The 233,409-nt window shown below is 47.4% G+C and overlaps 3 protein-coding genes and 2 long non-coding RNA genes across 12 annotated transcripts; 2 read left to right on the forward strand and 3 right to left on the reverse strand.

The window, feature by feature from the left end:
- Positions 38,069 to 122,252, forward strand: TP63 (tumor protein p63). Of its 5 annotated transcripts, none has more exons than XM_021396049.1 (14): positions 38,069 to 38,091; positions 42,006 to 42,134; positions 42,433 to 42,565; positions 73,547 to 73,801; positions 100,204 to 100,390; positions 101,756 to 101,871; positions 102,210 to 102,319; positions 103,222 to 103,358; positions 104,192 to 104,274; positions 105,176 to 105,312; positions 115,876 to 116,033; positions 116,869 to 117,013; positions 117,895 to 117,988; positions 119,248 to 122,252. In XM_021396049.1, the coding sequence occupies exons 2-14, from the start codon at positions 42,061 to 42,063 to the stop codon at positions 119,542 to 119,544; spliced, it is 1,926 nt and encodes a 641-aa protein (XP_021251724.1). In that variant the 5' UTR covers positions 38,069 to 38,091; positions 42,006 to 42,060; the 3' UTR covers positions 119,545 to 122,252. The 5 variants fall into 5 exon arrangements, with proteins under 5 accessions (XP_021251724.1, XP_021251727.1, XP_021251723.1 ...); XM_021396048.1 differs by lacking the exon at positions 38,069 to 38,091 and adding an exon at positions 38,884 to 38,977; XM_021396050.1 differs by lacking the exon at positions 38,069 to 38,091 and adding an exon at positions 38,884 to 38,977 and having other exon boundaries at positions 103,222 to 103,346.
- Positions 127,206 to 183,379, reverse strand: P3H2 (prolyl 3-hydroxylase 2). 3 transcript variants are annotated; one of them, XM_021395746.1, is made up of 15 exons: positions 182,863 to 183,306; positions 140,246 to 140,392; positions 139,234 to 139,423; positions 136,705 to 136,836; positions 135,713 to 135,855; positions 134,421 to 134,510; positions 134,158 to 134,198; positions 133,713 to 133,807; positions 131,440 to 131,567; positions 131,040 to 131,135; positions 130,813 to 130,963; positions 130,179 to 130,296; positions 129,617 to 129,692; positions 129,266 to 129,406; positions 127,206 to 128,501 (listed from the first exon to the last, which is right to left on the reverse strand). In XM_021395746.1, exons 1-15 carry the CDS (start codon positions 183,304 to 183,306, stop codon positions 128,409 to 128,411), a joined length of 2,085 nt encoding a protein of 694 aa, XP_021251421.1. In that variant the 3' UTR covers positions 127,206 to 128,408. The 3 variants fall into 3 exon arrangements, 2 of the variants coding, with proteins under 2 accessions (XP_021251421.1, XP_021251422.1); XM_021395747.1 differs by lacking the exon at positions 182,863 to 183,306 and adding an exon at positions 161,858 to 161,922; XR_002438289.1 differs by lacking the exon at positions 127,206 to 128,501 and having other exon boundaries at positions 129,617 to 129,715; positions 182,863 to 183,379.
- On the reverse strand, positions 191,151 to 194,163 carry LOC110398633. The gene is made up of 2 exons (XR_002438508.1): positions 194,027 to 194,163; positions 191,151 to 192,070 (listed from the first exon to the last, which is right to left on the reverse strand). It is a non-coding gene; the product is annotated as an uncharacterized LOC110398633 (long non-coding RNA).
- LOC110398331 lies at positions 205,547 to 209,418 on the forward strand. 2 transcript variants are annotated; one of them, XR_002438326.1, is made up of 3 exons: positions 205,547 to 206,473; positions 208,374 to 208,863; positions 208,949 to 209,418. It is a non-coding gene; the product is annotated as an uncharacterized LOC110398331 (long non-coding RNA). The 2 variants fall into 2 exon arrangements; XR_002438325.1 differs by lacking the exon at positions 205,547 to 206,473 and having other exon boundaries at positions 208,212 to 208,863.
- Positions 216,222 to 226,736, reverse strand: CLDN1 (claudin 1). The gene is made up of 4 exons (XM_021395867.1): positions 226,425 to 226,736; positions 218,615 to 218,779; positions 218,379 to 218,463; positions 216,222 to 218,249 (listed from the first exon to the last, which is right to left on the reverse strand). Exons 1-4 carry the CDS (start codon positions 226,645 to 226,647, stop codon positions 218,087 to 218,089), a joined length of 636 nt encoding a protein of 211 aa, XP_021251542.1. The 5' UTR covers positions 226,648 to 226,736; the 3' UTR covers positions 216,222 to 218,086.

Consider the following 233,409-nt stretch of genomic DNA (forward strand, 5'->3'; position numbering starts at 1 on the left):
CCGAAGTGTTTTGTGGCACCACAGCTGGAGCAATCAGATGGGGATGTGCTCAGACACAAACTCAGCAAAACGGACCAGGGATGAGCAAAAAACTGTTTTCTTGAAAGCATTTCCAGCATTCCAGCCTTCCTCTTTTTTGTTCTTTCTTTTTGTTCTCCCTCATTGTTCTTGTCTCATTGCCATTTCTCTCATTGTCCAAGCATCTCTACAAGCCCCAGTCTGAAATTAGGCCAGTTGTGCAAGAACCCCATTTAACTCCATCTGATCTGTGGCCTTCAGAGGGGTCAGGTTGAATAAGGCCAGGGGTGCTGGCTCCTCCCTTGCAGCTGGCACACTGTCTGGAGCCTATTACGGCAGCAGAAGCCATCACACACCCTTTCCCTTGAGAAAAATGACCTCAGGCCAAGGCATCATCTCCGTGTTATCGCCAGCTAATTGCAGGACATCCTGGGGAAGATGGTGGCATTTGCACCTTTGATCTCAATGGTGCAAGGTTGGGTTTTCTCTTCTGCACGCTCTCTTAGAGTGTAGGTGTTTGCTTTAGGCTACGATGACATGAGAAATACCTTTGTGAGGCGAGGCTTGGGTGTATTGGGGCGTGACTCAGAGGAAGTCAATGTACAGGGATTTGTTTTGTGTGCAAGAGATCTATTCGCTTTAGTTACCAGCATGGGTGTAATTAACTTTTCTTTTTTACATTTTATTATTTTGATTATTAATCATGACTGAAGAATGGCTGTGCTTATGAAGTTTTCATATGCACGTTCAATGAATCTGAGATTTATAGTATCAAGGGTTGGCTTCAGGGAGCCAGGCAGTATGATGGCAGTTCACTGCACTCTCATGAGGGACCAGTACAAATAAGAGGCTGATAGCCTGGAGCAGGATATCTTGCTTTAGAGAGGGTAGTGAAGGACATATTTAAAACTGAACTGCGAGAAGTCTTGCCATGAAAATTTAGGAGAGGATCAGTATCAGCACAACAAGATGCAAGGAAAATGAAGCTGCTATGTGTACCTTGTCCAGATTTCCTTGGTTTTGGAACTGGACCTCTTTTTCTCTTCTTTGATTTAACTGACAGCAGATTAGCTGCAGCAAATTAGCTATGTTTCTTATATGGGGTAGGGATCGCTCTGGGTTAGTTCAAGTTTGCATTGCCCTTAGCCTTGATTTAAGGTGTCCAGAATCAGCAGACAAGGCCATGTAGTTCAAATTTTTTGCCAGTTTGTGTTCTGTTTTGATTCTGCTTGTGTGCTGGTGGAGTTGCTGTGGTTTGTATAAGACAAACCTAAGTGAGTGAAATGCACAAGGACTGCATGGCCCTGCTGCAGGAAAGCTCTTTTTCTCACTGTCCTGATGCATTCTGCAGTGAGATTGCCTTGCTAATCAGTTTATGCCCAAACAACTCAGAGAACAGGTTATAGTTCCTATAAGTTAACTTGAGAGAAATATAACCTCAGAGTGAATGGCGATCACATTCCAAGAAGGAGAAGGTGGAGTGAGGTGGGAGGCACGTGAATCACGCTGCCCTGATTTTAGACAAAAATTGGTATGTCCAGAAGTGAGACAAAGGAAGTAGACAGGATATCTTGTAATAATCAAACCAGGAAGCGTTGCCACAATATCTTCATACCTATGATGTTCTAATGGTCAGGTTCAGAGCATTTGTCTTTATACGGCATTGACTGGATTCCTCCATTATCATCCCAGGTTGCCTCGTTGCCATTTCTACTGAAAAAAAACACCTTTCAAAAAAGTGTTTCCATGCCCAGATTTCCTGTAAATAGTCAGCTCCAGGTCCCGATATGCGGCCAATACATTCACGTGGCTAGCAGAGTAGAATTAGAGAAGAAAGAACATTTATGTCACTTGGGAAACTCTAAGATATGTTTAGATTCATCCTAAGAGGGAGAAACTGTCAAGACACTCATTAAACTAGGAGTGTTTTGGGTTTTTTTTTTTGCAGTCAAACACAATACATTGACTTGGAAATGTTGAAATTTTCTGTAATATATTTGATAGAAACAAAAGATTTCCCTATGTCCTCAGGTATTCAGTATTTTGAAACAGTTCTGAAAATAGGTTTAAAATGAAAATTTTTGATTGGCTTGGAAATTTAAACTTCAGTTATGTTTGAGCTAAGAAAGGCAAGAGAAAGAGAGAGGAGAGTGGTACCAGGTGGTTTTACCATGGGAGGAACCAGGTGGCGTTGCCATTGCAGGGCATAAAATAGGGATCTGTCAACTGGAAATGTGAGCCAGGCAAGATAACTGTAGGCACGAAAAGTGCCATTTCAGCATGTTACTCCTGTCCAGAAACAAAGTGATTGGGTGTGCACCACAGTGCCTGGAAATGTGGCCTCGTGGTTTCTGGAGCCGAGCTGGTTTGTGCACCATCAGTGCAGAAGTATCTGTGCTGCCCTCATCGGTACTGGTAATCCAAGGCTGCCAAGTGCACAGCCTGCTCAGACACCTCTGTGTCTCTGTGTTTTGGGGGAATTACAGTCTCAATCAAGCCTGGATGGCTGCAGGTCTCCTTCTAGGGAATCAGTTAATCAGAATAAGGTGCCTGCGTTATCTTTTTTTGTTGCTGAAAGAGTGTGCCATTTTCCTGTAGAGGTTCTCCTAGCCTGTATATGAAAAAGTGAGAAATAACAAAACTCTCCTATCAGGGACAGGAAAGGCTGGTAGTGGTAAGTGTCAGGCACAGTGAAGACCAAGAGAACTTCCAAGGTCTTTTCTTACAGTTTGTCAAATCCTTGACTGGCTTTTCCACAACTCGTTCCTTGTACCTTATAAATAATACTTAAGTCAACACAGACAATTGTGGCTACTGGTAAAAACCACAAAGAGCAGTTAAACACAATGGAAATGACTTATTCCACCATTTGTTTCTGCTTTGGAACAAGTAAAAAACTTTTGAAAAGAAGTGAGTCATTTTTTTTTCATCCATCTTGGCTTTTGTCTGCTCAACGAAGTGTCCTTTTTGTGTACAGTTGTGGTCTTCACATTTTTGTTGCTTTTTATTTATTTACTTTTTTTTCCGCTTTGCTTTCTTGGTTTAGAATTGTCTCCCAGTGACAACTGCTAGCACCACAGAGCTAGAACCTGGTAAGAGATGAAGAAAACCGCCATGCCTTTGGGGAAATGACTCTGCTACCTTGCCAAAAAACATGTTTGGCAAGTTTATAAGCCAAGGTGGAGTTGAAGTTCCCTGAGCCTTTCTGCCCTCCTTGAAAGATGTCAGGTGGGAACCTCAGCAAACCTAATATCTTGAGTAGCATCTCCAGGGTTGGGCAAACTGGTTCAGGTAGAAGAAATTGCAGTTCATACTGAACCTTTGCCCATTTCTTGATAGACCCAGCCTGAATTGTATCTTCTTCCACCTCACAAACCCTGAATCTGGCACATGCCTGTCCTCAGAATGGAGCTTTCATAGATGATGTGAAACGTATGGCTGATATCTTAAAATCTTTCTCTTGCATGTCTGCACCTCTACCCTCCCTTGAGGTTAATTGTTTGAACATCAGCCAGTATTTATTCCATGCATGCTAATCTTGGACTGGTGTGGGCTTCAGGCCTCCACTGGAGCATTACTCCCCACAGGGCCACAAACCAACACATCCCTTTGCCTTTGCTAAGAGTGTGTTAGGAAGTAGGGGTAGTGGGGATGCATGTGGTTAGCCTAAGAAGCCACTTGTCATTTCTGGAGAGTCTCTGTGGTTTTTATGAGGAAAACAATTGAATGGTCTTCCTCTGAGTTGACTGAAAAATTAGAGTGGGGGGCTGAGTGGAGAGAGGTGGAGTGGTTGATTTTTAACCTTAAGGCAATCTCGGTAATTATACCTCTGTAGACAACAGATCTTTGTAGAGTAAGATATCTCTAACATTTCCAGTTGTATTAGCCACAACTCAGTGCTGAAAGGGTGACCAGGCACTCACCCAGCCCTTGTTCTAGCTGCTCTAGGGAAGTAAAACAATTAGCCTTACTTTGTAAAAGGATGTTTGACCTTCTGTGGAAGGATCTGACCTCCTGAGATGTGTTCCGTGGCATGGGGAGCATATGTTGACCCACCTGTATAAAGAGCTGTGCTCAAGGAGAAGTCTCACTGGAGAAGTAGCTGGAGGACATCTATGTTATGTATGGAAGGAAGAACTACAAAAGCAATGAAAGAAGGCTTAGAAGAAAGAAAAAGCTTGAGGCAGAAAAATCCAAGATATTTTCTGGCATGGTGTCTTCTGATACTTATCTCTTTTGTATTAAAAAAAAAAAAAACTAAGGAGTGAAGAGCAAGGATATGTACTACATCCCTGAAATATGTATGAGGTGGCCTTTAGACTGGGGATATCTTCGTCCATTTTGTTACCGAACTCCGGCGAATCCTGTCAACCACAGGATGACATCAATACAGGCAGTAGGGATTTTGGTTTAAGGTAGTTCAAAATATAGGCTGTTCCAGTTTATTGGGTTATCCAGAAACTGAAGCTGAATCTGTAGACTCCTGTTGCCTCTACCAAGGAGAGCAAGGGTATCACTTTCCAACTGCTCAAGCTAATAACGTCAGCAGCTCTTCTGGGCTGGAAATCAGATAACACAGCAATACTCCTCTGGCCTTAAACTCAGCTCAGAAGATGCTTCTAGGGTTCTTCCTGCAGCTGATACCCTGTTGCCAATCTTCATAAAACAGAAGGCCTTCTGTTTATATTTTTGTTTCCAAATGACAGGGGTTGGCAGATTATCTGAATACTCTGTCTGTATTTGCCTACTTCCAAATCTGTTTACAGTATAAAAGTGTCAATATTTTTTCCATGTAAGGTGATATAAGCAACTGCCTTGCTGTTGACTCAACTGAGGATTACTAATTTCAAAAGCTAGTTAACTCATCAGCTTGCATTCCAGGTAGAAGTGCGGTGCCTTCTACTTCTGGGAAGCTAACAGTGAGAGCTGCCTGCGGCCCAGGGCTAAGCCAGGGCAGAGCACTGAGACGCTCCCATTGGGCAGGTCCTTCAGCTGCCCAACATACAAGCTGGGCTGGTGGGGAATGCTCTATGGGATGCACTATTTCAGGGTCTCTTCCTCTAGTTCTTTGGGCAGCAATTTCCTGAAATTTACCCACCACTTCATTTGTGGTGGGTAGCTGCTGGATTTCTTTTCCTCTTCCTAGCATGATATTATTAAACTTGTCCCTCTAACTCGCATCTAATGCAGCGAGAGCAGCAGAGCAGGCTTAGTGTAGGTTTGTCAAGGTGCTTGCAGGGGGACTTGCCAGCCCAAATCCCGCCTATCTAGGTCATAACTGAAATTCTTTTGTTACGTGGTAGCTGTGGAGTGCCTTTAGGAAATAGGTTGGTTCCATCTTGTGCTGAGCTATGTCTTGCTCCAAGCAAAGAGATACTGAGTCTGAATGTGTACAATCTATGCAAGACCTGTGCGTGCTCAGCAGTGCTTGTACTCTCATTTATACATCTTTGAAATACCAGGAAGTGGCTTAGTAGAAATCCATCCGCTCTATTTCCTTTTACCTTAAAATGCTCTTGAGATGGCCATGAGAACGTAGCACAGGCTGTCTGTATTTATCTGCCTCTACTTTGATTTTTTATTTGTTCTGCAATTATCCTGTAAAACACTGTGTATGCTTTAAGGCATGAGTGTGTTGTTTTTTGTTTTGTTTTGTTTCCCAGCTTTGCTAATCCCCTTCTTTTGCACAGATGAGATTTACAGTCCATTTTTTTTCTTAAGGAAATAATGTCCCACAGAGGTCTGCCCTAGGGTTGGAGGAGCTGCATGAGTGCTCTTCATTACACTAGAAACGAGTGTTAATTAAGCTCTGCTGGAGTTAATTTACTTGTAGCTCCTTGTTACAATAGAGCAGATTTTTATGTATGTACTTGGTTTTGCATTTGACCATGTATATGGATAAAATGAGGTCAGAATCTAAATGGAAGATGTCATAATGTGGGAGGATGTCCACCTTAGTAGTCTGTGCACATGTCCGTGCTCTGTTGGCATTTTAGCTTGGCATAAAATGGCTCTCATCTAATGAATGTTTTTGTCAGCTTCTGTGGAAAATATCCTAAACTTGTCAAGCCTATTCATATTCTCTGTCAATGCCTCGGGGCATCCATTGTGCCCACACAGCATCTGTTTCATCGTCCAATTACCTATCGGAATGCAGTGATAAGTGAAAAGCAGCACTGGGGGACCAGAGTCAAAGTTCAGTTATTGGTACCAATATATTATTGATCGGACTAAATGAACTTAGTAGTGTTTTTCAAATTTTTATGATTCCATGATTATCAAAAACTCTGACTGCTTTGGTGATTTGCTGCATCTCCTGCATGTAAAAGAACTTAATGTAGATGGAGAAGGCAAAGAATGGGACAAAGGAAACCTTGACCCTGTTTTTCTGGTAAGGACCTATTGCACAGTTTCAGCAATGCTTCTTGAGGTTGTGTTGGGAGGCTGCAACCAGCTCTGCTGTAAATGCGAGAGCATCCCTCCTCCAGAGCTGAGGGCAGCTCAGTGTTGTGTGGGAAGGAGGGTTGTACACCAGCCCTGCAGTCACTTCTTAAAGAAAAGGCTTCTTGGACCCTCTGAGTCTGCCCAGAGATGGGAACCAGCACCTCCTGCTGACTCACCATTGGCTCATTTTGACTAAAACCTTGATAGTTTGGACAGATCATCTCTTTCAGTGATTAAAAGGTTACTCTCCAGGCCAGCTGGGGAGAGGGTGTGCTCTGAACCTTCTTGACAAGAGCAAGAATCTCCCTGCTTATCTCACTTGAAATCATCTATTTCACATTCATCATCTGAATTCAATTAAAAATAACCTGCAGCTGTAATTGTTAAGGGCTGTTTTTAACTGAGCACCCTTCATCCCAGAGACGCTGGGATTTCCCCCTGCAGTTTCAGGAGCAGGTGGTCAGTGGGAAATTCCTACAAGCTCCTTTGTGTAGGGTTGCTCTTGGGGGCTAGTCACAGCATATCAGATGTGACTTTGCATTCATCTCTGTGGAACAGAAGGTCGATTTACTATCCCCCCCTGCCCCCAACCCATTTCTATCAATAACCAGGAAAAACTGTGTGAAATGCAGAGCTATAGGATGCAGATCTGCTCTTGGGTTTTCACAGTGCGTGCATTGTATGATAAGAGCATCATCTCATGATCACCTGTAAGGAAGCTGGTGTGATGTATGCTGCAGTGTGGTGACAGTCTATGACACAAAACCATTTTAGTCCATTTTGAATGCATAGCATAAGTTCCCTGAAACATTTTTGTGACAAGCATGGTTTGTATCATAGAATTAGAATGAATTAGAAATGAATGTGTTTGGAGAGCGTTTAAGCATTCATTCATCATCCTTCTCTTTTTTGTTAATGGGAAGTTTCCTGTTAAGAACTGGGTGAGGCACTGCCTTGCAGAAATGTTCACAAGCAGTGTGAGAGATCCTTGCTTTTGTTCCTGTGGTGTGGGAACTCCTCAAATTCTGGGCACTAGTACCCCAGGCTGAACTTCTGCAAAATGCATTCATCTACTGCAGAGACATAACTTATTGCAGGGGAGCAGAGGGCCTTGATTTGCCTCGAGTTGTCAGCTCTTCTATCATCTGTCCCTGTTACCAGCTACCCTGGTAAAAATTTCCTATGCATTTTTTCTTTTTAATTAGACTGAATATTTGTGGAAAACTTAAGCCTCAGTGGTTTAACTCTCCTCTCTGACTAATAGCAGAGAAAAATGTTAAAACTTGTTACTCTCTTTTTATTCAGCTTGGCACGTAAGAAGAAGTAGTTTACTCAGAGAAAATTTGGAATGGAAACACTCTTGATTCCACACAAAGGCTTTGAGTGTTGTGGTGAAAATGGCTTTTGATTAGACGAAGTCATAAGCCCTTGAAATCCTCATATGTGCAATGTAAGAAGTGGAATCCTTCTCTTACAGCTTGTCATCGCTGCATAAATCTAAGCTCTGGGTACTGCTTTGAAAAAGCTTTGGATCCAGTGCTGCTCCTGGGGCAGAAAAGGCAGGACAGCTTCTTCTCTGTTGGTTTACTAGGGCAACAGGGCAGCCTTTTTCTGATTCACAGGCCAAGCCAACGTCTGCTGTGCATCTCTCACTCCATTTAAATAGGCACCTTCAGTGAGGAGCAGTTCTGTCCTCCCCCTCCCCCCAACTGGGGCTGTGCTCATTGCACACTCCCTCATTTTGTGGCTTGAGAAGCTGTATTTCTGCTTCAGCTGAGGAATTCAGTCTCCTCCTTCCCTGCCTCCTCTTCCCTTAATGCAACCAACCATACTAAGTTGAAAAGATACTTGGCATCCAAACTAACACACCCATGCTGTACCTCGTCCAAGTTTACATCTCCAGAGCAACTAACCTAGCAGCCCACTGATGACTTTTCAGTGGCAGCATAGAGGTGTCTCTGGGGCTGGGGTTCAGCTCCTGTTCAGATGTGCCTCCCTCCAAAAGCCCAGCACTGCTTGTTACTTCCATTGTGGTGCTGCAGAAGTGTTTGCAATCAGTGCTGCATTGCAGCTGAAGCCAACACTTGTGTGCTGGGGAAGCTCTGCTAACACACCTGCTCTGGGCAGCTCTTTCCTCGCAGGCTGTGAGCTCAGTGTTGCTTCCTTCTGCAGCAAAGCTACCAGTACCATTTTCCTCTCAAGCCAGTGGAAAAGAAAGACTCGTGAAATGAATGCATTCCTAGGCTCTCTTCCTCCCCTGCTGAGATAGATCATGGCAATTTCTTCAGCTTTAACTGCAGGCAAGTGCTTCCATGACTGGCCAAGACTGTGAAGCCAGATTTCCTATTGCTTTGGTGACAACTGCAGGGTTTTTTGTTGGTGGTTGTTTATTTTTCCTCAAATGTTAGTTTTTTTTTTTCCCCAGTGTGCCATACTGGGGCTACCGTGCACTAATAAGCACTAGAAATCCACAGCAAAGAGATTCCCTGGTGGAGGAATGGATTCCGTGCCACCTAAGAAAATAGTCTCCCCCATAGGTACTTCTGTACCTAACTTCATGAATATATTCATGTACCAATTCTATCTGTTAAAAGCTAAAGCACAATTACAACCTTCCCTTTAAAGAGCCCAGGCACTTGTACTTTCTTTTTGCCCTGCCACCAAGTAGCACAAAACTTGTAGGAATTCAGGATTTTTTCTGAACCTCTGTCAGCAGGAGTGGGAAATTGGCCAGCTCTCTTGCAAAGGCAGAGGGGAGATTCAGATTAGATGTTAGGAAAAGAATCTTTACTCAGAGGTGGTGAGGCCCTGTCACCGCTGCCCAGAGAGCTATGGGAGCCTCATCCCTGGAGGTGCTCAGGGCCAGGTTGGATGGGCCCTGGGCAGCCTGAGCTGGTGGGTGAGGGGCAACCAGCCCACAGCAGGCGGTGGAGCTGCTTGGGCTTTAAGGTCCCCTCCAACATAAGTCATTCTATGGTTCTATGAAAGCCTCTACCTTCTGTCAAAACCTTCATGAAGGGAGATGGGAGCTCAGCATTCAGATGTTGTAACACAGAGAAGCAGTTCCTGAAGAAAGGCACCTTGATGGCTTTCTGGAGGATTCTGTTCATGTGGTACAGGGGTGTAAGAAGGAACACTTTTGTCTTTTTATTATGCTTGAGAAAATGGCTACGTTCTTGCAGTTGATTTTTGAGCTTTGTTTCCTTTCCTGCTCTGCTTCTTTTCTATCTAACATCATCTTATATATATAATAGATAGTCTTATACAGGATGGTTTTCATTCACTGATTCCCAGAAGGTCTTTTTCAAGTGAGAAGAGCTGCATCATCAGGAACCAGTTGCTGTACACGCCTCACCTGAGCCAACGAGCCTCTCCCTGCCATGGCACTCTTTGCCCATTTCCATCAGTCTGATACCTCTTAAGGGATATGTGGACATCTCCTAGAGCTGGTTGAATCCCAAGCCACGAGGCTTTACAGAATCATTCTAAGCAGTCCAGTAATGTCCCTTTACCCTGTGCTGATCACATGGCAATTTCAAATGACTTGAGCATTTCACATTTTTGTGTAATCTCCTTAATGTGGGGGCACTTTGGGAGCTCTCAGATTTCAGGGAGTTCAGGGTAATTTTAACTTGCTGGAACACTACAAGTTTCCACAGATCTGAAAGCAGAGGTCTGGTGGGGTCTGGGAAATGAGTGGCTGGGGAGGCAGCAGGTCTATCTGCCCTTCTTCTGGAGGAGGCATTTACTGAACAAATATTGTCATTGCTTGGAGAAATAAAGGTGCCAGAGTGCCAGGGAGATGGGCACATGCTTATTTGCAGAGGTGAGCTTTTCAGATCAGGCTGAATCGTGAAGAAGCTATTTGCTGGTGAGCTGGACTTCGTTTTACAAGGTTACCATTCAGTCCTGTTTTATTGGCAGCACGTTGACACAGATTATTATGCAAACTCTCTGAAATGCTTATCTGCGGTTTGCTGCTGCTGATCTATAAACACTTCTAATCTCCCTGCCTCCATCTCTCTTCCTTCTGTGTTTTGTGAAGTGTTACAGGAGGAAAAACTCTTTGGTGTGGATGTTTCCTACCCTTTTACTTTCCAGTGATTTTGGGGAAGTGTTTGGTTCTCTGGTCATCTGGTCAAACTTCATCTTTGATCATCCATTGATTCTTACTGACGTTATTGAAGTGGATTTTTAAAAGAAACAGCTAAGCTGTGGATACAAGTTTATTCCAGTTTTAAAGTAGACAAACTAAGGGAAGATAGACCAATGCAACGTACACAGCTTTGTTAATGTTAATCATCCAAAGCTGGATGATGTTTGAAGGCTGGTGGTGTGCTCCAGGCAGAGACCTGGTGAGCCTGGTCTACTGTGACAGCTCCTCAGACCCTGCTATAGACCAGTCTTGGTCCCCATCCCCCAGAGCTGGAAGGAAGAGCAGAAAATGTAGCATGTGAATTACCATGTTTCACCTGCTGGTTGATGAGGCTTGCAGGGCACCAGCTCTGCAGTATAAATTGACATCCCTCCATCCTGAGCACATCACACTCCCTACCATCCCCAAACCAAACCTCTGTGCAGGAGGGATTCATGTTGAATTCAGGACTGAGCCCTGCAGGGCCAGGGCTGCCTCTACCTACACCTGGGAGAGACACAGGGAAAGGAAAGGAGCCACTCAGTCACTAACTAGACTGCAGCTGACAGCAACCGATTGTCAGAGGCAGCCTAATTTAATTAGAGCTGAACTGGATCATTATTTAATGAGATCTGAGTCTAATTAATTTTCGGAGTCACAGTATGGAAGATGCTTTGTTCCTTTAGAATAGATAATTAAGTGAGGTGTACGCGGGTGCCCTGTGCCCTGCTGCATTTGCAAAGGGTTTGTTCTTTTTCTTATCTCCATCTTATTTGTATGAGCACTTTGGAATTAGGAATTAATTGTTTTGTTTCTGCTGATGTTGGGTATAATTATCTTGCTTTAGAAAGGCGGAATTTGTCTAGGACCCGGGGCTTTTTCTCCCAGAGCACACTGAGCAGAACCACTCTTGAGATTGCAAAACTGAGGATGAGTTACGCAGGGATGATGAGCTGTCTCTGAAGTGCTCTGAGCTCAAGCTACTTCGGGTCAGGGACGGAGTGCCCAAGCAGGAGGCACTGTGGAGGGCAGGTGATGGTGTTTCACAGTGCCAGCTTTGGTTGGTTTCCCAGGGTAGATGAGCTAAATTTCATGTGGCTTATTCTCACCTTCTGTTCTGCCAGAGCTGAACGACGCACTACTGTGCTCAGCTGCCTGTGTCTGGCAAGAGGAGATTTGGTCTGTTCCTGTTTGATTTGTAGTAGTGCAGTGATGCACTGGATCAGAACAGCCTGGTTGTCTTGTTCCCCACACCCATAGAAGCCCTGGGGATTCCAGCATATGCAAGCGTATGTTAACATCTCAGTAATTGAAGTGACATTCATTTGCAAGCCATAGATTAATATTTTGAGTTTTAATGTTTCTAGAATAGTGTGTGAATCGTTCTTCCTTGGCACCAGCAATTAACCCACAAGGTTCAATACCCAGCAGGTCATTTCCATTAGAAAGCACATGTTTGAGCCCAGCTTTCTTAGAAGGTATCAAGCTTCACAAATAAAAAGGATTCATCAAGAACAAAGAGCTTCATGGTTCCTGGCACCTGAGTTAGTGTGAAAGAGAGAGCTTTCTCCACGATTTTTTTTCCTCCCTTGCTTTGCATGCTTTTGTGGGCTGTTTGCTCCTTCACTGGACATTTGGTGCAGCCACATACACATGTAGTATGAGCCAGCAAGGAAACCATGTGGCAATTGCAGGAGTCATTGACCATATGCCCGAGCTCTCTGCTGCAAAAGCTCCTTCACTGAAGATGAAGGTCGTGGCTGTATGACCAGGTTAAGACATTTAAGTTTCACTACACATTGTATATCAAGAACAGCAGTGCTTGCCCTACTTCAGCTCGTCCCGTCAAGCCAAGAGAACTGTAATGGTAACTCATTGTGCAAGCTGCCCTTATTGGAAAGAAAAGGAATAGCTTATACTGACAACTGATAGAAGCTAGGTTTATATCTGCCGTATCCGTAGAATGATTTTTGCCCCCATCCATGCCTTTGGGGATCCCCTCCTATTTCAGTGTCCTTCTAAGATGACAGCAAAAGATGGCCTTCAGAGGGCTATTGCAGAGTAGCAGATCCCTCAGTTCAGCTGCACAAACAGGGTGATCCGCCTCTGCCAACTTCAGCTTCTACACCTACATTTTCATCTTTGGAAGAGACCTGTGCTGAAACATGTCTTCAGAGAGACCTTACAGCCTTAGCTTTGGGACTCCACCTGTCCTCTGCGCTGGGGTCTGTCTGTTGGATGCCGTCTGCTATAATCACGCTTTCCTATTTTTAATTGCTTCAGGGCTGCTTTTTACTCACTGACAGTTATTATTTTTTTTCCCCTCCTACACATCACTTTACACCTTTCAGATGGTACAAACCCCTTTGATTTTCCACAGAAACTCCTAGTGAAAGCCATTCTGATGTTCTCACCTCTAGGGCTCCCTGTTAGCCTGCTGCCAAGATGGCGAAGTAGACCTGGCAAAATGCATTCCCTGTTTCTTTGTGACTGGAGCCCTGGAAAGCCATGCTGATGGCTGCATTAGTTGCGTTCCTGCTGGGGTGAGCTTGACTCCTAGCTCTTGGTGGATGTTTCCAAAATGGGCTATTGCTCCCTCACCTTTCCATGTGGCAGCAGGAGCAGCAGCCCCAGGGCTCTCTGCCCTTTCTCTTACCCTTCCCAGCTCTGTGTCCCAGCTCTGCCCCTTTCCTGCACTGCTGGGAACTCTCGAGCTGCCTCGGGCACAACGAGGTGCCTCGTGCTCGCCTTGATGTGGTGGCACAGGAAAGGCGAGGTGAGGGTGCTGAGGGTTGGAGCAAGAGAGCCTGAGAGCAGGTGCACTGCGGTTAGGGCAGATGACTCCATCCAGTTACTCATCTCCGAGCAGGTCTCCACTTATTCCTCTCTTTTCTTTTCTGGAAAGTTACTGTAATTCGCTTATTTATGATGCTTTCTGTCCCTGCAGGCAGGATGACTTGTTTTACTGCTATCCACTCACCTGCAAATCATTGCTTTAGGTCAGCTGCAGCACCCAAGGACAGCCTGAACCTACTGAATACTGTCTCCAGCCTGGTTTGCACATTTCCTAACCATCTTGAAATGTGCAAGTAGTTCATCTCCAGTTTACTGATGGTCTCACCTGAGGTGATTCTGGATGTACCACGAGGGATGATGCACGCCCTCGACACAGAGCCTGGCAGGGTCACACCTGACCTGAGGGAGAGGATGGCAATGTACTGTGTGCAGGCAGATGCAAGCTCCGGGCTGGACAAGAGCCAGCGCTGGTCTGAGCTGCATGGTTGTGGCTATTCCGGTGCCAGCATTACTGGGGATAAGGGTATACTGGCCAGGACTTTCAGCCAGGCTCATGTAACTTACATGGGCTTTGGTCCTGGTCTGAGCAGAGCTCACTGTGTCTACTCAAAGAGCAGGGCAAAGCAGCTCAGCATACTTATCCCACAGATATGCCAAATGCGTGTCTGTAGAAGCCAGTAATCGATCCCATCCAGATTCCTCACCATTAATCTTCATCTCCAGCTAGCATCACACGTCTTGAGGTCAACAGTGTTGAGATCAGCCAAAATCAATAAAAATCTACATTGTTAGTGTATCCTTAGTGCAGTGCAGCTGTCCTTGCTATGCAGGGAGCATAACTTAATCTCCCAGCACGATGTGTTGAATTTATTGCTTGGCGACATTCAGTGGATATAGAGTGGTGGTGGGTGGGGAAAATCCTGGCTTTTGATTCAGAATTCGTACTACAGCTGTGAGTAAAAACACACATCTGATGTGCTGACTCAAAGCACACGGCTCCCATCCAGGCTGAAGTCTCTCACCCAACTGCTTAGCTTTCCTCCTCTCTCTGCACTTATTGATCTGGCTGGTTCCAGGTGGATGCAGACAGGGTAGAAAAAGGCAGATCAGGTACAGAAATAATATTGAATAAAACTGCTCATCGGTGGGAAGTAAGCAGTCCTTAATCCTTTCATGTAAGGAAAAAAAAAATCATTCAAATTAAGAGATTGTTTTCCTTTTAACTTAGCTCTTGAAAAATGCCGCAGTGAATTATTTAATCTCCTTAAGCAGATCCCCTCATCTGGCTCCCTGGCAGGCATTTGCTCAGCGTCTGTGCCACTCTCTGAGCACAAGAAAAGCTGTTCACGATGTCGGCTCCTGCTCTAAGAGGGATTTCTGAAAACCTTTTCTCCAGGCTGCTTGCTTGCTGAGTGCACCCCAGGGCACGAGAAATGGGAAAGTACCAACAGGGGAATGATACAGCTATAGCCCATTAATTAAAATGAAGAGGCTATCCCAGCGGCAAAAGCCTTAAATCAGTGAGAATTCTGCTGCGACTTGAATAAGGACTGAGTTTCATCCCAGGTCTGTGTGCCATGTGTCCTGGTTTTGTGACTATGGAGCTTCACTTCTGCTTATAGTTGGGTTTTGCACTCTCATTCACAGATGGTCCTTATAAGAACTGGCTTTGGTCACCTCTCTGATGGTTACCATCAAAGCCTAAACCAAGCAGTCACCTGTGAGAACTGGGAAGCCACCAGTCTGCAGGAGATTTGCACAGATAAGTGAGGCTGTGGCTTGTCTGAGGTCAAAGAGAGCTCAGCACATGGCTGTGGAAAGCTTTGGGAGATCTTTGGAAAATGCTAAGCTTTGATCTACTTCTCCTTGAGGTCAAAGCAACTCCTATTATTCTGCTGCTGATTTGCTTGTGGGTTAAAGTTGAGCTAGAATTACAGAGCAGGACTTTCTGGCTTTATTTCTGCTACAAACTTCAAGGAAATCATGGAGAACTGCTTCTTTCCATCCCTGATGTTTCCTGCAGAGGTATTCTCAGTGTGCATGTTATCACCTTACGTGATTTAAAATCAGCTGGAGTCTAGGACATGTGAGCACATGGTTATGTGTATCCACACTGTGATCCCTTGCCCTGATGCCAGAGATAAATGCTTTGACTCTGGACTTCTATTACATTCTCAGAACCAAACCACTCAGCAAACCTGCCTCGTGATTCCACTCAACCCTGTCATAATGATTTTAGAAGGAAACCACAAGAAACGTGGTGGTTTTGGGTCTTTGTCAAAGCACAGCAGAATGGCGTTGGCTGAGCATTTATTTATTTTTTAATTCATTTTAACATTACATTCAGAGTGAAAGTCTGGGCATATACCTAAACAGACAGAAATGTAAAGAAGGCCTTGCACATGGTTGTGGTGAGAAACCACTGGATTTCATCCGAAAACTTTTTGGGGACACCAAAGAGAAAACAGATTAGAATGCGTGCAGCTGTGTGAAATCCCACCACGAAAACTGTGTGCTCTTCTGGGTTATTCTGCTATTTCTTAGTTCTCTTTTCTCTACAAAGCTCCATTTCCTTGGTACACATTCAAATTTCAGCTCCCATGAATCCAGTATTTTTGTCTCTTGCCTGCTTTCTTCATGTTATTCCCAGACACAAAAGCAGCCCAGCTCCCTCTGGCATAGCTGAAAACTGTGTCTGGGTGTGAATGCAGTGGCAGGCTACTGCTGTGGAACAAAATCTTCTTGTGATGAATAATCGCTCTGGAACTTGCTGGACATCTGACTATTTATTGTTGGTCAAGGAATTGCCTAGGTCAGTGGAGGTGTGAGTAATTCTAAAGCACTGGGCAGTTGCCTGGGTGGTGTGTAGGCACCTGCATACCCGATAGCTCTAAGCATGCTTGCAGTGCTGCATGGACAGGGCAGGGAGGAGGTGGCATGGTCAGGTGGCTGTATGTTGAGACAGCGGGCAGAGCTGCTTGGAGGGAGTTTGCAGGGCTGCAATCTGCAGCAGCTTTCTCCTCCTGGGCTGACCACCGTGCTGCTCCGTTTGCTGCCCAAGGACAAGGGTAGCCAGCCCCAGGGCTGATGCTGGCGGAAGCAAGTGGTGCTGCACAGGGCATCTGGTTGGTGAAGGTGTTCTCTGTGACTACGTTGGATCCAAGGCACAGGCCTTGAGCAAGTGACCTGAATTGTTCTTGTCTCTCTAGAGACAAGATATAACAATATCTTCCAACAATATATAACAATTCTAACAAACAATCCAACAATACCTGGGTTGGAGGCCACCAGCAGGTAGCACTAACGGGGCTCTCTGTGCCCTGGTGAGAGAAGCCTGCAGTTCTTTGGAAGCTGACCTAGCAAAGGCCCTGTGGGATTAATAACAACAGCGGGCTGCATTTGCAGAGCATGCTTTCCTCTTCCTGAGCACTTTACACAAGGATCCTAATGAAGCCAACCTTGTGCACCATGGTCTGAGCTCTCTTAGCGCTCTTTAACGGTAGGAGTTGTGAAATATTTGTTGCATCTATAATTAGGGAGGTGAACAGATGGCGAGAGCTTAGTTATAATTAAAGTGTAATGCACAGTGAAATAGCCCAATGCAGCCAGTGATTCAGAGGCAACCAAAGAATTTTAATTCTTTCTTTGCTGGGCTTAAGCTTCAATTGCAGGAATTGGGACTTCGGGGAAAGTTTGTTGCATCACTACTTACATAGGGACGTGGCTCTATATTAAAAGACTGTGTGGAAACTTTTGATTGCTATGTATTAAGTTATATTGTGTGGTCTTATTTACCTTAGTAACTTGAAGTTGTATGTGAAAAGGCATGTGAATTGTTTAAACAGCACAGAATCTGCATTTTGCAATCTATAATAGCAGAGACTTTTAAAGCCTGTCTGCCTAATAATTGATTGTTAATGCTTTAGGATAAATTATTTGGCAAAGCATTAATTAAACGTTCTTAAGAATACATTTTATTTATAAAGCTGCTTTAAATGGTATTATCAGTAATAATAATTTAATGCATATTTAACACCACTTTCAAGCATGGGTCATTAGACACCTCGTGCCATTAGAAGTGGAAGCAAGTGGCTAAGCTGTTCATTTTCTAGGAGACAGGGCTAGCAGCTGAGACCAGGCAAAGAAATACAAAGAGGTGTTACTGCAAGCAGTGGAATAGGACTGAGCTTTTGCAGACTGTGGAAGTGAGTTATGCTGTGTGTTTTTTTATTGAAGTTAGGGCGGACGGAGGGCTGTAATACAACCTGCCAAGTATACAAGAGGCCAGCTCTTCCACAAGCACAGCTCTGGACCATTCCTGGAGACTGAGACAAGAGAAAATGCTACTATGAGCAGATTATGCTAACTTTCCCTTCCCTATCTTCTCAGATGACTTAGTGAAAACAGTCACCTGCATCTACTTGGACTACTGGGATATCTGTTAGCAGATTAGCGATGTGTCCCCTCTTTCCTTTCCAGGGGGCTGGAGATGGCTGAGTCAGGTAGCAGGTTTCCTCAAAGCTAAGATCATCCTCGGGTGGCCCCTGTTCCTCCAGGTCCTGCCCCAGAAGACCTGGGTGGCACCTCCTGTAGCCAGGGTGAACGGATTATGGTTATGGATTATTGGCGCACAGCCCGTCACTGCTCAGTGTGTGCCATTGTACTGCGTGTCTGCTGCGTTCGGCTGACCCTCTGCTTCTGTCTAGGGCACAGGACCTGCGTGTGGGAGGTGGGCTCTGCAGGGCGTGCAGAAGCTGCACTTAGCAGAGCTAGTGCGGGCCCTGGGAGCTGAATGGGAATGCCCATGGCATTACGGTTTTCTCAACTGATGCTGTTTGAGTTGACTTGCACCATCCTTCAGAGTTCCTACCCTTGAGGAGAGTGACTGAAATGGTCACGAATGCTCCCCAGCTCTGGGTATACTTCAGACGTGGGCTTAGGAGGCAAAAGGTGACAAGGTGGACTCTGCTTCTGTACCCAGAGACCTGCCTCGGACTGACTGAGAGCCCCCGGAAAAGGCTGTGGGAAGGCAGGGGGCTGAGGAGGGACTGCGAGGGGCTGGATTTTGGCTTTGTGAGGAGTGGCAATAGGATGGGGGTGAGACCTAACTCCGTTTCGCTGGGACTCGTGCTTGCAGGACAAAAAAAAAAAAAAAAAAAGCGAGAGAGACAAAGGCGGCAGCGCTCAGCAGTGACGCCGCGCAGAGCACGGCCGGGCGGGGCGACACCGGCAGGTGGCGCTATAACGCACTGCCGCCGGCCCGGCCCCAGGGCGGCGCGCACTGCCCCGAGCGCGTGGCACCGCCGGAGAGGTCAGAGGTCAGGGGTCAGAGGTCAGGGCCGTCCGTGTGAGGAGCCCTCCGAGACACTGCGGGAGTCTGAGCTCTGCGCGCCCTAGTAGGTAGGTGGGTGCTCGGGGAGGAGGGACTGGGTTTCTAAAATTGCTTCTGTAGTAGGTGCCTGTTGTCTGGGTGGGTGAATAACGGTGATGCGGCCTGCCTGATGCACCTGGAGGAGAGCAGCACCAGCGCATCCCGTCCTGCGGATGCGAAAGGGACAAGGTTTGCAAGGCCGGAGCTGGGCTGGGAGCTTGAGGCAGAGCGCTGACCTGCCTGCTCCTGGGTGTTGAGGCTGGGTCGCAGCAGGAATTTAGCTTTGCATTGGGAGAAGCGTGAGGTGCGGGCTTAAGCTTCCGCCTCTTTGCGCTGTCAGCCTTGGGAAGGCCCCGGTGTCCCTCACAGCAGTGTTCTGAGGCTGCGCCCCCAGCAGCCAGGAGGGCAATTACTGCTTTGTGAAAACACCCACGCCAATGGAGTGCAGGCTGCTGTGCAGAGGATGTGCAGGTTTGCAAGCTTCCATCGCTGGTGGTTAATGCTGTGGGGATTTTTGCTTTAATTGCTACTGGTTCTCAAACTGGCTTTAATCCCGTCCGTTTGGGTATGCCTGCAGGAGCTGTGCTCACACCTCGGATTGCAGTAGAGACATAGCCTTAGTGCTGGGAAGTGGAGTCCTGGCAGGCAAGCAGTGAGTTTTTGCTGTATCCTGTTTGGAAGTGAGAAAAATCTATTGAGACCTATGCTTTTGCATGGAGGATTTGGTAAAAAGACAGAGACGTTTCTGCTTGCGTGCAGATTATGCAGAGATGGGGAAACACCAGGGGACAATAGCAGCAATAGCGAGACATTGCTGAGATTTAGCTCAGCTCTGACTCACAAGGAAAAGTTGAAGGGAGTGAATGAGGAGTGATGCGGCAATCTTCAGTCTGCAGAGTTCCTGTTTCCTCCACTGAGGCCAACGCCATCCTTGTGAGTGACTTTCGCTCAGAGGGAATGTCTCCATGTTGACAACTTTCTGAAAGCTTTATGCTTCACGTAGAACAAACCTCTCCTTTGACTCACTTATAGTACGGTGCTGCTATCTGCCACTGGTCTTCAGAAGCAGATAGGAATAGCCCCAGTACCTGTGCACTGACCTCTGTGGCATCTGATGTGTAAGCTTGGAAGTGGGAGCAAAGCTGAAGAAAACTCTGGGATGGGCCTTGGGGTGAGAGGCTGAGGGTGAGCCTGTGCTAGAGAAGTGAAGAGAAGCAGCAGGGAGCTGCTGGCCCTGCCCTGCCGCCCACCCTGCAGGATGCGGCTTCCAGGGTTATTGGTCCCAACCTGGGCTTGACCCCACAGGGCTCGCCGCCACTGTGTGTATTTGCAGCACGGTTCTGGCCAGAATGCCAGACATGTCATGTGGCAGCTGTACAGGGAGGCCAAGCCTTCCACCTACACAGCTCCTGCCTCTGCTTTGATATGCAACCCAGGCCAGACCCCATGGTGGGGTGTTGCCACCTGTCCCAGCCCCGCTCAGCCTCCAGCCCAGCTTTAGCCGAGCCTGGGGCCCCGCTGTGTCTCAGGAACGCCCTGAGATGGTGGCACAGCTGCAAGGACCTCCGGGAGGGAAATTCCCTCTGCCCAGCAGGTCTGTCGCTCTCTCTCCTCCTTTAGTGCAATGGGAGATTCCCATTGGACTCGCGCAGTGTCCTGCCTGCTCTTGAGGGCAGGGCAGGGACTGCAGCGCTGTTGGGGAGCTAACTGCAGCATGGGAGCCTGCTTTTTGGCCATGTTTCTGCTTTATCTCTGTCTCACATTCTTTCCCGTACCATAAGGACTGGATTTGTCTGCTCTGTGGCAGGCCAGGGAACAGCAGTTGCAGCTTGGTGATGTTCTGGTACTGCTCTCTGAGCTGCTTCCTTCTACTCTCTCTCAGTAGAGAGAACGGCCCTGGTGTTTAGGAAGAGCCAAGAGAAACTCCTCCAATGTTCATTTCCTTTCCTGCTGAAGGCATTACCCAAAATCTATGGTCAGCTTCAAGCCCACCTTCTTGTGACCTGCTGAGACAGGGTCCTGGGGATGAATGCTCCAGAAGCAGTTTATGATTCATTAAACTGTATGCTATTCCTTCTGAGAGCAGCACCAGCCTATGCTGCTTCCTGCAAGTGGATGGTGCTCTGACCATGCAGATGTGACAGACATGTCACCAAAGACAAACAGACACCTCTGAAAGTGGTTTTTGTTGTTTTGAGGAAGGTTTGAAGGGTGCCCTCCTTCATTTCTTCCTAGCTGTAGGTAACACTTAGCAGTCAACGTGAGCGTATTGCAGAGCTCCAGTGTTTGCTTGCACTGCAGACAAAAGGTGCTAGGGGAAAGTATTAAGTAAAATGGCTTTTTTTGTTTTCCCTTCAGTTTGCTTTTCTCTTAAGTCTCCTTCTCTCAATGCAAGCAGAGCAGGGGCAAAAGTTTGCATGAGCCCAAAGCCAGAAGTCTAACATTTGTGGAGCAGTGGGACCGAGATTTCTGCCAGCTGGAGGCTTCTCCCATCTCCGTGGTGTTTGGGTAGGTCCTCTGAAGCCTGTGAGATCACACACCTGCTACCCTTCCCCTTTCAGTGGGGTTGTTGGTAAGGGTCTTTCCTCTGGGAGTTCTGTTACTGGAATTCCTAAAGCCTTAACATCTTTGAAACCTTTAAATATTAGTAAAAATTTAGTTGAGATTGGAAAATGTGTTCTGAAAGGGTGTCGACATAGAGCGATCTTTTTCCCTTAGACAGCCAAAACAAAGATTTCTTATTAAAGTTTTCCGAACAAAAAGAATCCCCAAGTATCCCACAGTGTTCTCACTTTTGAAAGAAATTCATTAAAAAAAAAAAAATACAACCCACAACCACTCCCCTGGAAATCCCAAACTACGAAATAAATGTTTCATCCCCATAGTGTGGAGGGTGGGGCTGATTCCAGGCAAGTCCTGCAGCCAGCAGTTGGGAAGGTGGCTAAGAGCAAAGCTGGCACCTGCCTTTCCCCATCTTCCTGAGCTCCAAACCGCTCAGATCTGAGCTCCACATCCATGGTTCTGGAGCCTTGGAGGTGGCAGGGAACCGCTTCTCTCTTTTTCACCCTTGTTCAGGACAAAGGTTTGCATGCATCTTGGCACTGACTTTGAGTGGTGGTGGCAAGCAAATCCGTAGCGGTCCCCTCTGCTAAAACATATACGTATGAGAAACAGATGGAGTGGGTGCATGGAGGGGTAATGAGAGAATAGAAAAACAGCCAGGAAACAGCTGTGGGCTTTCCCAGACGTGGAAGCAGCAGCGACAGAGCGATGCCCTGCATTCTTGCCCACCTACACACATGCTTCCTCCGCATATCCCCATGCCGCCAGCTCACCGCAAGCGCTGTGGGCTGGGCTGGAAATCCACTGGCTAGACAGATCCCCGACAGCCTGGCTTCCGTCATGCTCCTGCAGGGCACGCGCCTGCTGCTGCTGGAGCAGCCTGCGGGCATCCCGGGGTGGGGAGGGAATGCTGGGGATATCATAAGCCCCTTTTCCTCTTGAGTTGCCCACCTTTGAGGGCTGCTACCACAAGAGCTCTGTTTCCCAGCAGATTTTCTTCAAGGCAGTGCGGATGGGGTTGGCCAAATAATGCTGTGCCCTGAGAGCCTCCCAGCTATGCACAGGGCACTGGCAATAGGCACACACCCAGCCTGGGGCTTGTGTTTCCACTGCAGGCTATGCTATGCAAGGAGCGCCCTGCAGCTGAGGGGAGGTTAACACAGTCTAGCTGCAAATGCAGATATCTACCCAAATTCATGCTGAATTTCTTCATTGGGAACACTTGGCTCTGCGCTGGCTGCAAGTGAGGGGAAGGAGGGAAGCTGGGGTTGGGCTCTTGCAGGTAGTTGTTGCCTGTCACCGATGGATTCCCATGGCTCCACTTTTGCACTGGGAAAAGCAAGCAGTGGACCTTTTCAAACATATCAAAGAATATCTAGATCTCTCTTGGAAGCTGAAAATGTCCAGCTCTCTGGCAAAGGTGGCCAGGTGCCGCACGTGCTGCCAACGTGAGCCAAACTGTGGACCATTTGTATTTGCCCAACCCCAGGCATGAGGACTGGTAAGGACGTTGGGCAGTTGGTGGCCCTTTTTCAAGTTTTTATGGAAATGTCCTTGCTAGACACCCATTGGTGCCGTGCGAGGGAGAAGAGAGCCCTGCTCCAAGCTACAGCTCATTACAATTACGTGGTGCTGCTTTTTAAAATTAATTACGTTTTTTCAGGAGCAGATATTCTTTTGGTGTGAATTATAAGCTGGAGACTGACTGCCTCATCTTGACTGGGGTGCTGCTAGACGTGTTTGGCTCTCAAAGCAGGAATCACAAGCTCAGTAGTTTGGGCTGTAACAAACTTGGACTGAAGGTGACCAAGGAACCGAGGACCACATGGAAAGGCATATGGATGTTGGATGATCCTGGCAAAATTCCTTTGGGTATTGCAAAGAGGGGCTTTTTGCATCTTTGCTGCTGTGCAGAGTTAATGAGGTGTAAGAGCAGAGTTAAGATTCATCTTTGGCCATTCAGGCAGCTAAGCAGCTCCAATCCCAGGAGCAGCCCTTGGGATGTGTGGGCTGACCCCATGGTGTTATCTGGCTAGTGAGGTGTTATCTGGCAGGTGAGGAGAAGGACCAAGAGCAGAGGGGCAGGTCTGGATCGTGGGGTGGGAGTTGTCCAGCCTTCCCCTGCTTCCTGCATGCTGGTCCTGGCACCCATGGCGTGCTGGCAAAGGCTTCTCTAGAACCAGTGGAGCAGTGCACGAGCAGTACCATTTTCACACAGCGTTTCCTTTTCATGAGACTTCTGTCTTCTAGGCTGAAACCTAGCAGGAAATACAAACTCTTCCAGAATGGACACGCTCATAACAGCTTGCACAAAGCCATGCCTGTCCCACAGGAGTGTGGTAGAGGAGATCCAGCAGGCTGCTGGTCCATCTCTGGGGGCAGGCAGGAGCTTTCAGCAGCATACTCCCATGGACTGGAGCAAGAGGCTGAGCCCAACCTGATGCCTCCCCAGCCAGGCTGATTGTCTGCACTCACGTGGATAGGAGCTGAGTCCTAAACCCAGGAGAGCATGGCCCCATGCTCCTGCTGAAATGGAGCGCATGGGGAGAAGACCTCCTTGTTCTTTGTCTTCAGTACAGGGCAATTGTTCAAAGCCTGCATCTCTCCACCAGCACAGCCTACTTTGGCTGTTCCCACACTTCTGCATGGTGCAGGATTGATGTTTTACTCCAGGCTGAAGCAGCATCCAGCAGCAAGGAAACCCTTAGCTTCAGTTAATAAACACATTGTTTGTGTCCAGCCTCTCTTCCCTAGCCAGAGCCGCTTACCGTAGTGAAAGTTGCTTGGGCTTGGGCAGGGATCAGCCCTGCAAGTTTACAGGATTCACAATTCACAGATGTTAGGAACTATCAGGCTGAGTGTGGGTGGAGAATGTCAAGTCCGAAATAGCTCCCCTGGCACAGGCAGCAAAGAAAATGTTTCCACATGACATTCTTTGAACCAAAATTTCCTACGAGGAAAGAGCAGAGGGAAAAATAAGAGTCAGTCACTGCCTTCTCAGAGGGCTTCAGCTTTTTGCTCAGGACTTTGGCATTCGTGCTGACATCAGCACAAGAGATGCTCGGTAGGTGAGCAATGGAGCAGCACCCTCTGTGTACACAAACATACATGTCTGCTGGAAGATGCAATCCCATTGGGTCATAGATACATGGAAGCTATTTTTTCCTGCTGGAATCCATTTTAATTTAGCTCCTGATTCATATTTCATTCATTCTCCAAAACCACAAAAACAGGATAGGTTTACAGCCTGTACTATTTGGATGAGTTGTGGAGGGGGAAAAACAGGGGAATAAAGCAGGTTGCTTTCTGGAATGATGGTCTGTGTCACTACGAGAGGAAAAAATCTAAGAAAAGGCAGGGGGAAGGAATTAGAGGCTCTCTTCTTCGTTTTTAGTTTATTTCAGGAAAATCTAATCTTCCTCTCACCTTAGGCAGAGGTGGACTTAATTTTGCTCTTATTTCTTCAGGCTTTAGTGGTTTGAAAGATACATCATTCCTGTTTTCTTTCTCCTTATTTCTCAGGATATTTGAAAGTATTGTAATTTTTCACATGAAAAACATATGTAATATTTTCAGAACGCTAACACAAATATCTCAGTTTTCTTTGACAAAAAACATAAAAAGATACGGAGTGAAACATGAACAATTACCTCTGATGCTTTGGGGGAGGGAGGGGGGCAAGAAACGAAGGGGAGACTGAGGCACAGGAGTTCAGAGCTAAATTTAAACGAGGAATTTCCCTGTATTTTGTCATTCTGCTTTTGAAACTGCAGCCACAACAGACAGTTTGAACTGTGTTGAGTGAGAGGCTGAAAAAGAAAATTTCCCCAGGCTGTGTCATGCAGGTATCAGCCCCAGGGAAGCTTTTAGAGCAGGACGAAATGCAGCGCGGGCAGGGGAAGCTCCGGCCAGCTGGAGCTGAGGATGACCTGCGGCTGAGGCACTTTGCAAAATTGCAAGAGCTGCCAAAATTAAACTGTGAAGTCAGGCGGGAAGGCAACCAATGGCCGACGAGATCAGAAGTTCAGAGATGCCCCAGATGAGCTCCCAACAACAAGTGCGGCCGACGTACACCGGAGTTTATTAAGGATGTTGAGAGGAGGGGAAATACTGGCGCAGAAGATGCCCAGCTGGTGAGGAGGGACGGGTGGTGATACTCAGGTCACTTGATGAATCCCATTGGCCAAGCCCCTGGGAGATCCCACCCATCTGCAAGTGTAAAATAAATCTCTAAAGTTGTATCTCGCGTACCACTTGACCTTATTGCTTTTGGCCGGCTGGCTTTGTATCTATTTATTTATTTATTTTTATGCCCGTACCCTCAGAGGGGCTGGAAGGAAATGAATTTTGAAGCGGCGCCTTTCACCACCTTGCAGTACTACCCCGAGCCCTGCATCCCGCGGTGAGTCCCGGGCGTGACGTAGCCCTCTCCTATCGCGGCTCTGATCTCGGTGACTCGTGTAATTGTTAACTTGCCGCTATCGGCCGGGGGCAGCTGGGCTGCACGCGGAAAAAATGTGCCGCTCTCTTCATGCTCAGTGGAGCTTACTATTATTTTTGGCTTTCTAACAGGTTACTGTTTAATTATAGGCATCCGCTTGAGATATCGGCCTCTTCCTCTTTGGCGTTAGAGGAAAAATGTAAGATAAATAACGTGAAAGCTGATAGTGTTTTGGAGGTGAAGGTTACTCAGTGCTTTGGGAAGCGCACGGGTTGCTCTCGCTTTCTATAGCAATGTATGTTTATTTGTTTCTTTAAGTGAAAAACTCCTGGACAGAACATAAGCTTAATTATTAAGCTCTGAGATTTGGGAGTAATAAGGATTAATAATAAGGATAAATAAATAATTTAAAAGATCCAGAGAGGAAACAACTCCTTCTAAGGGAATGCATGTCTCAAAGAATATTTTTTCATTCTGTTTAACAGCCAGCACAGAGCCTGACAACCACTCTTATTTTAGCTTTGTTGTTAAGCTGAGTTTTAGAACTTTCCAGCAGATAAAAGAGCATGTCCGCACGAGGTATCACGGTGTCACATTGTCGGTCTGTTTGTTTCTCCCAATAGGAGATACTATATTTAAGCATGTAAATGACATGTAGATGGTATTTTTCCAGTCGTAAAGTTCGGAGAGGTGAAATCCTCAGAGCGCGGTCGCTTGTTGGGCTGCTTTAAGGCTCCTTTCTGGCCGTGCTTGGAAAAACCCTGGCTCCTGTCTCACCGCAGCATTCCATCCGCAGAAGGGTTAACTCTTAACTCATCCTCTTCACGGTGCATGTGTTGCATAGCTGAAGGCTTGGCCACTGCGATCTCGTTTTCTTTCCCCCCACTCTCAGGATTTGTTGCAGCATTGTTGTTTTCCCCCTTAATGTGCTCAGTGCCACTGTGCTTTCGGTGCTCCCTGCGCTGGGGAAGGAGAGGAGGGGAGCAGGGAAATAGCGAGCGGTACTTGGCCATGCTGCCACAGTGCAGGAATGTGGAATGAAGCCAGGGGGGTTGGTTTCTCTTCCACAGCACCAGCACGGGGCTGCCGGCTACATGCGGTCATGCTCTGCTGTCCCAAAACCCCACCAACCCCAATGGGGAGCTGCATGGGGTCAGGAGAAGCAATGTGGGAGCAGCGCCCACCCGGGAAGGTGCACTGAGGGGGGGAGCAGTGGGGTCTTAGCATCCCGAAGGATCGTAGAATCACAGACTGTCCCAAGTTGGAAAGGACCCATAAGGATCACCAAATCCAACTCATTTCAAGTCCAACTTTCAGTGTTTGGAAGCTACAGCTAAGCAAATTCCCAAATAGAAAATTGAAAGAAAATATATTTTTTAATAAATTGGAAAGTCCAGAGATGCATCAGGAAGGGTTCCTGAGCTGCAGAGCTACCTCCCAGAGCCCGTGAACTCTGCCAGTCTGTCCTGTCCTGTGTCAAAGAATAGGGTTGTAGAATTGGCACCGTGACTCAGGCAAAAATCCCAGCCGGAGCAGGAATCAGGGAATAAAACTCCCTTGGCTGTACTTTGCAGACCCATTGGAGTGAGCCTTCCTCACCATTACGTGTGTGTCCTCCAAGAAGTCACTGCTCCCGGCGGCGCGTAGTGGCACGATGAGGTTCTGTAAGTGGCCATTGTGCTGTGGGAAGCCTCAGGACAGCTTGGGACAGATAAAGTTTGTGACACCCTTCAGTTGTAAAACCTGATCGAGATGTAGCTTAGAGTAATAACGCGTCTCAGCTGTTGCACATGTCTGTTTATGTGAACGGAGGGTGGCATTTGTCCAGTTATTAGTGGCCGTCCTCTGCGTGGTCGAAATCAGCTGGGAGCTGGTCCCCGAAATACTTCTCTCAGTGGGAAGACATAGATGGCGCTCAGCTTGAGGCTCTGCCCATGGGATGCCTTTCGGGATGTGCTGGGTGACATTCTTCTGACTGATTTAACAAAACTGAACGGTTTCATAATTGCATTTATTTTACGCGCTTTGAAACATTTTTGCTTTGATGTGGTCAAAGCGCGTTATTTAGTTAACACCAATGTGCTTCTCTGCAACTTGGGCTGCATTAATGTATCTTTCCTTAAAATTATATGTAAATAATAATCTAAAGAGCAAACTGATAACATTGAGCTGAGGCATGCTGGCAAAACAGTTGCGGAAAGCGTTCGAAATGCTGTTAAAATGGGAGCAGGGGGGTCACGCTGACAGCCAGATCAGCTGGGACACGGGACAACGCCCTCCTCCTTTGGCATGGGGAGGGATCTCCACCTTCCCTAAGTGCCCACCTAGCTGCAGCTGGAAGCCGCTAATGCAGAAGGAGGACGACACTGTAATTATGATCAAAGTCCAGCTGTTCAGAGCTATGTAATTAGCTTTGCTCTCCAAAGCTGCTTTTTTTTTTTCAGCTAATGCCTGGTTGGGGGAGTGCTGTTTACGGATAAGTTACTTGTGTTCTCAGAAATAATGGTCATTAGCCTGTGCTTCAGCCAGGAGCTGCCTCCTGTTGGGGCTGCACCTGCCTGTGTTCTGTGCTGGGTCCTGCCCTGCTTGCCGTGTGCCCTGCTAATTGGTGCCCCAGCATTTTGGGACAATGAGGTTTTCGTAGAAACATTAAGGTTGGGAAAGACCGCTAAGGTCAAGTCCAGCTGTTGACCCGTCACCTCCATGCCCACTAACCATGTCCCTCAGTGCCACATCCCCACAGTTCTTGAACACCTCCAGGGACAGTGACTCCACCACCTCCCTGGGCAGCCTGTGCAAATGCCTCACTGCTCTTTGTCTCTTCAAAGGCATTCTGTATCTCACTCTTCCTTCCTCTTTCATTTACGTCTTTGTGTTCTCAGCACAACAGGAGACATGGCCTTGGGTTTTGGTTGAGGAGTTGCTAAAAATAAATAAAGGAAGGAGCCATCAAGCAAATGGGAAAACAAACAAACAAAAAAACTGGCCAGTTATGAAGAAAACCTCTTGGTAATAGAGAACGGAAGAAACTGTCAGAAATTAGTTGGAGCCTGAAAGAAAGAAAGGGCACAGGACATGGCAGCAGCTTCTCCTGGGCTCTGTAACCATATCGATTTTGATGAGCAGGGATCTTCCATCAGGGGCACTGCATGTGTGGCTTCACCTCTCTCCTTCATTTCCCACACCTACCAAACGGGGCTGGCAACCAGATGGCAATTATCAGTTAGGAGCCTCGCCAATGCTAATGCTTGCAATGCATTATAGGCAAAAAACACTCTTACCTCTCATTGTTGCTAATAGGCAGTGTTCTCTCTCATTAACAATTAGTAATTAAGCAGATTTCCTTCTTTTGGATTGGAAGGGACCTCATTCAGGCAAACCATGCAAGCTACTCTGGTTTGGTTTAGCTGGGGATGTTGGAGCATAGGAGTGCTTAAGCTGTTACAATGCAGAACCTTGCAGGAGGGTATCATCCCATGTGCAGAGCTCTGTGTAATGCTTGCATTTGGGCAACTGCATGCTTTTTTTTCTTTGTGCTGTGCTGAATAAAATAACCTAACTCTTGCCATGACAGGGCTGACAAGTCTAATCTGCCTTCACCTTTGAGAGGGGAGCCCAAATCTGCCCTTCTAGCAGAAAGACCTGAAGCCAAGTGAGGAAAGGCACGTGGCTCGGTACAGATCTTTCTGCAGAACCAGCTGGGGGTGCAGCAGGTACTTTCCAGAGATGTAGAGAGGGGCCAGAAGCAGTCCTGAGCAGCTCGCGGTGCAGGACGTACAGGAGGGGTCAGCATGCAGTGTGGCCCTATGGGCGGCAGGGCTTTGTGGTACAGCTCTGCAGGGGATACACTGCCAGCACTGGACATCTCAGCTGCCACCTTGGTAAGGTCATGTGGAGGTGGGAGGGAAGGTGTTCCTTTTATATTTGAGGTGTGTTCTTTGCTTGTTCTCCTGCTTTAATAGCACTGTCTCATCAGAAGATGGGATTAGAAGGTAGGATCTTTACAAAACACTGCCCAAGAGCAGCATATGGCTCTTCTTCCTTCCCCTTACGCTCTGCTCTTCCCTCACTGCCTTCCTGTTTGTTCCACACTGGACCTCTGCTCCATGTCAGAAACCTCACTGTGCTAAGGATGCTGAGATCCATCCCAGTCACTGCCAAGGACATTGCTTTTTTCTTTTCCTCTTCAAAGCGCAGTATCGGCTCTTCAGAGTCAAAAAAAAAAAAAAAGATGTTTAACTGCTTGGAGGCCCTTTTAGTGCTGCTTAAAGGATTAAGGTGGAACTGAATCGACCGTTTTCTGTTTTTCCCAACTCCCAAAGGACTGGAAGCAAAATGTACGAAGTCTTTCATGTGGTCCTTTTTCCTCTGAAGGGAGAATACCTAATTCATAGGATCTTGCTCAACTTCCAAAAAAAAACGTGAAAAGATTAGAGAATCAAGCTCTCAATAGCTCATCTGTTTAGAAACGTTTAGGGTGTTTGTGGAACAAGTTATAAACATAATCCCCTGCTGATTTGTGCAGCATCACCCTGCTACAAGCTGATTTACCATTGCTCCTCTCAACAAACAGGGATTTCTGGCCTGAGATAGAGCAGAAGTCCAAGTGACCAAAGGGTTTTGAGCCCCTTTTGGAAAACGTTCACAGGTACCACAAGGCAAGGGTGAGGAAGGGGGGCTTTTGGTCAAGGAAGAAATGAGGGAAACCTGGCTATTTATTTTGTGCCTTCCCAAGGAACTGAGTTCTAAGTTAGTTTTTTATTTTTCTGCAAACCTTCCTGGGAACGCAGGCATTGTGGTGAGAGCCAATGGTTATTCTGTCATAGAAATTTTGACTTCTGTTTAACTTTTGAAAAGCTGTAACCTATGGTCAAAATGGAAATACGAGAAGAAAAAATGTTTAGCTCTAATAGATTTCTGAGGTCTGTTTGACTAGATCTGCTGATATTAGATATCCTCGCCTGCTTACATAGCTTCATGAAAACATCTGTACCTGTTCTTAGGACTTACCTATGTGATTTTAGTGTCTTACTATGGTATAACAGACATCTCCTGGTGGGATTTTGCTGCTGAGTCATCTCCTACCAGGTGTTTGAATGCCACAGGTGGCCTGATGTGATAAATACTGATGCAGCGAGGGGAATTCACTCTGCACATGGAGCTATTAAGAGTGAGCAGGGGGAAACCCTGCAGTAAGCTGTCAGGGGTTCAGCAGGCTCTTGGCAACACCAAAATAAGTCTGCTTACAAAACCTTTCTCTAGCAGGTTCAGTGCATGTTGAGCAACGTTAGTCTGCCTCTGAGTCAATGCATGCTGGAAAAAATGCATGGAAAGAAGCTTGCACTGTGCAGCTGAGCTTCTGGGCCCTGCAAGCAGCAGCTGCGTGTGCAGCCCTAAATCAGCCGCAGTGGCTGTCTGAACTCAAACTGCTGGTGGGGTAAAGGCATGGCCTCAGGTGGTCAGATATCACAAAACTGAAGACTTAGATGAAAAACACCTTTACATTTTGTTCCGTGTTTGTTCATTTGAAAATTTTCTTCTTAAAATACGCAGGCTGGCAACGTGATTCCTGATTTTGATGGAGCTGGGGACTGGTGTATTCACAGCACTCCAGGAGGTCGTGCTTTAAGATAATCATAAGCAAAAACCATAAATCACGTTAGGTGTGGCAGTGTATTGATGAAATTATAGGGAGCCTACCCTGTAATTTCTTAACACCAGGCACAGTTGCACAAGCGAAGATTCTGTGAGCAGGGCAGGAATTGTTCCTGTACACACTCACAGTGTTTCTGATAAGCAGTTCTCTTGTCTTTGCCTTCCAGGACTGTAATCTGCTCTTAATCCTTTGTCCTTCATCTGCTCTGTCTAGCAGCTATTTTGTGGCATAGTGAAAGGTTTTTTCAAGTGCTCTTATTTTTAAGAGAAGGATTCTCTGCCCTTGGGCTTAGCAATAGCAGGCCTGCCACAGAGTTGCTCAATGCTGAAAAATGGTAGCCACCTCTGTCTTTAGCAGAAGACCTCGTTGTCCTGTAGGAGTATCACTGGTGGCAGGGTAGGAAGTTGAGTGGTTTTTTTAATCGTCCAAAGCACGCTGGTCTTAGCAGGTTGGCTGTGGGGGACCTTCAGCCAAATTCAGATTTCAGGGCTGCCCCTAACATCTGTTTTGCTGGTGTTTCTCTTTTGCATTTTAATTATTTACTGAAACACAGGATGTTGCTCTTTACAGTTTCCTGCTTCTAAAGAGTCTTGGGGACTTTTTGCATTATCGCGATGATTTAATTTATATTTTTGTAAAAATCAACCTTCCTTCGGAGAGATTGAGTGAGGGACTTCATACATCCCCCGAGCAGTTCATCAAGAAAAGAATTTGTGTAACCAAAGACTCGGGAAGAGTAGGTGCCGCAGGGAGCCGAGAGTCTTACCTGGCTCAGCTCAAAATGTCACCAGCCTTTCGCAGCAGACAGTCTGAGACCCTCCTGTCCTAAAAAAGAACTTCATGTTTGCTGTCTGGGGAAGCTGTCCCTCCCCTCTCCGGTTACATTTACGTGACGAAAGGCCCTGCCACACATAGTATCCCAGGGCTGAGGATCAGCGAGGCAATGCAGGATTTCTCTCACTTTGCTTCCTCCTGGGGGGCCAACGTTGAGACCTGCCTGGGGTGTCCTTTCACCAGCTTGCCTATCTGCCCTGTGTACCTGGGGACACTAGCATCTAGTAGTGTAATGCTGACTACATTTAGTGTGAGGCCACACCTCGAGTACTGTGTTCAGTTTTGGACCACTCACTGCAAGAAAGACATTGAGGCCCTGGAGCGTGTCCAGAGAGGGGCAATGGAGCTACGAGGGGTCTGGAGCGCAATGAGGAGAAGCTGAGGGAATGGGGATGGTTCAGTCTGGAAAAGGGAAGGCTCAGGGGGGAGACCTTGTTGCTCTCTACAACTCCCTAACATGAGGTTGTGGTGAGGTGGGGGTTGGCCTCTGCTCTCAGGTAGCAATGATGGGACGAGGGGGAATAGCCTCAAGTTGTGGCAGGGGAGGTTCAGGTTGGATATTAGGAAAAGTTTCTTCCCAGAAAGAGTGGTGAGGCACTGGCACAGGCTGCCCAGGGAGGTGGGGGAGTCACCATCCCTGGAGGTGTTCAAGAACCGTGCTGAGGTGGCGCTGAGGGATGTGGTTGGTGGGCATGGTGTGATGGGTTGATAGTTGGACTAGATTACCTTAGAGGTCATTTCTGATCAGGATTCTATGATTCTATGATCCTGGCACTGGCTGCTCAGTGTGCCATGTTGCCCAGTGCTTTCCTAGTTCTGGCCCCTTCCAGAGCCACACAACATCTCATGAAAGCCCATGCGTGAAACCCTGCTGCCTTGCTGAAGCTCTGATGTGTTTGGCTGTTATTTTACCACCTGTAATAAATACAGCAATTTCTCATTCTGTGTTGTGGTCTCTGTGCCGGCATGGTGGAGGTAGGCTAATGAAACCTGAGAGATACTGGCTGTGCTCAGCGCTGCAGCATTTCAGCAGACAATAGTTAGAAGAGGGAAAACCCAAGCCTCCTTGTTTCCTGTGGGAAATACTGAGAGCAAGCTCCTTGTTAACAACGGACAGCAGCAGACTGCTGAATTTGTTATGGGTAAATGCTGAGCTTGTGGGAAGACGCTGATAATGAAAGCTCAAAAGGGGGGGGTTAATTCAGCCTCTGGAAGGTCAGGTTTCCAGCCATCACCTCTTCAGAGCTTTATTTTCCTTTTTATGTACCCCACATCGCTCCACTGCAGTGATGAAGGCCTGTCATAGCTGTGCTTTGTAGTCACTTAAAAATGAACTTTCTTCTGAGGTTGTTTTGCTTTATTTTCTGCTGCTATTCCCTGGTGCTGCAGAGGGTTGGATAACTGGAAGGGACATGGTAAGCTGGTTTGGGTTGTGGTTTAGGCTGCTTTGGGTGTTTAGCACCTGCCTTTGTCCTTCTGCCCCTCTAGAACAGAGCTGCCTGATGAAACCAGTTTCCTTTTTTTACCATGCAGCAGTATCTAAAATTGAGCAAGATAAGTCCTTTTTTGTTCAGACCAAAGGCATTTCTTTCTTACTCTATTTTTTTTTTTTATAATGGACTTGAATATGTTTCGTGGCTTCTAAACCCTTCGCCTGTCAAGTCTACCTTGCAATTCTCATTTTCAAATTTGCCTTAAAAATACCTCAGAATTTCAAGGGCAGGGCCTGGATTTTGCATCCCTGCCATTTGCAAGAAGCCTTCCTCGCTGCAGCAAGGCTCTGCCTGACAGCTCCCACTGCTCCCTCTATGCCGGCACCCTAAATAGGCTTGGGCCAGGGGTTGGCTGGAAAGGTGAGTTAGTAAATAATACAGTTGCAACAGCTGATTGTTTTTTTAGTGCTTTTCAAAAATGGATGAAGAGTTAAGTTTTCTTTTGTAATTTAAATTTGGAAAGTCTTGAGACAGTATCTCCCTGGAGATGTACTCGTTGCCAGCAGGTCCCTGTGTGCTTTACAAAGCTGATGGCATTGCTATAGCTGAGGAATGGAATGCAAAGATGGCCAGGTAAGCCAGCAGCTGAGCTGAAGATGGCTGGGTGTGCTGAACCCCAGCCTTGTGGTACAGCCCTGGGCTTCCCAGCGGGGGTTGCTTAGCCTTCTGAATGGTTTTCTGGAGGCTGAAAGGGCTCTGTAGTCCATACAAGCAAGCAGTGGGCAGAAGAACATCTTGCAGGGCGCAGAACATGCCTTGGTAGGGCTGACACCTTGGTCACAGCTTTGTCCCTCTCTGCCCTTGCTGAGAAAGGGAGTGGGTGTTTGGGATGTACAGGAGGGCAGGGGATGTCTGTGGCTGGGTGAGACGGTGGTTTCCAAGGATGAGTGAGAAGCTGAGGGTGTAGAAGGGGGTGTCCAGAGCTGAGTGGGCAACGAGAGAGGCCTGGGAAAGTTCATAGAAAGCTAACGCATGGAAGGAAAAAAAATCAGAGGTGACTTTGCTCCAACAAATTAGGGGTTGATAATGATATCTCTAGTCCTGGTGGGGCCGTTTGCTTCCTGAAGGCCTGAGGACAAAGAGATGCCTCTGACGTGTAGAAGTGGCCCCCGCTGTCAGGCTGAGAACGATGAGATGCAGTTCCTGGGCTGCTGACATTCTGAACCTGTCTGGCTTCCAGCAGTGTTTTGCAGTGGGCTGTGCAGTGCTCAAGCCAGGAGCCCCTCGGCAGGGCAGTACGGGTGCATGGCTTTTCTCCCTGTGGAGCTCTGCTGCCTACACCGGAGCAGGGTGCTGGTGTGGAACCGCAGTGATGTAACGTGCTCCAAGGGGATGCTGCGGGGCTGAAAATGCTGCACTGCGGGCATCATCAAACGCAAGCTGACTCTAACTGAAAGAAGATGATGAATGGGAGAAAATCCCCCATGTGTTTTTCAGCGTGGTGAATGAGGAGGACCGTTCTGTGCAGGCAGTTTCACTTTCTTTGCTGTGGGCCAGTTTTGTCCTTGAGCAGAGAGCATCCGAAAAGCTGAGCTATCCTTCCTCCACCTTTCCCCTCCACTCACACACACAAATGTACCCAGAAGTGAAATTTAAGTCATGGAGAGACCAGAATACACATACAACAGACTCTATTGGAACACTGAGATTTTTAAAGCAATGCAGTCAGCATTCCTCTGAGACAGAATTGCTTTAATTCCTCTAAACATCGTACATCTCACAGCTGAAGCAGGGCAAGTACAATACAGGTATCATTTGCTTACAGAGCAGGAAGAAGCTCCAGTCCTTGATGGATGCTCTAGGACCTCAGCAGTGTCACAGGCTCCTTTTGCTGTCTGTCGCTCCCAGCTCCCCTCCCATGCCTCCCACATACCCTTGGCTGCTGGCTTCTGAGACTGGGGCTCACCCTTTGGGCAGTCCGCCTCCTCAGATTTCTACTGCACATCTCCGTCGTTCTCTTTTCTCTCAGCTACCCTTCCCACAATCATGGTTGCCAGAGGAGGTGGTGGATGTCCCAACCCTGGAGACACCCAAGGTCAGGCTGGAGAGGGCTCTGAGCACCTGATCGAGCTGTAGGCATCCCTATTCACTGCGGGGAATTGAACTATATAGCTTTAAAGGTCCCTTCCAACTCCGTGGTTCTATGATTATTCTATGCTGCTGCAGTCTACACATGGGCATGCATTTGGGGCATGGTCTCCGCTGGGCTCTTCCAGGGTGCACTTGGCCACACAGGGGTGGCCAGGGTGAGCATGGTCCCACTGCGGGGAATTCCGGCTGACGCCGCCTGCCAGGCACACGCCTGTCCCGTGCTGCCAGAGCCCGCTTCCTTCTCCCCTTGCACAGCTGTGTGCTTCATTAGGTAGCGAGGTCTGCAAATCATGGCAGCGTCAGAATGCAGAGCGGGGGGAATTCCGGCAAGACAAGCGCTGCCAAGTTCCTGGAGTGTCAACAGCGGGGTCAGAGGAGGAGCCCCCTCCCCACTCAAGGATTGAAATACAACTAATGGCAAGATCTGGGCAATTAAGTGGAGTGCTCATCAACTTAAAACCGTTTGTTTGCCGTTCCTTTTGATGCCCTTCAATATGTAACCGGAGAAGGCAGCACCCAGCTTGTGGATTGGGATTGCTAGAGCCCGATTGGAGGCTGCTGACTTCTCTGCTCTGTGGCTCGCTTCCCTACTGAGCCTGCGTCCTGTGACAGCAGAGGGCTGATACACGAAGGCGTGCATGAACAAGGGGCTGTTGTGCAGTTAACTGCTGAAAGCACCCAGGAAGAAAGGTTAGGTGTTAGCCTGGACATCTGGGTTCGAGTCCTGCTTCCATCCTGAGTTCTCAGTGTGGCTCACGGCCAGTCACAGCATTTTGGCAGCCATTATTTTCATTCCTGGGCATCACCTTTTTGGTGCCTAAACATTAATGAGATTGGGGGTTTGTTACTCTAGGAAGTGCAGCGCCTGCTCTACCCAAAGAATTCAAGGCCTTTTTTGAATGTCTGTACCAAGACACCCAGAATCACTGAATTGTAGCATGGCTTGGGTTGGAAGGGACCTTAAATCCCACCCAGTCCCAGCACCCTGCCATGGGCTGGCTGCCCCCCACCAGGGATGGGGCACCCACAGCTCTCTGGGCAGCAGTGCTAGGGCCTCACGGCCCTCTGAATGAAAAATTGCCTCCTAATCTCTAATCTGAATTTCCCTTCTTTTAGTATAAAACCATTTCCCCTTGTCCCATCACTGTCTGCTCGTGTGAAAGGTCAGCCTCCCAAAATCACCAGTTCCCTTTTGTGCAGCACCGGCCCGGGACTCAGAAGACCAAGGCTGTATTTCTGGCTTGCTGAGTAACCATGAGTAATCCTGTGACCTCCCGGTGACTTAGTTTTCCCACAGGTAAAATCGGAATAATGACTCTATCTTCCTTTGTAGAGCACTGAGAGATATGGATAAAATGAGACATAGTAGATAACGTATTTAGACATTATTAATTATTCATTTGGTTCATTTGTGTGATGTGCAATTGCTTTCTTCGTACCAGCAGATGTTCTCTTTGCATCAGGATTTCCTAAATTCTCTGCCACTAGCTCCTTTAGAAGAGCATATATTGTGGAAAAGCACAGTACCTTACAAGGAGAGACCTCTCTGGCCCCATCTGCTTGTCCACAGACTGAGGACTACAGACCTAGTGACAGAAAACTGTACACCAATGAGAGCAGGAAGTGACATTGTTTCACTTGGGCAGCAAACAGAAAAAAAAGTTCCAAATTGTTCTGCTCATCCCTACTATGAATGATTTCTTCCCTCATTTCTCACGGAGGATTTATGATGCATAGAACCGATATGAAGCCATGAAACTCCGCATCTGTAAACCACGCTGTCAGCTTCTGAGAGTTCACACACTCTATGGGGGAAATGCAAACTCTCACAAAAGCAGCGCCAGAGGTGCTGAGCTCCAGGGAAGCTAAGGAGAAGTGGAGGGGCTCAGATCTCTTGGAAGCCAACCCAGGAGCTTCACTGAGATACTTTATTCATTTCTGATTCCCCCAAATACTCAACTGTTAACCTTGGGGCAGTTGAGAGTGTTGAAGCTACAAGTGTGTTTTGGAGGGGAAACCAAGGAAAACCACACTATCTCCTCGCTGTGGCAGCCTTTCTTATATTTCTAAGGAGGTCTTGAGCACATGCCACAGTAATGCCAAGCTGTACCCTACATCAGGTACCCACCCTGTAACAGTGAAAGTGGGAGGCATCTGCCTTTAAGGTCGAGGCTACAGAGAAGGGTCTGAGCATGCTCTATATAAAACCCAAGTCCTGGTTTGCCCAGGAGCTCCTGGCTTACCCCCCTGGTGAGTTGAGTCTTGCTGTTTTGGGTTTAGCTCCTTTCTGAGAAAGGTGGTGCGTGGTAAAAGATGGCTTTTTAGGGTGGGAGGCATTACTGTGCTGCAATGGTTGAATTTAATGATTTTCTGTTGGTGCTTTCTGGTGTGAAAGGTAACTTTTTTTTGTTTCATTTTGTGGCGTTGCTTTTTTCTGGTCTTTTTCATACAAAGGTGGGAAGGGGGAAAAAATGTGGTGAAGAGTGGAAAGCATGTGGCTGGAATGAGCTGAAATGCCTTGTTTTTCTTGGGCTTTGCCCCTGGTTCATGAGGTGTTGTGCTGAGCAATCCAGGCTATCCCCAGCAGGGTTAGCTCTTAGCTCTAGGGAAGGACAGCCACATAGCAGGTCCGCTAAAGCTTGTGAAAAGCAAATGCTTTGCCATCTGGTTTTATTTGGTGGTTTTCTTTCGCTTTTCTTTTCTGGGGAGGTGGGCAGGGATTTTTTTTTTTTAATTAACTTCTTGATTGTGAAGCTTAGCATTCCCAGGGAGACTGATGTTGGTCACTGTGTAGGCACAGCTGAAAGTTGCTGCTTTCATTGGTGGAGTTTGCAGAGCTCTTGCTTATCTGCATGATGGCAAACTGCATCAGCTGGGATGCAGCCCCACTCTGGTGGCTTATCACAGCACTGTAGTCAAGATGATCAGCAGACAGCAAAACAATTTTGAAGCAGGAGGTTTCAAAGATCTTGAAAAGTGTTTTCACCTGTTGTGTGTCTTGTGACTTCTTCCACTCCTGTAAAATAAGCAGGGTGGGACCAGGATAGATCTCAGTGGGAGCAGGAGTGCATTGCTGTCTGACTCCCATCCTGGGAGCCAATGGTTGAGGAGAGTGCCAGCAAACCCTGTGCTCTGGGTAAGATTATGCATCTCAGAGGAGATTTCAACCACTGTTTCTGTTAGTTAGAGATCCCTTTATGGCTTTTAAAGGAGGGGACTTGGGTGCAGTGTCCTGTTCAGCTCACAGCTTGATAGAGGCCATAAATCCTTCCACAGTTCCAACTTGGTGCACTTACAGCTTGTGGCAAGCTGCCTGCAGGCTCCTTTAGCAGTTAGCTCTGTGAATTAAGTATCTAGTTTGTAGGCTTAAAGCAGAGGGTGTACTAGACAGGGCTTACAACCATGCTTTGTCTCGTTCTAGTCAGTGGTTTGGTACAAAGCGCTGCTGATCACAGCCTCATCTCCTGTGATGCGCTTTGGGATGAGAGGCTGGGGGTGAAAGGGGTGTTGTTTGAGCATCCCTTAATAAAAGGGCAGCTGGTAGGAGCAATTCAAACAATGCAAACTCCTGCTCTCTTGTGATTAGCTGCAGGCACTCAGGGATTATTTTACTGGAGAGGAGGGTTTGCTGATGTGGGAGAGGATAATTATCTAGAGAAATGAAATTCATGCATAGATAGCATAGCCTCTTGCCCAGGCTTCAACTGTTATTTTCTAGTGGAAAAGCAAATTTGCTTAATTTGGCGGGCTCTTTAGTAGACAAAGGCTACTCTGCTGTGTTAAAGGCCCTTTGTTAAGGGAAGGTGCACCAGGTTTACATTTTAATACATGATGATGATAAGGAAGGAAACAGCTTGGCTTGCGTGTGGGGAGTGTTGAAGGAGTCTCAACTCTTACTTCCGTGAAAGCGTTAACAAGGGAACTTCTCGTTTGGTATAGGGAAATGTGCCTTTTTGGCTGTCAGGTAAAATCTGCCCCAGCTCTTGTGACCTGGGACTGCCCAGTTGTGGATGGGAGCATCATGGCATGCAGCAACATCATTGCTCTGAGGCTTTTTGAAGGAGTGGCAGTCTCTTTTATAACAGCATTTTGGTGAAGTTGGTTCCTGTGTAAGAAGCAATGATGTGATGTAGCTTGCTGTTGTCACTACCTTGGGACTTAATTCTTAATAAGTGTTAAGTCCAGTTGTGATCAGTGGCAGAGCAGCTGTGGGCCTTCACCTCGGTCTCTCTGTATTGATGTTCTGCTCCAAAGCTTGTTGTGACAGTGGTGCTCAGCTTATGTAGCAGCTTCAGGCCAGGTCCGCTGGTCTGGGTTTCAATACGGCACTCCTGAAAATGCCTTACAAGATTGAAAGCCCGAAAGGAGTAATTTCTGGTACTCTGTGGGATAACTGCTGTTCTCAGAGGACTTGTGATTATTCATGTTCAGTGTGGGTATGCTGTCATGGTGGTGAGAGAGAGCTATTAGCTATAGTGCTTCGGTGTTTTTTTTTTAATCTTAATCACAGGGAAAAAATGGATGATTAACTGAAGTGATACTGCAGTTTTCTACACTAAGGGTGGTGCGGCACTGGCACAGGTTGCCCAGAGAGGTGGTGGTGGCCCTTCCCTGGAGGCACCCAAGGTCAGGCTGGAGGGGACTCTGGGCACCTGATGGAGCTGCGGGTGTCCCTGTGTTTGCTGCAGGGAGTCAGACCAGATGGCCTTTAAGGGGCCCTTCCAACTTAAATGATTCCATGGTGTTTTTTGACATGTGCTTAGTGGTGGCTCTGGAGGCTGAAGCCACTTGATTTCTCTTAGCTTGGGAGAACTATCTGCCCTTTTTGAACAGTGTGCAGTTTGTGAGCAGCACAAGTGAGGAAATCCTTGCTTTTTGCAGCCCAGAGTCATTATGGAAGCACGAAAGCCTTAGAAATTCAATATAAAGAACTGGATTCCCCCTCTAGCAGCAGTCAATAATAAATACTTCAGGGATAAGAAGAGGAAAAGAACAGCTGTAGTGCAATCTTCCCTCTCAGACACTTTTTATTCGTTTTTGCTGCTTGATAAATCAGGCTTTTCCATCCATCTTGTTCCGACTGTTGTGCTAAACAACACCAAAATGCGCCAAAACAAATGTTAGTCTGATTCTCCGTGGAATCCATTTATAGTCCTGGCTGCTGTCACAGCTGCTCCTTGGGCAGGGGCTGCTGCCGTTTCCTTGCATTGCGCGGAAATGACTCTTCTGTGAAAATTTTGTGGGGTGCCCCCATCCTCGTAGGAGGAAAAGCAGTCACCTGACCAATGATTTAATTACAAGTTGAACGGAGAGTTTTTCTCAAGTGCAAATATACTCGAGAAATTCCCCCATACATCCCTGCAGCCGCTGAGTATTTTGACCCGGGCGTAAGAACTGCTGCGTTTGAATTTAGCAATGGGGCAGTGGGATGAGAATGTGCAGCTGTGGAAGGCGCGAGTGCTCCAGCTTCGTCACCGCTCCTCTTGGGCCCACCTATTTCTGTGAGGCTTGTGGGAGCTTAAGGGGATAAAAATGGCCGAGGTAATTAGCGGATCCGGCATCGAGCAGCTGGGGTGGTTCAGAAATTATTGCGGCTGGGAAAGGTGGTAGAGAAGCAAGCATATCCTGATGTGATATAATTAAAGTATTCCTTTATTAAAAGGAAAAATATTTCTCTTCTGCTGTTTTTTGAGATATATTTCAGTCCCAGACTTCAGCTGCAGTGGCCAGGTGTAGATGGAGTCACCTAATCACTTCAGGTTGTGCAATGCAGAGAGGGGAGTTGTTCACCATTTAGGTACTCTATACCTGCTCCACTACACTCCCTGCTCTATGTGAGAAGTTCATGTTCCAGAAGCAAAATGGAGAGGCTTTTTTCTTCCTCTGGGATTCCTTCTGATGCATCATCTCAGTAGACCCTGAGAGGTATTTAACTTACTGAGAAGAGTGGTTGAATTCTCTGCTGTCTAAATACAGCATCTGCAGCAGTGTGGAATGTGCATTGTACAGCTGTGAATGTTGCAGGCATTCAGCGTGTCTCCTTTTTCACACAATAGCTTCTATTTATGGGTTTTCATCAAGTTGGACTCTTGCATTCAACATATCTTTGTGTGTTTTCTTTTTCCTTTCTTTCTTTTTTTTTTCTTCTGCTTTTCTTTTGTAAGGTTTGTAGAAACTCCGAGCCACTTCTCCTGGAAGGAGAGTTACTACCGCTCAGCCATGTCCCAGAGCTCCCAGCCCAGGGAGTTCCTCAGCCCAGAGGTGATCCAGCATATCTGGGACTTCCTGGAACAGTAAGTAGCCCTTCAGTGGGATCTATGGAAGAAGGTGTTCAGGTGCAGGACACCTCTGTAGTTTACTTGTTTGGAGACTGGTGTTGAGATTTCAGTCTTCTGTGCCTCCAGGCCCAGCCCTGCTCAGGGACCGTTGCTGGCATGGTGGGTGGTGAAGTGGGTGCTCACTGGGAATTGCTTAATTAGTCTTGAGACTGGTTTATGATGACACCCAAGTCCTGGGGAATACCCTGACACATGGGGAGTTGAGGAGAATGGGATTTGACGCATTATACCTGCATTGCTTTGTTTCTTGTAGGCCAATATGCTCAGTTCAGCCAATTGATTTGAACTTCATTGATGACCCATCTGAAAATGGCCCTACAAACAAGATAGAGATCAGCATGGATTGTGTCCGTCTGCAAGATACGGAGCTGAGTGACCCAATGTGGGTGAGTAGTGAGAAGGATTTATTTAGCCCCTAGAGAAAGATGACTCTTTGCAGAAGCCATTCCTGCTGTGTTGCCCTGAGATTCTTTTCCCCTTTTTGGTGGAGCTGTGGCTGCCCTCTCTGACTGAGAAAGTTCTCTCTTTCTGTTGTCTTCTGCTTGTGGAAGCTGTTTGGGAGTGTGGCTTTGCCAGGTGACTGTGGTAGTGGCAAGCTGTGGTGCTGCTGCTTGTAGCTAGCTGAGATGCTGAGGGAGTCCTTGTTTGCCTTTGGGGCTGCAGGATGGAACAGGCTGGCTCTTCACCTGCTCCTCCTCTCCTGCTAAAGCAAGGACAGCAAAGGGATGAGGCAGGTGAACGCATGAAAGAGTTGTCTCTTGTGCTTGCCCAGATGTGTGGCTGTCCCCGCTCTCTCCTTGCTTAGGACTTGGTTGTGTGGCCCAAAGGTTAAAATAGTTCTGAGTGCTGAGGCTTGAGAATGTTCTTAACTGGCTTGTTTTTACCTTGAAGGCCAGATATGAATGAAAACTTGCTTCCAGACCATGATTGCTTTTTTTTATCCATCTGTTTTTTCCAGATGGGCAAAGCTAGTGTTTATTACAAGTCTTGGCTGTGGGTGTCTTGCCAGTACCCTTTGAGACTGGAATGCATATCAAACCCTGGTGGTTGCTGGTTCACTGCGTTTGGCACAAAGTGTCCAGTTCCTTCTTACCAGTAGCCCTGATGGAGACGCCAGGTGCTACTCTTGCAGTCTGGAGCAGGAGGTGTGTCAGGAGTTTGAGTTGTTTGTGTGCATTTTCCTGGGTCTTGTGTATTTCAGGGCAAAAATCCTGTGTGCTCTGGAGGTAGCTGCTTTCTGAACATTCTTGTTCCCTCTACTTTTGTCTTGAGAAACTGGAGTTTAATTCCCTGGCTAATCAACAAGTGTCTTTTGTGTTCGCTCATGGCATGTTTGCAGCACTGGTGTTGGTCAGACCTAAACCCAGAGGTTTGTGTCCCCAGGGAAAGAGCCCCTGGGTCACTCTGATTCCATTCCTGGGTGCCAGAAGGTTTGACCTGTTTCCGCATGTCTGATGCGGTTGCTGAAACAGGACAGGGTAGTGTGTTCTGCTTTCCCTGCAGAATTGGAAAGGGTGAAAAGGCCACTTTGAGGTTGGTTATCTGCGTAGCTAATGTGATGCAGCTACTCCAGACACTCCACAGAGAGATGACTGATGTCAAGTCTGGTTATCTGTTGATTCAGGGTGGGCTCAAAGGGGCAGCACTGAGCGCGCAAGCCTGCAGTGTGAATCTGAAAGGATATTTCTCAGCTTTTCTTGATGTTCTAGCAAAGCTCCAGTAAAATGGTGTCACTTCAGCTTGTCCAGGAGGCTCTCTATGTTTAAGAGGGAGTATCTGCTTTTCAAAATGGGGTGGTAGTGTTCTGTTTGAACTAGTTATCCCCTCATAAAACAGTCCCTGGCACTTTAAAGTAGCTTTGCTCCTTCCATGTCTGCACCTGCACTTGCTGTGTTGAGTGCTAGCAAAGCCTTTATATCTCTCGCTCCTCTGAGCTGTCAGCAGTGCACAGCAGCAGCTGGGAGGCTTCCTTGAAGCCGTTGTTCAGAGTCTCCCTCTCCTGTCTGTGGCGCAGTGAAACATCAGTGGAAAATCCCTTCTTGTCCTCTCTGACCACTGCTGGAGTCAGTTTTGGGACTGGGAGAGCAAGGCAGGCAGCTTCAGCTGGGAAATTACTTCTTGCTTGTGATGCCAGCCTTCCAGGAGGCATCTCTGAAGAGGTCAAGCTGCATGGTGACATCTTTAAGTGTTTTTTACCCCAGTGATCAGCCGAAGGGGGAGTGGGGAAATTCCATCCCATCCCTACCTTTCCTGCAAGGCAATAGCTCAGACGCTGCTTGAGTCTGAGTGTCCCCATGTTCATTAATAAATGTTCCAGTTTGCCTTCACTGGAAGACAGAACCTTCGCTCAGTTGAGTGCTGCACAAAAGCCTTCACAAAGCGAAATATGCATTGCAAACCTGTGCAAACAGCCTGTCTTTTAAAAGGAGGAAAGCTCTTTTTACTCCCCTTAGCACCACCACCACCTCCCTATAAATTTGCAAACATCCCTGACAGGTGACAACTCCCCCTTGCAGAGAAGTCTGTGTTTGCTTTGCTGTTTCTGGGGCTTGCAGCTTGCACTGGCAGAGAATGTGTAGCCTCGGGCAAGGTGTTTGCTGTTTGTCGGCTTTAATCTGAAATACCTTACAACCCTCTTCCCCTCCAGCTTCTCTTTTCCTTTGGATAGCTTCGGGGCAAGAGCTCCCCTTGCACCTGTCTCTCTGTAACCTCAGCCATGTCACTCCTAGACACGAGGTGCCGCACGCAGCTGATTGCAGCAAAGAGTTGAAGAGGGCAGATAAACACAAAGGAATGCAGCAGAAACAGAGGGGCCCTGGGAGATGAACAGTGAGATCAAGGCAGAGTGCTTTTCATTATTAGATTTGTCTCAGGAAAAGAGCGAGGCCAGCTTTCTCCAACATGTACCACCATGTGAGATTTAAATAGGTTCATGGTGAATGAGACTGGTTTATTCAAAGCAGTTGTCCTTCTGTGGACTTTAAGGCAATCTCAATTGGAGTTTAAAATAAGCTGTGTGTTCTCATGCAACTTACAGCTGAAAAATGAAAATTCCAGCCTTAAAGATGTTCATCCTTAATCCTTAGAGCTTTGCTGGCAAGAGCTGTGGTTTTTATTTTGTTTTTGGTGCAGTTGTCTGCTTGCAGCAAAGCTGTTAGGGGAGAATGGGCATCAGTGTTCAGAGCAATGCCCAAAGAAACTGTCCCACAGGTGGGCTGCTAAATGGGCATTAGTCCTTCCCTGCTGTACAGCCGCCAGTTGCGTTCATTGCTTTGTAAGAGCAGCTCTCTCTGGGGAGAGAGCTGGAGGAGAAGATGGTGACAAAGGAACCTCTTATGTCTGAGCTATGACCCTGTCTGTTCCTGAACTGTGACCTTGCAGTTCTTAAACTCTTCTTTTTAAGGAAGAAATATTCTTCCTGCATGATGTGGAAGAAAGGAGTATGAGAAACTGGTGATTGGCATTACCTGGGAGTGAAAAGAGCTGGAGGGGACAGAAAGAGAATTTGTGGGTCTGGTGTGAAATTAAACAGTCAGCAGCCTTCCCCTGATCTTGTGCCTTGTGACCAGCTCTTTCACAATGTCCTGTGCAGCTGCTTGCTGGATGCTTATTTGTGAGGCTGCTGGCTATGCCTCTTTCTCTCCCATAGCCTTAACCACAGGCAAACTGGAAAGCCCCAGCAGAAATCTACCTTCCTATGTAGCAGAGCAGAAAGACTGGTGGTCCCTGTAGGCACAGAGAGCATTTAGTATCTGCCATGGCCCTGGCATGGCATGGAGCTGCAGGCACCCAGGAAGGTAAGTGGTATGTGCATCCTATGGGTCACTGTTGGGCTTCACCTAAGAAGATGCTGCTCCCTGCCTCCTCCATGGCCTAGGATGGAGCTGGGGACTGTTGGGCCCGTGGTGGGGTTGTAGCCAGCTCCCTGAGTTGCAGGGAGATGGTGCCTCCAAGGTGTCTCCTGTGGTGTGCTAGAAGCCAGGTGATATATGGAAAAATAGATTTCTTCTGACTGATGGAGTTCCCTGGAGCTGTGGGAGGAGGGGTTTGGGGACTCCTTGAAGAATGAGCGTGTGGCAGAGCAGTAACCCTTACATTGCCCTGGAGCCCTCGTGGCTTTCCTTCACCCCTCAAAAGTCCTTCTAAATTGGCAGCGCTAAGGGATGTTAGCCCAGAGTAGCTTTGGGTCTAGCTAGCAAGTTCAGCAGGAAGATTCCTGACTAGTGTTATTTATAGGGCTTGCAGAGCCTGGAGATGTCCTGGTGTCCTGCCTCTGTCCCAGCAGCGTGTAGAGGGCTCTAGGGACCCTGAGGGCCCTTGCTGATGGGAGCAGGCGTGCTGTCCTGAGTGATGGAGCAGCTTGGCCCCCTCCCCCAGGTACATACCTTCCTTTCGTGCCCCTGAGCAAGCCGTCCTCCTCAGCCCCTTGCCTAACCAGTTCAGTGGAATGCTTTTTAGCAGACAGTTGCTTTGGTCAGAGTTTTCTTAACCTGTATCTATCCGTCCCTCCCCACAAAAGGGGGAGAGAATTCCTTGCTTTTATTTTTTTTCTGTCCTTCCTCACCTTCTGCTGTCATGGGTGTCTGCTTTGCCTTGGTTAGGCACTGTTGAGCTCCCACTGCAGGGCTGGTGGTGTGTGCTCAGGCAGGGAGGTGTCCTGGCTTTTGGGTTTGAGTCTGCAGCTCAGGCTGTGGGTGTCCCAGGCCTGGTGTTTTGAGAAGTGCAGCATGTGTTTTTAAGTGACACCTTCAGTTCTGGCTGCCCAGGCCTAGATAGAGGAAAAAATGGGCTGTGGGAGAGGCAGCCTGTGTAGGACACAGGTGTGTCCATGCTCTCAGCCTCAGTCCTCGCACTGCAGATCTGTGTTGGTATTTGATGGGGAACAGGACACCTTTGTCTAGGTATCTTCAACCTGCTGTAGGCTCTTGGGGGAGCCACCCTAATCAGCTCATGCAGGGCAGCTGGAGAGCAGTGGGGCTGAGGCCCTTGGGTAGCTGGTGGCTCTTTGGCACACTCTTAACTTTTAGCATTGTGTAAAATAATTCAGTAACTTTTATTTGATGGCCATACACTAAATTCCTGGCTACCTAGGAGCCTATCAACCGTTTAGGATAGGTCAGGATCTGGTTTTTGTGATCAAGAATGCAATGGACAGACAAACAAAATCGACCCTCTGTCCAGAAGGGTTTGTAGTGTTGGTTGCATGCTATCCAGTGCTTTAATATTAAAGGACAGGCTCTGATCTCTGTTAGTTTGTTTATTTAAAAGTGGTTTTGCTGGGTCAGGAGAACTGAGCTCTGCTTCCTGCAAGGTAATGGCTGAGGAAGAGAATGGAAGGTGGTGATGGGATGGTGGGACTGTGGGATGAGGAGGATGTCTCTGTGATCCAGCAGTGGGCAGGGAGCAGGCACAGTATGGCTGAGTGGTGCAGGAAGAGTTTGTGCAGCGCTCTGTGCAGAGGATGGCAGCACGTCGTGTGTACTTCCCAGGGCTCTGGCAGGTGCTGCAGCCCTGAATTTTGTTGGGAAATGTTTTTGCACCTGGATTGATAAGGCTGATTTGATAAGTAGATGAAGCAAAGTGTGTTGTGTGGCTGTCTGTTTCCATGCCTAAGTGTTCTTAGGTTGACCATGGAAGGGAAGGAAGGACTCCTGTACAGCACAGATTCATGATCAAAGCTTTTATTACAATCTGGTTTGTGCTTGAGAGAGTTTGAGGTCTGCCAGGTTTCTCTTCTGTGTGGGTATTTATTCGTTCCATGGCTGTGCGAAGAAAGCTGAGATTATGCAAAGGCATTTCCATAATAAACAAATGCATTATTCTGTTGGAAGTTTCCCTCTAGCACCTCTCGTTTGCAGTTGAAGGCAAGTCCCAGGCTCTCCTAATTTAGACTTGATTTTGTGACACTGCTGAACATTTAATCTTGTGCAGTATGGGGTCCGTCCGGATGATGTAATCATCACATTGAAGGCTGCAGATCCAAAGCCAGAACTGACCAATTCACTCCGATAATGGATGCATCTAGAGAATGCATCTGTGCACTCAGTTTGGGCAAAATGACTTCTCTTATTCTCTGTGTTGTAGTGCTCTGAAGATATTTCTTTCTTCACAGTAATTGTTTAATGACTCCCTTACCTGCACTGTTTTGCCCTGGTTCTGGCTGCATTTCCTTTTTGTAGGAATGCAACCTGTTAATAAGCATGGTGACACTAAGCATATATGTGTATATGTAAAAGTATATTTATATTTTTTAATGCCGCTTTCTCAGTTCTTCATGGTATTGGAGAAAACATTCAGAGTGAGGCCTGCTCTGACACAGACCATTTTGGAAGTGGATTTACAATTCCTTTAAATATTTCTACCTTCTTAGCACCTTGCTTTACGTTCAGTTTGGGAGGGAATAAACTCATTTTAAGCAAGAAGGCACAAGCCTGCTCTCCTGGGAACGAGCCTTGTGAGGCGGGGTGCTCTGCAGCGTGCCATAGTGTGAGTTCAGGGTTGCAGTGGCTCCTCGGCAGGGCTGGCTTTTGATCCCCAGCTCCCCTTGCAGGGAGCAGCTGAGGTAGAAGAGTGTTGCAACTGCAAATCCTGTCATCTGTCTGCGTGCAAATACCACAAAATAAAAGAAGCAGTCGCTTCAGAAGACGCCTTTCCCGAGCAGCTAGGCCTGCCTCCAAAGGTTTCCATGGTGCTGCACGTGCGCCTTGCGTCGGTATGGAGCAGCGACGTGCTAGCGCTTACTTTACATCTTTAAAAGGTCTGCAGAAATGCTTAATTAAAAAGGATCTTGATCTTAGAACAACAGACCGCAGGCACTTCTTGCCTCCAGAGCAAGCTTAAGGTTTATGCTATCGTGCTGGGAACTTCACAGTACAAGTCTCTATCTAGTTGACAGGATCCCCTTTTTTTTAAACTATAACTGTACTTCCAATTTTATTTATTGTGGATACTTTGATTGGGTTAGAGCCCAGAAGCAGCCAATCACTTGGCATGACGCTTGGCCAGCTGTGGACAGCTGGCATTCCATCAATCCATTGAAAGCAGCTGAATACCAACAGAGGTGGAGTGGCCACTCCCAAAAGTCACGTTCATCTGGACTGGGTTTTTTCCATCAAATGGATGGAAGGAGGGAAATAAGGCGCTTCTATCTTGTTACCTGAAAATGAGGTGATGAATCGAGCTGTTCACCAACACCCAGATGAAAACCTGGTAGAGCTTTGTGGAACTCCTTGTGAGGTGGAATGGATGGAAAGCGCATTACAGCCCTGTTGCCAAGCTGCAGCACTGCCTGTGCCAATTTGGCAGGGTGCAAGGCTGCAAAACAGTCTGTGAAATGGGCTGGAGGTTCATGGGATGCTGCTTTGGAGCACTGCTTCCCAAAGTGGCTGTGCTGCTGTGGAGTGTAACTTTTGGTTTTAAAGACTTCTCCTGTGTTAATTAGGATTCCTGCTTTGAAGCAAGCTTGGTGCATCCAGTGTTTTGCCATGTGTTGCTTTGTGGTTCTACAGATCCTTCCTGCAGTTCTGTTAATGACTATATTTTTCCTCCAGTACTTTGTGACGAGACTTGTGAGCTAGGTAATGCTTTCCTCCAAGTGACTCTGCTGCCTGCTTTCCACCTCACTGTCATTGATTTGATAGCATTTAAATTAACGAGAGTGAATTGTCAGGCAGTCATGGAAAATTAAATCAGTGTCAGTGAAGCATAGATTAAGGAGTGCCTTTTGGCCTGGGTTAAGTTCACTCATTGCTGAACAGACTCTTTGCTAATCAGCATCTGAATTTGCAGAGGTTAATGAAAGATCAAAGGAGTTTTTGGTAATGAATGTAACTGTCATCTCTAAAAACATGAATTTGTTTCCAGCCTGTGTAAACAGAAGGGAAATATGCACCTGAAATACCCATCTCTCTCTCTGCAGACATGGCTGGGTAAGCTGGACCTCATGGTGGTTTCCAGACTGGACTAAACAAGTCTGAAATGAGAATAATAATTCTTCTGGGGAAGCTTGCTGGCCAGATAACTATGGCCATTCGCTATAACTGTTGCTACACCAGTGGCAGATGTGTGTGAGAGCATGCATGGGGTACTTGGGCACAGATCGAGACTGTAAAATTGAACATTTCTGCATAGGAAACATAAGGAACAAGCAGCCTACCTGGCCGGGAGTGCTGCAGCAGTGCTCAGGTGTCCTGCAACAGGAGCTAAGAGCTGGCTGGCCCAGACATCAGGCAGTGGTGGGTAATGGTGATGCACTCCTGTGGGGAGCATCGGTGGCTGACAGCTGCAGAGTCAGGGCTTAAGCGAAGGGTTTGGAGACTGATCTCCAATTATTGTAGCTTGATGTCTCTTTAAATAAGGTTATTTTACAAGGGGTAGGGGGAGAAAACAGGCAAGGCAGTAGGGAATGGCTGTAAAGAACTGCTGTGATTGTGTGTTTGTTAACAGTTGTGCATTTCCTGCGAGTAATGTGTAGTTTATACAAGATAAGGGAAGAACAACACTTTCCCCTCAGCTGCTTGAGCAAGAGCGAACCTGATCTGTCAACAGTTGCTTCTCTCCTAACAAAAAACAAAGACTCCCTAATCTGTTGCTATCTCCTTTTTTTCCCCTGTCCCCTGCCAGAGCACTCCGTCCTGTGCTGAGATGCTGGTTTGTGCTGCACCCACATCTTCCTCTAGCTGGAAGGATGGGGCTCGTTTTGCTGCTTGAGACTTAAGTATCTGACTGAAACTCCATTGAACTTTCTTGTGTAACTTTTTTTTTTTTGCAAAATTTCCTTTGAGGAAGGGAATGCACAAAGTGAAGCAGAAATACAGCTTGAACACAGTGCTGCCACTCAGGCAGAAGTGCTGCTGATGGCAGAGACTTGAGCATGGAGCCATGGCTGGGTCAATAAGTGTCTGCTGACCCACAGTTTTGTACCCAGCAGTGCCCAAGTATCAGCTCAGGCCAGTGGGTTTGCAGGCTCATCAGCTGCCCTACGAATGTTTCTGTCTGCAGGAGGTTGTTTCCTTTCATCCCTGAGCATTTTTTGCAAAAAGCACCTCACCTTTAAAGAGTTACCAAGGTACAAAAATGTGGGGGAAAATGGACAAAAGGAGAACCAGGAATAAAATGGAAAGCTTTCTGAATGATAAATGGTCTAGTTGCTTGGTTTCCATCTTGTGTTGTACTCCAACTTCAGGAGGCTTGTCTGCTGGCTTTGGTGGGAATGTCTTCCCTTCATAGAAGCAGGAGACAGGACTGGGGGGGCTGGATTGTGCAGCTGGTAGGGAGGACATGGAGACCTTGCATCATCTTGGCTGGAAAGCCGAATCTTTCCAGAGGAGTGTCTTTGCCTTATTAAATGGAGCTCAGCAGCCTGAGGGCAGAGGCCCTGGGGGCTGCGTGTGTCCTTCCTAAACCAATATTGCACCGCGGTTGTGAAGAGAACTGGTTTTGTTTCACAATTCCTTTCCACCTTCCCTCTCCCTGCTCCCTTCACATAGCGTTATCTCCTGACAAGATGCCATTAACTCTCTAATTAGCCCTAGGGGTGTTCTGGAGAGATAACCAGGCTATAGGAGCTCAAATAAGCAGCGTGCGCAGATGTTTACCCAGGGTCGGAGGGCAGACCTGTTGTGACAGCCGATTGCCTTGGGGAGGGCACGCTCCTTTGGGGAGGGAGAAGCTGATCTGTGCTACAGGCAGACCAGGAGCAGGGCTCCCCTCCTGCCCGCGGCAAGTCAGTGTCTTTTCCCTGCATTGCAAAATGGGGGAAAATGCAGTTGAAGTCCTTGGAATAAAGGATTTCTTGAGTAGCGAGTGTGATCAGGGTATGTTTGTAGCTTGATGGCTGTGCATGAGGCTATGTCCAGTTGCTTTAGTTGGTGGTGGGCAGGATCAGCAGCATCTCTTGGGTGTTCTTTCTTCTGAATTTTGCCTTGCCATAACACTTTTTAAAGGGGAAAGTCCCTGTTTCAGTATGCAGTTTTTTCCTTCCTCACCTCTTCTCTTGGTTTGAGCAATGAAGACCAGCTGATCACCTCTGCATTGGTATTCAGGAAGGAAGGGTGATTTTTGGTTTTTGCCTGCTGGTATGGTTTGTCATGTGTGTCCCCATAAATTCTTCAGTGGAAAAGCTCCCAAAGCTAATTGGCAGAGGCTCAGTTTTGAGCATTCAGCAGTTATTCAGATGGGGGGGGGGGGGGGGGAGTGAACACATTCTATTTTTTCCTCCTCCTTCTGTTATCTCAGTCTTAATTTGTAAACATTTCTGAGCTGAGTGGATGTCACAGTCCGTGGTGACGCGGTTGATCCAGCTGCTATTTTTACAACAGAGCAGAGAGGTCTGAGCAGACTTACTCCCTTTGATCTACAGGAAATTCTGCGTGAGCCACCTAACAAGCAGGCAGGTGTGTGTATCCCCCTTCCCCTCCAAGAAATTACACAATCTCCAATTAATGCTACAATTAAAGACTTGTGGCAATGATATTTTTAATTGTCATGATTTAGTACAGTTACCTTGCATTCAGGAAGGCTTACTGACAACTTGGCCGTGGTACCAGGCAGAGATGCTGGCTCAGACCATGTAGGAGCATGAGGAAAGTGAATTCCAAAGAAAAACCTGAATGGATGATTTGACTTGGCTGATCCCTCATTCTGGAAACTTAGGGGTCTTATTTGCGTATCACTTTGCTTTTCAGCATACCAGTGGAAGCTGCAAAGCATTGCTGGGGGCTTTCTGGAGCAATGGAGTCAGACCTGGGAGGATTGCACCTGAAACTTTCAAATCTAACTAGCAATGATTATTTTTGGTTTCCTAAGGTATTGGAGGTAACTTTCAAATAAAGGCAAGAGAGATTTCCCTTCTCAAGGCTCAGCTGCTTTGCTTTTCTAAGTTCAGTAAGCTAAGCAAAGCTTGAGCACCGGGCTTTGCAAAACCTGATGCTTTGGGTTGATTTCTTTATTTCTTTATTTTCTAATTTCTTCTTTTTTTGTGGAAGAGGCAGGATTGAGGGAAGCTCATTGGACTAAAAGAATAAAGTCAAACCTTGTTGCTCTCGCCTGAATGTGAATAGAAATAATTGATCTTAGCACATGAAAGGAGGGCCTATGTCTCAAATGGTTTGCTTTCTCTGACTAAGCTGATTGATGCAATAAGATATAACCTCTATCTACAAGGATTGTCTTGCCTATGACTTTAGGCCATCACAGTTGCAGCAGGACTGATGGTGTTTTCCTTGGAGACCTGTCCAAAAGGCTCAGGTAAATCAGTCCTATTCCTGGGAGGCAAGTGTGCAGTTTGAAGGGGAGTCCTTTAGCTTTGTGACATCCATTTAGCAATGTACAGTCTGGAGAGTTAAGATTGCCTCTGACAGAATCTTAGATGCTGCCTCATCACTGTTAGCTCGTTGAAGCCTCATCTATGTTTTAATTTTTTTCCTCTTCAAGAGGAGAGGATCAAATAGGTATGAGGAGCTTTCCTTTTTATTTTTTGGGGGGGGAGGGTGCTGTCTCCTGCATGCAGCCTAGGAGGTCTGGTGGGTGCTGTTACCTCCTGCCACTCATGCCAGGGTGATGGTGACCTCCTTTGTGGCACCTGGGGATGACTGATCTGCAAAAGGCCACTTGTCCAGCATCCACTTCAAGATGATTGTACAGGCTGATGCTTCTGAAACACGGAGCCAGGCCGGGGCTGTGTGTACAGAGGGCAGGGATTTGTGCTGACATGTCAATTTATTCATGCTATATACGTTTCTCCTCATGTTTGACATGCAGATCTCCTTGGATAAACTTCCACATATCTCTGTGTAGTTCATCTGGGTGTTGCTTCACCCACAACCACCTCCAGCCACCTGTGGGACAGAAGATAGCAGATACCCAGCACAACAGTGCTGCATTAATGACTTGGAACAGGAGGAAAAGGAGGATCTTCTGAGTTTCATAGCACAGCTAGCAAGCAGGATTTTTGTAGTGGCTTGCTGAGGTCGGGAGGTGCGTGTGTGTCTTGCCTTTTTCTGTCCTTCCCCTTCGTAGCTTTTGAACTTGCACATCAGCATCAAAAGCAAACCCTGACGATACTTAGGAGTCAGAATAGCCTGTCATCCAAGGCAGTCCACTTCCCCACTGTTAGACAGCCGTGGCTCCACAGGTGACTTGCAGCTTGATGTCCAGCTCTGCAAACTTTGCAGGGGTGTTGCAGAGTGACCTGTCTGGTTAACGGTGCTGAGGCTGCTCCCTGCAAGCCTCGCTTATATCTTCAGATTAGCACATGTGTGGTTTTCTGGCTTGTACCCATCTCAGGTGAGATCGCGTAAATGCACCGAGCACAGCCTCTGGTGCTGGGAGAAGTGGATAAAAGTGGAGGGGCTGTGGCAGTCTCTTGAGGAGAGGAAACCCGCTCTGTGCTCAGCAGGCTCTTGCTGGTGGTTCAGGAGCAGTGAGGATGTGTGGGACTCCAGGTGTGCAGGGTTTCTGAAGCTGGGGAGGGTTCCATGCTAATCCCTGTTCTTGGGAGCACCTCCTCGTGCTGTGCTCCCCAAGGAGGAATGGGTAACAGGTATGGTAAATGTTTGCAGTCTGTTGCTCAGGTGGCCAGCAGCCCTTTGCTGAGCCATACTAGCAGGGTTAGAGCTAAATGAGACAGCTGCATAACTTTGCACACCGAGGAGCTGCTGCAAGGTAGAGAGGGCACTGTGATCCTCTGTTTGCTATGGTGCTGGTTCCTTTCTGGCTATGGTTTTGTTCCATTTTTATCAGTGCTGGGAAGAAGCTGGTGGAGCTCTCAGTGTCCTCTAATTCAGGGTGGCAGGAAGCCAGGGATGGCTTCTCCTACTGCCATGTGCTGGCGGAGGCACCTGGGGCTCACAGCAGCACAGCCTGCTTATGCTCATGCCCCTCCTCGTGTGCCTGGAGACACTGGGGTTAAAGGGTACCTAAAGGCAAGGGAGATGTGACAGAGAGCAGAAGCAGCTCCCTGGCAGGAGGTATTGGTTGGGCTTGGGTTGCAGCTCTGCTGGGGACGTCTCTTTCCTTCCCGCTACGGAGGCCCCGTGGGTCACTTGCTCACTGAGGCTCAGTTTTCGTTGTGAACGGCTGCAGCAGTGCGGGTACTTAGCAATTAGCCGCTGGTCGGCTTCACAGCAGGTCCTCAAAGTCTGGAGCACCGTCATTAGGCTCGGAAGGCAGGCGGCCGCTCTCTGATCTGGATGTTCGGTTTCCTCTCTCCCCCCTCCCCGCCCCTTTCCAAAGGTGTTTTGTTTCCCCTCCTCGGATGGAGCGCTCCCCGCTCTTCCCGAAGCGGAGAGGAGCTGCTGCCTTTTGTTCTCTCCGTGCACCCCACGCGGGGCGAGACGGCGCTGGTGGATCCCACGAGCGGCTCGGGGTGGTCCTGCAGCTCTGCTGCAGCGCTGCCTGCGTGGGATCCTGGGGCGGGCTGGGGGTTATCTGCTGCCGCAGAGTAAAGTCACGGTGGGGCCGTTTGCAGCAAGCAGACGGGCAGATGGCTTTTCCCACTCTGAGGTGTCTTTCTGAAATCTCTAGTTGCTGTGGGTGCAGCTTTCGGGTGGGTTTTCACTGAAGATTATCCAGCAGTTTCTCTCATACGTTAACTAAAATCATGAGTAAAATCATGAGTCCCTTTGGATGGGTTGCTTTTCTAATTTTAACTGTTTTGTCTATAAGTGATGTTACACGAAAGCTTATTGCAGAATCAGAAGCAGTTGCAGAGGAGGGGGGAAATGTAGCTGGAGAGCAGCGATGTCCCATGAGTGTAGATGAAAGCACATGGATGACAGAGGTGGGTTATGGTGCATGGAGCGAGGATTGCTTCTCAGAAAGCCCCTTGTGTGTTTTGTCCAGAAGCAGTGTGCTGCAGCAGCCGGAGGTTTGTCTGTGCTGCTGCCCCGCTGGTCTCAATCCCTTCCCGAGCAGTTTGGGCTTTGGTAACAGCCAAGGCTGTGCCTGGAGAAAACATCGGAGTCTTCTAAGAAAATAAATAAATAGAGGCTCTTCAGAGCAGCTGCTTGGGAGCAGCTTTGCCTTTTGAGTTTCTGAACTTGTAGAAAAGTGACAGGGGAAAGTTGTAGTTTCCTTTCTCTTCTGTTCTTTTCTTTTTTTTTTTTCCCCTCTGTGTCATTCCCCCTCCTTCCCTTTGCTTTTTAGAGATTGGTGATAAGGAATTCTAACTACTTAATGAGCTGGGAGAGGCCTCTCTCCATTGGAGTGGAGGACTCCAGGTGGCACTTTGACAGATTGGACAGGTAAGGCAGGAGAGCCCCACCTCCTCCTCCTTGCCTATAGTTAGGTATATAAGGGAAACTTAAATTATGCAGAGAGGCACACTCCGAGTCCTGTTATCTTCCAAGTAGCATCACATATTTTTCAGGGTCTTCTAGGGGGTGGGAGGTGTTTGTCAAAATCCTGGAGCCAGAAGAAAGAACAGCAGCATTGATCAATTTGACTGCTAACATGTTGTACCTGGAAAACAATGCCCAGTCCCAGTATAGCGAGGTAAGGATCCTAGGTTTGAGCTGTGATATCTTTAATATATTTTATTTCTAGTGAAATCGTGCAATGTCTTCACCTCCTGTAGTCCCGATGTTAGACATGCAGCATACTTCTATTTTTCTGAAACTTTGCGCCTTCCAAGTGGCAAATAGGGTTTGCTGAGCTAGATATTGAAATGAGAATGAACTTTGAGCCTTTACATTTGGGACAGCAAATTGCTTTTGGGAGCCTTGATCAACCAAATATATATATATTAAAAAAATATATGTAGTTTTTTGCATTGGTAAAGCAAGGCAAAGTAGTCGCTTACTGTGTGCAGTGCATAGAGTTTGCATTCCCGTAGCAGTATGAGCAGTATCTGTGTTGAGTGCGTTTTACCTCATTAACTAGTCTTTTTATTGCCAAAATTGCTGCTCATTGTTAACAGTGGATCATGATTAGGAAGCAAACCAAAAATTCACTAATTCCCTTCTTTGGTTGTGTGTTTAAGTAATATGCGGAGAGGTTCTCTGCCGCAGAAGTTGCGTTAGCGTCCACCCCAATAGCTCTTTTACACGGTGCTCTTAATACTTTGCGTCTTGAAGCAGCAGCAAGATACTTTATACAGGCTATCCGTAAACACTCTGTGTGAGGATAAATTCTCACACAATGGATGCGACTTTTTGCGCTGTATGGGTGCGAGTGGAACGCAAACTTCAGGTACAGGCTTTTTTGTTTGTTTTCTACCCAACTAGGTCGATGTTTTTGTAAGGTGGAAGCTGAGTGAATTGCCACATACTGTGCAAATCTTTGAGGAAGTTACCTGGGGTTGAGGCAGATCTAACAACAATATTGGTTTACATTCCAGTGGAGACAGCAGCTGTGTTGACACTCGCCAGAATGGCGATGCAGCGAAATCTTCTCCGTGTCTGCGCGCGTGTGTGTGTTCCTGGTGAAAATGCTTCAAGCGCAGGGCATGGGGTGTGGGACCTGCAGCAGACAGAAGCTCAGCCACTTGGAAAAGAAAACAAAATAGGAATTGCACGGTGGAGAGCGCAGATAGGGGATGTGATAGCTGGCGAGGAAAAGCCTGTTAAATGTTCGCTTGGGGCTTGTACACCTGGGATGGCGGTTTGCAACTCAAACTGAAACCTGTGTGTTTTCGAGGTCCCCTGTATTTCAGGGTGTGCAAACACACGGCATGCTCTCGTGCCCAGAAGACACTAATGTGGTGACTATTTTCTTTTCTTCCAGGTTAATTATAAACTCTTAAATGGGGAGAGAGCACTTCTTGGCGTGTTTGCTTGGCATTATTTGTCTCCTGCTATCTGATCAACTTTCGCTGAATAGCAGCGGTGGGGCTATGGAGTCCCCATGGTTGACTTGCTGGGCTCATCTGTCAGAAGCGATGCGCTCGGGAGCGTTTGTGCTCCGCTTAAATGCCACTCGCCGTAGTGGTAGGGGAGGCTTGTAAAAGGCTTTAGCTCTCGTATTTTTTTTTCTCCTTCTTACATTTGAACTTGATGTGCTGGCTTTGTTCACTCAGTGAAGCATTGAACGCTGTGGAAAGAAAATGCAATTAGAGCTGACTTGGCTTTATTACTGATATAACAGCCTTTTTAGCAACCCTTTGTGAGTGAGATGGAGACGTGTGAACTCTCAGTGAGAATGCGTTGGTCCTGATGAACCTTGCTCATCCTAGGCTTGAAAAAAAGTTGTCTGCTTTAGCAAAAATTAAATAAAAAGAAAAACTTTAAATAAAAGTACCTTTAGCTAGCAGTCTGGTTGTAGAATGGGTTCAATGGGTTGAAATCAGACTTTAAAATGGAGAACAGTTGGCTTCCCTCCCACTGAAGCGTATTTCCTTTCCCCTCTTCTACAATGCTGTGCCAGGGAAGCTCGCTGCCTTCCAGCACTGTCTCCTTACAGGTGCCATCTTCTGCCCGCTCTGCCCTGCAGCCTGAGCCTTGCGCAAGGCCCAGCCAGGCCTGTGTGGCCAGGGTGGCAAGCTCGCACCATGGCCCACGGCCCTGTGAGGTCTGTGCCCACGAGCATGGTGTCAAATGCCGCAGTGAGATGAGGAGTTGCATCTAAGCAGGCAAAATTTGGTTAAGGGAAGTTGAGAGCAAGGTTCGAGGAGTCACTTGCAGGCTAAAAGGCTGGAGGTGGAACCTGCCCCAAGCTTTTTTGCAGTTTAATGCAATCCAGCATTTGATCTGGGTTGATTGTAAGAGCGATTGAGCTCTTTGTTGGCAGAGTGCCGGACTTGGTGGCTCTGGAGATCCTTATATTGGAGTAGATGATGTGAAAAACGGGGATTTGTAGCATTGTCGGAATGTAGCAGGAATCTTTAGGTCTTGGATGACTCTCCTTCCTTCTTTCTCCATTTGGCAGTTCTAGGTATTGTGCAGAAACATCTGCAAAGGAACATGCCCAGAATGGGATGCACTTTGTAAACTGGCTGTGCTCCATGAAGAGGGTCCTTGGAGGTGTTCAGGAAATGTTTAGATGTGGTACTAGAGGACATGGCTTAGTGGGCAATGTTGGTGGTAGGCGGACAGTTTGACTGGGTAATCCTAGAGGTCTTTTCCAACCTTAATGATTCTGTGTGTAAATCCGTCTGATTTTGTCTGTGTATCCTGGGTGTTGAAGGGGGAGAATGAGAGCAGTAGAGGGATTCCCATTGGGGACTGATTCTTTTGGAGTTTGACTGAGATGATGTAGAGAGCTTAATGTGTTTGCTGAAATCAAATTAAAGCATTGCCAAAAGAATAAACATAACTTCTTCAAACACTGATAAGAAGTGTGCTGTGAATTTTGATCATCTCCTTCTTCCCCAAGATCTTCCTGCTCTTTGTGAGAGAGAGGCAAATTCAACAATCTCTTTCCATTAAGATTTTTATCGTAGCTTTGGGAGGGGAATGGGGAAATGAGTTTTATACAAAACCTTTAAAACCTCTCGTGCTCTCCTATTACAGCTTTTTGGCAACATTCCTTCATACTGGAAGTCTAAAAGGCTGTAGTTGAATTGCTGCAAATATCTTTGATTTAGGGTGAGGATAGCTTGTTCAGAAGGATGGATCTCATGCAGTGTGTATATATAAATAAAAATTTGAACTAATAGTTAAAATGAGTGTGTTTGACCTGTAGTGCCCTGGGTGTGAGTACTCCTTCTGCGGAAGCAGCCAGGTGGGTCTGTGGGATGGCCTGGAAGGATGTCCTAAAGGAGCTGGGCCATCTCTGTGAGGCATGAGAAGTGTTCACTGGTGTGGGATGTTGGCATACCAAACATTAGTTTCAGGTTAAGGAATTTAGGAATTGAGATGTTGCTGGCTTTTGAGTATTAGCTTCTTCAACATGGGATAAAAGTGTGGTTGTAGTTTCATCACCCTTGCTGTCTGAACTTGGCTGTAAACCACCTGAGAGGACAAAGCTGTGGCCCCTCTGGTGTTGCTTTCTTTGTCTGGTAGTCAGATATGGCATTGGTCACCTCTGCTCTGCCTCACCCTGCTCCGTGGCCATCAGCCAAAGCTAGACTAAAGGAAGGAATTCTGGGGGGAAGGCCACCTGGTCACTCCCTGGGGAAGCATTGTCCTCCCTTCTCCCTGCGGTCTGGGGGTATCAGGGAGAAATGCTCACCTGTCTTTTGTGCCCTGCGTCTCATCCTATTCTGCAGATGAATGTGCTTGGAAGATACTGTATGAAGCCTAATTCTCATGGGACATGTGGGCTAAGCCTGTCTCTTTCCTGCTCCTATTTGTGAAGATGTCTTGGAGTTCTGCTGCTTCTGATGAGGGAGATGTTAACTCCCAGTGCTTGGGAGGGAACTTCTTTCAGAGCAGTGGAGGGTTCAGCTAGGAGCACCATGCCTTTTAGTGGCTTCTGAATATTGAAATGATATTAACAACCTGCGTGTTTGGGTGCAGGTCCTCATTATGAGCAAGAAATAAGGAGGTGCACCAGGGGTTACATTCTTTAGAGCTGGACACTGACAGAGATGCTTCTTGTCTATTCACCCCTCATTTTTTTTGCTGTAATTGCACTTAAAGAACTAAGTTTTTTGTCACATGATGTCTTCAGTGCGAGTTTGTGAGATGTGTAGCTTATCCTCAGGCTGCTGAGATCTTCTGTGGGGATGTAGAGGCCCTGTATAGCCAACCTTTTCCTCTGAGAGGTTCTAAAACCTCAAAGCTTTACATCACAGTAGAAAAGCTAAAGTAGACTTGTATGTGCCTTATCTTTTTGGAGAGCTGAAGTGGTTGGTCTTCCAGTGAAGAAACTGAAGTAGACTGGAGGTCCAAGGAAGCTGAGACGCCCTTCTTGCCACATGCTCCCATCTCCCTGCCGGCTGAAACAGGACCACTTGACAGAGGAAACATGGGGAAGGGCAAGAGCTGAATCTGTCTCACACAAGGGTATAATCACTTGCTATCAGAGGAGGTTTGTCATGTCACGGGTGGTCTTCTGTTTTGTAATGTGATACATAAAGGTTGGGTGATAGCAGCGCTGATAGTGGAACTAACATGATCCTGTGTAGGGCAGTGAATTGGGACTGTTACTTGAAAAAATTCTCCTATCTTTAGGCAGAGGGTCCAGGCTGGCCCTCCACAGTCACGGACTGTGGGTATAGCTCAGAGATAAATGATTGTAAACTGCATGTGGGTGGAATAATTGAATGAGATTGTTCTTTAGAAGACAGAAATGAAACCTGATGGTGTTCTGTCTGCACAGCTTCAACTCCTGAGTGTGCAGACTCATACATCTGCAGAAACTAGGGTAGTCCGTGTGCAAACAGTTATTGCTCAGTAACACATACTGTGGTTTGCACAGTAATGCAGTCGTACTGGATATCAGATTGTAAAATGGAGATGCAGTTTCTATTACTCTGTGCTTAAAATGAGGACGAGCGTTGGGGAAGATATTTTTGCAGTTGGCAAATTATTGGTTTGCTTCACTTGGTAAGAACCTAATGCTAAATACTTTCTGTAGTAAAAAATACATATATATACAATGTAAACTGGTGTTCCACATGAAAAAAATGAAGAGGAGCGGCCACTGAAGTGTGAGGGTGGTTTATTTTTTTGAATTGGTGGTTGTAACTGGTGGTCCATTTTTTTAACTTGTGGGGTGTTCTGTTGTTGGTTTTGTTTGGTTTGTCACCAACAACTGAATTCTCTGAATTTCTTCTAGTACAAGCCCAGCTATTTTACTGTCCTGTTCCATGGCTTCCTTAGGAGTGTTTTTCTCCTTTCTTTTTGCTTTGTCTTTTTAAAATTTTAAAGTAATGGTTTTACGTGAAATTGCTCAGGGACAGGAGAAAAAAGAAAAGCACAGCAAAACAGCAGAAGGTAGCTTTGTCTGCCTCTCAACTATGTTCCTACCCATCTGGTGGCAGCCTTTTGGGTTACATCTGCCAAGCTATGCCTAGCAGAAGAGTTTTTCCAGTCATGGCCATGTTTTACATGTTACAGAAGCACAAGTTTCCATTAGGAAGACATGGCATCCACAACAGGAAAGCCATGGATGTGGGATGTGAGAGGGTGACTCCTGTAAACGGTGTGCTTTGTGCTTTCCTTCCTTGGGAAGATGCTGGCTATAGCTAGTGGAGAAACTGCTTATTTCATTATCGTGAAGGGCTGAATAAAAGCGGGTGTTGCCTGGCTCAAGGCAAATTTTAAGTTCTATTTACAAAATGTTCCCACTGAAAAATCTGGAAACGCTTCAGAAAGGAACTCTTGCACCGATGGATTTGTGCTAGACACTATTAAGCCCTGTTATTTTTCTGGCACTGCCTCCAACGCTTCTTGAGAATGTGCAGAGTAGGCAATAAAATGAGTGCAACTCTTTTAAAGCAAGGTTGCATAAATCATCTGAAAGGAGAGTAGCTTCTCATCTACCAGCAGTAACGCTCCACTTCAGCCTCTCCAGTGGAGAAGTGAGCTCAAACTTTGTTTGTGTGGCTTGGCCTGGATTAGTGTCAAGTCACTTTTGGTATCAAATGGAATTAAGAGGAAAAACATTATTTTTTCAAGAGTGTTGAAGTTCAACTTTTTTTTTTCAGTTGCACACACTTTCTAGATTCTCCGCAATCAGCTTGCAGTGCCTTGACAACTAAGTGAGGCTGTGATCTGTAGTGATACTTGAATCCATCCATAGTTAGGGAGATTTGAGTGGATCTCTCCAAGTGAGTCAACTTGCCATTCTTCAAAAATGTCCTAATCTGTATTGTTTTCTTGTATTATTTAATAACTTGTAAGAAATATTCCAGTCCTTACTCTTCCACTTGGAGCTTCCCATTAGAGCTTTGTACATCTTCTCAGAGCAAAGCCTGTCAGAGGGAAGAGAGCAGCTTTTTGATAGGGGTATACCATAGGATGAAGCTTTAGTTGAGTAGGACAAGCCAAAATATGCATGCTGTTACTTGGCAGAAAGCTACTGAGAAGAAAGTGCAGTGAAATGTAGGGTTGAACTTGTTTCTTTTAACTAGGCTGGCTCCTGCAGAAGTCCTGATTTTCTTCTCAAGAAAAGCTGATGAGAGACTTTCTTTTCCAAGTTTAGCTTTGCTGCTTGCAGTCTCTTTGTGCAAAGAGAAAATAGAGCAGTGTGGGATTAAAATGACTGCAGTCTTACTTAAAACTTAGAACACAAAGAGGAAAAATCCTAAGAAGTATTGTTCAGGAAGGCTCCGATGAGTACATGGAAAGCTTTAGTTCTTCAGTGTTGGCAAAGTGATGTTGAATCGTCTTTGGGAGTTTGCGTCTAAACTTCACTGTTGAAATTACTGACCAGTGTTATGAGCTCTCTTTTTCATAGGGCACGAGCAGTAACAAAAGCGTAGGATGTTTTTTGTTGTTTTTTAATTGTACCGGGTTTGAGTGATTTGGGAGTTGATCCAAGAGTACTCGGTGATATCTTGTATTTTTTTTGCAAATCCCCTGCTGCTGTTGTTTCACCTGGAGCCTTAATGGTACAACTAAAGGAGCAGTGTTTTAACCAGGATGTGCATGTTAATATCTAGAATAGATGGCTTGAGGTGCGATGTATTTCTGAGGTTGTGCCCGGTCGTCCTCTCTGTTTGGAAGTGGACCCAAGCAGCAAGGCTGAGCATGCTTGAAAATTAATGCAGTGATTGGAGCCCAGCAGTCTCCTGGGATTGATTCCAGAGTTTGGATCCGGATTAAACTGCCCCCCAAGGACTTTGGGAAGTGGTATACAAGGGGGCCTGGTGAAATTTGAGATGAGTCCAACTTCCTCAAGATGGCAAGAAGATGAATGTTTTTTACCAAGGGCAAGAGAGTGGGAGGAAACGCCCAGTTTAGGGAGAAATATTTTATGGTGGGGTAGTGTCTGGGAATGAAAGGGATGGATTGTGTCTCGGCAGATATGAATCTTTCGGTTTTAATCCACATCTAGGAAGTATACACAAAGACTCTTGCCGACTTCTGGGAACAAGGAGTGGGGAGGAGGTGCAGTGCTAGGCTTCTTGGTCATGCTGCTTGGGGGAAATCCATGTTGTGCGGAGCTTAAGTCAAGCTACATAAGGGATCTGATGTGTAGGACTGATGTGCCTCAGGAGCTGGCGTGAACAGATCTATAGGAACTGTCTCAACCTGTGTATAAGTGTGCTGCTATTAAGTGTCACGTCAGCCAGTGAATCTCTCTGCTATAAGGAGAGAGTTAGTTAAACTTGCTTGGTTTTTATTTTTAGGTAACCTTGTGTCTTGGTTGTACATCAGAAAATCCCTTTTGGGAGTGCAGTTGCTTAAAGTAAAATAATAAAGTTCTGAGAGGGTACTCTGCAGAGTTCAGATTTTTCAGAAACAACTTAAATTTGTAATCATTAGTAACCTCTACAAGCCTTTACTGTGATTTCTTGCACCACAGTTTTGCTCTGCATGTTATCCTTGCTCCTTAGGGAGCACTGACAATAACTGAGTAGATTAAGTCAATGGGTGAATTTCCTTTAACCCTGTTTCAGCAGTAGATAAGCATGCAAGAAATTCTTGAAGAGGAAACTAGAAAATACACTGGCTATGCTCGATCTAAAAATATTAGTCATTTTGCAAGCAGGAAACTACTAGTTGAATATTAAAGTGATATAGCTGCCTTTGTTGGGTCAGGGTGCTCTGTGTCTGAAAGTAACCGAATATTCAGTTGGGAGGGGTAAGGAGTTAAATATGAATGGAAACTGATGGCTATGCTGTCACTCAGAAATCTGGAACCCCTTTCTGTATTTTGCTACTGAAACTGCACACAGCCAGGGTAACCACAAAAAACTAGAAATATCTTGCAGTTAGCAACTTGCTTGTTGCAGAAGCATTCACTAAAATAATGGAAACTCGTCCGAAAAAGCTCTCGTCATCTTGCTGACATGAGTGATTCTGCAATGAACAACAGATCTACCAGCTTCTCAGTTCAATGTTTCCAAGGTAGATCTCCAAACCTGTGCCTTGCTCTAAGTGCTCGTGGCACCATTTGTTTTAGTGTGTGCTGAAGTCAGCAGTACTGTACAGCGAGGGAAATACTGGAAAGTGATTTTGACTGTGTTATTAGACAGTGGGGGGTCCATAACAGAGAGCTTCATGGAAATTCTATGTGTGCATCCTGGTAATGTCATCTAAATGGTTGGGAAAATATTCTTGAGGGTTGCAAGGCTGATGGAGTGAAGGCGCTGTGGAGGAAGCCCAGCCTTTGCATGCACTTTGTATGTACATGCATGCACGCTCACCTCATTCTCAAAGGCTGGCTTCTGGGGTGTTCTGATTTTGTGTACCACTGTACTGAACTCGACAGATCCTTAGGTGCAGGCAGTGCCAGCCTGGTGCAGGACAAGAACAGCTTTAACGTACAAGATAAAGCCACGTGTTGGAAGGCAAAGCCCTGCCTCCTTTTGTTCTCTGCATTTGGGACACAATCAAGATTTGGTAGCCAGTCCTCTTGACCCCACTCAATCTTGAAAGCTTCTCTCAGTGATGCTGCTTGTGTAATTCGGTGTCTCAGACTTTTTGAGAATGCCGTCCATGTGTTTTGTCCTGTTCTGGACAGATGAAATGGCCAAATAACATTAAAAATCCGGTAGATCTTCCTTTTAATCTATGGGGACTCTTGTGCCACAGTAAAACCCTTTTTCTTTGCTTGCTCTAACTTGTTTTTATTTGCCCTTTGCCCTCCTATAACTCTTACTGAATTCTTATATTCTGTAGCTGCATCACGCTTCAAAGAGTGGGTGTGGGGGTTTGTGTGGTTTCCTTAGCTTTTTTTTTTTCTTTCACTGTTTGACTTATTTAACTTGCAGATGATCTGAATTTCTCATTCTAGCTAAAATGCTACCTAGCTGAAGTATTCTGCCTTGCTGGCTGAACGCTGATGCGTTCTGGTTTTATTTAGCAAAACAATAAATTGGGGAGCTATCTTCAATCCCTGGTGCTATTCTGACCCCAGTTACTCATTGTCCTTGTGCCCTATGGCCATGCTTTGCTTAGTGTCCGCTGCCTTTCAGCGCGGATGACACACAGATATCCTGTCCAGCCTAACGCTGCCCTCTCAGCGCAATAAAATGCTGCATGTCTGAAATGACTGATAACCATCGATGATTACCACCCAGTTAAGAGTTCTTGAAACAGGTCGGCTTTCATCAGCTACTGAAGTCTTCCTCTCCAGCTCACCCACCCCCGATTTAGATTTTTAATCTGTTTGCCTGATATTTAAAGCTCACCTTTGTTCTTTGATCCGACTTTCAACCTTACTTACAAACCTGATGCATGGCATTTGTGCTGAGTTGTGGTCACTCAGCCACTGAAATTAAGCAAAAAAAAAAAAAAAACACCCTTGCTTTTTCTGTTTTTCCTGTTGTAGGTCTTTTGTCTTCAGTTATGTTTACATCTCTTGGGAGCATGAGGGGTGCCTTTCCAAATAGTCTGTACTTTCTGGCTCTTCAGATCTTTGTTGACATTATGTTGTCCAGCTGGTAACAGGAGAACATGGGGAAGCTCTTGGCCTCTGTTTTAGCCTTAGGAAGCTAAGTGTTTGGGGTTATAAATCAGTTCGCTTTAAAATCATGGAGTTCTCTTGTCCCATTATGTCTGGCATCTCACGGAGATAATATGATATTTCTTCCTCCTCTGCTTATATATTTTCTATTATATGCCAAGTAGATTGTTGAGCACAAACTGAGTAAAGAAATGACTGTGTATGTGTGCAAGGGAATGGATTTGGGGCTTTTTTCTGTTTTAGTGTAGCTACATTTTCAAAATAAGTAAGCATTGCCTAGATGTTCTAATGCAAGTCTGCGTGAAATGGTTTGATGTTCAATGATGAAGCTAGTTTCAGTGCAAGGAGGATCTTTTCAAGACCTCAATTCAGAACCTTTTTTGCTCCATTAAAAGCCTAAAATGCAGCTTTTAGGAATTCAGTAGTAGTATTTTTATGTGCATTGGAAGATAGTTAAAATACTTAGACAGTACAGGACATCCAGACTTAATGTTTGTGTGAAGTGTGATGCACTGTCAGTCTGATAATCCTTGAGTTAGACGAGCTCTCCTACCTGAACCTGTGGCAGGTGGTAGGAGCCAGGAATTACAGGCATTCCTGCTTTGGGCTGTGCTTGTTTTAAAAGGCACCCTGCTTCTGGCTGAAAAATATTTCTTGCTGAGCTAAAGTAAATGAATTAACCAAGGGGCAAAACTCAAAGTTTAGTTAAAAAGGAAAACAATTACAGCTGGGGGGGAACAAGAGGATTCAAAAGCTTGCAGCCCGCTGGGCAGTCAGAAACTTGCCCTAATGTTGCATTTCATGGACCTGAGTTATTTTCTAAGCTTACAAATACCTGCTTTTTTTGGACTTCAACTCATATGAGAATTTCTGCTGCTATTAACAGAGCAGTCTGAATAGAAACACATGCTGGTTGCGGTTTGCTGGGTATGGCCCTTAAAGTTGCGCCATGTGTGTTAACCTAGTGACATGCACAATGGAACAGCCAATTTCAGTGAAAATCAACCAGCCTTTTCCTCTGCAAAGAGCCCAGTAAATCCGAAATAAATCCCTTTCTAAGTAAAACAGGAATCAGGGTGCAGAAATTCTTGCGCTCCCTGCTTTACAGGTGGGATTGAGCTGAGGAGGTGTTAAACCTTTGATTATGCTGCGGCTGGTCGAAGAACCAAGATGGGACTTGTTGACTGCAGGGACTCTTCTAGTCCACTGAATCCCATCGTGCTGGGCGCCTGTACTGCTGCTGGGATGTAAAGTAGTCTTTTCATTTACTGGAATAAGCAGTCTTTGAACAGTAAAATTAAACTCGATTTGATGTAGTGCTAAAGGCCATGACCTATGGTAATTAGAACATACGTTCCCAGGCATTAAAGCTCGTATCTTGGTTAAGTGTTGATACCTTTTGGTTTAACCAAAGCTATTTGCTTGCTCGCTCTTGACATTGAGTACAAGATGCACATTTTGTCATTTTATCTGAGGGCTTCCAAACATGTGATGTATTTAGCTGTACTGTTAGTCTGGAAGGAAACCTCTTCAAAATAGACACACTGGATTTGTTTCCACTTCAGAAGTAGAGCTGGAGGGAGCACTGAGGCAGTGTGACCTGCTGCTGGCACCATGGCTCTCAGCAGGCATCTGGGCCTGAGCTGCTGTTGTAGTGACTTAATGCTCCTTCTTCACGATCAGGAGGGGACCAGAATGATTTCCAAACTGAGTATGTTTCTCCTGAAAGGCGTGCAGTCCTGAGCTCTTTCTCACAGATCTTTGTGTCAGGCCTTCCACTGGTCCAGAAAGTTTCTTAGTCTTTTTTTCTTGATGAGAAAAGAGACTAGAGATTCAAAACCAAATCATACCTCTCACTGTGATGAGTTAGATATATCTTTCAGCTCCAGCCCTGATCTTAGCTGAGGGGCATGGGTGGAACCCTTAATTTCTTGGCACTTCTTTGTAATGGCACAAGCACTTTGCCTGCATCGGGTGTAGTATCAGCTGCTTTCTGAGCAACTGACAAAGCTGCGCAGTTCTGCAGTCAACAATATCTTGATTAAGAATTATGATAGAAGCACTTCTGTTGAGCTTAAGTGCTTTATTTCCACCTACTAAGCCTTTCTTTGGGAAAGGCTGAAAAACTAAGTTGATGTAAATTTATCTTGATAAGCTTAAGATGTCTGTCTTCTGTTTTGGGTAGGCATCAAGCACTCTGGAAAACATTTATCCTGCTGCTCCTAGAAGATCTGTTCTCCATCAGGAGTCTGAATCTGAAATATCACTGTAAGCTGCAGCTGGAAGCCTTGGTGCATCAGTTGTGGTGCAGTTAAGGACAAAGCACCTCATACTTTTTGCATAGCAGAAAGCCTTGCAAAATCTTGTTGCTAACATCTGTGGAAGTTTGCTATATTGATTTCGTAATCTTGTATCTCTGGAGAATAAGCACCAGTGGTGGTGTTTTGCAAAACTTTCTCAGTAGCTGGACAGTGCTAAACTAAGACTGTCAGCGTGTGCATACTCTGTAGCTGCATGTTCCTGTGGAGATATGGAGAAGGGTTTTGATGGGTAGGGACGCAGGCATCAAGATTTTCTACATGCGAAGCTGGTGGTTTTTCTTTTGTTTCAAGTGGAAAAATATCAAAACTCTGAGATATTGATAACTGGGTAGACATTAGCTGGAAATGTGTTTTTGGTTGTGCCTTTCTTTTGGTGTGAAGGCTCCTTGTATGGTCTCCACTTGTGTGACTTCCCTCATGCCTTAGTAGTGGGAGGATCTCTCTCCAGATGCATCTCGTAGCTTTATCTTTTAACATTTTGGATTTTAAAGTGAGCTACAACCAATAAAATGGGGGTCACTCATCCTGCAGAGAAGGTTCTCAGTTCGAGTGAGCCGGGGAACCTTTCTGGGCACGCCAGCTCTGCCTTATGCAGTGCAGCATTTGCATTGCCCTCTTGTGGCAGGTGCCCCAGTGCAGCTTAGTTTGGGATTATAGAATTTTGCAGTTTTCAGCCTGTTTTTTTTGATTCAACAGCATCTTCAATGAAACTGGCTTTACTAATCCAGAAGCGTGAGTTAGCATGAAAACCTGAAAGCAGAGCGGGCGGGATGTAGGAAATGAAAGTGATAGCTCAAGATGTGTTATTGAAATGATGTTCCAAAAGACATAATCTAGGATATAATTGCATCTCTCTAATTATTTGCAGTTAAACTTGCCTGAAGGTTTTGCAGTGCCTCACTGATTATTAATAATTTCAGAAACTTGTTGGGGGGGAACAAAATAGAGAACAAAGGCTCAAGAACTTGATAATCTGTGCTTTCAGCTCTGCATGCTCACCTTTTCCAACCAGCTAGCACTCTCGGTTTGCCAGGCATCTTTGTTGGGACTAGATCCTGCAGTCATTTCAAACAACTCTACACCAAAACCGGAATATGGTCTAAGTTCTGGGCCACCGATGTAGGCAAGAATCTATTTTTGAATTAAGCGCTGTTGTCCTTCTTTCGGTAAATGGTGAGGGGAGGCTGTGTGTGTGTGTGTGTGTGTGCAGATGCATGCCCAGCAGACTCCCCTGGAGGGTGATGCCTTGCAGCCGTGCCCACCGCCCTTGATGTCTTTGTTCTCACCGGTGCTCGCTGGCCTCAGCCTTGCTGGGCCCAAGCAGTTTTATTGCGGCGGGAGCTGCTGCACGGGTGGATTCCAGCGTGCGCCTTCCCGGGCCTGCTGCCCCTCTAATTGTTGTGTTGTCAGAAGGCGTGTGCCTCCGAAAGCCTTATCTGATTCCTCCAGAGGCCTTGCAAGCAATTCACATGTTGACCCCTTGAGCGCACACAACTCACGCCGCCCACCTCGGGGCATAGCTGGGAGGGTTAGCGCAAAGCCAGCGGCTTGCTTTGTCACTGGGGCTGGAGCACCTGTCTGGGGAGGGGACAGGGGGCTGGGGAAGGTGAAAAGCTGGTGGGACTCGGAGGGGAGAAGGGAAGGCCAACAGCTGCTTGTGTCAGCGCTAGGATAAATGTGAGGAGATTAATAGTTATTTAAAGAGCAAATGGGGACATGGCATTCAGCTGTGGCATGTGAGCTTATAAATGTGGTGGAATGGCTGCTCCGCTGGTAACATTTAGACAGATGGTTCCTGGACTGAGTGGAATGAGAACGATCTTTGATTCTCATAAGGATATCTTAAATTTTAATGGGGTACTTATTTTTTTTAATTGATGTCCGGGCAGCACTCTCAGCATTTCCTGATGGTGCTGTCTTGTTAACACTGGCTGGCCTTTTGGTCGTCTTTCCCCACAATCTTGAGTAGCCTGGGATTAGAAGGAACAGTCTTTAAGTGAAAGCTAAAACACCATTGTTTTGCTGTCTGTCTGAGCTGGTGTAGGAGACTGTTTTCATCACAGATGCCTTTTCATCATTTAGCTGGTTAGGGAGTGTGTCTGATGCTAATCTCCATGAGAAATAAAACAACTGAGTAGTATTCTTGCTGCTTTTTTTTTGAGGAGTCTTTAGGTGTTGTTAGGATCAGGGGTGTGGGACTAATTTAGGTTAAATGATCCAAAAATCTGTTTTGTTGTTTGTTTGTTTTCTGGAGGTTGGTGGCCCTGCCTGTGTCAGGGAGTTGGAACTTGATGATCCTGGGGGTCCTTTCCAACCCAAGCCACTCTATGATTTGTATGATGCAGTAGAAGGATGGAGAGGTTGGGTTTTCTGTGTGGGTGTTTTTGTTGTGTTTTTTTTGCTAGTCAATATTTTTGCATTCAGCAAGAAGAATGGTCCTGGCACTGTATATCGGCATCCTGGCTCCAGCAAAAACACAAACTCCGTTAAATAGATCTTGGTTGTTGGATCGCCTGCAGGAGGTGAGATGTAACGGTCATCCGCATTGCTGAAGCTGCAATCTCTTCTTTGAGAAGAAGATCCAGTCTGGTTGTTGCTTCCTGTGACAGCTACTTAGCGTGCTTTGAGCCCAATTGTGGGCTCACCCATCTAACAGAAGTACTGGGTCAGCCAGTGTCTTCTCTACTGCTGTAGATGGGGAAACTGAGGCAGCAAGGGTAAATGACTAACCTGAGGCAACACAGTCGCTGCTTCATCCAGGATTAGGGCTCAATATGTAATTGCTTTTATTACTCTGCTGCCTGAAGGCCTTAGTCAAAGCGGAGGCCCATTAAGTGGAGTGCTTTTTACACAGTGAGGAGCAATCCTTGCCCTGCAGACCTTGCAGCCTGAAGTAGGCCATGGGTGGAGGGGAGAGGCAAAGCAGCCTGTCCAAGGTTACCCGGTGTTACTGGCAGGGCAAGGTAAAGATCCATCCATCCTTCGCCTGGTCTCTCTGCACACCATCCCATAATGAGTTCCCTACGTTATTCCCTACCAGATCTTTTCCTTCTCAGCACCGCTCGTAGTAGCAAGCTGTACCCTCTGTGGTAGTTCCCATGTGCCTCAGTGAAGACCCAAGAGCAGCAGTCTCACCTTGGGCTTTTAATTAAAGGCTATGTGATGTGGCGGCCTTTTCCCAGTGATACTGAATAAGGAAGAGTTCTGTGGTGGCTTAATTTCCTTTGCCACCTTCTTCTAGGACAGCTGAGAGCGCATGGTTCTTGGACATAGGGATGGTGCTAATCCTTGGAAGGGAACCGGTCTCTTCCTTCATGATTCCTGTGACTGGAGAAACAGGGCTTAGGAGCCTTGTCCATAGTCCATGGGGAGTTTGGTAGATAGCCTGTGTCATTCCCTTTCAGATCGTGATGAGTGGTGATGTGGTACTTAAAGCTACGTGTGTGTGAACCAAAATCCTGCTTGTGATACTTTATTGTCCTTGGGTGCAATCTTATAATTGGAGTTCAAGAAAAATTACTTCCTACTTGCTTTTTTCCTTTTCTTTCAAGGAATTTATCCGCTCTTGTCATACTTTGTTTCACCTCTCTTCTCTCTCCTTTTTCAGAAGAATCCTGGTTTACTGAGTAGTTAGGTTACAGGAGGGCATTGAATGGGTTTGCTCATTCTTGTTGCCCTTCTGAGTTTTTTTTCCCTTCTCAGCTCTTTGAGGTGGGGAACAAGGGCTGTACATCGTCTTTATGGCATTAAGTGGGTGCCTTCTCTGCTAAACTCTCTCTGATCTAACCTCTGTATTTCTGTACTTGGTCCTGTAGCCTTCTTCTGTGATGCCTTAAATTGTTTTATTTGTCACTTGTGGCTGGAGGATACTTTGGGGATACAACAGTGTCTCCTCACTTAAATGCTGCATGCTGTACAGCTGCTGAGGCTGTGGGCAGGCAGGGAAATGTTCCATGCAGTGAGCTTCTCCTGCTTTGTATGGGACCTTCAGTTCCTCTGTGCTGCTGTCTGCGACTGTTCACTGGGTACAAGCATGGTTTCAAGGTTGTGTACCTTTGCCAGTGACATAACAGCGCAGTTACCACTTGAGATGGATGTGCTAAATGTCAGCATGTGTAGTAGGATCTGATCTACAGGGAGAGGTCTTTGGGTAGAACATGAGACAATGTAGCCTTGGACATGATACAGCTGGTTTCACTGAAAGGAAAGGTGATTTGTGTGGGGTAATAGCAATCCCTCCAAAAGGTCTGGGTCTGGGTGTTGCTAGACACAGGGAGCCTGCCTCCCTGTGATGTCTTGCTGCCCTGTGAATCACCTCCTTATTGTGTGTGTGTGTGGTGTCTTTTCCCAGCTCTGTTCCACACTGTTGATCTACTGTGTGGCTGCATGAAGCTTTACCTCTTTGTTTTTCAGTCGCTGATGGAAAATGGGGTATCTTCTTTGCAAATATCCTTCCTCATTGAATGACACACACAGGGTGGTGCTGAGCTCATGCTGTACATCCTCCATCGTGATGGCCATGCTGTGTCAATCTGGTCCTTGCTAACATTGCTTCTGTAACACTTCTGTCCGTTTCTTTGCCTCCAGCCGCAGTACACGAACCTGGGGCTCCTAAACAGCATGGACCAGCAGATCCAGAATGGCTCTTCCTCCACCAGCCCCTACAACACGGAGCACGCGCAGAACAGCGTCACGGCCCCCTCGCCTTACGCCCAGCCCAGCTCCACTTTTGATGCCCTCTCGCCCTCCCCAGCCATCCCTTCCAACACAGACTACCCGGGACCTCACAGCTTCGATGTATCATTTCAACAGTCCAGCACAGCAAAGTCTGCAACGTGGACGGTAAGGATGCAGCACAGCCTTGCTCCTTCATTAGCTTCAGTCCTGCAGCCAATAGTGACACTACTGATCTGATAGATATCCACACTTGTGCAAGAACAGAGTGACCTGTGTCCTCTTAAGTGCACGACATGTCACACAGAAGGGAGAGATTTATCTTGGCTGCTCTGGGAGGGTGTGGTGGGAATCGAACCCTCAGTCATATTACTAAATCCCAGGTGAATAAAATGCCTTGCAAAAAGACAGTCACTTAAAGACTGTATGATGAAACAGTGGCTCTCTGTTTAAGTTTAACATACTGGAGTTAAAAACTGGGGTGTGCATAAGGGTGGCTTCAGTGTTTCCCTTGGCATTCTTCATCCATGGGTTTGTATTAGGTCCGATGTGCAGGGCTGTGCCAGCAGGACAGAGGTACAGGATGGATGTGTTTTGCCCTGATCTGTTGTTATTATTTTTCAAAACTTAATAGTTTCCCTCAGCTGTGCGTCCTGGTGTGGTTTAGGGCTCTAGAGTAGGGATATTTAAGACAGCAGTATTCTCTGCTGCTAAGATGTTCAATATTTTGTCTTCCTCTGCTTCAAGCACTCAAAGTCAGTGCAGTGAACAATCCCCTGTGGACATTTCCCTGTGTGGTGAGTGAAGAGAATTAGGTAAATTGAACCCTAGTCCTCTGAATAACACTGGAGTTAGATGCCTAAATCGGGAATTACCAGTAACCTCTGCTGTGCTTGGTAATTAAGTAAACCAGATTTGAATCCCCAGTGAGGGAAACTGATTTATTGTTTTCTTTTTCCTTGAAATGTATGTACTGATTCTTCTAGCATCAGGTCAAATCTCAGCTTTCAGCATGTTATGGATTGTCTTACTTTTCTTCACTCAAAGCTGTTTTGAGTACTGTCACTTTATGGTGACTTTGTTTAATGATATCAGTTTATTCAGCACCTTTTTTCCATCTTTAAAACTACATGAACAAAAGCAGTGACTTGCAGTGATTTTTTTTTTCAGTTTAAACTGTTCTTTTTGGTGGGTTTTTTTTTTTACCAAAAACTAAGAACGCTAGCTTTTCTTCTTTTCCATACTTAATCCAAGGAACTCCTTTGATCTCAAACTGAAATACAATCTAGAAATTGCAACTGGCCGCTGCTGGCAGGGAAACGGTGTAACCCATATGTTCCTTATTCAACACATGGAAAGAGATGTTGTGTAATAATAACTCGGTATAAGATTGTATCTTTCATATTTAAAAGTTCTTTTTAAGTAAGCTTTTGTCTAAAACTGGTAACAATAACTTTGTGTAAGGGAAAAGTTTTGTAGAGTTAAAATGTTTTGTCTGGTCAAGAGCAATTTATTTCTTTGTGGACGAATAGGTGGAAGTCTAAATGAGGTTGAAATTCATCTTTTCTTTATCTGCACTGGCTGTAATGTCTTGTTGTAGTTCATGCTTTTCATGTCCAGGTTTCTCCACTTACACTACACTATTTATTTTCCTTTCCTTTTTAAGTAAGGAAATTGTCAGGTCTACTTTCCATTTCTCAGGGCAAGAAAATGCTGCCCTTGGATTTTTTTGCAGGCTGCTGTGGAGAGGGTCCTTTGAGAGAGAGATATGAAAAAAGACATTCTCTTTTGATAAATATAGTACAAAGAATTATCTAATGCAGCTGCAGGGAACAGGAGTGTTTGATGCTATCCTTTCAACTATGAAAAGTGGTCTTTTGAAAAGAGTTTTGAACGTTTGTAGTAAGCTGCTCCGGCAGAGCTGAAGACAAGCGAGCTACTCGCAAGCGTGAAGTTGGGCAAGCACTCCAGGTGTTTCATTGTAGTGACAGCAGCCCTCTGTGGGTAGAAGTGAGGCTGAGATTTAACGTGGATCTGGGTGGTAGTGAGATCAGATTGCAGGGACCAGCCTGTGTGTTTTAGTCCAGGAGCAGACTCCTAAACAGTTCTGTTTGTGGAGGAGTGTCCTGGTGTCCCTGTGCTGAGCCTGGAGCTGCTTGTGCAGGAGCTGTGTGTGCGCAGTGGCTGATGACAGTCTTGTGGTGGCTGCCGGGGACCTTCAATCAATGTTTCACACTCAAGCATCTTTCCATCTTCAGAGCTCTGCCCTTCTGCTAATTAATCCACCAACTCATTTCACATGGGCTGTTGAGCAGTTGGTAATGCGTTCGACAGCTTTATCAGCGGGGTGGGTGTGGAGGGACGTGGAGGCTCTCTCCTGCTGCCGTCCTGAGAAATGTGGAAACGTGTGAAACGTTGATGAAAGAAGGATTGCCCCATCCTCACAGCAGGAGCAAGTTCTCTGAGTTGTTCACTACGCCCCCCCGCACCCCCCCCCAATGTGACTTCATGTGCTTTGATTAATGCCTGCCGTCATCTTTTTTTTTAAATGATGGATTAGGAACCTACCCAACTGGAAGAGTTTCTTCCACAGCAGTGACCTATTAAACGTTTAATTACTAGATGGCCCCACCCTTATTAAGAGTCCAAAACTTGAAGGCCTTGTTTCTTAGGGCTTTTTTCCCTCTTGTGTTCCCCAGGGTGACAGTATTAAGGAAATTTGTATCGCACTTCCCCACTTTGGGAGTAGATGAGTGAGGCTGACCCACCTTGCCCTGCTGGGAGGGCTCCATGGGGGCTGGCAGTGGTTCTCCTGTTCTGGCTGACAGCATGCTTTGCTGTAGTTTGTCTGAGTTTGTTTGGGGCTGAGTCATGTTGATTAGGTCCTGGGATAGCAAAGGCTGTGGGCCTGGGGTGAGGACTTGGTTATTTCCCCTGAAAAAGCAAAAGCTGCTTTGGGAGGGTTAGAGATATGTGGAGCTGCTTCAGGCTTCTTGGTGCTTAGCTTCTGAGGGAATAATCTGAAATTAGGTGTAGATACCTAGGGCACTTCTGAAAGTGGGAGAAGGGAAAGAAGAAGTTAGCTGAGTACCTGAAAGCTAGGTCTCTGCAAACAGCCCCAAATTCCACTCGTACTCCTCCAAACCTGTTTTGTAGTATGGTGATATTTTCTTTGGGGCAGGTTTATTTTCACGGGGCAGAGGACACCCTGTGCCGAATCAACACTGTTTGTGTAGGATAAGCTGGGGAAGAGATGAACTTAACACTGGGAGGGCTGCTTCTCTGCTCAGGTTGGTGATGGGCTCCTAAGTCAAGGGGAGAAGGAACTGACCAAAAACTGAAGAAAAAAAAAAAAACACACCAGTTGCTGCTAGGTGAGAGTGATTTCATATGCATGAGCAGTTTGCTTTGAAAATATTGCAGATTTTCTCTCTGAAGTCTTTCATGACCTTAAGTAGGAATTCCAGTAAAACATGCTGTCTAATCAGGTTAGCTGTTCATTTGTATGCAATGTTGAACTAATTAACGATGACAAATTGAGATTGGATTGCAGAGGACTTTATAAGCATCCTTGATTATTTTTTTAATTAATGACCCGAGAACACAAGAATATAAGCAAGTTAATCAGTCTTTTCAGAAGGAAAATCTTTAACGATTGCAACTCTCAAGTCTTTAGAAACAAAAGCCTTAGTAGTCTAAACTGAACAAAGTTTCTCACATGGGTACAGGGGATGGGGAGCTCATGTTGCAGTAAAAGTTTGCTGAAGGCTAGAGGATCGAGCAGTTATCTCTTGGTAGAGCTGAGCCAGAAGGTTGTTAAGTCTGAGAGAGAAGCCCTATGAATTTGGTGAAATTGGGTGAAGCTCATCCAGAACTGTGCGTCATTTATTGTGGGATACTTCCTCTGCGAGAATTCTCATATACCTGGGCTTGTGAGATCTCCTCCCATTTCTGCAGCAGAAGCAAACAAGGCATTTCAAAAGCGTGCCTCCTTGGACTTTTTTTTTCTTTCTGGAAGTAACTGTGTGTGCAGATCTTTCCACCCACTCCAAGTGCAGGTAAATAAATAACTGCACTGGCTTTTCCCACTAAAAAAAGATTTGGCAATCACCTGTTGCTAGCACAGAGCTTGCTGTATGACTTCTTGCCTGGAGAAGAACACGGTTGCAGTAGGGAAGATTAAAAAATGAAAATAATTTAAGAAAATAATTATGTCAAGTTTAGTAGAAGTTGACGTTGCTGCCAAACTCAAGCTATCAAGAAACGAATCAGATCCTCCTATCCCCATAAGCAAGATACCACCTTATAAGTCATGAGACTTTATTGAAGACAAACAGGTTCTTCGGATGTTCCCCCAGGTTTTCGAGCCTTTAGGGTGCATCTGTTAAATCTTTCAAAGCTTTTCTTGGTAGTCATGAGGGTTACGGAAAAAGAAGGCAGAAGTAGCTTTAAGTTTCTACATGAAAACCAAAATTTATTTGCAGTTTTTTGATTTTGCTGAAGGAAGGCAGCCCTGCAAGACTTGCATAATTGGAGTGTTGGCAATACTTGAGCACAGCAGTTTTTTCTCATGCCCTGCAGTAGGTTGGAGCTGAGCAGGGTTCCTCCTTGCAGAGCTTCATTATGAAACACAGAGCTCCACAAAGTTGCAATCCATGTTCCAGTCAGGCACATTGGTTTTCCCATGCTCAGTAAACTTGACTGTACCTAAAGCTGTACGAAAGCATTCTGATTTCAGACTCTTAGCTGGCAAGGCTAGGTGACAACCTGTACGACATCCAAGAAAGCAAGTAAATGCATTGTGCTGTCTGGAGTTAGATTTGGAAGGTATTCTTAAGGCAAAAGGAATGTGCTTAAATTAGTCCATGTTAGGAGTAACAGGTTTCTGTGGTTGAAAGTACAGATTCCTTGGCTGGTCTATCTCAGTTATATTATTTCAATTTGATTAGTTCCACTTTCACTTAAAAAATATTTTGTCCTGAATCTCCTGGTGTAAAATGGGAAACATATTTTCCCCTGTATACAGTGAGTTGGAAGATGATGGTGCATGGGGATAGCGTGGCAGCGAGATGCCAACTGGATGCATGCTTTGCCCTGACTCTTAATTGTCTGTTCTCTTACATAAGCTGTTCCAATAGTGCAATTGGAATAATGCTCTGGTAATGCTGCTGCTGATGATCGTTTTTCTGCATCATACGTGGCAACTTCTTAAGGGCTGGTGAGTCTCCCTGAAGACCTTGCACGTGGGGCTGTGCTAGGTGTTAATGTGAAGGTTTAGCTTCGTTACTCCTCAGTGACGTGCCACTTGCACCAGCTCGTTGTCTTCTGGGCAGTGCAGTTTGAGCTTTCCTGATTTTACCCTCCTTAAAGCTGTTAGGAGGAGGGCAATGGAAGCAGTCTTGCTTCGGGAATTGGAATTTCTCTCTACTTCAGAGGCTCCTGGTCAGCAATGCTGTGGGCTTCGGCTGTTAGCACAGAGCTAAGGGAAGAGTCCCTGTAAAAGTGAGCGCAGAGGGTCTGTGGATGTCTCCAAGCATTGAAGTTGGTCCCCTTGTGGACACTTTGCTAATCCTTTCATGACTTTAAATGTAGGCTTTCTCTTGAGCCCAACTGATTGCTGATGCGCAAGCTGGGAGAACTGACGCAATGGTGTGAGCTCAGTGCTTGGCTCCGCATGGATCTCAACAAAGCGGGAACATTGCCTTATTTGGGCACTTGTCTGCGTGAGAAGTGTGGGAACTGGCTTCCTGAGGCTCTCTGCAGCTTTACCTTTGTGAAGATGCTGCTCCTAGTGCGTGTGCCCCTTGTCCGCTCAGAGCGGGCATGGGGAGGGATGGGCTTTGGTTGCTGTGATGGCTCTCGTGCACGGGGAGATGGTGATGGCACCTTCCTGTTTGAATGACTTGAAGTGTTTCCCTCTCTGTGTGGTACCAGCAGGGCCTGATGTTTAGGCAGTTGATGCATACAAAACTTGTCCTGGGTCATCAGCCTGGAAGGAGGGCAGTGGCTTGCTGTCTGTGCAGGAGGTGCTGTTCTCACGGCAGGGACGTGTTTCAAGCGAGCAGAGCTGGGAAGAACCAGTTCCCCTGTGAGAACCAGTCCGGGAGGTGCCTGCTGGAGTCTCTTCTGGTGGTGTGTTTTTTTTTTTGAGTAAAAGGAGATCCAAGTGTATAAGGTTCCTATTAAAATGTAATTGTGCTTTTTTTTTCCCCCTAACCTCATTGTCATGTATATTCTGTTTTTATTACTTGTTATCTTCTTCTCTGACTCCCCAGAAGCAACTCCAGAGCTCCTTGTAATAATTTCTGGAAAGTCTCTTGTGAGCTGTCTTTGTTTTTCTCTGCCTCTCTCTCACTTCTTGCATCCTTCATTGTTCTGTAAATCCTGCCAGGGCAACGTAGTGTACCTCTCTGAGCTGCAGCTGTTTCAGTGTTAAGTTTTGGTAGATGCTCTTCATTAGCCAAGTGTCCTCCGTGACGCCAAACTGGACTGTGGTGCTTGAGGGCTTCATGCAGCTGACTTCCAGGAGCCCAAGTGGGGCTCTTTGCGTCCCTGTGCAGCTGCTGGGAGCTTGGGAGTGTCTCCTCTGCAGGTATTTGGACAAGAGGAAGGCGTTTAAATTGATGGTGTGAATGTCCTCTTTCAGCTAGGATTTAGTTTCCTGGTTGCTGTGTTTGTGCTTTCTCTCCGACAAAACAAGAGACCAGACAGAGCTCGCTGCAGGTTTCCCAGGATTTGCAAGAGCAGAACGCTGAGATGTTAGGGATGGGCACAATGGGATGGAGAAAGTAACTGTGGGGAGAGGTTGTCTTCTCTTGGTGCCCCTTGGGGAGCAGAAATTTATCTCCTGCTTTGCTCAAGTGACTTCAAGCTGTACTGGCATCAGGTTTTTTATTTTTTCCTCTTTTTCTCAGAAAGTTGGCAGAATTGTCGTCAAGTTTTAGTCACTTCTGAAGAGAAAATGTAGAGGGAAAGAACTAAGTGCAAGAAACTTCTTGGGTTCTTAATGAGAACTTTTTCCGTCTGCGTGGAGAGGAAAAGCGTTAATTAAACATAATTTTCATCAGCCCAACTTGCACAAAAAAAGCCCCACCTACTTTCATGAGAAAGGAATAAAGAGAATCATAATCCTGGATTAGGTATCTTTCACTACACGTATATAGAAACAACACCATGTGAAAAGGGGGAAAATACGTATATACACATACACACCAAGCATACCGATGTGCCTCCAGCAGCATTACCAAAGGAATTAACTTTACAAGAAGCAGCCACAGCCTGGAAAGAAGCCATTTTTCAAATAAAAGCTGAATGAGACTTGTGGTTTCTGAGAAGTATGAGAAGGAAGGGTTAAAAAAACATTTAGAGATAAGAATAGCTGATGCTGGGAGTTGAGTGAACATCTTGAAGTAGGGGAGGGTCACTATTTAAATCACCTTTTCTTTTTTTTCTGCCGTGCTTAGTTAAAAATTGGCTTCTGCTAAGAACAACATGTAGGATTAATGTAGTACTTTAAATCTTCAAAGTGCTGCACAAACATTACTTCCCTAATCAGCAAACACCTTTTCGTGGTAGGAAAATCAGGCATGTAGTTGCCATTTTAGAGAAGGGAAACCAAGGTGCCAGAAGTCCCAGTGCTTCCAAACTAGCACTCCTCTGGAGTGGTGTGGGATTTTTACATTGTTGAGTTATTGGGCTGGTGTTTTTGGAGTGGTGTTTCTGGATGCTTCAGGGGTTTTTTTGTACTGTTCGGCACGGGGACTGCCTCTAGGCTAGCTCCTAAAAGCTGCTGAGCTCTCATGGATTTTGTAAGCGTGAAGCATGCAAACTGCAAAGCAGCCTGCGTAGCTCAGATGTGGCATCCCAAGAGCTGCCTCCTTCCCTTCCTGCAGGTCATGGCCAGCTGGGCCAAGAGGGAGGCAGCGTGCTCTGGGGCATAGAGAGTTTCTGAAAAAGCTGCCTTAAATGAACAACGTTTGAAGATATTTCAACCAAACTACCCTTTAAAAAAAAAAGTTGGTAAAAAATGAGTGACATTAAGTTACTTTTGATAAGGGTTTTCCAACAGGCTGATATAAAAAGGTTTGCTCTCCTTACAGACAAAGACCGACCTTGGAGATGATCGTTCCTTTCCTCAGATGAGTTGAAATGCTGCAGTTGCATAGATCTTATTTCCCTGACAACTTGATACAGAACGAGCAATGGTTGGTGGTGTGCTGAGGCAGGCACGATGGTTTTTGTGTTGCATTGGTGGTGCTCAGTATACTGAGGGTTTAGCTCCAGTGCTTGGCAGACCACATGCTATGAAGAAATGTCCTACTTTGTTGTTTTTTTTAAGTGTCCTGAGTAGGGCTGACTTCTGTATAGAAAGAGCATGAACTTTATTATGCAATGGAAATCTGTTCATGTGCAGGTGTGTCAGATTTGTTATGGTAAACAGAGTAGAATAGCTACTCAAGTAAGAGCTTAGATCCTCTGACAAATAGACCAGGGTGGAGAAATTGCATCTTTGTGTTATACAAAATTTACATTTCCAGTTGTTAAAGATAACGCTTCAACACTGGAGCAAAACTTTGTGTATCCACAGAAGGAAGCTGCAACTTCTCCATCATCTTATCAGATCTGTTCTATGACAGTTGTTTGTTTGCTGTTTAAAAGAGACCAAGATACTTACTTCTCTGAGGAAGACGAGTGTTTCATGTTCTGCTGATGCGCATCAGCTGCTGAAATAAGAAAAATAGGATCTGTTTTCTGGCTTTTCCTGCTTTAGCAGTGATGATTATGCTGCTCTGCAAGGCTGGAGGAGAGGGCTTCTCTCTCCCCTTGGAGAGCAGAGGACAGCATCCCTGCGTGGATCCCTCTCCTGTAGCCTGGGGCTCACCGTGCTTCCCTCCTGGGGAGAGAACCTGCATTGCCCCGAGCTGCTAAGGTAGGGAGCAGTACAGATGAGCTATGGATTTGACCCTGAGCCCAGCCTCCATGCTGCTCCTGCCCTGTGATTTAGATTTAATCTGGGTGACATTGTGCAAGGTGTTCCCTCTGCCTCCATCTCTTTCCCTGCATTTCTACGTGCCCACCCTCGAAGTCAGGACTGTGTTTCCATGTTCCTGTGTTGTAAAGCACTTAGATCCCCGATGTGAAACACTTGGGGGAATGGCTGGGGGCTGCTGCTTGCTTGCCGTGCAGCCTCTATCACTAGACTTAATCAAAATAAGAGGCCTGAAAGCTTATTTGTAAAAAGATTTGTGTCTTGCAAACCTAAGTGTATCTTCAGGCTAAAGCTCGGAACTGCCCAAGTCCTGGCTGGGTTAATTGCTTCCCCTCTTGAGAGCTCTCTGTTTACCAGCATCAGGCCCATCGGGTATGAGACGCGCTGATGCAAAGGCTGTGGCCTTTGTACGGCACAAAGGAAGGCCTCTTCCTGATGATGTATCTGGAGTGTGACTGTGTGAGCAGTGCTGTGTTAGCTGCAATGCTGAGCTGGGCTGAACACACCCTGCTGCTGTCGGGGCTCATCAGCTCACCCGTGGGAGCTGCAGCTGCGAGCTTCTGCCAGGGAGCTGCCCTGCTCCTGGCCTCTTTGGGAAGGGGGATCGAGCTGAGCACAAACTTGCTGTCAGATGCCCTCCCCCAGCCTCTCCTAAGGCAAAGGGATGGGAGCAGGGCTCTTGGGCTTGCTGTCCAGCAGCATGCCTGCTCTGTTCACGTTTCAAGCGTCAGCATCACCATGGGTGGCAGAAAAAAGCATTCTCATAAGACGTTTGTCAGGTGGCTGAGCACTAAATGACATCTGTTCATTAATCAGTGAGGTGGTGACTGGTTTTATGATGAGTTCTTTGTTTCCTGTCCCTTCTGCTGCACACGGCTCGTGTTAGTCATTCTTAGTCATTTTCTTGACCAGTCCTTGGTGAGCAAAGGTGACTCCAACAGAAATCACTCTGCAGTTCTGCATCTCTTACTAAAGACTTTCGCAGTGCTGACATTCACAAAAAAGGTGACAGCCTCTAGGAAAAGCTTCAGAAGAGCAATCATTAATTCTGTAAAGATTAAAGGCTCTCAGAAATGGAGCACATGGACTGACTACTTTAAAATACCATTCCTATAAATAATTAATACATTTTTAATTAAAATGTAATCTTTATTTGTTAGCCCCTTAATGTCCTGTCTTCTCTGATGAGTCACTTTTGCTGGTTTGCTTTGCTGTGCCTCTCTTAATGACTACAGAGGTGGGATTCCTTGTTTCTAGTCTCACTTTCCAGCTGCTCTGTGCAATATTCAGATGAACTGGGTTGCACTGGTGCTGCTGGTGTGCACGGGAGCACTGCTGGGAGGAGCAGCTCCGTGGATGAGCTGGTTCCAGGCTGGATTTGCAGGGACACGTGCTGGAGGAAAACCATTTCCATGCTGCATGTCTAACATTGTGAGCACAAAACGCTCCGATGCTGTTAGTCACACCACTGATCTCAATCTATTTAATGGGGCTGTTTTGTTTTTAATACACTGCTATTCTGATGTGCATTTTGAAACATGTTTTAGGGACGCTTCCTAAATGTAGAACTTAAAGGGTCTTTTTCTTGAGTGGGGTTGCTTGGTAGTATTTTAAGTGTTGATGAAGCACATGGCCAAGATTAACTGCTGCTTAGTGAATGGGAATGACTAACCTGTGACTGCTTCTCTCTCCACCCCCACAGGCTGGAGTTGCTACCAGTCACCTGCTCAGCTCTGAAGCCCCAACTGCTGGGGTGTACCTAACCCTGCGCTCCTGGATCACACTGTGTCTGTGATGTGGCTCCAGCATGACCTGCTTGCTGAGGGGAAGCCAACATTTCCCAGTGCCTAGGAGAAGTAGGGTTCAGCATGCAGGCTTCTGGGGAGTGGTATAGAGTAGTTCCTGCTGTGTGCTGGGGGCTCTCTGCCCAGCCTGGCATGGATCACCAAGGGTGTAACAGTTCACTCCGGTGGTTTTTTGTTGTTTTATTTTTCCCACTGGCCATACCAATCTGATTACACCTTCGAGGGATCATCCACCCCTAAAGCTTAATTAAGGAGCTCTTGTCTGACTCGTCACTGACTCACCTGCCACTGTATGAGCTCATGTCTGACTTGTCCTAGGAAGACAGTGAAATATGTCAGGCTTCTCTGAAATACAGCAGGTTTTTGTTTTATTGCATCCCTGACATTGCTGTTGGCTGCTGCATAGGTGAACAGAAAGATGACTGCCCCAACTTGGTCGCGTTTATCTAAACTCAGTCACTCACCTCTTTTGTGCCTTGAAAAACTAGCTGGGGTTTTGCTTGCACAGCTGTAGGTATGTTAGAGTTAATAAAAAAAATAAAATTAAATAACCTTTGAGTTTTGGCTTCGGGCGAAGTAGGTGAAATGATGTGTTTTGGAGATGAATGCTCTTGCAGAAGGCAAGATGTAGCTTGCAGGAGAACATCTGCAACCAATCCATTCTGTATGAGATGGGGCCAAGACTTGTTTGTATCTCAGTACCTGTTCAAACATGTCGTTGCACAGCAAAAAGAGGTTTTGAATGCATTGAGGAAGGGTGGGTAAGAAGGGAAAGAGACATCAAGCTGAATGTTTGCTTAATAGCTTTGATTTCTTCATTAAACTTTCAAGCACTTTAATAATTTGATTAGCTGCTTTCAGAGCACTGCAGAACTTCTTAAAAATTATTTAAAGAAAAAAGAATCCTGCTCATCCTAGCACTGCAAAATGAGCTTGATTTCTGGCCTGGAGCGAATCTGGTAACTGTTGACAACTTCTGTGCACCCACTCCGAGAACTGTCGGCAGAAGGCTGTTTGGTAATACGCTGATCAAAGAGTGCAGAGATCAGTTACCAGGCAGACTGCCCTGACACCAGAATGGAGCTTCCCGATCAGATGGCCCTTGCCAGCTACTCCTGTTCTCTGTGTTCTGTAAGAACCGAATGTAGAATGAGCCTTTAGCAGCTGCACTTAGCAGAGCGTGTTTGCCTGCCTTTAATTGTGCACTTGAAATGCCTCATTTTAAGGCCTGTGGTAGCGTAGAATGTTTATATGACTCAGGAGCAGCAGAAATGGTGAGGCAAGTAGGAGAGGTTATCCTATTCTGCTTAGCACTGAGCTCTGCATTACTGTTCTTTTTTCCTTAGCGTGCCCCTGAGATGCACACGCAGCCATATTTCTAGTTTGGACGTACAACTAATGTGAGTTTTGGATGTGTAGGCTGTGTATGACTGTGGGATCTATTGTCAGTGGGGTGCAGCAGCTTGCATGTGGGCTGGATTTCCAGCTAAAGAGCTGGGTTGACTCATTTGGACTGAATAGGGTGCAGAATGTGAATGCAGTGCTTCTAAAATCCTGCTAAAGGAGAAGCACATTCAGAGTGCTCTGTTATGCACGCTATGGTTTGTAATACTACTGGAGTAGTATTTTTTCTCCCTTGCCTAGCACCAAATCCTGCTGTGAGTGCTTGATTAGCACAAGACCAGAGCTTGCTTAATGCTCTTCAAGGACCCAGAGCACAAGCAAATTAGGGAACTGCAAAGATGTAGAATGGCCCATCATCTGCCTTTGATGTAGGCAGGGCTTTTCCACTGCTCATGAGAGCATGGATTCGCTTACCTCTGTTTGTATGCATTGGTCAAGTCTCTGGTGACTCTGTGCTGTTCTTCACCTGCATTCCCTGGCTGGCTACCAGCAAAGCCTCCTATGGCTTGGCTGTGCTCAGAAAGTGGACACCCATGCTAGGGCAAGCCTTAGGCTTCAGCCGTGCTGCGTGGATTTGCAAGGCTGTGTCTAGAAGAAGAAATGTCTGTGTAGCGCTGCAGCAGCAGGCTGAGTTCGATAGCTCTGGCATGTTGCAATTTGAGCATGCCAGTCTCGGGGCCGTGCAGTGATGGCTTTGCAGTGTGTGATGCCCTTTCTCCAGTATGTCATGTGCTGGATTAGCTTGTGTTGAGCCAGCAGTCCCTGCAGCTGTGCTATGGGTGTGCCTTCTTTGCAAGCCTCAAGCAAGTGCTGGTTGCTTTTGCCTTGCCCTGCGGGGAGCATCGTGACCTCAGGAGGCCCCAGGGCTGTGTTCAGGTGCCTGATGTACCTCACTCCCCATGTTACTCAGAACTTCTGATAAGACGACTTTAGGTGGCCCTCTTGCCCTTCAGAAGGGGCAGAGTTGTTAGCTCTGCTGAACTGAAGGAAATGTCTGATGTATAATGTAAGGTGCCTGGATGGATCTCATTCCTGATGTGCTCATGATTCATGCAGTCTTCATTTTCTGCCTCTGGAGCTGTATTGCCCTGGCAGTCTTGAGCAATAGCAGAGCTCATCTCCGAAGAAGACTTCTTTTGGAGAGAGCCTCCAGAAGAGTTGGATTCAGGAGTTGCCTTGCTTCCTTCAGAGATCTCATCCCAAAATCATCAAGGCAAGTGGCCAAAGGTTCATGGCAGGAATTGTGTTGTCTTGCACAAATGTTGGCTTAACTCTTTTTTTTTATCCTGCTCCTGTGTAAGCGTTGCCCCTTCCTCAGGCTCCTCCAGCCACCCCTATACTGAAAATCTCTGCTCACTCTCACTGAATTGCACAATGTAATTATGCCTCCTAGCCCATTCAAGCAGTGTGAGAATAGGTCCTTCTTGCTTTTGCAAAGGAGTCTTCAAGAAATGTATTCTTTAGAGATGCAGCATACAGAGGAGCATACCTCAGCCTGTGTGAGAATGGAGTGGGGGCTTGCTTAGTCTTTTTTCCCCTTGGCTACATGAGCAGCTAAAACCTGTTACCTGCAGGAGTTGGAAGCTCCATGCAGAAAACTAGCTTAAGTTGGTGAAAGAGTCGAGGTAGCATTTTTGTTAGCTAATTAAAGGATTAAAGGTACAGAGATTTCAAGTGAACTGTCAGTGTGCTACAGAAGAGAGCCTTTGATGGTTGAATCCGATTTGAGATTAAACAAATTGCATTTAAATAAGGAGTGTGTGGCAACAGTTACAGTCTATCTAGGCCTCTATCATTTGCTGTCCTCTGGGGTCAGGTAGCTGCTGTGCTGTGACTAGAGCTTCTCCTCCCTCACCAGCTTGCTCCTTCCCAAGTATTTCCCTCTGGATTAGTTTTATCTGTTGCATCCTAATTTTGCATCTCATCCAGTGCCTTGAGCAGACAAGCTTTGTACTCTATCAGAGATAATGATGCTATGATGGGCACAACAGCATCAATAGCGTAGCTGCATCCATGTGGTGTGTTTTGTCATCTCTGGTTCTATTTAGGGTTCATTCTTGCATCTTGGTGCTTTGTCTGCAAATGTAGATCTAAATAGTTGTTTCCCCGTGGTTTCTTTAGTATTTAGATGGGAAGAGTCTTCTGGGTTACTCTGGCAGTTTATTGGTGTCTTCTACGTCGCAGTAGCTGATAAAATTCTGGGGAGTTAGCTGTCATGGGCCTTGCCCTTAATAGCATTTGCTGTGTGGCCAGGTCAGGAGATTGACTGTAGCTGTCTTAGAGCTGACTTCCTGCAAGGGTTCTAATTCATCTGTACAGCGCTGTGCAGAACAACGGCATGTTCTGTCCATAGAAGCTTTGCACCTTTCTCTTACAGCTCATACATGATGCATAAGGAAAACAGGAGTGCCAGACAGTGTGAGCCAATAACTTGTTCTGATGTTGAAACTCTGTCTTGTTTTGCTTCATTTTCTTTTATCCCTTTTTAAAGAGGGAAGGAGTTTGTCTCTAGTTGCCTTCAACCCATTTAAGATTGTGAGGTTGCTGGGTTTACTAGACACTGAGAGTGGGGAGATGGAGTAAATCCCAAAATGTCAACTAGGGAAAAATCTGCTGGTGTTCAAAAATTAATAAGAATTTTAAAATATATGGCATCACTTACGAATTGGGTGTGGTTAGCTGGAAATCTGACTTTAAAATGATGGTTCCCAGGGAACTATTCCTGTTCTCATCGTAATCTAGTAACAAAGATGCTTTTTGTTTGGGAAAGCAGTGTCTCTTTAAATGAGAGGTCTTCTCACAAAACATCTGTAGCTTGGGGTCTTCAGAACTTGCTGCTTTCAAATGGAGCAGTGCAGTGGGGTAGTGGGGACAAAGCTGTCTGGTATTTTTCTTGAAAAGCCACCTTCAAAACTTGGTCATGAGGATTAGCATCTAAATCAGCACTTATTCCTGTTATGTTTCCATTTAGGCCACAGGAATGGCACTATAATCCTTCAGTTACAAAGTGAAATCAATTGCTTAGGTATTAATTGCTGTAATCTGTTTCCAATAATTTATAGGTCTGAAATAGTCATGAAACGTTTGGGAGATTATTCCTGCCGAGTTTGTCTAGCAGACCTGCAGATTTGCCCTTACAGTGCATCCAGATCCATGCAGCTTTATGCAGTTGTGCATTCTTGCTGAGATTATAAAGCAACCAAAGAATCTACTAGAGTGTATTTGATCTGTGCTGTGTTCAAGCCTTCTCATGTGAACTGTTACTGCATGTCTTCCTTTGGCTTGTGTGTGAAGTGGGATGTAACTTTTTCCCTCCTTTTGGGGTAGGAGATGGAAAAATGGAAGGCTCTGATTTTTTTTTTTTAGAAGAGATCTAGGATGGGCAGCTGGTAGCACTGCGAGCCTTCTTTTCTCTGCACATTGCTCTGCAGAATAGCCATCTTCTTAGCTGCTGCAGTTGCATAGCTTCAGGGCTGCTGGCAAGAGAAAGCTGGAGGAATACCCCGAGCCTGGGATGGGCTTGTTGATCTTCCTAGCAGAGAAGATGCCACAGCATTGACCTCACCAGCTGCCTGGGGCTGAGGCACAGTGTTCTGGAGCTGGGGATGTTTTGGTGGCCTCACAGCTGCAGCAGTGACACTGTGTTCCTCAGTGTAGTCTTGACAAACTGCTTCCCATGGTACGCAGGAAAATCAGGGTCTCTGTTCAGTAAGGCACTTGAGGGAGTGCATAACCTCTAGCACGTGAATATTCCCTGTGAAATCTGTAGGGTTCTGTGGGAGTCAGCAAGACTGCTCCCATCTTTAAAGGTAGACATCTGCTTAAACACCTTGCTGAATCATGCCTTGACTTTGAAAGTAGGCTCGGGAGAAACCACATCAGTTGACTTGAGGACTGTGCTTACTGGGTCATTGAGGATGGAAGGAGAAGGCTGGGAGAGAGGAGGACCTGGATAAAATGCAGATCCCAGAACCTTGGAAATGATGGTTAATAGCTAGCGACTGTGTTCTTCTGAATTTTTTTGCTGTTCATCCTCAAAACTTAATTGTATGAATAAGACATAAAGCTGTGACTTAGTCACTATTCATCCTGAGTATGGTGGAGCTGCTGTTGTGCTTTATTGATCTGAGGGAGTTACTGCATAAAACTAACTTCCTATGTTAGATGCCTCGGTCTTTATTTTTTTTCTTTCCTAGTCCTATGTTTTTTCTCCAGCTCAGACCTCAAATGTGGCCTTGTGGAGCTGGCAAATCCTGAAAACAGAAGGATGCTTGTAGAAATGATTTGGTTCAGTTGGGATTTCCTGTCCTTTAGTAAAAGGAGAGGATCTTAAACAGCTTTTGTACAGAGGAAGAAAACTTAACCCTGCTTGCTATCTGCGTGCTTGTTTGTTGCATTGCTCACCATCTTGTCTGTCCTGGCCAGAAAAGCTTTGCTGGCTCTTTGCTTTAATTATCAATGAAATGCTCTGCAAGCAGAAGAACAATATTTGCATAGATGTAATTCTGGAAATTGAGCGTAATGTGATCAGGAAATGGGACAGGCCCTGGCTGTTATCATGGAAGAGACTTGCTGGTACCTGTACGTTGTTTCAAAAGTAATAAGATCTGACTCAGAAAAGTTTCCTGGACGTAAGTAGAGAAAACTCAATGCCCTTTTGGCAAGGGACTCACACTAATCTTTCTGCAAGAGAACAGAAGAGATCTCCTGTAAATTCAGAAATCTGTTCTGAAAGGATGCTGAGGATTTAGAGGCAAATGGTCTCTCTCAAAGCAGAAAGGCAGGGGCGTGTGTGTGTGTTCAGGACTTTCTTTTTCTGAAATAGAAGCCAAGGAACAAGGTGCTTGTGTGCACTGCCAGTGAAATCTCAGCAGGAAGACATGATGCTACTTGCAAGGTATGCACAAGACAAGACCAGAGGCGCCGCAAAGCTTGATTATTGTCAAGGGCTCAGTTGGAACTTGCCTTTGCTCTTTGGCCTGCAGCATTTATGTAGAAACTGGGGACGCTGCTTCTTGCTTCCAAGCTTTGCGTTGATGAGTCCTGCCCACATCTTAGGTGGGGAGGAAAAAAGGGGGGGGTAGGGGGAGCCTATGAAGTAAACAGGAAAATTACTCACCTTAATGATGCATTTCACTGGCATTGCTGCTTTGAGATCCTGTCAGTTTTTAATACTTTCTGTCTTTCCTCGATCGCCTCCCATAGGTGTGATTAATACCTTGGTTTATTAGAAGGATGAAGTGGAGAGGCATCTGTACTTTCTTTCAGGTGGAATAAATGGAGGGAGAAGGGATAGTAAAGAGGGGAGGAAGGGGGGCCACCTTTTTTACATCTGAGCTGTTCAGTCTTTCTGAAGAGCACAAAAACAAAAGAGCTCATGGACTTCAGTGGTAGCTCCTTTTTCCATCAAAGCTCACAGCTGAGACCCTCAGCATCCTGGTTGGCTACCAGTCCTGCTCTATGGCTTGCAGTAGCCAGTTCTCTGCTCATGGGCCAGTGAGGGAGCAGTTCTGCAGGTGGCCATCGCACAGCATTGAGGTAGGTGTGTCCATCGCAGTCAAGAAACTATCTGCACGATCATTGACTTGCTCCAACTGCTCGCTGTTTTAGAGGCAGAGAATATCTTGTTCTGTGCTTAGGAAAGACATAATGTGCCTTTCTGAAGGGTTCCTGTGAGTTCTACTGCAGGTAATGAAACCCATGTTTCATGGAGGTGTTGTCAGATGAACACCTGATCCCCCATGGGGATTGTAGGGGAAGGAGAAAGGAAGAATCCATCGTAGACACGTGAACGAGACTTTATAGGTAAGAGAAGTCCAATTGTGTTGCAAGTAGCACTTTAGGGGAGGCAAGGAAAATACAAATCATGCTTAGTGAACCTGTTACTTGTCCTCAAAGCACAACACTGAAGCCTAAGTCAAGCAAAAAGGTACAGGAAAGAAAATGTATCTGGAGAGCACTATCAAGTATGAGAGGTTAGAAGACACTAAACTTGCTTTTAGCTTTGACTCGTATGAATTTTCTCTGCTGTAGCTGCTCATCAGAAGGAAGGTGTGTGCACATGACAGGTCTGCAGTTCTACAAGTCATTCCTGAGGCTGTCAGTGACCCAGCTGGAATAATGGGCCTATGTTTGACATGTGAACTCTTCCCTTTGCAACGTGCTGACCCTATAGCATTTTGCAAGCAGATCAGCCCTTTGGTATGAGCCAGAATTTGGGTGGGAATCTGTCACCATTCTAGCAAAGTGTCCTGCTTTCCAGGGTGTTGAATGGTTGGTACAGAGTCTGGCGTGGTGCCTGATACCTCTGTGTCTGACTCCGCAAAAATTGTGGGTTGAGATGTTGCTGATGGAAAAAGACTACGTTGCCAGAACAACTTGGGTGCTTTTTTTCACTCATTCTCTTGTCCTGCTTGGTTTTTCTTTGCTGTAACAGATACTGTACTAATGACTTGTTTACCTTCCTCAGAGATACCCATGAAATCCCCTTATTTGCAGATGAGGGAACTAAGAAGCATCTTGGAGTTAAGTCTGAAGTTTCCTTGTACCCAGCTTCATCCCCTTGAGCTTCAGCTTGTGTGGAGCTGCTTAAACCTGTCTGTATCCATGCTGAGGTCTGTATGCTGAGGACCCAAAGCATAAGTCTACTCTGTAGAAGGCTCTAAGATTTGATTGGCTTGTATGGGGCTCTTACAGCTTATTGACTTTAATGGAACCAGGGTTTGGTGGTTGATTGTTACTTTCTTTATGTACAATTCTGCCAGATGTTAGCATTTGTTAATCTTCAGGCAAATGTAGGTTTAGCGTGAGAGGGCTTTCTACAGGGAGTTTCTTAGTGCAGTAGTTTTGTCTGGTGGTCTGTATTTGTAATACAGAAGCCACCAGGAGATATGCAGATGTCAGCTTAAGAGGCTGAGAGTTAAACATTATAAAAAGAGCCTGTGTCCAGCCGCACCTCTTGAAGTGGGGAGGGTGAAGGAGAAGGAAAAAGCAGAACAATGCATCTTGAGACCCAACTAAAGGCCTTATTTGCAAAATGATCTTAAAGAAACATTCTTCAAGTAAGGAAGTACAATAGACTTGATGTTTTATTGATGGCTTGCAAATTGGCAGTGTTCATGTCAGTTAATTGGTAGAGTCTGTGAAAATAACATCGCAGGGATGTGCAAGGTCACACTCTGAAACACATTCTGATCCTATGGGAGTTGGTACAGTGTTGAAAGCCAGGTAAGTTTCCCAAGCATGGTTGCCTTGTCCTGTTCCATTGCATCAGCAGGAACTACAGTTGGGGTAGTTTTTGGGTGTTTTGTTTGCATAAACTTGTGTTTACAAGCAGCTATCTGGAAATGTACCTCAGATTTTAGGCAATATTAAATAAGTTGTCCCTGTGGAAGCTACTTCATTCAGTGTGAAAATACCTATGCATTTTGTAATGTGGAATCCCAGTCACTGGGCACTTACTGGAGGTAGGGAAGGATGTTCAGCATTGGCTTGCATTGTTTTTTTCAGCATACTTGCTACTGATTTAGTCATTTCATAATTTCACCTCATTTGCAAAGCTTCCTGTGCCAAGTAGCCTATCAGAAATGCAAATAATAGACATTATTAGCATCTGAAACTTACTTGGTACTGCTGAAGTTTCAGTTTAGAAACAGAGAAACTGGATACGATACACACACAGAATGTGAGCTGGGTACGTTAGAAGTCATCTCGCTGCAGTTATGTGGTGAGTTGAGTTCTTAACGGAATTATTTTCAAGAAGATAATAAAAATAAAAAGGCAACGGTAGAGAACTAACAAAATCCAATTGTAAATACTTCCTTTACAGCCATTGCTTTATATTAAAAAGCCACGCATGTTTCCAACTTGCCTCTGTAGTTTTCTATCAGGGCTCTTCTTGAGACAAGATACTTTTCTGTCCATTCTTATTTTTTACATAAGAAAAAAATTCAATGTTTAAAAAAAAAGTTTTCAAGCTAAACCTTGAGAGGTCTTTGCTTATTGATGAAATAAGTCTGTAAATGCAAAAATGACGCGCAAAAGCCCTCAGATGTGAAGTTCTTTATAATTGTTTCATGGTTGGAAAAGCAGTAGGGGAAAACATCAGTGTTATTTGTTATTCTGGTTTTGCTGCTGATGTTACGTAGAAGTAAGCCTAATGTAGAGAATACTTCCTGATTGACATCATTATATGTAAGAATCTCTGGGGAGATGCTGAAGCATTCACATGAATGAATGGTCTAGTTCTCCCAAAGGTGAGGGAATTCAGCTGATGCTCCAAACCCAATATTCTAGGGGAATTGCAGCATGGTTCCTGGTGCATGTCACAGTGTGTGTGTTTCTCAGCTCCTTCAGCTCTCTCCTTGAAGAGTGGTGTGTTGCTGGGGAAGGGCATTTGTGTGATGCTAATAGAACTGGATGCAAGTGCAGTGGAAAAAAAAAAGGAGGGGGGGGGGGGGAAATGAGGAGCTGGTTTCTCTCTGAAAGTGGTCTTTAAGTCTTCTGGACTTTTTTTCTTGCCCTCCTTAAATCTGCTGCAGCCTCCCAGCAAGCTTTGCCACTTGCCCAGCTGGGCCCAGCTCTTCTTCCCTGCTGCCCGCAGGGCTGTGTGCCAGGAGGGCAGCCAGGCCCCAGCCTGCTGAATCCTAGGCCGGAGGCTACGTTTCTGTATTCTCCTCCCTTGCCACCCCTCCCCACTCCCATTTACCTAAGCAGGTCAACACAGACATATATATCTTTATTTCACTATGGTTTCCAAGCTGCCGTCAGCGTCCAGCCTAGCGTTGGGCACGCGGTATGCCCTGAGGCAGTGCAGAGCTGCACCGACATGCTCCTTGCCCCTTCTTTTTCCATTTTTCTGTGTTTTTTGTCTGTCCGGGCTGAGCGTGTGGGTCATGTTTCCCCGCCTTGTCCCCTCTGCGCTGCCAGCCGGGGGACGCGGGGCCCACCTGCCTGATGTCAACATCTTGCAGGGCGAGGCTGGGGTGGAATGTGCCGCTCCCAGCCCGGCGCAGGTAATTAATCCCCACGACTGACAGGTGGCAACAGGCGGCCTTTGGCTGCGGCTCCTGAGGAAAAGCGCTCGGAGGAAAGATTTTAATAGCTCGTGAGCACGATTCGTGTGCACGGGCCGTGCGGCGGCAGGGCCAGGGAAGGGGCAGGGGAGCTCAAGGGGAAGACAAAGCTGAAATCTCTGCACAGGCGGATTCCTGTGGGTGAGGTGCTGCCCCTCCCCGAGGGGGAGAAAAAAGAGGGTGACTTGTTATTTCCTTGGCCTGCGGCAGAGGAATTTGGTAAAAGTCTTCAGAGCATTCCTGGCACTGTCAGCATCCCCTCCTGCTCCAGTCCTCCCAGTTGTTGCATGGTGGGACTCCCCTCCGCTGGGGATTGCTCACAGGTGCTTCTTGTTGGCCCAGCATGAACTTAAATGTGGTGGATCTGGCATGGCGCCGATGGCTGTTGAACTCATCTATTGTATCTATGGTTTGCACGTCTGCTTGCGGCAAACTGCACATTCTCCTCTCTGATGAATGGAAGACCTCAACCCAGAGCGGCAACAAGTCAGCTGAGCATGTTCTGGTCACAGATCAGTTCCTACATGAGTGGCTTTGCACCCTTATATACCTGCCTTCACCCCCAACGATTGTGAATTAAAAGTTTGATTGCTGTTTGTCGAAGCCCATCTATTTAAGGTGTACGCATAAATATTACTACTTATTCCAGATAGGTAAATTCCTTTCTCCCCACTTTTTTGTTCTAAATGTGTAAACTTTGTCCTGTTTTACACAGGTTTTCTGCTTGTTGCATAACTCCTTGTTCTAATCTGTGCATACTTCAGCATAAGTAAATGTTGCTTTTCCATTCTTCTAAGCCATTCTTTTTTTTCCTTTCTCAAAGTTAGCTTGTTAGGGGAGAAATTGCAGCTGAACGATGGCTTTGGAAACGTCAAATGAAACGAATCCAGTGTTTAACTGAGTTGAGCTAAAACATGACTTCTTGAAAGAAGCTTGCAAAAGGTTTGAAAAACCTGTTGATCTGAGCAGAAGGGGCTCAGAGCTGTCATGCTGTAAGCTGACTTCTGGGATCACCTTCAAGTTGACATTCATCAGCATTTGCAGAGCTGGCTGAACCCCACTCCTTTTAAAGATGTAAGGGCTGTAATCCCTTGGCTAGATCAGAGGGTAAGGCAGATACTAGACGTAGATTTCCTAAGCAGTGTTTGGGGGTATTTACCGCATCAGAATTCTGTGGGGGGATTGAATGCTTTCTGAAAAGCCCCTGCAGCTTGTGTTGCACAAAGCACTTTCTTCCAGGAGACTTCTGTCCTTCCTAGTGAAAATTTTCCATTTGAGAGGTGAAAAAGTGTTTTGTTTTCTCCCTTAAACCCTTTATTGACACAACTTCTGGAGAAGGGGCTTGCTGAAAAATCAGACAGGTGTTGCCTGATGGTGGCTGGCGTGTGCATTGTGATACTGAATTACCAGCCAGGGTGCCAAGAGTGGGTAATACAGTATGTCTACACAGGCAGGTGGGGAGGGCAGGGCTGCAGGCGCTGGAATGTTTTCTTCTTTCCGTTTAAAACGTATTATTAATCAAAAAGCTAAATTCACTGTTGTTCTCGGCAGTCTCTTGAAGTCTACTTATTTGGGCATGACATGCAGCAATTGAACCCCGAAGAAAAGTCTGAGCCAAACCTTTCCTCTCTCTCCTCAGTAGATAATGTGTTGCCAGGCTGCCTTCTTTTGTTTCGAATAACTTTTTGCTGTGTGTCTGGTAAAAGCGGTGTTCCCGCTCCTCAGGCTGTTGGCACAGCTTGTGTTCCTGATGCTAGGAAATGACTGTCACTAAATGACAGGCTTGTTGATATAGATCAGGTTCATTTTTAGTACTTTTTTCCTTCCCAATTAGATTAATTTCCATACTCGGGCAAGTAACAGAAGTGTATTGGTTAATAGTGATACTTTAGATTTAATGCTTGAAGGCAGGCAAGAGGTACTTATGGGAGAAATTCATTTCTTGGCGATTTTCAGTCTGGACTAGTGCAAAATGTTGGCTCTGTTTTGATTTGTGATATCAGTGTTTTTCAAACAACAGTCTTGTCCTTATCCCCCAGGTACTGGCATAAGGATACTGAATCTGTCTTGGGACCTCGTGATGGAGTGACTGATCTCATGGTCTTATCTCTCATGCAGTGAGCACCAGTCAGCTCCTGTAGCAAAATGGTGGGCAGGGTGCCTGTCACCTCCTGCAAGGAGAATGCTTGCAGGCATTCTCTGAATGCACAGACAGCTCCTGCCTCAAGGGTTTTCTCTTGCATATTAGCATTGAAATCTATATACAATCTCCTGTTTTACTCTGTGGATATAGCGATTATCGCTGATCCAATTTGAAATCACTGTGACCTAGTTGTTTGCATCTATTTATGCCAATAGATGACTGGGCATCAGTTTACCTGTGGTCACAGCAAAGTTGGCAAGATGGGAAACTCAAGCCCTTTACTGTCTGACGGCAGATACCTCATGGACAGATTTACACCAGTGTTAAATGACCGGCCTCTTGACAACTACAGGCTTGTGGGCCACTGTGCTGGGGTAGATGTGAAATCCCTGCCAAGCTGCAGTGTGTCATGGCCCTGAGCTCTGTGCAACAGCCAGGATGCTCAAACTCTTGCAGGTAGTGACAGAAAGGTGCCGCAGCCGTTTTGTCTTGACTGTCTTTCTGCATAGGTTGCTGCTGCTTGCCTCTCAAAGTGGAGATGAGCATCGCAACCCTTGGTGTGCTTCTGGTCACCCTCTTCCTCTGACATGCAAAGTTCACGTTGGTATTGTCCAGAGCCTGGAGCTCCTGGGTCTAAAGGCTGACAAAACCTACTTTTTGGGAAGATATCTCTTGATTACAGAGGTCTTTTTGTTGTAACTCATTAGCTCTTGGCTGTTGTTTCTGTAAACGTAAGCCACAGGTCCTCTTCTTCCCTTCTGGCTGTAACTGAAGGGCTCAGGCAGTTGAGCTGCTGAAGGGCAGATGGAGAGATCATCTCCTTTGCTGGTAGAGGGGCCCACGCTGTCTGACCTGGAGCCTCTGCATTTGTGCTGGGGTTGAGCACCCACTTCCCCTGTCCTTCTAGAAGCAGTGATTTCCTGCTTCTTTGCAACCCCAGTGAAAATATTAGACCTAAGATTATAGTCAGTACCACCGGTTTTTATTTCTGGTCAAGGCTGATGAGAGGGGAGTGCATCTCCTTCCATTTGTTCAATTCTCTGAATGCTTGCAGACACCAGACACGTTCACTCCTAGTGTGTGCTGCTGTGTTTATGCTTTCATTTTGATCATCTGCATTTGGGTGCATGGCTTCTTCACGCTTCTCTGACATGAGGACGTCCAAGCAATTAGGTGGCTTTTCCAGGCTTTCTGTGTATGCTTTCTAAATTTTCTTCCTCTTTCAAATATGAATCCTTTCCTACCTCTGAGGTGAAAAGACAACGCAGTGAGCTCACTCTACCTTTAGTAAGGAATTGCTTTTTAATTAAAAAACAATAAGGAATTTCAGGTTTTAAAAGATGTCTGATATAAATCACCATCTAGGTCTGTTTCACAACTTTTTTTTGTAATTGTTTGGCATGTTCCCCATTTCCGCGGGCTGAGTAAATCCTGTGTGGGTTTAATCTCTAGCCTGCAGGCACATAAAATGCATTGCACAATTTGGCCTTTGCATTTTAGAGAATCTTTTTCCTTGACTTAAATACCTGTAGCATCTCCCCTGCCACATGGCAGGGTGGCATTGAGTGAGGAGGGAAGAGATCACTTTGTCTTAATTTTAATCCCCCCCCTCTCCTCCTCGTTGTTTCCCCAGCTTTGGTTTTCCTGTTAGCAGCACACACGCTTTGAAATGCAAATAATCTCTGGATATCACTAGCTAATTCTCCTGTTGCCACGTCACCCACCACCCACCCGTGCGTGTGCCAGTTCTTCGCATCCTAGCAGGGTGGATGGCCAACTTGTGTTCCTGACCTGTATGAACCTGTTGGTGCCGTGTTTGAATGGCTGGGACTTGGGCTGTATCAGCCATGGCTGCTAGAGACATTTTCAAGAAAACAACCACCTTGGGGCTTTCACTTCTCTTTTTCTGCAAGAACCAAAGAGATGGAAGTGGGGAAATGCCAGCAATTCCTGTGGGTTGCGTGGTTAGAGTTACTGAAGAGCTTGGCACTCACAGATGTCTGAACACCAAGAGAAAAGTGAATGGCTCTGCAGTTGGATATCAGTGAAAACTGCCTTGCTTTGGAACAGCAGAGGAGGCTGGAGAGTCTCTTTCACAGGGGACGTCTAGAAAAATGGGTTAGGATGGCAATGTATTGAATCGTGTAAGAGTTTCCTTGTGACTGTTCCTGCTAAATGCATACACTCAATTCAGTTAGAGCTTCTAAACAGAAACCAATGGCTTCAGCATGGGATGAGTAACGTTTTGCTGAGTAAAGGTTTCCAGATGAGAAAACAGTTTGGGGATGTGCTGCGCCAGCACGTTAGTGCAAGAGTGTCCTAAAAGGGAATCTAATATGCTGTGAACTAGCACAGTGAGTAGGAGTGTCTTAACTCGGGGTGTTCATTACATACCCCCAGGATGGTGACTGCCTCTGTTTTGGAGCCAGCTCTTGAGTTGTGCTCCAAGTCTCATCATGGACCAGGTTTTTGGGATGTTTTTACTCCTCAGAGCTTTGAGGACTGTCTGCATGTTATTTCATTGCTTCCTCCCTGTCTTGGTGAATATGGTACTCAAGTTTAAAAGTGGGAAGACTGATATAGGCTACTCATCATAGGTATTAGATACTCTCAAAAGATAACTGAGAAGTCAGATTTGGCACAATTCTCAGGTTGGTCAGGGTCTTGCTTTCAAACACTGTTCAGTTCCTGGCTTCATGATTTTTATTCCATTGTCAAAAACAGGAGGGCTTCTAACAAAACAGGATGAATCACTTTACATGTGTTGTTTCCAGTGCTTCCAGGATTACAGGGTGTTGTAAAAAGAATGCTTTCTACTTTGTGTGTAATAAACACACACCAACCCCCTGCCCCCTCTCTCAAGGGATGCACAAGAGAAAGAAAGATTGTATTTGATTGTGTAATAGCACAACTCTTTTAGAACACTTCTGTCTTTGGGAAAGCCAGGTGTTAGCCTTATGTTCCACTGTTCTAAAGCAAGTAAAGGTCTAGAGTTGGTCACTTGTTTGGAAGTGTGGCTGTTGTCTGAACAAATGCAGTGCACGTGCAGTAGCTGGTGCATTCAGTGTGTGCATAAATCTATCTCCATCCTTCTGGTATGCCTTCTCTTCTAACTGACCATCCTGACTCTCTTGTTCTTTTTTCCTCTCACTCAGTATTCCACCGAACTGAAGAAGCTGTACTGCCAGATTGCCAAGACATGTCCCATTCAGATCAAAGTGATGACCCCACCACCGCAGGGAGCTGTCATCCGGGCTATGCCGGTCTACAAGAAAGCAGAGCACGTCACCGAAGTGGTCAAACGCTGCCCGAACCACGAGCTGAGCCGGGAGTTCAACGAGGGTAAGAAGGCCGTGCTTTTGCTCATGGTCCCTTTCCGAAGCTGCTTGGCTGATGAGTGGTCAGTGCAGGGGTTTCACAGCAGTTTCGCCGCAAACCTTTGGAAGCAGACCTCCTTGCAATGTTTCATATAGCTTTTTGCTCCCTGTGCTTAGCAGGAAACTTTGTCCTGTGCTTTAGTTATTCCTGTGCAAGCATGTCCTTGAGAAGAAAGTACAAAAATAAACCTCGTGCCTGCCCAGGTTGGATGGATGTCTGTCCCCGTGGCAGGCAGTGCCCTTCTGGCAGCCTTTCCACACTCTGCTTGTGTTCCCTCGATGAGAAGCAGCTGTTTCTGTGCTCAGGAATGAGCTTCCATGTCGCTGGGGCAGGGATCTAGTAACAGGATGCAATATCATCTCCAGTCCTTAATCCGCACCTCAAAGACAGAGGGGCTGTTTATCTCTAGCAGGATAACACTAAGTGCCAGCGTCAACTGCAGGCAACCTTCCTGTACGCTTAACATTATCGGTTCAGCAATCATGTTTTAATCTTGATTCTTCTCATACAAGTGAAGTAGTAGCTGTTGTAAAAATGTCATGGGGCTTTCTGCAAACTCATGAGCTGCACTCCATTTTGCTGTGGCTGCTTAAGTTCGCATAAGTTCAGATGAGCATCTGTTTAATTCTACGTGCATTATTCACCTCCTACTGTAAAAAAAAAAAAAAAAAAGCTGTGTCAGTTAGCGGGATGTTTCTGGAGCCTAGATCCCTTGGCTGGGTACAGTGTGGTCAGCAGACAAGCATAAAAACAAGCAGGGACTTGGGATACGAAAGTCAGCATGGAGTGAGAAGATTCTTTGAAATAGGCTCCTGTGTTAAAATGCTTTTGACAGAATTTGAATATTATTTGGAGAGTTTATACTTGGTTCAGTGACATACCTTTGAGGAGGAATGCAATTTAAACGCTGAATTTGTATTTTGAAACTATTTCTCCCAAAATATACTGTATTTTGAGTAAGAAATTAACAATTCAAATACAAAATGAACTCTTTGATAAACCTGAAACAGGCTTCTTTTTTCAGAACTTAACTGTGTTGTAGAAACAGTAAAGAAAAGAAAGGAAGAAGGGGAAACTTCTTTTATATATGGGAAAGGGACCTAGAAACATCATGTTCCCTGCCTTTGTTACCATAAGGAAACATGGGTGGTGTTTTTGGTTTTTGTCTGGCAGTTGAGAATTTGGGAGGAGATGTTTTAAGGGCTGGGAGGCACCCATAGACCTCTGGGACAAAGTGTGTGGGTTCCTCTTCGTTGGAAAGTCTCGCTGCCCTGCACTTCAGCTTATGTCACTGAATAATCTCTTGTTTTTGTCTCCTTGCCCTTGCAGGGCAGATCGCACCTCCTAGCCACCTGATCAGGGTGGAAGGAAACAGCCATGCCCAGTATGTAGAAGACCCCATCACTGGGAGACAGAGTGTGCTGGTCCCCTATGAGCCACCCCAGGTACGTTGTGAGCTCCGGGCTGGGGCATCCTGGCATGCAAAAGAGTTGGAGTTCAAACTGTAGCCAAAGGAGCCAAGATCTTGTACATGCCCTATCCTTATCACAGTTAATCCCTCTTCATCAGAAATGAGGGTTTTAAACACACTCCATCCCTTGAGAGTATGAGTTCTTAATTTATTATTTTTTCTAATTTAAGGAAGCCTTGTGGTGGGGAAGACTTGATGATAGCCTAGTCAGTGTACAGCTGTGGGAGTGGGAGGGACTTTCAGAGGGGCAGCTGGAAAAACCAGAGCTTTCCACTCACCATCTTTTCTGCTCATCCTCTCCATCTCATCCAGGTTGGTACAGAGTTCACAACAGTCTTGTACAACTTCATGTGTAACAGTAGCTGTGTAGGAGGGATGAACCGTCGCCCAATTCTCATCATTGTCACACTGGAAACCAGAGAGTAAGTAGTGCATCACAAATGGAACATCTTGCTTGTGAGGTGGCCTTCCGGCTCTTGTTTTACTCAGGGCAGCATTGGCAAGGTCCTTAGGGGGCAGTCTGATGTCAGGGGTCATTGAACATTTTCAAATCTTGGCAGGTAGAAGTTGCCCAGTACCTGGATATTGACCCTCACTTGGGGGGTTTGGGTTGCTCTGTGCATAGGCTGATGCAAACCATTCAGACTCTGTGCTTACCTTGCTCTTACATGAAGTAGATAAAGGGTGTTTTTGATGCAGATGGAAAGTTTCAATACATGGAAGAAGTTTAAGTCTTCTCAGTACGTGTATCTCACTTAACCCTCCTGTGAATAGCTGGATGCCCTGCTCTACATCCACTGAGCAGAGTGCTTTCGTGTCCTCTCTCTAATATAGCAAATCTCTCTGAAACTGCAAGGGAGAAGGTGGAGACCAGTGGTTAGACTTACAGAAAATAAAGCATCTACTAACTATTCTAGCTGATCACATTCAGTTTAAGTCAGATTGAAGGTTGAATTTTGATGGTCTTGAAAATCTTTTCCAACCCAAATGATTATAAGATTCCTTCAGGTCTGACTGATGTGTCATCCCTCCTGCATAGGTTCCGTTTAGGAAGATAATAGTGTGAGTCAGCACTTGAGTCAGTGTGGATAGATAATCTGAATCTGTTCACTTCTATAACTTGTGTTGAATCTGTGTTTATTTACTGAATATGTCTAAGATGAGCTACCAGGAGATGGGACTCGTTAATACTGGCCTGGAGGGAGTAAAGCAGGAGTAGATGCTAGCTTCTGACTTTGGCCTCTTGTGAGGTTGAGGGTGTGAGGGACGCTGATGGCCAGTGTCTGAGCCACCAGTTGATGTCATTTTCCACCTTTCTTCACAGTGGACAAGTCTTGGGCCGCCGATGTTTTGAAGCTCGCATTTGTGCTTGTCCAGGCAGAGACCGCAAAGCAGATGAGGACAGCATCCGCAAGCAGCAAGTTTCTGACAGCACAAAGAATGGTGATGGTACGAAACGCCGTAAGTAGCTGGCAGAGCTGGGCACATTGCAGATCACGCTGTCAGCACATGCAACCCTGGCACTTGTGCTGTGGGGATGGAGCGGTCCTGTGCATAGGCTTGGAAGCAGGAGGGCATTAGATGTCTGTTCTCACTGGGTGAATCAATCTGCAAATTGAGCTGGTGTTCACAAAATGTTTGACAGTCTGTAGTAGTGTTACAAGCAGCACTGTTTGTTCTGGCTGTAGAGGGTGACTGTATCTGACACCTTCAGGGTACCTGGATGGGACTGTAACCACTTCCAAACTGCTTGTCTGGGACTATGCTGTTGTTCCCGATGCTTCTAGCAAGTATCTTCCTGGAACAGGAATCTAGATAAAGACCCTGCATAAACCGTGCTGTGTGTCTGAGGTCCTATGGCAAGCGGCCTTTCTCTGTGCTCCATGGAGTACAACACACCCATCAGAAGCGCATAAGATGGAAACTCAATTTTGGTTTCCCATACATGCTCAGTGATAACACTGGGTTGCACAGCAAAATTTGCGAAGAGGCAAATTTTAATGAGAGACAAATTGGAGGTTTTCATTTCCACAGTGGGTTCTGCATGGTCACTTCATGTTGACGTGCCACTGTGGATTACTAATCCACCAGCGGCTCATTGCAGGTTGTCTGCTTTACTAGGCCAGGAGCTATGCACACAGTTCTGGAGTGGTTCAGGCAGAGACCTTTTCAAAGCGCTGCATGTTAACACCAGCCTTATGCTTGATGTCTCTCTTTCTCTATCTCCTTTTTTTTTTCCTTCACTGTTTGTGTTTTGCTTTTGTTTAATGGGATGATTTTTGGTTTTCTTCTAGCTTTTCGACAAGGAACTCATGGCATACAGATGACTTCTATCAAAAAAAGACGTTCTCCAGATGATGAGCTCTTATACTTGCCGGTGAGTTATCTCTGTCTTTGCCTTTACATTGTGTTTAGTATCCTCTTTAGTACCTTGAGACAAGTCAACTGCCCACCTAGACCTCACAGAAAGCTATATTCAGCGGCTAGGGTTGGGATGTAGAACACTTGCATTTCCCCAGAGATGCATCGATTTTTAAATGCATGTTCCAAACAAACTTTGTAAAAATAAAATCTCCTTGCCTGTTAATTGAGACTGGCTTGTGCAAAGCATATGAGAATATCCCAAGGGATAGCATCACTGTCTTGGAGACCTAACTGGGTTTCCTCCTCTGACATTTTTGAGTCTGTAATACTTGAATTTTCTTTAGGGATTATGTGCTGAATCCTGCATTCTTACCGATAAAGATAGTTGCTTCTGTGGCTTTTGTGTATTACCATTATATTGGAATGATAGAGGTGAAATACTCAGTATTAAGTATAGAAAGGCAAGAAGGTAATTGGCTGCTGAACTGCTTTCACCATAAGCCATATTTAGCCAGGTAATTCACGAATGGCAGTGTTCTTAGGGGAGAAGGGAGATCCAAACTTGACATCCAGGTTCAATACTCCTTTTTTTTCTTAAGTGGAGGTCAAGGTTCATCACCAGATTCAATTAGGACCAAAACATTGCTTTTGGTTGGTGTAGGTTTACATCAAGCTAGCTGACAGTCCCAAGATGTTCACTACCCTGCAATGTCAGATTATCAGCTCTTCAACATTTATCTGATGTACATCTAGCACAAGGCTTAGCGGTTTCACTGCTTACATGTTAAGTATAGGCAGTATTTGCATCCTGCTCTGCTTGTTTACTTGACTATATGTACAGCTCACCTAAGTGACGGTCACTTTAGATGCAGTCCCTTAAGGCTTTTTCTTTTCACCCTCTTCCTGTGATCTAGGTGAGGGGACGAGAAACGTATGAAATGCTACTGAAGATCAAAGAGTCCCTGGAACTTATGCAGTACCTTCCTCAGCACACAATTGAGACTTACCGGCAGCAGCAGCAACAGCAGCACCAGCACTTGCTCCAGAAGCAGTGAGTATGGGTGTGCTTGCAGTGAACTCTGCAGTGAGGATGATGGGGAAGGAAGAGAGAGGAGAGAGACACAGAAGGCTTCTGCACAGGTGTTTATAGGGACATGGTGCTTAACCAACAGTGTGAAAGTGCTTGTTGATCTCCTGCTCAGGGCTGGTAGAAATCGATACCAGGAAGGAAAACTTCTGTACCAGATCTTGAGAGAGTGAGTTGAAGAGCCAGATTTTGCAATGGGACAAAGCAGTCCTCCTTTCTCAAATGCAGGTCCCTTTCTACCCACTACATGCGTGTGTCCAAGCTGAGAAGCATAGAGTGGACTGTGCTGTCTTCCTGTCTTTGTGGGAATGGCAGTGAATGTGGAGCCCTCTCCACCCCTTCTCTGGGGAATCCATTGAAGCATTTTGCAAAGAGCATAGAGAGCTGGGACTGTGAGCAACAGCCTGGCCATGTGCTCGGATACTGCTGCTGCACTTGTTTGATGTTGTTGAAGGGCTGGTGACTATCTCTTGGTGGGATGTAAATATTGTAAGCTCCCTAGCTGTAACACTAGAAGCTGAAAATCATGACTGAGGGCTAAACAGTTAAAAAGTTTATCTCCGACCAATGGGTACTTCAAAGAAGGGTCCTTTGTTGGCACTTTTAAAGCATTTTTTAAACAAAACAAAAAAAGTACTCTGTGACTGGGCCTTCGTGTTGTGCATGAGCAACTTGGCATCTGGGCAGACACAGCCGCTGTCTGAACTTGGCTAGCAAGGCTCTGCCAGGATTACTTCAAGTGGTGTAAGTGGCAGGACGATGGAGAGAAGAAGGGCCAAACAAGTGTCTGGTTTCCGCCTTCCCTTCTGCTCCTAATGCTTTACAGTTACAGAGACTGAGTGAGAGAATGAGTTCCCAGACAGACCCCAAGTGGTGTCACTCATAGGCCTCGCTTCACCTGCCATATCAGGTGGCAGCACGTAGCCAGCCAGGCTGTAGGTGGCCGCCAGCGGTAGTGCTCAGCATCTTGTGCGTTCCTCCTGGTAAACTCCCGCGTCAGGAGGCTGTGGGTATATCTCATTCCCTTGCAGAGGTTAGCACAAGGCCAAGGCACCACATAAGTCCCATTTGAGCCTGTAGGGATTTATTTCAATGCCTTGGCCTTGTCTCAGGGCTTCTGCAATACCACGGCGTTGTGCCAGATCTCTGCATGTGTTTGCATTTTGACCTGTGTGTTTTTAGTGTCAGCTGGAGTCTTGAAGAGATGTTATAGCCCTGTGCTGAAATGGCTGGAGCATCCAGGGGCTCTGGGCAATTTGAGATACTTTTTAATAAAAATAAAATTCAGTCATCTGAGCTGTTTGTATATACTAATGACTTGTGTTTACTAGCTGCTAGGCATTGTGGCCTTGGTGCACTCAGCTGCACGTCTTCAAAGCTCCACCTGAACTACAGCCATTTCAGTTGAGAAGTGATTGTGTAAGCACAAACGGATGGCAGCAGATGACAGCTTTCATTTGGTGCTGACAGTTGCGTGGCCATAATTACTGTTTTCATTCTTCTATCAATAGGATGGGTTCCTGGCAACTGAAGTTGGTATTTGCTACCTTTAAGACTAGCATGCATGTGTCCTACCATTTAATTTAATGAGACTTCTTTTGGCATGTCTCCTGGCACTTGTCCAGTTATATGCTCATTTTTCTTAGCTGCTGAGTGTGCTGGGATATTGGGGAGACAGATTAACAGCTTTTAAGGATGCCGAGAACTTGGGGGGGAATTATCTTTCAGTGTTTGTCCAGAGCTACTGCAGTTATCTCTGCTGACAGCTTGCCATGAAATAGGGTCCTCTGTACTGAAATGTACTTTGAAACATTAGGTGCAGTTGGGTTCTGGTGCTTTTGCCTCCTTAATCCAGGGTATGTATTAATTTCTGAAGGAATGTGTTGAGGGCAAAGGGAAATCTGGGCTGGAGAGTCTCATAGATATAATTATACCACCCCTCAAAAACCCCACAAAGTTCCAGATCTTGATGTAAGAATAGGGAGAGAAGGCACTTTGTAGGAGCTGGCTTGGATAGGAGCAATCTTGCACAGGAGTGCATTTGGCTAACCATATGTTGTACATCTTCATCCTTTTTTGAAGGTTAGGAAGAGCAAGAATGAGAGTATTGTGGTAAAAGGTAATTTAAAAAAAAAATCTGATTTTGGAAACACTGTGTAATAGCTTTGCACATAGAGCCCAGCGTTGCATTTCACAGGCCAGCAGCGCTCTCCTACAGTTCTGTAATTAAAAAAAAGGACAAATTTGGTGATAGTCACCTTCCTGTACCACAAGACGATCAAAAAAAAATACTGCGCTGTTCCATGCTGTGCCAGACCGTATCTTTCTCTGTCTCATCTCCTCTCTGTTTGCTCCTTTGTGCATGGTTTTCTCTTACTTATTCTTATTTACTGTTATGCCAATACCTTCATGATCATAGGTGGGAAGGGGCTTTTTTTGTTCTCTGAAGTTTCTGTTCTGTTCTTCCTTTCTCACTGCCAAATCCTGTGAAGAGCAGCACACACGTTTATGTAGAAGGCTTCCTTTTCATGGTTTGCCGCTGCTGTTTAAAATCCTTCTGTCAAAGATTGGCCAGAAAATTTTTGCTTTCAAAGATACCAGAGCCCGCACTTCATACAGGGAAGGAAAGTTTCTTCAATCTTCTCCTTCAAAATGCATTTAGCATCAGTGTTCTTAAGGAATAGTGGAAAACACGTTTTAATATTCAACCAGACTTCCTGTGGTGGCTTTCACCCTGCTGGGCACTGTTCTCAGAACAGTCTGTTGGAATTGGTCATAGCATGTTAGCAGGAAGTTTGCAAAGTCTTCCAGTGGCTACTGAGGAGGTGGCTTCTATATTCCAGCAAATGTTTCTTTCGTATTAACAGGGCTGCAGCCACCAACCCAGTGGTAGCCTTTCAATCTAGAGAGCAGCACAGCTCATTACCCAAATGAGAAGGGACTAACCTTGCAAGTAAGGTGTGACAGCAAAGCTATCCAGTGTCTGGTGTGCTCCAGCTGAGACAAGAACTGTTGCTCACCATGGCGAGGAGGAGGCTGGTGGGGAAGGTATTCTATTCTATGTACCCCCACCTAATTATTCTCATTTTTACTGTGGAAGGTACAGTGGATTTCTGCATGGTTTCGTTTTGTAGTGCTGTGCTTGCACGTGCTGTGAGCTCCAGTCATTTGGATAGTGTTCTCAACTACAGCATTACCAAGATGAAAGTAAGCAAGATAAAGTGTGGGATTAGGTACGTGAAGACACTGTGCTCACTTTGCTGGCTCTGAGGGTGTGATGCATTTGTATCAAGTGGCAGCCCCAGGGACCCCTCAGCTTCAGTGCAGAGGGCACTCTGTATTCAAAAGGGGGAGTACCTGAGATCCAGTCAGTACAGCCCATTCATGCTAGGCACCATCCTCTCCCTAGCACCAGCTTCTGGTTTTTAAGTAACTGAAGTTTGAACTGTACGGAAGCTGCTTCTCTCTCCCATTTGGCTGAGTGCTTTTTTCTTCTCATATTTCTTCAGCTCATGTGAGATCTGCTGGGAACAGTATCGGGTACTGTTTGCACCCATGTGACTGGGACGCAGAAATCCAATTGCCGTATCAAATAGTTGCTTTTTCTTGCCAAGCACTCGCACCTGGGGCTTTCCAACTTCCTAAATTTGCCTGATGCATGCCCTCACTGCAGGTGCTAAGACATCAGTTTATCCTGTCTGTCAAGTCCATACTGTGATCATGAAGGTGGAAAATGGCTGTTTCTCTCTTGCTGTCTGATGAAGGGTCCTGTACATTCATCTCTTCTTTTTTCTGGTTCCTTCTCTGCAGTCTCCTTTCGGCCTGCTTCAGGAGTGAACTCGTGGACTCAAGGAGAGACTCTCCCAAACAGACCGATACCATCCTAAAACATTCCAGCCCCCCAAAACCATCAGTATACCCATAAACGGAGCTGGCGGGCTGGCTTTGCCCAGCTCGTGGGACTAGGAGCAGTGGGGCAAATATGCAGCCTGATAGCAACAGAGTACATAGTGAGAGTAATCTCCTGAAGGGACTCAAACTTTGCCAAAACAACAGACGCTTCTACAGATCTCTTAGCTGTAGCCGATGGCACTGGGAGGTCTGGAACCATGATGTTGTCTTTCTCGGTGTAACTTTTTGTTCTTGTTTTTGTAATCTCTTTCCTGTTAACTTCTGTATTTGTGAAACTCAGTAGGGTTTCTCTGAGCAGGTCTCAATTTTAAAATGCCTTGTCTTGTATAAATTTTAAAAAGTATTCATGGGCTGGGTGGGGATAGGAGGAGGGCGGGATGTTTTCAAGTCTGTGGTAATCTGTTAGGCCTGTTTTAATGCCATTTATGCAGTAATGGTGCAATTAGCTGAAGTATCTGTACTGCTGGACAGAGGGAGGTAGTAACTACATTGGCACTAATTAAGTCATTTTTCCCCTTTAGAAGTACCCTCTAGTTTGGTGTTATGAATTGTTTCCCTCTATTTCTAATAATAAAAGGTCTGATCTAGAACAGATAAAAATTACAGGGAGGACTGGATGACTCTGTCAGACTTAGCACGAAACTTCTGGGCTTAGTCCAGATGTGCTGAATTAGAAAGCTCCTTCCTGGCTCTTGTGAGCTCAGTCCAAGTGCGCAAGGTGAAGGTGGAGTCTTGCTGTGTAATGACATCCATGTGTACCCAGTGTCCCTGTCCCTTTGTGGCTGAGGGTGTAGAGGGCAGTCTGCCCAAATCTGCTCATTGCCCAACCTGTGGAAAGCTTGCCAGAAGGTCAGAGCTCGCCCCTTTCCGTGTGGACTTCAAGCAGTTACTAGATGTTCTTTTGTAGTATTCATTAAGCTTACTACATGGTACCCTTTGCTACAGTCTGCAGCTCAAAGGAGAGCAGTGCCAGCATCTGTTAGAGATGGCTCAGCCTGCTCGCCTTAAGCCATGCCCACTTTATCCAGTAATCCTGCAATCAGTAGCCACTGTTTTCATTTAGTGTGTCCATAAAGTGGACAGGCTTAGCAATTCCTGCACAGGAGACCCTTTTTCAACAAGGACTTGTAAACCTTCAGACTGCTTGTGTCAAATCTACCTCTGAAAGGTGTTTGAATGGGACTTGACAGGGTTTGTGTCCTTTAGAAGCTTCATGTCTAAGTGCCAAACCCAGATCATCACAAAGGAAGAATGATGAACGGGCAAGTAAAACATGCCATGGATTTAAACTGGCATTGCTGAATGTGGCTCTGGGAGCAGGTACTGGAGATGAGAGAGGAGCTGTGGAGATGCCTGCTGTGGCTTATCTTTACATTAAAAATGGCCCCTAATGCTGATAGAAACGTGTCCTTCAGCCCACGTTCTCAGGCAGTAGCATCTCATCTGGGGAACCCTCTGGTGTTCATGGCTGTGGAAAGTAGAAATGTGGAGGAAAAAAAAGCTTCCTGAGGGGTGCACTGGGAAAGGAGTTTCCTGCACGCTGATGTTTGTCCACATCAGTGGTGGTCATGGAGCAGAGCTTGGATGCAGGTGCCAGGGACCAGCTGCCCAAGGGAACTGTGAGCTGGGGGCTGAATCAGTACTAATGGGGACCTGTGTTCCTGCAGCTCTGCACTGGATTTACTTGAGGCAGGTGCATACCCACCACTGATACAGTTCTGGTTAGGCACAGCCTGAAGAAAAGATGCCTTTCAAATGCAGAGCAGGGCTCCTGGCCACCCACAAAGAAAGAGAAGGCCTGATGCAGTGGGAGATCGCTTATCTCTGAGCATCTCATCATCTGCTTCCAGGCAGCCGAGCTGTGATCTAAGCAGGTGATGACTCGCTCCAAAATCTCTTTTAAGAGCTGTATTCCATCTCTGGATATCTCCTTTGTTGTCTTAATGAGCCTTCTTCTACCATAAGAGTGTGGGGGAGAGCTGATGCAGAAGAGCCCCAAAAAAGTGATTAAATATAAATAATAACTAAACACCAGCAGTGACTATTCATACAGTTGCACTTCTACCATTGTTCCTTATATAAAATCAGTCAAATCAAGTGCCTCTTCACTTTGTCTGAGAACTCCAGGAAGTACTTCAAGATCACAGAAAAGATAACTTTTGCTCTGTGCCTATTTATTTGGTGCAAGAAAGGCACCAGTTAGCTCTCACACAGGGAAAGGATCTGAACTGCAAATGCAGCCCAAATGTGGGAATGGCCTTAGCAATGTTGGTCTGTCGTTCCAAGACAGGTTCGTTACATTGGTTCTGCCAGCCTATGAATGGCAATGTGGAAACACTGGGATGAGGTAAATGCTGGGATGGGAGTACCTAATGCGTAGCAAGAGCTCTGCTTTAAGGCCTGCCTGCTAGCAAGTTTGAGGAGGCGAACCATCAGAAGGTATGAGGTACTCACAGCCTGCCATCAGGAGATCCCAGCTCATGCTCCATTCATTGTTTGGTCTGGCCCGTGGGAAGACTCCTGCACCACTGTGGGCAATACAAATACAGTGCCTGGGACTCGCACGAAACAAGGAAGTGAATTAGTTGGATCCCACTGTCCTCTGGAAAGGCTCTCCTGTTTGTACTCCTTAGAAGAGGATCACTGTGAAGATGGTCTTAATGGTGACTCGATTTGCTCTCCAGCTACGAGGTGATTATCTTAGAAGGTGCAGCTTTTTCCATCATAATGCCTGGAACTGGAAGTAGTTGAAATCACTTCTCTGTCTGTCCTCTGCAGCTAAACAAAAGAACAAAACCCTTTTCCAAGCCAGCTGTCTTTTTGATTTTTTTCATCTTTTACTTCAGAAAAGTAAGCCTTTCAAGGAATAACCAGTTAATACTGGGCCTTGTCAGTCAGGTCAGGTTAGTCTTTGTCAACTAGTTAATGGATATCCACTTACAGCTGTATTCCTTGAAGAGCATATTGCATCCATTGCTTACATTGGGAAATTCCCAAACTTGAAATCTAAAGGGAATTACTAGCTCCACCCTTGTCCGTGTTGTAGCTGCTGTCTACCTTGTGACAGAGCTTCTCCTTTCCATGCCCTCAGTTGGTTACCAAGCATGCAAACCAGTTTTGTGGTTGAAAAGATGTGCTATTGGTTGCTCTAGAACTGCACTTTTTTGAGATTTGAGAAGCAAGGGTATCTGCTTTGTAGTGTTTCATGAGCCTTGTAAATGGGAGAGTGCAAATGAGCATCTGTGTTATTTGTGTCACTATTAGACATGTTGACATCCCAAGGTTATGCAACCCAGTGGGGGATCCCTACTTGAAAAAAAAAATGTTATTGGGCACACAAACCATATATGAATTTGGGGTGTAATTCTTCTGTCCTTGATGTGGTCAACATAAGGAAAAGCAGGCCCAGAACTGGGCAACCTCAACTACAGTCTCTGCATTGTGAATAGCTCTTCAGGGACAGCAAATTGTAGGTACTGGGGCTGGGGTGAATTCTTACTCTCCAACTCTGAGCTGTCCTTCTCTTGCACTTACTGAAACTTTGTCATTTACATTAATGCTGCTTACCTTATGGTGTGCTTATCTAAAGTTGGTGAGGACTCCTAGGACCTGTCTACTGAATCAGATAATTGGTCTATCCAAGCAGTTTCCTACCTCTGGTAAAGGGCTGATAACCACTGAGCTGGGAAAACACAGAATTATATAAGGTAACCTGTGAACTGAACTGTGCTTAATATGTGGGAGAGTAAGTTCCTTCCTGACCTCTTGAGATGATCAGTATATGCCTTGAAGCATGAGAGTTGATTGCCCTCATATGAGCTTGCATAACTACAAACCTTACTGGATAAATAATTACCTTGCCACTTGAAGAGAGAAAAATCGGTTGCAGAATGTGACTCAGTGCCTTTTGTATCAGACTGTTCCAAGAAGTATAATAGTCTCTTAATTGAAGTCCTTATACCTTGATATTAAAATGCATTTCATTGGCGTTGATATCAAAGAAATGTTAATGCTCCTACTTCTAATCTTTCTTGAGATGTAGTAAGTGTGATTTTAATGAAAATCACTGTGCATGACATTCTTATAATATCTATTTTTAAAAAAAAGAAAAAAGCAATATATGAATCCACAAACACCATGTAGTCTGTGTGTTTAATACCAAAAACATTTTCTTGTGTTTCTAAGGCTATTGCTATATTGATGTGTGACGTTAATTTTGAATAAAATTTTGCATCTTGGTTTATCTTGGGACTCTTCTTTGGGTAGATGGCTTTCTTTAGAACTTTCACATCTGCTAGCGTGACTGAATAATTTAATTGAAAATTATTATGGGTACGAAAAAACCACTTTTGTTTCTTTCCTGTTTTCTTTTTTTTTTGCTTGGGTTTGATTGTCTTCATAGAGCTAATCTTGATTCTTTAAAGTACAAATGAGGTAAGAGTGGAGGCTGTAAGTGGAAGTATGCATTTGCTTTATGTAGCATAGGGTGCTTTGAGTTGGCCTTTGTTTGCTTTTTTTCCCTGGTGTTCTGTAGGAACCCTACTAATTTTAATGAGATCACTGTTGGTGGCATAGAGAGCACAGTTAGGCCTGTTACTGACCTCCTTGGAGAATCTTGTTTTGTACCAACAGACAAAAAAGTGTATAGAATCGTGAGCTCTCTAAATAAAACCTGCCCTGAACTTAAATAGTAAAAAGAAATCTCTTGGGAAGTCTCTGATTTGATTTGGAGTTCTACTATGGGGGCTCTTGTACGCGATGACTTCCTCACTTGCATATCATGCAGACTTTGCACTAAGGGAGTACTTGGGTGTATTAACTTCAGCTGAAGCTTAGGCTGGGTTCCTGAAGTTGTGAAATAGAACTGTTAATTCTAGTCCTAAATCCAGAGGCCTCTTGAGTTAAGGATGGTGTCCGTCTGACTTGAATTTTACAGCTTGCCTCAACTTTATAATCGGTGAACTGAAACCTCTGATCTGAATGGTTCCCTCCGCTCTCAAAAGTTGGGCCTGAACTTCATGGCTCAGTTTCACTTCCCCTTGGGAGTTGCTGCTGTCATTAATATTAATTTGTGAAGCTTCTTGTGCTTTCTACTTCCTTGAGTCTATGAAGTTTGCTGGATCTTGTCCTGCATCTTCACTGCCGAAGGACAGTTCACACCCTTCTGTACCTCCTGTAATTGTGTAATTAGGTAACATTTTTTTCATGGCCTTAGATATTCTAGCCTGTTAGCATAGATGTTTCTCCACCCAACATCACAAGCTTTAAAAGTGCAGGAAGCTAGAGACACTGTAATTGTATGAGACTTGACCTTGAGTGCTGAAGGTTTTAATAAATTACCCAGGAATAAGCCTTTTCTTTCCTTTACACTTTACTTATTGTAAGCAGTAACTATTCCCTTTGCATAGAAGGAAAGCCAGTTCCCAGGAATTGGTGTGTAGCCAGTTAAACCCAGACAAACAAGTTTCCCGATGGGAAATAAGAGGGAATGTGCCCTTTCACATGCACTGTGGCTGAATGAGCACCGATCTCCGGCGGGATTGCGAGGGTATGTCATGTTTGGGAAGTGTGCCTGCTTCCTGAGTGTCTTTGCCCAGTCTTGCGAATGCCCTTGGTGTGCAATGGGAGAACCTGCTCGTATGGCACGGCAGCGCTCTGCCAAGCGTGCTGGTGGGCCCGCTTTAATGATCGTGTTCTGCACATTCCAGCTAAGACCCAATTCAGGATGGGCTGCCACAGCTGTAACCCAAGCTGGGAGCTGGGCTGCTGTTTGTAAGCAGCCCCAGGGACTGCTCACGAGGTGGGACTGCAGCCCTGTTGGGGCTGGGGAGGGAGGAGCTTGCCAGCAAGCCTCTGGCCCTGTTCATGGGTATGCTGCATGGAGTCTGGGGCTGTCTGGGCTTGAGGGAGGTCAGCGCTGTTGTTGAATGGTTGCAGGAACCTGATACTCTCCACAAGCAGCCTGCAGGGTTTGGAGGCCAAGTTCTCTTTAACACCAACAAAAGCTGCGTCTCAGCATCTTGTTCTTTGAAGTGTGGGGAGTCTGTCTTGTGCAAAGAGCCTCTGCTTTCTATATGTACACGTGGTAGTGGCATGATTATGTGAATGACTATTACTTTTGGGGAAAACAAGGTGATAATGCTTCCTGCTCTGAAAATTGTGTCTGAAATCAGATTTTAGGGGTAGATAGGATGGCATGAGATAGCTTTCTCAGTTCTTTTTCTCATGAAAAAGCATTTGACCACAGAGAGCTTAGCATGGAAATATGTTTTTCCAAGTTTTGGCAACTGTTGGCTGGCTTTGCATATGTTCTCTTTAGCAGAAAAAGCTATACGGGAACGTTTTCCTTAAAGAAAAAATCAGAACCAAAAGCAGAGCTGCTCTTTTTCCTTCAGTATTTTACTATTTTGTACTTTAAATCCCCAGAACGTCTGGGAAGTTTCTTAGTTCTTGCTGATTCTCCCTCCAACGACCTTTATCTGTGGCTCTCCCATGGTGTTGGCAATTTCACTAGCAGTAGCTCAGCGCTGCCTCAAACAGAAAGATGTATTCCCTTGGATGTGCGCTCTTAACCCAATGCTGTGATTCCTATTGTAATACCTCTTTGTTTTGCAGGACCTCCATACAGTCACAGTCATCCTATGGCTCCAACTCGCCACCACTCAGCAAGATGAACAGCATGAACAAACTGCCCTCGGTCAGCCAGCTCATAAACCCCCAGCAGCGCAACGCACTGACCCCAACCACCATCCCCGACGGCATGGGAACAAACAGTAAGAATCCCTTCCTGCTCTTTATCCTGCTCTTTGCATGTTCCCTACTAATCTGGGGAAGTAGACCCAGCATCTCTGAGGTGCTGTTGTGCCACAGGGCAAATCACCTGCCTTTTCCAGGCTTCAGCATCCTGCTCTGAGCCTTGCAGGGTTGACAGAGCCCCTTCCCAATGCAAATCTGTCTGGCTGAACTGCTGTCTGTCTTTCAAGGCTTGTTTCATCTTCCTTTCCCAGCAGAGGAGTTGGAAATGTTGGCAAACTTTTTCCCTCGTTTCAATTAAGGCACTTCTTAGTTTCAGAGGAAATATCTGCAGCTCGCAGCTCTGTAACCTGCTTCCTCCTGGCTGCTGAAGAGTGCTCAGCAGTCCTGTAAATCCAGGATGACAGACATGGTTCTGGGGTCTGAGATGCTTTTTTTTTTATTTCGAAAGTGCTGGGCTCTTGCCCGCACCTGTTGCTGATCCCCTTTGGGTGCCCAGTGTCTCTGGAAACAAAGCTGTTTGGCTTCTGTATTGGGTTACTCTGCTGGCTCAGTTCCGCTCCTTTCCTGCAGCAGGGAAAGATGAGATGCCCACAGCTCACTGAGGTTTGTTACTGAGCCTGTTTGCAAGGGAAGGTGATGCAGAGGCAATGCTGCCAGCAGTAGCTTCAGTGAGAGGAGAGCAGCAGGACTGTATGTCATCTGGTCTTTGTGCAGTCACTGAGGCCTTAAATTTCTCGTGAGCCTGCTTTGCAAGGGTTCAAGGCTGCTTGGGCTGTGATTGTGCTGTGCTGGGGGTGAAGCAGGGTGCAGGGGTGCTTCGATAACAATGTGCTTCCTCCTTCTCTCCTCTAGTTCCCATGATGGGCACCCACATGGCCATGACCAGCGACATGAATGGCCTCAGCCCCACGCAGGCGCTGCCTCCTCCCCTCTCCATGCCTTCAACGTCCCACTGCACTCCCCCTCCTCCATACCCCACAGACTGCAGCATTGTCAGGTGAGCAGAAGCAGGCTGCACATTTCCTGCCTTTGGGGAGCAGAAGCCTCGTGCTGGGAACCTGAAGGGCCCTGCCGGGCTCCCCACCCTGTTCTCCTGGAGCACTGGATCTGGTGGCTTTGGCAGTCCTGAGGCTGGCACCCTCTGGGCATCCAAGCCTCAAACCCCCACCTCTGAGCAGCTGAGAGAAACAGGGACAGAAGGACTGCAAGAAAGCCAAGGGAAGCAGCATCTGCTGGACTGGTGGAGCTGAGGGCACCCTGCAGTAAGACAGGGGGTCTTGCAGATGTTTTTACTGACGCTAGTATTTTTTTCTCCTGTGTTCATGCAGTAAGCTGTGACTGGGGTCAGAAGTACAACCAGCCTCCCTACTGATGTGGCCCCTTTTGCCCTCCATTAAGTCAAACAGGTTGAAAGATGCTCCCCATGATCCTTTTTGCTTAGAGAGGAATATGCTGATGTTAAGTACTTTGGGTGCATGATGTATCTGAGCCCCAAACCAACCGCTTTGGTGATGCCCTCTGTCTATGTGATGTGCCGCCGTGGGCTCAGCCACCTTCTGGGTGAAGTGAGCGGGCAGGAAGGGCCGTATGAGCCTTCCTGCCCCAAGATCTGGGCTGCAGCATCAGCTTTTGACTACTGCAAGGTGCTGTCACGAGGGTTGTCTGCGAGGCAGCAAGCTTGAAGGACTCCCTCATTCATTTGATATGGCAGCAATGTGGCTTGCTGGCCTGGGGTGCCTTGGAGAAGGTCAAGCAAAGGGTAAAAGCTTCATCTCCTGTTGCTGCAGGTTGGCTGTGTGTTTGGTTTTTCTGTGGTTTGGGCTGTTGCAGCCAGGGTGATCCTTTTTTCTCTCTCCTTCCTTCCTTCATCCTCTGCAGCTTCTTAGCGAGGTTGGGCTGCTCATCCTGTGTGGATTATTTCACGACCCAAGGGCTGACCACCATCTATCAGATTGAGCATTACTCCATGGATGTAAGTAACTCCTCACCATTTCCTTTATTTGCACTCTTGGCCCTGATGTAGGAACAAGTCAGAAATCCAGACTCGGTATTTTATTTTATTTTTGATAATTCGTTGGATTTAAGGCTGTTGCACACCAGGGAAGACTTACTGGCAGGTAAAAAGAGGCTGGACGCAGTGCCAGCACTAGTGTTGTAACTGCCTTGCCTAGCACGGAGAGAGTATCTCTTCCTCCCTTCTGCTGTCCTTTTTAGCCCCCAGAGTGGCCCCAGCCCACACGCCTGTTAATTCTGCAAGGCTTGGTTTCAGTTTACACCACCCTGAAACACCTCACTCGCCTGCAGACAAGTAGGCTGTCCAGAAGTGGTCTGCATTTTTCTCTCCCTGCTCCTGTTCTCTGGCCTTGCCTTAACAATCTTCCCTTGCCACTGGCATCTCAGCCCAGCTCTCCTTTCTCTTGCATGGCTCTTGCTGCAGGGCTGCTTCCTCCTCTCCTGCGCCACTGCTCTCTGGAGAGCTGGCCCTCCCATTTCTGCCCCAAGACTTTGCAAGGCTGTGATGCTTCCTAGACTGGGCTGCCTGCCTTCTGCTGGTGCTCTAATTAGAAAAGCTGACCTAAATTAACCAAAGCTGGTTGCTAATTTTTTATTTCAAAAGCCAATATCACTTTTCCCAGAGTTAGGTAATGCTGCACTCGGGGAATGTACCTGTAGAGAATACGGTGCCTCAAAGTCCAGATATTTCTTTACGTTTAGGTTTCTGTCTTAAATTTTGGGTTTGTTCAAGTAATTAAGGCAGTTTCGATAGAGTCAGACCCAGAGCTTTGAATACCGGAGCCCAAACTTTTTAATGGTAAAATCCTTTTGCAGGCTTTGAAATAAACACTGGAGTTTTCAAAGCTGTTGAACTTCTGCAGTCCAGCATCCCCTCCCCCACCACAGACAACCCGCAGAACTCTCCACAGTGTTTTGGAGGCCTACAGCCCAGTTAAACTTGTAGCTTTAGGTCATCATACCTTATGCATGAATGTGGCACTTTAGAATGGACCTTGGGTCATTGGTCCTCGCTGCCTCTCAGCTCCATGTGCTTGTTCAGAAGTGGTGAGCCAGCAAACTACCGCCTTCAGGATTGGTGGCTTCCATAGCGCATCGCAGCCACCAGGGGTTAACCATAAGCATTTGCAGAGTGGCCCAGAGGCTGCTTCTGCCGGAGTCCAGACCCTCCGCATTGCCCAGGGACTGCCCCGTTAAGCCCCGCTCCTTGCCTTGCAGGATCTGGTGAGCCTCAAGATCCCGGAGCAGTTCCGCCATGCCATCTGGAAGGGCATCCTGGACCACCGGCAGCTCCATGACTTCTCCTCTCCTCCCCACCTCCTGCGTACCCCCAGCGGTGCCTCCACCGTCAGCGTGGGCTCCAGCGAAACCCGGGGGGAGCGGGTCATCGATGCGGTCCGCTTCACTCTCCGCCAGACCATTTCCTTCCCGCCCCGCGACGAGTGGAACGACTTCAACTTCGACATGGATGCCCGGCGCAACAAACAGCAACGCATCAAGGAGGAAGGGGAGTGAGCCCCACGAACATCGCTCCACCCCGCCTCGGACACGAACTGCTCAGCCCTTCCTTTGTCTTCCTTCTGCTACCGCATCCCTGGATGGAGGGCGGCGGGAGCCTCCTTGCTCGCTCACGCTACTTATGCCCTTGATGTTGTCTAGGTCACGTTCCTGGACCACGATCTCCATCCCAGCTCTTGCGACAGAAGGAGCTGAGCGAAGGGGGACGGCGGGTGGTATTTCCTCTAAAGGTGTTGGCCTTCGTAAGAAGGTGTTGTTCTTGTTTCGTGGTTTCCTTTTTTTTGGGGGGGAGAGGGCTTCTTTCCTTGACTTTCCAACCCTCGTACACCTTGTGAGTGTCCTGACCTGCAAGCTGTCTCTCTCATCCAGCAATCCCACTTTGAAAAGCGGGATGGTGTTAGAATAAGTTCTAAAAAGCCCAAAAAAAAGAAAAAATAGTTCAAAAAAGAAAAGACCGAAGTCGCTAAACCCCAAACTGACAGTTCATCCAAAAAACCAAACGGGAATTGGTCTGCTGAACATTGCACTTAAACAGCCTCTTCCCACAGAGCTCAGTGCTCTGTTCATGTGTAATATTCTCCAGCGGAGACAGCACGTGCACTTTGCTGGACAGGCCAGCGCTTACGACCACCTGCAATCCACTTTTCCCTATTCCTGTGTGTTCTACAGGAAAAAAAATAAATCTCTGCTGTCTTCTCATCTTGAATGTAGACTTCCTTGCATTTCCTGGTTTGCTTATTTCAGGATATAAATACAAATACAGCCATCGGTGATTCAGATTGTCCCCCACCCAACCTACACCACCCTGTACTGCTACTGACATTTAAGCTAGAGAATTAGGCTTTGCAACGTACGCCGCCCGGTTAGTTTAGCAGAAGGATTTGCCTGCTCGTCCTCCAGTTGAACAGAGGACAAAACAGGAGCTGCACGCTGATTGCAGGCCTTCGGCCACCTTCAACCCAGGCAATCCTTCATGGAGACCGCGTTAGATTGGTTTCCTGCCAGTTAAAGGTAGAGCTGTCCTTAGCGATGCCTGCAATAGGCTGGAGTCTGTTTTGTTGCTGGTGACTAAGTGATCAGCAACTAGAAGTGGAGAGTTAATAAATATATGTATCTTTTCTAACAGCCTTGGAACAAGCACCAGTTCTTTGGTGCTGCTACTGCAAAAAGTCCTGTTTACATGAACTGAAATGATTTTTCTGTTTTTCTTCATTGGTTAAACAGCAGCTGTGCTCTGAGGCATTTCCTCTCTGACTGCCAGTGATACTGTGGACAAGCAACTGAACAGAGTACGTGTTTTCACATTTATATTGGCCAAGGTAGTGAGGCTGACGTATGGAAACAAATCTAAAGAGGCTCAGCTAAGCGCGGCTGCTTTCAAGTTGGCTTTTACTGCTAACAGTAAGTCTGACGGTTGTTGCTTGGTTGGTTCTTTAATGGAGAAAGATAGAAAAAGCAGCTTTTACATAACTTGTCCTCTTACCTTGCTGCCACCAACGACTCTGGTTTCAGTGCAGTGGCTTTTTTCTGGGCCCTGCTGTGTGCCTCTACATGGATGTAACACGGTTAGCGTCCCCCTCCATCTGTCCCTTGTGCCAGGTTGCATTCAAAGACTGCCTTTTGGTAACTGTGCAAGCCTATTTTGGATAGCTCCAAACGGTAATGCAAGATGGTTACCCTGTAAAGTGTGTGTATATATATTTTTTTTGTATGTGTAATTTGTTTCCTACAGCATAACGTGCCATTTTTTTTTTATTTCTTCTTGGGCTACCGGGTGTGACAGAACCACAATAAAATGTTTTTTGTTTTTGTTCTGGTTTTTTTTTTAATTATTATTTTTATGCAGAATGCTTACAGTATACCTTGTAACAAATGACTTGTCACTGGACAAATATATTTGTATTTTTCATACTGAGATTCCTGTGTTACTTTGCAGTTGAGGGGAAGGGGCAGGTAGCGAGAGCCTGTTTTATCACTTTGGTTTGTAACACTTCAAAGAGCAGCGTCCTAGATTTCAAAGTATTTAACGTGCTCAGTGTGAGAACTTAATTATGTCTTGTTTTTTTTCTAGTATGCTACAAAAGAAGCGAGTCAGCCTCCTCCTGACTCCATGCACGAATTAATTCAGCGGGGCAGTGTTAGCGCGGGGCAGTGTTAGCGCGGGTACTCTGCAAGTTCCTGCTGGGGAACGAGGTTTGTGCCCTCCGTGGTTTTGCATCTTCATTGTGTAATCCTTCTGAGCTGCTTCAGTATTGTAAAATATTGATGCAAAAAACACCTTCGTTCTAGGAACAAGCTTCTGACTACTATAAAGGTTAATGCGGTTAATGCTGTGCCCGGAGTCTGGGCACAGAATCGTCAGTATCTGCTTTTCAGTTCAGCAGTGAGATGGAGCTTTGCTGCTGCATCACTAGTGATTAAAATATATGCTGTGAAAACCTTCTTTCTGTGTACCACTATGGAGCGCACTTCTGTGTAACTGGAATCTTCAAGCGAGTTTGAGCAGCTGGAGCTTTTACCTTCCCCTGTAGAGCTGTGATTGTTGTTGTTTTGTTTGTTTTGATACATCAAAGCCTATGGGTTAATTGAGCTGACAATCTACTGATGCTTCTAGTAATGACAGTGTTTCCTCTACCAGGTCTTGTGTCTGTTTTGGAACGCCTTGTTGTTGAAGTCAATGAAAATAAAAGCCAAACTGAAAATGACACGCTGTTCCCAAGCAGCTTCTTTTCTTGCCTGTGCGCCTCCTTGGAAACGAGTGGGAGCCTTTGCTGCTTTTCCAGCTGAGCAGCTGGGGCTCAGTGTCACCTCTGCGTGCATACACTTTAATCCTTATAGATATTTGCTGGTGGCTGCTTCTGCAGTCATCGCTTGGCCCAGTGCAGGGGCCGAGGTGATGGCTTTGCGCAGTCTCATTTTAGGCCCATTAAGTTGCGCTAGGAAGGCGTCTGCCTCCCTGCAGAGACTGCGGAGAGGGAAAATTCCCTCTATGCGTACTTCCCTTGAGCTGACTTCCCCTTCTCCATTGAAAGTGGCTATGTCTGAATGCCTGAATTTTGCGCTTCGGCTTCCACTTCTTGTCTGTCTGGAGTCTTGAGTCAGATGGAGCTTCACAGTGACAGCCCAGCTCCATCAGTGGCTTCGGCACAGAGCCCATATCTCTCTCCCACAGCTTTCCTGAGGTGGTGGAAGGGCTTGGGAAGGCATCAAAAGGTCCATATAAAGATCCCCGCCACCCCTTAAACATCTCTAAAGAGGAGAACTCCATTCCTTCCCTTGGGAGTTAATGCCGCGTTAACCATTATGGGAGGAACGCCGGCCTGATTTCCTTCGTTTCTGGTTGCTGCTGCTTTTCTCCTTGGCCAGAGGGTCAGAGAAGCTCCTGCCTCCGAGAATTGCTGCCTGGAGGCATCTTTCCCTGCTTCTGCTCCGGGTTCTGCTCTGGCAGCCAGGGGGTGCTCCAATGTGGCATGAAAGCTAATAAGGTGCCCTCAAGGAGAGCAGTGCTGCCCTGAGTGTGGGAACTTGCTGGTTCAGTTCCATGCCTGAGATGGATCAGGTGAAAGAGGATTTTGGTTTCTGTGAACCAGGTAAGCTTGAACTGTGTCTGCTGTTGCTTGCAGTGGCTGTCTGCTCTGAACCGTTGTTGGATTAGTAATTTCTGCTTGTGTTACAGCAAGAGTTTATGTGCTGAGGAATCCCACTCTGCTGCTTTTCACCATCCGTATGGACTTGCTGGTGTCTTGTCTTGGGATAGTCTGATAATTCCTTCACAGGTATGAAGGTTTTCTTGTTTTTTTTCCTGCACTACCATAACCACCGCATGCCGTGGCTCTTTCGACTGTGCCACTTCCCCCATGGCTGGGGCTGCGTGCTCTCACAGGAGGTGGATGCCTACTGGCATGCTCAGCACTTGGGCTGCTACCAACCCTGACGGCATGCAAGGGAGATGCTTACATTGTCTCTTCCAACAGCCCGCAGTCGGAGGTGAGGGGCTTCCGTGCAGCTAGGGGCCTCCTTTTTTTTTTTTTTTTTTTTTTTTTTTTTTTTTTTTTTTTTTTTCCAAGTTAGAAAGAAAGAAACAGGCTGCTGCCCCGTCCGTGTCCCGCTTGCCCCGTTCTTCGCACGGGCTCTGTACCGACGCGGAGCGCTGCGGCCGGGGCACCACTGCCCTCTGCCGGGGCCGCTCCGCCCGCAGCAGCCGGGGACACCCCCCACCCTGAAGGCTGCAGCCCTGCAGGGTTCCCCCATGCAGCATCACCCCACAGCAGCGAGGCTGAAATGCACTCTACCTTCCCAGCCAGGAACTCCCACGGCAGCACCTGGCTGCAGCAGTGGTCCCTTTGCACTGTGTCCTGAGCAATGCTTTCCTGTTTGTCCTGGGGAGCCTCTGACTTGCTCCAGTTCTTCCTAAACAGCACCTTAGGGAATCTGCTGCCTTCTTCCTGTTTTCCTCCTGAAGTTGCTTTTGTTTGTTGGCAGGGCTGTTGGGTTTTGTTTACGGTTGTTTTGTGTTTGTTTTTTTTTTTTTTTTTTTTTTTCCCAAATCCATCTGATGAATTCAGCTTCTCATTCCTTGGAAATCGCCTCTGGAGACGGTGCTGAGGATTTCTACACATGCGATCCAACCTCGGGGCTGCATAGCCGTCAGCGCTGGCATTGGGTAAGAAATGTTACAACAGATCCCAGCACTCTGCAGCACGGGGCTGTTAGGAAACAAAATATTGCACAGTGCCACATGAGGAAAAAAAAAAAAAACTCCAATTAATTAAAGGTGTGGGTGGGTGCACAATTGCGTGGAATTATCTATGCGTCATGGCGAAATGTGAGATAAATGCATGGAAATGGTGTGCCAAAGAGGCAGCCAAGCAACCACTAGTGTGAGTAGGGGGGTGAGGAGAGCTTGAGGGTCACATTCAGCATGGGATGAAGTGCCCACGTGCAAGGAGCTGGGAAGGAAGGCAGTGTGTGGGAGCTTCTAGCAGCTGTGCTGTGCAGGGAAGGCTGAGGGCTTAGGGGAAAAGCGTGGTGCCCAAACCACACGCGTGCGTTGGATTTGCTCAACTGTAACAGCGGTGACTCAGGTGGAGGGGTGGCTGGATATGTCCCACCTGCCCTCACCACCCCCAAGGGAAGGGGAAGCTGTCAGCAGGTGACTGTTCAGGCACGAATGGCATGGTCTGGCCCCGGGCACTGGCGGTCTGGGGTTGTTGCAGAGGTGCCTGGGGGGGAGGAAGTTGACTCTGACTGAGATTCATGCCAGGGACAGCAGCAGGGAGCTGAGGTGGGGTGGTGGACACGTTTGTCCTGTGCAAGCTGTGTCCTCCTGTGGGGAGGGCTGTGGGGAGCGGTGAGAGCTGATTCCCTCCATCTGTCCTGCTCTGGAAGGCTGTGAGCATCCCTGCCACTGGTGCAGAATGCAATGCTGGCTGGGGAGCCAGGTGGGGCAGGGAAAAGGGCTGGGCAGCCCTGCTGTGGGTAGTGGAGGAGGGCCCTGCTTCCAACCGCAGTGGTCTATTGCTCCCATCAAGCGAAGTGATCCTCCCTGCGAAGAATGGTCAGGTGCTGGAACAGCCTCCCCAGGGCACCGGTCATAGCACTGAGCTTGGCAGAGCTCAAGAAGTGTCAGGACAAAGCACTAAGACATAGGGTTTGGATTTTAGGTGGTCCTGCGTGCAGCCAGGGGTTGGACTCCATGACACTTTTGGGTCTTTTACAGCTCAGGGTGTTCCATGATGCTAAGATTGCCAGTTCATCGTGCTACGGTGTCCCAGCAGCACGGTGACTGCTGCACAGCTTCTGAAAGAATGAAGCAAGGAACCCTGCTGGATTGTCCCCAGAACAAGAAGTATTTTGGAGGAAAGCAGCAGCGCTGGCAGCAAGCTGCATGTCAAATTTGAAGGCAGCAGGGAGAGCCCAAGGCAGCGAGCATCAACACTGCATGGAGCCAGGTCAGTGTAAGGCACTTCTGTTCCAGCAAGCAGCCCAAGCTGGCAGACCCCAGCCTCATCCCCTCCCCAACCCCTCCTGGTTCCATGGGCTGCCTGTAGGAAAGGTTTCACGTCATTTTGCACAGCTAGAATGACGGCCTCGCATCAGAGCTGCTTTCAGGATTCTTTAGAGAGGGATAAAGGGAAAAAAAAAAAAAAAAAAAAAAAAGAGTGCAGCGTGGAGCAATTGAGGGCTTTCCCTGCCCAGCCCCTGCTCTGAGGAGCTGTAGGCAGGTAACTGTCACCAGGAGCCAGATGTGAAACCACGCATCTCCTGCTGCCTCACCCAGACCCAGAAGGGATTTGTGAAAACAAAAATAAAGGGAAAATTCAGTCTCCACCCATCCACCCGCTTTGGCCGGCAGCTCGCATACAGCAATCTCCGTGCTGGCAGCACCGGTGCAGCACGCCGCCAGCTCCGAGGTGTCGAAACGAAAGGAGGTGAACAAACAACCCCAGGTGCCTGCAAGGCGCTGGTGGGTTTTGGTTTGTTTTGTTTTTTTTTTCCCTTGTTATAGCCTCCCCAGGAGCAGGCAGCTGTGCCCATGTGGCAGCTGTGGGCAGGTGGGGCTCTGGGACAGTGGGGTTGTGCAGAAGTGATGGTCATCAGCTCTCAGCAGCGTGCGGCTGTGATGGAGCAGGGCGCTGTGGGCCATACCTCCCCCCCCCCATCATTTCTCTTGCAGGTTGTGATAGGAGTGCGTCTTTCCTAATAAAATTCTTCCCCAAAGCGGGATGAGCCCATTTTCATCTCACTGCCAGCATTGCTGGAGCCAGCTGTTTTGTTTTGCTTTCTTTTCCCCCAGGTTAGGCAAGGGTGTGGGCAGGTGGCAACAGCCTTTTCTTTTTTTCTGTCAGTGATAATTTCTCAGGGGAAGAGGTTGGGCTGTGAGTGCTAGGGCTGGCTCTGCCCTGGTGTAAGCAGGAGGGATGGGCAGCACTCATTCCAGCTCCTATATATCTCCTGGCCAAGGCTTAGCCCTGGGTCTCCAGGGTGAAATTGTTGTCCTCCTCTGGCTCCGGGTAAATAAACGGACATGCAAAAAGTCGAACTGCACCATGGTTTATAATTTACCATGCCCCAGGTTGCCAGACAGCTCCCGGTCCAGCAGGGAATGAGCATTCCAAGGAGTAATAGATACACGTTCTGGGTTTTGCTGCTATCTTGCATTTCCAGGACGGTGGTTGCCTTAGGAGCAGACTGGCTGTGACCCTAGCAGCCTCCATCCAATGTGAGAGTTAAAATAGAAAAGAGACCCAAAAGCCTACATTGCATTTTGGTGCAGGGACCAGCCTTGCTCCTGCCTTGTGCTAACAAGCTGGGCACACACCTCTGCTGTTGCTGCAGAAGTAAAAATCTTCTGAGAGAGACTTTGCTGGAACAGAGCACTGGAAAAGCAGTGAGCAAGAGAAGTGCCTCTGATTTGCGGCTTTCCTGGAGCCTGGCAGGCAGCTCTGCCAGGCCAGAGCGTAGTGAGGGCACTTCCTCAGGATCCAGGGCTGAGGAATCCTGTGTTCACAGTCAACTCCTAAAAAGGTGCACTCTCAAACAGCAGGATGTGTGTAAAGGATGGGGAACCGCAAAAGGAGCAGCCTCAGTCAGAGGCACTGTTTGCATGCCCCAGTCTCCCCTTCTCGTACTTGAACAAAGAAAGACAGGCCCAAATCTGGTGTCTTATTTGTTTTTATTCCCTCTGCATTTTAGACACAGCTCTGGTTATCACCACAGCAGCAAACCAGCCCCTGGGAGCAGCACCCACTAGGGCTGAGGACATAGCGCAGGACTCAAGCCCCGGCTGCGATGGCATGGTGCATACAGGGGACAATAGACCCCGTGCTTCTGCTCTCCTGCTGCCATCCCCTTCTCCCCAGCTTCTCCTGGGGCTGTGTTAAACATACGGTGCATAAGCATTTACCAGGAGCAGTTTCTTGGCGCACCAGTCTGGTGCAGCTCTTGAGCAGCCTGTGGGGAAGGGAGCTGACCTCCAGGTACCAAGGTACAGCAGTGGCTGAGGAGCACTCACATCACTCTCCCCTGCACATGCAGCATCGAAGAGGTGCAGCAAATCACCTTTCCGTCATCGTGCACAGGGGCATAACCATGCCTCCTCCCCAGCCCAGGCAGCTGTTTTTCCAGATGTCAGAGCAGGAGAGTGGAGCTTGAGGATCTTTAGGGTCCCTTCCAACCTAAGCCACTGTATGATTCTATGCGCTTGGTTCTCTGTATCTTGTTTCTGTTGTCTCTCAAGAAGGAGACCAGCCTTGGCCCTTGCCTTTGTAGCCAGATAGAGAATGGGATGAGGCTGCAGCTGGGCCTGGAAGGTTGAGGTAGGCACAAGCTGCAAGTAGCAAGGGCCCGTTTTAAGCGCTGGAAATAGCTGAGCTGGCCCAGGGAAGCAGAAAGGCACTGAGACAAAGCAGCAGGGAGCAAACCAAAACTGCTCAGGGAGGTAAGCTCCAGCCAAGACCCTGGCTGTGCTTTCCAGGGTAGCACTGCTGGGTCTCCAGCCAGAGCTCAGCAGGGAGAGGGATCCATCAGCACACCTGAGACATTTCTCTAGCAGAGGCTAAAGAGAAGCAGCTACTTCTGGCTGAGGAAGATAAAAGGGGTCCTCCCAGGGGGTACAGCAGGCCTGAATGGGTCCTGAGCAGTGCTAGAGAAGGACAGCGAATGCCAGAAGGAGATGCTGGCACAGGGATGGGGGTGACTCCTCTGAGCTGTGCTAAATGCAGAAGAGGCACTCCTGAAAACTCCACTGTCATATTCACCTGTTAATTTATACAGCGTCTCTGTACAAAAATAGAAAGGTTCTAATAAGATTAACAATATTAAATAAATATTTAATAGAAAAAAAAAGTCTTTGGCCTAGTTCATAGCTCATCCTTTGGGTTGATGTTCATTTCACTGGGTCCGAGGTGCTGCTGGTCCAACATCGCGATCACTTCATCCGCCTGGATTCGCTCCTGCACCAGGGGAAAGGGAGAAACCACAGAGCAGAGCTTCAGTGCCGACCCTCAGCTCACACAGCATAGCTCAGCCCCTGGGCCACAGCTGCAGCACACAGCTCCTCTGAGGAGCAGGAGGGCAGCATGGACTTGTGCTGGGCAGAATGAATCCAGTCAGTGTTCACCTCAGTACCTCATTCCCTCCTCTCTCCAGGGACTGCAGTGGATGGGGCAGAGCTGACATACTGCAGATTCATTATCACCATCCAGTCTGGCCTTGAACATCCCCAGGGATGGGGCATCCACAACCTCTCCGGGCAGCCTGTGCCAGCACCTCACCACCCTCACGGTGAAACGTTTCCACCTGACATGTCATCTCGATCGCTCCTCTTTTAGTTTAAAGCCCTTCCCCCTCAATTGATCGCTATCTACACCTATAAAAAGTTGCCTTCCCTCCTGCATATAGGCTCCCGTTATCGGACACGCTGTTCCTGTTCGTCTGGTTATCGGCCACTAGGTGTCAGGAACGGACAGCCCCAGCCTTGCATACAGCCCTCCTGCACGCTGCTCAGCCAGCTACGCTCCTGGGCCCCCAGCAGAGAAAACTGCTCTAGGGTCTCCTAACAGCTCCTCCCTCCTCCTGTCCTCGGTGGGAACGCTGCTGTGGGGAGCTGGATGGAGTAGAAATAGACACAGTAGGACCGGAGGCTACGGATGCTCTGGCTCCCTTCAGCATGCTGGGTGCCTCCCATCTCCCCTCTCCCAGTGAGGGAGAGACTCACCAGCTCTCTGTAAAGTGGGTCCAAGGTGAACCAGAGAGCCACAGCGCAGCGCTGGCCTTTGGTAACCGCCTTCACCCCGTGCGGGTTCTCGCCCCCCGACGAGAAGCTGACCATGCGCCCACACTTGGGCTTGATGGATGCCTGCAGGAAAACAGACAGTGACAAGCTGGCAAGGGCAGCACAGCTGCACACACTGGCCCCATCTGGGTTCCCTGTGGCCCAGGGCCCTGCTGGGTGTCCGGCCCTAGGACCGTGCAGGGTTCCTGCATGGTGCAGTCTCTGGTCTGCCCAGGAACCGCCTCAGCAATTACAGCCCACGTTCTGCTCAGCCAGGAAAGGGCACTGACTCACCGTCACTGTTTTGGCGTCCATCTCCGTGAAGATGAATTCACCGCCTTCAAAATCTGCATTCATGTAGAGGAGGGCACTGGGGGAAGAAGCAGGAGAGCCCTGTGGAGATGACCACTCTGGGTCTATCATCCTGAGAGGGGGACAGCCCTCTCTACTTCCTCTCCCATCAGCCAGACTAATCTTGTCCAATCTGCTGATGGTTTGGAGCCACAGCTGAGAAGCAGCAGACTGCTCCTTAACCAGGGGAGGATTCTCAAAGTGTCCCCCCAAGTCACACCAGTTTCCACCCTCCCATTTTGTACCAAAGAAAGCCTCAGAGCCATACAGTCCTGTGGGCCACAGCTGGGACCTCCCCACCCTAAAATACTGCAGAGCCATTACATTACACATTACAGAGCCATACTCCAGCTTGCAGCTTAGCCCCAAGGCTGAGCGCCATCAGAAGTGACCTGTTGGATGTCACTTCTGCCATCGCTGGGATGCGCCAGCTTTAGGGCTTACAGACTTGCACCAGCACACCCAGATCTAAGGAGAGTACCAGGGGCAGCCCCATCCTTCCTACCTGTAGTCCCGAAAGGTGTAGGCAGGAGGTTCCTTCCAGCACTCGTTGGCCTCAGGGTCCAGCAGGCAGTTGTCAGCATGGATGGGGTGGCTTAGGTCGTTCCTCCTCTCCTGCTGGCCTAGGCAGGACCATGAGGAGGAAGGGGGAAGAAGGGGTGGATGAGGCAGCAGTGCCGGGGTCTGTCATGGGAGCAGCCTGCTCTGACCCCGCTCTAGGTGGTGTTGACAGGTGAGAGGAGGACAGGAAATGTTGGGGGAGAAAAGGCAAACCTGAGGAGTCAGATTTGCAAAGCTTTGCTTGTTTGTTATTGATGGGAAGAGAGATGGAGAGCTGGGGGATGGAAGAGAGAAGGGACAGTGAAATGGAGGAAAGAGAAGAGAGTAGAAAAGAGGAAGAGCTGGAGACACAGATAGCAAGAGACACCCCAAAAATGAGCTTCTTTAGGACGGCAGTGCCCACACTTTACAGATGAGGGAACAGTGACTTTGCCCAGCTCTTGGCCATCAGCTCAAGCACCGGACAGAAGAGACAGATTCCCAGACCCCTCTCCCCGCTTGCCACGCTGTCATCCCTCCATAGGGGGACTAAAACCTTCCTGTCCACCCCCCAGCCCAACGCCACCTCCAAGGCTCACCAGAGAGAGCGGTGCGGCACACCAGGTGTGTGTAGGAGAAGTAGAGCGTGGAGTTGAGCATGAAGTAGGACTCAACGATCCTGCGGGCCTTCTCGCTGATGTCGTAGAAGAGCCGGGCGCTCTTCAGGGGGACACGGCCCTCGTAGCCATACTGAGCAGGGACAAAGGGTGAGGACTTAGTCCCATGCCAGCTAGGGGGGAAAGGAGAGGAGAAGTGGGAACTCTACCTTGAGGGCTTTGAGGACAGTGGCTCCTTCAAATCTCTCGTTCGGGGTATGGGGAGAGGTTTTGCCCCGATAGCCATCTCCAGCCAACATGATGCCCTGCCAGGACAGACACAAACATGGGTGACGGTCAAGTGGTTCCTTAGGAGAGGGGGATTTGCAATGGAATCAACCACAACCCTCTTCCTTAATCCCCCAGGACCGGTCCAAGGAGGACCAGCAGCTCCTGTGCTGGAGCTATGGGCATGTTATTGGGATAAGCATCTGACTACTTTCCAAAGATCAAGCCTTGAACCTCCCCATGGACAGACAGAACTCAGCACTGTCCAGCTCAACATTTGGGAGAGCATCAAATACTGAACCCACAAGGCAGCCACATCCCCCAGGGACACAGCCCACTCACACTGGCCACTCTGTGAAGCTCCCGGCACTGCTCCTCCGAGATGACGTTGTCCAGTAGCACTCGTTGGGTGCCGTTCAGCTGCTGCGAGTTGTAGACAAACTTCACGTCACTGTAGAGAAGCGGACCCCCTGACGGAAAGAGAGACACAAAACAACCCTGCTGAGCATGACCTGGCCTTGCTGACATCTTGTACTGTGGCTGAGGGCCAGCTGAAGTCACCCGGGTGTGCTTCCAGGGAAACAGCTTTACAGCCGAGAGCAGAGCTTGGCCTCACATCAACAACAAAAGAAACAGAAGCAATGAAAACACCCAGAGGTGAAATCAATTTGCTGCAAGAGCATCAGCTCTTCCCATGTTCTCATTAGCTACACCTTGCAAATACATCCTGAAAATGCCAGAACCCGAATGGACACAATGACAGGCGCTGGCTAACCTAACTCCCCTGTGTAGGCTGAGCTTCCATTGCATTTCCTTTGTGCGACTCCTGCTGGCTTGGCATGCAAAGCCACTCTCTGCAGTTGTCCTCAGTGGGTATTTTTGCCTTTCACCCATGTAGAAAACCCAGTGCATGGGGGGGTTTGCAGCAAACATCGCTTGTGTTTGATCCCACTGGAGGATGCAATAGCCAGGGGACTCTGAGGACAATCTTTGTTCCCTGTAGTGGCTGAGGAGCTGCTGTGGTTGTCCCTTTGCTGCAATAATCCCTCACTCTTGGCTGGATCACAGAATCATTAAAGTCGGAAAAGATTGCTAAGATCATCTTGTCCAGGGTCTAGCATCATTCCTCTTCCTCCACTGCTCTCCAAATAAAGCCTTAAAAATGGGAACCAGGTGTCCTGGCTTTCATATTACGGTTTATTTAGTCTCTTCATTTTCCAATATTACAATGAGTTTGTCTTGGTCAATGTCATGTCACTCAACTCTGAGTTTTAAAAACAACATGATAATATTTCATGATAGTATTTCCTAACCCTGACTACCTCAAACCAAATGAGCCACAGGACCACCACCACCAGAGCTCCCTTACTCTCCCACAGTCACTTTCCATTCTGCTCTGTCCTGGCTCAGAGCACACAACACATTAGCCCATGGAACAGCCCTTGGCCACCATGTCCTCGCTGTCCATTTGACATAGGAGGGACGGACTGGGATTATTTAAAGCCAGCGCTATTTTTCCAAGAAGTCAGAGCACACTCCAGGATTTGTGGTTTATCATGACCGGGTGGGCTTTTACACTTCCTAAAGATAAAACTGCAATAAGGGAGAGTTTATTTGGGAAGAGAGCCACAGATCCAGGGCTGAGATCAAAAGATCCTCATGTGCGCTCTGTGAAAAACACCCCAAAGATACTGAGGAATTATTTGGGCTTTTGGGAGTGAAGGAACCGATGGAAAATGGGAAGGAGCAAAGAAGTTCAGTATAAAAGTGGAGCACAACATTAAAGTGCACCTTTCTTTTTCTCTTCTGACCTCTTCTCTTTCCAAGAGAAAAGAGAGGAAAACAGAAAGAAATAAAGCAGCAGGGTGGACAAAAAGGCTTTCTTTGTAAACTAAACCAGCAAGAATAAAAGCACAGCACAGAGAAAGACACACTGAAATTATATGGTTGCAAAGGCAAACAAACCAACAAATATAAACCAGCAAGCTCTTGGCTTAAGCAGCTCTTCAGTGTCCTCCTACTTCATGTGTGTGGCTAAAGAAGGGGTAGTGACTCCGAAGAAGACACCAAGCAGCATGAGACAACTTGGGCCACAGAAAGCTGTGAGATTCCCCCATCCACTGCATTACAGAGGTTGAATTGCCAGCTGCTCTGGAGCTGGCCCACAAAACATCTCCTGGTCTGAGATCCTGTTGTTTTGCAGTGAGGAACACACATTGGTATTTGGCCACAACCTGGTTTTTCTAAATTGTTACGAGGGAAACCTCATCTGTTAGTAGAAGATATTACGGTATTTTCTGTGGCTGGTGAGAATGTGCTGAAATCAGTTGAAATCCCTACCGATGGGCCTTAAAACTAAGTCATTTGGGGGAAGCCAAAGTATGATGTAACAAGCCAGCCTGCAAACAGAAATGGCTGTTAATACTCTGTGATCCAGCCCATTTAGCAAAGCCAGCGTTCCCCAAACCTAAGGCTTAAAGCATCCTCCTTCTATAGCCCAGACAATAGGGAACATCCTTTAAAAGCACCTGCAGGAAAGGTCACTGCTCAGCTGCCAGCCTGTAGCAATGGAAAAAAAACCCTGATTATACTGAAAACATCTTCATGGGACTTACCTTCCTTCAGCTCTCGATCTGGTTTTGGTGAGGGTTTCTTTGCTAGTGACAGCCGGGGCCCTTCCTCTGGCTCACTGCTAATACTTGAAGGGACACTGAGAAGCAAGAGGGAAGAGGAACATCGTGACTTTGGTCACAGGTCTCCAGGTCTGGGAGTTGTGTCACTTTGCATATATTGCAAGCCAATATGTGAAAAAAGTGAACAAGTTAATATTTTGTACAGATGTCGGAAGTAGAAACCCTATGGAAAACCAAAGGGTTTTTCCAGTAATGGGAGCAACGGTTTCCACCAACTTCCCTCTGCTCCACAGCTGGTTTTGAGGCACTCAGCTAAAGCAAGGTGCCTACGGGAATGCTTGCCATGGCCACAGCAGACCCCATGGGCAGCAGATGGGTATCCCCACCACAGCCATGTCACAGGGAGATGGATGAGGTGCTGGCTCACCTGTGCTCATCTTGGCGGGCGCCGTACCTCTTCCAGTAGTTCTGAGGGAAGAAAGAAGGTGTGATTTTAACTTGAGATCCACGCACAGCCTCCATCCCTGGCTGCCTCCCTTGCTAACGCCATTTTACTGTGAGGAACATGCCAGCCCAAGACTCATCTCCTGAGTCACCCACACAGGACTCACTTTAGAAGAGGGAGAGGGCAAGGTGGTCCTATAGCTGTGAACCCCTGAATACTCCCACAACAGCAGACCCAGGCCTTACCAGCTCCGTGTAGGTGAACCCCAGGCCAACGGCAGCCACCCGCAGGAGGTGGGACTCCAGCTTATACCGACGCAGCAATGCTTTTGCTTTCTGAAAGGAACAGAAGAGGGGATGTTGCACACGGAATCCCTTCCAACTTGGGATATTCTGTGATTCTAAACTGGGGGATGCTAAGGCCATGCCTCAGAGCAACCTCAGGAAGCCTGAAATCCCCAAATACACATGCATAGCAGCATGGAAAGCCTCTGAATAGCTGGGTAAGATGGTGACTGGGGGAACCCAGAGCAGGAGGTAGGCCCAGGCTGTTGGAGCAAAGGCCTTGGCTGGGCTGTGCCTCAGTTCCCCTCTCCTGTTCCATGGGAGCAGTGGGTGGGTGGCAACACTGCAGCCTGGGATACTGGATGGGCATCATAAAGGTGGAAATCATCCAAAGGGTTTCTTTTTTTAAATGAAAAATATATAAACACTGGGCTTCATCCTACTTTGCAAAGTAAAAAGCAATTATTTTTTCCACAGAAAACTTCAAACCAAAGGACAACATTGAAATGCTTTTCTCAACATCAGGTTTTTCCCCTGGATCTGCTTTCTCAGGAGATACAATGATTATTCTTGTTTTCTTCTTTACCCTTTCACTTTTCAAGCACTTCACCAAATTCCCTAAGGAACAGAACACCCAATTCCTGCCCACCTCTGCAAGGGGAACGAGCCTCAGCAGAGCTGTGATGGGATGGGAGGAACTGCTCTTCTGCACCGTGAGAACACCAGCCTTGAGCCTGTAGATAAAGATGCCCTGAAGCCTGTCCCTCCAGCTGACTGAATAAACACTGCCTTGTTGCCTGACCCCAACCTCACCCTGCTCCCCACAGGACAGGCTGAGCGCTCAACTCCAAGGCAGCGACATCAGCGTTAACGCTGACATCCTTGGGAAAATATTTCCCAGCCCTCTCTTAACAGAGGTTGCCCTCTGCTCAGTGCCTCGTTGCATTCCTCCTCCACATCTCCTCCAGAGCACAGAGGGAAGGGAGGGCTTCTGCTTGAGGCATGCGGACATTGCCCTCACCGCCCTTGCTTGGGCTTTGCAAAGCTGAAGGCTCCATTTACGGGAGATCTCCAGCTTCTCCCTCACACTCTGGACTTGCACCATTACAATCAGCATCCCCACATGGTCCAGCAGCTCCACATATGCTTTCAAAGCTATGCCAGTGTGGGAAAGCTGCCAAGCTGCTATAATTCCCAGCAGATGCTTTTGTTAAAACCTGCACCAAGGGCTTGTATGGGATGCTCACTCTCACCTTCCTGGGCTTGACAGTGGCTAGATCCAGGGCACCTTCCAAGAGGCCCTCATAATAAGCTGCGTTCTCCAAGACGTCTTCATCATCGGGGTGGAAGAGGAGGTAGGTCCTGGCACACTCCAGGGCTTTCACGTAGTCACCGACTGGGAGGCAACACAGCAGGTGTTAGGGGCACAGCCTCTCCCACGTGCAGTCGCTCTCAGGGCTCTGGGGGTTTTCACCAACACATTAAACCTCTCATTTGGGAGAATAAAGCTTTTTAGAAGGCCTGCACACTATGCATGAAACGCTGCTGACTCCTCCAGCTTTCTTCCCACTGCACTGATGAATGAAGAAGCATTTGATTTGAATAGAAATGTTGACCCTCACACATTCTGCCCTTTTCAGGAAAGCACCTACCACATGCCTGAGATAAGCAGAATTCTGCCTAGGCTTCCCTTTTTAGAAAGGAACATAACAAAATACCATACAGGACCACAAAACTGGTGAAAATGCATAGAATTTTCTCTATGAAATAGTGTTACTGTGCTCTTTGTTGTAGTTTCCCTGGAAATAAATAGGAGGCACTACTTTTGGAGCAACCTATGTATATCAACTTATAATTATTTAAAGGTTTCAGAAAACTATAAACTTATAAGCCCCCAAAAATTTTAATACCAAAAGCCAAATGAAAGGATCCCCCAAAAGCACAACCTCTTTGAAAAATAATCATGTTTAAGCTAAAGTTTGGGCTTTTAAAAGTTGGCTGGTGATATAGAATACTCTTAAAGAAATACATAACTGTGCATTTCAGCCAATCTGAAAGGAAAAGGACTTTTGAACAGAGAGTTCCCCATGTCCTTTGCTTCACAATGCTTTCATACCATGCCATTGCACTGTGGTAGCACAGACGTGATGGGGAAATGTCCTGATGTCCCATGAAACAATTCAAACCTGGACAAAGCCCAGCAACACTCAGCAAGAGCTGTAAGGAGCAGGAAGATGGGCCTTACCTCTGTAATAGGCAAACTGCAGGTAGTCGTAGTGGAGGGGAAGGAAATTTTCAATGGGTGAGATGCGGCCTGAGCGCGTGGCGAGCTCTCGGACACAGTCGTGTTTGCAGGCCAGGACTTGCATGTAGTGATCTGACGAGAGAAGAGGGAAATAACAGAGCTGACACCATGACAGAGAGCAATCATGCTTCCCCAACCGAGGGACATGCAGCTCTTGGCCCAGCAGTGACTGAGCACCTAGAGGAACAAGCTCAGCCTCCTTTCCAAAGCCAATGGAGAGCTGCAGTCGTATTTTGCCCGTTGCTGAGAAATGCTGTTCTTCTTCTGCTAACTGTAGAGGGAGCCTGAGCATCTCTTTTGTGCCCCAGGAGATGCCACCGCGGCTCAGGAAAGCACAGGGCTGGTGACAGGTAGGGGCTCAACCCCCAGGAAAGCAAGGGAGGTGTGAGGACAGTGCAGCCTCTTTCATAGCATGCCAATCAGCTCATGTTGGCAGCAAAATCCCTGCACTGGTTGCTCCTCAACGATGAGATATCTCTCCCAGGGTAATGAAAGCACACAGTAAACATCTGCCATCAGCACGTTTTCTGATCGGTGGGAGTACACAATTCAGGCGCTGTATCAGCTGGACGATGCCGAAGCCAAAGCTGACATCTGATTCCCGTTTGGAGCCTTTGCTGCAATGTACTTACAAATCTACTTTGATTGCTCTGTTTCTGTATGCCATTAAAAACTTTCAGAAACAAACACAGGCTTGAAAAAAAACATGTGCTCAGCTACCAAAGCACTTCTTGGAGCTGCCAAGAAAACAGCCGGAGGAATTTGTGCTGAAGTCAACTGGAAACTCCAAACAGCCCCCATTTTCTCTGAGCAGGTAGCCTGAGCAGCTGATTTACAATATACATCCAGGGTATTTTATTAAGGAAAGCAAGAAGAGAAAGGACATAAATAATTTTGTTGTCATTTAAGCCTCCTTAAGCATCCTAGACTTGGAAAAATCCATCACTGACAAGCACTGCTTTTACTCAGTACTGTCAGGGTGCCCAAGAAACAGGCTGTATATGCTGGCATCAGCACACTGAAATGCACCTGTCCCTGGGTGGGGAGGTGTGAGCGTTTCCATCCCTTGCAGGGGCACAGCAAACTAGCTTGAGACTGAAAAGAGAATGGGGTTACATAGAAATTTAAACACTCATCCTGTACCAGAACAATAATCCATAGGTTTAGGTTGGACTGGATGGTCCTCAAAAGGTCCCTTCCAACTAAACCCCTCTCCCACTACACCAGGCTGCCCAAAGCCCCATCCAGCCTGGCTTGAACACATGGAGGGTGCACACTTATATGTCGGTGGTTTCTCTTCTTGGTAGGTTCCACTCGTTGCTAGGCAAGCAGAACCATGCCAAACCAAAAACAAACTGCATCTGAGTGAAATATTTTCTATGAAAGAAGCAGAACTCCAATGTATGACACAACTCCAAGACCAAGAGCAGATAAATAAGATTTCTGTCAGCAAACAATTCTTAATTTACTGCTCTTCTAGCCCTTAGAACTAATTACATGTAATCTTATTCCCAGCGAGAATAAACAGTTTTAATCCCCTCTGGCTCACTCACATGCAAATCCAAAGATTGCATAGCCATGTTCAATTTTGTCCAGAGACTTCAGATATATCATACTTAGGTGGGCCTCCACTAATGACAAATCCATCCCTTCAGATGGGGAGGAAATCTATGTCCTGAGCCTTTTTGGCAACTTTCCTGGCCATCTGGAGCAGGGCCAAAAGAACTCAGCTGCTCTCTTCATACGCACTGAAAATCAGAGAAAACATAAACAGTAAGGTCTAGTTACTCATTCCAGTGAGACCGTACACACGGGGAAACCAAGGCAGTTCACATTAAAGCACCTTTACTTCAGCTCTAACTGAATGCTGCTGATGCCCCACACATCTGGAAGTGTAATTCTTTCGGTTCAGTTTCTTCTACTCAGGACCAGAATGAGATGTCCTGGTTCCCTGTCTGTATTTGGATTTTCTGGTCTGAATCCTGCAGCATTACTCACTAACAGCAGTGAGGAGAGAAATGACATTTCACCAAACTCAGCCAACAGCCTGTAACACTGGAATGCTAAAACATGGTGGAAAGTACAGCAACAATACTGGGGTGACAAAGTCCTAGGCTACAACAAATGAGGACAAGCCCAAATGCAGCAGCCATAGCCACAGAAGCAAAGGAAGAAAATTTGCTTACCTCTCAAAGGCCTCAGGCAGGCAGGGATCTCCAGCAAGATACCCACACTTCCACTGCCAACCCTTAAATAAGGTCTGGGAAGGGGTCGATCCTGGCTCCATCCCTTCCGGTCACTCAGGTGCATTGCTTTCACCTGAGCTCCCCTGGGTTGGCCCTGCCTTCCCACTAGGTGCTCAATCACTGGTTCAGTGACTCAGTATTTCTGCTGCACAGCCCAAACTCAACAATTAAAAATACTGACAGTCCACTGAGTGAGAACCGGTAAGATGCAAAAAGATCTCACCTGCAATAGCTTCGTAGAGGCCAGCCTTATATTCCAGGTATTCGTGTTCCTCAAACCTCTGTGGTCCCTCGCACATGATCTGGCAATCCTCATCCTCGGCATAGTACCCTTCCAGCGCACGCTCCAAGAAAGTGATGGCCAGTCCATACTCCTCCTTGTCGTAGTGCCTGACCCCAGCACTGTAATCCTCCTGAGAAGCCAGCAGGAGACAGAACAGTAAGTGGGTACAGGCCACACCTGCCCCTGAACCACAGGTGCTTCTTGGAAGAAGTATAAGCGGGCAAGGACAGAACAGTCTCCCTAGTTGTCTACCAGCACTGGCATGAAACCACGCTTAAGCCATCAGTGGACTTTTGGATCAGTTGTACGTTGTACATCTGCCTAACTGCTCTTCTGAACTCCTCTATGCTTAGAGCATCCTGAGAGCCACTGCTGGATTAGGTGCTCCTTTCTCTGTTTTAACCCTTTTATCCAACAGTGACAATGAATGCCAATGGAAAAGACTGCACTTGAGCTGGGCAGTCAAACTGCCACTCCAGCTTCCTAGTATCTTGTGAAATCAGACAGTGGGGCTGGCTCTGGTGTTCATGTTGGCCTCTCACCTTAGGGAAGTGTAAAAAGCTGTCCCTTGACTGTCACCATGCACTGCCACCAGCACAGCTGTGCCCTGCCCAAGCGGAAGAATCCAGATCACAGGAAACATATATGAGCCAGAATCTGCCCATCAGTGCAGGGCACCCATCAGAGATTCTGGTGCGTAATTGCCACAAATGACCCAGGAGCTCCCTGAAGGAAGGGTCCACAATGGGGACACAGCCATCACACAAACAGTAGGCAGTGCTGGGAAACGCAGGAGCCGACTTGGCTTAAAGGAGAGCTCTGAAAGGGAGAGTTTGTTTTGCTGTATTGTAACACGGACCTTGGCAGGAATCTCCCCATTCATTGATGATGCTCTCTTGGCCTCCCAAATCTCTCAACACTTAACCCAGGCACCTCTTCAGCTCAGACTCACCATGTGCGGCTTGGCCTCCCGGTCGATCAAGCTGACCTTCCCCGCCGTGGTTTTGTAGTTCTCAATGTCCTGCTGTATCTCCATGTGCTCAGGGTTTGCCATGAAGAAGGTGTGAGCTGCATTTGCTGCCTCCTCCAGCTTGTTCAGCTGTAATGAGGTAAGAAAGACCATCCAAGTTGGTGATGTAGGATGGTGAATACAGCAGTTTATGAGAGTTGGAAATAGATGACCTTTGAGGTCCCTTCCAACCCAAGCCATTCTTTGATTCTGTGATTTTATCTACTGGGAGATGTACCTGGACACCTTTTAGACACCACTGGGCTGGGCAGTGATGGGATAAGCAAGGTAAACCTGAATGCAGAGTCTACAGAAAATGGCTGGGGACTTGAGACCATTTATTTTACTCAATTGTGTACAGTTGCTAAAGACCGGACTCTGCTGATAGTGACAGAGAGGTAAGGAGGAGTTTACCTCGATGTATTGAGTTACTTTGGGTTTTACACTCATGAATGAGACCAGACATTAGTTTCATTCCAGAGAAAGCCTCCTAAACAAACACAGACACAGTGCTCCACACATCCACAGCTGCAGGAGTGCAGGGAGCAGGCCAGATGTTCAGGTGAACATCTGCACAACCCAGCAGGACAGACGCCACTTGCACAGCTGAGACACTTGCTCCTGAAGGAAAGCAGCGCTGCCTAACAGCAAGGTGCAGAGACAGAGGCAGGGAACATTTGCATGCTGAGCAGGCTCCCCCAAGCCCATCCTGCTTGAGAGGCATGCACATGTGCCCAATCAGCATCCAAAATGGCAAAGCCACGGCCTCGGTTCAGCTGGGCAGGGGAGGTCCCTCTGGAAGCAGCAAGTCCACACCAGAGCACTCAGCAAATCTAATACAGTCATAGAATCGTAGAATCATAGAATTGTTTGAGTTGGAAGGGACACTTAAAGGCCGTCTGGTCCAACTCCCTGCAGTGCACAGGGACACTACAGCTCCATCAGGTGCTCAGAGCCCTGTCCAGCCTGACCTTGGGTCTCTCCAGGGACGGGGCACCACTGCCTCTCTGGGCAACCTGTGCCAGTGCCTCACCACCTTCATTGTAGAAAGCTTCTTCCTTATATCCAATCTAAATCTCCCCTCTTTTAGTTTGAAATCATTTCCCCTCATCCTATCACAACAGACCCTGCTAAAGAGGCTGTCCCCCTCTTTCTTATAGCCCCCTTTAGGTACTGAAAGTCTGCTGTTCTGATATGGAAAGAGGGCTAACAAATACCCCGGTTAGCTGGCAGAATGATGCTTCATTTCCCACTGCATGCAAAGCTTTGCATGGCCTGGAAGATACAGCCTGAGGATGTGGGTTTCAGCTGCGAGGCAGTGCAAGGGGACGTGTTCTGGTTGCAAAGGGAGCAGCCAGAGCCATCTGAATCTCCGCTCCTAAACAACATTTCCAAGCAGCAAATATTTTTTAAAAATTACTGTAACAGGTTTCTTTTGGCTTTTGCTCAAAACAAGGTGGAATTAGAAAGTGAAGAAACAATTTTTGCATTAAAAAATCAAGTATGAAGGCTTGGGATCACCAAATCCACCAGGGGTTGTGAAATTAGCACTCTGATATCAAACAAGCAATCGCTGTCACATTCATCCTGGGGCATGGAGATGTTGGGACAAATATTAGCAGTAACATCTGCCCTGAAGAGCAGCTTGCGTCCCTTCGTTAGACCACACCTGTCACAGGGGATAGCCCAGGGACCCACAGACATATGAAGACCTACGGGAGGAACAGCCAGTCCGCTTGCTCAGCTGTTCTTCTGCTTGAGCACAGCCCAATTTCCCAGCAAGGCCAGGCCAGGGCTGGCTGAGGATGCACGCACGAATACCTCTGAAAAAGAGCAGAGAGCCTGACTCCCGCTCACCCCCAGAGCTGCCCTTTGAACACCAAAGCACCACTGTGCTGCACAGCCCATAGACATGCAGAAAATTTGCCTTGTGCAAACTTTAGAAGATTTCCAGGATTAGCTCTGTGCTGACAGTGGGCGCAGAGAAGCTTTTACTGCCAGGAGAGGATCTGTAACAGTTCGTCCCTTGGCATTTCCCACTGGCAATTCTGTTTCTTCTGTCTCACAGATACCTTAGGTGATTTCCCCGGTGTAGAAGCAGAAATTGGAGCAAAGCTGAGAACCAAATTCACAGACTCAGCTCCAGATTTTTTTCAAGCTCTTGATTCTCTGACTTCCCAATGCTGAGAAACTCCTTTTAATGCAGATGTTTAGGTCCAGATTCTGACTTTGGGGTTCCTTTCAATTGCAGACTGGAAAACACCTGCATTTATCTCCAGAATTGACTCTGCCTCGGAGAGTTTCCCCTGGATACCCTCTGCAGAATAAGCCCTTGGCTTCCCTGCAGGAGAGCAAAATCATTGCAAGAATGTCTGAGCAGAGACAAAAAAAAAAAAAAAAAATGACCCAAGTCTTTCCATGTAGAAATAATAATAAAAAAAAATTTAAAAAGAAAGAGAGAAACTCTTATTCAGAAATGTATACCACATCCTCTGAAAACTCATTTCAACGTAATCCCATCCTGGAAAAGCTCATCTCAGCTGGACAGTGTCTGGTGCATACAAAGCACTGATCAGAGCATCTTCCAGAGGGAATTTTCAGGTCACACAGTGCACGCAGGAGCACCACTGCAGCCTGCAGTCAGAGAGGCTGTAACGGGGCAAGAGGTTTGCTGGACAGATGGGAGCTGCTGACCTGATCCAGAGGTTGCTATTATTTCAGCCACTATTTGAGCTGCTCAGAGAAATTACATCCTTCCACACCGCAGATGTCTCTTCTGTTCTGGCAGCATCCTGCACACACAGACTTAAAAGAGAGCAGACATATCTCAGCAAGGGGAGGGCTCCCATGAGAGGCAAGCCGTGACAGCCAGTCATGGGATATAGCATCCCTTCCAGAAAGCTGCTGAAAATTGTCACAGATCCTAGGACGGGCTTAGCTTTTCCTGGATAAGACCCATCCCCATGAGATAGGCAAAGCCTGATTTCTAGACACAACAGAAATCCCCTTCTCTCAGAACAAGGCTCACCCCGTGCCTCATCCCGCTGACTCCTCACCGCAGAGATGACCTTTTGATTTTGCTAAGTGGACTCAAAGCAGAGCATTTCAACTCAACACTTCTCAATTTATCATGTCCCACACTTGCTTTAGAAAGACTCGAGCAACGCGAAGAAGCCAACAGCTGCTAAGTTTGGGGGAGTTTTTAAGTGGATATCTGTATATAAAAGCAAATTCCTAACTAGTAAGTAAAAAACGTTCAGAGAGCTGCACTGACATTAATTATGAAACACTTCAGGGGAAGTTTTGCCAAATTCACTAGGCACAGAAGGATATTTTGGTGTTTAAAGGCCTGGGCTGGGACTCAGGGCACCTGGACTCAGTTCCTGGCCCTGTCGCAATCTCATTGTGCAGTCACTGGAAAAATCACTTTGTTTTCCTTGCGCCTGATTTTCCATTGTTTTAAATGAGTAACAATAAAAAAGTAGTACTTATCCTACAGGGGAATCATATTGTTTATTTAGATGCCAAGTAACTCAGGGACTGTAAGAAAAGCACGTTACACAAGTGGATTTTGATCTTTGTAGGGCTCTCAGGACACAATGTAAACGTAAAACATAGCATAACAACCAACACTGAAGGAAAATAAGCAAGGAAAAAATGACAACTGTGGAAGCACGACCTTGGTACGTGCTCTACGGTCTCCTTGTTCACATTATTGGGATGAGATCTCTGGAATGCTGCTGCAGCTTCGCACCAAGCCCTGAGCAGACACACCAGGTCGGAACATCAGCAACGAGGCAGACCCTGGAGCACCCTGTCCGTGTTGACTTTGCCATGACAACAGCCAGAGCCAAGAAGGGGAAAACATAATTTTTAAGTGTTTCTGGGTTTTGATACTGAAATATTTTTTTCCAGATTCAAATGGAAAATGATTTTAAGAAACAAAAGATCAAAGAAACTGAGCAAACTGCAGACGCTTGTTCCAGCCCCATCAGGGACAGCACTGGCCTGGATGCATCAGGCAGCACAGCCTGTGTCTCAGGTGCACCTCAATGCCACTGCACTATTGATTCTGCCCACATGAGAGAAGGGTGGTGGTACATGATACAACCAAGACCTCAAACAACTTTTGACAATTTGTTACATTCCACCGAATGTATTAGCAGACAATCGCAATTAGAATCATAGAATTGCTTGAGTTGGAAGGGACCGTTAAACATCAACTGGTCCAACCCTCCTGCAATGAACAAGGACATCTACAGCTAGAATTAGAATCAGAGAATCACAGAATTGCTCAAGTTGGAAAAGACCTTCAAGATCATCAAGACCAACCTCAACCTAGCCATACTACTCTAACAACCTACCGCTAAATCACGTCCCTGAGCACCACATCCAGACAGTTTTTAATAGACTATAGTCATAACTCAACCCGTTCCAACATTAAGGTATCTTCAGCACGTAAGACATTTGGAATTTAAGCTTCCTTATTGGAGGTGAAGAAGCTTTACACACTGGAAACTGTGGCAGATCCCTCAAAACCCTGCAGTTCTGTGCACACACCTGTATAACACCTCAGGGAACTGCTGCGTACATGAGTTCGGTAAGGAACTGCTGAGAACAAATTTCAAACCAATCACCTGACCCAGAAACCAAGGTCTCAAACCTTCCAACCAGCCCCCGGTTTGCTGAACAGATTATGTTTTTTTAAAAGTTTTCCATAGTTCCACTGCTGCTGTGTTTTATCAAAGGCTTAGCACACAGGGCTCTGCTTTCAGGAGCGGGTAAGCACAGATAACAAGGGGAATAAAGGGTTTGGTGTCGTGAAGGATTAATCTTGCTGTGTCTGTGCAAAGATTACTGCCTGGGCGAGTAGAAGCAAGTAGCATGAGATGGCTATAAATAGCGTGTGACCTCGTCTCAACTGTTTTATTATTGCAAATGGAGAAGGAGGAGTTGATCAGGAAATTTTCCGTCTGCTGATGGACTTGCATGCTGGCAGAAAAGTGCCTGAGCTGCCCGCAGCCCCAGTCTGGAGAACTGGCACAGGGAGAGCTTCTCATGAGAAAGGAAACCTAGGAAGTGTTTGGGTTTCTTTGTTATTCCAACAGACAATTCTTCAGCACACAAACATGTGGATTGGTAGCACATGGTCAAAAGAGCTGACCAGACGCTGAATTAGTCTAAAGAAAGTGGCAGATGCTTGGAAACTTAAAACTGAACTGAGCAAACCACTTCATCATGCTTCATGGAACCATTTTTCTTTCAATTAACCAAGAAAGAAAGCAGACATCCTAACAGATCTCCTCCTTGGGCCACATTGGTGCTGTTTTACATAAGCCCTCAAGTGGATGTGCAGAGCAGGCAAACCGCATCCCCCAGGTCCTGGGAGTGCACCACGCAACACAAGTACACTTCTCTGTCAGAGATTCTGGTTAAGATCAGCACGAGGGTGCTCTGAAGGTGTAGTGAGACAAACTCATTTTGAAGCTCAGAGCTAGAGAGCTCCTTGGTCACTTCTTTCCAAAGCACTGTAGAATCATAGAACCAATAAGGTTATAAAAGACCACAAAGATCACCCAGTCCAACCACCAACCCATCACACCATGCCCACTGACAACGTCCTTCAGTGCCACATCTCCACGGTTCCTGAACACCTCCAGAGATGGTGACTCCACCACGTTCCTGGGCAGCCTATGCCAGTGCCCACCACTCTTCGGGACCGTGGCCATCCCTCCCTCCCTCTCCAGCACACTTTGTAAACTCTTCCCAGACACTAAGAGCAAAGATTTCCACATGTTCATGCCGCTGCATTATATGCTTAAATGCACCCGTGGTGCAACCAACACCTCACATGGAGCAGGTCATTACTCAAGGCAAGTGATTTCTTGCTAAGCCATTTCCCAGCAGGAAAGCCCCTTCCCACATAAATCCCAAACGCACTGACGCATTGCAGGACTCATCCATGGAGCAAGCAGTGGGAAATGTGTTTGTGTTTACTGAACTTCAGCCTGACCCACGTTGAAAAACACTCCCAGGCAAATTCTGTCCTACATAAACACTCGGCTGCATTTAACTTACTCTGATGATGGCTATGCTGTGTGTGAAATAGCATTTTTAATGAGGAAAAATTCCTACAATACACAGTGTGGGCTCTCCTGGCAAAAAAAAGAAAGCAAAAGTCAAAATCCTTGCAAGAGGGTTTTAAAGTTTGGGCACAAAACCCCTTGTTTCCTTTCCAGCCCCATGTCAAGCATCTGAGCTGCAAACAACCGACCTCACCGCCAACAGCCGGCAGGCACAGGGCCACGGGAGGGCTCTGAGCAGCTCCTCCAGCAGCTGCACCTGCATGGAAATGGGCTCCTCCTCAATTTCTAAGGGCTTCCCTTGTCACTTTCATTGGAGCAGGTGAGATGCATTCAGCTCTCAGGAATCTGTGCAGGTGGTTACCCATGAGATCACCATACTCTTGATTACTCAGTCAAGTAACCGGAGATGTCCCGTGGAGATTAGCAGCACACAAGAAGCAATACACTCAGAGAGTAATGGCAACAAGATACTAGAAGGGAGCCATAAAACCAGCCAGGCTTTCCAGAGCAGAGCATTTCCCATGCACAGCCTTCCTCCAAGTGTTGAGGTGGGCAACTGAAAGGCTGGGGGACATCGTGGGAGCAAGAGGCAGATGGGGAGGCAGACAGGGCACTCACCCTGGCAACATCACGTTCTGCCTTTCCACGCAGCCTTCCAGACTTAGCAACCTGAAGGCATTTGATGTGGACCAGAAACAAAGCCAGCTCATCTGTGATGAGCGAAGTGAAGAGATGCGATGACACAGGGATGGAGCAGGAGGCACCTGGAAGAGGATCAGGATGGTGCTTTTGCAGGCAGCCTCACAGCGCCTGAGATCGAACACGAGTGTCATCCACAACACATGGATTCACATCTGCATGGAAACAAACCTGCAGTGTTTATTCCAGTGAAGGCAAAGGCCAGAACACACTGCAGCATACCCCATCAGGAAAGGATCTCATTACAACACCAGCAGCATGCAGCCTCCTCCCAACAAGAGGATGGGGGTTACGCTCCTGGGGCTGAAGTGATGAATAAATAATGCATAAGTGATGGCAAATCACTGGGGCTGTGCCTGACAGGCTGATGCCATCCGCGTGCCAAGAAGAAAGCACAACAGCTTATTCGGACACACTTCTGCATGTCAATACTTCCACCCGCATAGCACGAACAGCACTTCCCTGCTATGTTTGCAAGCATGCAGTGATGCAACTCAGAGATCAGATCCAAAATGAGCAGAATGCCCAGGGGCTCTCTGCTTCCAGATTCTGTGTTTTTCCTGCTTTTCTCTGTTTTCCTTCTTTGAGGCCCACAGAGCAAGCAGCCTCCCAGTTCAGATGTGGATTTCCTCTAGCGTCACGCTGCCCTGACAGCACCCTGGGTGCAACTGGTGGATAACATCAAGCACTGCAGCAGTCTCCTGACAAAGCTGTTTCCCCACCAACATCTCTATAGAAATAAAAACTAAAACACTTCAGAAGAACACAATAGGAAAATCTGAGACTAAGAGAAGGATTCTTAAAGCAGATTCTTCCTCCCTTTCCAGGCTTTAGCAATGGCTCAGCACCTTCTAAAAGCCTTGGACATGATGAGCTGTTGAATGTCCATCAGGGGCCAAAGCTTCCTGTGAAAATGCATCTGCTTGTCTGCTGTTACTCGAGATCCTCCAAACAGTTCTACGTGCCCCTAGAAAATGGCTCTGCGTGAGCATGCAAAGATTACTCATGACCGTCCCAGAGCCAGAAAGCCAGGCCTATATGGTGGATAAAACAATGCCCGTTCTTGCAGCCCAGGAGTTCTGTCAAACCGCTTACTGAAACCCCGTGCTGAGCCTGAAGTCTGCCTCTCCCCGCGTCTCCCTTTTGCAAGAGAAAGGCTGTTTCCTACAGAAGGCACCAACCACTCCCAACAGTGACTGAGGTCAGATTATTCCATTGAATAAACAAGTGCCACAGTATTTGTTTAAAAAGCAGGATGTGTAACCCTGGGGGTGGGCTGCAAACAGCACTGGGCTATCTGAGAAAGAGCTTCTTATCTCCCTCTGCCCCAAGCAACGTGAGATAGCACAGGAAGAAGGAAACAAGCTAAATCCCGAAGAGAAAAGAGACTCGTAGCATATATACACATCTCCACCACATCCCAAAGCCTTGTAAGTCTTTAAGGAAATGTTTTCAGTGACCATCTTTTCGCCTGACACGTTTCTGGAATACCTTTTCCAGGATTGGATTATAAACCAATGCATTATGAATCCCAACTGCTGAATGCTTGGAAACCATCATGATGGTGCTGGACTATATAGCATTGCAGACCTGATGAAACAAAACACCACGTCAACACTCCAATGAAACGAACATTTTTTGAAGACTTTAAAAAAAATGTCATTTTTGCAAAGAAACTTCTATGCTGATCTGATAGACTCAACAGTTACTGGGCCAGCACCCCACTGCATTTAGCAGGAAGCAAAGCTCGTTGAGAAAGGGAAAAGGTACAAGGAGGGAAATGAAAATGCATCCACAGTTCTGCAGTATAACCTCGGTTGTTTTGGAAAACACAGGAAAGGTCTTGAAAAGTGCACTGCCTGTATGGGCTGCCAGGATGAATCAGTCTAAAAGCTTCCAGCACCCAGCAGTGCCCAGAGCACCAGGACAGGGCAAGTACACAGGGACCTTCACACAGAGCATCATCACTGCAAGCAGCAGCTCACAGGTTTCCTGAATTGGAAGATGCGTCTGCACCACTGCACTTAAAGCCACCCTCAGACCTATCCTCCACCGAGCTGTGTAATCCTTTCTGGAAGACATTTATATAAGCTGCAATAAAGAAGGGATTTGGGAGATTTTAAGACATCAGTGTATTATTTCCAGCAGAGCAGATGTATGGCTGAGCAAGACCTGCCGCTAGGCTACACTGAGTTTTCAGAAGATGTGGGGATGTTGCAGCTGAGGTTTACTTCTGAAAAAAAACATACTGATAAAGCTATATTTGTGCTTTTACCATCGACTTACCCAACACTACTGAAGAAACAGCTATTTCACTTGGAGATGACCTAATCCCCTTCTTCCTAACGTCACTCTTACCCTATTCCAGCTCCACAAGCTCTGATGAGCACTGATACTCATTTGAGAGAGAAATTCCTGGCTTTGAGAAGAACAATATCGGCCTCCAGAATGATATCCCCATCCTCACCCAGGAGCACAGACAGCTCAGCCTCGTGGTGCAACCCTGCTGTCATCTCTCGTGGAGCTGCTCCAGGGTAAATTCGGCTCGTGCTGCAGCCAGCAAGGCCACATACCACTTGGACAATTGCCTCCATACATGACACACACCACAAGTCTCAGCTGGATTTGCTGTTTCTGAAATGAAAACACTTTGCTCGCTTTCCCCAGCCGTAGCTCGGTAATCATTGCTAAACACTTATCAACTAGACGGCCTTCATTTCCTGAGAGCCTGGACCTAATTAGTCCAGGAAACGCTCAGGTTTTTGTTCAGACACTGAGAAACGGTGCTTTCTGAGCCCTCCTCTACAAAGTCAAACTTTGCTCTGATTAGCAGAGGGTAGAGTAGGGAAAAAATGCAGCCAAGTCCATAGGCAAACCAGGGTGATCATTCACAGAAATGCCCTGGCTTTGCTCTACATCATTAATAATAAAAACAAAATGTCACAGCTATTTCATTTCCCTCCCTCCCTTATTAATCCTGGCTGAGGCTGGAGGGCCCCTGGAAGAGCTATCACTTTCCCCAGCTTGTAGGTAAGGAGTCCAATGCCTCCCTCAAATCACAACCAGATCACAAGGTCGCCGGCTCTGATCTCCATTCCTGGAAGGAATGAAACCAGCCCTCTCGGCTCCATCTCTCCATCATGACATTTAATCCAAGAGGGGGAAGAGAGAGCCTTTGCCAAGTGACCTGCACACAGAGCAGCACTTTCATGCCTCTCGTTGTGCCACAGGGCCGGGATGTTGAGTTACAATTGCCTGTTTGTAATGGAGCGCAATGGATCGCCTTCAAATCAAACTGCTGGTTAATTAGTGTACAAAAAGCCCTACAATTGCACAGTAATGGAGTTATAAGATCTGCTGCTGCACAGGTTTCACTGTGTGAGCGGCAGCCTGCCCTGCTAGGAGCAGCCCACAGCCAATCTGCCCAGGGAACCAGAGCTGTGGCCCTCCCAAGTGCCCCTACTTGAGCTCAGTTTTTCAGGCAAATCTGTAGTCCAGCAGCAGGAAAGCTCCTCCTGAAGCTGCATAGAGAGCAGGGCATACCCCTGGCATCACCCATGGCCCCTGCAGTGCCATGCAGCATGGGCCTGCTCACCTCAGCCCACCAGACAGCATCCGCAGCCCTTTGTGGCGAGCTTGGAGCTCACGGAGGCTGCTGTGGCCCATCAAAGCCCACACTGCACTGCTGGTACCAACACAGAGAGAATGCCCTGAGATCTGCTGCTGAGGAGATAAACGCTTTGTCTGCACTGATTCCTTCACTGGGGGCAGATACGGATGGAGCCAGGCTGGATACCAGCCACAACCCAGACAACCATGGCATCACCAAGCCATGGTTTCATCAAGGAAAAGTCCTGCCTGACCAACTCAGTGGACTTCAATTCTACAATGGTGCATCTGCATCAGTGGACAAGGGAAGAGCCACCGATGTCATCTGCATGGACGTCATTAAGACCTTTGACACGGGCGATCCACACCAGCTCCCCATCCAGTGCTGGCTTCTTCATTTCCCAGCTCTCATTGCCACAGCATCCGGAAGGACGTGTGTATGCCCTGCAGGAATGAAGCAGGTGTTTATTCCATCACCGCTTGCTCCATTCTGCCTGCCCCACGCAGGAGATGTCAGCCGTGGGACAGCTCTCTGAGGGGCCCTGCTGAGGACATGGTTGCATTCAGGCTCCTGCAAGAAGTCAGTGTTTGAGCACAGCACTGGGGCCGGGCAGTCTGGGTTTCTGCTTTTAATTCCTGGCTCTGTTTCTGACTTGCTGGGAATCCTTCAAGAAGTCTCTAAGCATCTCTATGGCTCAGTTTCGCCATCCAGCAGCAGCGCAAACCTCCTGATCCCGGTAGCCAAGAGGCTGAATGACAGCATTTAAATACCTCGGATGACATTTCAGGGCTTAAGACATTGCAAGATTTTTCTGTTGATCTTAAAATTACACACTGGTCTCCTGTAAGAGCTCCCTCAATCCTTATAAGTGGCTCTTTGTCACTGTTCCCATCCCCACCCAGGTTCCTCTAAAGACAAATACCATAAAAGGCTGTTCATAGAGACAGAGATCTATACAGAAGTCAAACAGGGTCAGGCTCACTACGGCTCTGCTGCCCAGAGCTGTGGCCAGGAAGGGGTGGCTGCCTGCTCCCCCTCAGTCTGTCTGTCCGTCCGTCCATCCAACGTGGGTGGGGGGCTCCTGCCCTTCGCAGAGCACTGCTCCATCTCCAGTGGAAATAGCCAGGCCAGAATAGGCAGATGGTGCCAGGATTAAGTAATAGAATTAGGAAAAGCGCAAGCGTCCCTAATCAATCACGCCCAGACAGTGAGGCTTCTATTTGCACAAATACGTTGCTTAAATTTTTTTGCAATTATCCACAAAGAAAAAAAAAATCTGGTGGCTGAGGGAATTGCCAGATGTTGATTCACCCCTGCTTTCTGCAAATGTTTCCATTTGTTGAAAACCAAATTTGCAAACCCAGAAACCCTCAAAAAATTATTTTTTTTTAGTAATGAAGACTGCAAACAGCTCCAGTGACAGCACATGACGTGAATGAAGTCATAGGAACTGGCTCTCTCACTGTCTGGTACCAGGTCTGAGTCTTCCCTAGCTTAAGAAGCAGATGCAGCAGTGCAGGGATTTTGAAAGAAAATAATGCTAATTATATTGATAAGTAGTAGCAAACCTAATCATCGAGTTCACCAAGTTCCTATAACTTGCTTAAGGATGACCCAAAGCTACAACTGAGAAGGCAGAGAATGGAAGAAAGCAGTAGGGTAGCTTGGAGCTAATGGCACAGACAGGGCTCATCCCAGTGCTCACCCTCTGACACACGCATCTAACTGTAATGTTGTAATTAATTTCTGGTTTCTTTTTTCTTGCTGTTAGCTTTTTACTTGTGTTTTATTTAAGAATCACTTTGGACATACTTGTCACAAGGTTTTTTGTTCGATGTGGTGAACAACAGCTGTTCGTTTCAAGAAGCCAATGGAAAACCATTCATCTGCTCCCAGCCTAGACTACTGTTAAAAAAGCAGAGCGTACTTCCTCTAAAAAAAAAAAAAAAAGAAAAAAGAAAAAAAGCCTTAGAAAGTATAAATATGGAGAACTCCTGACAAATATGTTTTGGTCATTGCTGAGGCTGACTCAAAGCATAAATCATCGCAGGTGTAACTATGCTGGAAACACTCAGCTTTCCATCCAAAGTAAATCTGGGCCACAGAATAAAACCCACAAGACCTAAATGGTGATTTGGTCAGGCAAATGGATGCGTGGGCAGAGTGGCGTAACTAGCAGCAGCTCTGCATTTGGCACTGTGTGTTGCTAGCTGCGGATGCTTGCAGTGACTGCAGCATCCCTCCCTTCTCCCTGGCACCACTCTGTGCACGTCCCTCAGTGGTTCTTGTCATGTTCGTGGGGTGCAGGATGCTCCTCATGGTGAAGAGCGGATGGGAAGTGGGGTTTAAGCACTGTCACGCCACTCTCACACATGGTAACCCTTTGGAGGCTCTTTGGTCACATCGCCCATCTGCCCAGCCCTGTGCTGAGCAGCACCAGAGCCCCTGGGGTCTGTAGATTGCACCCATCTGATGCTACTGAGCTCCAGTGCTGGCACACAGCAGAAACATCTCAGGAACGAGGCAAGTATTAAAAAAAAAAAAAAAAAAAAAAAAAAAAGGTTTCCAGTGACAGCAGCAGAAAGCTCTCCGGCTGCCAGACCACAAACAAGCTGGAGGCATTTCCTTCCCTCGTCCTACTTGACAAGAGACCTGAGCCAAGCTCCTTCTTCAGCAGCTCTCCAAAGAGGTTTAGCATGAGACCGTCCATATGTCTGATTCCCAGTTGCACAGAGAGACCTGTCCTCATGCTGACATGGTGAAAAAGCAATGATATATGGGGCAGCAAAGCAGCAAAAATGCTGTCTTGTGATGGGTCAGAAGGAAAAACATCCACCTCCAATCTTTCAGGAAGCCCAGGCTGGATTTTACATCAGACCAAAAACAGTAGCAGCAGCTTTTGACCCTTCTGGCAAAAAAAACCAGAGATGCTTTGCGTGAAGCGCCAAGGAAGACAAGAGGCCCCAGCTGAGCTTTCACACTTGGCTTCACCTGGGCATGGATAGGACAATGGGCAGCTTTCTGCAGCTTGAGATTCACACTACCTTCTAGGCACAGGCTAAGGGCTGTTCCACCATGCCTGGACACCTCAAACCGGGGCTTCAAGACAATGTCCACCTCTCACTTGAGCGTCATATTGCTTGCTTTGCTCTTGTGCCCAATGGGTCAACTCAGCTTGCAAGCACTTCTGGTCCCAGGCTGCGCTGAGAAAGTGGTCAGACTTACAAGTCCATCAGCTGCACAAAAAAGTAGAAGTCCTTATTAACCCTCCCACGGAGAGGCTGTTATTTATTTATATGCTGACAGCAGCCTAGAGACCCAGACCCAATCAGGGCTCTCTGTGGACAACAAACCCCAGCACATACAAGCAGGTAAGCAATACTTAGAATCATAGAATCATCAAGGTTGGAAATGACCTCTACAATCATCTAGTTCAACCATCAACCCATCCCCACCATGCCCACTAACCATGTCCCTCAGTGCCACATCTCCTGATCCGTTCTTGAACACCTCCAGGGACAGTGACTCCAATACTTCCCTAGGCATCCTGTGCTAATCCCCCACCACTCTTTCTGAGAAGAAATTTTTCCTTATGTCCAATGTGGACTTCTCCCAGGCCAAGCCAAGTGAAGGCTTCAGGAAGTCCTTACACTGCAGAGCTCAAGAATGCAGCAAAGGGAAGGTTCCAGAGACCAGTTGGGAAGAGGAGGACAGTGAGGACAAGAAACATACAATAAAGCTCAGCTTTTGGAAACCACATGGGCCCAAATAATGTGAAAAGGCTTTACGACTCCTCAGGCAGGAAATAAGTGATGACATACCATCATGTTGCTGTGTCAACAGCTGACACATCGCAGCAGGGTAATTTCAGACTCCCATGTTACTTGAAAAGCTCTCTTTGAAACAGCAGAGTGAGGAGAGAGGGTTCACTACCCACCCTGCTGAGCAACAGCCCTGCACAGGACCTGTCACTGTGAGTGACCCCATCCTAAGGGAACCAGCTCACCAGACAGCTGCTGATACAAGGCCAGAGCACCAGCCTCCCTTTCCTTTCTCCCTCCATGAAAACAGTATTCTGTCCCAAAATGTGCTCAAAGGGCACACTGTTGTCTGTCTAGCACACACCAGGATTGATGCTAGCCTGGAAATCTTCAAGATTGGAAGCTACAGCACTTCTGAGAGTCTGCAGCCAGCAGGAGGTGATCTGCCCTCTGTACTCAGCACTGATGAAGCTGCACCTCGAGTACTGTGTTCAGTTTTGGACCCCTCACTACAAGAAAGACATTGAGGCCATGGAGCATGTCCAGAGAGGGGCCATGGAGCTGTGAAGGGTCTGGAGTAGAAGTCTTATGGGGAGCAGCTGAGGGAACTGGGATTGTTCAGTCTGAGGAAGAAGAGGCTTGGGGCAGACCTTATTACTCTCTACAACCTGACAGGAGGCAAGGCGGGGGGTGGCCTCTTCTTCCACGTAACAGCAATAGGATGAGAGGTGACGGCCTTAAGTTGTGCCAAGGGAGGTTCAGGTTGGATATTAGGAAAAATTTCTTCTCTGTAAGAGTGGTGGTGCACTGGCACAGGCTGCCCAGGGATGTGGTGGAGTCACTGTCCCTGGAGGTGTTCAAGAACACATCAGGAGATGTGGCACTGAGGAACGTGGTCAGTGGGCATGCTACAGATGAGCTGATGGTTGGACTTGATGATCTTGGCAGTCTTTTCCAACCTTAATGATTCTATGATTCTATTCCATGATGCTGCTACCTAGAACCCAGTGCTGCTTCCCACCTGGGCAGGGCAGGATACACTGCAGGAGCACAGAAAGGAGACTCAATACAGACCAGGTGGTGTTTCTGCTTAGCAGGCTTGGTACAAGGCACGTAGCTGGTAACAGTAGAAAGAACAAAACCCAGGAGCTTTATGGAAAAAATACCTCGATTCAGCACAAATTCTACCAAACCCATCCCATCTCTAAGGAGCAGCTCTGTTTACAATCTGGCTTAATTTTCCAGTCCTTTCTCATGTTAGAGAGAGCCTCTGCACAGATGCATCTCCCACACAGTTTTGCTTCCAGGAGCGGCCCTTCCTTTGGGAGCAGTTCGCTGGGGTTACCCAGTGAACCCATGGCCCTCTGCTTGGAAGACAACACAGGAGGAAGCTCTCAGGGCTCACACACCGCTATAGGTGCCTTGTTCTCAACATACTCGTTTACTCCTCCTGCTCCTAGGGACCTGTCCTTCTCCCAGGACCTATCCCTGCTGAGGCACCGGAGCTCCCTGGTGGTGTTGCCCAGCCCAGCAGCAGTGCTGTGTCCAAAGCAGGAGGCAGGATCACAGCCCATGGCCATGACTCACCCTCTTGGCCCTGCCAAAGAAGTAGTTCTGGAGCAAGGCAGTGACAAGGAGACTTAAATAAGAAAGCTAGTGAAATAAAATGAGAGAAAACCCTGCACACTGAGCAGGAAGGTGCCTGCCTTGCTCTGGAGCAGCGAGGGTCTGGCAGGGGAGAGGAGCTGGGAGTGTAGGCTGTGGGAGGTGTCAGCACTGAGCATCGCTGCAGTCACGCAGGGATAGGCAATGTGACAATATAATGCTGAATGTTCTCTAGTCCACGCACAGCTGCAGGGAAGCATCAGCACTGACTCCACAGCTTACGTAGTGCCCGGTAGAAATCCATATTTCTCTTACTTTAAGCATTGTAACAAATGACCCTAACAAAGATCAACTGCTTTTAGCTGGCAAGATCTATCAGCTGATAGAGGATGCGCATCCCATGAGCAGTTATAGCAAAAGGAAACCTGAACCCTCTTCTGTGTTTATGTCCTTGGTCCAGGAGGCTTCCCATAGGACAAAACATTAGATTCTGCCCCCACAGCTAAAACCTTTGCCAAGTTTCAGCCCACGGCTGAGATCTGCTAGCCACCAAGCAATGTGGGATGATGTTGGTTCAGGGCAGGGAGGCTCACCAGCTGGGATCACTTTTTCACACAGCCTTCTAGGACTGACAAATGGGACAAGCATTGGGAGCAGGAGCAAGATGCTGTACCACAGCCCTTGGGCTATCCCTGCACAACTGGCCAAAAGCGCTGGATCATCTCCCAGGCTGGCAGGGTAGATATTGTCAAGAGAAGAAAAGGTCTGATTAGGCCTTTCTACCGCTAACAATATCAAACCAGCATATTGCTTTCATTGGCAGTCAAGCAGAAAATGGTGCAAAGAGGAGAAATCCCAAGTGAAACAGGCTGGAATAATGTGGTGTCTCCAGGAATGCCACTCTCCAAGTGTCCTCAATGCTCGAGCTTTCACTCGACCACTGGGACATCCACAAAGCACAGGCTATCAACTCCTACCCCCAGCTCCTGGGAATCCTCCCATGCTCCCGCCTCCGCATTGCTGGTGAATTGGTGTCTCCTCCAGGCCACCACCAGCCCCTGGAGGCACGAGCCAGATGCTGCTTCTCACCCACTCTGCTCCACTGGAGCAAGAACAGCCCCACTTTCCACCTCCAAGGGCCAGCAAAACACATTTTCAACTGCTGCCAGGCAGCATTCAGCTCAGTGGCTGATCCAGTCTCTATGACTGGACATAAATGTCCCCATGGAAGATGGAAACGGTACCTTGCAGCAGGAAATAAGGCTTTGGGATGAAGCTCCTGGTCCAAAGCTTGCTGAAAGCTTCAGAGTGCTTACCATCCAAACCCACGAACATACTCACACACAGCAGCAGGCATGTTGCAGCAGCACAAAAACTGCATGCAGCCTTTGTACAGACTTGCGTGCACTTTTATATAATGGCGATGTTACAACACGGACAAACTGCGTGCCTGGAATCAAAGCTAGGCAGAAAGGATCTTTTCAGAGGTAGTGCAATACATCTCATCTCCAGAATTCAGATCTAAGCAGAGTCCAAAGTATTCTTCCTTTTTCCTCTCTGTGTTGTCTCTTCCACCAGCACCCCTACCACAGGAAAGGCTCAATTGAAATTGCCCATTAATTTGCAGGAGTAACTGAACAAAGCAGCTGCAGCCCCTAAGAACACCCCAGCGCTGCAGTGGACTTGCTGTAAATTCACTTGTGGTGGATACTGCTCCATCAGTTACTCACTCAACACGCTCAGACACTGGTGCCAGGCCCAGTGCTCCCAGACACCAGGACTGGATGGTTTCTGATGCTTTCAGTAGTCCATGCATAGAACTGACGCCCTTCCCATAAAGAGAACAAATTATCTCCTTGTTTTCAAGGAGACACTTCCCTCCCACACATCCTCCTAATGCACACTTAGAGTTCCTCGAGGGGAGGGAAAGGCCAGGGACCCCCATCCCACACTGGCTGCTTAGGTGGGGAAGGGGAGCAATCAGGGCCAGGACCTGGGTTACACTGGCTGCTGGCAGTGCTTCAGCCGGCTGCGCTGGAGGAAAAAGACAAAATCTTACAAAAAGGGGGAAATGGGGGCTGGGGAGTTAATGTCATTAAATATCTGACAGCTGGAAAATGTGAGCAGCCATTGTTTGCGGCCCCCCTCCTGCTCCTCCTGCCAAACAAGGCTGCTGAAAGCAGCAGTAATAAAGCGTAAAAGCCAAGGCTGGAAATACTGACTCCCCTCTCTTCCCTGCTGCTCCCAGCATGGGAACAGGACAGCTCCGACCTTGCCCTGCTCCAGCCGGGGGGCCCCCATCTCGCATGCCCTCGACCCCCACGGCTGGAACAGAAGCAATTGTCAGCAGCCAGAGCCATGACCCTCACATTACTCCTTCAGCATGCATGGATGTTTTAGGGTTGGCTGCAGGAAAAGAGAAGAAATGCAGAGTTGAAGACACATGCATTAGCTGGTGGACAGCAGTAGTGGTCAACAACTCGAGTAGCATCAACAGCTTGCTTGTCTCTGAACCTTCCAGTAGCTGAACTGGAGTCCATCTATAACCTTGCCACTGTTAATTTTTGAAGGTAGTTTTTGGTGGGTTTTTTTGCATGTCTACTATCCAGATTTCAAGCCAACAAGTAATGGCAGTGATGGGGTGAAGCCCAGCCAGACACCATCCTGGTTGGTCACAGAGGAAGAATTTTTGGCCGAGGTAGATTTTCTTCCTCCCTGCAAATTTGCTGAGTGTTGGGCAAACTGCAGTGTTGGCAAAGAGCATGGTGGGACCATGCCTCCTCCTTGTGCTCAGATGCAGGTGTGGACTTCATCTAAGAAATAGCCCATTTGAGGAACACAAGTCTGACAGAATCCTGTAACTTGCAGGCTCAGAAGTTCCTTAACTGGAATTGCAAAATTTGAGGTCCAGAAAGAATTAGAAGAGAACTCAGACTTCGACATGGTATTTTCACCTCTCTGTGTCTCTGTGAGCTGGCAGTGTCCCTTAGCAATTTGGTGACCATGTTGCACAAGCAATTGGCACACAGGAATCTCAGGTGGGAAAGCAATAACATACAGCTCAACAATTTACTCATTTGGGTTAATCCAGCAAGACAGTGAATGATTCCAGTACCCAATGACCTTAAGAGCTCTTTACACAGCACATTATCAGATCACACAACTGCAACATGTTTACAGCAATAGCATGACATGTACACACATGCAATCAAAGTAACGGGGATCCCAGACAGACATTTTCTCACCACTTCCTCTGCTGAGTCCCACGCACTTCTGCAAAGAACAGGAGGATTCTGATCAAGGCCATTCACATGAGGACAAACCACACTTTCCCTGCTGTCTCCCTCGTTGGATGCTTACCAAATCTGAGCCAAGAAGCAAAGCACCACCCAGCAGCCCGTTTCAAAGCCATCGTGGCTCTCCCCAGGCCAGCTGCCTTCCTCCACCTTGCCTTTGTCCAGCTGGGAAACACACCTCTAATTACATCCATTTACATTCAAACAGCCTACTGAAAAATAAGCGGATTAAAAGCTGATCTGGAAAAAGAATAAAACCTATTGCGGCACAGACTGCGTACTCCAGCAGTGATGTAATGCAGGCACTGGGATTTCTCCCAAATGAGAGACACTGGGAATTTTGAAGCTGTGCCGCAGCCAGCCCCACTACCTGTGATGCATTCAGCAGATGGCAGAGACCCGCAGCCTCATTCACCCATTTACCTTTGATCTTACATCCTCACCCTTCCTTCCAAGTCTAAACAGCCATTTAACAACAGTGGAGGCTGAGGGTATTTCTGCAGACGGATCACCAGATTAGTAGCTGCACATGTTTGTCTCCAGAAAGAGAAAGAGCGTGCCACTCATTCATACCCTTGCTCACTCCACAACCATCCAAGAGGCACATGTGGGTGTTCAGCCCAAACTCAGCCTCCCCACCGCAGCACAGCTCGTGCCATCAGCACGCTGGCTGCAGGTGGCCGCGGACTTTGCAGTCCAATACCTCCTGCTTGCACTTCCCACCAGCAGCCGCAGCCAGGGCTGCTCAGCCTCCAGTTCCTCTGAGCAGACCCTGAAGCCAAGCCAAGGCTATGCAACCTCTCCTGCATCTGGATCTCAAAGTCCAATAGCACAAGGTAGGAACATGCTACAATGAAATTTAAAAGTCCTGAAATTGGCCTGGAGAGCCCTTCCAATCTATACCAGAGACAGAAAAGAAGGCACAGGAGAAAGAAAACTTCACAGCCAGTGAGGAAGTTCAGCAGCATTCTGCAGACCCACACAAAACCACGTTGCTCCAGGCTTCCTGAGCACCCAGCTTTGCTTACCCCTTCCGCAGCACAGCCAGGAGGCAGTGCTGGCACGCTCTTCCTTCTAATTGAACGATAGCAATTAGGCAACACACTTATTAAGCTCTTCTCTCACAGCTGAGATGGCTGTTTCTTGGGAAAAGGCTGGCTTCGGCATGAAACCAGTGGCTCTGGTTGAGTGCCAAATATGCTGGGTCAGAAAGGGGAAGCTTGATATGTAAACAACCTGGTCACTAATTACCCTGCGTCTCTGAGTGAATTGCTGCGGCTTCACTCTATTAGAGCCACTGCTTCTGCCCAGCAGGACAAGCAGGGATGCTGCAAGAAGCAAGAGCCTGTCTGGTGGTTACAGCAGAGCCTGAGTGATAGAAGAGCAATACCACCACTGGAAGTTTAGTAGACTGGATGGGGCCCTGGGTGGCCTGATCTGGTGGGGGGCAACCAGCCCACGGCAAGGGGTTGGAACTGGATGGGCTTTAAGGTCCCTTCCATCCCAAGCCATGCTATGATCTCTGCAGTCAGGGAAGCTGTAAGCAAAATTCAAACAAGATGTCATATTTGTTTGTTTGTTTTTAAACCATCGTGGCTGGTCCTCCTCTGCTTCAGTAAGGGTGAAGATTGCCAAGGACACGCAGTAAATCTGTCAGGCCTGCATGCTCCACTTCTCTCTCAGCTGAACATTTACAGATTTCCGAAGTGCTAGACCTCTTCAAGCTATTCAGTTTCTGCTTTTATCTGCTATAGCTACAGTGCGTCTGAGATTTTCCTGCAGCTATCCTAAATTAATAGGGGCCAGAAACTAGGCTTCATCTGTAACGCGGGAGGTCAACCACATCATTTTGCTTCAACGTGCCAAACAGGCAAGAGGAAAACAAACACACAGAATTTCCCCAAGGAAGATGAATGAAGAGCACTGTCCCAAAGAAAAGCAAAAGCCCTAAAGTGAGAAAATTCATTTAAAGTAGTTATTTCTATCTGTCTAGATGATGGCACCACTTCAACGCCTCATGCTAACAAGATACAGGAAAATCCACTTATCATAGAATATCCCCAGTTGGAAGGGACCCATAAGGATCATTGAATCCAACTCCTGAGGTATCTTGAGGTACTTCCAAAAGGAAGTAAAACATTCCATGCTATTTTGGGAGAATGCTACCACAAAGGTGAAGAAGCACCATGAGAGCTTCTCTGGGGACCCTGCTGTCCAGCTGCTCATCAGCCTTCTTCCTGTGACTGCTGGCAGCAGTGCTCCATGGTAGGGACTTTGGTCACAGCTGGGACACAGCTCACAATTCCCAGTTCATTCCTACCAGCACAGTGACAACCCTGGTTCCTACCAACAGCCCAATAAAATATTTCAAAGTAACCCCTCATTTCTAATCCACGTACTACTTCACTGCCTTTAATAGCACTTTTCCCCAAATCTGCAAGTTCATTTCTGCCTAACGCACTAATTTCCATTACCTCAAGAGGAATCAAATTCCAAACCTTTGCTGCAGCTTCAGGTTTTCACACTCTGCTTGCAGACACCTCGTTAGCTGCCCCACATCTGGTCCAGGATACAAGGTGTTTGTCCTGCAACATGCCAGAATCAGTCAATACAACTGCCTGATTACACACAGGCTCCAAAATGTCTCAAAAAGAAAAAAAAAAAAAAAAAAAAAAAAAAAAAAAAAAAAAAAAGGGGGTGGGGGGGGATAAGAAATTAAGCAGATGGCCTGTGGAGCACTGAGATTTGCAATTTTCTTCCTGGAAAACTTACTGTAACCCCAGATCCAAAAATAACACTAGGAATCGCCCTCCATGTGGGAAGGAAGCATTTTCTCAAAATCTTTGATCTCTGTGTTTCAGAGGAGGGAACTGACACCTTAATTACAACATATTGCTAAATGGGGTTGCTGTGCCATAAACATAGGGCAAAACCATAGCTGGTATTTGAATGTTGGTGGCCAGATCCTGAAAGAAATTTACTGTGTTGGCTTTTTTTCCCCCGCAGGATCTTTTTCCTACTTACAAAGCATTATCAAAGTCAGCTCTAAATCACCCTTCAACACTTACTAGAATTTATCTTGAACAGTTATTACCCAGAGCTTCATGCAGGCTTTTATCTGACTCCCAAGGTCAGGCTGGACGGGGCTCTGAGCAACTGATGGAGCTGTAGTGTCCCTATTCATTGCAGGGGGTTGGACCAGATGGCCTTTAAGGGGCCCTTCCAACTCAGATGTTTTTATGATTCCATTAAATTCCAGCATGACCACAGAGCATCCTAAAACTCACCAGGATGCATGTTACACACACTAGGGACCTCTTCACACCTAGGTTTCATTGCAACCCAGAATTGACAGGAAAAACACCTTCCAGATAGACCTCCTGCACCCTCCTTGTCACATCTCCTGGAGGACATCTATGGAAGACACCCATTCCTGTCCATCTCCTCCCAAAACCTTTGTCTAATCAGTGTGAAGGGCCCTTTGTGACTTCATGAGGGGACTTCCACATTTTGCACACAACACGGTCAGGCTGTCATGCCAGCAGCAGAGCTGCAGCCCAGCCATATGAGCATGCTGCAGAGCTCACGTCCTCTTACGGGATCACCCCAGCTCCAGAGCCCACAAACTGACAGCACTTGTTTGGAAGCCTTTCTTGGATCAAGCCTTGCTTGAAACACTGGATTTTCTCCACTTCTTCCACTTTCCTTCTGTAACATGAAGCAATCGTTTTTCCTCCTATAAAAACTGAAATTGGGAGCATACAACCTTAATTTCAAAGCATTTATAATTTTTGGCTTACGCAGGCTCAGCATCACCCTGCCAAGCACTACTTGCTGCCTGGAAGGCTGACAAAATGTGCTCAGCCATAAACAAATGAACTTTACCTCCCCCATCATGCCAAGGAGAGGAGAGGAGAACAGAAGAAAAAAGAGAAAGGGAAGGACAGTTTATCAGCTCTCCTTGCAGTTACAGATAACAGAGTGAAGGTGGAAAACACATCTGTTTTTAAGGAGAGCTCATCTAAAAGCTTCAACCCAAAGGAGCACGTATTCTGTGTGGCTTTTTCCATAGAGATTACTAAAATAGAGATGCATGGGTTGTGCAGCTTAGCGATGCTTACATCTGAGAAGGGATTTAGGAGAGCATAAAGCCAGCTATCCAATCTGGAAAGCTGGAATTTGGCACAGCAATCCGACCTATATTAAGTTTCCGTCCACTTGAGTGCTATTTGGAGCACATTTTTAACAACCGTTCTTGTATCCCGTGCTCTTTGTTTGTAAAACAAGCTAATTTATAAAGTAACCGAGTTACCTCAGAGGAGGAGAATGATGAGAGACTTCCTCTGTCTGGATCTGATAATTCATTACCCAGCGGAGGGGAATTTGCTTGTCAGGGTGAGCACAAGCAGCTCACCAAACCAGCAAGGCACTCCTCTGTGCTGTGTAGCTGTGCCCAGAGCTCAGCGCTGCCATCCTACCCCATGAACCAGGGCTCAGCAAGGCAGGAGTCTGCCTGCAGAGCAGTTCCCTGCAGCTCTGCCCCTGCTCTCGACTCCTCTTTAGGCATTCTGCTGTTTTCCAACCTGACGGGGCAGGCATCAGCATCACCTCCTGTGCCTACTGGCAGAGCAGCCATTGTACATCACACCGTTAATCAAGGGCTGAGCGCCACCAACTCTCTTGCCACAGGAATGGGAAATTCCCGCTGTATCACTGGACAATAGGAAGCATTAAATCAGCATCATCTCTAGAAAACAAAACAAAACAAACAAAAAAAACCACAATAAAGCACCCGTGGGAGTCTTGCTTTTTTGGCCCTGAATACAGCTTCCTCAGCAAATCAGCTGTCTCCAGCAGGAAGTGCTGCCTTTGTCCTGTGGCCTCCAAAACATCTGTGCATTCACACACACTGTCAGCTTTCACGGGCAGGCAGCATCAGCCCTTGGTCTGCGTCTGCAGCAGGTCCCTCAGTAGGAAAAGCCCTTCCTGCAAGCGTTCATCTCTAGTAAATGTTACTTCTTTAGCCCTACCTGTTTTTAAGCTTAAGTCACAGCTAATACACCTGCAAGCAAATAATCTGTTTTCTGCAGAAATGTAAGCACAAGAAGAAGGTGAAGAATGTGGGCTGCTCGAGCAAACAGCATATCTCAGGGTACCCAGCAGTTCCACTGCAGGATACAAGACAAGAAATGCAATGTCTGTGCTTTGGGAAAAGTGAACACAAGTGAAAGAAAGTCCAGTGAAGTGCCAAAATCATAGAATATCATAGATTCCTTAAGATTGGAAAGACTTCTAAGATCATCGAGTCCAACCATCAACCAATCCCACCATGCCCACTGACCACATCCCTCAGTGCCACATCTCCACAGTTCTCGAACACCTCCAGGGATGGTGACCCCACCACCCCCCTGGGCAGCCTGTGTTAGTGCACCAGCTATCATTTGGAGAAGAAATCTTTCCTGATATCCAACCTGAACCTCCCCTGGCGTAACTTAAAGCCATTACCAAACAGGAGGAGGTGGCAATTTTAAAGGCACAGTGGTATGTCTTCACACAGAGCATTATCCCACTTGGAACTCCTCCCCAAAGGAGGCACGAATGCAAAACCTTTATGGAAGTTCAACAGCAGCCACACAAACTCACAGAGGGAAAAAACACACTGAAGGTTCCTGCATGCAGACAGCAGCCTCATACCTAAGCTGCCCCACAGCCACAGGTTCTAGAGGCTGGTAAAAATTTGAGAAAAGCGTCACATTTTCCTTGTTCCTGTCCTTCTCTGAATGCCCACTGCTGGACACTCCTAGGGACCTTTACTCTAACTGGACACAGCTGTTCTGTCAGTTGCCTAAAAACAAGAAAACAACAACAAGCCTCTCCCCCCACCCTCCCATGCTATTAATCATCTGTTTTCTAGTGCACACAATGTTACTAAGAGTAACAACAGCAATAACAAAAGCCCTGGGACAAAAAGGTTTTCCCACCAGAAAATCCAAATGTGGTTTCTGCACCACACGGTAATAGTCTGCTACTGCAAGGAGCTTCAAAGGAGCAGGATAGCAGGGAGGAGCTTATGACACATCTGGAATGCGGCTCAAGTTTATCTGAAAGGGCTTTTAATTGAAACAGAAAATTCCCAATTAAGATTGGAATTGCTAAGAAGCTTCCCACCACCCAAACTGGAAAGTCCAGGTGGGAAAATGATTCCCTTCCAACTCTGACTCCAGAAACTAGAAGGCAAAGGAGCCCTGAGCTGGCTGGGCAGCGCGTGAGCTCTGATTTTGTGCTGTGCAACGCACCCTATGAACCCAGTGCTATGGACGTGGGAAAGAGGCTGATGAGCAACAGTTGCTTAATTGATGCCATGGGTACCTCCGAATGAGAAGCAAACTGATCTGTAGCGCAAGATCAGTGCCTCAAACTCTGTGCTGGTGCAGCAACATCTCCAGTAGGTTCATCGCTTGTAGATGGTCATCTATAAACTGCGTGGCTGGGATCCTGACCTCGCTGAAGCCAACGGCACAGGCATTGCTGCCTGCATCAGCCTTCTCCCCAGCTCGTACCCGCAGCGTCAGCCTAACTCACTGCTCTCCCCAGAGCTGCCGTGGAGCCCCCAGCTGTTCCCTCACCACGTCATGCTGGGACATCTCCACAGTAAGGTCTATTGTTGAGCAGCATCAACAAGCTACCTGATGAAATTCAGATTAGCACTTCACACCTTTCAGGATAAAAATAACCAAAGGAATCTGGGATTCATCCCAAAGAACACTAGACAATGCACATTAATCAGGGGACGATATACCTCACTTCCAGCCCTTCTATTCTCCAGCAAGATAAATAGCAAAGAAACAACCCTCTACATTTTTCTTCTGTAAGAATCCAGTTTCCATGAGACTAGGCTGTCCTGGCTGGGAGCTGGAAAATAAACCAGAGCTCTGCTCTTTCTCATGGGGCCAACGAGCAGATGAAGAGGTTGTGAACAACCAAAAATGAGAAAGCCAATGACTCTCTACATTTTCCAGGCTCCATTCCAGGTCGGTTGCCTATAAGTGAAGCTGTGAGAGTATAGCTCCTCTCTTCCTGAAAACAATCTATTTTGGACAACAGACACAATATAGGCATCTTCCACCATCTTCCACCATCTTCCCCATCTGCCCTTCCATCCCAGCACCACAGTAACTTCGCAGCCCAGCCAGGTTTCCCGGTGTCACAGCCAGAAACATCACAGCCAGAAAGTGTCCTTACTTCCCAAGGCTGAAGGCAGAGACCATCACCAGTGTTTGCCTCTGGAACACCAGTGTGAGAATCACGGAAGCTGATGGCTTCTGAAAACATACCTATTTGCTCTCCTATGGGATGAGATGCTGAGCTTCAGACTTCTGGCTTCAAAACATTGCGAACAAATGGCCCTCAGTGAGGGTATGGTCCATTCTGCAGCTTTCCAGAGAAAGCAAGGCTGGTATTTCTACTCTGACCTATTCAGCGTTGCCTCCTTGACACAGTGCCAGTAACAGCAAGGTCCATATCCCAGTACAGGACTAAGAGCTGGGAGCAGTTCCCAGATCCCATACGTTGCAGGGCTGCCTGCCAGAGCTTCAAGTGATGAGCTCCTGAAGTAACAGGATCAATCTCCTGTTGATCCTCAACTTTCCATCCCTCCTACATAGAAAATACACAAAAATCCAGAATCCTCCTCTGCAGTTTCCCTGAGGGAAATACCTGGGGATGAATCAAGGCCCTTAAATGCTATTTCTGGATGAAACCACAATGACCAACTGAGAGGTCTGCAAGTCTGAGATGCAACCTCTATCATCTCTGGGCTGCATCTCTGCAAGCATCAAGAGGGTATGACAGCATCTGTGGACACCAAGAGCCTCCTCCTCCCCTCACAAAAATGTGCAGTTGTGGCATAACCAGATTCTTAACAAGCAGTCTAGCAAGAGGTGAAAGAAAGGTGAAATAATAATACTTTCCCTATCCAGTAGATTACAGCAAGATTTTCTCCATAGGGAATGTGAAATGTCAGCTGTCCTGCAGGAAGCAGCTCCAGCATCTGCCGCCAATGAAGGAAGTGGCAAACCTCTGTCTTGGAGATATTAAGGAAAGACCAGGAATCATGGCCCTCTTATATCCTATTTGGATTTGGTTCGGTCGCACCAGAACCGCTAGCTAGAAACAGGTGGCTGTGCTTATTAACCTGAGAGCAGGCAGCGTGGGAAGCAGAGCCAGAAGAAACACAAGCCGCTGGTGGCAATTCACACCTGCTGCCCCACCACGAGGTTAGATCAAACACTCAGTCTGCTAATTAAGAGATAATTCTTGTCTGCCTATGTAGGCACACAGTGCAGCCTGATCCCCAGGGTGCGGTAAAGCCTTCTTCTTTACGCAGTTATTTGCAGTGAAAACGTGTCAAGCAAAACCTCCCACCTGCACATGAGCTGGAACAGCTGTACCAAGAGGACTGAAATCAACTTAAACATGGAAAAAGAGATATGGATTTCAGGTCCTTGGAGAGACCCATGCTGTCTGGAGCAGGGTACAGAGCAGCCCCACAGGTCCATTTGCCATTGCTACCCTGCTATCTCTCATTACTACTGTGCATAGTTTATGGAAGGCAGTTTACTAGGGCCTTTTATTCTAAATTGGATAATTCTAACAAGTGTGATGTAATAGATAGCAAAGCACACGATCAAACTTCCAACTTCTTCAGACCTTTTCTTTTTATTAAGTGGTGAGTGGCTGATGCCAGGGAGGCTCTGCCCACAGCCACAAGGAGAGACCCATTCCTCATTTCACCTCTCAGCAGTTTATCTGGCATATTTGTACAAGCACTGCTGAGTCCACCAACTCCAGAGCTCTGTGAGCCCATTACTGGCTCTGCACAAGTTACACATGGAAAAAATCATTAGCTGAGGGAAAAAAAGCCATCACTAACGTGAAATGGAAAGCCGTTAGATGAGCTTTGTATGCTTATTTGCTCAGTTTAGGTAAGCTTCCAGCCTTGTATCCCCTACAGCACATACAGTAGCAGCACCTTTTCTTTCAAAGCCTTCTCTTCTTCTCATGCTTCAATAACTTTGTATCAGATATGATCAAATAACATCAGTCATTTCCATCTGATTGCTACCTTGCCGCTTAAGCCACAAATAATGTGATTAATGAATCTCTGAGGGAGAAAACAGAGGCTTTCATAAACACAAAGCACCAGCTAAGTACTGTGAGATTTTCTTAAATTCCCTAAAAATAGAGAGCAGCTGCCTGGCACCGATTCCCCCAGCAGCAGTAACTGCAGCATTTAAAGCAGCTCTGGATTCTTCTGAAAATAGAAATGATCTTGTGCCAAAAATAATAATCCCTTAATTTTATAGGTGTCTGAATCAAAAAAAAGAAAACAAACAACTGAAAATGAGAGTGTCTGAGGAGACGCATTTCGTGCATTGCCTGGTGTCTAAAAAGGGCTTTTTCTCTGCCTCTCTCCAGCATAGGCAAGTAGAACTTGATTACATTTAAACTGAGAGTTCCAGAGCCTCGGTGTAAACCTTTTCACTTGACGATCATTTTGCCACTGATTTCTGTTGTTTAGAAGGAAATGACGGGGAAAAAAAAGTATGCAAAAGGTCAAAATTAAAATCTTTCCCAACGCTAAAGAGTCCTAGCAGTATCCAACTGAAAGGCAAGGTTCCCAGCAGCAAAGAGTATTGGCTGCTGGCAGAGGTTTGCCTCAAATTTGCAAAAAGAGATTTCAGTCAGGATGGAAACAACCAGGCTGGGGCTTGGTGGTGAGAGCAGGAAGAGGAAGGACACTGCTGCTCCGGGTAGGGCTGAAGTCCCTCTGCAAGGAAACGTGGCTTACAGGGCATGGTAGTGATGGGTTGACAGATGGACTAGATGATCTTAGCTGTCTTTCCCAACCCTAATGAAACCTGGAGGAGCAATATGGAAATCTTGAGACTGCCCAAACCACAGTCCCACACAGACACTATGATGAATCCCTAAAGCAACGCTTGACTCTCTGAAGGTCTGCAAGAACTTCCAGAGAGAAGATGGGGAAGAACTCCCATTGGAGCACAGGGCGAAGTTCAGGGGTTATTTAAAGCATGGAAAATACCTATGAAATGGCAGCTGTTCAGGACTGGCTTTTATAAGCCACTCTAAAGAAAGCACTGAATATCCTATTTGTGTTGAAAATTATACAGGTTTTCTTCATATTTAGTGCAAAGTTGTCCAGACATAGCCAGAGGAAAAGACAAATTCATACTCCACCTTCAGTGCAACCACCACCCAGATCCATATGTGATCTTGGCCTTCTACCCTGTATTTAGACTACAATAAGCTGTGTTCTGCCTTCTAGGAAAAAAAAAAAAAAAAAAAAGTATGAATCCAGACCTTTGTGGTGAAGGTTTGAGCGAAAAGGCAGCCTGCTTTTCTGTGGTTACTGAGGTAATGAGACTTCAACAGGGGCTTACACAATGTCAGAGTGGAAGAAATGTCAAGCATCTACTAGAAAGGTTTTAAGTTACTCAAAAGCCTTACTGATGGGATTTCAGAGCCAGCCACGCTATCCGGACACTAATGTGCAAGCGAACACGTCTTTCAAAACCACATGCAGCCAGACTATTCATACTCACAGCCTTGTTCCCTACCATTCATGAGTAGGACCGCGAGGCAGCAGGGCAAATCAAATAAATGACTTCATTCCTCCAGGGATATGAGCAAAGGCAAACAAAGAAGCAAACATTTACAAATTCAGGTTGCCATTTTTTTGCCGAGCTTTCCTCCAGTGGGGAACTCTGAAGGATTCAAGGAATACAACTGCTATTTTCTTTTCTAAAGTTCTTTGCCCACGAGTGCATACAAATTCTTATATACGAGCAAGCTCCAAGATCTCCCAAATCTACAAGACTCCCAGCCCAGCTCTGCAAAATCCCTTGCAGAGCAGTTTACTATATTGATAGATCTGTAACTGGTTAGGAAGATGCGTGGCTTGGGCAAAGCAGGGTGTGGGAGCACTAAGTCACATATTTATTGGAACATGCTGCCCAGGGAGGTGGTGGAGTCACTGTCCCTGGAGGTGCTCAACAAAGAGGTAGATGTGGCTCTAAGGGACATGGTTTAGTGGGCATGATGGGGATGAGTTGAGGTTGGAATAGATGACCTTATCGGTCTCTTCCAACCTTAATGATTCTATGATTCTCTATCCCTTTAGCTAAAGGAAAGGCCAGAAGCCCCTGGAAACCTTCTTTTGTAGCAGAAGGAGTGATTATGAACAGGTTAAGATGCTCTTCCCTAGTTGCAGCAGAGCCCTGCCTGGCTGCTCCGCTCCCATCATGAACCACTGCTCCAGTTTCTCCACACCAAGTTCAAACCCAGCCTTTCAGCAAGTTTCTCCTTCCAGGACAAACTGAATCCATCACCACTTCTCCCCAGAACCCTCCAAACAGGCGAGTGCTCCTCCCTGGGACCCACCACCTCCTGGTTTCTGGGTTCAGCTCAGGAGCCTGCCCAGCTCATTCAGCGCTGCAGCTCCTTTCCCTATAGATTCCTCTGTGGTTTCTGCACCCTCCTCCACTTTTCTCACATTTCTCTTTTTGCTCTCCCACGGGAGGAAAACAAACTGAGACGTGCTCCACAGCTGAAATTACAGTTTATTCCGCAGATGTGAAATGAAGCAGAATATCTACTTTCCAAAAAACTCTCAGTGGATGTTGAAATAAGTATTTTTCCAGCAGAGACTTTTTTTTCCTCCTCTTTTAAAACAAATATAAATGAAAAATAGATACATTTCCCTGCAAAGGGAGAGCCACTTGCAGAGCCCATGCTCACGCAGTACAGAAGCAGATGGGACAAGCTGCAGCAGAGGAGCACGGCTCTGCCTGTTGGCAGCAGGTTGTGCTGACTGCAGGGATTTTGCTGATGAGGTTCAGCAAAAAAGAAATACAAAGATTGCAGAGCAGATTCCAGGGGCAGTCTGTGGTGCGATGCTGGGTTGGGATTTATGGCATGGTGCGGTGAGTAGGCTTGGGTTAAAGACACTGAGGGCCCCACTGCACCTATCATCCCAGGCTAGATACAGTCTGCTCTGTGAATGCTGCTGCTCCTGGACAAGCCAACCGGCTTCCCAGATTCAATCCAGGTCCCCATGAGAAAGTGTCTGTAACTCAGGAATTGCTCCAAGAAATCCCTTTGGGACACATTTCCTACAGCGATCCTATCAGGCTTTAAACACCCAACGCAAGCAGTGCTGTTATTCTGCAGCCTGGCAGTAATTTAGGGTTCCCATTCATCTGAGATACTCAATTTCCCCCGTCCCAGCAATCTTGTCAGGTTTTGAGTAGCAGCAGCTCACAGCAAAACATCTGGAATAAAATAAAAGGTGCCAATGTCAAAAAGATCTCTGTAAAGGTAATCAGGACTGCCTAACAACTTGTGCTTGCCATATGCTATCAAAATGCAGAGGCTGTGAGGTGTCTACCTCCTTGGTAAGGTGTCCACCAAATGGGCTGTGTGTGAAACTGGCCTGTGGCTCATGTAGGTCTCCTGCTTTATAAGGTGTGAATGGTCACACTGCCCCGTCACCTGTTTATAACAGAAAGGCCAGCTCACGTTTCCCTAATAAGTCAGGCAGAGCTTCTGACTTGGAGCAAACTGCTTCCATAATTGGACTTGCTTCTGGAAGGGCAGGACATTTATAATTCATCTGCTCCTGTTTATGCACACTTTTCCCCTTGGAGCTTGGTCACAGCACACACAGACATCACACAGCACAACCAATGCTCTCCAAACGTGTGACGCTGGTTACATCTCCCAGTGCCAAGAGCGTGGTATACAATTCCTGCACATCAAATCCATTTCACTTAACGAGTAAGTGAGGGATGGAGCACTGCCTCTCACCTGACTAACCTGGGATGGATCGGACCAGTCCCAGCCATTTCCATCCCAGTCACAGCAGCTCTTCTCTAGGCCACCTGCTCCCAAATATAACACAGTAAACACTGTAGACTGATTTGCATTGATTCTTCCTCCAGCTATCACATCACACCCAACATCTAAAGGGAAACCAGCCACTTATAACACCCCTACCCTGCAGCCAGCTGCTCAGCATCCTTCATTTTGTAGTCAGTCCACCACTCTATTGCAAGGGTCACTCCAGGTGACCAAAGCAACCTCCCCACCTAGCTAAGGTTTTCTGAACCCAGAACAAGCAGAGATGTTGGTGATAAAAGATGCAGAATGGAAAACCAGCATTCAGTGCTGGAAACACACAGCTCAACACACAGTGCATTTGTTGTGCTTCAGCACATCATCAGGCATCAACCCAAGCCATCGTTAAGTGATCCAAGTCCACAGCTGATACAGGTACTGGCTCAGCTAGATCTTTGTGCATAAGCTAAGTCATGTTTCCTTCAATTTGAACTACCAACGTCCAATTCAGTGCCTTGAGATTAAAGAATAGATGTACCTATGCCATTACACAGCACATCACCCCAGCTCCATGCTGGTCTGGGCACACAGAAACAGCCCACAGATGTACATCCAAAATGTGCAAGAGCACAACTGTCCACCTCACTTAGTGGGACCCTGCTGTTCAGCACACCAAAGACAGCTTTATCATCTGACTGCGCTGATGATTCCACCATGGAGCTGAACTGTAACATCTACCGCATAAAATAACAGCAAAGCAACAGGAATGTAAACACTATGCCTCAAGTACGCAAACCTTTCCTATCTGATACTTCTCAAAAGAAACATGAAGGGCAGGATGGTTTCTACACTGCGCTTTCAAAGATCCTGACTGCTGGCAGAGCTGTGACAGCTTTAAGCACTAACTTTCCAAGAAAAAAATCCAGACAAATGGTTGGTTATTCACACCTCTCTACCTGGTTTCTTTTGATTCAGAAAACGATAAAGTCTAAAAATGGTATATTTATGATTCTATCACCTAGTGAGATTTCAAAGCCGGTATCCAAAAATACATTTATAAAACAGAAGCACACTGATTAAAATAACAGTGATTTGGAGCTACAAACACCCCTGTGGGAAGCCTTGTACTGCAGTGCAAAAGTCATTTTCCAGAGGTTTTGGATGTGAATGAAAACAATCTAAACAGCAGTCAGGCTGTTTAGCCCCCAGAACAGAGAACTCCCTTAGGTTACCCTCAGACCTGAGCTGGGCTCATCCCACTTCCAGAGGTGCCGCAGTTCTGCAACCCAAACTGCACACCACTGCCGTGGCTCGACTGGGTGGCACTGGGGAACAACTGGCGAACCACCAGGCTCAGGTGGACACTGATGCTGTGCGTTTTGCCCTAGCTGCACCCAGACCACTGGAATGAGATTCTAGTCCAGCATTAAAGCACAGAGGCAAGCAGCAAATCCAAGCAGTGGGAAGCACGGCTGTAAAAGCCCGGCACAGAAATAGAAGCTGCAGGGAGCGCTTCCAGCTGGACGCCTGCCGAGCACGCAGCAGCAAGCACCCAGCAGCTTGTGGCGCAGCCGGCGCTGCACAGAAGGGACACACAGTTGATAAATGCTGCTTCCTACAGCCACACACTGCTCTTTTATTTGCTATTTGCCTCCCTCGTAAAAGGATGCAGACTGAGATAAAGCTTTTATTAGCAGGAACAAAGCGAGCCAAGGTGGCTGGAGGAAGAGACGCCCTTGAGCGGGCTGACCTCGCAATGTCAGCTCCGGAGGAGCAGCACAGCCACCAGCACCCAGACACTGGGATGCAATGCTTACGTTAAAGGAAATGGAGTGAGGCTGCCAACCAAACGGTGAGGGAAACAACCAGCTGCCAAGAGACATTGGTATTTAAAGCAAAGGGAACTGAAGCAACTAAGCATGAGTGATCCAACTCTGTGCTGACTGCGTGGGGAGCCTGGGTATGCAGTGGGAGCAGAGGGCTGTTTGGGTGCACCCAACACTCAGCCACCTCAGCCCTCCCCACTGCACCCACTCTGCAGACACAGGGCATGAACACATTAGCCGAAGTAGGATATGTCCATGGTTTGTGTACACGTGGCTCTGTGGCTAATGGCAAGGCACAGCACAAGATGCCCCAGCATCACTTGCTCAGGCTGCAGCGAGCCCTGCTCCAACCCCCTGCCCTCACAAGGGATCACAGACCTGGGAACACCTCCAAGACGCAAAAGCCTTTCCCAAAAGCTACGCGATCCTCCTCTAAGCAATTCTTAATCACACTTACACAACTCCGAAAGTCCTTTCACCATTTGTTATCCCAAGAGAGACTTCTGAGAACAAATTGAAATGTTCTATTTAATGAAGCATTTCAGGAATACCAATGCATTAAAAAAAAAAAGTCACTTATTACACAGTTCTGTAAGGAAAAATGGAGATAAGACACCAGGCTCTTTCCTGCCCATCCCTCCAGCATGTGCTGTATGCAGACCCTGCATGATGCCAGTGAGCTGGTCTCCAGCAGCACCGCAATGCAATGCAGGGCCAGTCAGTGCTCTTCCTTTCAGACTTTCACTGAGACTTCACGGATTCTCATCTGCTTCCAAAGGGACAGAGTAACTCAGGACACAGATGCCCCAGAATATATGTATATATATATATAAGCCTCAGAACAGGCAGTGCCTTGGCAAAAACCACTTTAAAAACAGAGCTTTCTAAGCAGGGGAATCAACAGACTCCAGCTTAGTCCCTGTGCAGTCACAGCAACACCTTCAGCAAATATTTTCAAGCATATTTTCCAACCTCTTTCTCTCTGTACCACACTGATCTTTTCTGGGAAGGGACACAGTTGGCTCCATCTTCAAAGGACGTTGCATCCCCTGTGCTGCTGCAGGCCTGGGCAATGAACTTCAGCACGTGTCCTCATCGCTCCCATTGGAGTCCGGCCCCGACCTCAAAGAGCTGCAAGCTTAAGCAGTGCCCTAATCTTGACAGGCTCCTGTTTGTGTGGGGACGCAGTGTGAGATCATAGCCACAACCAGAGGTAGTTTGAGAAAACCAAGATGAAAAGCAGTACATTGGTGTGTAACAAGCTTTTTTTTTGTTGTTATTTTTCTGATCTTATTCCATTACAAAATTCCCCTGTACTGGATGGGTGAGGAGGATATGCAACACCCAAGGCAGTTTTGCACCAGTGAGGAGAATGCAACTCCATGAAAAGGAAGGAGCAATGCCACTTGGAACAGCAGCAACTCTTCATGCTGGCCACACCATGTCCAAGCCCAGTTACACCACTAATGTGTTGTGGTAACTGCTCACAACACTAAAGCAAGCTCAGACACATACATGCAGTATGGTTTTGAACAAAGCAGCACGGCACCTTGCACTGGTCCCTGCAGCCAACATCATCTCCAAAACATGCAATCAATGTGCGATCAGATTTTAACTCCTGCGGATGCAATTTGCTACGCTGGAAGCAGAATTCTTACAAGGCGTGACCAGAGAGCCAGCATCCATGTGGGGCAGTGGCAGCTGCCAGCACAGAGCTGACCTCAATGGCCAGCCTGTCCTCTCTGTGCTGCAGCGGACGTGCTCCTCAGCATGGCAGCAGAGGCAGCACGCTGTCTCACACCCTATCTGCTTCCCATCTCAGCACGAGCACAGTCTCAGCCTTTCATCCAATCTTGAAAGAACTTGTTTTTCTTCTTTTTCTCCCCTCCTCAGCTTTTTTTTTTCCCCCCCCTTTTTTAATGAACAAGAAGCTACAAGCAAGTATTTGGCCTTTGCAACTGATGGGCTGCAGCCAAACTCTGCCATATGTTCCAGCTAATACATGTGGGTTTTGCTTCCCATCCAAGAACGGGAGGGGGAAAAAAGGACATTTATGAAAAGGGATTCAGCAGGAGCGTGTGGGAAGGAAGGGGTGGAGAGGGGGTGCTATTTTTGTTGCTGTAATTATTCAGTGGCCAAATCCCTGACCCTTGACGTCAGCTCTGGAGGGTCTGTTTAACTGTCCAGTTGTCATGGGAAGGAGGAGGGCTGGCTCAGAGGTACAGGCTGACGAGGAACAGCTCCTTGCTGCCTGAACCCACACACAGGCAAACCCCCTGCCGTCATCAGTCATCACCCTCCATGGCCAAGAAGTAAAAATGTCAATACCTTACTGGCTAGAAATGAAAGCATCCAAAGAACATCACACCTTCATTCCTGCCATCAGTTACTGCTAATAAGCACGGGCCAAATTCTGACCTCAGTTTCCACTGCGTAAATGGAGATAAACTCCATAGGCACCAGCTGGGTCACTTCAGGTTCATCTAGATGAAATCAAACTCAACCCAACCTCAGGTCTGGACTATATGCAGAAAAATACACCCCATGCAAAGCGCAAGGGTCCTCACTCTATGGGAACAGACCCAATCACCATGACTAATTCAAACCATCTCCAAAGAAAAAGAGAAAAAAAAAAAAAAACAAAGCAAGGATAAATGAGCCCTGAATCCCTTGCTCCAGATGTCAAGCACTGCCTGCAGTCCCAGGTCCCGCAGCGCTCAGCACATTGGCAGCAGGCAGCGCAGTTACTGACATGATGGCTTCTCATTACTGCCCACACCATCCATGATGAAATCACCACTCGTACAAGGAAATGGGAATAATCCTTGTTGAAACTTCAGGCACAGCTAGTAAGTACTGGGCACAAATTTGCTTAGCAGGGCTAAATAGCATTGCTCATTCACATGCAGCTCATTATCAGCTGCCATTAGTTATTCCTCTGGCCAAGGACAACACGAGGGCTCAGCAGAAGCCAGAGCAGAGCTCGCTAGGACATACAGATGAGAATTAACAGGCAGTGCAAAAAGGCACTTAATGAACTCCAGGGTGCATGGGATAGCTCAGCAGCCAGGCGCTGCCAAGAGGTGCTCAGGAGATGTGTGAAGGGCAAGGGGCAGGAATCCTGGGGAAGCATGGAGACAGAGCAACAGGGAAGAGCTTGTTTCCAGATGACAACATATAGCCTCACACACCAGCAGGAGTTTGGTCTCTAAAGGCAAAGGGTTCTTAAGAGCTATTGGTGCACAGCTTTGACTGAGGTGGGATGGCAGCTCAACTCCTGCGCTGGAACGCCCTCAGGACAAGGCCTCAAATGATCCAGTGAAACTGTGCAAGTCACAGCACTGTCTTATCCATCATCCAAGCCCCAGCATTTGGGAATGTCAAGAAATAAGGAGGAATCCAGATTTACCTTTTTTCCTGTCCAAAAGACAGATAAATTTTGCAGGCTGGGCCCCGCCGGCAGTTGTTTTGGAGTCCTGGCATTGCTGCATAGCAATGAGGTGAGAAAGAGGAACTTGGCAAGACAAAAAAGTAGCTCTGGCCATCAAATGTCTCATTACCAGGCTGTATAAAGTGAGCTTCATGGGACTCAAACCAGCTTGCGCTAACTGGTTGTGTCCTTCCACCACCAGCAGCAAACCATCACAATCACCTTGTCCAGCTTCTACTACACCACCAACTGGAGGCTGGCTGCAATTAGTTTCTCTTGGAGAGAGAGCAGAATTAATCTGAAAAGGAAAGACTGACTCTTTCGTGAAGACAATAAGGCAGCCCCAAGTTATGCCCAAGTAATTGGTCCCACCATCTCATCAAAGTGAAGGACCCTGAAATCCCTTTCTGAGCATCCCAGGTTTATTAGTTTCATCATGAAACTCACCGTAAGAGGGAATTTATTTATAGTGCCCACAAATTCAAAGCAATGTGGTACATCACACCACAGGCAACCCCACTGGAGTCAGCAGCTCCCTTTACAGCAGGTTGATGTAGGTCAGCAAGAACAAGAGTATTCAGTCCTGCCCTGAGCCCAGGACACTGACCCCACCATTACGAGTTTTCCATCCCATAAACTGAGTTTATTTTTGTCCTCATAATTTTTAAATGCCAGAGCACTAACATTTACCCTCCAGTGAGAACCAGGAATGTTCTTTCAGAGAAACTAAATAAAAGGACGTTCTGAGATTACTCCTGGGATCTATTTATTTATCCAGTATCTGAGTAATACCAACTTTTGAGATTAAAGATAAATAAATACCTTTAACAGTAATAATCCTAATAATAATGATTATCCAACAGCTCTACGGCAGGTCTTTGTCTGGGATGTGTCGTGTAAATCCAATGAAAACAAGGCTGACCAAATGGGGACACCACACACAGGTGGTGGCTAGGATGAGAAATGGCTTCAGGAGGCTGCTCCTGCACAGACCTGTACATAGTGGGATTTTCTACCTTTTTCCACATCACTACCGATGAGATGCCACAAGTGACATCACCACCCTTCTCCCAAAGGCTGCGGTGCATCCCAGGACAGGACTCTTGAAGTCCACGTGGAATTACAGCACACAGAAAAACTGAACAAAATTTCACCGAAAGTATCGTGAAAAAAACAAACCAAATTAGCAAAGGAACTGCAGAGGTGCCAATCCAGAGTTACTCCACAATTTCTAGGCCAATACTCCAGATTTCCATCAATGAGACAAAAGACTGGCCCAGCACAACAGCGCAGAGACAGGCAGCAAGGAGCTACTTGGGATGGAAAGAATTTGGTAGAGATGTCTTAAGAAGAGCCCCGAGGCACGCTGCAAGTGCCTGGACACAACCACCCAAGCATGGCAGATGGCAAATCTCACATAAGCACTGGTAGAAGACTAGGGGTCAGTGTGGAACAGTTAGAGGCCTGATTTTATACATGCAGGTCCCTCCCTTGAGGTTGAATACCCACAGACAGGGAGTTTTCAAGGGCAGAGCTGGAAAAGGGCTATAACATGTACTGCAAAGCTTTCCAGGAGTTTGGACTCCCGCTCTGCTCCCTCCTTCCCTTCTCTCCCCCCGACCCCCCGCCCCCAATCTGTGCTATCTCATCAAGTCATTATTGAGTCTGTGCTGCACTTCGGAAATCTTACAGCAGTACAAGCAGGCAAGAAAACATGGTGCAACCCAAGGACACAATCCTGGTAGCACCTTCAGCACTGCTGAACTGCACAGCTGGAACCCCAGCAGAGAAGACTGCAGTTCTCTCCACCCACAGCTACTAGAAAGATTAAGCTGCTTGTACGAAATCCATATGAACAGTAAAAGATTTTCAGAAAAAACAAGCAACTTCAGAGAACAAATAAACAGTCTCGTCTCCAACATGAAAAATATAACTGCTGTTGTTTAATGTTTGCAACGCGTCAAATCCTGATGATAACACTGTCTAGGAACTGAATGAAGTGCAAGTCAGACATGGCAAGGAGGAACTCAGCACAAAGAATAAGCAAGACAGGGTCAGACTCTTGCACCTTTTGCTCCACCAGGGACCAGGCATCGCTCAGAGAAGAGCAACAGGCTGCTGAGTCAGCAGCCCCACTCTCATGGTGTGTGTGGCTTCCTATCCTGCTTGCTCTCAGAACTAAAAAATCCCTAGAAAGGGGGTGGCTAGAAACATCACAGCCTGCAGGCCAGGTTTTAACAGAAACAAGATGACTCAGGCAGCAAAGCAAGGAGGATGTGATTAATAAAAATATTTCAGGGAGCGGAGACATCCCCCACACCCATCTGCCAAGTCTAGAGGGTATTTCATTGAATCCTACCAAAGAAAGCCACCAGCACCAGGCAAACTGCCCTTCTGCCCTTTGGACATGACAGAAGCCCACTGCAGGAAATAATTTAGAGAAGTGATAGGATGGCACAGATTTAGCAACTGATGGACCATGTGCATAGAGGTAAACATATCAGCATTTGATCTAACCATATCACCCCTGCTCCTCCAGCATTCGGTGCAGCAGCATCTCCAGCACTGCTCAGCAACAGGAGCAGCACAGCTCGGGGCTGCCACCGGTCCTGGATGCAGCAAAGTCCCAAACCTAAAATCCTAACATCAGTTCTTCGCTCCCAGAACAGTGATGGAGCTGAGTCATGGGCACAGCCGTGGTTCTGCTGCCCCAAAGCACCCAGGCTCACACGCTACAGGCCAGCCCTTGGCCAGTTCATCTGTCCAGCAGAAATCAAAGCCTTTGCTTTTCATACCCCACAGGGGTGCTGCAAGGATTAGCTCATGTTTATTCAGCACCATTTTTCAAAGCACTGCATGAGCGCCAAACCCTTCCTTTTTTTTCTTCCCCTCCCCTTCCATTTTCATTATTTCCCTTTTTTATTTTTAAATCTATTCCTTGTTGTGTCACTCCCTCCCAAAGGGACGCATCCCTCCCCCTCCTGAGAACCAAACAAACACAGGGTCATGGGCAGCAGGAGCCATCATTTCCGTCCAACCAGCCGGACCCTGTGTGCGTGCCCAGCGGCCGGGGCTTCTCGCACACCCTGTGGAGGGACAGAACAGGATACACAGCAGGATGTTCAACCTTCTCTCATTTCCTTTTTGGTTTCGGGGAGCAAAATAGGCGTCAAACAGCCAAAGGAGAGGCACTGCCAGCAGTCATACTCTGTGCAAGCCCCTTGTCGCAGCTTGCTTTTGCAGCCAGAAAGCCAAGTGGATGCTGCAGCGAGGTCTCCCCATGGGTGCACGTGTGGGTGCTTCCCAACCCTCAGGGAATGGGCCAAAGCATTCACTCAGCCTTGGCATGGGAGGAAGGTTTGCATCAGAGCGTGCGCTGGTGCTGGGTGTGAGACCTCATGTATGTGCAAGTGCAGACAAACCCAGCATGGGACATTTTCTCCTGCACATGGAGTTGTTGAGGCAGATGGAAAGAGCAATCCAGAGAATGCGTGACAAAGCGTTACGGCTTCCTCAGCAGGACAGAGCTGGTCCCAGCGCTGCACTCAAAGTCAGCCAGGACCCTAAGAGCAGCTGGCATACAGAAAGGGTTAAAGAAGAGGTACTAAAACAGAACAGCTCTATTCAAACACTACCTGCCCAACACCTGGGCATCCATGCAGGTACCAACAACAGCCCTTGCTCCATCAGAGAGGGGGGCAAAGTCAAAGTGTTAGAATTAATATAAGATCTCCAGACACTGCAAAAGCAAACTAAGATGACTTAAACACAAGGAAAAAGTCTGTTCTCAACACATTGTTTTGATATGTTTACAATGCATTTTTAAATGAGAAAACAAAAACTTCAGACCCAGAAGTAGCAGATCACAGACCATGACTCAAAATCATGTGGAATTTTTGCATACCAATTTTAGCTCATTTTGTTTCCCATTTCAGTAATCTCATTCCCTAGATCAAAAGAAAGTTGTTTGATGAGCTTGACATGAGCCAACCTCTGTGACTCTGGGAAAGACTTTGAGTTCATAAAAATAAATCATTTTTATCATGACAAATTTAATGTCACTTCCCACACACAGTGACATTACACAGCCAGAGCATCTTTCAGGGTAAGGACCTCAGGAAAATTCCACTAGCTACACTGGCCTCAGTGCATGCCAAATTGCAGCCTCAGTTCTCTCCCAGGATTTCTTTCAGGAGCTCTGCGCACACACACACAACAGAGTTAAAGCCAAGGTATTTCTATCCTCTGACTTGCAAAAATGACATTAAAGCAATGACAGAGAAGGAACTATAGCTAAAGCAACACAGCTACTGCATTTCAGAAGGTTTTAAAAAGCAGGACCTGATTCACCTCCTTGTTCTACTGCTGTCTGTCACTGCACCACTGGCACTAGCACTGCCTAAGACAGAGGTTTCCTTCTCCAACTGGAAGCAGATTTTAGCAGAATCCCTTCTCCGTGCTCAGCTGTGCAGGTCTTCACCTCTCAAGCTGCCTATAGCAACAAAAAGGTTACGACTGTGCTTAAATAAAGCAGAAATCTAGGAGGAAACGTTCCAGAGATGTTTTATACATTCAGCTTGGCATGAAGTAAAATTCCCACGTGGACAGGAAGACTGACTGCAGGTACTTGCCTTATAGAGCACAGGTCCTCAACTAAAAGAAAAATCCCTTTAACTACCCAGCCGTGGGGTTTCCTCTTTGCCAAAACAAAGGAAAAAAGTTGACAAAGAAGAACATCACTTTCATGACAGAAGGGAACATCTATAAGGTAGAATACACTAGTATTAGAGAGCAAGACCTCAGATGACAGAGGCTGCTAAATACTGACTGCACAGCATCACGCAAAGGATTCTGTATCACACAGCAGAATGAAGAGCACTGGATAGCAGAGCCTGTATATTGCCCAGCCTCACACACACTCATCACTCCTGTAGCGAGCAGAGCATCAGCTCACTTTGCAGCAAAGGGAAAGGTCTCCTGCCCGGGGCATCGGGGTGTTCGGGCGGAGTTCTAGGGGGCTTCCCTCTGTCAAGCAGCCAAAGGCAGCCTTTTCAGAATTATACCACGCAACACTAAAGCCAAACCAAAGCACTCCCGAATGGATAAACAAAGCACAAACCAACCAAGAGAAGCACCGGTAAAGCAAGGCTGCACCGAGCCTGAGCTGCGAGCCAGCAGCGTGCTCAGCACAGGCTGCGACCCCCAGCTGAGCACAGCGGTCAGAAGGGACAGGGACAACGCCTGGGCGGCTCGGTGGAGCCCAAGGCGAGGATCGCACCTGAGACGCGGGAGGCGAGGCCAGCCCACAGGGCGGGCAGGGAGTGCGTACCTGGATGTAGGCGCGCTGCAGGTAGCTGTAGGGCACCCTGCGCTGGAAGTCAGAGCGCACCTCCTCGGCGGCGCGGTGCCGGGACGCGGCTCCCAGGCGCGGTTCCTCGCAGCTCCGCAAGCAGCCGGCGCGCCGCAGCAGCGACCCGAAGAAGGGCAGCTCCCCGGCGGGCCCCGCGCCCAACGCCGCCAGCCGCACCTGCCCCCGACAACGCCGCCGGCACCGCAGCCGCTCCGCCCGCAGCTCCCGCCGGCTGCGCAGCGCCCGCTCCAGGCACCGCGCCGCTCCCGCGAAGTCGCCGCCGTAGTACGCTTCCACGCCGCTGGCGTACAGCGCGTCGAAGGGCTCCAGCGGACCGCCCTCCGCTCCGCAGCTCCCGCACGCCGCGGGGAGCACCGCCGCGAGCAGCAGCACGACCCTCCAGGGCCGGCTCCCCGGCGCCATGCCCGCTGCACCAGCACCGGCTCGGTGGCGGTGGGAACGGCGCGGCTCGGCCCCAGCCCGGCTCCCTGCTCGCCCTCCCCCGGCCCGCACCTCTTAAAGGGCCCCGCGCCGCCGGCCCGCCCCGCCCCGGCCCCCCCGCAGCGAAGGAGGGAGCAACTGCGGCGCGGAGCATCCTTGGTCCGCGCTCTGCAAATCGCCGTGATGTTTTCCTTTCTCCTTTCCTGTCTCCTTTCCTTTTACCTTTCCCTTTTCCTTTCCTTTCCCGTTTCCTTTCTTTTTTCCTTTCCTTTTTCCTTCTTCCTTTTTCCTTCTTCCTTTTTCCTTCTTCCTTTTTCCTTCTTCCTTTGTCCTTCTTCCTTTTTCCTTCTTCCTTTGTCCTTCTTCCTTTTTCCTTCTTCCTTTTTCCTTCTTCATTCTTCCTTTTTCCTTTTTCCATTTCCTTTTTCCTTTCTTTTTTCCTTTCCTTTTTCCTTTTTCGTTTTTCCTTTTTCCTTTTTTTCCTTTTTCATTTTCCTTCCCTTATTCCCTTTTTCATTTTATCTTCCTTTTTCATTTTCTTTTTCCTTTTTCCTTTCCTCTTTTGTAAAATTGTTAACATCACTGCTTGTAGGATGCCCTTCTACAAGGCTGCTGCTTGGAACCGTTTCTCGACGAGGTCTCCACCCTGAGCCCTCTTGCCCCAACAGCCTCCCACTGCTGAGAATTCTGCAGATAAGTCATCGGGGATGGTCACAGCAAGTGGCTGCTGCAGCCCTTTCGGCTCCCAGCTGTGTGTACGTCTCGCTTCCTCCAGGGTTTCTCTCTTCCAGTGCTGGAAAGCCCTGCCCTGCCAAAGTGTTACTCATGTTTGTATGAATTTTAAGGCATTCTTGTGATGAGACATTTGGCAACATGGCCCTGTGACACACACACACACACACACACACACAAATCTTACTTGGCGTTTTCAATAAGCTCAGTGTTGAACACCTGTCAGCAGGATGTCTTTAATATTAACACGGTTAATTTGGCTGAAATCAGCTTTTCCTAAGTGAGAGTGAATGGGCAAATCCTTGATCTCATTAGATGCTTTACTGTAAGCTGTTCTGTGCTTGGATGCTCCAAAACCTGTGCAAACAGCACTGTGCTCCATAGGGTCTCTCACCAGGGACTGTGGCTATTGTTACTGCAGACATTTCAGGAACATCTCTATAGCAGCTGGCTATCCTTTCGTAGACTGAAACAGCAGCAAATGGAAGATGTCTCAAATCTATTTGGTCAGATTTCATTAGTGCCTAACACCAGGTGTTCCTGATGGTCCTGCTGAGCTTCTCCCCATGCTGTTCTTGTGACTTTGATCACATTGTTCCTGTTCTATGCTGCTCTGTCTAGGATCAGAAATGGCCCAGCATTCTTGTTTTGGGCAATCCATCACATTATGGAGTCTTGTTCACAATAGTTACACATCAGGGAAGTTTTCACCCCACATGGCTGAAAATTTACTTCAGTTCTTGGTGAAGAGCTTGGTGAAGAGCTTTCCCATCTGGCAAAGCTTTCATAGTGCTTTTCCTTGTTGCTTTCTGGCACCTTAGCACAGCGTGTTTGGAATTTTGGGGTGTCCTTTCTTCTGGACCCGAACACACTGAAGGGAGGTCTCCAGGGGGAAAGGTATGTGCTACAAACACTTGCCCATTAAGTATGAGTTCTTAGGTCCAGATAAAGCCCTTCCCAAGGAAAGTGTAATCAGCATTCCTGGGGAATGGAGACGAGGTTATGGGAAGGCTCTTCAACCTTCTCAAGGGTCGCTGTGAGGATTTGCTGACAGAGGCACCACCGGTGACCACGCAAGTTTAGGTTGGGGTCATCTGTCTCCCAAAATGCGGTGATAAAGCACCTGTCTCCTCAGCTGTGCTTTGTGAAACATGCAGCTGAAATGATCTATCTGCAAAAGTACTGTATGTAATTCCATATTGTTTCCACATCAGCAGCATCTCTGTGTGTGCAGAGATAACACTGAGGCCCTGCGTAGGAAGGAATGTAGAAAGTGCATAAATGAGTGGAGAGAGAACAAAATGAAAGAAAATGCTTTATTTCAGCCTGCTACATTTTCTGATCCAGATGTTTCTTTCATTAAAAAAAAAAATCCTTTTTGAAACAGTAAAGAAAAATTCTTAGTTCTGACATCCTGCAGTGCAATTCTGCTGCATGCTCTCAGAGTGTTTCTCTGCAGACTCCCATTTGCTCTGGCACCAGTCTCCACTGCCCTCGCTCTGCAATCCTGCTTAAGGTCATGTTTTCTTTGTTCACAATAGTTTGTGCTTTTCCTCACCTTGATTCTTCATTGCTACCTAATTGCTCAGAGCTCAGCAAGAGTTGGCACACACGAGGCGCCCAACCCCAGGCATCCTGAGTGCAGTTGTTGGAGCGATCACTGTTTTTTCCATGTGTCTACTCAATGCATAAATGGAAAGGCAAGCATCCGATGGAAAAAAATTTGGTGGTCCTCCGAGTGGGGTTCGTCTCCCTGCAGAAGATCTGAATCGCACTAATTCAGCAATGCAGCTGCTACAGCCACACCAGAGTGGCACTGGAAATGGTGGGTTCACCTTAACAGAGTCCTGAGTGGCAGCAACAGTGTGGAAAGGAGCTGGAATTAGAAGTCTTGCATATAGAAAGGCAGGATTTGACCCAGCAAGGCAGTTACTGCTTTAGGATGTTTCAACTCCAAATCAGTCCCCAGGATGCCTGAGATAGCCGTCATGCCTCTAATGAAAGGAATAATTCTAAATATGTAACAACTCAGCCCGTGTTCAGATGTTGATCCTGGCCCCTGTGCAGTTGTTTTGAAAGACCTTTTCCTGCGTAAATAGATTAATCTGAAGCTTTTTTTTATTATTATTTTTTAAGGAAAGTTCTGATATGTGGGTCAAACCACTGATGACTTGGCAACAAGATAAGAGGAGATTTTAGAATGTCTTTCAAAATGGCTTTTCAACATGCATTTTGCAAGCAGACCTATGTGTTCAAGCCCTCTCTGTTTCGTTTGTAGGCTTGCCTTCCTAGTTAATTCATGAACAAACTTTATAATTCCCAAATCAAACACAGGTGACCTCTTCAGCCATGTACCTTAGTGAGAGAGTTTTGAAACAGATGGAAAAGTACAACGTAGCCTCATTGAAGGGCTTTGATCCTTGCATAATATATATAGGTACAGGTTTTATTGAATATATCAGAACTGTTACTGAAGTACTTCACAATTTAGATCTGAAAACAGACCTGAATTCTGCAGAATGTCTCCATCTGCCCATCTCCTTTCTTTATCCAAGAAGGAGTGGGAGTGATTGTGGATGTCAGTGGATGATGGGAAATGAATGCCAAAAAGATTTGCTGCAGTAATAATTGTACACCACATTCTGGGACCGTTCTTCCAGAAAAAAAATCCATCATCAGTCACATAAAAGTAGTTCAGCTTCAGGAGGGGTGAAATGATGAGCAACCGAAGGAGGGATTTTCTCTTTAAGTTATTATTCTTATTTATAGCAAGATGAATGCTCATTGCAACAGAGCAAGATATGGATGGAGAGAATAGAAGATACGTGCTGAGGAGGTCGCCCCATCTCCTCTGAGTGGTACCTGTTGTTTCTTTGATGACGGCTTACAAATCTGCTTCCCCATCTGCCTTTGCTGCATTCTATGTTTCGGTCTGACTCTGACACATTGCTCAGGAGGGGTCACCAGTGACTGGAGTTCAGCACAGGTGAACAGGAGGTGTTTAATTTTTCCTCCAAAACCCTTTTCACTTCTACTTCCTTCTAGCAATATGAAATGTGCTCCTAGACCTTTTAACTCTTATTTCTAGCAATATTTCTATTTGATCCAGGCTCAGGATCCATGAACAGCTATCTCTGTTTTTTTCTCCCAAACATGTCTAACCATATGCTCTTCTTCCATAATCTACAATCAATCACAAGCACTCGAGACATCCTCTGCCCTAACATGCCTCTGTCCTGACATTACTTCAAGGTAGGTCCTCTCATATTGGGCTGCCAACAGTCTCTTTTTTATGACTTCCCCCATTGCCGTTGCAGATGGATGAAACGGTTGCCAGCAAAGCTTTGCTTACATTGCCATTGATCTAAATGCATCATCCACTTGTGTATCCTTCCTCACACACAGCTCATGGCCAACTCATATCCTCCCTTTCAGCATCGAGTGAAAGGTTTCCTTGTCTACATCTCTCTCTGCTACACTCCATTGTTAACACCAGCCTTGGCAGCTCATTTGTTTCTTTGTCCTGGCCTAGCTCATCTCTCTGCCTTGTTTCATGGGACTTATTATATCTCTGCCCATCTTGGAAAAAATTTTGAGCTCTAGAATCCACCGTTGCTTCTCTTCCACAGCAGAAACCAAAACCAACCCCCAGAGCCATCTCTGCAGCAATCCCTCCACTGTGCCTCTCAAGGCTTGGAACATGTGCTTTACTTTGCAAGCGCTTTGTGATTTCCAGATATTCATGTGCTGGATCTGTTATACAAACCTTTATACAAGAGCACAGTCATGTACAACACAAGGCTCGCTGCTGGCACTCAGCAGAGAAATACAATAATATAAATCATATGAGCAGAAGCCTCTTGTGTCTTCCCACGTGTAGGCAAAGTATAACGTTATTAAATTCCAAGTGCCTGTACACTTTGCTTACTCAGAAACTTGGACTGTACTTTACTGCCATTAGAAATTAAAAACCAATAAAAATAAAGTTCAAAAAGTATAAAATACACAACCACAGGCGCACTGATGTCTCAGAGAAGTTGGCCACACGCCTACGTCTTTGAGCTTGAGTTTAAAATACCTTCATGGACTGTATTATTCAAGACAATGACAATACAACACCAAGAAGTTATTATTTTCTGCTCTACTTCGCACTTTTGCTACACTGACAGCCTCAAATGTTTCACATATTGAGAGAGAGTCACTGTTATGAAGAGGAAAAACACTTATAAATGATATAAACTGAGAAAATCATGGAATCATGTGGCATGGTTATTTTCAATGCATAGTGCAAAGTTAATGAGACGTGTGAATGGTTTCATTGTGCAACAGTCTGAACTTCAGCTGAAAGCTATTGCAGTTTTAGAGCATAAACAGGGTCCAATTCATGGCTAGGGTAATTGGGCTGATGTCAGTGACACTGCCAAAAGGACGGGTTAAGTGCAGCACGTGTGCACACAGATGGAGCCCAGTCGTAGCTTTAGGAGGTCCCATGCATGGAGATTGGATGCAGGTGGGACAAGCTATTGGCCTGTTTGAGGAAAGTGTGAAGGTTTCATCCAGGAGAGGCAGAGCCACAGGTGGCATTTCCCTCCAACAAGTGCACAATGCCCATGGTGTGAAAGGAGACAGGAGATAGAAGAGACACATCACACTCAGCAAATCCGCTCTGTTATTTAGCAGCACATTACAAGTCTCCTTAGTTTGTGAACATGAAAATCTTTTAAGTGAGCACTTGTTGGCACTGATTCCCAGGACTCCTTGTGCTGGCAGCTGTGCTGCCTCAATGGGGCTGCTTCTGCTGGCAGTGAGGACTGAGGTGCTGGGAGCAATACCAGAGAATCGCATTTTTGCATGACCTTTTGCTTATTTTTCCTACATGCTAATGCATAATCTGCTCACCTTAATGCATTTATTATTTTTGTCATTGCCTTTACCTCTTCGGGTCCAGCCTCAAAATGTCATTCAGCACTTAAAAATGTCTTAAAACAGGATTATGTAAAACCTCTGAGCTGCCAAGCCAGCTCAGGTAGATGCTGCAACTCACTCCAAGCAGCAACTGTTGACAGCAGGTTTTCATCCACAGACCTTTCCCCTGAGCTGCCCAGCAGTGACTGAGTCTCCAAGGGTAAATATTTCCTTTCTCCACATGATCCAGACACCAGTATAGTGCGGAACAATGAAGGAAATGCCAAGCTTGAGGAAGAGGCATCTGAGGATGGCACCTCTACAGAAGGGAGCAACGGGAACCCAACATCCTAGACACAACATTGGAGGAGGGAAGAGAGCTATGAGGGAAGCCCAAGAAGTAGTGGAAGTCCGTGGAGGAAATTAAGCTTGAATTTGGCCATGGCAGCGGGTGCTGCAGAGGAGCTTGCTGGAAGAAGCCCATCTGGGAGCGTGGCCAGGCCCAGCGAGCCGCCCTTGGCGCAGGCAGGGAGGGAGGCCCGCGTGCAGCTCTCGTGCGGCCAGACCTTCCCCATTTTCATCTTAATGATTCTGTGAGAAGGCAAGGGGGTGTGGGGGTGTTGTGAGAGGCCATAAACAACATTGAGCTCATTTATTTCACTAGGATCGAGTTTCCTGTGGCTTCCCTTTCACAGTCCATCCTTCTTGTGCATTGATGCAGCTCTGACTAATCCAACCAAGAGGCATAACTCAACATCTGCTGGCTGATTCTCCACAACACAAGAGAAGCTGGAAGAAATGTCATGTGCTTAGGTACAAGACTGGGTAACTCTGTACCTGCTCCCCGATGGCCTCAAAAAGGAACAGAAGAATCTTAATGAGGGTGATTTGGGGCAGATCACTGATATACTGGGTTGAAAAAGACCACTCAGATCTTCTAGTCCAACCATTAATCCATCCCAACCATGCCCACTATCCACATCCCTCAGTGCCACATCTGCACAGTTCTTGAACACCTCTAAGGACAGTGACTCCACCACCTCCCTGGGCAGCCTCTGCCAGTGCCTCACTAGCCTTTCTGAGAAGAAATATTTCCTAATATCCAATCTGAACCTCTATGGCACAACTTAAAGCCATTACCTCTCGTCCTATCACAGTTATCCAGGAGCAGAGGCTGACCCCCACTACGCCACAACCTCCTTTCAGGGAGTTGTAAAGAGTGATAAGGTCTCCCCTGAGCCTCCCCATCTCCAAAATAAGGAGAGGGATAGGCCCATGTCTGGTTAAAACTAAATAAAATGCATAGTGCATTTGGCAGAATCATTTTTACTGCAAGGTGCTAGATTTATATGGCAGTAGTTTTGATCCTAGAGAATCCTAAAATGTTCTGCTAATGCTATAGACATAAAACTCACTTTGTTATAGCTGCTCAGCAGGCAGGTTGCTGGCCCACTGCTTCCCACCCAGATGTGAGGGGGGAATAACCAACCCAGGACATCCCAGAAAAACCCTGTCTTAAAGGAAATTATCCTGGGAAAGGAAGCACAAGTTGAATTGCTAACATTTCGTGTAACCCACAGACCTCTCAGGGTCCTGATCTCTGCTCACATGGGTGTAATTCTGGAGATGAGGTACCAAAGCCAACTGCATGGTCTGGGGACAATTACAGAAAAGTCGGGTATTTAAATGTGGGACAGATGCATGATGGAGCAGTGGTGTAAGGATGCAGAGTGACTTCAGTTTGTTTCTGATCTGCAAGATCAGAACTGGCCTTTATCTTCCCTGTGCCACTCTCTCCTTCCCTTGGTAGTTCCAGGAATGCACGTGGTACGTGGGTGGTGGCACTGCATTGGGTGACCAACATCAGCTGGGGAGCATATGGAAAGAGCACCAAATCCAGATGGTGATAATGAGGCAGAGAGGAGAAAATATCCTGTCTCATTGAAACGTTTCCTACAATTAGAGAAATTACAGAAGAGAAACAGCGCTGAAGAACAAGAAGAGAAATTGCCTCTGTTCCCAGTTGCGATGTCCCTGGATTAATGACTATTTCTCCAAGGGAGCAGATTCCCAGCACCCAGGGTGCTGTGCAGCAGGACTAGCTGTCCTGCCTCTCTTCCCTGAGACCTCACAGGGCCAAACCCTTTACACAGCCAGACACCAAAGGAGAGCACTCCAGCATCCAGGGCTGCATAGCGTAAGCTATACACTACAACTTCAGGAGATTTTCCAGGGCCTTTTTTGGCTGAGAATGGATGGGGGGCAGGGGTGGAGCACAACTCAGGCTCACGCAGCCACTAAAAATAGAGCCCAGAGTGTATTTTTCCCCCTCTCCTAGACTGCATTACTGCTGGGACGTGTCCAAAGAGAGATTCAAGAGGGTAGCTAGAGGTAGAAGATCTCTGAATACAGTAGCAAGGGCTCTGTTTTCCTTCATTTTATAGTTTCTGTAACATAGCTTCTAGTGAAGGAAGAGTAAGTTATAGACAGTGCTGCTTTTGTATCTGCTCCCTGAATCAAAGATCTCAGCTGTTAGAAATTAGAGTGTGGTTACATCTTTGACCCCTCTAATTTCTGTAGAGAACAGTGATCTGGTCTCACAGGCATCCCCCTGGCCAAGCCTCCGGGATTAGGAGTGAAGTTTTCTCAGTGTGCCAGGCCAAGGGCGCTGTTTGAAGTAGATGCCCAGAGAAGGAGAGCTAAAAGCTTCAGCAGCATTTGCTACATTAATCCATCATCCACTGACAACCGGGTGGCTCCAGAGGGCTGGATGCTTTATGGAAGGAGGAGGGAGGTTTCTCATGAGAAGTGGGATTTTAATGGCGAAAGAGATATATGAAAGCTTTAATCCTTGTGCCAGGGTGTGTTTCTGTTAAAGGAGGTTCTGACCTTATCCTTTGTCAGGAAAGATTGCCGTGCAATCTTGCTCTGCAGCTGGTTGAACTGTGTATTTATTTCTTTAAACAGCCCCAGTTGTGACCAGCCAGAAGGATAACTGAGCTGCAGCTGCTGAAGTCCAGAGGGTGCTCTGAAGGAAAGGTCAGCACAGCAATTCCAAGCAGAGTGTGTAGCATTCCCAAAGGGTTAACAGCTGGGAGGAGATGAAGCCCTAAAAAAGAAAAAGAAAAAAAGGGCCCATACCACAGCTGGATAGTGGTTTTGGGTGCCTCGTGCAAACAGGGCTAGTACTGTTATGAATTTCTACAGGCTTTTGAAATAATACATGCTTGGAAATGCTGAGTTTGATGGTGTTTGAAAAGGGCACCACCAGCAGATCGGGAGAGTGTTTCTCTGAAAGCAAGACGACCCAAAGAGAAAAGAAAACGGTGATAACACAGTATGCGATCTTACCTACACTCCTTTGGAGTCTTAACAAGTAGTCAGTCTGCTGTTCCGTAGACAGCCATGTGTTACAGGACTTTCAAGAGCATCTTGTGCTAATTTTCCAAACTTCTGGGAAAAGGGAAGCGCAAGGGGGATTTTGTGCCCAGTTAATTTTATGGAGTGCATTGAGTAAGGGTGGATTTATTTTCCAAGCTAGACATTTCAAACACTGCTTTGTGTTTCTTCACTGGGGATACAGGGTACTGTTTTATTGCCTTGTGTAAATTGCTCGCTGCTTTATTGAAGTATAAAAACACTTGGCAAGGCTACAGCGTCCCATTATCTTTCAATTGGGTGGGCAATAATTGCCTAAACAAACACAAAATCTTATTAAACTCACAAATGCCTAGAAATCAAAACAAGAACAGGGACGTCCAATGTGCTGTAATGAAGAAATGAATGCGGTTTTTAACTACCGAACATAACAAAATCTGAAAAACCACCTTGAAAGCTAAAATAAAAGCAAGTCTGACACTAGTGCTGCCTGCAGCATTTCCCTGTTTTTCTGTCTGCTTCCATCTCTATTAGCGTGCCACACTGTTGGCTGTCAGCGCTGACCAAATCCCAAGGAACTGCAGGTATTTTCACTTCCAGACTTTAATTCAGTAGGGATAGGTGGTGAAGGAGGAAGTGGCAGCTTCTTGTGGTTGCTCAGCCCTTGGAGAGGGCAGCACGTCTGTGCTGAATCTGGTGCTAGTGCCTCTTCCTACACACAACGGATGGAGACCAAGCCAACAGCTAACCCTATCTGCAGCATTTGTCCTTCATGAAAGTTGACCTCATCTCAGACAAACCTCAGCACATTTGCCACCAGGAATTTGTGAGTCATGCCTGAGAAGCTTTTCTCCCTCTGCACCAACCACCCAACAAGAACAGCTCATATTGCATCGGCCAGAGCTTGGCTAATGAATACCCTGTCAGGGGATTTTTCTCTGGCTTGCCATGAGAGAAGCTTGATCAGGGCTCTGCATGTCAGCGGTCTTGACAGCACTGAGGAATGCTACTTACATCAGGACCCTAACATACAGTAAGGCAAGCAAGAACCAGGTGAGCCTTGTCTTTTGACACGTTTGCCCACAAATTTCTGCTGCACTTTGCACAGCAAAGTCGGAGACTGAGGCATTTCAGTAGCATTCAGCAGTCTCACATAGAGCAGATAAATCCTTGGACTTGGGAAGCAAGCTGTTGTCTTTCTTCAAAGAAGAAAGGGCAACAGCCTTGGCATACACCCACAAATATAGGCAGCCCTTCTCTACACCTATGCCTCTATCCCTTCTATTTTATAAACATCTTCATAATTCTTTTCTCTGCCTTCATCCAGAAAGAAAAGATCATGGGGTCCGGTCCACAGCATCCATCAGGTTTACCAGTACCCATTTTGCTGTGTCTGCAGTCAGGTCTAGTGTCATAAGACAGTTGCTAGCTGGCAAGAACAGTGTTATGATGAAGGCACACATAAGGACTGGCTACTAGGTGTTATTTAAATGCACAGACTAGAGACATTGAACAGTAAAAGCAAAATCTTTTCAGGAGTACTTTTATGAAGAGATCTAACATCTTGGTTACCTATCCTCTGTCTAGCATACTTTCCATAGGGCCTACCACAAAAGAAACAAAGTTTTTCCAGACTAAGAGCAAATAAAGCTACTGCAATAGGACTGACCCAATGAGCAATTCTTACCTGAGAGCTGCTGCTCTCCAGGCCACACGTGTTGTGATTCCACGGGGATGAGGAAGATCATGGCTATACTGGAGGAGGTTGAACTGCATCAGAGAGCACAAGCCTCCTACCTCACTAGAGCCTCCTCATCCCCAAGACTTATTTGAGCAGCACTTTGAGCATTACAGGTGCTACATGTGTGCTAAATGCTGTTTCTAATAGAAGCCAATTGGTGTGATATTGCCTGCATCTGTGACAAAAACCATAGGGTTTTGCATGGCTTCCACAATAACCTATAATTCAGCCCAGGCTTGCTGTGAGCTTAATATGAACTCACTCAAACCTAGAGAAGGTGGCTGAAACGTTCACAATCTGGAGTCATGGGCTCATGATGAAAAATGAATGAGGGAAACCCTCCCCCATTCCACCAGTTCCAGGTGTTGAAGAGTCACAGCATCTGCCTGTCTTCTTCCCCTTGGTCCCAGCCTGGCCTCCTCTGGAGGAAGAGAAGCAGACTATAGGAATAAGGCTGACATTCATCTAGTATGCTAGAAAACTGAAGAGGCATCAGGGTTGATCCTGGTCAGGTTTCTGAAAGAGGGAGAGGACTCAGAGAACCACAGGATTAACATGAGCCTGAGGGAAGTAAGAACCTGAGGTACCAAAGACAAGACACAAACAAGTGGTTTCATTGTAGTGCAAAGAAGCTCCCTATTGCCAGGCTGGCTAGACAAAACGAAGGACAACTTTTGTCCATCCCATAGCAATTCAAAAGCCTCAGAGTCGTATATTTTGAAAATAAGCTTAATGTTGTGTAAAGGTGGTTGCTGTGTGGGAGAGCCCCATTCCGGGCTCCGAGAGGTGACTGGGACAAGATGGTATATGGATGGCTGCTAAATAAAAGGACATAAATAAGAATGCTACATAAAGAAGGAAAATATATTTAGCGGATCTAGGACACAAGTTCTACTAATGTCAGCTGCATCAGTGAGCCCTCAGCATCCACAGGCAACACCACCCTCCTGAGCAAGTGCTACAGGAAGGTTTCCACACATCTGTAACTCAGCCGAAGCTGGAGAAAGCAGTAAATTTCACTCTCAAGGTGAGCACATCCTGCCAAACCTCCAGGCTTGGGCAGCATTTTGTTTTCTCACCAAATCAGAGACAAGAATGCTCAAAACCACATATCTATCCCAAATCTTAGCCACAGAAAGTAGGATGATTTACAGCTGAAACTTTCCTAAAACACAGAAATGCCTGAGGCAGACAGCCTGCATGGAAACCTTTAGCTCAAAGTGCTCAACAGAGATACAAAGGTCTTCTGCTGGGAGGTGCTGCCCTTACATGCAGGAGATGCCCATTCTTTGTGCTGGAAGGGGAGGAGCTGGAGGACTGGACGTGCTGCTTTACCCTGAAATGTAAAACAACTCCCCACCATTTTTCTCATTTGAAACAGTGAGTGTTTAAATGCTGTGCAAATTCCGGGTTGGATAGCATCATAATGCCTGGTTAAATGGTTATGGTGGTTTTTAATTAAACCCATAATTCTTTTTGATTGCCTGCAACATCACCAGACATTAACAAACCCCTAAGAGATCCCGGGGGTGAGATGGGTTGTAAAGTGCACTGACAATCCTATGGCTATGTTGCAATTGTCATTGCTGTGTACCTTTTACAGCCGGGTTAAATGCCACTCAAGCATTTGCACAGCAGATGTTGGCTATTTTGACTGCAAGCAGGTGCATCTGCCAGGGTGGTTTATCTCCACTGAAGGATGATAGCTCCAGAGCAAGGGCAATGAGCTGTTGGGAGTCCTGCTTCAACTGTCCTCACTCTGGCTTGATTTCTCCTAATAACAGGGCTCAGCTGAGTGAACATGGGACAGCACTGGTACCACCCTGATGGGGCCAAGCATCTCCAGATCAGGCTCCATCCAAAGGATGATGGTTTAGTGGACGCGATGATGATTTAGTGAGCATAGCGGTGATGGGTTTATGGTTGGACTTGATGATCTTAGAGGTCTTTTACAACTTTAATGAGTCTATGATTCCACAGGGGAAAGAAAGCAAAATTAAACTAGTGGGTAGGTACATGTATCAGCCCCAGGTCCACGGGTGGCACCTAAGTCCAGAAAGGCAGAGGTTCAACACAGTTTCCAGCACAGATTCCTCTTGCCAGTGTGCCTCTTCATTACCCAGGACCAGGGCTGCATTGGATGGCACAACCTCATGATCCACCCCAAGTCCCAGTATTTCTGCTGGGACTGCAGGCAAGTTGCCGGGTCAGGTACCATTCCCTAGGCAAAGGGAGTTGCTGCATGGCACATCAGGCTCATGTGGTGGAGCAAGTACTTAAATGTCTTCTTCCTGACAGTGTTGCATGAGGTCCCTGATGGATCCTGAGGACAGGAATCTCAGAAGACCATGAGATCAGGGGCCTCAAGATAGCCCTTCCCATTCACCATCCTGGAAGGATTACAAGCAATCTAACATCCAGACTTCATGGGGACACAGCACCACTTTCGAAAAGAAGCCCATTTGTTGCATGGCAGATCTAGGGTTGTGGAAAAATTTATGAAGTGCTTGACAGCTTTTTCCAGGAGGACTTTGAGTAGATTTTCTTCCAAGAGTCTGCATTCAGTTATAGTTTGGAATACGTGATCTCATGGCGTTTGTATTTACACCTCTCACAAAACCTTTTTTTTTTACAGCATCGGTATCTCTAGGTTACTGTGAGGCACCAAGTGAAGTCACTGCAAGGTCACCCACAGGATGCTGCCTCCTACACAGTGCACATCAGTTTGGCTGCAGGACAGCTACAGCTGAAGCTTCTTTCTGTAGCTACGAGCTGAAGAAATACAAGCAAGGAATACTAAAGTGATGAAATAACACAATAAAAAAAGGAAAACACGCTATAGGGAAAACAATCCTCTGGCTGGGGGAATTTAAAAGGATTTGATAGTGGAAAGGGTTTTCTCCATCACCTATCAGAAAAATGTGAAGTTCCCCAAGAAAAAATCTTGAAAGGCAGTTTCTTTCATGATTTCTTTAAAGAACTGCTTATATCTCACAAATAAACATTTCCTTGCCAAAATATTTCTGTACCTAGCCCAAGATTCCCAAGCTCTCCTGGAAACATCTCACCCCACCACGCAGGTGACCCCCTTCTCACCTCTCAGTGAGACAGGAGGCAGCGATCAGCTTCACACCTTGCAAGAACAACTTTCCTTGGTTAAAAAAAAAGGGAAAAAGGAAACCAGGCAACTCCAAAATTGTATTTACTTCACTAAGCTGGGAAAGAAAAGCTGACACTGCAAACAAAACTCACCTGCATCGAGAGGAGGATGGAGCCTTTGATTCCTTTGCTGAATAATTAGGGATATAGTGTAGTGGGCATGGGTTGATGCTTGGACTTGATAATCTTAGAGGTCCTTGCCAACATCATCAATTCTATGATTCTAATTCTTTGCTCAGAAGAGAAGTACCAGCTTGTCTGACCCAGGCTGGAGTTAAGAAACACCCTGATTCCCAACGAATCACCACTCCAAGGTGACCCACAGCTCCCTGAATGCCCAGAACTTTAACATTAAAAAAAATATTTCTTTTCCCATATTCAGGACTTTCTGGGTTTGGGTTTTTTTTCTTTTCTTTTCTTTTTTTTTTTTTTTTTTGCATAAAAGACACTTAGGTCTAAATGCAACCAGTTCCAGAGCTCACTGCTGCCGATTATTTTCCCCAACAGAAAACCTAAGCCTCTTTCCACTCTTTAAGACAGTCGGATTTGTTCAGCCAAATGATGCAGAGGCATTCCAGCACCCTCTGGAAGAAGTGGTAGCTATCCCACTGACTTCAATGGGAGCAAACATTCCCAAGACTGGAAACCCCAAATTACCTGCATGTGTTCCACACATTTCTGAAGCCTTCCAACCGCTAATAAGACCGTCATGTTGCAATAATAAGTACAGCTATGTGAAACATTAGTGAGATTGTGTGTCAGTCCTGGTCTACTCCAGTTGATTGGAGAACTGCCATAAGCAAATCAGGATTTGACCTCAAGTGTGTTGAAAGCTAAGGCCAACTTCTGCCTGCTGCATGCATGTGGAGCAACCCTCAGCTCGAGTCAGATAGGAGGGTATTATTCGATGCTCTGATGTCTACAACTGCTCAGAGTTTGAATACTTCCCATCCGCCTTGTTCTCAGCCTCATGGCTACAATGGATGCAGGGAGAACAAAGACACAGCACTTTGCAAACTGCAGCTGCAAAGTGCACCTTCAGAGTAAGTATTTGTAATTTATAAGCATCAAACTCTTCTACAGCTCGGTACCACAAACAGTGGCAGCTGCAGAGCTGGAGGAGCAGCATGCACTGGAGCAAAAAGAGGAAAAAGCTCTTAGCTGGTTTACTGCCATATGGATGGTTCCCAGTGCAGGAAGATAAATTAATTAGTCTCATTACTTCTGCCTATTTTTCCTGGCTCTCCTGGGAGTCTCAGCTCCAACTTGTAGCTGAACTGAGTAGAATGTTTTGCATTTTTTTTCCCCCGCAGGCACAGCACAAGATTTCTGGATCAGGCCCTTTGGGAGATGCTGGTTTTGTGTGGCCCGTGTATGAATTCCAAATGGAGACACAGGAGCCCCATGCAGAACTGCAGACCCCAATACCTCCAGCAGCTACCTCTACTCCCCAGGAAGCGGCGGTGGCTTCCCTCCCTTCCTTCAAACAGAGCTTAGGGCAAGAGGGTATAGGGGTATCTAGAGGATATCTGGGGAGCTGCTAGAGACAGACCAGGGTAGCAAGCAAGAAAGAGGTTTGTATTGCAGGAAGAACTTGGGATGCATTGGAGAGCAGTGATTGTAAGGGAACAGCAGAAGAATGACCTACTTAAGTGATGTAATGGCCCCTTGGCCTTTCTCTTCCCCAACTTTTGCTGCAGCTCTGGCTGCCCACAATGCTGCCCTCCTACAAGCTCCTCCTCTGGGGCTGATTTCACAGGGAAACGGAAAGCAAGGGAGAATTGCTCAATACAGATGTCAGAGCAGGGGAGAACCAAGAGGAAGGTGTGAGGGGCCCACTGGGGACAGGCGGACCTAAGGGGACACCAAAACCCCAGGGTGTCACAGGCAGGAGCTGGCCATGGGGGAGACCTCCCACTCCCAGGCGTGGGCACACACACCTGGCTCTGGTCCTGGGGGAATTCAAGGCTCTACAACACAAGATTGAAACCCAGCGGCCCATGGTAGGAACCCATCCCTGGTTTTCCCCATGCACACATCCCACCCAGCGCTGCTCTGTCCTGCCAAAGCAGTGAGACAATGCAGAGAAATACCTCAGCCCTTCACCTCCCTGTAACAGGGAAACGCAGAAAGGAAAACAGACTTGGTGGAACTACAGGGATTATGTTTGCACCATTCTTATGTAACAAGGCTCAATGCTGTGCAAGGCAGACAAAACCCAGGATGGAGGGGCTCTCTCACAGGCAAAACTGCCCCATGTCAATGTCCAGAGTTCCAGCTGGCAGCCCCTAGAAAAGCCAGTCAGCATTACAGGGGACAAAGCAGCCTGGCTGCACCGAGGAGGCAGAAAACACGCTTTTAGAGCAAAGTCACGCCTTTTATTGACAAGTGTAGGCTTAAGGGGATTAGCACAGCACAATGCCTCCCTTCTGGTTCACTCGCCAGCCTTCCATTCCCAGCAAGTTGGGTACAGCCGCCCCTGCATTCAAGCGGGGAATGCAAGGACAGAGGGGAAGAAAAAGGCGATGTAAAGAAAGGTCAAAGCCAATGGGCTCTACACAAATTCCTCCCACCTCCCCTCGGCTACAGGCTGGGCACTAAGTGGAGATGAAAAGCTGCTGCCAGCAGCATGCCCAGGGTTATCTGGGACATCACCAGGCTCCTGACAGCACAGGGTCAGGGCCCCACATGCCACAGGTTGTGCCAAGGTAACCTAGGCAATCACTGCTGCTTGCCTTGTGATCTCCTGTCCCAGCTGCAGCAGAGCCAGGTTGCTGCCACTGCCTGCCAGCCCTGCTCCTCTGCTGCCCCCAAGCTTCTCCAGAGCTCTGCCCAGGCCTCTGAGCAGCTCCCCTGCCTGCACTGAGCAGGCATCCCCTTACCCTGCTGGCTTGGGGTCATCTTCTCACCCCACAACACCTTTGTAACTGCATTCTTCTAGTTCTGAAGCAATCAAAGCTCTGCTTCAGATCACTCCACTTGGATTCGCTGTGTGTGAAGCAGCAGTGGATTGCTGCTGTTTGTGTGCTTCTCACAAGTCTGCAATGAGGCTAACAGCAGCCCAGAGTGCCAAGAACAGCATCAGGCTCAGCCCAGGGGCCAGAAATCCACATGATGGGATCTGTGTCAGATAAATGAGCTGATGGAATCTAGCTTGCTTGCTATAAAACAGAGTCCCAGCAGCTTATTTCACACAGACTGGTCACATCAGGCCCAACAAGATCACATACACAGAAGGGTACAAAAACTCTTTTGGGAATCCTCACGAGAGATGTCTGCTTTAAGTTACCAAATGAAGTGAATATCATTTGCCTGCATTGGAGACAGTAATATTAACACTGCATTTCAGATGTCTACAGCACTTTGCAGGGATTAACTACTTAACCCTCATAACAGCTTCAAGCAATTTCTGCTTAAGCATCATTATTCCCCATTTATATCTCACGGGTAGTGATATTTCTCCAAGCCTAAACTTCATAACCAGCAGCTCTCAGATGCAGGATGGGAACAGGAACTCCTGCATGCTCCTTGCACTGCCTTCCTGTGTCCCTAGAGAAACCCAGCAGCAAGAAAGACTACTGCTGGGGAGTTCAAAAACACGGATGTCAGCAGATGGTTCGCATCCCACCAGGAGCCAGCATGCCAGCAGGGGTCAGAGCACCACACAGCCTTCCTCTCCTCACAGCTAGATGATTGGTTTCTCCTCAGTGTCCTGCTGAAATCCTGTCTTGATATGATCTGAAGGATCTGAGAGACCAGTTCAAAGGACCTGACAGGTGAAGCATGCTGTGCAGATGGTGGGACAGTCAGAAACAGCACCTCTGTGTTGCAGTAAGAGCAGAGATCCAGCAGAGTGGTCCAGATATAGCGTGCAAGCCCTGCACTGAGTAACAGCCCAGCAAGAAACCCACTCTGGGAAGCCAGCGCTGCATCCATACTGGCTTAGCACCTGCAGATGGAGCTACACGAGCAGAGCAGCATATGTAAAGAGCACGCACAGAGAGCACCCACTATGCCCGGAGGCTTGGGGGAGAACCAGGCAACGGAGCACCTGGGTGCAGGAGAGGTGATGCTGCCTTAGCCACTGATTTTGGCACAGGAGGGCTGAGGCTCCCCATGCTGTGCAGAGACTGTTTGCTTTGGAGGACTAAGATGATACTTTGCTGCTGTTTTCTAAGTGATGTGGAAAAGAAAATTCAACAGAACTGTGGAAGAAGTGCCCTGCTAAAAGCACAAGTCCCCACACCAACAGCCATACAATGACGTGTCAGCACACTCGCTCAGGAAAAACACATTTTGCACAGTTTAAGGCAGGGAGCAACGCTACCACGGCACGGAGCTATAGAGCCTCTCCTCGCCACGCTTTGCAGTCAGCATAGATGTTCAGTCCCACTGATCCAGAGAGGCTGGCCCTGACCCCAGGGGCTGCCAGGGGAAACCCTGTCCTCGGATTTCTGTCTCCTCCAGCAAAACCCTCCTTCCTGAACCTTGGTTGTTTTTGTTTTTTTTTTTTTTTTTTTTTTTTCTCCCCTTAAAGGAGGAGAAAAAAACTCCACCTGCTGCCACGAATCTCTCTATGAGCTTTGAGGGAAAAAAAAAAAAGCCAACCACGTGAAGGAAATAAAAAGAAAGCAGAAAAACCCTGCGAACCCCCCAGCCCCTCCCCAGCCGCCTCGGGACGCAGCACGGAGCGCGCAGCCCGGCCCCGCTCGGTGCGGCCGCTCCGCTCCCGCCGGGTGCAGTTCCGCGGCCGCCCGGGTGGCTGCAGTGTCCGCTCTGCTTTGGGAGCAGCGGGAGCCCAGCATCCCGGCGGCAGCTGCCAGCCGCGGGCTCCTGCATTTCCAGCACTTAACTCCCCGGGCTCGGCTGCTCCGCAGCATCCTGCTCCCTGGGAGCCCAGGCAAGGGAGAAAAAGGATCTGGGAGGCCTCTTGAGCTCAGATGACCCAACGGCCACCATATGAAACAGTTATAAATCCTCCCGTGCCCTCAACACGGCATTCTCAGGCACTCCCCCTCTTGCTGGAGCTGGGCCTGGCTGTATAAAGCATGTCTGCGCTGGCCAAGGTTGGAAGGTAAATACACAGCTGGCTGCCTTATTTATCAGTTGGGTTTTTTTGGCTGGAAACAAAGATGACTTTAACCAGTGCAGAACTGGGCACAAGCTGGCTGCCTGGCCCCACAGGAGCAGCTCACCTGTGCCCTACTCTCAAACCTCACCAAGTTCAGTATGGACCCTAACAGGCTGTTTCTTACACAGCTGCTGTTAACTGGGATGCACCCTTTCTTGCTGCACATGCAAGAGCTTGTTTCCACCAGCCGCAGAAGGACAAGCATCAGAGCTGATTCCTGCAGCAGCCCCACTCTCTGCTTTAACCTTCTCACCCCACACCTTCATCAGCCTCATCCCCTTCAGCCAAGCCTCCAGACTCTGTCCCTCCACTTTCAGGGCAGCCCATCCCCTCCCTTCCAAGATCACCCTCCTTCTCATGCCCTATCTCCATCACAAGTCCTTTCTTGCTGGCTTGCTAATCTCTCAAGATAAGGCTGCCAAGGAAGCACAGGAACCTGCACCCCACGCAGGGGAAAGCCCTTCAGCAAGGCATATTACCTTGGCTCGCTGTCATCCATCTTGGGTCAGCATTGAACAGGGAGACCCCAGTAGGAGCCATAGAGTAAAAACACCCTTCTTGCAAACTGCCTTAGCTGCTTAACCTCCTCCAGACCTGGTGTTTTATATATGTGATTGCTAATAGCCACCACGGGGCTTACCCACCGTAATGGCACAACAAGCTGCAGAGCTCATGAACCACACCTGCTGCAGCTCCCAGCTCCTCCTCTGCCAGATGGAGAAACGAAAGGTACAACTGAGATTGTGCAGATAAGGTGACACAAGCTCATTCCTGCTTCCAGACGATGCCAAGGGATCACCCCTGCAGGTGACAGGGTTTGTTGAGGGGATGGCAGAGGAGATGCTGTGTCGGATGGGTGGGGTGAATCACGCCTTGCTGCCGGTTTCTCTCCATTGATAATGACAGGAGACTCGATGGCTGCTACAGATACCGGTACCTGTGCTGCTGTGCTGGCAGCTGAGCCCTCAGCCAATTGCGGTGGGCTCTGCTCTGCCACAGGATCACCAGTTGGCCTGTCACCATGTGGTGACACACCACACAGGTTCATGCCACTAAGTATTCGCAGCCCTTGGTTTAAGGACCCAAGAGCCCAAAGATGGTTTTCAGAGACTTCTGGCAATTTGGTTAAACGATGTCACGACGTGCCTGGCACAGCTTGTCATACAAAGAGGTGCTTCTATGTTTTAAATATGGATACAAATGAGGTTTTTTTTACAATAAGGACAACAAAGCACTGGCACAGGTTGCCCAGAGAGGTGTCGAGTACCATTCTTGGAGGTACCCAAGGTCAGGCTGGACGGGGCTCTGAACACCTGATGGAGCTGAACTCCCTGTTCACTGCAGGGAGCTGGACCTGATGGCTTTTAAATTTCTGTTCCAACTCAGACCATTCTATGATTCTATGAAATAGTCTCAGCTCCTTCCCAGGGCCACATCCACCACCTCTTCACCCTTGTGCAGTCTTTGCAGTCAAGCTGCAGCTCCCCTTTCTGTTCCTAGTGCTCAGATTCTCCTCCCCATCTGTTGGTTGTTTTTTTTTTTTCCTACTTCTAAAGCCATCCATTTCCACTGGCAGAATAGTCGCCAGGTTTGAGGCAAAAGCAGTGTTAAGATTATTGTTCAGCTGCTCCACACTTCAGTCTGGAATGCTCCCCCCCCCCCCTTTCTTTTTTTTCCAGGAATGTTGTAAGTAAATTCAGGGCTGAACAACAGACCAAATGGGAGCCGTCCGAGCTGCCCACGTTACAGGTATGGTAATTCCAAACTGATCCTCCTTTGTGCTGATAACAGGGCTTGCTATTGTTTTCCTGAAGTCCACATGTCCAAAACCACTGCCGGTGTAGATAATCGCAGCGAGCACATGCTTTTGAATCTGTTTCTAAAACAAGCCTGGGATTTCAGCTTTTTAAAAATCATGGCCATGATTATGTTTTGTTTTGGGGTTTTTTTGTTGGTTTTTTTTTTTAAACACAAAAGCAAAACTTCCCATGGCTCAGAATGAAGAAGGATCTAGCTCTTAAACACAACATATAAAGGGGCCGATGTGCCCCTCCTTTGCCTGCTTGTGATGAATGAACAAAGCCTGAAAGCTTTCAGCATTTCCCTGTTGGTTTTTTTTTTTTCCCCTTTGATTTCATTTCCTTTCTCAGCTGCAGAGGCCGAGCAACGTGAATCTCTCCTGCTTCTGCTCTCTGACTTCAGTGGTGATGCCAGGTTAAGCTCCATCTCTGACAACAACATAGGGTTTCCTTTTTCCTTTTAGCTTTGCTTGAGCTCATGACGGCCATCCCTCCATCCATCTCTTTGCTGCTTTTGTGCTGCTGTACAGCCAAGATCGCAAACCTCACAGAGCTGGAGAAAGAAAACAAGCAAGGGCTCGGTCAGTGAGCAAGGTGCTTCCAGAGGCTATTGAGAGGTGAAAACTAGGGGATGCTTTGGCCTCTTTGCTCTCCAACAGCTGGGCAGAAGAGGTTTTCTTGGGCTTCACTGGATCTTTGCTGGATGGGAGCTCTTTACTTTGTAGTCGCTTTAGCATAGATGCACATGACGCACAATAGAAAATGGGAAAAATCCAACATATATTTAGGTTTGGGCAAAAGAAAGGGAAGAAAACTTCTCCCCTTCTGTGTCCTTCTTGCCCATCTCCTGGCTCATCCAGCACAGACGTGGGGCTGTAAACATGTTGACACTCGGGGCCTAATTCCCCATCGTGTGACACTGCTGCGGTGCTGCCGAGTGTCCCAGTGCAGAGGGATTGTAATTACATCTCACCTTACTGAGTGTTTTGGCTTGCTCGCCTCCTATTGCCTCCCCAGACCTGCCCGACTCGTTCGGCCGCTGCTACCAGACCTGCTTATTATTCTGCACACCCACCCACTGCCCTTTCATGTGCATTCATGTTTGTGCCTAAAAGCTGCAAAGGGACATTTTTGGGGTGGGGGGGGGGGGAAGGGAGGGAAGCTGATGAGGGTTTGGTGCTGCCCCCCACTCTGGGGCTCTGGGGCAAGCAGGGATGTGTGCTCCATTTGGCACACAGTGATGGCAAACAGAGGCTGTGAGGGTGAGTCACACTGTTACAAAACACGGAAAATTTAATGAGATGCTTCCTGAAACTTCAGTTCTGCTCCCACAAAACATGAGAGTGAGGGCAAACCAGACAAGAGCAAGAGAGTGAGTACAGGGCAGGATCCCTGAACCTGACCCCTTCTGCCTCCAGGTATAGATGGAAGCAGCCTCTTGGGGTGAAGCCTTGTTCCATCCGACGATGCTGGCTTCCAGGCGCCCTGATTCTGTGTGTCGCCATATGTGGCAATGACACCGAAGAGGGCTCTTGCAGCAGATGGAGAATCATAGAACCATTTGAATTGGAAGGGACCCTTAAAGGCCATCTAGTCCAACCCCCTCCAATGAACAGGGACACCTACAGCTCCATCAGGTGCTCAGAGCCCAGTCCCCCTGACTCTGAGTATCTCCAGGAATGGGGCACCCACCACCTCCCTGGGCAACCTGGGGCAGTGCTTTGTGGCCTTACAGATTGCGTTGAGTGGTGCCCTTCAGACAGTGTCCCCAGACGGGGCAGTGTGACACTCGCACCCAAATCCATAAATCCTAGAGCGATGCCTCCATTCACTGTCTGATTCAGCTGGGTTGGAAGCAACACTGTGATGTACAAGGAGCTTCTCAGTGCAGGTGAATGGCAGAGCGGGGCTGAGTCAGCCACCAGGACTGGTCACAGAGCATGGGTGTGGGTGTCCCTGCACCAGCAGCACCCTGGGCTGTCACTAAACTGTGCCACGGAGCAGCTCAGAGTCTCAGGGACTCAATCCCAGCCTCTCCCACAGGTGTGCCCAAAGCCAAAAATAGGACCGGATTGAACAGAGGAGCACGTGCATAGGCTGGTGTCCATGTGAGAGGTGGAAGATTTGTGTTCCTCCTCCGGCTGGCTCAGAGGCTGCAGATGGGTTCCTGAGGGAGTGCCCTCACCTTGGGCTGCTGGCTGTTCTGCGATTCCCCCGCTCCAGGTGTGCCTGCTTGTATAAAATGCCATCAGCCTCCTGGACCACGTCACCCCCAGTCTGCTCCGCCTGGCCTGGCTCCAGCAGGTGGGAATTCTCCATCGCCACTCCCAGCTCCTTGCCCTGTGCTCCCGGACCAATGCTTTTACTGCACAAAATCGGCTCCCTAACTTTCTATTTAGGTACAAACACACAAGGGGAGTGGGGATCGTTGAGGTTTCATCAGATTTCCGAGATGCTGGCATTGCAGCAAGCCTAAGCATGACCCAGCGAGGCACTTGGGACAGCAAATTCCAGGGGAGGAGAAACTGCATCAGAACAAAGGGAGTTTGTCTGCGAACAGGAGCACAAAGAAAAGTCCTCATTGTTTTAGCTGGAAGAGAGAAATGAAACTGTTTCTAAAGTTAGGTGAAGCTCCCCACCTCGCACCCATCCCTCATTTGTGACCCAAATTAAAACGAGTCCTGGGGCAGCACCTACCTTTACCAAAACGAGTTATTTGCATCAGAAAAGCACCGTTAAAATAGAAGGCTCAGGCAGATGCTGCTCATCTGGTTCACCTGAGCTCCTTCAACTGTCCAGGGGAGCAGTCCCTGCCCTGCTGCCATGTAACTGTGCTCACAACCAGTGCGAGGACTGCAGAGGGGCTGTGGCAGAGGGGGATGCGGGCAGCCTCCCCCCAGCCCCGTGCCAGCTCAGCCGGGCACCTTGCCTGCTCCCACTGAAACTGATCCCGACCTTAACAGAAAAGGGGAGCGTCCTCCTGGATGACTCAACAGTTCCGAAGAGTGCACTGAGAAACAGGCAGCTGACATCAGTAAATAAGCTTGCTTTCGTTTTCGGGAGTGACTGCTGTGCAGGATGGGGATCAGGTGGCTTGGTTATCCAACGGAGGCAGGGCTCAGTCGAAAGTTTTGGTGGTTGGTGAGAGTCCGTAGCCATGGGCTGCCCTGGGGCACCTCCAGATCTGGAAATGTGATGGCATTTCCAACAGTAACAGTCAGGAGAGATTGAGATCTTTCCTGGATGTGGACTGATGTGAAGCAGCAAATGGAACAGGGGCTCACCACAAGTACTGTCAGAAGCTCATCAGCCACATTTGGGGCAGTTCTATGGTCACAACCAAGAGAGAGACCCTTTTTGATAGGGACCAACGCACCCCTTCCTGCACTGGTGTGGGGAAGGTAAATGTGTTCTGTCTTTGACCTGCTGCTTTGCTTAATTCAATCTAGATAAATGTGGCTGTAGCCTGTAACTGTTTACTGGATGGTAACTACCGACAAGGTCTGCTAGTCTGAATACAGACCTCAAGCAGCTGAGGAAAGGGATGCGATGACAAAGGTAGCTGTAATAGCAGGATAAAGGGAAAGCCTCTTCCCTTCCTGTGCTGTTATAACAAACAAGTGGATTTAGTCTTTTCCCCAGTGGGAACACCACGTAACAATAACAGAAATCACCCCATAAATGGCAGCACTCCCAAGTTTCCATACCCTTCTGGTGCTGTTCGAAGCCCTTTTCGAGCAGATGCTGCGATTGTCCCCAACCTTCTGGCATCTGCCCTTGCACAGTGAGCCCAGCGTATGTCCCCACACGTGTGCACGCTGGCATCAACACACTCGTAGTCCTGCAGGTCCTGCTTGGAACGGGTCCTGCTGTTCCCCACTGCAAATTGTTCCACCTCGCCCTGCTGGAAGGCTGCCCGCACACACACAGGCACAGCGCTTCCAAAAGACCGAGTTGTCCTGAAAATCTAGCTTAAAGTTTTACTGATTGTAACAGAATAACTGGTTTTCACAGATGAGTAAGAGCAGATACTGGTGTTTTTATTAATTGCTACCATCAAGCTTCGTTGTACTTTCGAGCTGAATGAGTGTAAGTATACACAGATGGGTGTGGGAACTTGTCCCAGATTGCACCTACCACATTCTTCCTGTCTTCTCTGGAAGAGATATCGTCAGTGTAGTAACCACCCTTCGCCACCCTACAGGTCTGAGGCTGGATGGAGCTCAGAGCCTCCCTTCCCACCTGTCTGGGTCAGCCAGTGTGTGGGCAGCTGGCACTGCCCCCACCCCGTTCTTCTGGTCTGTGTGCATGCAGCAGCTTTCACAGCCCCAAGCTCACCGCTTTTGGCCAGAACTGAATTCACGTGTAAGCACCTACCAGGAAAAAAAGAAATGTCTGACGCTGAGGAGACTGTAGCACCAAGGGGGCATGGGAAGGATGGGAGCACCGGGAGCAGAGCCCAGGAGGATGCTCCCTTGCCCTGCTGGGTGCTGTTCCCAGTTCTCCCACTGCGCCTTATGGCACGTTCATCAGCAGGTGCATCTGCAGACGTGTGCGGTCAGCCGTTCCAAGAAGGAAATCACCATCAGAGATGCAGAGAAGAATCAGCCTTTGGTAGGAAATCACCTCAACTGCTCTCAAGTAGAAAAGGTGCTGCCCCGAGAGGAACCTTTCCGGTTTCGGTTTGCTGCATTGTAAGTTGTTTTCCAGATGAATTCCAAGGGGGGAGGAAGAGTGATTGTTCTGCTTTCATCAGTATTTCTTCTGAAATTCTTTCAGTTCTTCTGAAAAAGAGTGGAAAGTGAGAAGTCCTGGAAGAATCTCCCATGGGAAGGCAACGATGCAGTTACCACTTCCAGCTCCTATTTGTGCAGATTTTAATCAAAACTGCCCATCAAAGGGGAAAAAAGGACCCCAGAGGCCTTTCTGTAAATGTCCTCATGGAACCAGTTGTACTCCTGTGCTTGTAAATCTCCCCTCTGGCAGTAAGGGAGCAGTGAATGCCCTGTGCTTCGTGTGGGATCTGCAGCTATCCTGTAAGGAATGCTGCAGCGTTGGAACCGGGGATGGGCTGCAGTAAGGACACATTCCTAGGAGCCACAAAGGGTTTGCTGATAGGGATCAGGGGCCATATAGCCCCTGGCTGCGCTCCAGAGGTGACCACACCGTGGCTAGAGAAATAAGACCCCCCAGCCCCAAAGCTGTCCAAGCCTGCTGTGAACTGTTTTCAGTAAACCTCAAAAGCCTGATCTTCTGTACTGCTCCTGTTTACCTTGTCGCCAGTAAACTTCTTGCATCCGAGACATTATTGAATACCTGGCACACGGAGGCACCTCCTCCTCCCATTTATCCCTCTGCACTTTATTTGCTCTCATATCCCTATAGGTAGCATTTCTTTACCATCAGTGGAACAACCAAGTTGCCTCCTGCAGGGGAGTCCAGGTTCACGGTGTGTGCTCGGGGTTACTGAACAGCACCAGAGCTGTTATTGGCTTCCAGTCATGCATGAGAAAACTAATTGAAGTGCAGACATTTGGTCTGTCCCACCCTTGATACATTACTTATTTTTCCAGCTCTGAGCTGTTTACACAGCACCTGACAAAGCTGAACTGAAGCAACGGATTGAGGGGCTGGGGAACGATGCTGTTTGTATGGTACTGGAGGAATCAGGGTTAGCAGGGCACTGAAGGGAAACACTGCCAGTTCACATACAGTGTACCACTGCCCCTTTAGCACAGCACAGATTTCATTATCCAGGTGGATAATAGGAGGAAAGGGAGGGCTAACCTCTAGAAGCCAGAACACAGATAAGCGAGCTTGCCAGTGTTAGGAGGGGGTGAGCTGGCTCGGACCAGGTACTTTAGGAATCAGTTTGAATCCCCTCCAAACCTTGTGTTTTTGGGCCCAGGCAGACAAAGCAATGCAATCTTTCAAGCGTTCTCTGTGTTGACACAAACTGCTAAGCTTTGTGCATGCCAAGATAAAAAGAGGCAGCTTCCACTAGTCCATTATTCAGTGCTAGACAGCTTGATTATGATGGAAACAAAAGACACTTTTGCAATATTGACATTGTGATCTATGGTAACCAACAAGTCCTGAGAGGCCTGCCACATTTTGAACTGCTATTATTGCTATAATTAACGTTTTAAACTCAATCTGATATACCTTACCTGTCTTCCTTGGAAAAGGGTTCACACAAAATGCGATTCTATCGCAGCAATTTTTGTCTGCTCCCAACTTGGGTCATGATGTCATCACATTTCAGAACTAGTTCTGGGGAAAGACTGTAAGGAAATTCCTATTAAAGCATGGTGGTATGGTGATAAGAGCTGCTCTGCGTCAGGAATAATTTGTGCCTGTAGCAGAATTAGGTGTGTGCAAGGAAAGGCTTGTCATTTTTCTGCAGCCTTGGCCCTCCTCTCCGCTAATGACCAGACAGAGTCTTAGTAATTTTTTTGTTCTAGTTTCTGAGAAATTCTGCAGAAAACCTGGAAGTTTCACTGGCCTGCAGTGCTCACCAGTGCCACAAGCATGGTCCAGTTCTCTTCTGCCTATGAGCTGAAGGGTCTCAGCTTTGCTGGTCCAGCTTCAGCTGATGCCAGCAACCTGAGCTCAACAACTCATCTGTGGAGGAGGAAGAGAAGGTTAAAGCACCAGCACTGGCGACATTTAAACTAAAAGGGAAATTCAGGTTAGATTTTAGGCAGAAATTCTTTACTCAGAGGGCGATGAGACCCTAGCACTGCTGCCCAGAGAGATACGGGTGCCCCAGCCTTGGAGGTGCCCAAGGCCAGGTTGGATGGGCCCTGGGCAGCCAGCCCATGGCAGAGGTTGGAGCTGGGTGGAATTTAAGGTCCCTTCCAACCCAAGCCATGCTATGATTCTGTGAACTTACTCCAGAGTTGGCATTTTCTCAGTCTGCAGGGCTTAGTCCTGCAGGTTTACCCTGACACGAGAAGCAGACAGCAAGAGCAACAGTCCCATGAGCTCAAGTGCAGCACAGGTACATGTAATAATTGATTTATTAACCTGCTAGGCAAATGGCAGGTGTGTTTCAGCCAGGACAATAGTGTATCCCAAAATAGGACCAACTTGCAACACAATTACTATTTGCTGCCTGTCTGTCTGTCTGTCTGGGCAGTAGCTCTTACTGAAGAGCCAGTATTCCTGCAGCAGATGCCAGGGAGGCATGCAGTGCCCAGCTGGGGGCCCAGCAGGCTGCTCCCCTTTAAGGCAGCCCTGGTAGGCTCATTCCCAGCCCCGTTATTTTTGCAAGGCTGACCCAGCCCAGCCCAGCCTGTTGTTGTTTTTCATGCTGATAGAACATACCGCAGCTCCGATGTGAGCAAACACGTTAATATCAACAGAGCCTTTTCCCCAAGCTAAACATACTATGGCATCAGCAAATTACAGGGCACTGTAAATTAGACTCCTTCTTGTGCAGGCTCTTCTTGCCAGGCCAGGAGCAGCACATCCCTCCCTGAAGAAAGGCAGCTCCTCTGCTCCTTGCATGTGGCCATGTGCTCGGGCACAGTCCTGGTCCGATTGCAGTGCGTTGAGGGAGCTCTGCAGGACACAGGTCATGTATCTCCGAGCATTTGTGCAAGGAGATGTTTGAGCACACGCGTTTCTCCAGGGGAGGACAACCCCTTCATCCCATGCATACTCTCAAAGCTGCCTTTTGTCATGTTAGCTTGTGCCCGTAACTAAATGCATGGTGGGGAGGATGGGTATCCCCATGCTGTCCTCCAGTTTCTGAGTGCCTGAAGTGAGCAAGGGCTCAGACAATTCCCCAGAGCACCTGCTGGGAAGCCCTGGAGCAGGTAAACAAGCAAGCAGGCTGCCTGGCAGACCTGTTTTGGTGGATGTGATTTTACCAGACCTTTTCCACAGAACTGCAAAGTGTGGAGAAACGCTATCAGAGGCCTGGGGAAAAAAAAAAAAAAAAAAAAAAAAAAAAAAAAAAAAAAAAAGGAAGAACAAAAACAAAAGAATAATTAAAATGAGCTGTTGAGCTCTTTTCTCTGGAAAAAAAAAAAAAAAAAAAAAAAACACAACGAAAGCAGCCCACGCTCTCCCATCCCCCTCGCTGGCACCGTGCTCGCAGGAGCAAACTGCGGCCATGGGGTCCCGCACTGCCCCACGGCAGAGCCCTGCACACACATCTGTGCGCAGCCGAAGTTAAGAGAAGTCCCCCCCAAAACTCAGCACGCACAGGTAAATGATTATTTACAGCTGTGGCACGGGAAGCGTTACACAAGCAGAGGGTGGAGCGTGTTCCAGCACCCGTCCAGGGCTGTGGGCAGAGAAGCCTATCAGGGCTGTGCTGTTTTCACTCCCCCAAGACTGACTTAACGCTGTTTACCTTGTAATAAGAATGCTATTTCTTGCTTTTTTTCCCCTTGGCTGAAGTTGTTTTCACGGCCCCCCTGCTGCTGTGCTGCTGGGGAACTGCTATGGGGCGGGTGGGAGCACAGCATCCCACCCTCCCACCTGCTGGACCTTCTGTGCCACTTGCAAATTAAAAATAACATTAAAAATTACAGCCCCTGCCTGCAGCAGGAGGGGAATCCATGGCAGCGGGCAGCTCTTGGGTAGCTGAGTCTCTCCTAGGAGGCAGGGAAGTTGGGAAGCTTGGCAGCAGCTGTACTCCCCTCCCTGCCTCCTGCACTATGGTCTCAGCTCTTTTGTCACGGAAGGCTGTCTGCAAACTGTGGGGCACTGTCAAAGGCTGGTTTTGTACCCCTCACTCCTGGGAGTCCCTGCTGGAATTGCCAGTGTAGATCCTAAATTGTGATGAGATTGTTCATTCTCAGCCCAATGTGAAAGCGCAGTCTTTTTGTCAGAGCAGACATCTTCCACCTTTCTGGAACAGGATGCCCAGAGAGGTGGTGGGTGCCCCATCCCTCCAGACACCCAAAGTCAGGGGGATGGGGCTCTGAGCACCTGATGGAGCTGTAGGTGTTCCTGTTTGTTGCAGGGAGTTGGACTAGATGGCCTTTAAGGGTCCCTTCCAACTCAAATGATTCTGTGATTCCTGGACAAAAGTCGATGATGCAACTCATGTAGCTGTGGCATTTGGTGATGCGGTGGAAGCACAGAAATGTGAGGGTAAGAACAGAACTTGTGCAATGCCCCACAGTGTGCCACAGCTGACACAGCCCAGCCTGGCAGCCCTGGCAGGAGCTGTGATTGGCTGTGAGAGCTTTGGAAAAGTCCTTCCCCAAGGAGGGGATATGGACAGCTGTGGAGGGGATGAAGGACAGAGGCCAGTTTTGAAGCCAGATGAAAAGGTAAGGGAGTTTAGAGAGAAAATCATTCTTTTTTAATGGAATGATTTTGGTTTGGAGCAAGGCAAAAATTAAACTGCAAAAAAACTCTTTATATGGGAAACTTTACCTCAAAATTCAGGTCCCTGCCACAAAACTGGGCCTGACTGATGAACCAGGCAGGAGCAGAGGGCAGTTCTTGTGCCCAAGGCAAAGCCAACGGGCTGCCTGGCACCCAGCTCCACAGAATTACCCACAGATTCCCACGGCCATGGACTCCTGGTGTCTTCAGCAAGTCTCTGTAGGAACCACAGACCCTAAACACACCAAGTCCCTGACGCAGCATGCTAGGAATCCAGGCAGGGCTTTTCTGGAAAAGCTGTAGGAGTTGGGATGTATTCCAATCAAGCACATGAGGCTTAACAAAGGAGTGTTTTCCACTTTCTGCTCAGCGATGCTGATACCATAGCGTGCAAGGCTTCTGCAGGGATTGCAGGCAGGTGGAAAGCAATGTGCTGCAGAAGAAGCTCCTAATCACAGGCTGGGCTGCTGGAAGCAGGAAAATGGCAACCAGGAAAACCGAGGAGCCCGTGAGGTAGTAGGAATGAGGAAATCCTTGCAAAACTGTTGGTAGTGAAGTCAAAGGGGAGTTTAAAAAATCCAGGTCAGTTGCCCCATTGAATGCATGGTTGTGAGCACGTAACTGCAGCCCTCTGAAAAATGAGCGTGCCTGGCCCAGCTCTGTGATGGGCAGTTGTATTCCCCTGGCACCAGCCATCTGAGTGGAGTGGCTGAGAAAGGGAATTCTACTTGAATATGGTAGTAAGGCAAAAGCCTTGAAGGGGCAAGGAAAGCTTGAAGGGGCTTCTTTTGGCCCATTAAAAAAGCTTCTGAGTTTGTACAAATATTCCACCAACATTTCTTATCACCAGCTCCATTGGTTATTTCTAGGCTCTCCATTGTCAGAGTTTTGAATGCTTTAATGCACTATATATATTCTCAGAGCAGTAAAGAAAACAAGGGCAGATTTATTACAAGAAATGTTTGTGTAAATCAGAAGCTGAACCTGATAAAGGCATTAGCACAGATGGTTTCTTAAAATGACTGAGATGCAGAAGCCAAGAAAACCAAGAGGCTGATGTTCCAAAAACATCCTGAGCTCTTCTTTGAAATAACCAGTATAAACGAGTGTGTAATTCCCACTGACAGCAAAGTTCCCAGCACAGTACACACAGCTACAGCACCATCTAAGTAATAAATACGGTGTGGAAGATGCCAAGGAGCAAAGTTCCCCAATTGCCTCTACAGACAAATGCCATCATCTCAGTACAAGATGGCTTTAGGAGAGGAATGTGAGAATCACATGCAAAGACTGAAACCCAGTGGGAAACTCTCCCAACACATCACTCCCTTTCTGTGAATACAGCATCGATGACTAAAGGACTTCTGAACAGGTGACCAAGCAGACCTGCATGATTGTGTGAAATGTATTGGAAAAGGTGGTGAAGTTCCTTCTTAACGCAATAAGTACATGAGTGTCATCCCAACTGGGCCAGGCACAGCTCTAAATAGAATCATAGCACCTGAGACTTCAGCTTTCAGCTTATCGCCATCCCTGGATAGTAAGAGATACAGCCCCTTGCCACCACTCAACACGAGCCATATGATGTTATGGTTCCCCTCAAACTTCACCTTGGCTTTCCAGTCATCTTGATGGCACCCCACAAACCCTATCCCAATGAAAGTTTGCCCATGAACTATGTGAAATCAGAAGTATGCCAAACAAACAAGCTGGCCTCTGACCATCTCATGCTGGTCTTCCACAGGTGAGTCTCCTGCAGCACCCTATCTGTGCCAACAGCTGACGTCCTCCTGTCCAGCTATAGGTGACATTAACTTGCTTTCCACAATCTTCTGCCCAGGCCCTTACTCTACAGAACTTGTAAAAGTCCTTAGAGAGAGAGCATAAAAACATGGGAAAAAAATAATCTCAATGGAAATCCTTGACTAATTGACAGGTTGGAATAAGAATGACCATAGATCCCAAACTATGCCAGGCAACCAGTCTGCTCCAGGCACTGCAAGCTCACTCAGCCACATGCCTGTCTGTTTTGCTCTGCCAGCTTTTCAAGGCCTAATTAGCTCTATTCCTTTTGTTTGTATCACAAAAGCAAATAGCCCTTGGAGGGAGAGGGAACACAGTAGGCGGCTCCTTGACTGAGCACAGAAAAAGTCTTTAAGTAAAGTTTGCCTCTCACCACATGCACTTGAAATGATGGAAAGGATGAAAAGGATGAACACAAGAGCAACGAAAAATGGAAATGTTTCCAGATCAGGCAGAAACAAGGGGGACAGAACATCTTGTATAGAAGACACATCTGCACATCTCCTTCCTCAGATAAACACAGAGAGAAAGCGCTGCTGAAACACAGAACATCCCTCCTGGGAGCACAGCAGCTCCACACCCCATCCCTTCCCCATTCCTGCAGCTCCCACTCCCCTGCAGGGAGCTATCTGCCTTCTCCCTACCCCTTCCTGCTCCACCCAGGGTGCAGCCTGCCTTGCTGAGGAGCAGACCTTCTGGTTCCTAGGCTGCAATTGTAGCAGATTATTGGGTGAGTTTGTGCCAGAGGCCATAACTGCCTGACTCATTGCAGAAGATCTGTCCCCACCTATGTGCTCCATCTTGGCAGGCAGGCTCCCAAAAACACAAGTGCCACTCCTGTCTTCCATGTACACTGTCCAAGCTGTTTAAAATGTGAAAAATGAAGCAACGCAGATTGTTTTTCCTTAAAAAAAATCCATTTATTGAAATTGTTTAAACACTTTATACAAGTTCCCAATACAAGCATCTGCTCCCTGGCTCAGGGTTAATGCAAATACAAAAGCACAGGCCTCAGCAGCTCTTTAGTATGACCTGAACTGCCACCCCTTAAGACAAGGTACAAGGTCTCACAAGGTCCCGCTGTGCACAGGGCAATTCCCCATGGAGAAGTGGGAGCCACGTGACCCAGCTCAAGTACAGGTCAACATCAGATCAAGCCTGAAGCAAATGCTTTGGTTGGTTTCTTTAGTAGCTTTGATTTATGTTGCAGAGTGAGGTCAAACAGAGGTACAAGGCTTATATGAAGCACTAAGACTGCGGTTGCACACAGCTCTCCCTGTCTACAAAGGAAACCCAGATACTTGATGCCTCTGAACACATTCACCATTATAAAGCCTGGTCGGAAGCAACCAGCTTCCATCCTTAGATAAATCAAAGCTGAGCCTTGGAAAGCTGGTATCATCCTCTTAGGAACACCAGTCTGATCTCCAGCCAGCCTCACCAGCATTGGTCAGACACCGGTGACAGACTGGTTTCATGGGAAGGGGTGGGAACCCGTGAGCTGCATTTTCATATAGGACTTAATATGCAATGATGGCTTCATCTTTGCAATGCTGGGTTTTCTTCCCTCTTTGGTGAGCTTGGATTAAAAGAAAATTCTATAACCTTTGGGTCAGTTTCCTTGGAATTTGCCTTCATATCACGACTGAAAGTATTTGCAAGAGTAAAGATAGGGTCAAATGACAGTACAAGAGGTATCCATGGGGAAACATCAGGGAGTGGCAGTGCATTGTTTGGTTTAACATTTTTTAGCCACATAAGGCAAACAGATCAGTAACTTATAACTAAGCCCAAACTGGAATGACTCAAGGAAAGAGGGCAACACTTGTTAAAAGGTGACCTGTAACAGACAAGGGGATATAGCTTTGAGCTCAGTTAGGTTAAGAACATCAAGAAATAACCACCAGCAACACTCAGTGTCTGAAGAATGGTGCTGCAGCCCCAGAGACAACAGTGAGAACAGGGGACTGTTTCTCTCTACCCCTTCCCTGGCACCAGGGAGACCTGCAGCTGCTTGGGAGCTTGCTAGCTGTTATAGTTGTAATGTTGCAGCCCTTGGTGCATACACAATCATCTTAACAGATCTTGTCAAAAGATGACATACAGTTAAGCAAAGCTGCCTTACACTAGGTCTTCTGTTGGCCAACAGCATACGTGTAGTTACAGATTTTAGTTTAAGTCACAGCAATTTAACTGTATCTGACCCTTTGTCAAACCAATCTGCACAGAAAGGAAGGTGCTGAAGATGCCAGTAACAGTACAAAAACAGTTTAGATCTCTTCAAATGCTCCTACTTGTAAAGTCACTTCCCCCAGATTATGTTTCCCCTTAAGCTATTGGTCTTCTCTTTGTATATAGTGTTTCTTTGATTTCTACACACACCACACTGGGCTCTAACTTAATGGGATATGGGGACTGAATTGTTACCATCTATTTTTAATAAAAAAACTAAAAAAAGCACCAACATCCATCTAAAAACAGTATCATTTTCCCTTTTACTCCCAAATACTAAACTTAACCCAAGCTTGGAGGCTTCATCTTTCCAGTGGCAATACCTACAAGCTTAGGCTAGCCTTCCTCCACAGGCTGGGAGAGAAAGGAGAAGTTATGTCCAGTAGCAAAGAGGATTACAAAAATATACACGTTTCTGGGAGAAGAGGAAGGCAAAACCTAGAGTCTCAACTCTGCTCAGGACAGCGGCATTGTAGTGTCCTCTCCAAATGCTTTTACTACCGGTGCTGGTGGATCCCCTTTGTCATTTCATTATACGTAATCCTTCCCTGTGGAGGGGGCATTTTTGGGATAGCCTCGGCTGGGTGGGTAGGAGGTTTCACTTCGGGGGCAGGAGCAGCAGAGGAAGGCTCCTCCCAGCAAGGCCAGAGAAGCAGCTGCCCAGCCAATGAAGAGGGCTGATCCAAATTCAAATCTGGGGAGAAACAAGGAAAAGAGCAAAAGTTACAATTCCCTTCTGTGTTTTGCACCACCATCACCCCAAACTAAACCCAGTGAACATTTGCCATGCGGTACAATAGTGTTACATCAAATGGGTCAGTACCTGGTGTTAACGGGGGTGAAAGGGTCATAGAAGGCCCGAGCCACTCTGTTGCCATACCATGACGTGGCCACCAACGCTGACAGACCTGCACATGGAGGGAACACAATAACCACCTGTTAAGAATAGGACAGTCAAAAAAAATCACAAAAGTGTGCAGCACAGTCAGCACCTGGAGCAACACCAATCTGTCGCTGGTTATTAGTACATTTAATATTAAATAACCATATGTTACTGACCTGCAATGATGAAGATCACCCCACCAAAGACAGCCATCCGCATCTTCCTCACCGGGTCATCCTCCATGCACTTCATGCACTTCATGCCAGTCACAGCAACGAACACACCAACCAGGCCCAGGAGTATGGCGGCCACCATCAAGGCCCGCGTGGCCTGCAGGCTACCTAAAAGACATCAGGGCTGGTGTTACCACAAAGACAACTCAAGGTACAAAACAAGAATACAGAAACTCAAATTCCTAGGGTTCAGTAATCACATCTCAAAGCACCTCCCATGGAGTTGGTAGAGTTACCACCCCTGGAGATTTTCAAGAAAAGGGGAGACTGAGTGCCATGATTGAGTGGTACGGAGAGGATGTGGGGGACGGTTGAACTGATTATCTTAGTGGTCTTCTCCAATCTTAATGATTCTATGATTCCCTTTGCTGTGTAATACAGGACACAACCAAGAGATTCTAGCTGTAAGCTCCAGGACTGTTATGCGTGAGGATCAGAGGCCTCTCAGTCTCTTCTAACATGCACGGCAACAGGGCATGCAGGAAATGACCCGGGAATTACCCTCAGACATCTTTTGTTCCCTGATCATTTGAATCTCAATGGGAAGGACATATCTGTTTATCAAAAGAAGTATTCAGATTTGGGCCCTACCTTGACAAAGCATTTAGCTGTGTTTTAATATGAATAGTGCCATACATATGAATAGTCCCACAGCAGGCAGCGAGGCCCCTTTACTGCTCAACACCTCCAAAACCTGTCTTTTGTACAAATACCTCCACGCTGATTTACATCTTTTCCATTTAGAGCCTGAATCCCAGAAGATTAAAATAAAATCACGACTGCCACAGAAAGAGGATTTTCCTCGGAAAAGTGAACAACTTTTTGGCCTTAAGTATTTAACTTAGACTCAAATACCGAATGTCTTAGGAGCCTTTCGGGTTTTTAAGGAATTGAAGCAGAGGATCTTTGCCTTCCCATAGGCAAAGATCATCCTGGCTTGGGTTCTCAGCAGACAGATTTGATCCATTTCCTCACCTAGGATTGGGCTTTATATTAACTCACCTGATGGCACACTAACCATATATATTAGCTATAGAATTCAGGTTTTACAGATAACAAAAGAAAACCAATTAAAGAAATTAAGCCATTACTGATTAAAACCTTCAGGTGACAGAACACCAACGAAGAGCAAGCAGCAGTGAAATTAACCTGAGCTTTACTGCCCGGCAAACCGGGCTTGTTTGAACAGTGTGCCATTTCATATACAGTCCTGGGAAGATCTGGGAGCAAACAGGGCTGGATAATCAGAGGAGCACGCTCCCAGGAGCGCACTGTGACTAAGTCAGAACTGTCCCCGACACGGGTTGTTTAGCAGCAATGTGTGACGTGTACTGTTTTAACACTACAATTCATTCCCAGGTGTGCAGCCCACACCAAGGCATTCTGTAGGGCTGTGAGCACTTGCAAGCTTCAATCATGCCCTGCATGGTATAACAGAGCACTTGCAAACCCATCAGTCTGCACAGCACATCCCCGCAGCACTGCTACCATGCATCCATTAGGGCTGGTACACAACAAAGGGCTCTTTGGCTCAACCTGAAGTAGTTTGCACAGCCAGAAGTGCAGCCCAAGAAGGCTGCAGAACCACACACCCACCATGCCCTGGTGCTGCTTTATTCACCGTGCTTTGCAGGAAAATTCTGACCCACACCAACAAGCTGCTGGCCTCTTTAAAAGAAATACAGACCAGCCTCTGTGCCCATGATACAACCTTACTCTTCTGGGAGTAGATTATAAAACCTGTTAAAAACAATACAGTAAAAAAGGTAACACGTGGAGCAATAGGAAGTGACACACTTTTCTAAGAAACAGCTTTCTTAGGAAACATCCCACCACCAGCTTGGCTTAGTGACATCTCACCTCCTCCAAAGGGGGAGGCGATACACCCCTGCACCACCCAGGCATTAGGCAAAACCCATCTGCTGCTTTGATTGCCGAAACCCATTTGCAAACCATTTATCACTTCAGCATAAAAATCACAACAGCAGTATCTGAAGACATTCTTCAAGAAACTGCTCTCCCATCTCAGAGAACATACACAAAAAAAGTAGCTTCTAGCTCACATTTATGCCATAAAAAAAGACTCTGCTTACGGGTTACCAGCTGGAAAACCAATTCACTGCCATACATTTAGGGCAAAACCATACATGACAGCAGCAGCTCTGAAGAGCTGGAGATATTCACTCATACTGGACATGGGAAAAGACATTTCCTGCAGCACTACCAAATCATTCCAGCAAGTCTGCAGTAAGCTGGACTTAATCTTACTGCAAAAAAAAAAAATCAACCAACCTAAAATCCTACTTTTTCCAACTTGTACAGTTTTTGTGAAGCTAAAAAAAGCCTATGGAATGTTATCTGGGTGCATGCCATGCCAGCTTTGCAAGAAGTAGCTGAACAAAAGGAAAGAAATCCACACGTTCCTCAAGGTAAGGAAACAAGACTGCAAGCATTCCGGGGGGCTTTCAGCAGCAGCCTGGGTGCTCCTCACCCTCAGCACGCTCCACCCTGCTTTATCCATGGAGAGAGAAAAGGCATTTAGGAAACCTGAGGGACCAAAGAACTCAGCAGAGTGATATAGGCTGGCACTCATAGCACTTTAACCTTCCCACCACTTCTGCAGCGTGTGCAGTACATCACTGTGGTTAATGATAAAGCAATTAGTTATTATGTACTCACTTGCAACTGAGTTAATGAAAGCTGCACATATGAGTGATAGTTTAGTATTAGCTCTGTTGTTTGTATGGGCCTTTCCCGGTGCTTTAAAAATGATATAATTAAACAGCATTATCTTGAGCTGCTAAACAGGACAGGTTAGCAACAGCACTTTACAGCAACTTTCCAGCTGTATTATACTGGAGAGAAGCAGGATTCCCTCTGCAATCTGGGTGCCTCAGAGTGCTGCAGCACTCAGTACTCCCACACCACAGACCAGGAGCCGCTGGGACAGAGCAGCCCCACGGACACTACCTGCAGATGTCAGATGGCCATGTTTTGTCAATATCAACCACTGTTTACTCAGAAGCCAAGCCTTTTTATTGCTGGTTAGCAACTGAGACCCGGCCTGAAAATGCCTGCAGCAAGAAAGCATTAAGTACTGTCAAGAGAGTCTTAAAACTACTGAGAAATGTTCACAAACATGAACCCCGCAGGCCATGGTAAGATACCGTGCAGCTCTTACTTGATCCATCCACACCGTGAAACCAGTACTTTTTAAGCTTGCTATCCAACAGCTTTGACTTATAATGGCATTCGGACAAGCAACCTGATGCAGTTTTATCTGATGCCTACCCCAGATTTTCCCCTTCTCACTGCTAGCACAAAAGTAATTGCTGCCAATCTCTTGGTTACAAAAGAGGACTTCACCAGCCTAAGTTGGGGGTTATTTTTCAATCACCACACTTCCTTATTTATCCTGTTTATATCTCCTACGCTACAGAACTATTGGGAAAGTGCCATCAGATTTTTTTTTTGTAATGCAAAACTGCTGTTATGGCTCCGTGAGCAGATTGCTTTCTGACAGGATGCTCATTGAGTGCCTTGTTTGCATAGTTTGTATGGACTTCTCCTTCCCTTCCCATAGGCACCCATGCAAAGTGATGACAGAACATGTGAAGCAGATGCTGTGCAGCTCCTCTAATCTCTGCAAGAGAAGTTCCCCAGGACTTACACACACCCCTGTACTGTAAGCAGCACGTTGTACCATCCACCTCAAAGAGAAGCCAGCAGTGTTCAAAGCCTTCTTACCAGGGTTTCATTAAAGCAGAATGCATCTCACTAAGGGAGCTGGGTTTGAGGTCTTGCTGCTCTGCCTCACCAGCATAGAGGCATCAGCACTGGGAGGCAGGCAGTGGAGTGAAGATCTGAGCAAGCAGTAAGAGCTTCAGAGGCAGCCAGCAAAGATCTGTTAGGCTGCAGCCATGCTTGGTGGACCCAAGAAGCCTGCTGATGGCTTGAAGGCTTCCACTGCAAACCCAGCACACACACATCATCACTATGAGATGTTCCCATCTGGTCTCCTACAAAGCACCTCCTCACAAGTCTGAAAGACCACGCAGAGGAACCTGGGCAGGATGCAGACTCAAACAGGGCCAGGCTTTGTGCTGAACAGGAATGCTGGGAGAGAGCAAGCAACGCTGGCCTTGTACTCTGCCTACCCCAAAGCAAATAAGATTCAAGGTTCTCCTACTGTCACTCAAATAGCAGGGGAAAGCTGACGCAAAGCAACCCAGTCCCACCATTTCCCGATCCTTGGTCAGGAGACCCAGGCAGCCTGTTTTCCCACAAACCTGGAAATTCCCTTACCAAGAGATTTAGTAGCAGACTAACACTAACTACTAAAGCTGCTTAGCAGAAGCTGCTTGTGGAGCAATAAAGCCACTGTGTTGCAACAGACTCCCATCCCCTCTACAGACACAACACAGCAACGAACAGGAACAGCTTCGGTGGCATTCCAAGTAACCTTCTACCTTGTCAAAGCACAGCACAAACGAGACTGCTTTATCGCTCCATCACGATTTTTCATGAGGCAGGAACATGGATTGAGAAACGCGGGAGCAAATTAACCCTTAACCCACATGAAAGTACACACTCGCAGGTTCTACCTGCTTATTCCAGATGAAAAGAGGTGACGAAGGATTAGGACATCTTTGTCCCTCCTGCTAACTGGAAGACCAGTCTGCCAACTCCCCCCACCAGCAGAGCTGCAGCAACCTGGGGACGAACCTTTCTTCTCTCCCCACCATCATTCTCCCCTTCCCCAGCTCTTGGAACAGGCTCAGCCAGGGTGGTGAAGTAGGAGGGAAGATCTCACATTGCCATAGTGCTGTTTGACCCAGAGGGCATCCAACCCTTGTTTATTTTCCGGGCTACAGCACAACGGCTCGTTGCAGATGTACTAGGTTTGGTGATGAAGTTGTGGATGAGTCTCAGCTTGTCTCAAGCACGCAATATCTCCAAGCAACACCATCAACCAATTGATGAGTATCTCCTGCTGGAACAGCCTAAGCACAACCTAGAACGACCTCTGCTTTGAGCATGAGAGCAGTTTGTTGGGACTGAGAGGTTCCAAAGCCAAAGCCCAGGCATCCCTGAGCCTCCTGCCTGCTCCCATTGCCCTGAGACCTGGAGGAGCCCAAAGCTGAGCTAGCTCCATGGACGATGCTGGAGGGCTACAAGAACAATGTGCAACAAAGCCTGGTTGCAAGGGTGGCTTTTTCTGCCTCTATGTCTGCATGTGGCCATGCTTTTCACCTCAGCCAGCAAAACACAGCCTTTCTATTGCCTGAATGGGAGCATGTCCCAGCCTGACATAAGCCCTCAGCTGAATGCAGCACGGGAGGAATGCCAGCATGGTGCACTCCAGCAGCGTGGCCACATGGGAAGCTGAAGGCCCCCCAGTTGGCTAAATGAGCCTGGCAAGCTTGTACCATCCCCATCTAACATGCAGCCCCAATCCAAGCAAGCACGGGTGTAGCTAGAGAAAATGGGAAGAGCTCCCAGATAGCCACAAGCTTGGTGACAAAACTTCTCACCACTCCCCACAAGAACGAATTACGGCAGGTGATGAGAGTCAATCCTTTCTATGTGCGCAAAGTAATTGCAGGATCAGAGCCTCTCCCATCACTGCACAAGGCTCAGACACCTGGGCACACGATGCCCTGGCAGGAAAGCAGAGCCAGGAGAAGTTCATCAGCCCACATTTCTGTACCATCACAGTAAGTGAATACAGGAAGGGAGCTCTGCAGGACACCTGCACCTGTCCCAGGGTGAGGCTGCCAAACCGGATAAGAGCTGGGGCTCACCTCCAGCCAAAACAGCCTAACAGGCCGCTGCCCTAAGACCTTGAGGGGAGAACAGAGACGGAAACAGCAGGTGTACAGCACAAGAGACAACGTGCTTTCAGGTGAAAGGGGCACAACTTGAGAAAGCTGAGGTGCCAGAATAAAAGGACATTTAAAGCCTTCATTGACCTCCCCAGGCAAGGGAGCATCCCCCAGGAATACCCGCATTTCTTATGTTTTCTGGGAATCTTCAGGCCCCGTAGGGCCAGGAGCTCTGTAAGGGGATAAAGGGCTGTTAACTGCTCAGGCTCAGTCCCTGGCACCTCATTCTCCCCCGAAGCCTCGGAAGAGCCTCCAATGTCCGCAGAACAAAGGTGAAGGGAGCAGCCGCTACTGAGCACTCAGCCCTGAATGGGGCAGGTTCGCAGGAGGCAGGCAGGGCTGGGGCTGGCTCTGCAGGCAGTCTCATTCACAGCAAAACGGGCTGCAGCCACAGCCCCCCAGGCAACCTTTACCTTTCGCAACGGATTGAGGGGGCAGACGGAGATTCCTCAGCCCCGCCGGCATCTTCGCCCCCCGCCCCGAGGAGCGAGATAAAAGGCTTCAAGCTGGGGTTACACCTGAGTATCACTGCACCCAGCCCGCACCGTGCTTAGGCCAGCCCTGCACCTCGCTGAGGTTGAATGGGTGCAGCACGTTCCCAAAGGGCGTAATTTGCACCTTCGGTTGCTGTGGGGCCCACGGGGCTGAGGGAACAGGAGGGACTGCTGGTGTGGACTGGCAGTGAAGGTGGGACCCGGTGTAGGCAGCATCACGGCGGGGGGAGAGGGGGAAGCTGGTGGTAAACGAACTTTGGGGCACTCCCAATGGGCTCTTTGCGGTGTTAGGTGAAACGACACATTCGTTTCTTTGGGGAAGAGAAGGTGACCAAGATGGTAATTATTGTTTTATTAATTAAAGAAGGAAAAGAATGAAGATGTTCCAGGACAAACCTATCTCACTGGTCCCGGCTCAGGGGAACCGGGGGGGGGGGGGGGGAATATGGGGAACGGATTATTTTTTAAGCCCCTTTGGATGTTAGCATAACCTATAGTCCGAGCAATGCCCCAGCACTCAATCCTCCAGGAACAGCAGAGATGGGAACAGCTCAGCGTGACCATCACCGAGCAGTGGGCTGTGTCCCTGCGCCCCCAGCTCAGGCCGGGACAAAGGATCCGGCATTACCTGGGCGGACTGCTCTGCCTAGAAGCCGCAGGTAGCGCTGCCTGGGCTGGGAGCCAGTTCACCTGCCAGCCCTCCGCCTAAAAACCCCGCAGAAGGAGCGGTGATTTTTCCCAGGTAACATTTTCCAGAGAATGAAGTTGTCCCGTCTAAGAGCAGCAACAAGATCAGAACAGTTAAACGCAATCGGCTTGGAAAGGCGATTTCTGCACTGTTTCCACTAACTTTGCTGCTGAGCCATACCGGAACAAAAGCAGCCCATGCCCGTCTCTACCGCTTCGCAGTCGCGTTGGTTCTCCGGACACACGCGAGGGACCCGATTTTCCCTCCCCGAGCGCTGCTCTAAGGACAGGCAGAGGGCTGCGGGCCCCTACCCCCTGCCAGGTGCTGCCGCGCTGAGGACAGGCAACCAAGCCCCAAGGGGACGAACAAGGAGACCCAGGGGGACGGGTCACTCTGAGCCCTGCACCGTCACCCCGCAAGGGACAGGTAGTACGGCGGAACAACTTCAGTAAGACTAAGACCTTAACACTCCATAGGGCAGCAGCCCCAGCTCAATACGGCTAGCATCGTCAGCACCCCATCAGTGATGCGGGAAGAGCTCGACGGCATCGGAACACCCGCTCCCAGCCCTTCATCCCAAGCCCCGACAAAACCGCCCGGCTTATGGGGGAAAAGATCCGATCGGACGGGTACCCCCAGATCCCATGAGTCCCAGCCGCCGGCCCCCAGTGCTACCCCGGACTTACTCTCCAGCTTGAGCAGCGAGTCGTACACCTTGCACTGGATCTGCCCCGTGCTCTGCATGGCGCACGACATCCACAGCCCCTCGTAGAGCGCCTGGGCCGTCACGATGTTGTCCCCCGCGTACGATGCCATCTTCCACTGGGGCATGGCGGTGCTGATGATGATGCCCAACCAGCCGAGGAAGGCCAGCACGAAGCCCAGGAGCTGCAGGCCCCCGCTGGCCATGGCTGCGCGGGGCTGCTCCGCACCTGCGGAGATTGGCTGCGATGAGAAACGGACGAGCACAACCAAGAGCGCACTGGCGCCCGCGCAGCGCTCCGCGCAACTTTTAAAGCCGCGCAAAGTGCGCCCCCTGGCGGCCGCGCCCCCCTCCGCCCCGCCCCGCCCCGCGGGGGTTTCCGCGCTGCTCCCAGCCGGCGGGTGATGCTTCGCACCTCCGGGGGTGCTCACCCTGTGCCCGTCGGGCGGGGCCGGTGGGGGTGACACTGAGCCCGTCGCGCTGATGCTGCCCGGATCCATGTGAAACACCTTCCCCAGCCCCCCCAGCCGGCGAGGGCACAGGGCATCTCCCACCGAGCACGCAGCGGTGGAGAAAACAATAGAGAAGAAATGGAAAATATCTTTTTTTTTTTTTTCCCTCTGATTTTAAAGAGCTTTCAAAGAGCAAATTCCGCTCTTCCATCTGCAAATGCTGCCGGGACCCTCAATCCAAAGTTTCGATTCCACCATTTTAATAAGGACCACGCGCTGTACCTCTTTCTCTCGTAAATGAGAAATGTACCTTTCTGAACGCTTCAGTGAGCGCAGTGATTTTAAAAGGTTTATTGAGCAAGGGGATTACAGACCAGGAAGGACTGTCCTGTTTCTCAAGCGTGTATTTGTCTATTGACTACAGTTTCCCTTTCTCCTGCATGAAATGTTTGGGTATTGACGGTTCCGGACTCAGTGAGGGAACACTGTGTCCTCCCCAGGGCCGGCGGGGGGGGAGGGGGGCACGGTGGGGCTGGGTGGTGCTGCCCGACGGTCAGCCTGGGTCTGCCGTAATTCCAGCTCTGAGATAAATAGGTGATAACTACCGATAAAGGCCCTGCTGGAGGTGGGGATGGGGCTGTATTGTTTTGACACCGGGGTTTTAGTGCGTTCTGATGACTGAGGGGATTTTGCTGGAGCTGCTTCCTGAGGTTGCACACAAACAAGCAGGCTCGTGATTACCTGACCGGTACTGCGCAACGCCGGGGGGGGCAAAGCGGAGAAAAGCAACTGCAACCCGACCACAGCGGGCAGGGACAAAGCCGGGCTGCTTGGCTCCGAGCTCTCGCAGCTGCCCAGCTCACCGGTGTGATGAAATCCATCCTCCTCAGTCGGTAGCAAACCTGTCCAGCCCTGGCGTTTTTCACTTGGAAAGGAATTAGGTAGCTGTGAATCTGCAGCTGAAGGAATGGTGTTTTTCTGGGTCTTCGTGGACTCCGGTTTTATAGGTTTGGGAGGGAAGAAGAGGAAAGCATCAAAGTTTTCTTTGGCAGCGCAGAGATAACAAAGTAGATGCATCACTCCGCGCATTCATCAAACGATCTCCTACAGGGAGCAGAGAGAACAGGGTGGTGCTGGCCTTCAGCTGATCCCTGGGAGAAGCAGTCCCTGATGAAGAGACAGGGCAGAAACCCACGCTTACCCGGGGAGAGCAGGGCTGGGAGTGTCTAGACATCGATGTCTGGGTAGTGCTATCAGTCTGATAACGTCCACCTGCAATGGAGCGTGCAGAGTTCCTGGGTGCTTGGGAGCACTGAACCGACTCACCCTCTCCTGACCATCCCACACCTCCAAGGCACAGCAGGCAGCTCCTTGCTGCACGGGGTCAGCTCTGGGCAGCGGTGCAAGTTCCAGAAATGCTTTCAGCAGGTTTAGAGCCTTTGCCTACAGGCTCCGAGTGGCCCTGAGGGGCAACAGAGCAGTGTTGTGTGGGAAGGTCTTGGACCCTTTATTGGAGCTTCTAGGAGAACAAGGGGAGCATTCCTGGGTCGCAATCTTCTGGATGCAGTAGGGGGGACATCAAGAGTGGGCTTGAGGAGATGCATGCAGTGTGCGTGAGGCACGTGCTCTGTCACAGAGCCATAGAATCAAAGGATCATAGAATCATTAAGGTTGGAGAAGATCTCTGAGATCATTTAGTCCAACTGTCATGGAGCACTGATCATGCTGCTGGCTCCTTGATGGGCTGCAATCCACACCTATCCTGTACTTGGGAAAAGCTTAGTGTGTGTCTTGATGGCACCTTTGGGCCAGTTTGTGCCACATCTATCCAGGGTGTGAGTCTTGGCTGTGTGGACCCACAGTGGGACACCATGCATCGTCAGTTTCTCCCCCTTCCAGGAGGCCACAGAGCTTAGGTTAAAGACAGCCTTATTCTGCAAGGGATGCTGTGGGATTAGGGCCTGGAGATGGATGCTATGCTCCTGTGGGGCTGTGCAGCAGTCCCACTGCCCCCCATCCGCAGTGAGTACTGTACTGAGCAGCATTACTGCATGAATGTATGGCAGATTTGGGTCAAATAAAGCTGATGTAGGGCCATACTGAGGTATATCCATGTGCTGGGCTGCAATACAGGCTCATCTCCTGTGCCTTTGTACTTTCTGGGCAAAAGCTCCGTGCTCATGCCTCTGTTTGCCCATGACTTCCATGTCACATCGTTCTTGCCTCTTTGACCACTGAACACCCCTGACAGCGAGTATAAACACCTCATGCACAGAGCCCCAGCCTCACAAACTCCCAATTCATGTTTTGCTTTCCAGGGTCAACTTGAGGTTGATATTTCTTAGTCACGTTTCATGAAAGATTTCAAAACCCAGCATCTCTTCCTGCGGACATCACAAGCAATTGACAAATCAAGATAAAACACTGAAACTCTGCATTTCCCCTTCATCACTCATCAGTGTTCTCAGTGCTCTGGAATTTGCTGAGATTTTTACAACATTGCTAAAATCATCAGGTCTTCTCTTCTGGGCTTATTCCTTTCTTTGTGTATTAGATATCTTTTCTCTTCAAATGGTTTTCTGCACTAGTTCAGCAGGCAAAATAAACACCCTCTTACTCAATAGTCACTGTCTCTCCTATTCTATCTAGGATTCCTTTTTCACTGAAAGTCCCTAACAGTTTTCACATACTAGTGCCAAATCTTTTTCTCCTGCCTTATGAGGAAATACCTTTCCTTTACATCCTTAATCTCAGCTGAAAGACCTGGTTTTGTCCTAGATGTTGCAATCTCCTCTGTATTCTCTAGGGTAGAGGTACTTCTGCACTGACAGTCTTTAATGACTGCCTGTTCTTAGATAAATGTGTGAGTCTTCGTTTTACATCTTTTACAAATGCAGGGTCAAGTGAGAAGACACTAAAGTGTATGTGTATAGATAGTCAGCGGGATCAAACTGTGAAGTTTTAGTCTGCAAGCAGACAGATTATGCTAATTCTTCATCAAGATTTTCCTCCTGTTGTATCGTTGCTGTGTTGCTCTGTGCTGAGCAAATGCTTAACACTGTGGTTGTGTTTTGCTCCCTTGGGTGGTGTCAGGCAGAGGAGCAGCCTCACATTCATGCTCAGCAGAGGTTTGTGCTCTGTGGGTAGTTAATGATACCTGTTTCCTTTTCTGGCAAAAACAAGCTTTAACACTTGCCAGGGCTTGCAGGAGAGCAGCCTGGTTTCCTTTTTCTTCAACATTTATTGGCAAATGTCTTACAGGTGTGCAGAGCAGGCACAGCTGCATGGACCGGGTTTCAGAGCAAAGACATAAGCTTCATGTCTGGATCAGAAAATAGGAATGACCAGACACTGTCAGCCCATCCCCCCATGTCTGGTGGCAGCCCGCGGTGGGGCCGAGGAATAACACAACACGGAGTGACCCATCTCCGAGGCGTGCTGCAGCCCACCCTGATGGGCTGAATGTATCCTGGTGCTGGTACTGCTTGTCCATATGTCAGGAGCATCAGAGACTGCTGCAGATCTTCCCTGGGATTAGTCAGGGATTGTGTGAGAATGTGTCCCCCCCACCTGCAGCGTGTTTGACCATGGGAGCTGCTGAAGCAGCCAAAGATCACAACCTGCAGGGCTGTAGAACTCAACAGCACAAAAGCTTAACCCTTCATCAGCTGCTCGCTACTGCAGGATTGTGAATTCAGCACCAAGTTTTAATGAAGGTCATGGAGAAGCTCCAAATGTTGCTTACTGCCTAAAAGTCCACAAGAACATAGAATCAGAATATCCCACATTGGACTAGAGATTAACTAGAATATCCCCAGTTGAGACTCAGAAGAATCATCAGTCCAGCTCCTGGCCCTGCACAAGACCACCCAAAATAGGATAGCAACCAGCACATTTTTCCCTGCACACCCAGATTGAATTTTCCATTTCCAGAAGGAAAGTTCAGATTTCCTCTTTGGAACTGAACTCTGCAGTTCATGAAGGAAGCACCGCACTGAGGGATTTGTTTTATACTGACTACCCACCAGGACTACACTGTGAAAGGTGGATTTGAAATGGGCTGTGTGAATCGTTCCTTCTCAAATTCTGAGTGTCAGAAACACCTTAAACCACTCAGTGTTTGGTCAATAGACATGACCTGGAATTCCTAATCTGTTGGAGATAAACCAAGCTAATAATCAACCCTCTTCTTGCAGCCATTCAAACATTTATGTTTCCTCACTGGCTATAACAAAGCTGCAGTTTTGGGAGTAGTTTCACTCTGCTCTTCATGTTATTGATTTCTTCTGGCTCTGGTTAAAATGCGCTCATATGCAACGTACAGAGGTTGAGGGGGCTGGAGGCTGGCTGGTGCCCTGCCTTCTTCCCCAAACCAACCTCCAATGAGGGCTCCAGATGGGATCCTGTCTCCTTCTCGGCTTCTTGGTGTTCAGGTGTTGCCACTGTTTTTCCACCTCCCTGAATCAGCAACCCACAAATGACCACAAGGCCTGAGAATGTTCCTCAGAAAGTCCCAAAACACTGAAATCATTCCCATCTGTAAACAAGTGGTTTTGGTGTATATAAATCTGCATCGTGTCTGTTGTTACCTGCAACAGCACTCATGAGTTAGCTCCTGAAGCAATCCTAGAAGCTCTGATAAAGACTCTATGGCATGAATCCCATCCCTTGGAAGCCAAGACATCTGATCCACAGAGTAGGATTTGTTTTGCTTTGGATTTTTCTGTTTTAGGATTGTTCTTTTGCTGGACATTCTGTACCAGAGGTCAGATAGAAAACAGAAATCAGTCAAATTCATGGAAGTGATGAGCTTTGCGGTGCTATAGAGGTGAGGGTGGGAAAAGCAGGGAGTTATTAAATTGGCTTCTGCATGCTGTTAGTAGAAAGTTGCTCTGTGTCATATAATCAACAAATGTATATAACTCTAATCCTGGTGTCAGATGATGGGACACGTGCAGTGGACCATTCAGGGGCTCAACAGTTAAGTGGCAGATGGAGAATTTGCCTTGTTGGAAGAGTTGACCAACAAAGGTGTGGAAATTTTCTCCCTTGGGGCCCCATGTGCCAGAAGGTGCAGGTGCAGCACAGGAGCTTCTGGTCACAGAATCATAAAATCATTAAGGTTGGAAATGACCACTAAGGTCATCTAGTCCAAGCATCCTGATGTCACGGAGCAGGGACCAGAGCAATGTGAGTGGGTGAGACTCGGAAAGGAGACAGATCTTTGGGTGGGAGAGACAAGGTCCAGATATGTACCAAGGTCCTGACAAAATAGAATTCATCCCTGGAACCTGCATATCCATGGAAGAGTCTTCTAAGTGCAGTTGGAAAAACATCTCTCGGTTCCTCCAAGGAATGGAGTTGTTGCAGGGAACACATTTCTACACAAAGCTCTCCAAGTCTCCACCAGGGGCTCATGTATGAGCTTGATTGCTGAGCTATGGAATGAATATCCCGAGATGGGTAAGTGAAGAATCTGATCACCTTCAGGATCACCTCTGAAAATTTTTTGTTGTTCCTCAAGTGGTTCTTCATGAAATCAGAAGAAAGAAGGACTGGAAACTGGAATGGAAGGAAGATAGAACAAGCAGACAGAAGGAGGAAGAAGAGGAGGTACCTAATGACTAGATCTGAATGCTTCTGCAGGAACTGCTGTTAAGCGGAGACTGGAGACAAAGTCATCACCATGAAGCCAGAATTACCACTATTCATGTTGCTCACCCAGTAGAGTACCTGTGTGTCTGGTTTTGGGGCAGCCTTCATGTCAAGGAAAAGCCCATGCTGTAGTCAGCATTTTAGAGACTGATCAAAGATTCCCATCCCAATGTATATCTGTGTCTCATCGCTTTGTTCCCAAACCACAACCTCTATCCATTTCCTCAGCCCTGATGATAAGTCAAACAACTGATGCCGGGAAGATAAAGCAATCCATGGTCTTTCCTAGAAAGGCTGTGCCATGAACTGCTGCAGGAGTTGTAGATCGGGCTGTTCAAGCAGTATAAAAGCTGGAACGTGAGTTTTCAGGTCATTTGGGGTTTCTGAACTCAGCTAATAGCACAAATTGTTGGGAATTGTGGGTCTGATGGACCCACAGAACCTATTTAGTATGATGGGGTTAGGCCTCTTCTCTCAGTTAACAGTGTTAGGATGAGAGGGAATGGCCTCAAGTTGTGCCAGGGGATGTTCAGGTTGGATATGAGGAAAAATTTCATCTCTGTATGAGTGGTGGTATGCTGGCACAGGCTGCCCAGGGATGTGGTGGAGTCACTGTCCCTGGAGGTGTTCAAGAACACATCAGGAGATGTGGCACTGAGGGACGTGGTCAGTGGGCATGCTACAGATGAGTTGATGGTTGGACTTGATGACCTTAGAGGTCTTTACCAACCTTAATGACTCTGTGATTCTATTTGGGATACCATCCTCATAGTTATGTTGAACTCTTACAACCATCCTACAACAAATGGTTGCCTCTGCAAAACTGTACGGAGGATGGGATTTGTAGGAACGGATGTTCAG

The sequence above is a fragment of the Numida meleagris genome, chromosome 4 (assembly GCF_002078875.1).
Source record: "Numida meleagris isolate 19003 breed g44 Domestic line chromosome 4, NumMel1.0, whole genome shotgun sequence".
Classification (NCBI taxonomy): Eukaryota; Metazoa; Chordata; class Aves; order Galliformes; family Numididae; genus Numida; species Numida meleagris.

Coding starts and splice junctions, on each gene's coding strand:
- P3H2 (XM_021395746.1), bottom strand. CDS start 183,306: ATGGCGCCGGGGAGCCGGCCCTGGAGGGTCGTGCTGCTGCTCGCGGCG. Junction 139,424..140,245: donor GGGAGGCCAAGCCGCACATG/GTGAGTCTGAGC, acceptor CTGGCTTCTCAG/GAGGATTACAGTGCTGGGGT. Junction 131,136..131,439: donor AGCTTCACAGAGTGGCCAGT/GTGAGTGGGCTG, acceptor CTGTCCTGGCAG/GGCATCATGTTGGCTGGAGA.
- TP63 (XM_021396049.1), top strand. CDS start 42,061: ATGTCCCAGAGCTCCCAGCCCAGGGAGTTCCTCAGCCCAGAGGTGATC. Junction 73,802..100,203: donor CAAAGTCTGCAACGTGGACG/GTAAGGATGCAG, acceptor CCTCTCACTCAG/TATTCCACCGAACTGAAGAA. Junction 102,320..103,221: donor GTCACACTGGAAACCAGAGA/GTAAGTAGTGCA, acceptor CTTTCTTCACAG/TGGACAAGTCTTGGGCCGCC.
- CLDN1 (XM_021395867.1), bottom strand. CDS start 226,647: ATGGCCAGCGGGGGCCTGCAGCTCCTGGGCTTCGTGCTGGCCTTCCTC. Junction 218,464..218,614: donor GGTGATCTTCATCATTGCAG/GTCAGTAACATA, acceptor CTCCATGTGCAG/GTCTGTCAGCGTTGGTGGCC. Junction 218,250..218,378: donor TTCACCCCCGTTAACACCAG/GTACTGACCCAT, acceptor GTTTCTCCCCAG/ATTTGAATTTGGATCAGCCC.